The sequence below is a fragment of the Magallana gigas genome, chromosome 4 (assembly GCF_963853765.1).
Source record: "Magallana gigas chromosome 4, xbMagGiga1.1, whole genome shotgun sequence".
Lineage (NCBI taxonomy): Eukaryota > Metazoa > Mollusca > Bivalvia > Ostreida > Ostreidae > Magallana > Magallana gigas.
The window spans coordinates 26,394,158-26,629,739 of NC_088856.1; the positions used below are offsets into that span (position 1 = coordinate 26,394,158).

Below are 235,582 nucleotides of genomic sequence, written 5' to 3' on the forward strand. Positions count from 1 at the left end.
ATTTTACTGTAATTCTTTGTTTTATTTGTCCAAATATACATTTGAAGTTTTTTCATAATTTTTTTTTGATTTTTGCGCCCAAAACTTAAAAATATGACATCAAAAAGTTTACCTTTTCCTGCCATTTTCTCTTTTTTAGCATAAAACGGCTTGTTTTAAAAAAGTTTTTCTTTAAGGAAACATTAAGCGACTGCTTGAACAAACAATATATTTGCACCAAAGATGTTGTTGTCCAATACTTATAAGTGACAAGGGTTCGTTCGTGTTCAAAGAGTCGCTCTAGATTTCCCATTCGAAAAAAAGATCAGAAAAATGCCAATTTTGACTGCTTTTGATTGAATTATAAGAATAACGTCACTTCTGACGTCATATACTGCCAGTGAATGCATATAAATCAAATAAATAGGTGAAAAACTTTTTTTATGTCAACTCTTTTATAAAATAACACAACAAATTAATGTACCTAATTCATTTTAAAAAATAGCGAATTATGGGGGCCAAATTTGACTAATATCATATATAGTTCTTTAAAAAAGTACTTACATATTATGGTGTGTATATACACGACTGCCATGATTTGAAATGTTTGGCAGTATTTGGATTTCTGTATTTGTTTATCTGCTTCCTTGTTTTCCTTTAAACGTTATAAATTCAACAAGAAAATAAAAATGTTGTCATAGTGTACGCTTCAAACAGATTTTAAAGGTCTTATCAATTTGTTTGAGTGTAAACGTCCTTGTTTTTCTCAATATTCTATAACAGTGTATTTATATAGGCTTAACATGAGTATTACTCTGAAGTAATTTTTGACGTATAATGTCCTGATTGTCTACATATCTTGTGAACTTTGCATTTATACTACATAAGTTCAATCATGAAGCAATGCTTTATCATAAATTAATCATTGAATATCCAATGAAATAATATAAAAAAATAATACTAATCAATGAAATAAAATGACGCATAAAATTAGGTATCAGTAAAACAATAGAATACTGTGGAATGATTAGAATTCGTGGTGGCTCAATTTTCGTCGTTTTCGTGGGTAGCCCTCGCCAACGAATTTACATCCTCAACGAAAACTAATTATTAAAGGTTTGGTTTACCTACTGAAACAACTGAAAACTGACTCATCCACGAAATTAGATCCCCACAAACAAGCAAAAAACCAACAATCCACGAAAAATGGCCCCCACGAAATTAAATGATTCCACAGTACTTTCTTCATTAAAGGTTGGAAATGGTGACATTGTATAAAATACATAACCTGCGTTAGCAGATTAAAAAAACCCAGGTCAAATAAAACATTTTATTGTTTATATTTACATTTTTTAACAAATTGATAAATTGATTGTTGAAAGAAAGTAAAATTAACTAAATTATTGTTAATGTAAATCAGTATGTTAACTGAAAGAAACAGCAAAATCGTTTCCTTTTGGAATTTGAGTCTGACATCACAATGCTTATGACACCAGTCCGTGATTTCTTTAGGCCACTATTGGTTGTGTCTATGAACGGGGCATGTCGATATTAATCCTGTAAGTTTCTATTGAGCAATGCATTAACAATAAGAATCCATAAAAAATAAAAGGAATCATACTCGGTAGATGTAAGTATAAAAACTGAAACTAATGAAGGGATTTTTTCAAGGAAATAACAACACCGTATCAGCTGTCAACATTTTGTCATCAAGGATATTTGATTATACTGAATTTCTTTTCGTCATCTACATATTTAAACTCAGATTCATTTTACTTTCCGTCTGATGATCTTACAATATTTAATACCAAACGTGTTCTTTGCCCTCATCAAACAGTTATTGTCCATGAATCTATTCAGTTTAATTCTATGTAAACACGGCGGGAATAAATCATACGGGTGTGTAATGTGTCGCATCACATCATATTAATATAATTGCTTTGAGAATCTTAACAGCGATTTCAGATAAGTCCCCTTGGAAGAGTGATAAACGTACTGGGAATGCAAGTCTATGAATCGCGTGTTCGAGACCTGGTGTGACCGCGTTTGGTTTATTATTTTAAGATCAAAAATGGGTTTTCTGTAATTTATCACTTATCAATAGTTTGTACCTATTTTAGAAGAAAATAAAGGCTTCTATTTTTTCTTTAAAATTTAAGATACTAGTTCTTTGCTTCTAATTAGATAATGAAATAGAAACATTTTAATATCACTTTGAATTCTGAATTTCCTTTTTATTTCGTTGTACAGGCAGAAATACTTTTTAAAAAACCATTAAAGTGACTTTTATAGGTCGCAATAAGAATTAAATACTGAAGCCTTTTTGCATAGGAACATGCTATCTTTTCTGATAGGTCTCTTTATCCAAACTCACTTGTCCCATTCAATCATAGGCTTGTACATGTATTGTGTTGCGTTGCCATACCTTGTTGACATCCATATATATTTTTAAAAAAGGAAATGGGATATTGATTATGAATTTAATACTGCAACGAGTAAAATAAGCTACCCTCTGCAGTTATTCCAATCTGTAAACAAACAACATTTTCATGAATTATAGAGCTATATATTGTTTATTGAGATGCATACGATCGTACTTGTAGATGATGAAAGAATATAAAATACAACACACCATCATCTCCATAAAATGATTTCTTTTTTAAAAATATTGCTCATTGCTTTGCAAAGTGAATCTTATTTGATCTTTAATGAACATTTATCACTAAAGCTGCTTATATACATTTGTAAAAATAATCATGATTATATATTGTTTTCAAATACATTTCGATAAGCCAAATGTCAAGCAAACATATAAGTGTCTAAATGGTTCATTTTTAAGCACCATAAATAATGTATTGTAAACAGATAAGAATCATAAACCTTATTCATAAAAAAACAATATATACAATTTTTGCTTATTCATAGTTCTAATTTAGAATAGTCGCCTCCATCTTCTGATCGTAATGTAGGTTGAAGAGTAGCGTATCCTGGTGTTTCGTTTGAAAAAGAGCTTAGGGATGAGTTTGCCACTTTCTGCTGAAAAATTAAGTAAATGAGTAAGTACGAGGGGCGTTTAACAAATAATGTTACTAATCAGATTTCATGCAATACAGGGTTTAATTGACTCTTGAATTTCTGTTCACGCATAATTTGGTTTATATTCTTGTATATGGCCGTTTACCTGATCACGATTCACCATCGAATACTCCTTTAAGAACTGATATTTAAACCTTACTCGAGACACTGTATACAAATATGATTGGTGAGTCATCAACCAATGTGGATAAATTTAGAGGGTACATAAAATTATTTGTCAGACTAAGTAAAGACCCAAAAGAAAATTACTGTGTGATGTTTATGGAAACGTGTATATCACTGATTCAAGTTTACAGGTGGGTCGGCAAAGTCAAAAATTGACAAATAGACATTACGGATAATTAACGTCCTGGATCATTTCATACGGCTTCAACGGAAGCAATACTTGCAAAAATAGCCGATATCATTACTAATGATGCTCGATTAACTTTTAAAAAATAGCAAATTTAGTAGGCATTTCATCAGGGACAGTATTTACAATTTTAATGAAACACCTTGGCCTCCAAAAGATAGTGCAAACTGGATACCTGATCTAATAGCAGAAAAAGAAATTACGATTGCGGGTTCAAATGTGTCATAAGACAACTACATAAAAGCTACAAAAACTACACTGGACAACGTTTAACAAATATTGTTACAAGTGACGAAATATACCCCTCGTGACATTGTACATTTTAAGGAATTATGAAATGCCTTGATATTTGTCATGCATATTTGGATACAGCAATTCATGAATAATTAAAAACCATTATGCTTAAGCATTGTGAGAAGTTTTCCTTATAATTCTCCTTTGCATGTAATCGATTGACTGAAATTAAAATATCTATATAAATTTATCCTTCCAGGTAATCTAAACATATTATATACGTGCATAATTGTTCGAGTTAAATGTATATATATATTGTACCTCATATGATCCATGAATATTGCACTTTTAAATAATTAAGTCCAACGATATTACAAAAGAGTTAAACGCACTTTGAAAAAAAATCAATACACATTTTAAAGTGGCTTATGTTTTCAAAGTACATTGCCAAATTTCATTGCACTTTTTCTATTTAAAGAAAATAACTCTTCAGATATCTTACAGTATAAATCTCTGACAAAAAATGGCTCTTACTATGCGAACTTGCAATGTTTTTTATGTGTATGATTTCTACCACAATATTTGTTCGCGTTTAGATGTGTCAATAAGTATTTCGCTGCTTCAGTATTAGAGTATTGCAATCATATGCTATTATCATATTTAATTGTAAAGTAAAAATGCATTCTGGTACAGGTTTTTAGATAAAGATTTTCAACTATCTGTCTTTTGACACGACTATGTGGCGATGTATATCTTAAGACATATCCTACGTTCACTTTATTTCATACCCTAAGATGTGAACCGAAGATATTTCGAACGTACCATAAGAACAGATTTTTTGTTATATTGACTAAGTTTCAATTATTAAAAAATATAAACTATCAACAAAATATAATGTAAAAATAGAATTGTGGATGTCTCTCATAAACATACTTGCATGAACGATAACATTTTTAAAGACTGCGCTACTAATAAGATATTGATCCGCTTGACGATTATCAATTCATTTTTTTTGCACCATTTTTGTATCACCGATAACACGTTTAAACGTTCAGTAATATACGTGCCTTCAGAAAATTTTGATAACGCCATCAGCCATATTAAATATCAGTGTGCCTTTGGGCATTTAACATAAAATCGAAATTCTTCAAGATAGAGTTCCAAACACTCGTATAATTAGTCGTTAGATAAAAAAAGGACTGATGTTACTCCAAGGTAGGTAGAATGAAATTAAGCTTTTGAAAGCAATGAAATAGAAATTGTGTGTTTCTATGATTGTACATGTAGATTGTACATGAATTTATTTCCATAAAAACCTAAAAGAAAAACCTTAGAAATAGCGTTCGCTCAGTTTAAATTTCCCGCCATTATGAAAGATGCCATGAACTCTAAACTATGAAAGCACATCATTTATTCCGATTACCTTTGACTTTCTGCTGAATTACAAACCATTCAATGACAAACGGAGTTCATTGAAATCTAACAGCGAAGGGTTAGCATGATTTGTGGGGGAGTAGTCTCTGCATACATGTAGTTGTCGGAAATAAGACTGTAGTATCGCAAGCTGTTTTAATTATTTTGGCATGGAAATTCCGAATCAATGGCGGTATATTTCTAAACATCCTGATTACAATTAACATACTCATTTAGTTAAAAAAAGAATTTGACTTGGAATAAAGACTACTTGTGGTCATTTTGCAACATCAAATGTGCTGAATTTGCACAGGGCGAAAAACCATCTTTAAGCAAGTCCTTAAAGGTGGCTTAAAGGTGACTTAAAGGAGCTTAAAGGCTATACAACCTTTAAGCCGCCTTTAAGTCACCTTTAAGCAAGTGCTTATAGGTCCTTAATGTCCAAACTTCTTTAAGCTACCTTTAAGCCACCTTTAAGTCACCTTTAAGCATCTTTAAGTGGCATTTACGCTCTCTTTACACTGCCTTTACACTGTCTTTAAGTGGCCTTCAAGTCAATATTGATCAAGCTGAACAAAAAAAACATATATTAAATGCAAAAGCTCTTTTATAGAGATGGGAGGGGGTTATCCGAGTGATAATATAATTTCCAAGGAAGGGGGGGTTGTTCCAGGCGGTTTTAATCGTCGCTCCATTAAACACAGATCGCTATCATCAGCACCGCTCTGATGGACACAGATTGCCGTTATAAAATTCTTTATAATTTTTTGGGGATTTCAAAATTATTGTAGGTATGAGCGCAGTCTCTGTATCTTAATATGTGCATTAAACTAATTAAAGTATGTTTGTTTCCTATTATAAATTAATCGGGGAAAAATCTCTCTCTCTCTCTCTCTCTCTCTCTCTCTCTCTCTCTCTCTCTCTCTCTCTCTCTCTCTCTCTCTCAGTTCATCCGGTTATTAAACAAAATAAAGATAATGAACCAAAAATGCATGATTTAATTTGTTAATCGGTTTCAGGTTTGTATTTTTTTTTTCAATTTTCATTATTTCTAATTCTAGATCTGCTAGATACATGTTAAAGATGAAAAGACTCCCAACTGCCTTTGTTATATCGGGCAGGATATTACTGCTTTGTTTGTCTAGACATAGTTTTGTTCGTTTGTGTATATCTAATTAGAGTCTATTGTTTGTCCAACTTAAGAAAACCCTTGGAACTAACACAGAATATACAAGATATACACAGCAGTTGTGTCGTGTGCCCAGGTGCATGTTTGTGTATATCTAATTAAAGTCTATTGTTTGTCCAACTTAAGAAAACCCCTGGTACTAACACAGAATATACAAGATATACACAACAGGTGTGTCGTGTGCCCAGGTGCACGTCAGGGTTTCTAAAGGCGTTGAATCTTAGTATGTACGAGTATACGATAAGTCTAGTGAATAAAAGTTAATTTACATATGTAATTCATTTTTAAAGTATTATTTCCTAGCTCTGGGTTTCAAAGATGTTACGTCTACAAATTAACGATACATGTATGTAAGAGTAAAATCTTGAGGCTAATTAATTAATGTACCGGTGATCATAAATAGGGGTTGATTATTTAAATATATGTATAAGGGTAAATATGTCAAATATACCCGGCCTGGCACATCATACAATTGTATGTACAAGTCATTTGCAATTGCCACATGCAGTAAATACGTCACCGGTAATTGGTAATTTTGTTTGTTATAGAATTGATAGTTTAAAAATCATGTACATGTACATACAATTACATGTAAATATTCAAACATATTGGAACGGCGCCGCGATCATGAAAACCGGGAAATTGCGGGAAATTGAACAAATACCCCAATAGTATCAATGCATTTAATAAAAGAAATGATTTCATTTTCTTTCTTACATTTTTATAGCTATAAATTAGATGAACGTATATCTACTCGGTTTAAATTTTCACTACAAAAGAGTTCTACATCATGTCAGATTCCTGTGAATGGCAAGGATTTTGATTTCGCTAACTTCAGAAGTAAATCAAGTTTGATAATGTAGTTTATTTTGATATTACCAAATGCAATAATTGAATATCATGTTATTATGAATAGAGATGTTTTTGACTTTTGATCCTTTTTTTTAAGATAAGACAGCTGTTGTAATGTTTTAAAGTTAGGACGAATTTTAAGAGGTGGCGTTAGGAAGGATGGCTTCGAAAAATCCTCTTTTGACGAAAATGCGCCCTATGATCAATCTGAGACCAGGCGTGAGGTAGTTGTTATCAAGTAATCGTAATCGACTGTAATGATTACTTTTTTCAAGTAATCGGCAGTATTCTGTAATCGAAGAGATTTTCGATGACTTGTAAACGTAATTTAATCGATTACAGCTAAAAATTTCAGTGTAATTATAATTACTTTTTCGATTACTTTCGATCAATCTTCACATAAATATTTTGTTATGCACATATTAATAAAAAAAAACAACTCCACAATTATTAGTTATATTATAAATAGAATAAAACTGATTGTGTTCAAGAAGTATGATTTTCAACTTTTACTTAAAATAGGAATATTTGTAAACTTGAGAAAATGATCAGATAAACAGTTGTTCAGTATGCGTTCACTCCGCCTTGCAATTATTATTTAACATTATTCAACAGAGAGAGAGAAAGAGAGAGAGAAAATTAACCATGATTAAGAGAGATCAAGGAGGGGGAACATCTATTTGAAGGGGGTGCTAGAGAGAGAGAGAAAGAGAGAGAGAGAATAGTGTGTAAGTGTCATTAATGATGTTTGTCCTTGTCAGTGAAGGAACTTACAATGCAGATAATGAGGTGTGACCACCTAGATACATGTTACAATTAAACTATAGCCCCAATAAGGATTTATATTTTAATTTGAACAATTAAAAACTCTATAAACAATTATTTCAAAGCATGAAACAAGGTTCCCTTATTAAGGTCTTCCGTTTCCAAATTGCTAGGTTTTTTTTCTCTTTTTATTATTATTTGTTTCCCTCTTTTTGTTTTGTGAATATCTCAGAGATGCCTGGATAGATTTTCCCAAATTTTTCTGTGTTGATTGAAAAAGAAAAGTTCTAGAGATTATTAATACACAAGTTTCACTTCCGTTTCTCCGTTTCCTGTCCTGCGACGAAAAGCTTGTCACCTCGAGATCTCAAAAACTTTAAATACTTGAACAACAAACTTTGTGGGATGATAGACATATAGTTGTAGATGTGTTTAAACCATGTTGTTTTGTTCGTCGTAACTTGCAGGGACCGGAAGCACTTAAAAATAATCATGTATTCGCATTAAATTCCTTTTCCATATAATAAATATATAAGTATTTAAGTATACATAGGTTTTCTATGCAATGTTGTATCAATAAAAAAAATTCCACTTCCAGTGAAATATCACAGCTTTTTTAAAACACATTTTGTACCCACGAGATGTCAGAAACTAAAAGTGATCAAAGCACGAAACTTTCACGGATGATAGACATTCGATTGAAGATGTGATAAACCACTTTCATTTTGTCGAGTGTCACTTCGGTCCACACAGAAAGAGTTCTAACAAATCGAGCTGTTTATCAGTTTAACTTTTTTCCTTTGATATTTGTAGTTAGCTCAATGAATCATAATGTACAAAAGGCAAGTATACAAGAAATATTTAATACATTTTACATTGAGCACTTCCGTTTGTCCGTTTCCTGTCCCGAGACAAAAAACCTTATTTTGACTAAATCTCAAAAACGGTAACTAGAACAACCAAACTTTGTGGGATGATAGACCTATGTATTAACATGTGTTAACACTATAGACATTTGATTGAAGATGTGTTTAAACAGTTTCATTTTGTTGATCGTCACTTCCGGTCCACACCGTAAGAGTTCAAACAAATCAAGCTGTTTTTCCGTTTAACTGTTTTCATTCGATACTTTTAGTTACTTCGATAACAAATAGTGTAAGATAGGCAAATAAACAAGAAATAATAAATTTAATTTTCATTGAGCACTTTCGTTTGCCCGTTTCCTGTCCCGAGACAAAAAAACCTTATTTCAACGAGATCTCAAAAACGGTAACAACTTGAACAAACAAACTTTGTGGGATAACAGACCAATGTATTTATATGTGTTAACACTATTTTGTTTTATCTGGCGTAACTTCCGGTCGTCACAGGAAGTAAACCCGATTTTGACTTTTTTTTAAAAATAATTTGGTTATTTAGCATGGAAGTAAGATTTAAGCTATAGAAAAACAACATATCATCTACATATGGAACAAAAAGTTCTAATTCCGGTGCGACATCTCAAATATCTCAGGTAGCTTTCTTTTTTTAAAAACAAAGTACACACAAGATCTCAGAAACTGTGAGAGATCAAGACTTGTATGGATAATGGACATTTGATTGAATATGTGTTTAACAGGTTTCATTTGGTCGTACGTCACTTCCGGTTCTTACTCGAACCGTTCAAGCAATAGAAGTTTGATGAACAGCAACGTATCGTAGGTAAGTACAAAAATATGTACTTTCAATTTCTTTTATCACTTCCGTTCGTTCGTTTCCGGTCCCGAGACAAAAACCATTTCTCAACGAGATATTATAACTAACAAAAACTTGATCATCCAAACTTTGAGGAAAGACAAGGCAATGTATGAAGATATGTTTGTTATGTTCTGTATTATCCGGCATAACTTTCGGTCGTCACAGAAAGTACTCAAAAATTAACCTTTTGTCTGTTTGTTTTGTTTATTTCTTGGGAATTCCTTTACAGTATATATTATATCCATTTTCTGTTTACAAGATAAATGGATTTTTTGTACAGATTAATACATGAGGAACGGAAGACCTTTTTGTTGCTATAGTAACAAGAGTCTAGTTTTCTTTTCTTTTGCATATTGCCAATAATATTTTTATTATCATTTTTCAATTAAATTCTAATTTTTAGGAAACAAATGATAGCAAAATAATTATGATGGCTACTGGTTCAAGGTCAAGACTTTACCTTAACCATACTTATTTTGACAGACTGATTTCTCCATAAAGATAACAGCTTGACATTTGAATTTGAACAAGCAGCTGTAAAAATTATTAAATATTATCCTAATGAGATTTAAGTATGACGTCTCAATTTTTTCATTCTTCATTAAAACACCTATTTAACTCTAAATCCAAATCAACTTGAGGAGTTTTGTGTACAATGTTTAGAAGAGGTATCAGTTACATTTTAGTGAAAAATAAAGAAGCAAGTAATAATTAATCGATTACTTGCTTCAAAGTAATCGATTCCACTCGATTACAGGACAAAAATGAGTGTAATCCATTAATAGTCTATTACACAAATTCCATTACGTAACTGATAATTAATCGATTACATTTTTGAGTAATCTTGCCCATACCTGTCCGAAACAAACCTTAGTTTTTAGATATATCTGTAAACGTCTACAGAAGTTTTGACTTTATCCTTTAAGAATTTAAAATACACTTTTAAAAGTCGTTTACCTTCTTGTTCGTTGTACAGGAAATTTCAATAACACCGCATGCTCTGTTGTCTGCAAACATGACGTCAGGTTCCTCTCTTTAAAAATAAAATAGTGTATTAAATTTGATTTTCCTTTTATATACATGTATGATTAATATTTGGTAAAAAAGTATAATATAACATTCCATGAGAGTTTTATGGTCGTAGCTTTTTGGAGACAATATTTCACTTCTTCACAAGTGTATGATATTGAAATATAGGAAAAAAGTATAGCTCAAATATTAGGATTTTTAACATAATTAAAGTTTTTGCCTAACTTTATAATATCTAGAATATTATGGTGATATGATGGTCAATGTATTGACTATCCAGCTTCCTTAATGACCAGACTGACCTGTTTCTTGTTCGCGGTTTAAATCTTCTGTACACCAGGGTCGTTACGATAACTGTTACTATCACACCAAAAATTAATCCGCCAAACAAAGAACCAAGCGTTACTCCAATGTTGGTTTCTTTTGGTAATATAACTAAACTTGAATATGTTTATTTATTACAAATTGTTGAAAACGTTCGATGTCAAAATTGTTAGAATGCTTAAAAAACAATTTATCTTGGAAGAGAAAGAACCTTGAATGATGTTCAGTCTTGTAATTCGACAACAGAAATAGATATAGCAAATGTATTTTTCATTAATCGGTTACCATGTTGCTGATGAGTTAAACTTCCATGACTGGTTGGTTGATCTGGAAAAATAAATTAATAATGTGATAATATTTTTAAGAAAATATAAACACATTTAATCATACAAATCATTACAGTCCACAAAAGATCTACGTTTGCTGAATTTAATGATATGATTCAGTGTATATTGTTAAGCGTGATCATTTTAAACTTATCAATTGAACTAAGGCAGATATCCTGGACATTCATACAAAAAAAAAAACCATTACACGGGGTGTTAATGAAGCATATGGAATTTGAGTTGCATGTAACTCAGTGAAATCACAAATCTTAGTTATTATGTACATATTCAAATTTATAAGCAACGACACGTAGACAAAATAAATAAATAATACTGAAGATAACGTTTTTTGAAATAAGTTTGTATTACTTAGATTTACTCTTTGATGACGTCATGACTTAAGTTGAATGTCGTGTGAATTTGAACGGAAAACACTGTAAACATATTCAAAATATAACTAATCTAAGAACTCTAATAAAGTATTGTGGTGTGATATTTTTGAGAATTGAACATAAAAATACTGGGAGAGATGTTAGTTTTATCAATCATTTGCTCAAAGGTATTTGTATTTGCTTTTATTTCTTGGCCAGGCTTTCCTCTGTTGTTGTTTACGATATAAAAATTGGACTAGAACAACACTACCCCGTATATATTGAACTTGAAATTTTATGCGCATCGTTAGTTTAATCATTGCCTAAATTAAAAAAGTGCCCCTAGAATCCCATGTTGTGTGTTTTATATTGATGCGACATACCGTTTTCCGTAAAAACTTTATAAAAGTTGGAAAGGTTTTACGAGAACCGGATGAATAACTTTTTAAGTTATTTATAGTTGTCACGTGATAATGCACCAATGTGGCAGTGATGTACTACCCGATTTTATTGCACTGACATCTATTTGAAAGGTTGATACTAAGTTTTTGATCTTATATAAAATAGTTATTGAATTTCACGATTTTAAATATAACAGTCAAAATAAGACGCTAAATTGCCCATATGCTTCCTTAATACCGCCGCGTATTGTTTCCTCTTTTTTGACTAAGGAGGCCGTCGTTGGAAATTTAATAAAAACATACAAGATAGAGAATTTTTTTTTCATTTATTCGTTACCTTTAAGGCATTTTTGAACTTCTCAAATTACATTATATCTTTTATATTTATTAAAATAGAAAATGTAACAAACTACAGCAGACTTTTTCTTAAATATTGATGTGTTAAAAATTATTATGTCAAAGATCTAAAGAGTTTCTGGAACATTGAAAAATTCAATATCAAAGGCTGTATTACAAACATTACATATTCCAGGGAAAACGTCGTGTTAGATAATTGAATTTACACTAGGTCAAAGGAAAACATTATCATTTCAATTATAGAGGCCGACATTGGTTTTTATTCAACGTAAAAACTACAAAGTATAAAACAATTTGTTTTATATACCTTCAAATCATTGTTGAAACCATCAATTGTCAGGTATAGATATTTTTGTAATCAAGAGGCCCAAGGACTGCATCACCCACCTGAACAGCAGTTCCTTTTATTGCAGTTTTTTAGTGGTTCACCCTTGTATTTAAAGTTAAACTTTGAACCTCTCTTTGGGCTCTTAGTATTATTCCTGTCAGTGAGTAATGTTTTAACAATTAAGAATATCCATTATTTGAGAATGCATGCATAGTAATCTCACATATTGTAGCGTTGTAATTCTTGAGAAGAAGATTTTAAAATATTTTCCATATATTTCTATGTTAAACTTTGAACCCCTTTCTGAGCCCAAAATTAGCTCGGGGGTCACAATTTATAATCTTAACTTGATACATAAGCTTTGGAGTAAATATTGGCATCTCTGGTGCAGTAATTGTTAAAAAGAAAATTTTTATAGACACAAACCCTATTTCTATTGTTTCACAATTAAACCTTTCAAAAAGCTAAGGTTTTGCCTTTCATTAAAAAAAAATATCGAATTCCCATTTCATAGGGATACTTTCTACCAACTTTTGCTGATTGGGCTCAGTGATTTTAGTAATAGACTAAAGGAAGGACGGCCGACAACAGGTGATCAGGGAAATTCACTAGACCTTTGGTTCAAGTGAGATAAAAAGCATAATGAAAATAACAGTAACCAAATAAATTTTTGTTTTAAATATTGATAAGAGATGAATAATACTATGTCGTTTATTGTGTATAGGAAATTTGAATGTTTTAAAACCAACAACATTGCTGTTTTCAATATGTCTACAAATATAAGAGATATTAAGATTTGCGTTTACAATACAGCTAATTCTTATTCATAATGTCAAAACTGAGTATGCATTTGGATTTTTTTTAAATCTGCATAGCATTACTTTCTTCACACGCCAAATAAATAAATGTGAAACCTTTTGTACAGGTACATCTTCCGTTTTTGCATACTCCAGAATTATTACTTCCGGTGCATTGTTCGTGTAAGCTACAAAACCCACCGACAGGAACAGTATCTGAAATGATAAATCATGACAACATAAATGCAAAAGGAAATAACTTCGTTTGTAAGTTAAAATCATACCGGTGTTCATAAACCAAATTTTAGAGGCAAATATCTGAAAGTTTGCTCAAGCTTACGTAGTCGTAGTTTTAGAAATATAGATATATCAGTAATGTTATTTTTCACATTCATGGCCACCTTTTTACATCAAACAAAATGTATTTCATACTATCTAAATCTTGTACAAATACATTCAACAAGACATTTCTAAACTATACTCCGTGTCCCGGTTGATACAGTAGTTTTCATCAGTTAAAGCTGGCCCAAATGTTTGAAACTGAAGTTGCAAGGTACAGTTTTAAATTTTAAACACTGTCAAATGTTTTTGGTAAAATTGATAGTTGCTGTATTTAAGGGCTTATGAGTTTTATAAGATTCATGAAATTATTTCTAATGATTATCATTAGTGGAAAGGGTGTCTCTTATTGAAATTGGTATGGAATATGTATAGTACATGAGAATCGAAGTAAAATGCGGAATTTGCGGCTTTGACTGTTGTGTTAACTTTGCACAGTAAAATTGCAAATTACAGATGGGAGGTTAAATAACACGAAAAGTAAGTGAATGGGGCATAGTGACTCTACATTTGTAAGTTCCTGACATGTGATGGTGCAACATGTTCACATTACGGAATGTCAACCCATTGCAGGGTATAAGCTTGGGTATGTCTGAAAAGCCGAAAAATAAGAAAAATTGTCGAAATATGGAAGTGTCGAATTTTCAGAAAAACCAATATGTAGAAAAATTCACGGCCCTACAAGTTATTTTCCTTAAAATTGATGATTGGTCTTATAAAGAGTGAATGATCGGTATTTTTACTGAATAGGAACTGTGAAAATTCTAGTTACACAGTTTCGAAGGCGCACATATTCTGGCTACAGTTAATTGTATATTAACTATCCCCTGTCACCTGAAGTTATGTTCATCTATGGTAACATTCACTATTCTGATTGCAGCATTTTTTTTTAAAAAGCTAATTTACTCTTGTATATTTTTATGACACATTCTAACCTTACTATACATTCATTATAGTTATAGACAATACATTTAAATAAAGATTAAAGTCAGTTCAATTATAATATTAAATCTAAAAAGTACAACACAAGCTTGATATTGCATGAACAAATTATATTTACCAAATTTTACAGTTTGTTATTGTCAATGTTTATTTACAAAGTTCACAAACCTTTGAGGCAGTATTTTCTATCTAATGCAAAATAGCCATTTATACATTGACATTTCCCTTGAAAACAAACTGAGAATGGTTGGCTACACTGTTCTGTTAACTCACACGGATCATTTAATGTAACATTTTCTGGAATGAAAGTAAGAAACAAGGAACGATAATCTGTTAATTCTATTCATTTAAAAAATTCTTCTTTGTTTAAAAAGTCCAACATCAACTCTTGAAAAAATTTGTTTATCCTCTATCGGCATAATTATCATCATTCTTAGTCAGAAACCTTAGATATAGAAAATATCTTAATCTTGTTATCTGTAGTCAACGGATTTTGTTTATAGACTTAAAAAGTCGTTATCGAAATTTAAATGAGTTTGGATTGTCATACACCAGATCTTCCCTTAAATTCTGAATATGATATTTTGGCATTATGCTATTATAATTAAAGTCAAATCTATATATTTATTTTAAAAGTTTGAGCGGTGAGCATTTCCTTGCGTCAATATATACTACTCTTTTTCTAAAGAAGGTATTTAAAGCCTAAACATTGTTACGGCAATTCAGCCGTCTTACTCTTTGCCACTCCATCTTTTTTTTTATAAATTTAGAAAAAAAAAGGATATGTAATTCTTTTCTAAACGTTCAACCAATCAAAGGATGGTCATTAACATCATTTTGTAATGAATATTGATAATACTTTCAAATAAACTGAAGAAGTTATGACCCGTGACCAGGATATATTGAATAAATTGAACTTTTAAAATTGAAAGTATCTAATAATCTGATTTTTTAAAATCCTCTAGTAGAATTTTGAGTGTGAACACTTCCAATAAAAATTGATCTCTTCAATTTAAAACAATGACTACACACTGTCTACACTTTCATTCATTTTATTTTGCTGAAAGTAATCACGGCTCAGAATATATTTTACTTTATGCATAGTTCTATATATTTTCTCGATGTACGTTTCCTAAATCTATGACATATCAGTGGTTACAATCACAATAAAAAATCAGTACCTATATTTCAAAAATCACATTGCGACGGGAACTTGTTTTTATATTTAGGTAAAGTTTCTGTGCGTTTAAATATGGGTGTAATCAAAATAATAGGAAATGACACACTACCTCATTTTCGTGTTCACTAATATAAAGTACTTATTATCATTAGTATGAAATATTTTACCTTGGTACATATAGCACGTCCTGTTAATTTGGATGTATCCTGGGCTGCATGAACATATTCCATGATCACAAACATTTGCAAATTGTGTTCCATTGCATTGCCAATCAAACTCACATATACCACCAATATTTACCATTTCTGAAAAAAAGTAATAGAAGAAATGCAACAAATACACTTACATCTAATAATATTGAAAATGCATTCACAACGATTTTATGGTTATTTATACGTCTTAATACAGTAACTGTGTTTATCTTTTTTAAATTGTGTAAAAAGTGGTTTATGGCCCCAATGAACCTGGTGTTTAATATAAGTTGTGTTATTGACGGAAGACTCTGTTAACCTATGTTATTAAATATTGATTTCTACTACATTCCCTACTACATTGTAGATAGGTAAAGTTAGCTACTAGTAACTGGCTACTAGTAACTGGTTACGAGAACTAAGAAAAGCTAGTTACTAGTAACTGGCTACGAGATTAAATAAAAGTTGGCTACTAGTAACTGGCTACTAGTAACTGGCTAAGAGAAGTAAGAAAAGCTAGCTACTAGTAACTGGCTACGAGATGAAGAGAAACTTGGCTTCTTCTTACTGTCAATGTAAGAACACATATCAAGGATTTCTATTTGTGTTCTTAAGATGTACATTGCTCTATATCACTGCCAATTGTCAATAATATAGATTGTACAATGTATATATAGATTGAAGATATATGTCAGACATGCTAATATCAACATTCTGTCAAGTCATCCACATTACACTACGTTACAATTACTCAGATATCTCTCTTTATGTAGTCAGCTACTTGTGCATTTCGTTACAAATATCTTTATTTTTTGTCTGTTTTGTAAATATATCCCAAGTAGCTGTATATATAGACTGAAGATATATGCCAGACATGCTAATATCAACATTCTGTCAAGTCATTCACATAATATTACGACACAATTACTCAGATATCTCTCTTTATGTAGTCAGCTACTTGTGCATTTCGTTATAAATATCTTTATTTTTTGTCTGTTTTGTCTATATATCTCAAGTAGCTGTACATATAAATTAAAGATATATGCCAGACATGCTGATATCAACATTCTGTCAAGTCATCCACATAATTTTACGGCACAATTACTCAGATATCTCTCTTTATGTTGTCAGCTACTTGTGCATTTCGTTACAAATATCTTATTTTTTGTCTGTTTTGTCTATATATCTCTAGAAGCTGTACATATAGATTAAAGATATATGCCGGAATGCTAATATCAACATTCTGGCAAGTCATCCACATAATATTACAACACAATTACTCAGATATCTCTCTTTATGTAGTCAGCTACTTGTGCATTTTGTTACAAATATCTTTATTTTTTGTTTGTTTTGTAAATATATCTCAAGTAGCTGTATATATAGACTGAAGATATATGCCAGACATGCTAATATTAACATTCTGTCAAGTCATCCACATAATATTACGACACAATTACTCAGATATCTCTCTTTATGTAGTCAGCTACTTGTGCATTTTGTTACAAATATCTTTATCTTTTTGCTGTTTTGTCTATATATCTCAAGTAGCTGTACATATAGATTGAAGATATATGCCAGACATGCTGATATCAACATTCTGTCAAGTCATCCACATAATATTACGGCACAATTACTCAGATATCTCTCTTTATGTAGTCAGCTACTTGTACATTTTGTTACAAATATCTTTATTTTTTGTCTGTTTTGTCTATATATCTCAAGTAGCTGTACATATAGATTAAAGATATATGCCAGACATGCTGATATCAACATTCTGTCAAGTCATCCACATTATATTACGGCACAATTACTCAGATATCTCTCTTTATCTAGTCAGCTACTTGTGCATTTTGTTACAAATATCTTTATTTTTTGTTTGTTTTGTCTATATATCTCAAGTAGCTGAATATATAGATTGAAGATATATGCCGGAATGCTAATATCAACATTCTGTCAAGTCATCCACATAATATTACGACACAAATACTCAGTATGTAGTCAGCTACTTGTGCATTTTGTTACAAATATCTTTATCTTTTTGCTGTTTTGTCTATATATCTCAAGTAGCTGTACATATAGATTGAAGATATATGCCAGACATGCTAATACCAACATTCTGTCAAGTCATCCCCATAATATTACGATACAATTACTCAGATATCTCTCTTTATGTAGTCAGCTACTTGTGCATTTCGGTATAAATATCTTTATTTTTTGTCTGTTTTGTCTATATATCTCAAGTAGCTGTACATATAGATTAAAGATATATGCCAGACATGCTGATATCAACATTCTGTCAAGTCATCCACATAATATTACGACACAATTTCTCAGATATCGCTCTTTATGTAGTCAGCTACTTGTGCATTTCGTTACAAATATCTTTATTTTTTGTCTGTTTTGTCTATATATCTCAAGTAGCTGTACATATAGATTAAAGATATATGCCAGACATGCTATTATCATCATTCCTTCAAATCATCCACATAATATTACGACACAGTTACTCAGATATCTCTCTTTATGTAGTCAGCTACTTGTGCATTTTGTTACAAATATCTTTATTTTTTGGCGGTTTTGTCAATATATCTCAAGTAGCTGTATATTTAAATGGACGATATATGCCAGACGTGCTATTATCAACATTTCTTCAAGTCATCCACATAATATTACGACATAATATCTCAGATATCTCTCTTGATGTAGTCAGCTACTTGTGCATTTTGTTACAAATATCCTCATTTTTCAATAAAGATATTTGTAACAAAATGCACAAGTAGCTGACTACATAAAAAGAGATATCTGAGTACCTGTGTCGTAATATTATGTGGATGACTTGAAGGAATGTTAATTTAGCAAGTAAGGCATATATCTTCAATTTAAATATACAGCTACTTGAGATATATTGACAAAACCGCCAAAAAATAAAGATATTTGTAACAAAATGCGCAAGTAGCTAACCACATAAAGAGCGATATCTGAGTAATTATGTCGTAATATTATGTGGATGACTTGAAGCAATGTTGAAAATAGCATATCTGGCACATATCTTCAATCTAAATATACAGCTACTTGCAATATATTGACAAAACCGTAAAAAAATAACGATATTTGTAACAAAATGCACAAGTAGCTGACTACATAAAGAGAGATATCTGAGTAATTGTGTCGTAATATAATGTAGATGACTTGAAGGAATGTTTATAATAGCATATCTGGCACATATCTTCAATCTAAATATACAGCTACTTGCAATATATTGACAAAACCGTAAAAAAATAACGATATTTGTAACAAAATGCACAATTAGCTGACTACATAAAGAGAGATATCTGAGTAATTGTGTAGTGATATTATGTAGATGACTTGAAGGAATGTTGATAATAGCATGTCTGGCATATATCTTCAGTTTAAATATACAGCTACTTGAGATATATTGACAAAACCACCAAAATATTAGGAAATATGTCACAAAATGCGCAAGTAGCTAACCACATAAAGAGAGATATCTGAGTAATTATGTCGTAATATTATGTGGATGACTTGAAGCAATGTTGATAATAGCATATCTGGCACATATCTTCAATCTAAATATACAGCTACTTGCAATATATTGACAAAACCGTAAAAAAATAACGATATTTGTAACAAAATGCACAAGTAGCTGACTACATAAAGAGAGATATCTGAGTAATTGTGTCGTAATATAATGTAGATGACTTGAAGGAATGTTGATAAGCATGTCTGGCATATATCTTCAGTTTAAATATACATCGACTTGAGATATATTGACAAAACCGTCAAAATATAAAGATATTTGTAACAAAATGCACAAGTAGCTGACCACATAAAGAGCGATATCTGAGTAGTTATGTCGTAATATTATGCAGAGGACTTGAAGGAATGTTGATAATATCATATCTGGCAAATATCTTCAATCTTAATATACAGCTACTTGCAATATATTGACAAAACCGTAAAAAAAAATAAAGATATTTGTAACAAAATGCACAAGTAGCTGACTACATAAAGAGAGATATCTGAGTAATTGTGTCGTAATATTATGTAGATGACTTGAAGGAATGTTGATAATAGCATGTCTGGCATATATCTTCAGTTTAAATATACAGCTACTTGCAATATATTGGCAAAACCGTCAAAAAATGAGGATATTTGTCACAAAATGCGCAAGTAGCTGACCACATTTAGAGCGATATCTGAGTAATTGTGTCGTAATGTTATGTGGATGACTTGAAGCAATGTTGATAATAAAATGTCTGCCATATATCTTCAGTTTAAATATACAGCTACTTGCAATATATTGACAAAAGCGTCAAAATATAAAGATATTTGTTACAAAATGCACAAGTAGCTGACCACATAAAGAGCAATATCTGAGTAATTGTATCGTAATATTATGTGGATGACTTGAAGGAATGTTTATAATAGCATTTCTGGCATATATCTTCAGTTTAAATATACAGCTACTTGCAATATATTGACAAAACCGTCAAAATATAAAGATATTTGTAACAAAATGCACAAGTAGCTGACCACATAAAGAGCGATATCTGAGTAATTATGTCGTAATATTATGTGGATGACTTGAAGGAATGTTGATAATAGCATATCTGGCACATATCTTGAATCTAAATATATAGCTACTTGCAATATATTGACAAAACCGTAAAAAAAATAACGATATTTGTAACAAAATGCACAAGTAGCTGACTACATATAGAGAGATATTTGAGTAATTGTGTCGTAATATTATGTAGATGATTTGAAGGAATGTTGATAATAGCATGTCTGGCATATATCTTCAATTTAAATATACAGCTACTTGAGATAACTTGACAAAACCGCCAAAATATAAGTATATTTGTAACAAAATGCACAAGTAGCTGACCACATAAAGAGCGATATCTGAGTAATTATGTCGTAATATTATGTGGATGACTTGAAGGAATGTTGATAATAGCAAATCTGGCACATATCTTCAATCTAAATATACAGCTACTTGCAATATATTGACAAAACCGTAAAAAAATAACGATATTTGTAACAAAATGCACAAATAGCTGACTACATAAAGAGAGATATCTGAGTAATTGTGTCGTGATACTATGTAGATGACTTGAAGGAATGTTGATAATAGCATGTCTGGCATATATCTTCAGTTTAAATATACAGCTACTTGAGATATATTGACAAAACCGTCAAAATATGAAGATATTTGTCACAAAATGCGTAAGTAGCTGACCACATAAAGAGCGATATCTGAGTAATTATGTTGTAATATTATGTAGAGGACTTGAAGGAATGTTGATAATAGCATATCTGGCACATATCTTTAATCTAAATATACAGCTACTTGCAATATATTGACAAAACCGTAAAAAAATAACGATATTTGTAACAAAATGCACAAGTAGCTGACTACATAAAGAGAGATATCTGAGTAATTATGTCGTAATATTATGTAGATGAATTGAAGCAATGTTGATAATAGCATGTCTGGCATATATCTTCAGTTTAAATATACAGCTACTTGAGATATATTGACAAAACCGTTAAAAAATGAGGATATTTGTAACAAAATGCACAAGTAGCTGACCACATAAAGAGCGATATCTGAGTAATAATGTCGTAATATTATGTGGATGACTTGAAGGAATGTTGAAAATAGCATATCTGGCACATATCTTCAATCTAAATATACAGCTACTTGCAATTTATTGAAAAAACCGTCAAAATGTAAGGATATTTGTCACAAAATGCGCAAGTAGCTGACCACATAAAGAGCGATATCTGAGTAGTTATGTCGTAATATAATGTGGATGACTTGAAGGAATGTTGATAATATCATATCTGGAACATATCTTCAATCTTAATATACAGCTACTTGCAATATATTGACAAAACCGTAAAAAAAATAAAGATATTTGTAACAAAATGCACAAGTAGCTGACTACATAAAGAGAGATATCTGAGTAATTGTGTCGTAATATTATGTAGATGACTTGAAGGAATGTTGATAATAGTATGTCTGGCATATATCTTCAGTTTAAATATACAGCTACTTGCAATATATTGACAAAACCGTCAAAAAATGAGGATATTTGTCACAAAATGCGCAAGTAGCTGACCACATAAAGAGCGATATCTGAGTAATTGTGTCGTAATATTATGTGGATGACTTGAAGCAATGTTGATAATACAATGTCAGGCATATATCTTCAGTTTAAATATACAGCTACTTGCAATATATTGACAAAAGCGTCAAAATATAAAGATATTTGTAACAAAATGCACAAGTAGCTGACCACATAAAGAGCGATATCTGAGTAATTGTGTCGTAATATTATGTGGATGACTTGAAGGAATGTTGATAATAGCATATCTGGCACATATCTTCAATTTTAATATACAGCTACTTGCAATATATTGACAAAACCGTAAAAAAAAATAAAGATATTTGTAACAAAATGCACAAGTAGCTGACTACATAAAGAGGGATATCTGAGTAATTGTGTCGTAATATTATGTAGATGACTTGAAGGAATGTTGATAATAGCATGTCTGGCATATATCTTCAGTTTAAATATACAGCTACTTGCAATATATTGACAAAACCGTCAAAAAATGAGGATATTTGTCACAAAATGCGCAAGTAGCTGACCATATTTAGAGCGATATCTGAGTAATTGTGTCGTAATATTATGTGGATGACTTGAAGCAATGTTGATAATAAAATGTCTGCCATATATCTTCAGTTTAAATATACAGCTACTTGCAATATATTGACAAAAGCGTCAAAATATAAAGATATTTGTAACAAAATGCACAAGTAGCTGACCACATAAAGAGCGATATCTGAGTAATTGTGTCGTAATATTATGTGGATGACTTGAAGGAATGTTTATAATAGCATTTCTGGCATATATCTTCAGTTTAAATATACAGCTACTTGCAATATATTGACAAAACCGTAAAAAAATAACGATATTTGTAACAAAATGCACAAATAGCTGACCACATAAAGAGAGATATCTGAGTAATTGTGTCGTGATATTATGTAGATGACTTGAAGGAATGTTGATAATAGCATATCTGGCACATATCTTCAATCTAAATATACAGCTACTTGCAATATATTGACAAAACCGTAAAAAAATAACGATATTTGTAACAAAATGCACAAATAGCTGACCACATAAAGAGAGATATCTGAGTAATTGTGTCGTGATATTATGTAGATGACTTGAAGGAATGTTGATAATAGCAGGTCTGGCATATATCTTCAGTTTAAATATACAGCTACTTGAGATATATTGACAAAACCGTCAAAATATGAAGATATTTGTCACAAAATGCGCAAGTAGCTGACCACATAAAGAGCGATATCTGAGTAATTATGTTGTAATATTATGTAGAGGACTTGAAGGAATGTTGATAATAGCATATCTGGCACATATCTTTAATCTAAATATACAGCTACTTGCAATATATTGACAAAACCGTAGAAAAATAACGATATTTGTAACAAAATGCACAAGTAGCTGACTACATAAAGAGAGATATCTGAGTAATTATGTCGTAATATTATGTAGATGAATTGAAGCAATGTTGATAATAGCATGTCTGGCATATATCTTCAGTTTAAATATACAGCTACTTGAGATATATTGACAAAACCGTTAAAATATAAAGATATTTGTAACAAAATGCACAGGTAGCTGACCACATAAAGAGCGATATCTGAGTAATAATGTCGTAATATTATGTGGATGACTTGAAGGAATGTTGAAAATAGCATATCTGGCATATATCTTCAATCTAAATATACAGCTACTTGCAATTTATTGACAAAACCGTCAAAATGTAAGGATATTTGTCACAAAATGCGGAAGTAGCTGACCACATAAAGAGCGATATCTGAGTAATTGTGTCGTAATATTATGTGGATGACTTGAAGGAATGTTGATAATAGCATGTCAGGCATATATCTTCAGTTTAAATATACAGCTACTTGAGATATATTGACAACCCCGCCAAAAAATAAAAATATTTGTAACAAAATGCACAAGTAGCTGACTACATAAAGAGAGATATCTGAGTAATTGTGTCGTAATATTAAGTGGATGACTTGAATAAATGTTGATAATAGCATGTCTGGCATATTTCTTTAATTTAAATATACAGCTACTTGAGATATATTGACAAAATCGCTACAAAATAGAGATATTTGTAACAAAATGCACAAATAGCTGACTACATAAAGAGAGATATCTGAGTAATTGTGTCGTAATATTATGTGGATGGCTTGAAGTAATGTTGATAATAGCATATCTGGCATATTTCTTCAATTTAAATATACAGCTACTTGAGATATATTGACAAAACCGCTACAAAATAGAGATATTTGTAACAAAATGCACAAATAGCTGACTACATAAAGAGAGATATCTGAGTAATTGTGTCGTAATATTATGTGGATGGCTTGAAGTAATGTTGATAATAGCATATCTGGCATATTTCTTCAATTTAAATATACAGCTACTTAAGATATATTGACAAAACCGCCAAAATATACGGATATTTGTAACAAAATGCAGAAGTAGCTGACTACATAAATAGAGATGTCTGAGTAATTGTGTCGTAATATTATGTGAATGACTTGATAGAATGTTGATATTAGCATGTCTGGTATATATCTTCAATTTAAATATACAGCTACTTGAGATATATTGACAAAACCGCCAAAAAACAGACAAAAAACAAAGATATTTGTAACGAAATTCAGAAGTAGCTGACTACATACAGAGGGATATCTGAGTAATTGTGTCGTAATATTATGTGGATGACTTGACATGATGTTGATATTAGCAAGTCTGGCATATATCTTCAATTTATATATACAGCTTCTTGAGATATATTGACAATTGACAGTGATATAGTGCAATGTACATCTTAAGAACACAAATAAAAATCCTAGGTATGTGTTCTCACATGGACAGTAAGAAGTAACTAGAAGCCAAGTTTCTTTCATCTCGTAGCCAGTTACTAGTAGCTAGCTTCTCTTACTTCTCGAAGCCAGTTACTAGTAGCCAGTTACGAGTAGCCAACTTTGATTTTATCTCGTAGCCAGTTACTAGTAGCTAGGTTTTCTTACTTCTCGTAGCCAGTTACTAGTAGCCAGTTACTAGTAGCTAACTTTACCTATCTCTACATTGTATCATATATTTTTTCATTTCCAATCTGTACACAAATATGTGTTTGTTTTCTTGTGATATTCAACACCGTTTGTTTTATACGACAAGCCAGTCTGTGCGCTATATTTCATCGAATTGTTATTAAGTAAAATGCTATTTTACTTTTCAAGCACTTTTTGTTCGCTAAAAAATATCCAGGCAAACAATGGCAGACACAGTAGTTGTTGATCTGAACACAATGTGCGTCGTTAATGCTGCAGGCATAAACATCATCCCAAGTTATGTATTTCACTGTAAAATTTTTTTGAGTTTCTTTATTATTCATATTGATATTATTTCTGTTAAGTATTATTTCAGACAGTGAGATCATTATCAAGAACATCAGTTGTCTAATTATCCATTATAACATTCGAAAGGAGTCACTTACTTTCATTCCACGATGAACAGTTGATAGAAAGATTTACATTATGATTAAGATATGATCTTAAACAAGGGTTGAATATCTTTTTTTCATTGCCTATAGTTAGATCAACTTCTTGTAGAGAGTTTGCAAAATTATGCAGATTTTTTATCCAGATATTGCATTTAAAAGGACAGGTGGTATCTGTGAAAAAAAAATATGGAAAATGACCTTTATTAGTTTTTTAAAAGTTAGACAGAACGACAATTCAAATTAAATTTATTTTACTGTTGTAGTGCTTTATGTGTTTTGCGTTGATTGACAATAATTATTTTAACCAGATTCATAACAGCTTGATTTTTTATGCCATATTGAATTTACTTAAAAAGAACAGAATCTATTTTTTTTTATATTTTTTTTTTAGTTTTCGATCATTAATCTAATGTTAATTAAAACGTTCATGATCTTAATGAAATTCGAAGTTTGTTCCATCGTCGGAAGAAACAAAAAGATGACACACAGCAGCCATACTGTTTAATGGTAGCTGTAAAACAATAACTTCAACTGAAGTTATTTCTTATTTTCCTTTGCTTGTTATAAAATCTCATTAAGAACTATATTGTTTTAGCCTAGTAAAATGATTTTAAACTAATGTTACAATAATCTGATTCAATGGAAAGGAAAAATTAACAGTTACTTTAGTTTTCTATACATGTTACACTAGAAGCCTAACAAATAATTTTATTATCAAAATAACTGAACGTTAAGAATTGGATAATTATGAATTGTAAAGGTATATTATTGATATTTATAACTAACACATCGATTGAGATAGTATTGAATTCAATTATTCTCGTGTAATGACAAAAAATCTAAATATCACACCATAATCATCATCATTATTATTGTAAACAACCTACCATCTTGTAAAATATTTTGTGCGGTACTTAATTCAAAGGAACATCTGTATTGGTAATCCATAAATCTTGCAACTGTCTCTAAACACAGATTTCTAAAAGGAGAAACGATGGTATTATTTAAATGTCGACAAAATCGACAGAGAAATATACAGGTACATGAATTGTACAAAATGTACATGTTGCTATAAAAAAACAATGATTAAAGAGCAATCGAGTCTACATAAAATACTGATCTAGCCGATGTCGAACAAAATGGTTATGGGTCAATAACAATTTTATAGTTTTTAATAGTTACAGACTATCAAAACACAGACATATTTCAAAGTCATTATATATATATATATATATATATATATATATATATATATATATATATATATATATATATATATATATATATATATATATATATATATAAAGCACTAAAAATGGCTAACGACACGAACAATAGAAATTGTCAAATTTTCGGGACAACCAGTCCCTTCTTCAGGACCAAAAAATAAATTACATGAGTACAAAACAAAGAAAACAAAATCTAAAGCTACTACTAAACTACTTAAGAAACTATAAAAAGAACAGCTACATTATAAACATTTGTTCACATTCTTAAAGAAGGTGTTGCTACTGTCGCCGATCGCTCTAAAGTCGCTCTAAGGACTTTAGAGCGATCGGCGACAGTAGCAACACCTTCTTTAAGAATGTGAACAAATGTTTATAATGTAGCTGTTCTTTTTATAGTTTCTTAAGTAGTTTAGTAGTAGCTTTAGATTTTGTTTTCTTTGTTTTGTACTCATGTAATTTATTTTTTGGTCCTGAAGAAGGGACTGGTTGTCCCGAAAATTTGACAATTTCTATTGTTCGTGTCGTTAGCCATTTTTAGTGCTTTTTATATTCAGTTTACTGGCTTAGTATCTATATATTAGATCCGACACTTTAAAGATGCCTAGTGTTGTTGATTCTATTCAGTGCTTTTTATATATATATATAGATATATATATATATATATATATATATATATATATATATATATATATATATATATATATATATATATATATATATATATATATATATATATATATATATAATCCAAAATGAGTGAAAGGTGATATCACACAGTATAAATAATCAAAAAAGAAAAAGAAAATGAACAGTTCCAAAGTTTCTATTCACTAGCGCTTTCTGGATTTACATCCTTCTTCAGGTGAACGTACATAAGTTATGAAATTGTTTTCCTTAGAAACGTTTACTATGACGTCATGATGTAACGAGAGTCTTTTCAGGGAAGGAATAGATCCATGACGTCATAATACAATATAAAACGTTAAAGTTCGGGAAAACTGAATTAGACAAAATATGATCATAACGACATCAATAAATTTACAAATACAAAGACTGGTTAGAATAAAGATGATTATATACATATATTTAATGTTTGTTGAGTTTTGGGGAAAATAATTTAATAAAATAGTTCTCTTTCACAAGTCTCATGGCGGTTGAATCGGTTTTAAGTTTATAAAATGGGAATACTTCATAATCTCCCTTAGCACATCTGTCAAAATGTTCACTACATGGGGTGTTTCTGGTACTGGGATCATTAATCTGCTGGCGATGGACGCGCATGCAATTTTTCTATCATTGAGCGGGATCAAGAACTTCAACAACTAATTAAACAATCTGACCTACTCCATAGCCAAAGACAACCACCAAATCTGAAGAAAATATTAACAAGAGCTAAATTTCATTCAACACCAGAAAAATATGTTGTTTCCAAATGCGGAGATTCAAGGTGCGGCACGTGTCCTTATCTAAAGACTGGAGATTCGATTTCTTTTAAATGTGGCAAGACTTTTTATGTTAATGAAAATATGTCGTGCAAATCCAAAAATCTGCTTTACTGTATTACATGTAACCACTGTGGCGAACATTACATCGGCCAAACCGGAACACAGCATACCGCCCGCATGCGCGTCCATCGCCAGCAGATTAATGATCCCAGTACCAGAAACACCCCATGCAGTGAACATTTTGACAGATGTGCTAAGGGAGATTATGAAGTATTCCCATTTTATAAACTTTAAACCGATTCAACCGCCATGAGACTTGTGAAAGAGAACTATTTTATTAAATTATTTTCCCCAAAACTCAACAAACATTAAATATATGTATATAATCATCTTTATTCTAACCAGTCTTTGTATTTGTGAATTTATTGATGTCGTTATGATCATATTTTGTCTAATTCAGTTTTCCCGAACTTTAACGTTTTATATTGTATTATGACGTCATGGATCTATTCCTTCCCTGAAAAGACTCTCGTTACATCATGATGTCATAGTAAACGTTTCTAAGGAAAACAATTTCATAACTTATGTACGTTCACCTGAAGAAAGATGTAAATCCAGAAAGCGCTAGTGAATAGAAACTTTGGAACTGTTCATTTTCTTTTTCTTTTTTGATTATATATATATATATATATATATATATATATATATATATATATATATATATATATATATATATATATATATATATAACACTTCAACAAACTGTCTTTAATTGGCGGTGCCTTTTCTTACCTATTATCATAACTGGTCAATGATTCGTGTATCACTAAAGTAAAATCTACCGGATAAAAACAAATAACAAAATGAAAGCAATTATATTCCAACGATTGATCAATAGAACATTGTACTGATAAAAAAATAAAGGAACATATAGAACAATAATGCATAATAAACTCTTTTTATTGTTATTCAAACATCTTTCGTAATTATCTTTCTTGTAACCAAAGTACTGCTACATCGTTTTAGATTACAAGTTGGAGTATATTTCTTTTCATGATTCTTGACTATGATTTTTTTTTACAAAGACTTGGGTTTATAATGCAAAAGTCATTAAGATTCAAAGAAATTATACAAATCAATTATTATCCGACAAGCAGATTGAAAATAAAATATATAAGAATATTTAGCGACCTGCTAAGTGAAAAGTCCAAATAAGGTTTTTCACAAAATGAAAACAGCTTGGGTTTTAACCAGGGCCTATACAATAAAACCAAAATAACTCTTTAAAAACCAACAAAACATAAAACTAGTAAAGCCGTCTACAAAGAAATAATTGAGACATAAATATTGTGTTTTCAAAGGTTTTGTTTAAGAATCGAAGATCAAGTATTTTACTATTTATTGTTAAGACAACTATATGTATATGCATTCCGACAGCAGTAAGAAGCATTTATCATTTTGTTACTTTATGTTGATTATGATTTGTATTCAAAGATTATATTAAATGGCTGGAATTTATTAAGGTCTTCCGTTTCCAACGGAATACTTTATTGTTTTCGTACTGTTTCTTATTATTTTTTTCCACAAATTTTGTGCACGCGATTTCTCAGAAACTATTCAGCTGATTTTGACCATTTTTTCAGAGGTCATATTTTTAGACCTTTTTTTAAATTTTGAAATCGTCACTTCCGGTACCGAGTTACGGCTGATTTTATATTTTTCACGACCTATTTTGTACAAAGATGATCTCAGAAACTATTTGAGATATGAATACAAAATTTTCAGGATAGGTACAATACCCGCAACGTTATTTTTTACAAGATAAACGATAGGATAGGTTTCACGCACGATGGGATAGAATTAACGCACGACAGAACAGTATACACGCACAAAAGGATAGGATTAACGCACGATAGAACAGAATACACGCACGATATGATAGGATTGATACACGATAGGAAAGGATAAACAATGTTCATGATAAACGTATGATCGCTTTAAACGATATTTACGAACAAACTGATAATGACAGAATTTGAGAGAGAACACGTACAAATAAAGATTTACGTGGAATTTCTTTTTAGTAACAATTGCCGAGTTGTTAATCATCGCTGCATCAATTATAAAATGTATAAAAATGACCAGTTAATTTTTTTAAACTAAAATTATGAGCTTTTATGATCAATAAATTTTATGTATTGTTAAAATTGTTTTCATTACCGAACACCCTAGCCGATCGCCGCGAATATATCAGCCCGAGATTAAATTACTCGGAAAATAGCGGGTTTAATTATATAAATCCAACTCTTGTATAAAGTAAATACAAAATCTATCAGAAGAACATTTCTTTCTGTATAAGAAAATGATGCATTAAAAACAAATTATTACAGACAAATTAAATAAATATTTACGCAGATACACATTCTGAGTACGATTTGTTACATGTAACATTGTCTTCATTACTACACACCCTAGCTGATTGCCGAGAACATTTCAGCCTGAAATCAAATATCACACGAAAAATAACGGGTTCAAAATACAACTCGGGTTTTGATTAAATATAAATTATATTATAAATATTTGTTTCTGTAAAATATGATGCAACAAACTTATATTGCATAAAAGTTAATGTTTACGCAGGTATACACTCTGCGTACGATTTAATATATTCGATATACAGGTAAATATGTTACCTTGTTCCTAAGAACTTCGTTTTTCATTTTCAATATTAACATATATGATTTACAAATAATATTGGTTAATTTTGATCTAAAACAATTAAAAATTAGTATCCTGACGGAATGTTGGATAGGATTTTACAATTCTTGTTCGATAAATATTCGTATACGGTGCACCGAACGAGTTGCAACTTAGTAATAAATTTACTTGCTTATGAAAAGGCACGAAACGATTAACACGATAGGATAAACGGAAGAGTTGTTGAAATTAAACGATAAACCTAATAGGATTAACGCACGATAGAATATGATTAACGCACGATAGAACAGTATACACGCACGATACGATAGGATTGATACACGATACGATAGGATAGGATTGTAAAAAATAACGTTGCGGGTACTGTACTCTATAGTTTGAAGTTGTGCAGTATTATGTTGTTTTACGCCAGTGGCGCCATTTTTTTGAGCTCGCCTAGGCACGAAAATTGGGAACGAATTTTCATTCAAAATTTTTATACATTTTGATCTGTATCTTTTATCAGTTATTATTATTATCAGTTATTTTATCAGTATTATCAGTTGATAATTTATTACAACATATATAACAAAAGTGGTAGAGAATCAAACGTTTTTTCCAATAAAATCAAGAAAAAAGGGGCTGGTCCCTTTATTTAGGGGCCAAGACACTCGTAAACTCTATTACGAATAACTTGAACATGATAAAGATTTTGTAATGCATTATAGAAGCAAAGTTGTTGATCCTTACAATATCTATCAGAAAAAAAAACCTCACACCCATTTATTACGTAATTAGGGATTTCAGAGGCCAAAATACTTAAATTTTGATGCAATATATCCAAAGAAGGAGACATAATTTGATAGGCAATGTAGAAGAATAAATGTTTGCATTGATGATTCTAATCGATTCCACTAATCAAAAGACCAATGGCTGTCCCCATTAAGGATCCAGAGGGCTGGCTCCCAAAATATTCGATGATTTGTATAAAAAATTGGACAATAATTTAGATTGGTGTGAGAGCAAAAAATGTTAGTTTTCTTAAGACATTTTCAAAGAAATAAAAAAAAAGGGACTTACCCCTTTAATTTGGGGCCAAGACACTCGTAAACTCTATTACAGATAATTTCAAAATGATAAACATTTTGTGTTTCATTATAGAAGTAAAGTTGTTGATCGTAGCAATATCTATCAGGTAAATTCATCGCGAAGCCTATTTATTACGCAATCAGGGATTTTTAGGGGCCAAAGTACTTTGACGCAATATATCTAGAGAAGGAGACATGTTTTGTTAAGCATTGTAGAAGAGAAAATGTCTGTATTGATGATTTTAATCGATTCCACTAATCAAAACATCAGTGTCTGTCCCAATGAAGGATCTAGAGGGCTGGCCCCTAAAAATTCAATCATTTGTATCTCAAAAATAAACAATTTTAGATACGTGTAAGAACAAAAAATGTTAGTATTCGTGAGACCTTTTGAATGAACTCAAGAAAAAGGGACTGGCCCCTTAAGTTAGGGGCCAAGATACTCGTAAAGTCTTTTACACATACCTTAACAACGTTCAAGATTTTGTAATGCATTATAGAAACAAAGTTGTTGATCGTTACAATACCAGTTTGTAAAACTCATTGCAACACCCAGTAATGACGTAATTAGAAATTTTAGGGGACTATAATTATAAATCTTTAATGTGCTGTATGTGAAAAAGCAAAACACTTTGTTAAGCATTTTAACGGATATTGACAATCGTATACATTATCTGAAAGGGAAGGGTTGGCGGTAATTCTGAAATTTTATTGATATTTTAATCGTATCGTTTAAAAATTGAACGGATGATCTACTCGTTACTCTTAACGAGATCGTATCTAGTTATTATTTTTTTCCCTTACAAATGTTTTGCCTGCAATGTTTAAAAAACGGCTCGTCTGATTTTCGTGAAGCGTTCAGATCTAATTTATATTGATCGAAACTTAATTTGCATTTTTTTTTTATTATGATGACGTTATTTCCGTTCTTAAGATAGTGTTGTTTTAGTGATTTTCAGAGGGTCGGCTTGTCCAAGGATCTTCTCGTAAACGGTATAAGACATCCCTTAAGAATTAAATGACTTTACATACATTTGAAAGCAAGAAGGAGGGCTGGACTTTCAAATTAGAAACCAAGAGGAGTCCAAATTTACCAAAGCCCTTACAACTGAAACAAAATAGTATCTGGCCCTTAAAATGTAGACCCAGTTCTTCTATTTTTAATCAAATTTAACTGTTAAATAGCAAAATCAAAATCAAATATTCACATTTCAAATTCTAAGATCAGAATGAAGATCACCTCGTTGCTCGCAATGAGATCGTGTCTAGTTGTTTTGTTATTTTCTTAGGGAGAGTGTGAGCGAGAGTAAGATGTTAATTTTACGTTTACATTACTGATCTTATTCCTGTTAAGAATGATGACCCTGTATAATCGGATATTTTTCCATTTATGTTTAAAAAGAGAAATTTTATAACTTATATGTTACGAAGTTTGTTCATTAATTTACAATTACATACTTGGGTTTAAATCAACATTGATTATAATATGTTTTACGGTGCGACCGTTGGGGCGAGCACAGCATGTGATCAAACAATGAATTAAAATAAATTAATAAAATAAAATCAACAACGTGAAATTTGAATAACAAAAAATAAAACATACCTATTTTTCAGTAAATTTTCATTATTCATAGTTTATAAGATTTGTTATAAATTATTTATTTATATGTAGAACAATAGTTTAATCTCAGAAACAATGTTGTTAAATAATAAAGATTTTAATATATAAATATTCATTGCACTGCATCTCCTCTTTTACAGTGATTGTGATTATGATTGATTGATTGATTTCCCCCTTTTTTTTTGCAGTAGACATTTTTTCATATAAAACTTGACTCATCAGAGAGCTCCCCCCATGCTAAAATTTTTTTTTTATTTTTGTCAATTTATACATAGAAAATCGACTTACCATGGATTTGCCCCTCCACTTAAAAAAAATAATTAATGTTTAATTTTAATTTTAATTTACGCTTAAAAATATTTGCTTATCATGTTAAAAGAACATGGTGTTGTCCCCCCCCCCCCCCACCGCATGTAATAAATGGAAGTGAAAATAAAGAAACCATTGAACTGCTAAAGAGCTGAAGGATTAGAATTTTCATGATTTATTTTTCTTTTTGCTTGCAAAGATTTTTTGGATGAGGTGCCATCCACCCACCCACCCCCTTTAAAAAAAGGAGCTGCTACGTATAACGTTACGTTTCAGGAAATTACCGTAATTATAGTGAATAAAATATTTGTGAGCATTCATTCAAATTAGTGCAATTTACAACTGTTTCCTGTATCTGAAGAAATGTCCTTATTCGTCAGCTGTTCTTTATCTTAGCCTTTGCAAGATTTTAAGAGGATTTTGGTCATTTCAGCAGATTTACAATAACTTCAATTAGAGTAATTTCCCCTTATCAGTGCTTATTGTGACGTCAAAGCTGACGTTGGTTAAGTGTCGTCTTACTCTTTAAAACTCCCCAGAGAAATAAAAGTATGCGAAGTATACTGTTTTATTTACTTAAAAAGCATGATGTTCTTAAAATTACACATCTTATAAGCTTTTCAAAAGTTTTACTTTGATTCTCGGGAGAACGTGATGTTGGAACGTGAGGTTGGAAACCATTGGTACTATGAATTGTGGGTCAAAATTTACTGACTCCGAAAAAATATATCGGATCAATGTGTAAACGTTTGTGACGTCACATGATTATTTTTGATTGAAAGTGTACTGAGGTGAACTTTAGAGGTAACATTGACTGTATGTCGCTTACATCGTTATTGTTTTTACTGTCTAAATTTGTCTTGCTGATTCTCGTGAGAGTGTGAAGTGATAAAAATTGCCATGATTACAGGGAACTACTGGGACGATTAAAACGATGTATTACTGGTCCGATTTACTGACGCCAAAAAAATCCGTTGAATGAATGTGCAACTAGTCCGAATTTTCTATTCACACACGCCTTGCCGGTAGAGCTCGCTTCGCGCCGGCGCTGCGCGCCGGCGAGCTGCGCTCGCTATTAGTCCCGATGGATGAAATATAGCCCGATGAGAAGCGGAAGGCAATACACAATTTTCAAAGAGGCTTATTTTTTCTTTGGGGAGGTAAACTTAATGCCTCTATCACCATTATGCAATACTTTATAATGTAAACGGATAAAAACTTCCGTTTTAGGATATATGTGCAGTCAATATAATAATAATTTCACTTTGATATCACATTTTGTAATAATATAACTATTAAAAATAAATTAAGTGCCCTATCATCCTCATATTGTCATGACACATCTGGCAATTTTGTTTCTTATAAATCTTGAGTGTATAATATAACACATAGGACTGCATCGTGTATTATTATTGTCATTGTTTGGGATAACGTAGCAAGAAATTGTAATATTATGCTAAATTATCTTAATCCCGATAGCTAAAATAGTAAAACAATTAAGATGATCTGAAAGTAACATCAACTTACATGTGTAGCCTTTGAAACCCCTTTGACCACTTTACTGATAGTTTATTTTGTTTCTATGAATTAATCACACAAAAATTAGGGAATCATTAGACTTTGTAAATGTAATATGCGTCAGACGTCCCATCCATGAATAAATATTAACCACTGGTCTTAGTGTCTGTTTCCTGTATGGATACTTCAGTAATAGATCATTTGCCCTTCTACGTCTTATTAACAATGAAATGACCACTGGTGAAACTCATTTTACATATAAGAATTTTTAAACAAAAGACATTCTATGATGTCCATGCTGTTCTGCTTTCTGGTTACCACACTGATGAAATGTTTTCTTCCATGCATTTGTTTACTATATTGACATGTCATGTACGAAAAAGAAACGCAAGCATCCCTTTTAATTTTACAATTAAGTTAAGTTATTGTCTTCAAGTATGTGTTTATTTTGGAAAAAAATGTGTTATGTAAAAACAAAAAATCTGTATTGATATTCTAAAACAAAACAGGTGACCTTGATGATGTTCAAATATTAGCATGTACATTTAGCTATTGGTTTCCGGGTTCAGAAATGCGTGTAAACAACGTTCTGACCTCCAGTCTCCATATAATGATTAACAAACTGGTGACCTCTTTTTTTCTATTAAAATGATTTATTTGTTTTTAACATTTTGTTGACAAAGTGACATTACAAATAATTCCTTATACGCGATAACATACGTTAAAAAACAAATTTTTTCGACCAGCAGAGCTAGGCAATCTAAAGTGGTTAAACAACATATTAGTTCAAAGACCAAAGATTATCTTATACTTTATATTGAAACGGATATTAATGTCACCGATATGATGAGTACACTGTGTCGATTCATTGTGTCAACATGACACCATCGGTCACCATTGACACCGATAGAGACAATTCTTAAAGCATTTGTTTTAAACTATTTGATTAAACTAAACAACGAAAACGAAGCTTTTTGTGAGCTTATTTTCAAATTAACTTTTATTAGGTTTTATCAATATTTCTTTGCAATTAGGTTGATTGCAAGTTTAATTTCCGAAGCTAAGACGAACAATGTAACGGCAAATGTTAATGTATGCGTGACAGAATCTGTTAACGAAGAAATGGTTATTTCTATAAACTGTATAACATTGAGTACATTTAAAATTAACGCTAGGCAGATATATCGACTAAGAAATTAAAAAAAAGTACTTACATATTATGGTGTGTATATACACGACCGCCATGGTTTAAAGATATTTGGCAGTATTTGGATTTCTGTATTTGTTTATCTTTATTTGCTTCCTTGTTTTCCGCTCTAAATTCGATAAGAAAATAAAAGTTGTTATAGTGTACGTTTCAAACAGATTGTAATGGTCTTATTACTTTGTTTGAGTGTTAATGTCCTTATTTTTCTCAATATCCTTACACCAGTGTATTTGTATATGCCCAACATGAGTTTTACTCTGAAATAATCTTTTATTATATATAATTTTTGATTTAGTATGTCCTGATTGTCTACATATCCTGTGAACTGTGCATTTATACTCCATAAGTTCAATCCTGAAGCAATGCTTAATCATAAATTAATCATTGAATATCCAATGAGATGATATAAAAAAAAATAATATTAATCAATGAAATAAAATAACACATAAAATTAGGTATCATTCAAACAAGAGAATACCTTCTTCATTAAAGATTGGAAATGGTGACATTGTATAAAAATACATAACCTGCGTTAGCAGGTTAATAAAAAACAAATAAAAAAAAAACCATGTTATTGTTTATATTTACATTTTTCCTTTAACAAATTGATAAATTGATTGTTAAAAGAAAGTAAAATTAACTAAATTGTTGTTAATGTAAATCAGTATGTTAACTAAAAGAAACAACAAAATCGTTTCCTTTTGGAATTTGAGTCTGACATCACAATGCTTATGACACCAGTCCGTGATTTCTTCAGGCCGCTTTTGGTTGTGACCAATCTATGAACGGGGCATGTCGATATTAATCCTGTAAGTTTCTATTGAGCAATGCATTAACAATAAGAATTCATAAAAAAAATAAAAGGAATCATAGATGTAAGTATAACAAATTAAAGTAATGAAGGGATTTTTTCAAGGAAATAACAACACCGTATCAGCTGTCAATATTTTGTCATCAAGGATATTTGATCATACTGAATTTTTTTTCGTCTTCTACATATTTAAACTCAAATTCATTTTACTTTCCGAACTCACTTGTCCCATACAATCATAGGCTTGTACATGTATTGTGTTGCGTTGCCATACATTGTTGAATATATATTTAAAAAAAAAGGAAATGGGATATTAATTATGAATTAAATACTGCAACGAGTAAAATAAGTTACCCTCTGCATTTATTCCAATCTGTAAACAAACAACATTTTCATGAATTATATAGATATATATATATATATTGTTTATTGAGATGCATATGATTGTACTTGTAGATGATGAAAGAATATAAGATACAACACACCATCAACTCCATAAAATAATTTTAAAAAAAAATATTGCTCATTGCTTTGCAAAGTGAATCTTATTTGATCTTTAATGAACAGTTATCACTAAAGCTGCTTACATGCAGTTGTAAAAATAATCATGATTATGTATTGTTTTCAAATACATTTTGATAAGCCAAATCTCAAGCAAACATATTAGTCCCTAAATGGTTCATTTTTAAGTACCATAAATAATGTATTGTAAACAGATAAGAATCATAAACATTATTCATAAAAAACATAACTATGTTCAATATATACAGTTTTTGCTTATTCATAGTTCTAATTTAGAATAGTCGCCTCCATCTTCTGATGGTGATGTAGGTTGAAGAGTAGCGTATCCTGGTGTTTCGTTTGAAAAAGAGCTTAGGGATGAGTTCGCCACTTTTTGCTGAAAAATTAAGTAAATGAGTAAGTACGAGGGGCGTTTAACGAATAATGTTACTAATCAGATTTCATGCAATACAGGGTTTAATTGACTTTTGAATTTCTGTTCACGCATAATTTGGTTCATATTCTTGTATATGGCCGTTTACCTGATCACGATTCACCATCGAATACTCCTTTAAGAACTGATATTTAAACCTTACTCGAGACACTGTATACAAATATGATTGGTGAGTCATCAATCAATGTGGATAAATTTAGAGGGTACATAAACTTATTTGTCAGACTAAGTAAAGACCCAAAAGAAAGTTACTGTGCGATGTTTATGGAAACGTGTATATCACTGATTCAAGTTTACAGGTGGGTCGGCAAAGTCAAAAATTGACAAATAGACCTTAAGGATAATTAACGTCCTGGATCATTTCGTACGGCTTCAACGGAAGCAATACTTGCAAAAATAGCCGATATCATTACTAATGATGCTCGATTAACTTAAAAAAAGAAGAAGCAAAATTAGTAGGCATTTCATCAGGGACAGTATTTACAATTTTAATGAAACACCTTGGCCTCCAAAAGTTAGCGCAAACTGGATACCTGATCTAATAGCAGAAAAACAAATTACGATTGCGGGTTCAAATGTGTCATAAGACAGCTACTTAAAAGCTTCAAAAACTGCACTGGACAACGTTTAACTAGTATTGTTACAAGTGACGAAATATACTCCTCGTGACATTGTACATTTTAAGGAATTATGAAATGCCTTGATATTTGTCATGTATATTTGGATACAGCAATTCATGAATAATTAAAAACCATTATGCTTAAGCATTGTGAGAAGTTTTCCTTATAATTCTCCTTTGCATGTTATCGATTGACTGAAATTGAAATATGTATATAAAGTTATCCTTCCAGGTAATCTAAACATATTATATACGTGCATAATTGTTCGAGTTAAATGTATATATACATTGTACCTCATATGATCCATGAATATTGCACTTTAAAATTATTAAGTCCAACGATATCACAAAACTAACGCACTTTGAAAAAAAATCAATACACATTTTAAAGTGGCTTATGTTTTTAAAGTACATTGCAAAATTTCATTGCACTTTTTCGGTTTAGAAAATAACTCTTCAGATATCTTACAGTATAAATCTCTGACAAAAAATGGCTCTTACTATGCGAACTTGCAATGTTTTTTATATGTATGATTTCTACCACAATATCTGTTCGCGTTTTGATGTGTCAATAAGTATTTCGCTGCTTCAGTATTAGAGTATTGCAATCATATGCTATTAACATATTTAATTGTAAAGTAAAAATGCATTCTGGTACAAGATTTTAGATAAAGGTTTTCAACTATCTGTATTTTTACCCGACTCTGTGGCGATGTATATCTTAAGACATATCTTACGTTCACTTTATTTCATACCCTAAGATGTGAACCGAAGATATTTCGAACGTACCATAAGAACAGATTTTTTTTTATATTGACTAAGTTTCAATTATTAAAAATATAAACTATCAACAAAATATAATGTAAAAATAGAATTGTGGATGTCTCTCATAAACATACTTGCATGAACAATAACATTTTTAAAAACTGCGTTACTAATAAGATATTGATCCACTATTGACGATTATCAATTCATTTTATTTCGCACCAATTTTGTATCACCGATAACACGTTTAAACGTTCAGTAATATACGTGCCTTCAAAAAATTTTGATAACGCCATCAGCCATACTATATATCAGTGTGCCTTTGGGCATTTAACATAAAAACGAAATTCTTCAAGAGTTTCAAACACCCGTATAATTAGTCGTTAGCTAAAAAAAGGACTGATGTTACTCCAATGTAGGTAGAATTAAATTAAGCTTTTCAAAGCAATGAAATAGAAATTGTGTGTTTTTATGATTGTAGATTGTACATGAATTTATTTCCATAAAAACCTAAAAGAAAAACCTTAGAAATAGCGTTCGCTCAGTTTAAATTTCCCGCCATTATGAAAGATGCCATGAACTCTAAACTATGAAAGCACATCATTTATTCCGATTACCTTTGACTTTCTGCTGAATTACAAACCATTCAATGACAAACGGAGTTCATTGAAATCTAACAGCGAAGGGTTAGCATGATTTGTGGGGGAGTAGTCTCTGCATACATGTAGTTGTCGGAAATAAGACTGTAGTATCGCAAGCTGTTTTAATTATTTTGGCATGGAAATTCCGAATCAATGGCGGTATATTTCTAAACATCCTGATTACAATTAACATACTCATTTAGTTAAAAAAAGAATTTGACTTGGAATAAAGACTACTTTTGGTCATTTTGCAACATCAAATGTGCTGAATTTGGATCGTTAAGTGTTACTTGTAAATATTGCAGCATTGCAAAATTGTTCTCTAAAGACAAATCGCGAAACTCACATTTAGAGCTTTGTCTATTTTTCAATGTTAACAAATACTAATTCAACATCGTCGACATCCGTGAAAATTGGTTGATTAAGAACTTTATTTAATAAAAATGCATATATGTATGCATCCATCCGTTTGCCCAGATTGACATTTGAAATTAAAGATTATTTTTATTCTTAATTAATAGCCAGAGTAACAGAATGACATAAATAAGCATATTGTGTATATTGTATATATAAGCAAACAAAATTAGATGATGGAACGTCAGAATTATGATATTTGATTTGGTTTTCACTACAAAAGAGTTCTACATCATGTCAGATTCCTGTGAATGGCAAGGATTTTGATTTCGCTAACTTCAGAAGTAAATCAAGTTTGATAATGTAGTTTATTTTGATATTACCAAATGCAATAATTGAATATCATGTTAGTATGAATAGAGATGTTTTTGACTTTTGATCCTTTTTTAAAGATAAGACAGCTGTTGTAATGTTTTAAAGTTAAAACGAATTTTAAGAAGTGGCGTTAGGAAGGATGGCTTCGAAAAATCCTCTTTTGACGAAAATGCGCCCTATGATAAATCTGCGACCAGGCGTGAGGTAATTGTTATCAAGTAATCGTAATCGACTGTAATGATTACTTTTTTCAAGTAATCGGCAGTATTCTGTAATCGAAGAGATTTTCGATGACTTGTAAACGTAATTTAATCGATTACAGCTAAAAATTTCAGTGTAATTATAATTACTTTTTCGATTACTTTCGATCAATCTTCACATAAATATTTTGTTATGCACATATTAATAAAAAAACAACAACTCCACAATTATTAATTATATTATAAATAGAATAAAACTGATTGTCTTCAAGAAGTATGATTTTCAACTTTTACTTAAAATATGAATATTTGTAAACTTGAGAAAATGATCAGATAATCAGTTGTTCAGTATGCGTTCACTCCGCCTTGCAATTATTATTTAACATTATTTAACAGAGAGAGAGAAAGAGAGAGAGATAATTAACCATGATTAAGAGAGATCAAATAGGGGGAACATCTATTTGAAGGGGGTGCTAGAGAGAGAGAGAGAGAGAGAGAGCGAGAGCGAGAGAGAGAGAGAGAGAGAGAGAGAGAATTGACCATGATTAAGAGAGATCAAGGAGGGGGAACATCTATTTGGGGGGGATGCTAGAGAGAGAGAGAGAGAGAGAGAGAGAGAGAGAGAGAGAGAGAGAGAGAGAATAGTGTGTAAGTGTCATTAATGATGTTTGTCCTTCTCAGTGAAGGAACTTACAATGCAGATAATGAGGTGTGACCACCTAGATACATGTTACAATTAAACTATAGCCCCAATAAGGATTTATATTTTAATTTGAACAATTAAAAACTCTAAAAACAATTATTTCAAAGCATGAAGCAAGGTTCCCTTATTAAGGTCTTCCGTTTCCAACGGAAGACCTTATAGTGATTGTAAGGTTTTTAAGGTCTTCCGTTTCCAGACCTTATAGTGATTGCTAGGTTTTTCTTTCTTTTTATTATTATTTGTTTCCCTCTTTTTGTTTTGTGAATATCTCAGAGATTTCTGGATAGATTTTCCCAATTTTTTCTGTGTTGATTGAAAAAGAAAAGTTCTAGAGATTATTAATACACAAGTTTCACTTCCGTTTCTCCGTTTCCTGTCATGCGACGAAAAGCTTGTCACCTCGAGATCTCAAAAACTTTAAATACTTGAACAACCAAACTTTGTGGGATGATAGACATATAGTTGTAGATGTGTTTAAACTATTTTGTTTTGTTCGTCGTAACTTTCAGGGACCGGAAGCACTTAAAATTAATCATGAGTTCGCATTAAATTCTTTTTCCATATAATAAATATATAAGTATATAAGTATACATAGGTTTTCTATGCAATGTTGTATCAATAAAAAAAATTCCACTTCCAGTGAAATATCACAGCTTTTTTAAAACACATTTTGTACCCACGAGATGTCAGAAACTAAAAGTGATCAAAGCAGGAAACTTTCACGGATGATAGACATTCGATTGAAGATGTGTTAAACCACTTTCATTTTGTCGAGTGTCACTTCCGGTCCACACAGAAAGAGTTCTAACAAATCGAGCTGTTTATCAGTTTAACTTTTTTCCTTTGATATTTGTAGTTAGCTCAATGAATCATAATGTACAAAAGGCAAGTATACAAGAAATATTTAATACATTTTACATTGAGCACTTCCGTTTGTCCGTTTCCTGTCCCGTGACAAAAAACCTTATTTCGACAAAATCTCAAAAACGGTAACTAGAACAACCAAACTTTGTGGGATGATAGACCTATGTATAAACATGTGTTAACACTACAGACATTTGATTGAAGATGTGTTTAAACAGTTTCATTTTGTTGATCGTCACTTCCGGTCCACACCGTAAGAGTTCAAACAAATCAAGCTGTTTTTCCGTTTAACTGTTTTCATTCGATACTTTTAGTTACTTCGATAACAAATAGTGTAAGATAGGCAAATAAACAAGAAATAATAAATTTAATTTTCATTGAGCACTTTCGTTTGCCCGTTTCCTGTCCCGAGACAAAAAACATTATTTCAACGAGATCTCAAAAACGGTAACAACTTGAACAAACAAACTTTGTGGGATAACAGACCTATGTATTTATATGTGTTAACACTATTTTGTTTTATCTGGCGTAACTTCCGGTCGTCACAGGAAGTAAACCCGATTTTGATTTTTTTTTAAAAATAATTTGGTTAGTTACCATGGAAGTAAGATTTAAGCTATAGAAATACAAAATATCATCTACATATGGAACAAAAAGTTCTACTTCCGGTGCGACATCTCAAATATCTCAGGTAGCTTTCTTTTTTAAAAACAAAGTACACACAAGATCTCAGAAACTGTGAGAGATCAAGACTTGTATGGATAATGGACATTTGATTGAATATGTGTTTAACAGGTTTCATTTGGTCGTACGTCACTTCCGGTTCTTACTCGAAACGTTCAAGCAATAGAAGTTTTTTTTTTTAATTTTAGAATTTTTTAAACATTTTACTCAATGTGATGAACAACAACGTATCGTAGGTAAGTACAAAACTATGTACTTTCAATTTCTTTTATCACTTCCGTTCGTTCGTTTCCGGTCCCGAGACATAAACTATTTCTCAACGAGATATTATAACTAACAAAAACTTGATCATCCAAACTTTAAGGAAAGACAAGGCAATGTATGAAGATATGTTTGTTATGTTCTGTATTATGCGGCATAACTTTCGGTCGTCACAGAAAGTACTCAAAAATTAACCTTTTGTCTTTTTGTTTTGTTTATTTCTTGGGAATTCCTTTACAGTATATATTATATCCATTTTCTGTTTACAAGATAAATGGATTTTTTGTACAGATTAATACATGAGGAACGGAAGACCTTTTTGTTGCTATAGCAACAAGAGTCTAGTTTATTTTTCTTTTGCATATTGCCAATAATATTTTTATTATCATGTTTTTATTAAATTCTAATTTTTAGGAAACAAATAATAACAAAATAATTATGATGGCTAATGGTTCAAGGTCAAGACTTTACCTTAACCATACTTATTTTGACAGACTGATTTCTCCATAAAGATAACAGCTTGACATTTGAATTTGAACAAGCAGCTGTAAAAATTATTAAATATTATCCTAATGAGATTTAAGTATGACGTCTCAATTTGTTCATTCTTCATTAAAACACCTATTTAACTCTAAATCCAAATCAACTTGAGGAGGTTTGTGTACAATGTTTAGAAGAATTATCAGTTACATTTTAGTGAAAAATAAAGAAGCAAGTAATAATTAATCGATTACTTGCTTCAAAGTAATCGATTACACTCGATTACAGAACACAAATGAGTGTAATCCATTAATAGTCTATTACACAAATCCCATTACGTAACTGATAATTAATCGATTACATTTTTGAGTAATCGTGCCCATACCTGTCCGAAACAAACCTTAGTTTTTAGATATATCTGTAAACGTCTACAGAAGTTTTGACTTTATCCTTTAAGAATTTAAAAGACACTTTTAAAAGTCGTTTACCTTCTTGTTCGTTGTACAGGAAATTTCAATAACACCGCATGCTCTGTTGTCTGCAAAAATAACGTCAGGTTCCTCTCTTTAAAAATAAAATAGTGTATTAAAATTGATTTTCCTTTTATATACATGTATGAATAATATTTGGTAAAAAAGTATAATATAACATTCCATGAGAGTTTGATGGTCGTGGGTTTTTGGAGACAATATTTCACTTCTTCACAAGTGTATGATATTAAAATATAGGAAAAAAGTATAGCTCAAATATTAGGATTTTTAACATAATTAAAGTTTTTGCCTAACTTTATAATATCTAGAATTTTATGGTGATATGATGGTCGATGTATTGACTATCCAGCTTCCTTAATGACCAGACTGACCTGTTTCTGGTTCGCAGTTTAAATCTTCTGTACACCAGGGTCGTTACGATAACTGTTACTATCACACCAAAAATTAATCCGCCAAACAAAGAACCAAGCGTTACTCCAATGTTGGTTTCTTTTGGTAATATAACTAAACTTGAATATGTTTATTTATTACAAATTGTTGAAAACGTTCGATGTCAAAATTGTTAGAATGCTTAAAAAAACAATTTATCTTGGAAGAGAAAGAACCTTGAATGATGTTCAGTCTTGTAATTCGACAACAGAAATAGATATAGTAAATGTATTTTTCATTAATCGGTTACCATGTTGCTGATGAGTTGAACTTCCATGACTGGTTGGTTGATCTGGAAAAATAAATTAATAATGTGATAATATTTTTTAAAAAATATAAACACATTTAATCATACAATTCATTACAGTCCACGAAAGATCTACGTTTGCTGAATTTAATGATATGATTCAGTGTATATTGTTAAGCATGATCATTTTAAACTTATCCATTGAACTAAGGCAGATATCCTGGACATTCATACAAAAAAACCCATTACACTGGGTGTTAATGAAGCATATGGAATTTGAGTTGCATGTAACTCAGTGAAATCACAAATCTTAGTTATTATGTACATATTCAAATATATAAGCAACGACACGTAGACAAAATCAATAAATAATACTGAAGATAACGTTTTTTGAAATAAGTTTGTATTACTTAGATTTACTCTTTGATGACGTCATGACTTAAGTTGAATATCGTGTGAATTTGAACGGAATGCACTGTAAACATATTCAAAATATAACTAATCTAAGAACTCTAATAAAGTATTGTGGTGTGATATTTTTGAGAATTGAACATAAAAATACTGGGAGAGATGTTAGTTTTATCAATCATTTGCTCAAAGGTATTTGTATTTGCTTTTATTTCTTGGCAAGGCTTTCCTCTGTCGTTGTTTACGATATAAAAATTGGACTAGAACAACACTACCCCGTATATATTGAACTTGAAATTTTATGCGCATCGTTAGTTTAATCATTGCCTAAATTAAAAAAGTGCCCCTAGAATCCCATGCTGTGTGTTATTTTGATGCAACGTACCGTTTTCCGTAAAAACTTTATAAAAGTTGGAAAGGTTTTACGAGAACCGGATGAATAACTTTTTAAGTTATTTATAGTTGTCACGTGATAATGCACCAATGTGGCAGTGATGTACTACCCGATTGTATTGCACTGACATCTATTTGAAAGGTTGATACTAAGTTTTTGATCTTATTTAAAATAGTTATTGAATTTCACGATTTTAAATATAACAGTCAAAATAAGACGCTAAATTGCCCATATGCTTCCTTAATACCGCCGCGTATTGTTTCCTCTTTTTTGACTAAGGAGGCCGTCGTTGGAAATTTAATAAAAACATACAAGATAGAGAATTTTTTTCTTCATTTATTCGTTACCTTTAAGGCATTTTTGAACTTCTCAAATTACATTATATCTTTTATATTTATTAAAAATAGAAAATGTAACAAACTACAGCAGACTTTTTCTTAAATATTGATGTGTTAAAAATTATTATGTCAAAGATCTAAAGAGTTTCTGGAACATTGAAAAATACAATATCAAAGGCTGTATTACAAACATTACATATTCCAGGGAAAACGTCGTGTTAGATAATTGAATTTACACTAGGTCAAAGGAAAACATTATCATTTCAATTATAGAGGCCGACATTGGTTTTTATTCAACGTAAAAACTACAAAGTATAAAACTTTTTGTTTTATATACCTTCAAATCATTGTTGAAACCATAAATTGTCAGGTATAGATATTTTTGTAATCAAGAGGCCCAAGGACTGCATCACCCACCTGAACAGCAGTTCCTTTTATTGCAGTTTTTTAGTGGTTCACCCTTGTATTTAAAGTTAAACTTTGAACCACTCTTTGGGCCCCAGTATTATTCCTGTCAGTGAGTTATGTTTTAACAATTAAGAATATCCATTATTTGAGAATGCATGCATAGTAATCTCACATATTGTAGCGTTGTAATTCTTGAGAAGAATATTTTAAAATATTTTCCAATATATTTCTATGTTAAACTTTGAACCCCTTTCTGATCCCAAAATTAGCTCGGGGGTCACAATTTATAATCTTAACTTGATACATAAGCTTTGGAGTAAATATTGGCATCTCTGGTGCAGTAATTGTTAAAAAGATAATTTTTATAGACATTAACCCTATTTCTATTGTTTCACAATTAAACCTTTCAAAAAGCTAAGGTTTTGCCTTTCATTAAAAAAAAATATCGAATTCCCATTTCATAGGGATACTTTCTACCAACTTCGGCTGATTGGGCTCAGTGATTTTAGTAATAGACTAAAGGAAGGACGGCCGACAACAGGTGATCAGGGAAATTCACTAGACCTTTGGTTCAAGTGAGATAAAAAGCATAATGAGAATAACAGTAACCAAATAATTTTTTGTTTTAAATATTGATAAGAGATGAATAATACTATGTCGTTTATTGTGTATAGGAAATTTGAATGTTTTAAAACCAACAACATTGCTGTTTTCAATATGTCTACAAATATAAGAGATATTAAGATTTGCGTTTACAATACAGCTAATTCTTATTCACAATGTCAAAACTGAGTATGCATTTGAATTTTTTTTAAATCTGCATAGCATTACTTTCTTCACACGCCAAATTAATAAATGTGAATCCTTTTGTACAGGTACATCTTCCGTTTTTGCATACTCCAGAATTATTACTTCCGGTGCATTGTTCGTGTAAGCTACAAAACCCACCGACAGGAACAGTATCTGAAATGATAAATCATGACAACATAAATGCAAAAGGAAATAACTTCGTTTGTAAGTTAAATTCATACTGGTGTTCATAAACCAAATTTTAGAGGCAAATATCTGAAAGTTTGCTAAAGCTTACGTAGTCGTAGTTTTAGAAATATAGATATATCAGGAATGTTATTTTTCACATTCATGGCCACCTTTTTACATCAAACAAAATGTATTTCATACTATCTAAATCTTGTACAAATACATTCAACAAGACATTTCTAAACTATACTCCTTGTCCCGGTTGATACAGTAGTTTTCATCAGTTAAAGCTGGCCCAAATGTTTGAAACTGAAGTTGCAAGGTACAGTTTTGCATTTTAAACACTGTCAAATGTTTTTGGTAAAATTGATAGTTGCTGTATTTAAGGGCTTATGAGTTTTATAAGATTCATGAAATTATTTTTAATGATTATCATTAGTGGAAAGTGTGTCTCTTATTGAAATTGGTATGCAATATGTTAAGTACATGAGAGTCGAAGTAAAATGCGGAACTTGCGGCTTTGACTGTTGTGTTAACTTTGCACAGTAAAATTGCAAATTACAGATGGGAGGTTAAATAACACGAAAAGTAAGTGAATGGGGCATAGTGACTCTACATTTGTAAGTTCCTGACATGTGATGGTGCAACATGTTCACATTACGGAATGTCAACCCATTGCAGGGTATAAGCTTGGGTATGTCTGAAAAGCCGAAAAAATAAGAAAAATGGTCGAAATATGGAAGGGTGGAATTTTCAGAAAAACCAATATGTAGAAAAATGCACGGCCCTACAAGTAATTTTCCTTAGAAATTGATGATTGATCTTATAAAGAGTGAATGATCGGTATTTTTACTGAATAGGAACTGTGAAAATTCAAGTAACACAGTTCCGAAGGCGCACATATTCTGGCTACAATTAATTGTATATTAACTATCCCCTGTCACCTGAAGTTATGTTCATCTATGGTAACATTCACTATTCTGATTGCAGCATTTTTTTTAAAAAAAAAGCTAATTTACTCTTGTATATTTTTATGACACATTCTAACCTTACTATACATTCATTATAGTTATAGACAATACATTTAAATAAAGATTAAAGTCAGTTCAATTATAATACTAAATCTAAAAAGTACAACACAAGCTTGATATTGCATGAACAAATTATATTTACCAAATTTTACAGTTTGTTATTGTCAATTTTTATTTACAAAATTCACAAACCTTTGAGGCAGTATTTTCTATCTAATGCAAAATAGCCATTTATACATTGACATTTCCCTTGAAAACAAACTGAGAATGGTTGGCTACACTGTTCTGTTAACTCACACGGATCATTTAATGTAACATTTTCTGGAATGAAAGTAAGAAACAAGGAATGATAATCTGTTAATTCTATTCATTTAAAAAATTCTTCTTTGTTTAAAAAGTCCAACATCAACTCTTGAAAAAATATGTTTATCCTCTATTGGCATAATTATCATCATTCTTAGTCAGAAAACTTAGATATAGAAAATATCTTAATCTTGTTATCTGTAGTCAACGGATTTTGTTTATTGACTTAAAACGTCATATGCGTGCTGGATTGTCATACAACAGATCTTCCCTAAACTTCTGAATATGATATTTTGGGCATTACGCTATTATAATTAAAGACAAATATGTATATATTTATTTTAAAAGTTTGAGCGGTGAGCATTTCCTTGCGTCAATATATACTACTCTTTTTCTAAAGAAGGTATTTAAAGCCTAAAAATTGTCACGGCAATTCAGCCGTCTTACTCTTTGTCACTCCATTTTTTTTTTAAAGTTGGAAAAAAAGATATGTAATTCTTTTTCAAACGTTCAACCAATCAAAGGATGGTCATTAACATAATTTTGTAATGAATACTAATAATACTTTCAAATAAACTGAAGAAGTTATGACCCGTGACCAGGATAAATTGGATAAATTTAACGTTTAAGATTGAAAGTATCTAATATTCTGATTTTTTAAAATCCTTTAGTAGAATTTTGAGTGTGAACACTTCCAATAAAAATTGATCTCTTCAATTTAAAACAATGACTACACACTGTCTACACTTTCATTCATTTTATTTTGCTGAAAGTAATCACGGCTCAGAATATTTTTTACTTTATGCACGGTTCTATATATTTTCTCGATGTACGTTTCCTAAATCTATGACATATCAGTGGTTACAATCACAATAAAAAGATCAGTACCTATATTTCAAAAATCACATTGCGACGGGAACTTGATTTTATATATAGTAAAAGTTTCTGTACGTTTAAATATGGGTGTAATCAAAATAATAGGAAATGACACACTACCTCATTTTCGTGTTCACTAATATAAAGTACTTATTATCATTAGCATGAAATATTTTACCTTGGTACATATAGCACGTCCTGTTAATTTGGATGTATCCTGGGCTGCATGAACATATTCCATGATCACAAACATTTGCAAATTGTGTTCCATTGCATTGCCAATCAAACTCACATATACCACCAATATTTACCATTTCTGATAAAAGTAATAGAAGAAATGCAACAAATACACTTACATCTAATATTATTGAAAATGCATTCACAACGATTTTATGGTTATCTATACGTCTTAATACAGTAACTGTGTTTATCTTTTTTAAATTGTGTAAAAAGTGGTTTTTGGATCCAATGAACCTGGTGTTTAATATAAGTTGTGTTATTGACGGAAGACTCTGTTAACATATGTTATTAAATATTGATTTATACTACATCCCCTACTACATTGTATCATATATTTTTGCATTTCCAATCTGTACACAAATATGTATTTGTTTTCTTGTGATATTCAACACCGTTTGTTTTATACGACAAGCCAGTATGTGCGCTATATGTTATCGTATTGTTATTAACTAAAATGCTATCTTACTTTTCAAACACTTTTTGTTTGCTGAAATATATCCAGGCAAACAATGGCAGACGCAGTAGTTGTTGATATGGACACAATGTGCATCGTTAATGCTGCAGGCACAAACATCATCCCAAGTTATGTATTTCACTGTAAAAAGTTTTGAGTTTCTTTATTATTCATATTGATATTATTTCTGTTAAGTATTATTTCGGACAGTGAAATCATTATCAAGAACATCAGTTTTATTCCTTTTCGTGTCTAATTATCCATTATAACATTCTAAAGGAGTCACTTACTTGCAATCCACGATGAACAGTTGATAGAAAGATTTACATTATATCTATGATTTGATCTTGAACAAGGGTTGAATATCTTTTTTTCATTGCCAATAGTTAGATCAACTTCTTGTAGAGTGTTTCCGTAACTATGCAGATTCTTTATCCAGATATTGCATTTATAAGGACAGGTTGTATCTGTGAAAAAAGTATGAAAAATAACTTTTATTGTTTTTTTAAAGTTAGACAGAACGACAATTGAAATTAAATTCATTCTACTGACGTAGTGCTTCATGTGCTTTTGCGTTGATTTACAATGAATTTATAACAAAATTCATAACAGTTTGATTTGTTATGCCATTTTGAATTTACTTAAAACAACATAAGCTATTCTGTTTTGATTTTTAGCTTTATTTAAATTTTCGATCATTAATCCAATGTTAATTAAAACCAACATGATCTCAATGAAATGCGAAGTTTGTTCAATCTCCGGAGAAAACAAAAAGATGGCACACAGCAGAAACACTTTTTCATGATAGCTGTAAAACAAAAAATTCAACTGAAATTATTTCTTAACCTTTACCTGTTACAAAATCTCATGCAGGACTTTATTCTTCTAATCAAACGGTAATCTTGTATTCTTATGTTACGATAATCTGATTCTATGGAAAGGCACATATTATCTTTTACTTTAGCTTTCTATACATGTCGCTCTAGAGGCCTATAAATCTTTTTATCACGAAAGTAACTGAATTTTAGGAAACTGGGTTCAATTTGGTATTGATTCGAAAGTTATATTATGAATACTTATATTTTACCCAATGGCATCTATTATGACAGTATTGAATGCATTCGTTCACGTTTCATGACAGAAAAATCTAAATAATGCACTTCAAAAATCAAAATAATTGTGAATAACCTACCATCTTGTAGAAAATTCTGTGCGGTACTTAAATCAAAGGAACATTTGTATTGGTGATCCATAAATCTTGCAACTGTCTCTAAACACAGATATCTAAAGGGACAAACAATATTATTATTTATACGCCATTCGACAATGAAAAATACATGTGCACGTTGTTTTAAAACTATTTTGTTAATTCAATAAGAATATAATCAAAATCACATTCAAAAATTGTCTGAAATAATAAGATTAAATAGAGATCTAGTCATATATAAAAATATTGATGTCTAACAGATAGGTTATGGTTCAAACGCAATTTTTTAAAATAATCACATACTATCAAATCACGAACTTTTATTTGTATAATCAAATCAAATTCAGTCAAAATATATATAACGTCAACAAACTGTCTTGTCAGTTAGCAGTGCCTTTCATCATTTTCTTACCTGTAAATATCACTGGACATTGATTCGTGTACCATCAAAGTAAAATCTAACACATAAAAACACAAAAAATGTTAACGATTATATTTCAACGACTGATCAATAGAACAATATAAGGATAAAAGATACAGGATCATATAGAACAATAATGCAAAATAAACACTTTTTATTGTTCTTCAAGACATTTTTCGTAATTATCTTTCTTGTAAACAAAATAAGCTACATCATATTAGATTACAAAATTGGGTATATTTAATTTGTATTCATAATCTAGACTACAATTTCAAAAGTAATCAAAAGTAATTGTTCGATCAATCAATATTGATATCTGACAGCAAATTCAAAAGAAAACGGATGAAGATTGTAAGCGACCTGCAAAGTAAGAAAAAGCGTAAATTACTTTCTTCAAAATAGGAGCACATTTTGGGGTTTTTTACCAAGGCCTCTACAGTTAAACCAACAATAACTCTTCATTAACTAATGTAACGTTAAACTAGTAAACCCGTCTAAAAATTGTTACAATAATAGTGTGAATTCATTGACTTTTCAAACGGATTTAATCAATTTTAAAATTATTGATATATAAGAAATTAAGAACCATAATGTTTTATCACATTTTATTGATTATTATAAGCTTAATTAATTGAAATATTATGATAAATGGTAGGTATTCATTGTTTGGATTGTTTTAAGGATGCAGTAAACGATACCTAAATTTCTATTTTTATGTAACTACTAGTAATCCCATTATTGTTAGGAATGCTGATCCTAAATAATCGGATATTTCTCTATATTTTAAAAGGATAAATTTTATTACTTACATGTACATTGATTTACAGATATTTACTGGAGTTGAAATCAATTTTTCATTGATCATGTTAGACCCGAGGGAGGAAGGGGAGGGCAATACATACGTCTCAAGGAGACTTATTTCTTCTTTTGGGGAATTAATCTTTATGTCTCCCTCACCATTATGTAATTAATGAATAGCACAAAAGGCTGAAGACTTCCGTTTCGGGATATATTGCAGTGAAGGAGAATAATAAACTCATTTTGATATTAAACAAAGCACAATTTATTTTCGTTTTACTAAGAAAATGCTCTAAGTGCTTTATCGCCCTCATATCGACCTGCCACATATGGCAACTTTGTTCAAGTTTGTTAACAAATTACACTGAAGACTGCATTGTGTATTTTTTGCTCGCGTAAACTCTCATTCAAAAGAAACATGTAGTGTTGGAAAAAATTGCTCCCTATAAAAAAAGTGAAACACTTAAGATGACCTGAAAATTAAATATAGACTTAGCCTATAAAAACTCCTTTGGTTACTTTATTGACTGAAAATTCTTGTCCTATAAATCAATCAAACCAAAATAAGGAAATCGCTAGACTGTTTACATACAATTCAGACGTCCCATAAATGGAAACAATATTAACTATTGATCTCAGTGTCTGTTTCCCGTATTGATACATCATCAGCAATGGATCATTTGCCCTTCTACTTCATATAAACAGTTAGATGACCCCTGATGAAACACATTATACATGATTGACTTTTTAACAAAAGGTATTAAATGATGTCCATACAGTGTTGCTTTCTGGTCATCGTAATGTTGAAAAGTTTAATTCCATTAACTTTAAGTATAAGTACCAGCTAGAAACACAGTCATCCGTTTTGAAATTACAATAAATGTAAGTTGTTACCTCTATGTGTATATTAATTTAATAAATATATTTTGTACATTAAATAAATACCGTATTGATATTTTCATTTAATAAACGTGACCTTGTCAATGTTTAAATATTGGCAAGTAGCTATTATCAAGTTGACTTCCGGGTTCTGAAATGCGTAACCAATTCCCTTACCTCTGGTCTCTATACAATGAAAAAACTACCTCTAGTTGTTATCTTTACAAATGAATGTGTTCTCTAAATGATGTAGATCATACGTTATTATACATTTGTTTTCCGAAAAGTAGACCTAGGTATTCCATTTGACGGGTAAATAATACAAAGACTGGTGTCATATGAGGCTTCATGTTAATACAAAAACTGTAATCTTCTCTTAACATCACTAATTTATCTATACGGTGTAAGTGGAATGTGTCAACATAATTACAGACACCATTGTTCAAAACCATTGGGTTTTTTTGAGAAAGAGGTGAATTTTTAAATGTTAACGTTGTTATACTAAATTGATTTTTAAACTTCGTTATACAAAAGCTAAAAACAAAACAAAAGTTTTTTTTCAAGTTTCTTGATTTTCAATTTAGATTTTTTCATATACCTTTTTATTAGCTATAAAGACAGTTTTATTCTGTAACAAGTTTATTGTCCCCCAAAAGAACATAAACATATTTCCTAAGCAAAGCAGAACAAATATGAAAGCAATTATTTATGCATGCTTTACAATGTTTATTGACGAGGGGGAAGTTTTATTTTCATGAGCCGTTCAAATATTTAGTACATTAATTATAAAGTTGACGTAAAACAGATAGATAGAACCACATAGTAAGAAATGAAAATACTTACATATGATGGTGTATCTATACACGACCGCCATGATTTGAAAAATTACTGTACACGTTCGATTACTTCCTCGTTTTAAATTCAATCAAGATAAGAAAATTTTGATAGTTGACGTTTCATACATTTTTTAAACTCTTATAGCATTGTTTTAACGTCCTTATTGTTCAAAATATATATGTTACTTTAACGTCGTATTTCCTAAGCATAATATTACATTGACGTAAAGCTATATATTAAAGTATGTAATGATATCAACATGATTGTCTATGTTATGTTTTTTAACAAATGCTAAAACAAAAAAATAAGGATCGCCTACGAGTTAAAACCAGAACAAATAACTGCACTCTGTGTTTTTATTTTGACAAACGACATTGCATGTTTTCGGATGTGTCTTCGTAATATTTCTCCTGAATGTCATTTTGAATGACTAGGTTAGAAAACAATGTGAATACAGTATTCCAGACTGCTTTCTAGATTAAACAGGGAAAACTGTTTCAACATATATGCTAAACCCTGCAATGGGGACTAGTTTGTTATAACATCTCTGACTCTCATTTCTTTTGTTACCATATCTAAATAGTACATAGATATCAGTGGATAATGCTTTATTACACCTTTTAAGATGTGGATAAATTTCACTAACAGTGTTAGAAAAATCCACTCTACAGTTATATGGAGTTTGGTAAAGGAGATATTTCTCACCAACAGCTTTTAAAAAACCTTTAAAAAAATGTAGCTTTTGTATGATATAGTTTCATTTCCATTTACTTCAACCAAAAGGACAAAAAAGTACTAATTAAACTTAAAACCGATAGTTAACGAGATACTTAATAGAACAGTCATCATGCATTAAACTCATTATTATAAGATCATAAGTAAACGTTATTATATATAAACCTAATACAAGTAAAATGGGAAATTCAATAATGTTTTTGAAAATTCTCAGTAATCAGTGGCATGTCTTTTAAAGCAACAACAATTTTTGGGGTGTTTTTTTCTGTTTCAAGTAGTTTGGAAAGAATTCTAGAAATACATTTATCTGCAAAGTTTGTTTTTTACTTTTTTATTGGCATTTAATTGATTTTTCAATTAAAATTGTTCATATAAATAGAACTGAACCAATATGAAATATACTGGTCGATAATAAGATTGATTAAATGTTTTAATATTGTTGAAATGAGACGGCTTTATTTCTTTTTATTAGTCATTGTCGTTAATGTTTTTCTTATGTCTTTATTCAGCCAATATCTATAATGATTTGGGAAGGTAGGTCTTCAACGCTATTAGATATTTGATTCTGATGTTCGTGGTATAATTTTAGTAATTATGCGACCTTAAATCTGCATACATCTCCGTTTTTTTGCAGCATTTCACATTTGTTTTTTTATATTCGGATTCCAATATAGCGAAGGCATCAACTTTTTATCAAAGCGTTTTTCGTCCATTTTACCGATATGTTATATCCGTCAAATCCTAGCACTATTTTTTTAATCTTCACACTTTTCTGTCTTTAAGACAAGCCAGCCAGTCTTGCTATATTATCTGTGTATCCTGCCCAAACTTTCTATATACATGTACATTTATCTTAATACTTATCTTTCTACTTGATTATTTTAAATTTTTTAACAATTTTGTTTGAAAGAATTTAAATGCAGGTTTTCCCTACGGTATTTTAAGAAAAATGATACAATAAAAGATGTAATTTGAATTTTTTTCTAATTGACCTTGAACTTTAATAATTTGATCGGCCAGGCAGACACTCCCATTCTTGCAAAAGGTTTAAACTAAATAAATTATGGTTTCAAAATCATATCTAAAATGATAAGAAGATCTTATTGGTCATTTAATAACGACATACAAGACGTTTTTCAATTTTAGAAAAAAAAATCAATGAATGTTTTACCTTAGTTTATAACCTTTTATTTATCAATTAATCTAATTTATTTATCTTGTAGACAACCAGCTTTCTTAAAAGTCCCAATTCTGAGATCATGCAGCTACCACTACCAAAGGAATATGTTGCTATATTAAACGGCCACAAGGATAAAACGAACTCGGATAAATAAAGTAGACACCTTTAAAAATGCACTATAATAATCCTCAAAAATTCAAAAGTTATTCTTTGTTTAACTATGCTATTTAAAGTGTATGATACCGCTCCATTGCTGATATGAATTACAATGTATCTATAACTTGACATACTTATACAAGAGGCTACATGTGTATGTGTAGGTTGTGCCTTATTCAATATCATTATTGGATTTATTCAATAGAAATAAGTTACAAAGAAAAAAAGTTTTGACTGATTTTTGTTTTTTCTATCTGCATTATTTTAACTTACGTGTGATAAGGTTTTTTACTCGTTTGGTTAAACATTTACAAATTAATGTAATGTTAAATTGCTTCTTAACGACTAAGTACAGTACGTATTATTTTAAATTAACTATATCCATAATTGATTTCCGTATAAAGGGGTTTAACTTATGTAGTTTAATTGACGTATGGTCATCACCTCCATCTTTCGATACATAATATAAACACAAAACAAGATGTGTTATATGTTGCTCTTCGCCACCAGCATATATTTAATTGTTACATTGTAACACATTACGTCATTAAAATTATAAAAAAAAAAATATTGCGCAATACTACAACTGAAATGTAATTGAATTATGTCGCAATTCTGCATTTGGTCTTAATATGATGTAAATATTATCAATATTCGAACAGTAGTTAATAATCATATACAAATATGAATTTATGAATTGGCTAAATTGGGAAACTGAAACGAAAGTTGGTTACGTAATATCGTCAAACAAATTCATTGTGGTCTGAAAACGACATGTACACATACAATTAAATGTACGAATGAAAAAAGAAGAAAATGAAAATAAAGAAAATAATATAAAAAAATTAACACTTCAAAGGTTAGGGAGAGATGGTGGATTTTCAAAGAAATTGTCTGAAGGAACAGAGTCGGAATTCAGAGGTGTTTCCCGTGCGGCATCCTGAAAGAAAGTTAAAAAGCTCGTCTTTCTAAACAAAGAGAGTCGCTAGAATTTCCGCGTTTAATTCCATTGGTCAAATTATGACACCAACATTATGTAAACGCATAGAGCCCTCTCTACTTCTTGATTATACAAATATAAAAGTGCGATAACTCGTAAGCCGAAAAATTGAAAAATATATGTATATAAAGCATTTCAGGTAAACTTAAAATTTCTTTCTAATTCACCTAAGCCAAAGACTCCAGTGAGATTTTCTAATCAAACTTTATGCGTTATTTGTCTGTCGTTGTTGAGGTCGCCAAGCTCGCTGACGTTGTTGTGATAAACATTTTTAAATTTTCACCTTTACCAGAAACATTGAGTCAATTTCCAATTCTAAAATATTTGATCCCCCCAAAATATTTTCAAATTGTTATAGAAGGCAAAACTATAAACTCCCAAGCAAAGGTTGAGCACATGACTCATGTATGAAATGGGAAAGAATCAATTTATATAATTAAACTTGATTTCATTGTATATTTTGATAGGAAATACACCATACAACAGCTGTACATGTATGTATGTAGCTCCCGGTTTAAAATATAAATCGGATTGACGAACTGAGAACAGTTCCATACGTGTTAAAAAGTTGAAATGTACAGTTTATGGCAAACAAAACTTGCGCTCGTTTTTTTTTACTGATTAATCTTATTTTACATTAACTCTCTGGAAATAGTACAATCTCGGGCAGAGAAGATTTTGTTGCCTGTAAATACTAATATGTGTCAAATATATATATTGATGCAAAATTGTCCCTTTTTGTTGTGTCTGTTTGTCTGACTTCACAACTTCCACACAATCACAAGTTGGTACATGTGCATGTCTTTTGTTCTTTTTCCGTAAATGGTTTAATATATTACGGAGATAGAAATTGTGATATTAATTTTAAATCATTCACTTCTACCTGTAAGTTAACCCTTTTTTTTTTGCTCTTATGTCAAACTGCAAACAAACATATTTCCCATACAATATTAAAGTCATGTTAATTGACATGGTTATATTTGTAAATGATGGATAAAACATTTTCTATAAAGGATATCTCAAAAAATCACGTAAGTCTCCAACAAATTTCATTATTTTGACCTCAATAAATAAAGTGTCTTTAAATAAATAAATATCAGTTAACACATTTATAAGCATATTGACAATCTTTGCTTGTTTAATGTGTTAAAATAGAATAGTCGTCTCCATTTTTTGAAGGTGATGGTCGAAAAGTGGCTGCATCAAGTATATTACTGTATTCAGAGAGATCCGTAGAGTGATTGGGCACAGCACATGCATGGTCGTAAGTGTCGTCAACTTGTTCCGTATGTTCGTGTAAATGATTATACACGTCATCGGTCCTTTTATTGTCTTGTTTTTCCGACAAATTGTATTCTTGTGTTTCTTTTGCAAAAGAGTATGGGGAAAACATTGCAACATCTCGCTGAAAAATTAAAACAGATAAGTAAGTTACATATACTTTTTTTTTTACTGTAATCTGATATGGAATGCAAATATCTTTACGAAGGTTGGCATTTATAGAGTTTAGCATACAAGGAATATATTAAACAAGGTAATAAAACTGTTATCTTTCTTTTATATTTTATTTTTAAGCCCAGAGTATTAAAAGTTTGAAAAAAGGAAAATAAAGTTGATCAGGTGAATATAGAATATCATTAATTAATAAAATCAGTATATATAAATATTGTTACGAGTTATTCTACGGACGTTCTCATTTAAATTCATTCGTTGTATCAATATTTTAATTTAAAGAATCATCATCAAATTTCCAATGATCACTACATGATATAATATACATGTACGTGTGCTTTTTTTGGCTAGTTTTATGTGTAAACACTTATCTGATGTGATCATTGCAGTTAAGAAAAAATAGGCCTAATGCCACATTCCATTTCCATTTTTTGGGAGGGGGGTCAAGCAATAAATGCTTAGAATACAACTTTTATAAACAAAAACATTACCTTTCCAAAATTGTAGTATATTCATAATTTATGTCACACATTAATATTTTCGTGTATATTCAAAAAAGCAATTACTACATTTCTTTTGATATATGTTTTTTTCAATTTAAATCTTCAGTGTCGGTTTTCATAGACTAAAGTGATGGCTTTTCCAATATCTTCAATCAATTTTAAATGCATTTAACATGTTTTTACCTTCTTATCGTTTCTGTAAGAAATTTGAGCACTGCTGGCACCACCATACGTTCTGTTGCCTGCAAACATAACGTCAGGTTCCTCTCTTCGAAGACAAAAATATCCCTACTTAATACAGTTGTTATTCAAGTCATATGTTAAGGATACATGTATGAAGAATATTTGATAGATAGAAAAAAAATTGTTCGCAAATGTACCTTTTTCTGGTTCGTAATTTTAATCTTCTGTACATCAGGGTCGTTACAACAGCAGTTACAATCACACCAAGAATACATCCGCCAAACAATGTCCCAAGCGTCACTCCAATGGTGGTGTCTTTTGGTAATACAAGTAAACATGGAAGTGTGCTTTGATTAAAAAAATCTACTAAATTGTTCGATGTAACAATGCTTAGAATTTTTAAATAGCAATTTATCACAGAGGTAATATTGGTTTTTTTTCTGTCTTTTTAACGAAATCTCATGATAACGGAAATAGATAGATATTTGCTTTTATATTTATTCAGTTACCATGTTGTTGACTATTTGAACTCTCAATCCCAAGACTGTTTGGGTGACCTAGATAAAACAAATTAATAATCTTACGTACCTATATACACACTCAGTCATACAATGTACGCGTCCCTGTCGATCAACAGTTTAGATTTTATTGATTTAGGGTATTATCTATAGATATGCACACTTATTCTTTATGAACAGTTCAATAAGTTCTCACAAGTTTATGTTTTTTTTGACAAGTTCATTATACTAAAATAGCAGTCATTGATACTAACAATTGAATAAACTGTAGAGACCGCTATTTTTTATTTTTTTTTTGGTTAAATTAAGGAGGTCGAATATAAGTGGTTTCAGTGATAAACTACAAAAAAAACTTTACTTGGCTCTCGTTCAATCATATATCAGCAGGCAATTTGCTTGCTGGTATTTATAAGACCTGATGAATACTATGTCGTATAAATGTATAATTTCTACAAACTGAAACTAACAAAATATCATAGTGTAGTATTTAAGACAAATTTTTACAAATATTAATAAAGTTAAAGATTTTCTCTTAAATGATCATGGTTACGATTTTGGTCAAATTTTATTTTTCTGTTTGAATAACTTGCAATGCTCTAGGAATGCATTTCTGATAATCAATGTAAATCTGGGTGCCAGTTGATGAATTTTGAGCTTCAACATTCAAAATGTTAACAGAAAGGCATTTGTAATAGGCAACCAAAATTTCAGTGTCATTTGTTGAGTTATAAGCGAGTTACAAAGTGTACATGTACAATTCCTCGCAATGTAAACAAAACTTTTGTGTACATTTTGAATGTTGAAGTTAAAATTCCAGTTTAAGACCTAAAATGAATGTGTTAATCGTTATAGGAACTGTTTATTTATGCTTAAAATAAATAAAACGATTGACAAATCACCTTAAAAAGATTTTTTACTGGTATATTGAACCTATGTAAACATAAACAAGGTACGAGCCTTGTTTACATGACGAAGAAATGTGAGACCTGTAACTTGCTTAAACTCATCGACTGGCACCCAAATTTCATTTGATCATTACAAATGCATTCCTAAAGCATTGCAAAAAATTAAAACAGAAAAATAAAATTTGAGCAAAATCGTGACCATGCCCTTTAATCTGCCTAACATTACTTTTTTCACATGCCAAATCTGTAACAGTGAACTCCTTTGCACATATGCATCTTCCGTTTTCGCAAATTCCAGAGTTATCACTTCCTGTGCATTGGTTGCTTAAGTTGCAAAGCCCACCAACGGGAATGGTATCTGAAATGATAATAAATAACTATGTACGGATTTAAGCAATTACAAAAGAAAACAAATTGCTAAAAACATAATCAATATTGTTAAGTATAATATTCATTGATTGGTGTTAAGAACCAAATATCTTCAAAGTTTACTTAAACTAACGTAGAAATGGTACTGATACAATAGGTATGCCAGCAATGGTTTATTTTCTCATTGATAGATAATCATATTTTCATTATTATTTTATAACATAATGTGTAATTTACACTCCCTGGGTTTTGAACCAAATGAATATTTTAAATCAAAAAGAAATTTACGTAACTCTATGTCAAAGATTCATCTACTTATTTACAGGTTCCATTAGATTATGGCGATTCAAATAATCAAAACTATAGGTATAGGCCATTTTTTGTCACAATCGTTGTTTTAATTGCAGTATTTGATTATTTGTGTATTAACTGTAACATGTTACATTAATTGAATATTTATATAATTCAATGGTTTTTTATAAACCATGAATTACTTGAATATCAATATGAGTCATTAAACAATTTTTTTGGAACAAAAAGGTACTCAAATATAAGCTTACCGAAGATACCATATGAGCAAATATTTTTTTAAAAAGATGACAAACCTTTCATGCAACTGTCTGCATCAAATGTAGAATACCCATTTCTACATTTGCATGTTCCATTGAAACAAACTGAGAACGGTTGTGTACACTGTGCTGTAAGCTCACACGAATCATTTAATTGTAGATTTCCTAGTATGAAATAAAAAGTAATGAATGATAATAAGCTGCCATTTTTATTCATTTAAAAGTTTTTTAAGACTATGATGAACTATATTTCAAAATATTCAAAAATTTGCACAAAAAAATCTCTTAACTCGACATGATTATACTTTAACAACTTTTGAATATTTCTTTAAAAATAGGGAAGTAAGTATTGCAATTACTTGGGACCTATCAAATCATAGGCATACATGTATTTAGGGGAAAAAAATGAATTCCCTACGATTATATTTATGCTCGTGTTTGACACTCTGTGTAAGAAAGAAGAACATTTCTGTATCATACAACAGACCTTTTACTCCAATATTGATAGCAGTGATGAGTAATTATTAGCTTTCTTTATAAGTAACTAGAATTTCTTAAAATTACCAAAATATTCTAGATATTGATTATTTTTCTCGAGAATTACTTCACGTAAAAAATCATTTTGATGCGTTTACATTGTATATCTACATTTAAACTTTCAAACTATTTTTTTTTACGTTATTTCATTAATATAAAAATAGTATGACCTCCTTCAAAGGAGTTTCAGTTTATCATATATTAAAAAGACTGGATAATAATGCTCATTATCAGACTATATAAATCACAATAATAAAAAAGTTATGTTTTAAGGAAAATTAAAATATCAAAGCTAAAATAAACGACTTTTTTCTTTCCCTTAATAATAGTGTGTAGCTAAACAAAGATTGTGTAAATTTCCTAGGAAGAGGTGATGCTAATGTTGTAGGCAACCCAGCTTCTCAAACACACGCATACCTAGCTGTATATTCAAAAGTTTACTGTAATCATTTTCTTTCAATTTATCATTTTCCGTATTATTTGTTGAAAGTTTTATTTTAAAGGAATTTTATAAAGATATTTCATAAAATTGTTAATTCGTTATATTTTACAATGTTGCGCGAATAAACATCATGAATACCAAATGTGTATATGTATGAAATAAACGTGTGTTATTCATAGTCTTAATACATACAATTTTGTAGATAATAATAAATACAATGTTGTACATAGATTGCAGATGTGTGTTTACAATATAGTTGCCTCTTATTCATGGCAATGGCAAATTTAATTATTATTTCTTTATTCTACTACAGTTATTGCCGAGATCAAAGAGATGCCGCGGACATTATTTTCCAATATACCACAAATGTCATCAGTAAATTATCAAATCTTAAACACATACTAAACTCGAGGCGATAATGAGTTTATAACTTAAAACGTGCTTTTTATTAGAAAAAAAATTGATAACACGGGTTATTGTCCTTTAAAGCGATGTGTATTCCCTTAAATGTTTACTTCAGAGCTAATCGCGGCTGGTTCAAGACCCTCCCACAACAAATTTTTACTGCTTGTTTGTCCCAATAAAAAGAACAAATTAATGCAATTAATGAAATTGTCGAATTCATTAATCTTAATTAATAACAAGAAGATTCATAAATAATTTAAGTGTGTATTTCATTCATCTAAAGAAAATAACGTCTGCATTTGACTCTGATCGATAGTCTGCAATCGATGTATTTGTAAAAAACATGCCGATGTACTAACAAATTGACACCCTGCCTATTGGAGAACGTTTTGTTATAGATCAGAACGAGTACAGATTAATTATAGATTATCATCAGTCTGATCGTATGTTTGCTCGGCAATATGTTATTACTTCTTTGGTAGCCGGTGAAATTTGCCGAGTATTTCGGAATGAGGTGTTACATAGGCCCGTCTACCCCACCCAACCACTCCTCCCTCCAACCCCAACCCCGACAATGCTTAGCAGCAGCTGCAGGTGCTTTATGCGCTCTGGAAATTGCAATGGGGCCAGACACGTTCCAATAGCATGCGCGTAAATCCTTTTTATCAAATACACAGGAATAGGTTGGGTCCAAACGTCTTACTTGAACGAAACGTTTTCGATACACGTTCCGAAGCAACCATTGCTAACAAAACCTTTGGGGTAACGCGGAACAGCCGTCTCAAACAATCCAATTCAGCTCGCTTGAAAATATGACCTACTTCCTCTTTTTATAGATAAACCGATTAGCTGATATTCGGAGCTGTTAGTAGGATAGAAATAAAGTTATTTTTATCGTATATGTTGCAGAATAACCTCCGAGGTCGATATATGTTGATTTAAATATAAAAACCGCAAGCAAGATGAAACATTATATGGTTTTTTTTCAAATCTCTTGAACATTACTTTTTTTACACGCCAAATCAAAATTTGTGAATCCTTCTGTACATATACATCTATCATGTCTGCATATTCCTGAATTCTGGCTTCCTGTGCACTGTTTGTTTAAACTACAAACCCCACCGACGGGAACACTATCTGAAACGATGAACAAAGGCAATTCAATGATTTAAACAGCAAAATAAAATGAGTTGGCTTAAAAATGAACAAAATATAAACAAAGTATAAAAATATACCCCGATTACAATATTAAAAAGTCACATACCATATAGTAGTAATCTCATAACAGGTATGAAAGCAATGTTAAGAGTCATAATGTCCGTGTTAAAGTCAAGTTAGATTTGTAGGCATAATTATAAAAAAAAACTTAACGAAAATTTTTACAGACCTTTATAGCAATTATTTGTATCAAATGCAGAATAACCAGTCATACATTTGCATATTCCATGGAAACAAACTGCGAATGGTTGTATACACTGCTCTGAGAACTCACATGGATCATTTAATTCAAGATTTTCTGGAATGGAAACAAATTATAAGTAATGCTGAAAGGTTTTATTTAAAATTCTTTAGCTAAAATAATCAAGTAAAAGAGCAGAAACACTTTTTAGCTGACGTGTTCTTGTGTTTCCATGTATTGAATATTTATTTTAAAAATACTGTTTGGAACGTATGAAATAATAAGTTTACAGTCAGTTGAAGTATATCATTTCCAACATACACCATATCGTAGCATAGCAATCTCTTATCATGGCATTAAAATCTCATTCAATATAATTATATTCTTATTCCTCAAAGCATACCATACCATACCATATCATAGCATACAACATAGTTTCAACTTGGTTGTAAATAATTTCATTATAAAGAATAACTGTGTTATAATGCATATTAAAGTTAAAATTTCATAGCTTTTATACTTTCAAATGTTTGAAACTTTTCTGTATTCAGTGGTTTTTGTGTTCAAAAGTCATAGCATAACATATCATATCGTTAAGCCTTTGTTTTACTTTCCCACAGCATAGCACGCAAATGTAATAGTATTGCATGTAATTCTAATTGCATTTTATTAAAATCGCATACTTAAGCATAATGAAATGACTGATGGATATATTTATAAAAAAGCAAAATATAATTTCATTAGCCTATGCTTATGTTTGACATTATCAGTAATGCCTAGGTCACATTTAAACCAATTGCATGGTCGGGTGAAAAAAATGTTCTCGTATCATGGGCTAAAATATATATTCAAGAACAACGTTGGTGTCTCTAGCAGTTTGAATAGACATAAGTCGGTGAATCGTCGTTCAATCATCAAACGTTGAGCAACAGTTTGATTTTTACGATTGGTCATTTCTTCTCGTCGATTAGGCCCCCATTTGTCGCAAGATTTTTGCATACTTTTGTAAGGGAAATAAAAAAAAACCAAAGTCCCCATTTTTACAGCTAGAATGTCCACAGGAAAGACAAAACACTATCATGTCCCGTTATCGGCAATTTGATAGGTGATAATTACTTTAATTGTCGTTTTAACCTAATCCAATTACAAAGTTGGCTAAAAGCACCTTTGCGCTCGAGGTCGCATATGACGTCACACATAACATCCGGTAAATCGAGAGAGAAAATATGCATATCGCGACAGTTGAATTTCTTCGCTTTTAAACTAACAATTTAGCCATTATTTAACATATAAACAATAATAAACTTCTATAATGATTTTATTTAAAAATTTCCTAAAACTTAAAAACATGCTATATGTCATTTAAGATGTCTTTCACAAGCACAGGCGTAGGTTACTAATTAAGATAAAGTTTTTTTTAAACTGATTAACATTACTTTTTTTACACGCAAACTCAACAAATTTGAATCCTTCTGTACATGTACATCTTCCGTATTCGCATATTCCAGAATTATCACTCCCGTTGCATTGGACATGTAAACTACAAAACCCACCGACGGGAACATTATCTGAAATAATAAAGTAGTTGATTTATGGATTAGAAAACGCAACAGAAAATAAGTCGGTCTAAATATTTAAATTATACTGATGAGTATAAAATTTTTTACTGATTTTAAGAATCATAAAAATTGAAAGTTTACCCAAACTAACGTACATGTATTATTAATAATAGTACAACTGGTTTACCAACAATGCATTTTTTTCGCGTTCATGGTTACTCAATTTTATATCATCAGTTCAATGTGTAATTTACACTATTTACATTATGAATCAATCCTTTCAACAATGACGATTTGATATTTACCTCCATGTCGTTGTCGAATAAAAGCATAAACTTATTAAAGATAAAGTATGAACAAAACATATTGACAAACTTAACAAACCTTGAAGACAGCTTTCTGTATCATATGCAGAAAAGCCATTTATACATTTGCATTTTCCTTGTAAACAAACTGAGAATGGTTGGGTACACTGTTCTGTTAGCTCACACGAATCATTTAGTTGTAGATTTCCTAGTATGAAATAAAAATTGATGAATGCTAACAAGCTGCAATTTTTATTCATTTAAAAGTTTTTTAAGACTATGATGAACTATATGATCACACGATTCATCTAATTCTATAAAAAAAAAAGATAATAATCTGTCATGATTATTTATCAAAAACGTTTTATTGCAAAGATAAGCTTAACTTAAAGTAGAATACATTGAATGTTATGCGAACACACTTATCATAGCTTTTACACGTATCGAATATCTCTTGAAAATCCAACAGCACTTATTTCAACAATACATATCCTCTTTATTAGTCTTATTATCCTATTATCAGTGAGAGGAACGAAATATACAATATCTTCTTTTTATATAATTTATAGTGTAAAAATTTGTTAATCTATATTAAGAACCCTGAAAATGAACAAATTGGTGTATTCTAAGATTAAATATACTATATCAGTGCAAAAGAAGATAATGAACAAATAAGAAAATCTTTTTTATCAAATTCAACCAGCTGTTGGTCATATATATTTAAATATTTTATGTTTTATGTAATACAAGCTAATGATATATAATCAGCCTTTCGTAATGAATACTTTTAATTTTTTATAAGTACAAACTAAAAAAAAAATAATGACCAATTGCCAACATAAATATGTGCACCTGTATGCTAAAATATTTGGTACCACTTTGTAAATATCTTGATTTGCATGCACATAAACCATGATAACAAACAGTTGCAAATTCCCTTCCATTGCATTGACAATTCAGTGTGTATTTCCCCTTATGATTGCATTTGAAATTTGCAACGTTCAATTTTCTAAGAAAACACTTATCCTATTCACGGCGCAGGAGTACAAATATAAACGTCATCACGCGTTTTGAATAAATTTGTCATTAAAAGATGAAATTAAAAGTTCAAACTTGATAATTCTCAAGATTCAATGATACTCATCAACCAACGATGCTTATTAGACGAAAATTTTACTTTCACTACTAAGTCTAAAATTACTGACATTCCCATTTTCACTGATAAACTTAGACATTTACTGACAATGTACTGACATTACTGATAAACTTAGAAAAGTACTGACGTTTTTACTGACAGTACTGAGAAACTTAGAAAAGTACTGACAAACTTAGACAGTACTGATAAACTTAGACAGTACTGATTAACTAAGAAAAGTACTGAGACTTTTTACGGACGATACTGAAAACTTAAAGAGGTACTGACAAGAACTATTAGGTACTGACCCCACTGTTCTTACTATTACTGAATGAAATGTTACCTGATATTTTTTTCTTTATGTCATTTTCACCATTAATTAATTAAGCTACCTAGATACAGTGTTAAGTTTTTATAGACTGATATTAATTTTAAAGTATTAACTGGGTCTGTTATATTTAATTTGTTCAATGTTAACAGATATTATGATTAGAAAAATAGTCATTAACAAAAGTGTAGTGTGGGGTTTTATTTGTTACACACAAAATTGTGTTGTACCAATAGGAATGGGGTGAAATTGGAGTTAAATGTTTGCGAATGACTCGGAAAGTCACGTTTTTCATTTTCAATTTTTATACGTAAAACATCTTAATACTTTAATTCCATATGAATTGCCATTTGCAGCTAATCACATGTAAAAAATCATGTGTATATAAATTTTGATGCGGGATACAACGTCAGGCTTACCGGTAGTTAGACTTACCGAGCTAAAAAAAATTATGACAAGGTGCATGGTGACAAGGTAAAGTCGTGTTATCTTTATACCAAGTTGGCAACATTGGTACAATTTGGAGAGAGAGAGAGAGAGAGAGAGAGAGAGAGAGAGAGAGAAAGAGAGAGAGAGAGAGTTTGCATTGATTTTGAATATTAAGTTACTAATAGTTTGACTGGAAATTGATTTCTCAATAAGTTAACATGCAATCCTAATTGAATTTCAAAACTTACAATGTATCATTATTTAGGTTAACTTAGAGCGGTCAATTTAATCTCTTATCCATCAATGTTTTATTTTACCCCAGATCAATTGATCACAGAACCTAAAAACACATGTTTAGCAACTGGTTGATTGAAGATAAAGTTTTCAAAGGAGAGGATGTTGACATTTTCTCCATTTTCACTTGGTCAGTGGTTATGTAATAGCTACTGTACACAGCTTTTCTTGACAATTTGCAGTGCACGATAGCAAGGTTGGAAACAATGAGGTGACAGACACACGTGTACTTGTATAAATGCACACGTCCTAAGGTCTGAATGCTCGGTAATGCTTAACAATAATGCAAAATGTTTTTTGACACCCATTAATACTGTTCCAACTGTTTTTCAAGTAAAGAAGACAGAATTTGAAAAGTTTGAATTATCGGTTCTTTTCAAACATGAAAAGGAAGAGTTTTAAATTCGGAACATCATTTGACACATTGATATGAATTAAAACTTAATTGCTCTTTTTTATTTTTCATATTTCAAATAAAATTAAATTAAATGTATGATAATTTTCTAATCTTGTTTTAAAACCATGCATGTGTTTATTTACTTACACGTTACCGGCATTTGTATACATGCATTAAATCATTTATGAACTGTAGGATTGCTTTATATGTACATGCATGAAGACAATTCTATACAATAATGCATATGAATTACTAAACTGGACAATTCATACTGTGAAAAGTTAAAAGTGTCAAAGAACCGGACTACCCGAAGCCCCCATTTTCCTATAAAAAAATCCTCTCTCTCTTTCTCTCTCTCTCTCTCTCTCATGATTAATCAGGGAAAAAAATGGCTATCATCGATTGCGATTAACATGATTAACAGGATTAAGATATTTACTAATCGACTTCCTGCTAAATAAAATCAACAGACATTTCATGGAGACTATGTTATTCTATGCATCATTACACTAGGCAAAAAATGTCAAAATCTAGGTGATCATTTCGATCGGTGTGTGATAATTTGCACTTGTTTATTATGTTGTGTTATTATGCACTTACATGTAACTCAGGCAGGTTATATGGGTCCTCCACTTTTTTTTTTTACAAATAACAAAAACACGGTAATTTGTTTATATACATGTAATAAAATATATAAGCGGTTTATCGGAATACAAGTCTAACTTGATTTGTGTCAATGTTGAGTCAGATGTTTAGATAAAATCTAGTCTCCTCAAGCTTCAATGTAGATAGATAGGGTTCATTTTTAGATCCATATGATTTTGAAAAGACAAAATAACTGATAAACACGTCCGGCCTCTGTCCCAAGCGCTTTATGCTTACCGCGATCAGTATACGGAAACACAACGCGCGAATTTACTATGTAAAATGTGCGGACCCCAAAATCTTTTCAAAAAAGGAGAAATATTGTTTATGTTTTCCTGGGGGGGGGGGAGGGAGAGTCGGAGCCATATTATTTATACACCCTATATGGACATTAGATTTTTTTCATAGAGGGTGCAGGGGGGTCTAGTTCCCCTTTATACTGCACATGGGTAATACGGTTAGATTGAATGCTAATAACTAGGTGGGGTTATGGATTATCAAGTTTATTCCTGTTTAGCTCAAGAGTGTCCATTTTTTTTATTGACTTTTCGTTTCTGAATAACTATCAAAATTGATGCTTACAACATGAATATATTACAAAACAAAGAATTCAAGCTGACATAGATATTAATTCAAAAAAAATATATAAAAAATCCTGACAACTGCAATCAATTAGGCCTACTGTGCGAAATAATATGACTGGATTGTGTCGATTGCGTACTCGTTTTTAAAATATAGACCGCTTACTTTTGTCCTGCAAAAACATCAATCCATTATAAGGTTGAATTTAATCCAATTCTTTGAACATTAATCCCTGAAAGTCCATAAACATCCAAAATGAAATCCTGACCGAGATCTATATTGCAGTGCATAAGGAAGATAAAAACACAAGGGGAAATAATTTGACCTATATCAGTTCTATCCTATTCGCTTAGCAACGAGCATAGATTTATTTTCCACAAAAAAATGATTTTAGAATTAAAATCATGCGCTAAAGAGAAGTTATTTCATTAAAAGAACAGTCTAAAAGAACAGTCTTTAAACCAGTAAAAAAGGGTTGAATTGAGGTTTTGTCTTGAAGGCATATCAGGTAGTTAGCATTATCCACGCATGTGATTGCAATTGCTAAATACCGATCTCCATCCATAATATCCACCGATATCCAAAGAAAACAACTTTTGCGATTTAAATAATACCGATTAATCCACATTTTGTTTCAATCATATTTTCTATTTAACAAATATCAAAACATAGTTTTGAAATAATAAACCTATGCACTGTTTTTTTTATGGATCTTTTTTTCAAAATATATATTTTAATGATTTTACCAAATATATGCCAATTGTGATCCTGAAAAGACTGGTCCCTTGGGTAATTTAATTTCCAATTGATTAAAGCGTTAAGGTCTATATAATATTAAAAATTTTAGAGAATTGTGTACGTAAAAAAAATATAACAGCTTAAATTTTCTTTAAAATTTTTTTTCATTTTATCTAATTTGTATGCAGATTTATCTATATTTTTTTTTATAAATAAGCAAGTGTAACATAAAACATTTTGTTTTGAAATAATTCCTTTATTTTACATAGGATATGATATAAGTCAAAAAATGATTTTGTGAATGTCAAATTTCAGGCTTAGGCTTATATTCTTTATGTATGAGAAAAGCGCCATTTTCCGCAATCGGTTCTATTTTTATCAACAGTCCTAGCTTTTATAATACCTATTGACCAGCAAACAGGGTAAAATTTGATAAGAACATATCCTCAGATACACGTTTGAATTTTTTTTAAAAATTCTGTACGCATTTTATTTATCTAGTGGGGTATGGACCATTACCTTAGTAATTGTTTAATTCTATATTATAATTAAAAAAACATTTTTAATTCAATTTCACACCTTTTAAGCTCTAGCAGGAGTAAGAACAATGGGGTCAGTACTTATCAGTACTTCTCTAAGTTTTTCATAAGTCAGTAAAAAGTGTCAGTACTTCTAAGTTTATCAGTACTGTCTAAGTTTGTCAGTACTTTTCAAAGTTTCTCAGTACCGTCTGTAATAACGTCAGTACTTTTCTAATTTCATCAGTTCTGTCAGTTCATTGTCAGTAAATGTCTAAGTTTATCAGAAAAAAATGGGAATGTCAGTACTTTTTGAAGTAAGTAGTGTTTTACAACCAACTTCAGAGTGTCTTTCTCAAAAACACGATATGGTCTTAGTTATTGGAGATTTGATCGCTGGAGTCGGAAATGCACTTGGGTTTCCCCAAGAGAACAAAGAACCAGATCGATACATCATGATCAATAAGAAGTAGAGGAGATCAGTCCAAGATGTACGGACGTACATGTATATAGTTGCAGAAGTTGACACCGATGACATATTCCTGTCAAAAAAAATTAAAGTCAAGGGCGAAGAGGAAAGTGGAAGGGCAAAGGAAGTTTGCAGCAAAAAAAAAATGAGATAAAAGAAGTCATTAAGCTGGAGCTAGAATCGCTGCACTAGAAACTAAGAATAGTGAACACAACAACAACGAAGAGTGGTATAATATCTAGGATTATCTTACTTCTGGAAAATAAGGAAAGTGTGAAAGAAGAACGAATAATATCTAATAAATGGACTTTTAAATCAGAGAGAAAGAAGATCATATAAAAAAAATTGACTGCAAAGACAACGACAACACAGAGACAAAGATAGAGAGGTCAAATGAAGTGCAAGGAGACAAACCAAAACGTATAGAAAACAGTGTCTGTAGAGCCAAGTTAGCATCAAGGACTTGAAATACCCAAGAACTCTATATAATCGCCAAAATGATGTCCAGAACATTTTTACCAACAATTCAAGTGTTGTTATAGACCAGCATAGCAACATTCATTCCATGGACAGTGAAAAGATGGGCAGAACATTTTCGATCGGTGTTAAATAAAGAAGATTCATATCAGCCACCAGCTATCGAAATCGATTTTAAAAAACGTTAAAAAAACTTTTAAACAAACAGAACCCTTGACATCAGTGTGGAGGAAATACGTGTAATCAAAATACAAAAAGCCAGGAAGATGAAATATAACAATGCCGAAGGAGTAACTATTATGAAACTTCCGAAAACGGAAAAAAAACAGAATGCAACAACTGGCGTGGAATCACACTCATACTAACATTTAGTAGAATGTTTAACAGAGTTCTCTTGGACAGAGTAAAACTACACGTTAATGGATAACTGAGAAAGAGCAGGCAAATTTAGATTAGAAATCAACATTTTTGTTTTACAAAACACATAGAGCAGTCAATAAAGGGACAGTCCTCTCTATCCTTCAAATGTGTTGACCTTGAGAAGGCCCTCGACAGTGTACATTGTTAAAGTTAGTTGAAACTCTCAAGACTGTATGGCCTGTGATTGATGATTATTAACATAAGGATTTTAGTGTAGCGGTTACATGTAAAAATGGCCAAACTGAATGGTTCCCAGTAACATCGGCGCTGAAACAGGATTGTAAACTATCAGCTCTGCTTTTGAAGTGGTTATAGACTTGGTCATGAGGAAATCCACTAGAGATTCGGATAACGACATTAAAGAAAAGGAGAAACAAACTGGGTGTTCTAGATTACTGTAGATTCCTAATTAAACGCGAAGAATTAATATCAGCGTAAAATAGAGAGAAGCACCCTTAGCGGTTTTTAAAATCTCGCCATTATTTTCTGATCGTTGAGAACTATAAGAAATAATGAGTAAAGTTCGTCATTCGCGATTTTATATTCTCGCCATTTGATACAAAACAGCAGGATCGCAGAATTAAGTACTCGCGTAATGTCAGGAATTTACAGTATGCCTACGACTTATCGCGTCAACTCATTAGCATTTGCAGGATAAAACAACTAAACTACATACAACATCTAGAAGCTTAAGACCTAATATCAATTTAAAGAGGACCAAATAATGAGAATTAATGCACGGAACAGCAACACTGCACAAGTAAATGGAGAGCGTTTGGAAGATGTGGACACCTCCACAAATCTGGTCTGCATTATAGGAACATCAGGAAGTACTGATATTACAAAAATCAACAAATGCCTTCATATGTTTGCCATCTTAAAACCAGTTTAGAAATCAACATATATAAACACAAGTAGTCAAGTACAAAGCTCATGATCTTCAATAGTAATGCAAAATCAGTATTACTATATGGATAAAAATGATAAGAATGCTGAAAGCTCCGGAAAGAACTCACAAGGAAACTGGGAGTGTTCAAACATCGATGCCTACGATCCGTATCTAAGATCAAATGGTCAAAAGTAGTATCTAACAACAAACTCAGAGAGACAGTAGAACAAGAACATATATGTGTAGAAAATGCTAAAAAATGGAGATGGATCGGCCATGTCTCAGAAAAGACCAGCATGACATTACCAGAGAAAGCATCTTCTGGACGGCTGATGGCATAAGAAAAAGGGGCAAGCCAAAAACATCATGTCGAAGAGAGTGCGCCTGAATAGATAAGTTAACATTGATGGCAAAAGCAAAGGATCAGACTTGGTGGAGGGACTGTGCGACTTCATTTTCTGCCACTTTGTGAAGAGGCCCATGTAAGGAAATTTAAAAAAAAAAATTATTAAATCAAATATATTTGTTAATATAAAAAATATTCTTTACACAGTTTCTGGAAATACTTTTTTGTATTTAAGGATGTGAACTAAATAATGAGTTAATATGGCTGTTTCATGTGTGTTTCAATACATGTTGAAGATAAATTTAAGCATTGGATGCTTGTTTTTGGATATCGTCAGTCCTATACCACTGCGAGGATGTGCACAAAATTGTTGCAGATAAATTAAAGAGCGGTATTCAATTTTTCTGCACAGCACTGGTGTATTATAGGACAGTCGATATCTAAAATAAGCATTTGTTAATTGAAGAAAAAATAAAACAATGATATCAAAAATACCTGATAATATCCAAAATACAGTTTAAGAATATGTTTGGCTTATAATTTGTAATTTATGGTTTATATTCACAATTGTTCTGGTGTATTATATTTGTTTATAATTGGTGTTTATATAATGTATGCAAATCTATAAATGTTACTATATGTAAACTACTACTAAAATTACTACAACTATATCTTTTTGCAAATAATCTCGATACATAAATATGTTTGCTTCCTAGTGATATTCAAAATGTTTAAAACAATAAACCAATACTGTGGAATCATTAGATTTCGAAGTGGTAATAATGGGTAGTCCTGCCTAACGAATTAACATCCTCGTCGAAAACAAATTTTGAAGGAGTTTTCGTACTGAAACTGCAAACCCTTCACCCACAAATTGACATTCCTACGAATAAGCAAAAACCTCGCAATCCATCAAAAATTGCCCCAATAGAATTACAATGATTTAACAGTACTTACTCTATGCTACATGTTATTACTATCTTACTTTTTAGACACTTTCCGTCCACCATTATAGATTCAGGCAAACAATGACAGACGCAGTATGTGTTGATATGGACACATTGTGCATCCTTTACGAAGCAGGCATAAGCATAATCCCAAATAATATATTCCTCTGAAAAATGAATTTCGTTTCTTCATTATACATATTGAATTATGTCTTCCTTTTAAATAAGATTTAAAAAGTATTATCATAATTGAAAAAATTCAGTTTGAATCCTTTCCATTCCTAATTATTCATTGCATATGTTTAGAAATGTGACTTACTTGAGTTCCACGATGAACAATTGATGTTAACATTTGCTTTATAACCGAATCCTGAACAAAAGTTGACAATTTCCCTCGTATCGCCTATCGTTAGGTCAATTTTTCCCAGAGAGTTTCCGTTATTATACAAATAATTCGTCCGCAAATTGCATTTTTTGGGACAGTTGGTGTCTTTGATAAAAAAAGGAAAAGTGATTTTCATAACTATTTGTAATGTCATTCAAGAGAAAAATAACAGTATGTTATGGATTCTGTTTCAGTATTCAATACGGTATTTTATGCATTTATATTTGGTTCTATATGAAGAATGTCTTCATTAATCTATAAACATTCATCTTATTTTTTTTAATTCATTGGGTATTTTTTTAGCATTACAATGTTAATCATTCAACAATAAAACATTTTTACTGACGAAGTGCTTTGTGAGTTGTTGTTTTGATTGAAAAAAGTTTTAAAACTGTAAGAGGTTTTTTTTTTCAAACTAAAAATTATGCATTAACTGATAATCAATGGAAGCTATAATCATGTCTTAATTTTTATCAACAACTTATATATCATGTTGTAAGCTGAGAGGACCATATTCTCCATAATATGCATGATTTCTAAAATCGACTGGAGAGACAATAGATGGGGTGCAACAGACAAACTTTATATATATATATATGATTTGGGGCATTAAATTACCATTACCATTACTTTATTTTCTTGAAGTAATGCATTACATTAACATTACATGAGTAAAGTAATGCATTACCATTACCATTACTTTTTTTTAAGTAAAGCTAATAAAGAGTTTTTGCAAATGTTTCAAATATACAACAAACTTTAACATATCTACAGCTTCATGCTCAGTATCAGGTTCAAATTCAATGAATAAACAAGAGTCATTCTTTATTTTCTCAATATATAATCATTTTGTGGCAATATGAACAACATATTACATAAGTAAAATGATATTTATAGGTCATCAAGGGCACTAGCTTAACCTGGTTGTCTCTGCCCATCTGCATAAAGCATGAGGGGGTCTCATGGCGGGGTGTTAACATGGAAGTTAAATGCCATTGAGCAAATGTGTGTAATGTGTTCCTTAACTGCTTGGAGTCTGCAGCATTTCAGTGCTCAGACCCCCTCTGCCTCTTTAAAAAGGAGGAGAGGCTACAAGCTGGTGGTGTTAAAAAGTTTAACCAGGTAGCAAGCCAGAGGCAGGGTGTAAAAGCTGTGCAGCTTGAATGCCTAGCCACAATGCGTGTCAGGCATGGGGTTTCATGGCACTCAAATAAGCGAGGCCACTAGCTTGCCCATTTTGTTAAGGTATCCTAGTTGTCTCCCTTGACTCCTGCAAAATTTGCGGCCATTTCAATCCAACATTTATGTATGGTATGATTCTATGGTTGTTTCAGTAATAAATATCTAAACATACATATGGTGTTGTTAATTACTATTGGCTGGAAGTCAATCAGGAAGGTAGAATGGCAATGGCAAAGAAGGTAGTTGGCTGCAATATTCAATTAGATGATTTTTCCCAGTTATATGTCTTAATATATTTTATTCGTATTTCTTTTTACGGAGGACACTTCAAGACAAAAGTTTGCTGTTGCACTTAATGATCGAAGTTTCAAAGGGTTCATCTTTTAAAAGCATCCATCTTCCGGGCTATACTAAATAAATGTTTTGTAGGAGCAGTCAAATCTTGGACTGGAAAATACTGTTTGACGATCTTTATCTTAGGATATATTAAGTGCAATAATAGATTAAATACATAAATCTTGTATTTTCTATTAGTCCAAACTAATGTACAGTGTAATTAATATACGAGAGAGAGAGAGAGAGAGAGAGAGAGAGAGAGAGAGACAGAGAGAGACAGAGAGAAAGAGAGAGAAAATAAGTAAGATTATCTTCAAATGGGTTATAATATTGGAAGTGATATTGATTTTCATCATGGATGGACAATGCATTCATTTTGCTTTTAAAGGTGCATGTCTGTCTCCTATTCTATTGTGACATAGCGAGGGGAAGGGGATTGGGGTGTTTAGCACTTCTTATAACAATAGATTGTTTTGATACTTAGATTATCCTGGGGGCATAGTGTGTTGTTGACACATTTCTTATTGAAGTGCAAACTAATTGGAGTAAATTGTTTAAATGATTAAAAACTCTTAATAACAACACTCTTAAAAATGTTATGAAATTGTGTTGTTATCTTTAGTAATATAAACAATCCAAAAATGAATTTTAAAAAACCTTTTTTTTAATAAAACATGTACAATTAAAACATTTTTTCTCAATTTGAATTATTTTTTTCTTCTTTAAAAATAAATTTAATCAAATTCAATTTCAACTATTCATTTATTCATCACATTTTTTAAAGTGAACATGCATAAATATGCATAGTAACGCAAAGTAATGCCATGCAATGCCAGCATTACACTAGATTTTGAAAAGTAATGCATTACATTAGCATTACTTGTAATGCTAATTTTGAGGCATTACACTTTACAAGCATTAATTTGAAAACATGTAATGCATTGCAATGCATTACCATTACATTTAGCATTACCCCAAGCCTGATATATATATATATATATATATATATATATATATATATATATATATATATATATATATATATATATATATATATATATATATATATATATATATAAACTTCAGCGAAAATTTTACAATGATATTAATGAAATTATTTCATGCAGGACTCATGATTTTTGCCAAATTGAAAATATTTTTGACTATTGTTACATTATTGTTACATTATGGGCTTTTGAGAATCATGTTAGCATTATTTCAAATGTTATTCTATTATTACGTATCCTTGAAACATCTTTCACGAAAGTAAATAAGTTACTACTACTCCATACAACAAAATAAAAAATAAAAAATCGCGACAACATAATGAAAAATCTTTTGAAAAATCTACCAATTTGCAAGATATCATTTGCGGTGCTGAAACCGAAGTTACATTTCCATTTGTAATCTATAAATCTTTTAACCGTCTCCAAACACAGATCTCTAAAAGAAGAAAAGTTGTTATTATTTGCCATACAACATACAGATATAAATTCATTTTCATGTTCATGGTTTACGTTGCTTTTGAACTATTTTGTTGTTTTAATACGTATGTTAAAATAATTATCAATGTCTAACACAAAGTTTATTGGTTAAAAAACATTTATAATACACGCATCTTTAATTTGCTCAACCATGATTTAAGTATAAACATTTAATTACATTCTATCAAATCAATGTAATATATCTGATTATAAATCAAAGTAATTCAATATATATTCAACATACTGCTAGTCAGTTAACAGCGTCCCTCACTAATTTCTTACCTATTGATAGAACTTGACATTGATTCGTGTATAATCAGAGTCAAATCTACCAATAAAAATAAAAACAAAGAAATAAATGTAAACATTCATGTTTATCGATTAATCAATAGAACATTATTAAAGTAAAAAAACTAAGAAAAATATGAAGATATTAAAGTATGAAAAAATGCTAAATAAACTCTTTTTATTGCTCTTTACGACATATGTTACAACTACATTCCTTAATTATTTTCCTTTAACTAAATTACAGATACATCATATTGGACAGGACAGTAAGATTGACTCTTTCTGAATGGAAATGGTCGTACGTCGGGCAAGACTGGCTAAAATTCAAAATGATTGTACAAATCAATCAATAACTGACAAGCAAATTCAAGTTTGAATAAAACGTGGGAATTTTAATTTTTTATTTTTTTTTGGGGGGGGGGGATGAAAACGAACTGCAAAGTAAGAAAAACGATAAAAAGTTTCTTACAAAGTGAAAAAGATGTGGAATTTATCATTGCCTCTACAGTTAAAATCAACAATAACTTTTCATGAAACCTACGAACGTATTTTTGTGAACCTGTCTACGAAAAATCAATAGAATAATAATAATGTGGCTTCGTAAAATACTTTTTTAAACTCATTTGATTAATTATTAAAATGATTCTTAGATTAAGCAACCATGCATGACTATATCGTCAGCAGTAAAAAAAAAACCTATTTATTATTTCATAACCTGTCTTTATGTTGTATATAATTTATCGGAAACGATTAAATTAAACAGCTGGTTTTCATGGTTCGTAAAATTTTTGTAGGTGATGGTAGCAACAGTTCGATGCATATTTTTTCATACCCAATTGCTGATTCCCTATAATTTGATATTTTGTCATTTGTATTTAAAAGGAGATATTTTATTGATAACATCATATGACCTATCCTCATTTATTCACAAATATTGATTTAGATTCAGAACAACATTTATTATATTAGTCCCGAGAGACGAAATATTGCCAGACGAGAAGCAGAGGCCAAAGCATTCGTCCAAAGCAGGTTTGTTTATTTTTTGGAGAATCAATCTTCATTTCTGTGTCCCTCATCATCATGTAATAGATGTATAGTGTTTTTATGGAGACTTCCGTTTCAGGAAATATGTGCAGTCGAGGAGAATATTAAACCCATACTGATAAAAAACAAAGAAAAATTTCACACCATATTGATATAAAATACTTTATGCTCTCTGTTGTCCTCATGTACGGCAAATTTCTTTCAAGTTTTGAATGTTAGTATAAAACACTTAACACTTGAGACTACATTGAATTGTTTGTATTGTATAGCGTGTGTTATCATGCGAATACAGTGATATACGGGGAAAAATTGATCTCCATATTGAAGATATCTAATCACAAGTTTTAGTTGACCTGATAACGTATCGGCTTAGCCTTACAAAACCCTACAAAACTTACACAATAGAAAAGGTTATTTGTAGATTTCCTACATGCAATACCCTTCAGCGACCCATCCATGAAAACAAAATACTACTAAGCATAGTGTCTGGTTTTCATATGGACATATCATTAATTGACTTTTTGCCCTCTCGAGTCATATAAAGTATTTGATTACCTTTAATGTAACTTATGACCTCCGGTCTCTATACCTTTTTATTATTTAGTGTTTTATAATATCCATTCTTTGTTGCAACCAGGTCCCGGTTATGATTAAAAAACTGTATTTTAATTTATATCGGTACGGTAATTGTTGATCACCTATTTTAATGTCATTAATATAAAAATGAATATTGTTAAAGTTCAACATGTCTACATGAGAAAAAACCACCATATGTTACCATTAACTTTCATAAAAAAGTAAAAAACAATTTAATATATTGTGCTAAGCAACAAAAACAACCCCCCCCCCCCCAAAAAAAAGTATTTTTGTGGATTGATCTTATCTTCGGATGTATCTTTCGCGTAGAATTTTTTTTTTCATATTCTTAGTATATTGTATTCTAAGCAACAAAAATAACAACAACCCCCTCTCCCCCCAAAAAAGAAGTATTTTTGTGGATTGAGTTTATGTGCGGATGTATCTTTAGCGTAGAATTCTTTGATTTATATTTACATTCAGAGTATATTTCCCCTTATGTTTGCATTGGAAATCTGCGACGTTCAATTTTCTATGAATTTGCTTATTCATGCACCATGTGCAAAAATATAAACGTCACCACGTGTTTTGATTATATTTATTTTGTAAGAATAAATAAATAGATTAACCTTACATAATTAATATGATATGTAATTTTAAAAAACATAATTAAATTATATCTACTCCTTTGTGAAAAAGATGTTTCTCTACAAAGTTAATGGCACTATATTTTAGGCCTAGAAAGCCAACTAAATAACATGTTAATATGGCTGTCCAATGTATATTTCATTTCCCTGCCTGAGAGCGTATATACATGTAGTGTCTTCACAGCGACACACACACACAAATATATATATATATATATATATATATATATATATATATATATATATATATATATATATATATATATATATATATATATATATATATATATATATATATATATATATTAGGGATGTCAAATCGGTCAATTTTTAGTACTCGGTTACTCGGACGTTTTTCCGATCGAGTACCCGGGTACTCAGTAAAAGTGTAAATACATATGAACAAGTACATTGATAACTGTTAAACCTTGGTCTTCAGTTCTTTTAAAATATTTCCAGACCTTTGAAGTCGGTGGCGGCACTTTAGGTCTGTTCAATTTCTCTACTGTGTGCTATCTAATTTATATAATATACTATATAAACGATGTTCAGTGAAAACAACTTATTAAAGTAAGCCAAAAATAATGGTAGAAGACAGCCAAAGGTGAGAAAAGCTAGGCAACAGGTGCTTGGTCAAGATAATTACTATATAAACACTGCCACAGGCGATAACGGTCATTTGGCATATTTAGAGGCGTAGGAAATCCTAATTACTGTATGTACAAGTGCAATGGACATTGTAAGTTTTAAAACCGATGTTTTAATGCAATATTAAATAAACTTAGAACTATTAAAAAAATATACATCCGAGTAACCGAGTACCGATTTTAGTATTCGATACTCGGACGTTCGATCGAGTACCCGGTTAACCGGGTACTCGTTGACATCCCTAATATATATATATATATATATATATATATATATATATATATATATATATATATATATATATATATATATATATATATATATATATAATCACGTGTTTTGATAAAATTAAAGTTTGTTAGATTAAATAAAACGTTCAACCTTACATAATTAGTTTGATATGTACTTTTCAAAAATTATAATTAAATTATGTCTTTATGAAAAATATTTTTCTCTTTAATGTTTTTGGCACTATGTTTTTAGCCGTGAGAGTCTTCTAAATAATTTGTTAATATGGCTGTTCCATGTATGTTTCATATCCCTGACTGAGAGCGTATATAATGTCTTTACAGCGACGATACACATATATTTCATACAAAAATCATCAGTATGAATTTAAATATAAGCATTGAATGCTTATTCTTGGATGCCGTCGGTACTATGACACACCAATGCGATGGAGACAAATAATCATACCGTGCTAACGCGCTGTATACAATTTGTCTGCATCGCATTGGTGTTTCATAGGACCGACGACATTCAAAACTAAGCATTCATTGCTTAAATGAGTCCGCAACATCAGATGTAACGGTCATTAAAGATGTAAAAAAAATATTGTAACCGTTTGCGGTTATTTATTTAGGAAACAATATGTAATTATGATCTCTTTAGATCAATGAATATCTTTAACAACCCCTATATATTTTCACTGAAGAGCAACAAATTAGATAAAATAGATTTAATCTTTTAAGAAAAAACAACATAAAATAATGACACCGAATCAACAATTTCAAACAAGGATATTTTCACAAAAGTTCTTATTTATTCACTTCTTCGATTACCATTAAAAGCAACTTGTAACACATGCAGATAGATGACCCACAAAAGAATCTTTGTTGTTATTGAACAAGGGGACATTATATAAAGCGTGATCATGAAAACAAACATTCAATATCCAACCCCCACACACACACGTTTTTGCGTTAAAAATGTATTGAAATACAACTATCCTCAAATCATAAAATGTACTGAACTTTTGAAATATACAAATTGAATTTAACTACGTAATATACATTTTGTGTATGCCTAAAATTGGTCAAAGCTGATCAAGACCCTATTCTTCAGGCATGATCTATATGAACGATTATATCAATATTAACTGATGAAATGTTTAGTTTATACATAGTTAAACGCTAGACTGATAGATAAGGATAAGTAGTAAAAATTAAACAATAAATACTTACATATGATGGTGTATTGATGCACAATTGCCATGATTTGAAGAATTCTTGTATGTGTTTGGATTTCTGTATACGGTTATTTACTTCCTGGTTCACAATCAACTAAGAAAAGAGAATTGTGATAGAGTACGCTTTAGAAAGTTTGTAATGGTCATTATTTTGGGTTTACTTCCTAATTAATTGTTCACAATATCCACTCAACGGTGTCTTTATATACCAACATTTTACCTTCAAGTAATGTTATATCATAATTTAGAAAGTTATAACCAAAAACATAACAAGGTCAATATATCACTGAAGACCGTTTGATGATGAAAATATCATGGAAATGCACTGAGCCCAAAACTAAGCTCACGAACTTAACGTTGTTCTAATAAAAAATGGAAATTCGTTTTTAAAGCCTTTTAGTGTATTTTTTTTTCATATTACAAAACACAAGGTCTTATATCGCCGTGCAACTTTAATAACGTTATGTAATTTCCTTGGGACGAATACTTCCGTTTTGTCTCCAACAGTATTTTATTTGGGGAATGGGGGGGGGGTGCTTAAATAAATTCAGCGTTCCCCTCAAAAAGCAAACAGACGCCAACATTGTATGTGGTGCATGCAGCAGAAATAAACATTCAAGGTCTTTACCTAGAATGTTCATTTTAACTTTCAAAATGTAAACAAACAGATGATCTTAGCTTTGTTTACATAACAAGATTATGTGGGCTATGCAAATCGCTTATAACTCGACGACTGGCACTCAGATTTTGGTTGACTATTAGAAATGTCTTACCAAAGCATTGTTAACATTAACAAGAGGCACAGAGATCACATCGCTCACCTGAGCAACAATAGCCATAACTTTAATTAAATGCGCATAAAATATCAAATTCAAAACATCCTGAAAATTAAGTACAGTAGATTTTACACAAAAAGTTTTAAAAATCTGTCAATGTTTATCCATAATTTACCAAACCCCTTTTGTTCTTTTAAGTTTTTGTTTATTTCTATTTAACCTCCCTCCTCTTTGTGGCCCCATTATATTCCACGAAATCATGACCAAAATTTGATCTGCACAATCTGTGCTTTCACACTGGTTTCAGTTTTTGTTTAGGCTGAATGCATTTCCAGATGATTTTTAACGATTTTTTTTCTTTATCTTCCCATGTATAAACCTAACATCCACCATTGTGACCCCACCATACCCCCGGAATCAACTTGAATTTACTCTATCTGTGGATTTGTCTACGCTTTGAGCTTTTTTTTTGGTATTATGGTTATTGAGAAGATCTTTAAAGATTCTCTCTATGTTATCCTGTGTTAAACTTGATCCCTCCATTGTGGCTCCACTCTACCCCAAGGGACGGTGATTTGAACAATCTTTAATTAACACTATCTGAGGATACCTGCACACAAATTTGAGGTTTTCTGGCCTAATAGTATTTGAGAAGAAGATTTGTAAAGATGTTTCTATATATTCCCGTGTAAAATTGATACCCGCATTGTGGCCACACCATACCCTTGGAGATCATGAATTGAACAATTGTAAATTTACACTATCTGAGGATGCTTGCACACAAATTTGAGCTTTTCTGGGCTAAATAGCTTTTGAAAATTTTCACTATACACATATATGTTATGTAAAAATTGCCCCCCCCCCCATTATAGCCACACCCTACGCCTGGGAACCATGTTTTGAACAGACATGACTCCGATAACTGGTACAGTAAATCAAGGAAACTCTGCAAATTCGGGGCGTGCTAAATTACAAAAAATGATATACATGTGTAATCTAACAAATGGATAACATGTATCCAAAAATATCATAAGGCGAGGAAATGGGGGGGGGGGGCGTTATATTTAAGCCGATAACTGGTATAGTGTACAGTACGTGCCAGTAACACTTCAGATAAACATAAATGACTGACACTAAATACGGAATCAGCAATTTTAAACATTGGAAAAGGGTAATCTCAAAAAATTTCTTCCCCTTTATGAAGATTCACTACAGCTTGTAAAACTGAAAAGATATGCCACACAGAAGAACCCATTTTGTTATTGAACAAAAGGGTCATCATGTTACGGACAAATATGAAAACAAATGTTAAATATCCGTATCTACACATTTGCACGTTTAAAGGTTGCATTTGTTTTAAAACTATCCTTGAATCCTATAATGTATTGATCTTGTGAGAGTTTAACAAATTATCTTCATTACGTATACAGAGAATAGATACTTACATATTATGTTATATTGATACACAGTCGCCATATCAAGAAAAATCCCTGTATGTGTTACGATCAAAATTTCTGTAATTTGTATACGATCTTTTACTTCCTGGTTTCAAATTCAACCAAAACTCGAGATTTGTTTTGGGTTACATGTATTTTTTTTACAGGGCATTTACTTTGAAAACCAACAATAACTCTTCATAAACCAATGAAACGTAAATAAATTATTGTGATATTGATATTGTGTCTTCATCGACTTTCGTACAAACATATTTAATCAATTTCAAAATTATTATTATATAAGACAATAATGGATGCCATGGGCAGTAAAAACCATATAACTTTTCATTACTTTATGTTTATTATTATAACTTTTACTGTAAGATTATGATAAATGGTAGCTATTCATTGTTATTTTTTATTATTTTAAGAAAGAAGCAAGAAAAAGTTAGATGTTTATTTTTTTTTTTATAAAATAATCCCATTCTTGTTAAGAATGCTTATCCGATAAAATTGAATATTCTTTTTAGAATTTTAAAGGAGAAACTGTATTATTTATATGTTATGATCTAAATACAGTGATTTACAAATATTGACTGGAGTTGAAATCAACATTGATTATGTTAGACCCGAGAGAAGAATATTACCCGAAGCGGAGGGCAATACAGACGTCTGAAGGAGGCTTATATCTTCTTTAGGGAATTTATCTATCTTCCTCGCTATTACGCAATATATGTATAGTGCAAGGGATGAAACATTCCGTCCGGCATATATATGCAATCATGGAGAATAATAAACTCGTTTTGATATTTAACCAAGAAAAATTTTATTTTCATTTTGCTAAAAAATATACTTAACGTGCTTAATCGCCCTCATATCGACATTACATATATGGCAACTTTGTTCAAATCTTGAGTTTATAAACATATTACCTTGAAAACTGAATTGGGGTATTTTTTCGATAGCGTACACTCTCATGCAAGGGAAATGATATGTTATGCGAGAAAAAAATGACCCCCATAACAAAAAAATAAAACACTTAAGATGACCTGAAAATGAAATGTTAGCCTTTGAAAACCCCTTTGGTTACTTAATTGGTTTTAAATTCTTGTTCTGTTAGTCAACCTAACAAAAATCAGGGAATCGTTAAACTTTGAACATACAGTTCAGACGCACTGTCAATGAAAAAAATATTGACTACTGGTCTTATTGTCTGCTTACCGTATAGATACTTCAGTAATGGATCATCTGCCTTTGTATGTCATGTAAACAATTTTATGACCCCTGGTGAAACACATTATACATGTATGACTTTTAAACAAAAGGTCTTTAATGATGTCAAAAACAGTGTTGTTTCTAGTCACCGTAATATTAAGAGGCTTACTTCCATCCACTTTTAGTATAAGTATTGATATAATACATGTACCAAATAGAGGCATTCGTTTTAATATAACAATAAATGCAAGTTATTGTCCCTTTATGTATATTCATTAAATACATATTTTATACATTAAAACATGTCTGTATTGATACTCCGGAACGGAGCACGTAACCTTGTCGATGTTTGAATGTTAGATTGTAGCTATCATCAAATTGACTTCCCGGTTCTGAAATATGTAACAAATTTTCCGACCTCTGTTATCCATAAAATGAAATAACATCATCTAGTTTTTGTATTAGAATAATTATTTGATTAAAGAAAGTGATATTTCAAGTCATATTTTAATAACGGGTTTTCTAAATGTTGTAACATATAAGTTTATATTCATTTTCTTCCCGAAAAGTATACCTAGAAAATCAATCCGACGCGTTAATAATACAATGACCATCTGAGGCTTAATAATTATACAAAATTGTTTATCATCTGTTAACATCATTCATTTATCGATACGGTTTTAATTGAATATGTCAAAATAACTACAATCACTATAATTCAAAATGTTTGCTTTATTGTGACAAAGATGAGTTATACTAAATATGTAAACTGATTTTAAAACTTTTTATACTAAAAAACTAAAACAAACCAAACAAAGTTTCTGTCAGTTGATTTTTATACCAGCTTTTATTGTATACCTATTTATTAGCTATGAAGACCACAAAAGTTTTTTTTTTCTCCCAAGGGAGTAATAACATATTTCCTTAGCAATGCCAAAAAGATGTGACGGTGATTAGAAATGCGTGCCTTAGAGTTGTTATTGACGAAGAAAAAAATAATCATTGTGAGCTGTTTAAATATTTACATGAAGTACATTAATTTTAGACTTGAGATCAGAAAGATAGAGACAAATAGCAAGAAATGATAAAAATACTAACATATTTTAGTGTATTTATACACGATCGCTATGATTTGAAAAAGTACTGTATTTATATTGCTGTATATTTATTTCCTTGTTTTCAATTCAATCAGGATAAGAACATTGTGATTGTTTACATTTCAGACATTTTAATACTCTCATAGCAATGTTTTAACGTCCTTATTATTCAAAATATACATGTTCTCTCATCGTTGTCATTACTCAGCATAACCATTACCTTGAAGTTATGCAATTTATCAAAGTATGCAATTGATATCAACATAATGTTCTGTTACCTCTCTTGCTTATTCCTAGCAACCTTTGAAACTTAGAAGCTAATAGACCTGGAATTTTTACTAATGTATTAAATTCACTGAAAAAAACTCTTACAATCTTTAGGTGGTATGGGACATCTGTCAATATTAATGTGGATTAAAGTACAATTATAATTGAAATACTATCACCGGTTTAGAATTTTCAAATTTTACAATATCCAACCAAAAAAAATAGGTTTTAAAAATATTTTGAAAGGTAAAATTTGTAAAACTCACAGTGGGATTCGAACTCATGACTTACCCACTAACTCACTGCGCTACGCTGTTAGATGACAATATTGGGAGAGAAACTACTTATATCACTGCACTTAATTTTATTTTTTTATTTCGATAAACAATACGTCACAACATGGAAGTGTCCCATTCCACCTTAAATTACAAACATTATTAAAACACTTAAAATGTTTTAATCAGGTGTCGCAGCGACATGAGACCACCGGACATGGAGGAGATTATCTTCGCCGATACAGATGTCATAAATGTCAAAAGTCACCTCTTTATTGTTGAGTTTTCATATCTCATTTGTTTGGGGTTGTACTTGAAAACTATTTCCCAGATGTAGAAGACCCTCATGAATGATGCTAATTTTCTGTATTTCACGAAAAATATACAAGGATATTAATGATCTTTCACTTGCGCCAAGCTGGGTTTTTTACATGCACTGAAATATCTCAATTCGCAAGTTTTAATTAGCCATAGACGTCCGTGTTTCCGCAAGCAGAGGCACAATCAAATATCACATAAGTATATTACTTGAAAGACAGGTCAATTATTCAAAAAGCTTCTTTCACTTCAGGAAAATGAAACATATGCTTGACAAATTAAAACGAATTAAAACTAGAACAAATAACTGCACTCTGTGTTTTTATAGAGTCAAACGACATTGTTTGGCTTTGGAAAAAGTATTACATCTTATATGCTGCCATTTCTTTCAGATGGCCTTATGGCTTGTATCCTTGTAATATCTGTCCTGAATGTTATCATGAATGGCCAGTTTAGAAAATGGAATTTGATACTTTTTTCTAGATATGACAGAGAGTGCTTGGTGAAAATACATGCTAAAACCTGCATTGGGGAAAATTTGTAATTTTTTTAATGTTGTTTTCATACTGTCGTACTTGGCACTTCGTATCAAAATAGTCATGTGTTTAAATCTACATATTCATTTTCAATGAAATAGGTATTTATCCATATTGAAGATTGGCTATAAAACCATGCACAAATTAAGCAGAATTAGACTAAAATTGTTTCAGCCAATATTTGCAAGATTGCTACATTTTGTTAATTTCTAACAAATTACATCTCTGACTCTGATTTCTTAAGATACCGTATCTTAATAGATATCAGTGGATAGTGCTAAATTAGACCTTTTAATTAGTGCTGCCTCTGTGTAACTGGTCAGCACACCTCATGCTCCTAGCACTTGGATTTGGCTGGCTTTAAGGTAGTGGCACAAACGAAATCTTACGAAAGTTCGTCATAAGTTTACACATAGCAGGAGGAGTCTACTAAACCTAAATTTATAGGTAGTCATTTAAGTTATACAAAGCAATAAAACAGCGTTTATGTAATGGAAGCTAGCGGTTTTATAAATGTTAATAAAATCACTTTTTAGGAGAACAGTCGAAAGGTAGGAACCATGAATTTCATTATAACGTCATATCATATGAAGTACAGATAAATGACTTTCTTTACATTTATTGCATAGTTTACATTATCTCTATGTTTCTGTTTTTCATACGTGGCTAAATGACTGGAGTTTTGTTTTGGACTTTCCGTTCACGGTACATATAATCCACCGATATCGGTTAATTTTTTAAATGTCGCTTCCGACGCATCATGAGCAGAGGAGATTTTGTCGCCTGTAAATACCAATATGTGTAAAATGAATATTGATGCGAAATTGATTATTTATCAATTATCGTTTGTTAAATCAAATATTTAAAACATCCTTTTTTTAAATTCTTTATTACTAATTACATAATTGAATGGGTACATGTTAACGACACCTTAAAGACTGACTTTTTTCATTGCCTGCTTCCTATTTCCTTTTTGTTAAATCTGACTGACTAACCAACTCCCACACAATCATTATCTTGTACATGTACATTATTTTTTTTCATAAAGGGTTGAAAATAATATATTAAGGAGATAGACAATGTGGTAATAATTTTGAATTTTTTACTTCTACCTATAAATTAACCCCTTTTTCTTTTATGTCAAAATGCAAACAAACATAATTTTCATACAATATTAATGCTTTGTTTATTGACATGGTTATATTGGTAAATGATTGATGAAATATTTTCTATAAATCATATCATAATAATTGCGTTAGACTGTAATAAATTCCATTATTTTGAGTTCAATATATAATGTGTTTTTAAGGTATTTGATGTATAATGAAAAGCGATTGAACAATTTTGAATCATTTTAAACTAATTTAATAATATGTATTGCAACATAATAATTAAAGTGAAATGAACCAAATTCACATTACTGATAACAGATAAGAAGCCTGTCATTTTGCACCTTATTTTTTTATAAAGTTATCACACCTTGATGAAAAATAAAGAAAATGTTTAATTTTGTCAAAATATCTGCGCTTAATGATTTATGTTATTTTATATTATAATAAAAAAAAAGTTTATGCATGTACTAACCTTTAGAGTTGTGCGAATTTTAAATTACTTTTTACAGTATCTTAATAAAACATACGTTGCCCAAAGACTTCAATGCAAGATAGAAGGTGTAATTTTTGAAAATACCTTTAGTGGAGTATTTTTATTTGATAATATCTTTTAAATGATATCATGATTAAGAATATCAGACCATTCATTTATTATGTACAAAATGTGGTCGTTATACATCGAATGCCTTAACAGATCGATATCTTAACTCACTCATAAACATATTGACGATCTTTGCTAATTCAATTTCTTAATGTAGAGTAGTCGTCTCCATCTTTTGACGGTGATGGTCGAAAAGTTGCTGCATCATGGATATTACTGTAATCAGAGAGATCTGTAATGTGATTGGTCACCGCGCATGCGTGGTCGTAATCGTCGTCATCTTGTTCTGTCTGTTCGTGTAAATGATTGTAGACGTCGTCGGCCCTTTCATCTTCTTGTTTGCCTGACAAATTGTATCCTTGTGTTTCTTTAGCAAAAGAGTATGGGGATAATGTTGCAACATTTTGCTGAAATATTAAGATACATAAATAAGTTACATCTACATTTCACTGTATTCTGAAATGGCGAGCAAATAGGAAGGTTGATATTTATAGATATTAGCTCTTAGTGACAAGGTGATAACATGTTTATATAAAAATATTAGAAACATATCTGACAAAGCAATAGACTGTCATCTCTCTTTTATATATATTTTCTTTTCCATAATACTAATAGTTCAAAACATATGGGAAATGCTTGTTAAATATTGTTGGTCGGTAGTAGAGCATATAATTATTTATTAAAAAACATTTTAAATACCGTTAAGAGTTATTCTAAAGAATTTCTTATTTGCATTCAATCGTTTTAATAACACCTTAATTTCATCAATTAATTATCCGATGATCTCTATTTAATAGATTGTATGTGTGCATGTTCTGCTAGTGCCGTGAAGATACATGCACCTGATGTTATTTATTGCACCCTTCAAATTTCTCAAATTTTAAACATGGAAAAAATCAAAAGTTTTAATATTATTCTTAATTGACACCTCTTTAAAAACATTTCACGCTTTTTATTTTTGCAAAATGCATTGCTACATTTTACTGCCATCTTACTGGTAAGCTGTTTATGCTTTAAATACAATTCTCATATACACAACATGACCTTTTTCAAACAAAACATGGTTTATACAGTTTATATCACAAAATTTGTCACAAAATTTTTAGCATTTGATGTGTCAATTTGTTGTTTGCAGCTACTGTATTTAGTTTTTGTTAATGTTATATGAATTTTTCATATATGTTACACAATCATTAAAGTACAAAGTATAAGATAAATGTATTTTAAGTCTTTGATATTTGATTTACCTTCTTATTGTTTGTAAAAGAAATTTGAGCACCGCCGGCTGCACCGCATTCTCTATTTGCTACAAACATAGCGTCTGGTTCCTTTCTTTAAAAACAAGAAAAATCTATTAAATTTAATTTTATTCATTTAAGAATATTTGATAAAAAAAAAATAGAGCATTTTTATCCGCGAACGTACCTGTTTGGGGCTCGAATATTTAATCTTCTGTACATCAGGGTCGTTAGGACAGCAGTTACAATCACACCAAGAATAAATCCTCCAAACAGTGACCCAACCGTTACTCCAATGTTAGTGCCTTTTGGTAGTACATATATAGGTAAGTGTAAATTGATTTGAATATTTATATGATACTTAATCTTAAACAGACAGATTTGTCTATATTTTCAGTCTTTCATTTTTTATACCTAAACTCATTAATTGGATATATATATATATATATATATATATATATATATATATATATATATATATATATATATATATATATATATATATATATATATATATATAATATATATAATAAGCACAAACATTGCAATAACTCTCAAATTGACATATACCTGCCCATAGTGAATGATATAGATATATATATATAAAGCACAGAGAAATTCACTTTTGTTGGAGCTCCACCTTCCGCCCCGACCGAGGCTTGAACTCACGACCTCTGGAACCCATTCTCCTAGCAGTGAGCGGCCACTGCGCTCCCCACTCGGCCATCTAGGCAAGACAAAAATCTTGCGTTCGATTTCGCGCGCTAGGATCCGTTTGTCATCGAAATCAGGTCTTATACGCTTAACTGTGACAGTGTTTGATACCTTAAGGGGTCTGATACACTTAACGGTTTTCTCAGAGCGAGTATTGTTCGGTGTAATTGTATGGCGTGCAATTACGGTAGTTAGGTAAATAAGTATATTGTGAAAGTGAAACGTTTAATTGAAAATATTGTTATTTATATATAATAAAAATGTTTCAGCAAGGCTCCAGCAATGTGCCGGTGATGATTCGGCCATAGTCACCAGTGTTCCGGTATTGAACATCTTACCACCCGTGTAACCTCCTTCAAGTATGCACTTACTACGCTGGAAGCCGTCATCTTAGGACGTGGTACCGAAGGAGGACACATTGGAGGAACACTGGAGGGACACTGCTGACAAATGTACCATCATAGGAGGCCATGGCGAATCGGATTTCATAAACTTTTTTTTGTTAATATTTTTTTCTGTGTGTGAATATGTATATTTTTAAATTGATTGATTTTATATATAAAATAAAGATTGTAAATACTTATTGTTGTTCTCTTGCTTGACTGATTAGACACACGACGGCTTTCGTGACAATATATATATATATATATATATATATATATATATATATATATATATATATATATATATAGTTAATCGGTTACCATATTGCTGACTTTTTGAACTTCCAAGACTGGTTGGTTGATCTAAAGAAATAAATTAATGAGATTAATACTCAGAAATTACTATGTAATACATACTTAGTCTTACAATGTTTAACATTCCATTATATTACTTGTAATAATTAAACTTTAGTAACTAAATTAATATGATTCAGTATCTAATCATATCAATCGATTTACTTATTTATCTAAGCACGTACGATCACTCTTTATACACAATATACCTAATAAAACCAATATGTCATTTAGGACACTCAATATTTTTAATAATCTCACACAGGAGCTTCAGCATACCTTTATGAAACAAAAAAATCTTTTAAAAATCTGCTTAAAATTTTAAAAATATTACTTTTTTCACATGCCGAATCAATTAATGTGAATTCTTTTGCACAGGTACATCTTTCGTGTTCGCATGTTCCGGAATTATTACTTCCTGTGCACTGTTTGTCTAAGTCACAAAACCCACCGACAGGAACAGTATCTGAGATGATAAATAATGACAATTTATAAATAAAAACAGAGTGGAATAAATCGATTTTATAAAGGAAATTATGCTGTAGAACATAAAATTATTCACTGATTTTAAGAACAATTCAAAACAAAAAAGGTTTTCTAAATCTAACGTATGATAAGTATTTAAAGCTATATAAGACGGATTTTTTCATGCTTAGAAATATTTGATTGATTGATTGATTTAAATATGTTATATAAAGATATATCTTTACAATAAATTACGCATTTTATATCAATCGGGTTAAAAAGATATAGAAATTAATAAATACTTTTTTAAAATTATTTTCGCGTCAAGAATAAATACAGCATTTGAATAAACCCCGCCTTAAATCGGCCACGTGATACCACGCTCAGTCTATCACAACAACACTGGCGACGACGAGAAAGATAGGTATACCCGTAATACCGTTAAGTTTGACAGATTTGGCCAAGAAAGAAAAAAGACAGACTGACAAGGATTGGAGCAAAGGGAAGATTGTCATCGGAGACCATGTAGATTGATGGAATAGGAATTAAAACCGAATTAAACTTAAGTTTAATAAGTTTTCATTATGAAATTGTAGGGGTTTTGCTAGTCAGGTTCTTACGTGCTCCATGTGTTCCATGTCTTTACTTTATAAGTTATGAACCACAAGTGGATTTCCGTTCAGATAAATTTTTGAAAAAAGAATAAATAAACACTCTCAGTGCATGCATCCCCAAAAAAGGGGGTTTACATTCATTTTACCGTGTCGTTGATGCTAAAATAGTGCTTCATCTTTATTACATATAATTAGCGATTTATATCGTTCTACATTAATGGATAAGGGAATAATAATGCTTCGGGTATCATCTGATATAAGAGTTATATAATTTAAGACATGAAAAACGTGATTCTAATTTGTAAACAAACTGTTCTTCCATCGTGTTTTCAATACTAGGTTTTCCTGCACTCATGCGCCGTGGTGTTACAAATGGCCGATCACATTAATATTCATCACACGTGTAGCAAAGTTTAGAGACAAATAACTAGAGAAAGAACATGTTTTACGGGTCTAGAGTTTGCGAAACGTCTAATTAAAAGAAGCATGATGTATATTTTTACTAAAACTCATTTCATAAATTTTACTCTAAATACGCCACATGTACCTTAGTTAATAAGCATATGTATGTCAACAATGATATGTTTTGACATCCATGACTTTCTTTTGACATATTCATTACTTGCTGAAACAAAAATCAGTGTATTTTACACTATCTACATCATGAACCGATGCATTTAACAATTACAAATTTAAACTTTACTTCGTGTTCACAACGTGAAAACCTAACAAACCTTTAAGGCAACTCTTTCTATCAAATGTAGAATAACCATCCATACATTTGCATTTTCCATGCGCGGGGGTGTTAAGGAAGCATATGGAATCTGAGTTACATGTAATTCCGTGAAATCACAAATCTTAGTTATTATGTACATATTCAAATATATAAGCAACGAAACGTAGACCAAAAGCAAATAAAAATTACTGAAGACAATTTTTGCCAGAAATTAGTTTGTATTACGTAGATTTACACATTGATGACGTCATGACTAAAAGTTGAATGTCGTGTGAATTTGATCAGAAAGCATTGTAAACATATTTAAAATATAACTAACCTAAGAACTCTAATAAAGAAGTGTGGTGTGATTTATTGAGAATTGAACATAATGATACTGGGAGAGATGTTAGTTTAATCAATCATTCGCTAAAATTAAGGTACGTAAATTTGCTTTTATTTCTCGGCCAGGCTTTCCTCTGTCGTTGTTTACGATATAAAAATCTGACTAGAACAACACTACCCCGTGTATATTGAACTTAAAATTTTATACGTATCGTTAGTTTGATCAATGCTTAAATTGAAAAGTGCTGCTAGAATCCCATGTTGTGTGTTGTTTTAATGCAATTTGCCCATTTTCCGTGCAAACTTTATAAAAGTTGTAAAGGTTTTACGAGAACCTGATGAATAACTTTTTAATAAGGAAAAACATAGGATTCTAGCAGCGGTTTTGATTAAACTGAGATGTTTTGCCTTCACTTGGTATGTTTATCTTATTTTGGAAACCGCGGGGTAGTGTTGTTCTATCCCATTTTATGTTAAGGAATATACGTAAGCTATTTATAGTTGTCACGTGATAATGCACCGATGTGGCAGTGATGTACTACCCGATTTCACTGCACTGACATCTATTTTAAAAGATAATACTAAGTTTTTGATCTAATTCAAAATAATTATTTAATTTCACGATTTTGAATACAACAGTCAAAATAAGACGGCATATTGCCCATATGCTTCCTTAACACCCCCGCGTGGAAACAAACTGAGAATGGTTGTAAACACTGTTCTGTTAGCTTACACGAATCATCTAATTCTAGATTTTCTATAAGAAATCAAACCAAAAAATTGATAAGCTTTAAAGGATTATATATAATTTGAGCCTAAAATAGCCCCCTTAAATAAACATCGTCATTTTACTGGAATTATTTGTTTTATTTGTACAGACATACATTTGAATTTTTTTCATTATTTTCAGTTTGATTTAAGACCCCATAATTAAAAACTTTGATATCATAAAGTTTATCTTTTCCCGCCATTTTCGCATTTTTAGCATAAAACGGCTTGTTTTCAAGCAGTTTTTCATTTAAGCGACTAAACAAACAAAATATTTTCACCAAAGATCTATCTATCCAGTACTTATAAGTGACAAAAAGGTTTTTATTTGTTGAAAGAGTCGCTCTACATTATACATTAGAAAAAAGATATAAAAAATGTCGATTTTTGGCTGATTTTGATTGAATTCTAAAAATAGCGTCACTTCTGACGTCATATACTGCCAGTGATTGCAAAAATTGAAATAATAGGTCACAAACATATTTTATGTCAACTCTTCTAAAACATAACATAACAAATTAATGGATCTGAAACACTTTAAAATGGCGAATTTTGGGGCCAAATTTGACTAATAGCGACCGCAGCTCGCCGGCGCGCAGCGCCGGAGCGAACCGAGCTCTACTGGCAAGACGTGTGTGAATAGAAAATTCGGACTAGTTGCACATTCATTCAACGGATTTTTTTGGCGTCAGTAAATCGGATCAGTAATGCATTGTTTTAATCGTCCCAGTAGTTCCCTGTAATCATGGCAATTTTATCACTTCATACTCTCACGAGAATCAGCAAGACAATATAAAAACAATAACGATGTATACGACATACAGTCAGTGCTACCTCTAAAGTTCATCTCAGTACACTCTCAATAAAAAATAATCGAGTGACGTCACAAAGGTTTACTAATTGATCCGATAGATTTTTTCGGCGTCAGTAAATTTTGACCCACAATTCATAGTACCAATGGTTTCCAACCTCATGTTTTCGCGAGAATCAAAGTAAATCTTTTGAGAATATAAAATGTGTAATTTTAAGAACATCATGCCTTTTTAAAGTAAATAAAACAGTATACTTCGCGTACTTTTATTTCTCAGGGGAGTTTTAAAGAGTCAGGCGACACTTAACCGACGTCACCTTTAACGTCACAAAAAGCACTGATAAGGGGAGATTACTCTCATTGAAGTTATTGTAAATCTGCTGAAATGACTAAAATCCTCTCAAAATCTTGCAAAGGCTAAGCTAAAGAACAGCTGAAGAATAAGGGTTAGGACATTTCTTCAGATACAGGAAACAGTTGTAAATTGCACTCATTTGGATGAATGCTCACATTTATTTTATTCACTATAATTACGGTAAATTCCTGGAACGTACACGTAGCATCGCCTTTTTTTTACAGGGGGTGGATGGGTGGATGGCAGTCTCATCCAAAAAATCATTGCAAGCAAAAAGAAAAAAAATCATGAAAATTCGAATCCTTCAGCTCTTTAGCAGTTCAATGGTTTCTTTATTTTCACTTCCATTTACTACATCCGGGGGGGGGGGGGGGGGCGTTCATTTAATATGATAAGCAAATATTTTTAAGCGTAAATTAAAAAAAAATTAAACATTATTTTTTTTTAGAATTGGAGAGGGCATGATAAGTCGATTTTCTATGTGTAAATTGAATAAAAATGAAATATTATTTTTTTAACATGGGGGGGGGGGAGCTCTATGATGAGTCAGGTTTTATATGTAGGTTTAAGAAAAAATGTCTACTGCAAAAAAAAGGGGGGGGGGGTGAACTGACATTACAATCACTTTAAAAGAGGAGATACAGTGCAATGAAAATTTATATATTAAAATCTTTATTATTCAACAACATTGTGTCTGAGATTAAACTACTGTTCTTCTTATGAATTTACTGAAAAATAGGTATATTTTATTTTTTTTGCATTCAAATTTTACGTTGTTAATTTTATTTTTATTGATTTATTATAATTCATTGTTTGATCACATGCTGTGCTCGCCCCAACGGTCGCACCGTAAAACACATTATCATATATTGTTCTTTAGGTGGCAGGGGACAGTTTTTTTGATACAATTCATTGTAGCCAAGAGATGCATGTCTTCCGAACTCTGTAGCTAGAATTTCCTCAGTTCCCATTCAGCACAAATACCTTTAATTCACTCTTTATAAGGCCAATCACCAATTTCTGAAGAAAATTACTAATCAAAACCTGTAAAATTCTCTACATACTGGTTTTTATGAGATTTTGACCCTTTCATATTTTGCTAATTTTTCATGATTTTTCAGCTTTTTAGACCTCCCCCAGCTAATTCCCTGCAGAGGGTTGACCTTCCGTACCGCGTGCATGTTGCACTATCACATGTCAGAAACTTACCGGTGTATAGTTTACAATGTCCCATCCACCTACTTTTCATGTTATTTTACCTCCCGTCTGTAACTTGCAATTTCACTGTGTAAAGTCAGCACAACAGTCATAGCCGCAGGTTTCGCATTTTACTTCTGATTCTCATGTACCTAACATAAGGGGCCTACATATTGCATATCAATTTCAACAAGAGACACCCCTCTAACTAATGATCATCATTAAAAATCATTTCATGAATTTTAGCAACACTCATAAGCCTTCAAGTGCAGCAACTCTCAATTTTACAAAAATATTGACGGGTACTTTATTCGAAACTGTCCCTTGCTACCTTTAACACACACTAACATTCTCTGAAAAGTCATCTTGTCTTAAAATGAAAAAGCTTATGCTATTCTGAAAAAAAGTACACCACATTTAGCCAATTCCATTGAGGTTTAAGAAAAATATGGCCATTTAAGTGAACCCACCATTTCCACTTTCCTCTATTTAACACAGATTCACAGGGCTCTCCATAAATAAAGCATCTTTACCTAATCTTTTAGAGGTCAACTGTTGTTCAACCTCCATAAATAAGAAACCTTATTCAATACTACATACATCTGCTTGATATTATCATGATAAAAGCATCACATCACTTAGAAATCCCTTTACATGTATACCCTCCCCCTATCTTTTGATTTTCACAAGAAGCATTAGTTTGAACACTTTAACCTAATATTATGAAACTTGTGGCAGTTTCTTTGAGTCATTTTTTACACATATTTGAAAACAACCATCACTGATATTTAAAATTGATCTTTTTTGGTAAATGGATGATTTGTAGCATTTTTATTCACAAAAAGTCATGTCGCCCTTCATGTGATTTCTTGTTTTCATGAAAAACTAAGCCTATAATCATATTTAGTGGATATCTTATATATTCTGGTTTCTAGTCTCCTTTTAACTTTGCTAAATTAGTAAGACCTACAAGTGTGATGTGTGCGTTTAATTAAGATGAAATTCAAACACACCCGGGTACCTGGGGACGGATGAGAATTCCATGAAAAATGTTCAAATTTTACATGTTTTTCTACATTTTTGATGCATATATACTATAAAAGGGTAAAAATATGTTGTTTTTTGTTCATTTCAAGAGTATTTTCATAGCAGATGTTATTTCAAGGTCAAATGTATATTTACATATCCTACATGTAATGGTAATGGAGTCCATTGGAAAGAGGGGGTGGCTTTTTCAATTCTGTAAATACATCTAAAATGCCATTTTTTGATAGGAAGGAGCAAAAACTTCAGTTTTTTGACATATTGAATACTTTGATAACTGCATTTGTCTACATGAAAAGTTCATTTGAAATAAAAATATGCTGTTTTAAAAAAATTGGGTGATATAAGTCAGGTGGATTAATGTTATTTCATAAAATCAGACAGCAAAATGGCTGCAAATTCATAAATTTAATGATTTAATTGATAAAAACTGTTTTAAAGTATTTATTCTTATCTCAGTAATTAACTTAAGCCTATTAATTGTCATCAGGATAGGAAATACCTACTCTCTAAGCCAATTTACTCTAGTGGTGGTCATTCTACACATTTAAGAGGGAGTTACTCCCCTTGAATATTTTAGCTAATAAATCATGCCATGACATCTATAGCCAAGAAATTCATCCATTTTCACAAAATGTATTACTTATGGTACAGAATCCACTCAAAATTACACTTAAAGGAGAAATATGAAAATACCATGTAGTCTTGAAGGTGGCAGGGGACAGTTTTTTTGATACAATTCATTGTAGCCAAGAGATGCATGTCTTCCGAACTCTGTAACTAGAATTTCCTCAGTTCCCATTCAGCACAAATACCTTTAATTCACTCTTTATAAGGCCAATCACCAATTTCTGAAGAAAATTACTAATCAAAACCTGTAAAATTCTCTACATACTGGTTTTTATGAGATTTTGACCCTTTCATATTTTGCTAATTTTTCATGATTTTTCAGCTTTTTATACCTCCCCCAGCTAATTCCCTGCAGAGGGTTGACCTTCCGTACCGCGTGCATGTTGCACTATCACATGTCAGAAACTTACCGGTGTATAGTTTACAATGTCCCATCCACCTACTTTTCGTGTTATTTTACCTCCCGTCTGTAACTTGCAATTTCACTGTGTAAAGTCAGCACAACAGTCATAGCCGCAGGTTTTGCATTTTACTTCTGATTCTCATGTACCTAACATAAGGGGCCTACATATTGCATATCAATTTCAACAAGAGACACCCCTCTAACTAATGATCATCATTAAAAATCATTTCATGAATTTTAGCAACACTCATAAGCCTTCAAGTGCAGCAACTCTCAATTTTACAAAAATATTGACGGGTACTTTATTCGAAACTGTCCCTTGCTACCTTAGCTGACCTGATAATGAATTTTTACCTATTGAATATTCTTATGAATAGTCAGCAACTATTGCAACTATTTGAAAACTATCAAATAACATGTATACATGTAATCATAAAAAGAAAATATAATTTTCATAAGCATATGCTTTTTGTTGTGTTGGACAATTTACATGTAGATCCTTTGAGAGACTACTGTATTAGAAGCTCACAACTAAAACCTACAAAGGATTTTTTAACAAATTATTGATAAGAGAAGAGCAATACTATATTTTATCTCGTAAATCTTATATAGGAAGCTCAATTTCGTTGTATTATTATATTTGAATTACATTTGTAAATATTGAATAATTTTTTTCCTGGAAAAAGATGAGCACCAGTGAATGTCGGACACGAACCTTGGCGTATAAACCTTATGAAATAAAAATAATATCTTCTTAAAACCTGCTTAATATTATTTTTTTTCACACGCTAAACTAATGAATGTAAATTCTTTTATACTTGTATATCTTCTGTATTCGCATATTCCAGAATTACTACTTCCTGTCATTGTTTGTTTAAACAAAACCATCAATTGGAACATGAAATAATAAAAATGACGATTTTTGAATTTTAATACTTGTACCAAACGGAAATAAATACGTAAAAAAAAAAACAACAAAAATAACATGCTCTTAAGCCAAAAAAAACATTCGTTGATTTTAGAACCAAATACAATTTGCCTGATTTCATGTTATGATTGTTTATTTCCCCATTTTGTTTTTAATATATATATATATATATATATATATATATATATATATATATATATATATATATATATATATATATATATATATATATATATATTATCTAAAGACAATGCCAGTGAGATTTATGAAATATCAATATGCGAGTATATTTAGATCATGACGAACACTGAAAAATAACAAATTCATTAGCGTATTTAAAATACTACTTGAGCAAAGAATGTTTACAAAGTTTACAAACCTTTAAGGCACCTATTTGTATTAAATGCAGAATATCCATTTTTACATTTGCAGCTTCCATTGAAACAGCCTGAGAATGGTTGTATACACTGTTCTTGCTGCTCACAAAAATCATTTATTCCTAGATTTCCTATAATGATTTAGAATAATGATTAGCTGTTAATTCTATTCATTTAGAACATGTTTTTGCAATACTATGACATATATGAGTAAACAAATCAACTTTCATGGAAAAACACATTTTAGCTGACGTGTTAATGCAATGACACCTATTAAATATTTCTATTTTTAAAAAATCCAATTGTAACTACTATGATTATCCTCTAACGACTTGATTGTCGTCATTTACAATGAGAATTTAATATAATTAAATACATCTTATTCTAATCTATTTAGTATTTAATAAATTTCGTTTATTGACATTTAAGGTCTGGCAGTCCTCAACATAAACATGATTTATTTCAAAGAGGCTGATACTAGTATGCTAACCACCAGATTTGCCCCAAACTTTTAAATAGATGTCTGATATTGGGCGTACATACAATTCAAACATTTTAAGTTTGAAATTGGAACCAATGGATCGGATGCCATGGAGTAATCATCATATGCTGAAAGGATACACCCGCCGTGTGCTCGTTGTCTTAATTGGGGAAAACAGTAAAATCCGTAGATATTTAGGTGATTTATGATGGTTTAACAAGTATGTATTATCAATATAATTGTTGTTGATATAAATTAAATCTAAACACCTTTTTTATAATGAATACTTATCATACGTTTAAGAAAATAAAAATATAATTTACAATTTACCTCGACCATCAACTCTCTTAAACTTTAACAGCTCATCTTTGTTTTATAAGATCAACAAAATTGAAAAACTTTTTTTTTTCTTGTCAAATGTTTAATCAAACTTTGGTAAAATGTATTTCAAAGTATAGAATTTTTTATGCAAATGACATGTGGTGATAACAAACAGTGTTCAAAATCAAAAGTCCAAATGAAAAACATTATTAAACAGGAGCATAGCAAACATGGACCTCTAAACAAATTACAGGTAGGTGCCATGGAGGAGTGAGCATCCTCTGCTGGCCGTTCACAACCGCCGTGTGCTCATTGTCATAATCGGAAAATCGGAAAAATCTGTAGACAATTAGGTGATTAATGATGGTCTAACAAGCATTAAAGCGTCAGTCAGCATACGACCTAGTGGAAGATTGTATTTGCTGACATGGTTGTTGTGTCGACCATAGAACTTACGAATAGATGACTTCAATCGAGACTGTTTATAGACCTGTTATATCAACACGTTTGTCAGTAGCTTGCCTCGTCTTAGAAACTGTACATACGTAAATCATACGTTTGAGCTTCTCATATCTAAACATCCTTTCGTAGTGAATACGTATTATACTTTTAAATAAAGGCAACCTAACTCCTAACATCAACCTAATGTAGATAAGACAAATGGCCAAAATGAGTATGCACGGTGTTTGCCTAATAATTTTCCAGTTTACTCAGAATGATATTTATCATCCTAAACTCAACATATTTTACCTGGGTAGCACTTCCTGTCAATTTGGATGTATCCTGGGCTACATAAACATGAACCATGATCACAAACAGTGGCAAATTTTGTTCCATTGCATTGCAAATTGAAAGCACATACATCACCAATGGTAACCTTTACTGAATGAAGAAAAAATAAAACCATTAAATATCTAATAATTGTTCTCCAAAATGCATTTTATGAAATTAAACAAGGTTTTTTTCCCTTTTTTAACATCTTTAAATTGCTTCTCTCGGGCCTTATGTATTATACATAATATTGTTGTTGAAATAAGCTATATTACATCTTAACACCTAAACACCCTTACGTTACATGTATGAATGTGTATCATGCTTTTCAATAAATGCAAACTAAAGAGGTTAAGAGCAATTGCCAAAATAAACATGCACGGCTTTCGTGTTTGTAATATTTTCCTGTTAACCAAGAAATTATACTTATCATAATAAACTCGACTTGTTTTACCTGGGTAGCACTTCCTGCCAATTTGGATATATCCTGGGCTACATGAACATACATCATGATCACAAACATTGGCAAATGCTGTTCCTTTGCATTGCCGATTGTGCTCACATGTGCCACCAATGGCTACCCTTTCTGATTGAATCGAAAATTAATACACCAGTATATCAAAACGTCATTTTTTTTATCAACTTTCACCTCCGTCAAATATATTTAAACCTCAATTAATATAATTATTTAATATCAATTTTTTTTTTTATAATTTTGATATATTTTAATTACAAAGCTAGAACAATAACACTGCTAGATTTTATTCACATTTTAACATTACAGTTTCATTATAAAGACCGTTAAGTTTTACAAATTTTCGTCTTGGGCGATAATTTACAAGAGCTACCGGTATTTTGCATTATATTACATTAAGAATTACCAAACATAAGTTACTTGTTTATTTCAGTGTCAGTAAGTAACATAAAAGGTCTGTATAAATTACAGTATAAACAATAATTTTTAAAGTTATTACCTATATATATATATATATATATATATATATATATATATATATATATATATATATATATATATATATATATATATATATATATATATATATATATAACTTATTTGCATACCAAAGTCAAACAATTGCAATTTTATTTTACACTCATTAACGGAAAGGAGATTTAAATGGTTGGTTTATGGCAATCTGGGAAAACATTGTTTAGTCGGATTTTTGTTTCCAAATTTAACATATTTATAGATGTAATTTTAAATCTCATTTAATATTTGATAATTTGATAAGATTTTTTTCACTAAGCTAAGCGCATTGATGAAGTTTTCCGGTAAATTTTATACGTCGATCAATTGAAAAATTATTAAATTCATTTCTTAAAACAAAGTATTATTTTTTGGAAAAACTGAATTATAGGAATATTTTAGCTGATCTTTTTTTGTACTACCTTTATATGCACCGAAAACATTAGCAGCGATTTGCTTAATTTATCGTCGTTTTGAAAACTAAGCCTGTATATTAACACGTTGCTACATGTATTTTTTACAGCTTTACGCTGTGTTTATTTTTTTTTTTTCATATATAATGTGTAAAAAGTAGTTTGTAGGCACAATGTATTGGTATAATTTATGATATCTTAATAAAAATGTTTATATAAACTAAAACTAATACTACTATAAATCTAAACATTTAATCCCCACACAAAAAATGAATTTGTTTTCTTGAAATTATAATATTCAAATATTTTTAAGATGCAATAAAACATTGTGTTCTATACTACATATTAGTATTATCAAGTAAAAATAATATCTTACCTTTCAAACACTTTTTGCCCTCCAAAATATATCCAGGGATACAATGACAGACACAGTAATTGTTTATACGGACACACTGTGCATCATTTATGGAGCAGGCATAAACATTATTCCACATTATGTATTCTTCTGTAGAATGAATTATGTGCCTTCATATTGTATTTATTACTAGTTTTTAAATATCATTTTGAATAGTAACATTGTAATTAAAAAATAAACCATCAGTTTGATTCCTTTCATGCCTAATTACTTACATGTAGTTTATACAATTTTGTATATTGAAATGAATATGTGACTTACCTGTAATCCACGATGAACAGTTGATTTGTAGATTTTTATTAGACCTGTGCGAGTTTGGACAAAGACTGAAATTTGTTACCTCCTTGCCTATTATTAGATCAATGCTTTTAATAGAGTATTTGCTGCCAGTATACAAGTTTCCTATCCGCAGATTGCATTTGTTAAGACTGTTGGTGGCTGTAATGAAATAAAAAAGGACACCCATGGGCCACATCGCTCACCAGAACGACAGTTCAATGTATCATTTTATTTTAGTTTTTAAATAGTTTCCCAATAAATTTCACTGTCTTTTTAGTCTTGGATTACAATTTAAACAATTTAGAATGTAGTTCTTGAGAAGATTTTAAAACATAATCACTATATATTTCTATTTTAAACTCTTAACCATTTTCGGGGTCCCAAGTATCAGTCCGGGGTTTACAATTTCAGCAAGTAAGAATTTACATAATTGGAGGATGCTTGCATAGTAATATAACAACTGTTGGCAATGTAGTTCTTGAGAATATTTTTAAACATTTTCCCTATATATTTCAATGTTAAACTTTGAGCCTCTCTTGGGGTACCAATTTTAATCTAGGGGTAAGGATTTTAACATTTTCAACAATCCTCATTATATATACAAGTTATGGTGTGAAAATTGGCATTTCTGGTGCAGTAGTTCTTGAGAAAAAGATTTTTAAAGACATGCACCCTATTTTCACTGTTTCGCAATTATCTCCCCGTTTAAAACCTTTAATAAGGGTTGTGCCTTTTCATTAACAGTTTCCATAAAGTTACTTTGTACCAAGTTTGGTTAAATTTGACAATTGTGGAGAAGAAATCAAAAATGTGATAATGTGACGACGGACAACGGTTGATAAGAAAAGTCACTTGAACTTTCGGTTCAGGTGAACTAAGAATGTGATCTCATTATCTAACAAGGTCGAGTTTAGTTCGAGTACGCATGACTTTGTGTATCTTTCAATTTTCATTCCGCCGTAGGTGCATGTTATAATGTTCTTTTGAACTATGTTTTAAAACAAAATATACATTACAGTGGATATAACGATACGCCAGGGACTGGTAAATTTGCTTCGTTATAAGCGTATTTCGTTATATCCTTCAAGTTTAAAATGGGATATATAGTCACAGAGAATGAAAATATCTTCCCTGTAAGAGTGACTTTATTATAAGCGTGTTTGCTATAATCGAGTTTTACTGTATATGTAATGTTTATTAGTTCAAAAATTGTGATTTTATGAATTTGCTGGAGAAAAATACTGAAATGGCGCTTACACAGCATGCATCGTTTCACGATATTTTAAAGCATGCATAAAGCCAACGTGTAAGTTTTGTTTGCTCATTTATTCGTGGCGGCGATTGATTTTAGAAGTAAGAATTTTTTGACAGAGAATTACGAAAAACATATTAGCTAGAGTGTTATTTTGTGAAAAAAATAAGTTTTATAAGCTTATATATTTTACACTATGTCGATTTCTGGGAGAAAAAAATCCAACTTTTATATTATTTCCAAACCAAGCAATAAGGTAAACATTTCTATTTTTAATTTCACCATTGTTTACAATAGTTTTTATATATCTGAAAGAAAATGAAATCTCTCTGTCAGAAATACAAAAGTATGAGAAAAAACCGGAAACATATCGCGCTTATTCAACAAATTCCCATACAGTCCCATAGTAAAAGGTGTTAACTATCGAGGCGACTACCTAGTAAATCAGGATGGTAAATATTTCATTTCTTGATCTTAAAATGATGATATAGTAGTAAAACTAAGTGAAAGAAATTTCATCAGAATATCTTAGGTAGAAATAGAAATTTACAATAGTATTCATATATCCGAAAGAAAAAGAAATCCCGTAAACAGTTCGCGCTAATTCAACAAATTCCGATACAGTTCCATAGTAAACAGTCACTGTGGTAACTATCGAGGCGACTTTCTTAAAAATCGGGGTGGTAAATAAATCAGTTTTTGTTTTAAAAAATTGATATGGTAGTAAAACTATGTGTAAAGCATTTCATTAACAAATCTCAGGTAGAAAAAATTACACACGGCCTTGATAAAAGTCAGGCAAAAATAAATCAACTGTGTGTTTTTAACTCATGTCCAGTTCTTAAAAACGATATTTTATGCATTAGTATATTCTCTTTTTTGGTTAAAATACGTATGTAGTTTCATGTACAAAGAATATTCATTTCATTTTTTCTATATTAACTGGGTAGTTTTAAAAATGAATATTTACATTCCCATATCTGTGTCCTTATATGAACCTACAAAATAGCGGAAATGTTAAACTCTGTATGAACTTTTTCATAATGTCACCATGATAATAGCACGCGCTTATCGCTTGTCGCTTTAATTATTGTTAACATACCATCTCAGTAATTCTAACAGTTCTAACAGCTTCTTTAAAACACGAATGCTTAAAAGTTCACCGGGATATGAACTTGGTTGGTACATGTTCAAATTTTCTGAGGAACTGTTCGGGCTTCACAGGATTTGATCACGTACAGTACCTGCAACGTTATTTTTTACAATCCTATCCTATCGTATCGTGTATCAATCCTATCGTACTGTTCTATCATGCGTTAATTCTATCCTATCGTGCATGTATACTGTTCTATCGTGCGTTAATCCTATCCTATCGTGCGTTAATCCTATCAGGGTTTTCGTTTAATTTCAACAATTCTTCCGTTTATCCTATCGTGTTAATCGTGTTATGCCTTTTCATAAGTATTACTAAGTTGCAACTCGTTCGGTGCGCCGTTAACGAATATTTATCGAACAAGAATTGTAAAATCCTATCCAACATTCCGTCAGGATACTGATTTTTAATTTTTCTTAGATCAAAATTAACCAATATTATATGTATTAATATTGTTAACATTGAAAATGAAAAACGAAGTTCTTAGGAACAAGGTAACATGTTTACCTGTTACGAATATATCAAATCGCACGCAGAGTGTATACCTGCGTTAACATTAGCTTTTATACAATATAATTTTGTTACATCATATTTTACAGAAACAAAACAATTTATGATATAATTTATATTTAATTAAACCCGAGTTTTATTTTGAACCCGTTATTTTCCGTGTGATTTTTGATTTCAGGCTGAAATGTTCTCGACAATCAGCTAGGGTGTGTGGTAATGAAAACAATGTTAACAAATCGTACGCAGAATGTGTATATGCGTAAATATTCATTTAACTTGTCTGTGATAATTCGTTTTTAATGCATCATTTTCTTATACAGAAAGAAATGTACTTATGAAAGATTTTATATTTACTTTATACAAGAGTTGGATTTTTAAATTAAACCCGCTATTTTCCGAGTCAGTCAATCTCGGGCTGAAATATTCGCGGCGATCGGCTTTCGGTAATGAAACAATTTTAACAATACAGAAAATGCATTGATCATTAAAGCTCATTATTTTAGTTGAAAAACAATTAACTGGTCATTTTTATACATTCTATAAATGATGCAGCGATGATTAACAACTCGACAATTGTTACTAAAAAGAAATTCCACATAAATCTTTATTTGTACGTGTTCTCTCTCAAATTCTGCCATTATCAGTTTGTTCGTAAATATCGTTTAAAGCGATCACACGTTTATCATGAACATCGGTCATCCTTTCCTATCAATCCTATCATATCATGCGTGTATACTGTTCTATCGTGCGTTAATCCTATCTTTTCGTGCGTGTATACTGTTCTATCGTGCGTTAATGCTATCCTATCGTGCGTGAATCCTATCCTATCGTTTATCTTGTAAAAAATAACGTTGCGGGTACTGTAACCACCCAAGTTCAATTTTTATACTCGCACTTTCTAAAGAAAGTTCGGGTAAATTGTTGTTACCCTGTTCCGTCCGTCCGTCTGTCACGTTTTACTTTCTAAAACTGCTCTTACATCTTATAAACCAGCAAACTGAACTCTTGGAGTTTAATTTGGGGTATCATGTTGTTTTGTAAAAAGGTTTCAAAAATTCTCTGTTAGTCCTGGGGGTCAAACAATTGGTAGAAAATGACGTTTTTCACAAAAAAACGTCTTCCTCGAACTCCTCCTACATTTTCAACAGTAGACAAATCATCTCTTGGAATATGTTTTAGGGTATCCTATAGATGCGCAATAAGGTTTCGGAATTTTTTAATTTTGTTCTGGGGGTCATTTAATGGCTGAAAAATGACGTGTTTTTTTTTTTTTAAATGGTTTCAAAAACGTCATTTTTTTATCAGTAGCCAAATGATCTTCTAGATTATGATTGGGGTGTCATATTGAAGTGTGATTAGGTTCCAGATATTTTTTTTATGAAGGGGATCAGTGGGCAACAAAAAATGACGGGTTTTTTGCCAAAAAAAAAGTATAGTTCCCAGAACTCCTCTTACAACTTTTGGAGTAGCTCCGTCATCTCTTGGGATATAATTGAGACTGTCCTATAGATGTGCAATAAGGTTTTAAAAATTTAAATTTCATCCAGGGAGTCAAATAGTAGCAGAAAGTTGACGTTTATCACTAAAAAAAAAACATAGATCCTAGAACTTCTCTTATGATTTAATGGATAGACACATCATATCTTGGGTAATGATAGGGACTGTCCTATAGATGTGCAGTAATGTTTTAAAAAATTTAATTTCATCCAGGGAGTCAAAAAGTAGCAGAGAATTCACGTTTATCACTAAAAAAAACATAGATCCAAGAGCTCCTCTAGTAATGGATAGACACATCATATCTTACGATATGATAGGTACTGTTCTACAGATGTGCATTACGGTTTTGAAAAATTAAATTTAACCCTGAGGCCCGTTACCTACATACCTTTTGATGCCCTTTAATTAAGGATCAAGAATATATATGGTTAAGGGGTGGGGATCTCAACCGTTTTCGAGATATTCGTGCACTTCCTGTTCGAAGGGGGTCACGACCACCCCGGGAACAAGAATATACATGGTTTAAGGGTGGGGATCTCAACTGTTTTGAAGATATCAAGGGACTTGCTGTTCAAGGGGGGTCAGGACCACTCACAGGGCCCATGACCTACATAACATTTGATGCTCATTGACATCAGAACCATGAATATATATGATTTAGGGGTCATGATTATAACAGTTTCTGAGATATATGGTAATTTCAAATTCCTGGGGGGTGGGGATGACCCCAGGGGTCAGGTAAAATAAACCTTATATATTGCCAGTAACAGTCAATATATGATTATGGAAACCTTATATTTAATATCTTTGTCCGTTTTAAAGTTACCATTTACAATAGAGTCTACTATTCTTCCTACAAGGTTCAATGTTAGACCCCACACCGTTTTGACCCCCCCCCCCAAAAAAAAAGTGGTTGTCTAACCCAAAATGAGAAAAATCAAACCAGGATACACAACTAGATATGCAGGCCTATTATATCCTAGAGTTTTGTACAATTATGTTCAGCCATCTCTTAGAAACAAGTTCAGAGCGGGAAAGAAGGAGACGAAGAATAATAATATATGTATTAAGAACCGTACAAAAACAATAAGTCTCCAAATTTCATTCGGGAGACTTAATAATAAAGATTAAATAGAGATAGGATGATCAAACATCAATCTATCTATCAATATATCTAAAGATAATTGACAATTTCTGATTCTAAGGGGGTCAGGATAATCCTGACCCCTTCGGGTCATGACTTACATGCCATAATGATCTGATGCGCCATGACCTAAGGGGGAATAATATCTATTGATTAAGGTGGGGATCTCAATGGTTTTTATGATATTTGATAATTTCAGGAAGGGAACTTGGGATCATGACCTACATAGCATCTGAAATGCCTTGAACAAAGAAACAATAATATAATATGTACATGATATATGATTCAATTAAGAACCCAGATATAGATCAATCATCTATGTTTTGTAACACTTCCTATGTATATACACATGTATTAGTTTGTGTTTTCTTCTATACTATTCATGTTCATTACTGTAGTATGGCTACGTTTAATTTCAATTACATTAAAGAATTGTCAAATATATGACTTGGAACCCACCCCCAAACAAATTCAAATATAAACTGCCCCCCCCCTACCTTAATTGTCGAATGATCTACTAAAATCAAAATATAATTTGGGAGACTAAAAACTTTTATAAACTGCTAAAAAATGTTCTTCTTAAAAACAATTACATATTGAGATATGATCAAAGGTCATATTTCTACCTTGGGATCAATAACTAATATTTATTGACAAGTTAAAATTAATAACAATAAATGATTCAAATTATAAATGTTTATACTCCACATCCAACCCCCCAACCCCCCCATCCAACCTGGTTCTAATGATTCAGTCTTCTTAATACACTCTCACGTGTGTACAGTAGCAAATTTTAAATCATTTCTTGATTGGTTTTTCTCTCCTGATGCACATTAACATTTTGGAAATTGCTTAATTCATTTTTTAAGATTTATAAACAAAATGTTATATGCATGTGTATTCGCCTATTTTGGGCAATTGTAAACTCTCCGAAACAAAGCAGTACACGCATCATCATTAGGCAATGAATTACCCACATGGATCAAACACTACATATGAATAAGATAAAATACACTAATATTTTTAGTTCTAGAATGTCAGAGTGTCTCCAAGGGGGCAAAACCTATATATACAATTTGACGCGCAATGACACAAAGAGCAAGAATAAATTATATGGTTTAGGGATGAGGATCTCAGAAGTTAACAAAATATACAGTGTATCAACATTTCCTATGTCATAAAGGGGGGGGGGGGTTAAAGACAACACTTGGGGGTCATTAATGCACTTTAAACCATATTTTCCCGTTTCATGGGGTCAGAACAGTCCCATAAGATCATGACCTACATTGTATTTGATGCATGATAATACATTAAGAAAGAAATACTCCTTCCTTCCTATTATAACTCATATAAAAATGATAAGTGTCTACACTTACTTACATGTAATACACAAATTTAATACGAAATTGTTTATACAGGGTCAATATGGGGTCAACTAAATAATGTAAGTCTGACAAATAAAAAAATAACTTTTGCAATTAAAATAACAGCAACTTTATAAATGCGATAGGATAGGTAACAATGATAAGCTTATTTAAATATTAAAAGATGATGATATAGTATGTTGTCAAAGGGAGATCACATTTAGAAAGTGAAAGTAAAACTGATGTGTGCTGGCATCTCATTATATTGTGCTACTTCTACTACATGTATAATGCTTACCTATATTGGTCAACATCATAATGATTATCCAATTAAAGCACAATAATGAATTCCTTTAGCTTTTTCTGTATATGGAAAACACATACATGTATGTATACATGTGAAACCATCTAATCGAAAAGCTGGGTAAAACTAGTACCCGCTAATGAGACCTGCAGACCTGTGCTGTGTACGTAACTTCAAACAAAGATCAGTCATTTGTAACATGCATGTATTTTTATGACCTATTCTTCAGAACCCCTTGCACTATTTTATAAGGTAAATAACAGCTTAAAGGTGGAGCAGGACACCTGCATATTGTATGTATACTTCCTATTGAGATAAACAATAAAGTATAGATATTAATTAAATATAAACCCACCAAATAATGTTATCTAACATTGAAGCGCAATGGGTTGGAGCGTTTACATGTCTGTAAGAGCATTGGGGTTCAAGGTGTATTTTTGGTAATTTTACTATTAATATAAATGATTTTTCATGGGGAGGGGGGGGGTCTCGACCCTTCAATCCCACCCCTTCTCTAAATTTGTGCACACGATGATGTACATGTAGGCACACAGAAGCAAATTTAAAACCGGCAACCGCCACGGGGAGGGAGCATAATTTAATTTTGTTTGTAATAATTATATAGACCGTTATACTTTATATGACATGAAACGTTAAGATTATTGATTAACTGAAAATTCACTGCAAACAGTTCAACCCCAAATTGCACATAAAGTGCTGCTTATGTGTATTTTCATATGGGAAGGGATCTCATCCTTCAGTTATGAAAATTATAATTTTTAAATGTATTACCGGAGCTTGCATGTGGCCTTCATTTTTAATTAAACTGGTACAAAACAGTGTTATTTAGGGGCAAGCACTTGGTGCGGGTATTACTGTCTAATGACAGCATCTAGTTTAACTTGCGCTTTATTTCTTATTAAAATGAATAATTCTAATTTGTTATGCTGTCACAGTACTTTATCAGTTTTCGTTTTGATTTGATTTTGATAGTAATTTTAAATCAAATTCATAACAGATAGGTTTTTTTAATGAGACCATGTATTGCCAATATTTACATTTGCAAATATGTTTACTGATATGAACCTATAGAATAGCAAAAACGTTACATTCTGTATATTTACATTCATTGTATATTTCCCCTTATGTTTGCATTGGAAGTCTGTGACATTCATTTTCCTATGAACACTTTTAGATGATGAGTTTTATTATGACGTCATAAACGTTGCAGTGTAACGTCACTTGCGAAAATCAGAGTTCACGCTTGTGGTCGTTACAATGACTCTTCCATAAATTAAACTTACCCTTAGGATAACACAGTAATTTTGAGGTATAAATCACATTTGCAGACAAGGCAAGATTTCAAAAGAAATATAAATATGTCATGCAGACAAATTACCATACAGCGCTAAAGCGCGGTATTTAATTTATCTGCACAGCCTGGTGGGTTATAGGACAGGCGACATCCCAAAATAAGCATTAATTGCTTAACTGAACTTTTTCGTGACTTCACAATGATCACCGCACGCGCTTATCCTTTAACGGTTACATTACTGTAAATACAAAAACAAGGATTTATTGATAATTATGAACAACTTGACATATTTAATATATATGTACTTGGTTGGTTCGTGCTCAATTCTTCTGAGAAGCCCTTCGGGTTTCCCAGGATTTGATCACGTGACAAAACAACTTCAACCTTTTAAAAAATATATTGTTTATTTCTTAATTATACAACAGAAGCTATCATGTTTAAACCTTTTGCACGTTATCAACATGATACATACAATGTATATGCAAAGAGGGAAGAAAAAACAAGTTTTTTAAAGTGTAAAATTCAATATATTACGTGGGAGAAGTCTAAAATAGACTGTGCCTGCTGCTCAATGCTATTCAATATATCATACTGAATAAAATATGGTTTAAATTAAAAATATTACGTGACAATAAGCTGCAGAGAGGAACCAACAAGAAGTGTAAAATAGGGTACAATGGCAATAATTGGTTATAAAACTTTATTTTTGTATCTGCAAAACAAAAAACGTCAAATGTAAAGCATGCAAACTGCACTTAACCTACATAATGTCAAACTGTACTCCTTGTATATTTATACGGTATGTTCCACTAAATTTAAAGTTTCTTTAAACTGTAATGATATTTTGAATCCCTGTTGAATAAATGATTCTTAATTTATTGCATAGTATCAAATCAAGTTGATATTCAATATCTGTTATCTATTTTAACATACTGTCTGGTCAGTAAGAGTGTATTTTACCATTTTACTACTTACCTATTAATACGATAAGCGTACATTGATCCGTGAACCATCAGAATGAAATCTACCAAATAAGATAAAAACAATAAAAAAAGTGAAAATATGTATCTTTTAAATTGTATTTGACATTATTCATTATCAGGATAGAATATAAAGATAGAGAGATATAGAAAAATAAAGCCATAAAAGAATTGAATTTTTTAAATCATGTCTTTTTCAATATTCTCGACCTAGTTACCAGATATAAAGATACGCTGTATTAGAATGCAGTGTATGGTCAATGTTATATTAAGATCCTAGACTTCAGTTTTCCTTGGTACCGGGTGTCAGGCAAAAGCAGTCAACATTCAAATCCATCATTTACTAGAGCAGGTGTATATAAGGAAAAGGGAATCATTCTTTGAGTATTATGAGGTGATAATTTCGGTTGGGGCGTGATCAAATCCAATAAAGCCCGAAGGGCTTAATGATAGATTTGATCACGCCCCGACTGAAATTATCACCTCATATTATTCAAAGAATGATTCCTTATTACTTATATTTATAGAATTTTAAGCCATCGTACCATTAACTATATAAATATAAAATAGCAAACCCCCTGGAGCCCGAATTTGGCGTCATTTGTATTATGGGTTATATACATGGAGTACAAAATCGATACGTAGTGTTATCACAGGCAAAGACACTGGAAAATGTAAATATATTCGATTAAAACGGTAAATAGGTGGAAGGGAAAAATGCGAGATGTAAAGTTAGACAACGAAAACTGTTCTCGTGAACAGAAACGATAAGTCGTTTATATTAAAGCCTCTATAGTTTAAACCAACCATAACTCTTCATAAACATATAAAACCTAAAACAAGCAAATCTTTCTAAAAGCAAAAAGATGTTGATAAAATTACTCTTCAAAATTTGTGTATGTATCGTTTTCATTCAAATAGATTAAACAAGTGTTGAGACTATTTGTATCTATAGATAAAACATCTATGCATGACAGATTCATCGACAGTACAGAGTATCTATTATTTCATTACATATGTTAAATATAATTCAGATGTTACAAATAAAACACTTAGTCTAGTAAAGTATAAGAATTCATAGTGTTGCATTTCTTTCTCTTTAGAGAGAATACGATCAAAAGTTTGATGTTTGGCCATTTTTCATAAATAAGTTCATCTTTTAATACACTAAATGTTATGAATGCTGATTCCTCAATTGGATATTTCATAGTTTATCTAAAAAAAGAAACATGTTATTACTAATATGTAAGGACCAATGTATACTTATTTATCAATTTTATGATGATGTAAATGAGCTTTCGCGACCCCTAAACAAGGTGACTTTACATTAAGCAATCAGTCTATAGACAAGTACAAAACGTTTTTCAATGAGTTTTATAATAGAACAGATACAAAGATTTAAGAACTTTTGAAAAGCAGCAATGGTAGAACTTTTTTTTAATTCTATGAGCGGCGGAATGATAGCAAAGTTTGACCATTCGATGACAATTATAACATTTTCGAAATGGACCCATGAGTTATATGCTGACCTTACAAAATTTCGGCATTTTTCTTCAGAAAACCCTCTTTTATTCTTTTTTTTCATATAACAAAACACATGTTAACAATGTATATAAAGGCAATATTGATTATGTTTGTTCGTTGGGTCGAATAGATTGTCTTCAGTTTTGTCACGTGCTATAATTCATACGCGAGAATCTGAACCCCAGTCATCAATTGCTATTGCATAAAGACCTCCGTTTTGGGAAATTATTGCAGTCGAGGCTAACAATAAACTCATTCTGATACTATACAATGAGCATCTTGTCATCATATTGATATAAAAATACCATAAAAATACCATAAGTAACCTACATATATATCGATATAACAAATATAGCGACCTCTTTATTATCTTTAATACATAGACAATTAAAACCTGAGACTACATTGTGTATTCTCTCTGATAGCTTGAACTTCCGTGCATAGAAATGATCAATTATGTGAGGAAAAATTGATCTCCATATCGAAAATAGTAAAACACATTTGAAGACATAATAATACATGAAACATACTGACAACCTCCCTTAACCCTTTGCTTTATTACTAGATTGATATTGCACGATAAAAAGGGAAATCTGTAGACTTCGTACATGTACATGTACCTATGCACTAAAACGGTCCATCAATGAAAAGAAAATTATCTACTGGTCTTCGTTTCTGGTTTTCGTATGGATATATCATTAATTCATATTTTGTTCTTTACATCATATAAAACATAGAAAAAATATTTGATGTAACATATTATATGACATCCGTTCTTCATGCCGTTTAATTTAACCATGCTAGGATGTTTTTGTAGCCATGCTGTGTTGTCATATAGTCACCATAGTGATAAAAAACTTTATTTTTATTCACCTCTAGTCTAATTATTGGTAAAATACTAAATACATGAATGTACAAACACCGGCATCTGTATTGATATAACTATAAAGGTTATTTATTGTCTCTATATTGATTTAAAATATATTTTTAGTACATAAACAATATTTTCCGTATTGATTTTCCGATACAAAACATGTGACCACTTGTCGATGTTTAAAATGAACATGCAGCTATAACCAAACTGACTTCCTAGTTTTGAAATGTACATGTATAAAACATGTACATACACTGATCTTCAGTCTCCATAATGAAATAGTTAGTTAGGTTACCCAAGTTGGTAACATCGACAAAAGGACATTACAAGTTGTTTTTCTTTAAACATAAAGTTTGCAAAATGCTTTGACATTTAAGATGATATAAGTATTTTCTTTTGACCAGCGTGGTAAAACGACGTGTTAACATACTAAATAGATAAGAAGACCAGAAATCATTTCATTTTTATATTGATATGGAATAATAATCTAAACAATGAATACTAGTATTGCTTTAATTCAACGTGTCATCATGAAAATAGACACCATAGGTTGCCATATTATTTTCATCGACAACGCAAGAGACAATTATATGTTAAACCAAACAACTAATATGAAACAAACAAATATTCTTGTGAACTGATTTTCAAATCAACTGTTATATTCAGATAAATGTTCGATGTAGTACTAATATTCATTAGCTTTTTAGTCCGCAACATAAATATAAGTATAAACATTAAAAATTTAAATATTATTGTAAAGGTTACTATTGAGGAAACACTATGTATTTATTATCTCATTTGATCAATGAATATTTTAAACTATCAATATCTTTTAACTAAAGAGCAACACATATTAAATTCTAAGAGAATATTATCTTTAAAGTCTTCCACTTCAGATAAACAAAACAACTGACACTACATACTGAATCACCAATTTCAACTATTGAAAAAAGTACAAGATCACAAAATTTCTTCCCTCTTATGAAGGTTTACTACTTTTATTAACATTGAAAGCAGCTTGTAATAATGCAAAGAGACGTCCCACACAAGAGCCTTTGTTGTTATCGAACAAAGGGGACATCATATAAGGCATCATTTTTTTTTCATTTTATGATACTTCATAGTCCCAAAACATATTTCAATCGGATTGAAAAAAGTTGTTATAATTTCCTTTCCCTTAATTACCGTATAACTGAATTTTTCTACGGGGTGCTATTTTTGCAAAATTCTGCGATCAAGTCTTAATCGCAAAAAATTCAATCGGAAAAAATAGGTCATAAAATCCGAATTCACGCTTCGTTGCGTAATACAGGTATCGATAATTGTTCGGTGAATACCCCGTAGTTAGCAGTCACTTCACGCTTTGCCAGCAAAATGGCGCTGTTGATAAAATTTGAAGCCTATAAGTAATTTTCTTGATACACCAAAAACTCCGAGAGGAAAGTACATGACTTTTTCACCGAGCGAGAGAGATGAGATAGGACACTACGCCAGTGTACATGGACCTTCGTCGACCATTAAACGTTTTCAGACAAAGTTTCCAGGACTACGTGAAAGTACTGTAAGAAATTTACGAATCTCGAAAACCTAAACTTGATTTTTCAGACGACGAGAACTGTGAAATTTCTGAATTGAATCCGTGCAAGCGGGATAAAAAAGTTTTACTCGGTAACGAACTGGATTCCGACGTGCAAACTTACATTCATTCATTAAAGAAATCGGGGGCAGTTATTAACACAGCAATCTGCATTGCCATTGCGGAGGGCATTGTCTGTGCCCATGACGAGCAGCTACTATCTTGTAATAATGGCGGACCGATCAATAAAATAATAAATAAAAAATAAAAATAGACTTTATTGTTTAAATGTCTACTAATAAAATTCAATAAAAATAGACTTAATAAAGTGTCAAAGTGAAATCGCAAGAATTAAAATCGCAAAAAATAAATATAACTTTTTCAGGATCAAATCGCAAAAATTTGCACCCGCATTAAAAACCAGTTATACGGTATTACAAACTGGCATTCAGCATGATTGAACAAAAATCAGATCTTCAAGAATTGGTACATATGGAATAAACATTAACTAATTTACTTCTGGTCATCCTTGTTTTTCTTTTCATAAACCTTAGTCTATTTGTTGGGGGTTTTTTACGACTAAGTTAAACAATTTATTATTTCATGTTAAACAATTAAAATGAAACCAAATCAAAGTATAATTTTTGAGTTAGTTTTTAAATTAACTTTTATAATCGTATGTATGATAAGTGTTCAGAGAAGCATTATAGGGGCATGGTCAAATATTTTGAGTGCCACTCGTAAAGTTACATGTACAATGTATAAGCAAGATACAAAACATACAATTTTTTGTTATGTAAACAAGGTTCGTGCCATGTTTTTTGTTAACATCGGGTCAATATAGCGGTAAAAGTACATTTTTCAAGCTGATTTTTTTTCTCTGCCAGTTCGTTTTAAGCATAAAATAGAAGTTCTTAGCATTTGTCGTTTTCACTTTAGGTCTAAAACTAGAATTTTCCTTTCAACTTTTCAAAATTAAACAAAAGCATGACATCAGCTTTGTTTACATAACAAACAATTTTGTGAGCTCTGTAACTCGCTTACAACTCGACGACAGACACTCAAATGTTGGTTTACTATCAGAAATATCTTACTTAAGCATTGTTAACATTAACAAGAGGCCCATTGGGCCACATCGCTCACTTGAGCAACAATGGGCGTTCAAAAGATATTGTGCCATATGGTCCCTCGGTAGAATAACAAACAATGAATATTGTAAAGTATTCGAATATTACACTTATTTTTGCATACACGTAATCTTTGACATTGTACCTTCATGAAATACTATTTTTTACCAGAATAAGAAAATCTTACGAAAGATATAAAACTAAACATTTGGTAGGGGTACACTGTTAAGATGTTAACTTCCAATTCCCTATATTTTCGTTCTGCGCCCCCCCCCCCACTTTGTAAAGCGATCAAAATATATGAGAGCATATAGGCACATTTTTTTCATCAACTACTTACTAGTTCTTATATCTAAAAAAAATATAATAGTTATTGTTTTTTATTTAAAAAATCCTACATGTATAGATGTGAAGAAGGAAATTGTACCTCAATGTGCTCAATTCCTCAAATTTAAAACTTTCAAAAATTGAATTTGTCTTCTCCATTATAATTAAATGACTGTTATTTACCTCGCGTACAAACAAGGAAAATTTCCGCTGTGATATATTCTTTAGGAATAGCGATAATTACTTTATCCCCGCAACAGAAATGTGTCAGAACTATGAAAACTGATTTTAAAATGTCGTTTTTATTTACTCGTGTCTGAAAACTATCAAAATTGATGTAGACTTCACATCATTTATTGTATAAAGAGGGGACCCCAGAGAGTAGGTATATACAGAATTTCATTCTTTTATTTTGTTTGTACAAGTATTTAACATACTCTAATTCATATAGAATTTCTAATGTTCAACCAAAATTTCAGCGTCGATCGTAGAATTATAAGCAAGATACAGAGCTCACAGTTCGCCTAGGTTTGAGTCATATTTTGTTCACATGAGTTTATTACATTCAGCTTAAGATTTTTAACTTGGTATTTCCTATTCAGCATTTAAAATTGAAAAAAAAGACTGGACTAAGATTTTCAATTCTTTTATTCACTCAAGACCAGTTCACTGGTATTTGAGGTTCAAAATCAGTTTATACAAATGTACACAAACAAAGTCAAGGATCACATGTACAGTAGGAGTAAAAATGACGAAAAAAGGTTATGTTTACAATACAATAAGTTGTTAAAGTTGGTTTCTGGAAGAACAGACTTGGAAAATTTTCTTAATAAATATTAACAATTTTTTTTTACTTTTTTAATCTTTTGTTGTTAAGATCTGTGTACAAACATAGAATTGTGAGCAAATCTCTGTATCTTGCGTATAATTCGAAGCTTAACACTCAAATATGGTTAGTAAATAGAAATTGTAAACACAAGAAACATGCACTATAACAAATAAAGAACACAGTTTATTTTTTTCGAAATGAATCATATATATACATGTATATACCTACATATTTCCGTCAGCGATATCAAACTCTATTTAAACTGAATACATTCGAGAAACTGCGAGCATCTCAACAAAACCTATTGCATTAATCTACTATTACGCAAAAGATAATGCCGAATTACCGATAGAATGAATAGTATTTCAGTACTTTTTTGATACATCAGATTTTGCTTAATTTGCGCAGGTAAACAGTCAACTGTTTGATTTACCGAAGTCTCTGTTTGATTTGATACGTAAAAATCGCGAAATACAGACGATAGTTCCCAGGTTACAAAGCATAAATAATGAAAACGAAACGAAAATCAGAACAAGCTAACACCGACGTCATGTGTGAAAACTGTCAACGCATTGAAATATTTAGCCTTAATTTACTTCACAAAATCGGCACTAATATATTTTGCATGTTTCAAAAATTTCCCTTCATACGCGAACTGCAATTGCAACTTCTCGGGCCTTTCCGGCAAGCTAGGAAAAACACCTCGAATGTATTAACATCACCGGATGTTAAAATTTTATACAAAATGGAGTCACTTCCCATTAAAATAAATATCGGTTAGACAGACTTGTATGTCGCTTCTGTGTTATATTTTAATGTATATCGTTTACTTTAATGAAGTATAGCTCACATCTCAACATATCGTAAAATGTGTTGTATTTATATCAAGTATTATAAAAAGGGGGGTTGTCATTGACGCTTAGGTAATACATTCGAGGTGTTTTTCCGAGCTTGCCGGAAAGGCCCGAGAAGTTGCGATTGACGCGAACTGTTGCACAACAAGCAAATTCATCATAGTCAGATCGACCCTTTTTTGTATAATGTCATGGCTGCTTTAAACAAAGAACCTCGTTTTAGAAGTATGGAATACGAGTATTGGTAAAATAGGTAGGCAAAATAAAAGCCGGGGCAGATCGGCAATCGTCAATTCCAAATACGCATTATTTTGCAGCAATATTTACAGCGAATACAGATATACTGGTCCATCAAATATCATGAAATTTTAATGAGATTGGCAGATTAATAACTACCAATCTTTTGTTTTGCCCAGGCCAAGTCTTGCCTACCCATTTTAACGGATGCCGAACCCGAAGCTATTAAACTGATTAAAACACGCCTTTCTTTTATTATTATATTCGTAATAACTCAGAATTAGCCCTTAATTTTTGCAATTTATATTTTCCCTCACATAGGGATAATTTATGCTAAACTACGTTGAATTGGACTCAGTAGTTCTTGAGAAGAAGACTTTTAAAAATGCACCCCCTTCTTTTTCTACAGTTTCAAGGTTTTCTCCGCTTTGAATACAGATCGGACTTTTATTTCTGCAGTTTATATTTGCCCTCCCATAAGGATGCGTTGTGCTAAATTTGGTTGAAATTGGATAGCAGTTTTAGAGAAGAAGTTCAAAATGTAAAAAGTTTACAGACGGACGGACGGACGGACAGACGGACGGACGATGGACAAAATGTGATCAGAATAGCTCACTTGAGCTTTCAGCTCATGTGAGCTAAAAACGGAGAATAAATTTTAATCAAAGTCGTGGTCATGCCTCTTTAGTATTTATTTGTTTTAAGAGTCCACAACATATAAGATATAATAAACATTAAAATTATTGTAACGGTTACTTATTGAAGAAACAATATGTATTTATGATCTCATTAGATCAATTATTATTTTTAACATTCGATATCTTTTGACTCAAGAGCAACACATTGGATAAAAATGCCGACTAAATTTTAATGAGAATTTTCCACTTAAGATATTTCACTCCAGATAAACAAAACAACCTACATTAGATTCTGAGTCAGCATTTTCAAACATTGGAAAAAGGTTAATCAAAAATATTTCCCCGTATAAAGATTCACTCGTTGATTTGTATTGAGAGGAACGTGTAAATAATTTTAGTTGTCTAATAAAGGAATCTTTGTTGTTATTGAACAAAGGGGACATTACTTTAAACATAAGAATTAAAAGAACGTTTATTACCCCCCCCCCTCCTACACACACACACACGCGCGCATTTGCGCGTTTAAAAATTGCATTGATATTCAACTATATATCCTATAATGTAATGACCTTTCAAAGTTTAAAGGTTGGATTTAACTACATGAACAAATTTTGTTTGCCCAAATTATTGTAAAGCCGATCATGAACATAACTTTGGTGCATTCGTTGTATAAACAAAGGAAAGTTGTATCATTATGAAATTTAGAAATATTGAGTTAATTTATAGTTAGCGTTAGAAATTATAAGAACAATTAGTAGAAAAAAAGCAATAAATACTTACATATGATGATGTATTGATTCACAATGGCCATGATTTGAAAAATTCTTGTAACTGTTTGGATCTCTGTATACGTTCATTTACTTCCTGGTATACAATCAACTAAGGAAAGAGAATTGTGATACAGTACGCATCAGAAAGTTTTGATGGTAATTATCCTGGGTTTTTCTTCCTTATTGTTCACACTCCTTTCAACGGTGTCTTTATATAACTAGTAACGTTTCACCTTCAAGTAATGATATATCATAAATTATGCAAGGTATACACAAAAAGGTAAAAAGATAAGGATGTCACCAAAGACCGTTTGATGATGAAGAAGTTTAGGAAATGGACTGAGCGCAAAAACGAGCTCACTAATTCTACGTTGATCTTACAAAATAACATCTTCGCTAGCCAAGGGTTTTCAGTCCACTCCGGGGATCAAAACCCCTAGGCTAGCGAAGATGACAAAAAATGGCAATTCGTTTTTCAAGGCTTTTTGGTGGGGGTTTTTTCATATTACAAAACACAAGTTCTTGTATCGTGGTGCAACTTTGATTACTGTGGTTTCATCGAAAGTCGTTGAATACCAATATACAAATACAAGATTTCGTTGATAATTATGTTAACGAAATTAAATGCTAATTGAAGTGCAATTTCTATTAACATTTTGCATTGATAGGATCATTGGATACGAATTTACGTATCTTTGAAACTGTGATTTTCACTTTATCCATGAAAATTGATCCCCTTGAATATTAAGGAAACTAGAGTATGCTATGTTAGTCCCTCGGGACGAATAAATTTCCTTCTGTTTTGTATCCAACAATATTTTATACGTGAGATGGGGGAGGGGTTAAAAAATCAGCTTTGCCCTCAACCTTAGCCAACATTTGTATGTGTTGCATGGAGCAGAAATAAACACTTTCATTTTACGTCTCATCCTAGAACTTTCTTTTTAACTTTCAGATATAAACTGAAATTTGACCTGAGCTTTGTTTAAATAAAAAGATTTGTGGGCTCTGTAACTCGCTTATAACTCGACGAATGACACTCAGATTTTGGTTGACTATTAGAAATGTCTTACTAAAGCATTGTAAACATTAATAAGAGGCCCAGGGGTCATATCTGAGCAACAATAGCCATAACTCGCTGAATGCGCATAAAAGTATCAAATTCGAAACATCCTAAACATCCTGGGAATAAGGTACAGTAGATCTTAAACAAAAAGCTTTTAAAAAAGTATGTCAATTTTCATCCACATATCACCAAGCCCTTTTTGTTGTTTTATTTTTTTTTCTTTATTCCTATTTAACCCCCCCCCTTTTGTGGGTCAATTTATCTCTAGGAAATTATGATCAAATTTCGATCTGCACAATCTGTGCTTTCACAGAGGTTTTCGATTTTTTCAAGGATGAATGCTTTTTTCTTTCAAATTTTTAACGATTTTTTTTCGATATATCTACCCATTTATAAACTTAACATCCACCATTGTGGCCCTACCATACCCCCCGGGATCAACCTGAATTGACACTATCTGAGGATGCTTGCACACAAATTTAAGGGTTTTTCCCTAGTAGTTTTTGAGAAGAAGATTATTAAAAACTTCTTTTATATGTTCCTGTGTAAAATTGTACCTCCCATTGTGGTCCCATCCTACCCTAGGGGGTCATGATTTGAACAATCTTGAATTTACACTATCTGAGGATGCTTGCACACAAATTTAAGCTTTTCTGGTTAAATTGTTTTGAGAACGTTTTTAAATATTTTCACTATACATATATTCCTAGGTAAAAATCGACCCTCCCCCAATTATGGCCCCATCCCACCCCATGGGGACCATGTTTTGAACAAACATGACGCCGATAACTGGTACAGTAAATCGTGAAAACTCGGCAAATTCGGGGTGTGCTAAAAAGCACAAAAAAGATGTTTCTGAGTTCTAAATAATAATTTTATCTAACAGATGGATAAAGTGCTGTCTAAAAATATCAAGAAGTGAGGAAATAGGTGGGAAAAACGTTAATTTTTCGCCGATGACTGGTACAGTGCCAGTACCACTTCAGATATACAAAAATAGATGACACCAGATACTTAATCAGCAATCAGCAATTTAAAAAAAAGAAAAAAAGGATAATCTCACAAAAAATCTTCCTCCTTAATAGGAAGATTCACTGATCGACATTGAAAGCATGTGCAGCTTGTAAAAGAGTTGCCTTTGTTGTTATTGAACAAAGTGGTCATCATGTTAAGAAGAAAAATTAAGAAAGAAAAGTTTAATATCCGTTCACACACATTTGTGCGTTTAAATGCTGCATTTATTAACAATTATCCTTGAATCCTATAATGTATTGGACCTTTGAAAGTTTACAAAATGATTTTAATTACGTGTACATATCGTAATTGCCTAAAATGTTAAAAGCCGATAAACATACATGGAACAGCCACACGAACAAGTTATTTAGTTAGCTTCTACGACAAAACAAAAGTGCCAGAAACTTTCACGAGAAAAATCTTCTTATTTAAGGAGTAGATATATATTAATGATAGTTTTTCAAAAGTACATATAAAATTGGTTATGTAAGATTGAACGTTTCATTTAATCTTACAGATATAAATATACTCAATATTAACACGTGAAGACATTTATATTTGTGCTCAATGCGCATGAATTAGCAAAGTATATTTATAGAAAATCGAACGTCTCCGGTTTCCAATGCTAACATAAGGGGAAATATACACTGAATGTAAATATTTAAATATGAATATACATGTTTCAATAATTAAATTGACTTCCACGCTCTGAAATGCATATCCATATTTTAAAACTAGCCTATTAATTAGGTTATAACAGTGACTAATTTTATATATGCTGTAAAATATAAAGTGATATACGGACTTTGTGACGACCAGCAGAGCTAGGATACCCAAAGTGGTCAAACAACTTGTTAATATGCGTATGAAGACTAAAGGTCATATAATGCTCTAATTATCTTGGTACGGAAATTGTTGATCACCTATTACATAATGAGGTATACTGTTTATATTAAATGTGTCATTGATATGTTATCTAAGCGACAAAACCAGATTCATTTTATCTTAAGTGTTATACAAAACAACTTAAATTAAACCAAACATTTCTTGTGCGAGTTGATTTTTATATCAACGTTTATACCCGGATGCATGTTTAACGAAGCATTCATTATATTTGAGAATCCGCAACATAAAATATAACGAAAATTAACCGCTCGAAAATTATTGTAACGGCTGCTTATTGAAGAAACAGTATATATTTATGGTCTTATCAGATCAACGAATATTTTAAACAAACAACATCATTTAACTAAAGAGCAAAATATTCATGTACAACAGATTAAAAAGCAGACTTAATCTGATTAATAATCCACTATAAGTCTTCCGCTTCAGATGCACAAAAAAATGACAATAGATACTGAATCAGCAATTTCAAAAATTGGAAAAAAGGATTATCTAACAAAATGTCTCCCCCTAATAAAGGTTTACTACATCGATTTACATTAAAAACAGCTTGTAAAAACGTGAGATGCCCCTTAAAAACCTTTGTACAAAGTGGACATGATATAGCATCATTTTAAGCATAAAAATAAAAACAAATGTTTAATATCAAGCACATACACACACACACACACACACACACACACACACACACACACACTTGCGAGTTTAATCAAAGTACCGAAGAACTGACGGGAGTTGATTTTATCGATGTTTATTTATTTTAAAATCAATGATATGTTATTTTGCATGACAAGTACATGTAGTTTCTTATTTGAATTACGCACATTTTTATAGTATGAATTTTTGGACTTTTTCGACAAGAATGTCGAGAAACCCCTATATGAATAATGTTAAATATTATTTAAAGATAAAATTAATTCAATCAAACTATGTATCAGTGATAGAAATATTTCTCGAAAATTGCATGGATGCAAGCAATATTGAACTTTAGTCTCGTTCAACCAAACGCTCGGCTGACACCGTAAATCTCCGACAATGATTTACGGAGACAGCCGAGCGTCGAGTTGAACGAGACTATATTGAACTCTGGCGTAGGAATACATACTACTACAAAAAATATTTAAATTGTTTCTATCATTTAAAATCTGACTATTTTCAAGGTATTTATAAATAAGTTTCCTTGAAAAGCAATGCTTTAGCATACATTACATAGAATTAATCAATTATTTTCAAGAACTAAGTCTTGTCAGCAGCAATGATTTGTGCTGAGGTCCAAACACTGTTTCACTTTCGGTTTGTCTGCGTAACTGCATAGGAGAGTTGATTAAAATCAACTCCCAAAAATTGCAGAGGAAATGTAGAGGACCTTTGAAAGTTTATAGATTGGATTTAACTACATAAACAAATGTGTTTGCCTAAAAATGTTAAGAGCCGATGATGAACCTAATTTTGATGCATGCGTTATATAAACGAAGGAAATGTTTAAACATTATGAAATGTAGTTGACGTTAAAAAGATATAATGGCAATTAGTAGGAGATAAACAATTAATACTTACATATGATGGTGTATCGATGCACAATCGCCATGATTTGAAAAATTATTGTAAGTGCTTATATATATATATATATATATATATATATATATATATATATATATATATATATATATATATACACGATCATTTGTTTCCTGGTCTGCAATCAACTAAAAAGAGACAGTTGTGATAGGGGACTTACAATAGAACTGATGTGGTCATCATCCTGGGTTTACTTCCTTATTGTTCACAATACCCTCAAATCTGTGTCTTTTAAAACTACTTTTTACCTTCAAGTAATGTTATATCCTAAATCACGCAAGTTATACCTAAAAATATCACAAGATCAAGGTATCACGGGAGACAGTTTGATGAGGAGGATATTTAGGAAATGCGCTGAGCACAAAACTGAGTTCATGAATTCTTTGTTGATCTCACAAAATAATGCTAATTTGTTTTCAAAGCCCTTTTGGGTATTTTTCATATTACAAAACACAAGTTCTTGTATCGACGTAAAACTTTGATTATGTCAGTCCCTTTGAACGAGTAGATTGCATTCCGTTTTTGTCTCGAACAACATAACATCCGTGGGATAGGGGAGGGGTTAAAAAAAATCAGTGTTCCCCTCAACTATAGCCAACATTTGTATGTGTTTCGTGGAGTAGAAAATAAACGCTTTCATTTTACGTCTCATCCTAGAATTTTCCTTTTTAAAACTTTCAAAATGCAAACTGAAATATGTCCTAAGCTTTGTTTAAATAACAAGAATTGTGGGCTCTGTAAATCGCTTATAACTCGACGACCGACACTCTGGTTTTGTTTGACTATTAGAAATGTCTTACTAAAGCATTGTAAACATTAATAAGAGGCCCAGGGGTCACATAGCTCACCTGAGCAACAACAGCCATAACTCTTATTTAATGCGCATTTTTAAAGTATCAAATTCGAAATATCCTTACAATAAGGTACAGTAAATCTTAAATAAAAAGGTTTAAAAAATCTGACAATTTTTATCCACTTATTACTAAGACCCTTTTGTTGTTTATTTTTTTTATTCCTATTTAATCCCCCTTTTGTGGCCCCATTATTCTCCAGGAAACTATGATCAAATTTCTATCTGCACAGTCTGTGCTTTCACACTGGTTTTAGGGGTGTTTTTTTTAGGATGAATGCTTTTTCTTTCCAGATTCTTTAACGATTTTTAATATATCTTTCTCTTTCTATGTATAAACTTAACATCCCCAATTGTGGCTCCACCATACCCCCTGGATCAATTTGAATTTACACTATCTGAGGATGCTTGCACACAAGTTTGAAGGTGTTTTTGGCCTAATAGTTTTTTTTAAGATCACATGTATCAAAGACTTTTCTATATATTCCTGTGTAAAATTGAACCTCCCATTGTGGTCCGATTCTACCCTAGGGGGTCATGATTTGAACAATCTTGAATTGAATTTACAATATCTGAGGATGCTTGCACACAGTTTTTAGCTTTTCTTGTTAAATAATTTTAAGAAGATTCTTAAATATTTCACTAAACATTTATTCCTACGTAAAAATCGACCCCCCCCCTCCAAGTTATGGCCCCACCCTACCCCTGGGGACCATATTTTTAATAAACACGATGCCGATAACTGGTACAGTAAATCGTGAAATCTCGGCAAATTCGGGGCGGTCTTAAAATCACAAAAACAAGATGTTTTTGAGTTCTAAATAATGATATAATCTAACAGATGGATAAAGCGTTGTCCAAAAATATCAAGAAGTAGGGAAAATGGGGAAAACCCGTTAAGTTTTAGCCGAAAACTGGTACAGTGCCAGTACCACTTCAGATATACAAAAATAGATGACACCAGATACTGAATCAGCAATCAGCAATTTAAAAAAAAGAAAAAAAGGATAATCTCACAAAAATTCTTCCTCCTTAATAGGAAGATTCACTGATCGACATTGAAAGCATGTGCAGCTTGTAAAAGAGTTGCCTTTCTTGTTATTGAACAAAGGGGTCATCATGTTAAGCATAAAAATTAGGGAAAAAAAGTTTAATATCCGTTCACACACATTTGCGCGTTTAAATGTTGCATTTATTAACAATTATTCTTGAATCCTATAATGTATTGGACCTTTGAAAGTTTACAAAATGATTTTAATTACGTGTACATATCGTTATCGCCTAAAAATGTTAAAAGCCGATCAGGATCGAACAAATTTTTGATGCATGCGTTTTTGAACGATGGAAAGGTTTGAAACATTATGGAATGTAGAAATATTTAATCTGAGTATACTAGACGGATAGAGATATAGACAAGTTGTGTCAAAAATAAACAATGAACACTTACATATCATGGTGTATTTAAACACAATCGCCATAACTTTTTAAAATCCTTGTAAGTGTTAGGATTTCTGTAGACTGAGTGCGATCTTTTACTTCTCGCTAAAAAGTATTTAAATGTCTTATCACTTATCACCTCAACGGTGATATTATTTCGCAATAGGTTTACCTTGAAGTACTGCTATATCGTAAGTTATGTAGTTTATATACAATAAAAACATAATGCGTACCATTGGTTTTAAAAAGAAGACAGCATTAAATGGATTCGCATATGAGTAAATAAAACCGCATCTGCTGTCATATTTAGTCATCGTAGGTACAGAAATCTAGATCAACAATTTTCATTCATGTTGAATGCCAGTTTGTAATCAGTAAGGTGAACAGTTGTTATAAAAACTTATTTTATTAATCCCATTGAAATATGTTTGGGGACTATGAAGTATCATAGAATGAAGGAAACAGATTAGTTACTGATATACCGTAATTGAATACACAATCGATCTGTTTCAAAATATATTATCCATTCGGGAAAACAATAGTAAGAAATCTACGCAAAAACTATCGTATGCATACTTAAATGCCTCGCTGTCGAAAAATACATGAATCATGTGTCTCAGAACATGTTAAGATGTGTCCTATTAAACAAAAATAATAACCAACATAGATTGAAGTTGACAATATATTGGAGGAAGTAAAAATTTACAAAAACTTGTAGATATGGAACAAGTTAATTAAGTAATTCAGTGTCGTCCATAACATTTCAAACAACAGCAATAATATTAGTACAAGTAAGCCATTAAAGCAAGTTCACTTCACACGATAACTATAGCTTTGTATCAATAATGTTCAAATCAAGCAAAAAAGGAGACTCAAGAGACAGTAGGATAGCAGTAGGATAATTTCTAAAGGTCCAAAAGAGCTGATATGCATCTTAATTTTCCCCACATGAACACAAAACACAGTGCATGTTGATAATTATACTTTTCTCGCATGTTGCATGTAGTTTTTTTTATTTATCTTGTTAAAATGAGGATGGCAGAAACATGCTACCATATTATCCAAATCTGACTTTTAACATGAACAATCTATTTTTTTTTAACTTGCGATCTATTTATTGCGACATGCAATTTCTATGTCAACGTGCAACTTAATTATGCGCGGCTATGTTAAGGCCCTCCGAAGCTAAATATATATCGAAAAATGATACTATCTTAATTATCGAAAATTAAACTTTAACCGAGCGAGTTTCTTTAAACTTTTATTACAATTATGTGTTTTATTGGTATAAGTCTCAAGCAAATGTTGCTTTTTCTGTTTATCATACTACTAGTATCTATGAACACATTGAATCAGTTTACCTTGTTTGCAACAAGTCATTTGGTCAAGAAATGGTTATTCCATACTTTACAATATTTGTAAACAAATTAATGTAAGACTCGATTGAGCTTTGTTTACAATACAATGCATGGATTCTTACCTCTGTATCTCTCTCAAAACTAGACTTCTAATGTTCAAATTTTGGTCAAACATTCAAAATGAGCAAGTTAACCATTTTATACATACATTGGTCAAATTTCATTTTTCTGTTTTTATTATTTGCAATGATTTAGAAATGCATTTCTATTGATCAAATGGAATTTGAGAGTCAGTCGTAGAGTTATAAGCGAGATACAGGGCTCACAAATCTTTGTCATGTAAACAAGGCTCGTGCCCTGTTTTTGTTTACATAGGTTCAATATGCATGTAAAAAAAAATTCGAGCTGATTTTTCTATGTTCTAATTCGTTTTGAGCATAAATAGATAGTTCCTAACGTTCAACACATTCAGTTTAGGTCTAAAACTGGAATTTTCACTTCAACATTCAAAATGTAAACAAAAGCTTTGTTTACATAGCAAAGAATTGTAAGCTCAGTAACTCGCTTATAACTCAACGAATGTCACTCAAATTTTGATTGCCTGTTTAAAATGCCTTACTGAAGCATTGTAAACATTTATATTGGAAAGATAATTTTGTATCAAAATCGTGACCATGCCCCTTTAATATGCGAATTATTTATTTTAACATGTAACACATTCATGTTTACAAACAACATAAATCTCCATTAAAATTAAATTTGATATGGTATTTTATTAATTATTAAAATTCATTTGATCGATAAATCAAAGAGTTTTTTTTTACAAAAAGGTTTTATTTATCTATTGCTATTAGTTTTAAAATGCGTTTTTGAAATAGATGAACATGAAATGATTGATGTGAATATTGATGCACTCAACTTTTTTGCATAACGTTGAAAAAAAGAGAAACAAAAATTAAAACTAATTGGTTTCATTTATATTGTATAGAAAATCCGCTGTATAGTTATATGCAGTTTGGTAAAGAACATATCATACAGCTCCTCTTAAAACACTAAACAACATTGTAGCTTGTGTATGATTTACTTTGATTACAAATTACTTCACAAAAAACAACAAATATAGCACTAGTTTAATCTTAGCACGATAGTTTACAGTATATGTAAATTAACGACGATCATCATGCGTAAAAATCCTTACTATAAGCATAGGCGTGGGAACCGGGGGGGGGGCTATTGGTGTACCCCCCCCCCCTCCCCTACGGATGAGGCTTTTCATGATTTTGGGAATTAGGGGTTTTTTTTCTACCCCCCCCCCTACTTTCAATATGCTTCCGACGCCAGTGATAAGATCATATATTTATAATAGTTGCATGCTGTTGTACAAGTGAAAAAATGTGTTTTTGAACATTCTAATCTCGTAATTAGTGGCATGCACTCTAAAGCAACAGCAATTGTTTGGATGTTTCTTATGTTTCAAGTACAAGTAGTTTGGGAAGATATCTAGAAATATATTTATCTGGAAAGCTTTTTTTTTACTTTTATTCTGGCTTGAAATTATGCAACTAATTTTTCAGTTAAAAATTTCTATGTGAAATCAAACTAAACCAAAACATGAAATGTAATATGACATAAACCGGCCGGTAGATAGATTGAATGATTTAATATTGTTAAAATGACACGGCTTTATTTCGTTTTTATTAGCCATCTTTGTTTTTGTTTCTCTTATCTCCATCTTCAATCAACGTCAACAAAAATGCGAGAGTAGGTTTCCAACTCTATTAGATATTTGATTCTGATGCCCGTGACATTCTTCAAGTAATTTTGCGACCTTAAGTTTGCATACCTCTCCGCTTCTAGCTGCATTTCACTTTTATTTTTTCACACTCGTATTCAAATATAACGAAGACATCTACTTGTTATCAAAGCGTATTTCGTCCATTTTACTGGTATGTTATATCCTTCAAACCCTGACACTGATTTATTTTAATCTTTATATTTTTCTGTCATAAGGACGAGCCAACCTTGCTTATATATTATCTGCGTATCCTGACAAAACTTTCTATATGCATGTGCATTTAACTTAATACTTCTCCTTGTACTTTATTTTTTTTTTTTACATTTTTAACAATTTTGTTTGAATGATTTAAAAGACATGTTTTTTTCTACGTTACTTTAAGAAAAATGATACAATAAAGGTGTAATTTGAATTTTTTTTTAATTGACCGGGGAATTTTGACCTTTATCATAATGTCATTTTGATTGGCTAGACACACCCTCCCATTCTTGCAAGAGGGTTACATTAAATGAATTTTGGTTTCAAAATCATATCTAAAATGATAAGGAATATCTTGTGAGTCATTTGATAACGACACGTAAGACGTTTCTCAATTTTAGAAAAATTTCCATGAAAACGTTTACCTTAGTTTATCATCTTTAATTTCTTAATCAATCTAATTCATTTATCTCGTGAGTCCGTAGGCGTCCAGCTTTTTTTAAAGTCACCAATTCTGGATCTGAGATCAAGCAGCTACCACTACTAAAGGAATATGTTGCTATTTTAAACGGTCGAAATAGGGTAATACGAACGCGGATGAATAAGGTTGACAACTTTGAAAGTGCACTAAAATAATTATCAAAAACTCAAGAGTTATTCTTTGTTTAACTCTGCTATTAAAAATGTATGATACCGGTCCATTGCTGATATCAATTACAATGTATCTGTAACTTGACCTACTTATACAAGTAAGGCTACATGTCTATGTATAGATGTGCCTTATTCCATATCATTATTGGATTTATTCAATAGAAATAAGTTTCAATCAAAACGTTTAGACTGATTTGTGTTTATTCTAACTGCATTATATTATTTAACTAACATGCAAAGTTTTTTACTCGTTTGGTAAAACATTTACAAATGAATGTAATGTTTAATTGCTTCTCAACGACTAAGTACAATACGTTTTTTTTAAGTAACTTCACCCATAAATGATTTCCGTATAAAGGGGCTTTAACTTCTGTAGTTTAATTGACGTATGGCCATCACCTCCATCTTTCGATACATAATATAAAAACAAAACAATACATTGTATATTTTGCTATTTGCTACCAGCGTGACTTTAATTGTTACATAACAGTATAACACATTACATAATTGAAATTATACAAGAAAATTTTTCGTAATACTACAACTGTAATTTATTTGAATCATGTCACAATTCTGCATTTGGTCTTAATTTAATGTAAATATTATCAATATTCGAATAGTAAATAATAATCATATACAAATATGAAATTATGAAACGGCTGAATTGGGAAACTGAAATCGAAAGTTGGTAACGTAATATCGTCAAACAAATTCAATGTGGTCTGAAAACGCCATGTACACATACAATGAAATCTACGAATGAAAAAAAGAAGAAAATGAAAATAAAGAAAATAATACAAAAAATATAACACTTCAAAGGTTAAGGGGAGATAGTGGATTTTTCAAGGAAATGGTCCAAAGGAACAAAATCGGGATTCAGATGATTTACCCGTGCGGCGTCCTGAAAGAAAGTTAAATAGCGCGTCTTTCTAAACAAAGAAAGTCACTAGAATTCCTGCGTTTAATTTCTTTGGTCAAATGATGACACCAACATTACGTAAACAAATAGAGCACTCTCTATTTCTTGATTATATAAATTTAAAAGTACGATAACTCGTAAGCCGAAAAATTGAAAAATATATGTATATAAGGCATTTCAAGTAAACTTAAAATTCCTTTCTAATTCACCTCAGCCAAAGACTCAAGTGAACTTTTCTGATCAACCTGTATCCGTTGTTTGTCTTCGTCGTTGTTTGTGTCGCCAAGCTCGCTGACGTTGTTGTTATAAACATTTTCAAATTATCATCTTTTCCCAGAAGCATTGAGTCAATTTCAATTTCTACAATATTTTATCCCCCAAAAATATTTTAAAATTGTTATAAAAGGCAAAAATATAAACTCTCAAGCAAGAGTTGTACTCATGACTCATGTATAAAATAGGAAAAAATAAATTCATAGAATAAAACTTGATTTCTTTGTATATTTTGATAGGAAGTACAACATACAACAGCTGCAAGTATATAGTTCCCGGTTTAAAATAAATTCGGATGGACGAACTGAGAAAAATCCCAGACATGTTAAACAGTTGCAATGTACAGTTTATGGCAAACAAAACATTCGGTCGTTTTTTACTGATAAATCTTATTTCCACATTAATTCTTTGGAAATCGTACAATCACGGGGAGAGAAGATTCTGTTGCCTGTAAATACCAATATGTGTTAAATATATATTTGATGCAAAATTGTCCGATTTTTTGATTAATTATCGTTTGATAAATAAAATTTTTAAACTTGCATGCCTTTTTCTGTATTGTTCATTATTAATTACATAATGGGTTGGTAACATGTTAACAATACTTTGAAAGCTGACTTTTGATCACATTGCATGCTTCCTATTTCCTTTTTATTAAGTCTGTTTGTCTGACTTCACAACTTCCACACAATCACAAGTTTGTATATGTACATGTCTTATGTTTTTTTTTTCATAAATGGTTTAATATATTACAGAGATAGAAAATGTGATATCAGTTTTAAATCATTCACTACTACAATGCACCTGTAAACCCTTTTTGCTCTTATGTCAAACTGCAAACAAACATATTTCTCATACAATATTGAAGTCCTGTTAATTGACATAGTTATATTTGTAATTGATGGATAAAACATTTTCTATAAAGCATATCCAAAAAAACCACGTAAGTTTCCAACAAATTCCATTATTTTGAGTTCAATAAATAAAGTGACTTTTAATAGATCAATATCAGTTTACACATTCATAAATATATTGACAATCTTTGCTTGTTTAATGTCTTAAAATAGAATAGTCGTCTCCATCTTTTGAAGGTGATGGTCGAAAATTGGCTGCATCAAGTATATTACTGTATTCAGAGAGACCCGTACAGTGATTAGGCACAGCGCATGCGTGGTCGTAAGTGTCGTCAACTTGTTCTGTTTGTTCGTGTAAATGATTATAGACGTCATCGGTCCTTTTATTTTCTTGTTTTTCCGACAAATCGTATTCTGGTGTTTCTTTTTCAAAAGAGTGTGGGGATAACTTTGCAACATCTCGCTGAAAAATTAAGATAGATAAGTAAGTTACATATACTTTTTTTCATTGTAATCTGACATGGATTGCAAATATCTTTACGAAGGTTGGCATTTATAGAGTTTAACATAAAAGGAATATATTAAACAAGGTAATAAAACTGTTATCTTTCTGTTACATTTTATTTTTAAACGCAGAGTACTTAAAGTTTGAAAAAAGGGAAATAAAGTTGATCAGGTGAATATAGAATATCATTGATTAATAAAATCAGTATATATAAATATTGTTACGAGTTATTCTAAGGATGTTCTCATTTAAATTCATTCGTTGTATTAATATTTTAATTTAAAGAATGAACATCAAATTTCCAATGATCACTACATGATATATTATACATGTACGCGTGCATGTTTTGACTAGTTTTATGTGTAAACACTCATCTGGTGTGACTCGTTGCTGGTTTTTTTTTTTAAAATAGGCCCAATGCCACATTCCATTGCCATTTTTCTTGGGGGGGGGGTTCAAGCAGTAAATGCTTAAAATACGATTTTCATACACAAAAAAATTACCTTTCCAAATTTGTAGTTTATTTATAATTCATGTCACACATTTTCAGCATTTTGATGTGTCAATATGTTTCTTTTGCAGCTACTGCATTTAGGCAGTCAATTATATATGAATATTTTTGTGTATATTAAAAAATGCAATAATCATTGCTACAATTCTTTTGATATATGTTTTTCAATTTAAATCTTTAGTGTTGGTTTTCATAGAGTAAAGTGGTGGCTTTTCCAATATCTTTTATCAATTTTAATTGCATTTAACGTGTTTTTACCTTTTTATCGTTTCTGTAAGAAATTTGAGCACTGCTGGTACCATCGTACGTTCTGCTGTCTGCAAACATAACGTCAGGTTCCTCTCTTTGAAAACAAAAATATCCCTACTTAATACAGTTGTTATTCAGCTCATACATGTATGTTAAGGATACATGTATGAAGAATATTTGATAAGAAAAAAATAGAACATTTTTATCCGCATGCGTACCTTTTTTCTGGCTCGCAACTTAAATTTTCTGTAAATTAGGGTCGTCACGACAGCAGTAACAATCACACCAAGAATTAATCCACCAAACAATGACCCAAGCGTCACTCAATAGTGGTATCTTTTGGTTATACAAGTAAACATGTATGTGTTTTTTGATTAAAAAACTATTAAATTGTTCAATGTATACGTAACAACACATCGAGTTTTTAAATAGCAATTTATCATTGAGGAAACAGAATGATTTTTTTCTGTCCTTTTTTTTAACGAAATCTCCTGATTTTAATAACGGAAATAGCTAGATAATTCCTTTTATATTCAATCAGTTACCATGTTGTTGACTATTTAAACTCTGAATTCCAAGACTGTTTGGGTGACCTAGATAAAACAATTAATAATGATATTCAAAATTGTTCATACTTTTATATACACTTAGTCATACAATGTTACACTTCCATGTCGGTGAACAATTTATTTAGATTTTTTTTAATTAGGGTATTATCTATAGATAGGCGCACCTATTCTTTATGAACAGTCAATAGGTTCTCACAAGTATATCTTTTTGACAAGTTTATTATACTAAGATAGCAGTCATTAATACTAACAATTGAATAAACAGTAGTTCGATGAGACTGCTATTTTATTTTGTTAAATTAAGGAGGTTGAATATGAGTGGTTTCAGTGATAAACAACAATAATTTAATTCTGGTTGTAACGCGTCTTCTGATTGGCAAAAAAAATATTATATAACGTATAAAGAATGTTACCTACGTAATAGAAAGACAAACGTCAAAATTGTATCAATACGTTTAAATTTTGAACAATTGTACGGTTTTTAAAAGGTCAAATGACCTTTTTTATTTACAATGAATAGTAAAAAAATAATAATTTATAAGCAATGAATTCAATATTTATTAGTTTTATACGATATGAAATGGTTTGAAACAGTTTACGCTTTTTTATAAACCGCTTCGCATAATTTGCAGCCCTTCAGCGAGTGTCCCAAACTCGACAACACGACTTACCACACGTCATTGATTTCTTGCACTTTCTTCTTCGACCGACAACGTCTGCTCTTCTCTCACAACTCTAATTCTATTTTATCTTTATCTTTATCTCCATCGGCATCACTTACGTAACTGTGTCTAGTTCACAAGCAGTAACCGGAATTAAATGTTTGTCCTGGGGTGGTGATGACTTTTCTTTGTCTTTCGTTGCGCGATTCAATCTTCATTTTTTAAACCTTCAAGTGGTAACCGGAATTATATGTTTGTCCTGGGGTCGTGACGACTTTTCTTTTTCTTTCGTTGCGCGATTCAATCTTCCTTTCAATTTGTTTAAAAAAAGAACTTTTAACAAATTTGCCCATATATGTCTTGGCGCTAATTATCGTTGTGATTGTTCATTACCGGAAATGGCGAGCGCAATAAAAAATTAAAACAAAAAACGGTAAATCCAAACAAATATCGTTTTTGATTTTAAAGCATATTATATCCGCTAATGACACGTCTGAGTAGGGACCTACCTTTAATCTTTACTTGGCTCTCGTGTTTTATCATTCATATATCAGCAGGCAATTTGCTTGCTGATATCTATAAGTCCCGATGAATACTATGTCGTAAAAATGTATAATTTCTACAAAACTGAAACTAACAAACTATCACAGTGTAGTATTTAAGACAAATGTTTACAAACATTGATAAAGATAAAGATTTTTCTTTTAAAGGGGCATGGTCACGAGATTGGTCAAATTTTTTTTCTGTTTAAATTATTTGCAAATTTGGATGCCAGCTTTAAACTCATTGGCTGGCACCCAAATTTCTTTTGATCATTAGAATTGCATTCCTAGAGCATTGCAAATAATAAAAACAAGAAGATAATATTTGACCAAAATCGTGACCATGCCCATTTAATCTGCCTAACATTACTTTTTTCAAATGCCAAATCTGTAACAGTGTACTCCTTTGCACATGTGCATCTTCCGTTTTCGCAAATTCCAGAGTTATTACTTCCTGTGCATTGGTTGCTTACGTTGCAAAACCCACCAACGGGAATGGTATCTGAAATTATAATAAACAACTATGCATACATGTATTTAGAAAACAACTATGCATACATGTATTTAGAAAAAAAAACAATCTTCAATTCCCTACGATTATGCTTATCTTCGTGTTTTATACTCTGCGTAAGAAACAAGAACATTTCTGTATCCTAAAACAAATATGTTGGCCACCTAGCTTCTCAAAAGCACAATGACGACGTCTTATTACCTGTATATTTAAAAGTTTACTGTAATCATTTCCTTTCAATTTATCATTTTCTCTATTATTGTAGACATTTTTATTTCTAATAAATGTTTTATAAAGATATTTTATAAAATTGTAAATAAGTTGTATTTTACAATATTGTGCGAAAAAATATCATGAATATTAAATGCATATATGTATGAAATATACATGTGTTATTCATAGTCTTTAAACATACAATTTAGTAAATAATATTATATACAATGTTGAAGATTGCAGATGTGTGTTTACAATAAAGTTGTATCTTACTCATGGCATCGACAAAAAATATTTCTTCTTCTACAACAGTTATTGTCGAGATCAAAGAAACAATATTCTCCAATTTACCACAAACGTCATTGATAAATTATCAGATCTAAAACACATACTAAAAATGAGTCGATCATGAGTTTTTAACTTGAAAACTTGCTCTTTATAAAAAAAAAACCCACTGATAACAGGGGCTAGTGTCCTTTAGAGCGATTTATATTCCCTTTAATATTTACTTCAGAGCTGATCGCGGCTGTTCCAAGACCCTCCCCAGCACATTTTTACTGCTTGTTCGTCTTAATAAAAAAACCAAATTAATACGTGAATCATCGAATTCATTAATCTAGATTAATAAAAAAAAAAGTCATAAATAATTTAAGTGTATATTCCATTCATCGAAAGATATATCGTGTGCATTCAATTCAAATCGATAGTCTGCAATCAATGTCCTTGTAAACAAACATCCCGATGTACAAACAAATTGACCCTCTGTCTACTGGAAAGCGTTTTTATTATAAATCAGAACGAGTACAGATTATAAATTTTCATCTGCCTGATCGTATGTTTGCTCGGCAATATGTTATAGCCTTCTTTGGTAGCCGGTGAAATTTGCCGAGTATTTCGGAATGAGTTGTTACAGAGGCCTGTCTACCCCCCCACCCCCCTCCAGCCCCAACACCGACAATGTTGAGCAGCAGCTTCAGGTACACTATGCGCTCTGGAAATTATACGGGAGCCAGACACGTTCCACTAGCATGCGCGTAAATCCTTTAAATCAAATACACAGGAATAGGTTGGGTCCAATCGTCTTACTTGAACAAAACGTTTTCGATACGCATTACGAAGCAACCATTGATAACAAAACCTTTGGGGTAACACCGAACAGCCGTCTCAAACAATCCAATTCAGCTCGCTTGAAATTATGACATATTTCCTCTTTTCATAGATAAACCGATTAGCTGATATTCGGAGCTGTTAGTAGGATAGAAATAAAGTTATTTTTATCGTATATGTTGCAGAATAACCTCCGAGGTCGATAAATGTTGACTGAAATATATAAAAAACCGCAAGTTTATAAGTTGGAACATTATATTTTTTTTCAAATCTCTTTAACATTACTTTTTTTACACGCCAAATCAAAATTTGTGAATCCTTCTGTACATATACATCTATCATGTCTGCATATTCCTGAATTCTGGCTTCCTGTGCACTGTTTGTTTAAACTACAAACCCCACCGACGGGAACACTATCTGAAACGATGAACAAAGGCAATTCAATGATTTAAACAGCAAAATAAAATGAGTTGGCTTGAAAATGAACAAAATATAAACAAAGTATAAAAATATACCCCGATTACAATATTAAAAAGTCACATACCATATAGTAGTAGTCTCATAACAGGTATGAAAGCATTGTTAAGAGTCATAATGTCCGTGTTAAAGTCAAGTTAGATTTTTAGGCATAATTATAAAAAAAACGTAACGAAAATTTTTACAGACCTTTATAGCAATTATTTGTATCAAATGCAGAATAACCAGTCATACATTTGCATATTCCATGGAAACAAACTGCGAATGGTTGTATACACTGCTCTGAGAACTCACATGGATCATTTAATTCAAGATTTTCTGGAATGGAAACAAAATATAAGTAATGCTGAAAGGTTTTATTTAAAATTCTTTAGCTAAAATAATCAAGTAAAAGAGCAGAAACACTTTTTAGCTGACGTGTTCTTGTGTTTCCATGTATTGAATATTTATTTTAAAAATACTGTTTGGAACGTATGAAATAATAAGTTTACAGTCAGTTGAAGTATATCATTTCCAACATACACCATATCGTAGCATAGCAATCTCTTATCATGGCATTAAAATCTCATTCAATATAATTATATTCTTATTCCTCAAAGCATACCATACCATACCATATCATAGCATACAACATAGTTTCAACTTGGTTGTAAATAATTTCATTATAAAGAATAACTGTGTTATAATGCATATTAAAGTTAAAATTTCATAGCTTTTATACTTTCAAATGTTTGAAACTTTTCTGTATTCAGTTGTTTTTGTGTTCAAAAGTCATAGCATAACATATCATATCGTTAAGCCTTTGTTTTACTTTCCCACAGCATAGCACGCAAATGTAATAGTATTGCATGTAATTCTAATTGCATTTTATTACAATCGCATACTTAAGCATAATGAAATGACTGATGGATATATTTATAAAAAAGCAAAATATAATTTCATTAGCCTATGCTTATGTTTGACATTATCAGTAATGCCTAGGTCACATTTAAACCAATTGCATGGTCGGGTGAAAAAAATGTTCTCGTATCATGGGCTAAAATATATATTCAAGAACAACGTCGGTGTCTCTAGCAGTTTGAATAGACATAAGTCGGTGAATCGTCGTTCAATCATCAAACGTTGAGCAACAGTTTGATTTTTACGATTGGTCATTTCTTCTCGTCGATTAGGCCCCCATTTGTCGCAAGATTTTTGCATACTTTTTTAAGGGAAATAAAAAAAAAACCAAAGTCCCCATTTTTATAGCTAGAATGTCCACAGGAAAGACAAAACACTATCATGTCCCGTGTTCGGCAATTTGATAGGTGATAATTACTTTAATTGTCGTTTTAACCTAATCCAATTACAAAGTTGGCTAAAAGCACCTTTGCGCTCGAGGTCGCATATGACGTCACACATAACATCCGGTAAATCGAGAGAGAAAATATGCATATCGCGACAGTTGAATTTCTTCGCTTTTAAACTAACAATTTAGCCATTATTTAACATATAAACAATAATAAACTTCTATAATGATTTTATTTAAAAATTTCCTAAAACTTAAAAACATGCTATATGTCATTTAAGATGTCTTTCACAAGCACAGGCGTAGGTTACTAATTAAGATAAATTTTTTTTAAACTGATTAACATTACTTTTTTTACACGCAAACTCAACAAATTTGAATCCTTCTGTACATGTACATCTTCCGTATTCGCATATTCCAGAATTATCACTCCCGTTGCATTGGACATGTAAACTACAAAATCCACCGACGGGAACATTATCTGAAATAATAAACTAGTTGATTTATGGATTAGAAAACGCAACAGAAAATAAGTCGGTCTAAATATTTAAATTATACTGACGAGTATAAAATTTTTTACTGATTTTAAGAATCATAAAGATTGAAAGTTTACCCAAACTAACGTACATGTATTATTAATAATAGTACAACTGGTTTACCAACAATGCATTTTTTTCGCGTTCATGGTTACTCAATTTTATATCATCAGTTCAATGTGTAATTTACACTATTTACATTATGAATCAATCCTTTCAACAATGACGATTTGATATTTACCTCCATGTCGTTGTCGAATAAAAGCATAAACTTATCAAAGATACAGTATGAACAAAACATATTGACAAACTTAACAAACCTTGAAGACAGCTTTCTGTATCATATGCAGAAAAGCCATTTATACATTTGCATTTTCCTTGTAAACAAACTGAGAATGGTTGGGTACACTGTTCTGTTAGCTCACACGAATCATTTAGTTGTAGATTTCCTAGTATGAAATAAAAATTGATGAATGCTAACAAGCTGCAATTTTTATTCATTTAAAAGTTTTTTAAGACTATGATGAACTATATGATCACACGATTCATCTAATTCTATAAAAAAAAAGATAATAATCTGTCATGATTATTTATCAAAAACGATTTAATGCAAAGATAAGCTTAACTTAAAGTAGAATACATTGAATGTTATGCGAACACACTTATCATAGCTTTTACACGTATCGAATATCTCTTGAAAATCCAACAGCACTTATTTCAACAATACCTATCCTCTTTATTAGTCTTATTATCCTATTCTCAGTGAGAGGAACGAAATATACAATATCTTCTTTTTATATATTTCATAGTATAAAAATTTGTTAATCTATATTAAGAACCCTGAAAATGAACAAATTGGTGTATTCTAAGATTAGATATACTATATCAGTGCAAAAGAAGATAATGAAGAAATAAGAAATTTTTTTTTATCAAATTCAACCAGCTGTTGGTCATATATATTTAAATAATTTATGTTTTATGTAATACAAGCTAATGATATATAATCAGCCTTTCGTAATGAATACTTGTAATTTTTTATAAGTACAAACTAAAAAAAAATAATGACCAATTGCCAATATAAATATGTGCACCAGTATGCTAAAATATTTGGTACCACTTTGTAAATATCTTGATTTGCATGCACATAAACCATGATAACAAACAGTTGCAAATTCCCTTCCATTGCATTGGCAATTCAGTGTGTAGTTCCCCTTATGATTGCATTTGAAATTTGCAACGTTCAATTTTCTAAGAAAACACTTATCCTATTCACTGCGCAGGAGCACAAATATAAACGTCATCGCGCGTTTTGAATAAATTTGTCATTAAAAGATGAAATTAAAAGTTCAAACTTGATAATTCTCAAGATTCAATGATACTCATCAACCAACGATGCTTATTAGACGAAAATTTTACTTTCACTACTAAGTCTAAAATTACTGACATTCCCATTTTTACTCATAAACTTAGACATTTACTGACAATGTACTGACATTACTGATAAACTTAGAAAAGTACTGACGTTTTTACTGACAGTACTGAGAAACTTAGAAAAGTATTGACAAACTTAGACAGTACTGATAAACTTAGACAGTACTGATTAACTAAGAAAAGTACTGAGACTTTTTACGGACGATACTGAAAACTTAGAGAGGTACTGACAAGAACTATTAGGTACTGACCCCACTGTTCTTACTATTACTGAGTGAAATTTTACCTGATATTTTTTTCTTTATGTCATTTTCACCATTTATTAATTAAGCTACCTAGATACAGTGTTAAGTTTTTATAGACTGATATTAATTTTAGAGTATTAACTGGGTCTGTTATATTTAATTTGTTCAATGTTAACAGATATTATGATTAGAAAAATAGTCATTAACAAAAGTGTAGTGTGGGGTTTTATTTGTTACACATAAAATTGTGTTGTACAAATAGGAATGGGGTGGAATTGGAGTTAAATGTTTGCGAATGACTCGGAAAGTCACGTTTTTTATGGTCAATTTTTATACGTAAAACATCTTAATACTTTAATTCCATATGTCTTGCCATTTGCAGCTAATCACATGTAAAAAATCATTTGTATATAAATTTTGATGCGGGATACAACGTCAGACTTACCGGTAGTTAGACTTACCGAGCTAAAAAAAATTATGACAAGGTGCATGGTGACAAGGTAAAGTCGTGTAATCTTTATACCAAGTTGGCAACATTGGTACAATTTTGTTGAGAGAGAGAGAAAGAGAGAGAGAGAGAGAGAGAGAGAGTTTGCATTGATTTTGAATAATAAGTTACTAATAGTTTTACTGGAAATTGATTTCTCAATAAGTTAACATGCAATCCTAATTGAATTTCAAAACTTACAACGTATCATTATTTAGGTTAACTTAGAGCGGTCAATTTAATCTCTTATCCATCAATGTTTTATTTTACACCAGATCAATTGATCACAGAACCTGAAAACACATGTTTAACAACTGGTTGATTGAAGATAATGTTTTCAAAGGAGAGGATGTTGACATTTTCTCCATTTTCACTTGGTCAGTGGTTATGTAATAGCTACTGTACACAGCTTTTCTTGACAATTTGCAGTGCACGATAGCGAGGTTGGGAACAATGAGGTGACAGACACACGTGTACTTGTATAAATGCACACGTCCTAAGGTCTGAATGCTCGGTAATGCAAAATGTTGTTTTAACACTCATTAATACTGTTCCAACTCAAGTAAAGAAGACAGAATTTGAAAAGTTTGATTTATCAGTTCTAAGAATTTCAAACATGAAAAGGAAGAGTTTTAAATTCGGAACATCATTTGACACATTGATATGAATTAAAACTTAATTGCTCTTTTATATTTTTCATATTTCAAATAAAATTAAATTAAATGTATGATAATTTTCTAATCTTTAACCCGAAACATTGTTTTAAAACCATGCATGTGTTTATTTACTTACACGTTACCGGCATTTGTATACATGCATTAAACAATTTATGAATTGTAGGATTGCTTTATATGTACATGCATGAAGACAGTTCTATACAATAATGCATATGAATTACTAAACTGGACAATGCATACTGTGAAAAGTTAAAAGTGTCAAAGAACCGGACTACCCGAAGCCCCCCTTTTCCTAGAAAATAAATCCTATCTCTTTCTCTCTCTCTCATGATTTATCAGGAAAAAAAGAATGGCTATCATCGATTGCGATTAACATGAATAAGATATTTACTAATCGACTTCCTGCTAAATAAAATCAACAGATATTTCATGGAGACTATGTTATTCTATGCATCATTACACTAGGCAAAACATGTCAAAATCTAGGTGATCATTTCGATCGGTGTGTGATAATTTGCACTTGTTAATTATGTTGTATTATTATGCACTTAACTCAGGCAGGTTATATGGGTCCTCCACTTTTTTTACAAATCACAAAAACACGGTAATTTGTTTAAATACATGTAATAAGATATATAAGCGGTTTATCGGAATACACGTCTAACTTGATTTGTGTCAATGTTGAGTCAGATTTTTAGATAAAATCTAGTCTCCTCAAGCTTCAATGTAGATAGATAGGGTTCATTTTTAGATTCATATGATTTTAAAAAGACAAAATAACTGATAAACACGTTCAGCCTCTGTCCCAAGCGCTTTATGCTTACTGCGATCATAAGTATACGGAAACACAGCGCGTGAATTTACTATGTAAAATGTGCGGACCCCAAAATCATTTTAAAAAAGTAGACATGTTGTTTATGTTTACCTGGGGGGGGGGGGGAGGGAGATTCTGAGCCATATTATTTATACACCCTATATAGACATTAGATTTTTTTCATGGAGGGTGCAAGGGGAGGGGGGGGTCCAGATCCCCTTTAATCTGCACATGGGTAATACGGTTAGATTGAAAGCTAATAACTAGGTGGTGTTATGGATTATCAAGTTTATTCCTGTTTAGCTCAAGAGTGTCAATTTTTTTTACTGACTTTTCGTTTCTGAATAACTATCAAAATTCATGCTTACAACATGAATATTAGTAAATCTGTCAATTTCTTTTCTTCAAAAAATCAAGGCTCAATTTCTCCCTCACTTATAAAATAACATATAAAATTGACATTTTCTTTCAAGTAAAATGTTATTAATGAAATTAAGGTTATATTATCCATACGTCACAAAACAACGTCTGACGTAATTCACGCGTTATTATGTTTTATCCGTGCCCGATCTAATTGAGACCTAACGTTAAAAGGTGTATTTCAAAACAAAGAATTCAAGATGACATAGATATTGATTCCAAAAAAATATATAAAAACTCCTGACAACTGCAATCAATTAGGCCTAGCGAAATAATATGACTGGATTGTGTCGATTGCGTACTCGTTTTGAAAATATAGACCGCTTACTTTTGTCCTGCATAAACATCAATCCATTATCAGGTTGAATTTAATCCAATTCTTTGAACATTAATTCCTGAAAGTCCATAAACATCCAAAATGAAATCCTGACCGAGATCTATATTACAGTGCATAAGGGAGATAAAAAAACAAGGGGAAATAATTTGACCTATATCAGTTCTATCCTATTCGCTTAGCAACGAGCATAGATTTATTTTCCACAAAAAATGATTTTAGAATTAAAATCATGCGCTGAAGAGAAGTTATTTCATTAAAAGAACAGTCTTTAAACCAGGAAAAAAAGTTTGAATTGAGGCAGACGTTGACACCGATGACATACTCCTGTCAAAATAAATTAAAGTCAAGGGCGAAAAAGAAAGTGGAAGGGCAAGGGAAGTTTGCAGCAAAAAAAATGAGATAAAAGAAGCCATTAAGAGCTAGAATCGCTGCACTAGAAACTAAGAATAGTGAACACAACAACAACGAAAAGTGGGATAATATCCAGGATAATCTTACTTCTGGAAAATAAGGAAAGTGTGAAAGAAAAATGGATAATATCTAATAAATGAACTTTTAAATCAGAAAGAAAGAAGATCAGATAAAAAAAATTGACTGCAAAGACAACAACAACACAGAGACAAAGATAGAGAGGTTAAATGAAGTGCAAGGTGACAAACCGAAACGTATAGAAAACAGTGCCTGCAGAGCCAAGTTAGCATCAAGGACTTGAAATACCCAAGATCTCTATAGAATCGCCAAAATGATGTCCAACAATTCAAGTGTTGCGAAAGACCAGCATAGCAACATTCTTTCCATGAATAAATAATAACGAATTGATTTCAAAAACATGCGAGATGAAAAGGGGAATAAGACAAGGCTGTCCAATATCAGCCTTCTATATCGTTTTGTTGCCGAAATTTTATCTGAAAAAATAAAGAATAATGACAATATACAAGGCTTTAAAGCTAACTTCATGGAAAAAGAAGTGAAAAATATACAACATGCCGACGACATGACATTAACTCTACAGAATATTGAATCACTTAAACATGATTTAGAAACAATAAACAAGTTCTGTATTTATGCAGGATCTAAGGTTAACATAAGTAAAACTGAATGTATTGTGCTAGGTCCTTTTAAAAACATGTTTACAGAAATCGAGGGTATATCAGTCACGAACAAAGCAGTAAAATGTTTCGGTATTCATGTAGGTCATGATAAAATTGAATGTTATAATAAAAATTGGATGAAAATTTATCATGATATAGACACTTTATTCGAATCTTGGAAAAGAAGAAAATTAACATTATTTAGGAAATACACCGTAATAAACTCTTTAGCATTATCAAAACTCCTATATGTTGCAAGTATTTTGGAAATTCCCGATAAGACTATATCAAAAGTATTAATAAGTTGATATTAGGGATGGGGTAATGGTAATTTGTAATGGTAATTGAGTGTAATTAATTACAAATTTTGATGTAATTGAAAGTAATGTGTACTTGGCCAAATTTTCAATTACATGTAATGGTAATTTAATTAATTACTTTCAAAAAAGGCATGTAATTCCAATTACTTTTCAATTACTTTCAATTACACACTGATGTATATATAAATATCAAGCTGTCCACTACGTATTTTTCCCCACACTAACAATGGTACAAGGTCAAGTTACGAAGAGTAGTTAAAAAGCATTGAACTATTATTATATATATCATACTAAATATTGTTCAAAATGGATTTTTTCAGTGGTTCAATATTTAATGATAAGTTTCCCAAATTTAATTAAGTACATGTATTTGATGAGTGGTTTGATCCCGTTTTGCTTAAAAAAAAACTTATTTTCCTTCTTATTAGAATAATTAGCGTGTCAATTGTCATTGACTTAGTTTAAAATATCACTGTTTAATTTACAAACAAAATCAGTGTTATCAAAATTATATAAACTATCAAGTCATGCTTTGTAATTGATAGCCCTAATTACACAGAGCTAAAATGCATGGCTTCAAATGGGTGTTAAGTTTTTGGTGCCTAACATGTCCACAGGGTGTGTTCCCTTATTGCTAACATTTTAATAATTAGGTAGAGAACAACAGGTGTGAATTGTGTTTTGATAACAATTAAAGTCTGCCCTCTACCCTAGATTAACTTGTACTTTGGCATTGTATTTACAAAGAAAAATTAGTGTTTAAAAATGCAAAGGTTTTGCACGCACGAAATATTTTAGTTGACATGATAGGTGTAGGTTAGGGTATATGACTTTTAAATGTTTATTGAATATCAAGGTGGTATGGGACACCTCCATATTGTGACTACAAGTACCTGTGTATTGAAATAAACAATTAAACCAAATTTATAATTTTTCTTTCCAAAAATTGTAACTTAATAGAGTAGTTAGCAAATTCTGAAACAGTGAAATTTTTTGGATTATGAGGAAATTTTATTCGTATTATAGACATACCTCCTGAAATGTTTATGTGTTGTATATAAATCATGGTTTTAGTAAATTTTAATGAAAATGTAATTTGTAATTAAATTAATTACTTCTGCAAAGTAATTGTAATTTAATTAATTACATTTGAAAACTCTTGTAATGATAATGGTAATTTAATTGAAGAATTTAAGCAAGTAATTGTAATTTAATTAATTACTTTCCATTGTAATTGACCCCATCCCTGGTCGATATATAATTTCATTTGGAATAAACTGATAGGATTAAAAGAAATACGTTAATTGGTCTTGTAAAAAAAGGCGGAATAGGTATTATTGACGTCGAATCCAAGATTAATGCATTAAAAGCCTCATGGGTCACCAGATTAAAAGAAACAAAACATATTAAAAGTTACGTAAATAGAAATTGCACTCCAATCAACATAGTCATAAACTATGTAATTAATACATGCAATTAACACATGCAATTAGACTTACAAAACAAATTAAGCCCCGATACATTTTTAAAGCAACCGGTATGGTAAAACCTGATGTTTTTATATAAAGGGAAAACAATATTTTTCAAAACTTGGCTTAAAAGTAATATTTTGTTTGTTAAAGACTTATACTCTGAGGCGGGAACTTTAAAATCGCCCGAGGAAATAGCAGACATATTGATAAACAAAAATAACTGGTTGTGCGAATATAAGATAATTAAAACAATATTCAAGAATTATGAAAACAAATTTGATCTCTGATATATGAAACAAGTACAATTACATACTCCTTCGAACAATAAATACTCAACTAAAGATTCCTATAATCATTTTATAGAGAAGAAATTTTATAGAGAAGAAATTTCAAAAACCAAACATGCAATCAAAATACAATAAAGAATTTTATATTCTCAAAAGCGATTGGGAATTATTTATATGAATAAAATCGTTTTGTTACAAGACAAAAAGACGGAATTTAATTATAAATTGTGAAATAATTTACTTTCAAATAATTATTTTGTAAGTAAGATTAATAAAAATTGTGATTATATGTGTAAAATATGTCCAGAAAAAGTTAAAAAAATTCACACCACCTTATTTTTGAGTGTGTGAATGTACAACATACATGGAAGATAGTGAGCAATATTTTTGGTTCTGATGTTAAATTGAAACACATAGTTATTGGTTTTTACTCTGTTAGAAATGAAACCATTGCTATAAATAATTTACTTTTATCTTTTGTTGCATTAAAAATTTACAAATATAGGATGTTTTGTAGACTAGAAAATATTGTAGAAACATCAGAAGGAATTGTATATTATTTGAAATTATGCATTCAGAAGTACTTAGAAATTTTACATTGTATCGGAAATTCTAGATATTATTCATTCTTTAAAACGCCCTTGGATAAATTGTAGATAATTTTATGTTGCCATGGGCGACCTGGCCCATGGTTTTTCACATAAATAGGGAAGTAAAAAGAGACTGTGATGACGATGGATCTACCTCCCTACAAAATGCTTTTCTTATTACGACCTATCAACTTCAATATTTCTGTGCACTTTATTAAGATCAATCAATAATAATATTATCTTGGTAAAACAAATAACTGTGATTTGAATAAAATATTACTGTAACTTTATATTTATATATGGTACTTAGTCAGATATAATAGCTGTTATTACTACTGCTATTACTCTTATTATTATCACTATTATATTAATTGTTATTATTATATATTTGTTACTACAAATACATTTGAATATCGTAACATGTACTTTTGCAAATAAATATCTGGAAGAAAAAAACAAAACAAAAAACATTCTTTCCATGGACAGTGAAAAGATGGGCAGAACATTTTTGATCGGTGTTTAATAAAGAAGATTCATATCAGACACCAGCTATCGAAATTGATTTTAAAAAACGTTAAAAACTGTTAAAGACATCAGTGTGAAGGAAATACGTGTTATCAAAATACAAAAAGCCAGGAAGATGAAATATAACAATGCCGAAGGAGTAACTATTATGAAACATCCAAAAACGGAAAAAAAACCAGAATGCAACAACTGGCGTGGAATCACACTCATACTTACATTTAGTAGAATGTTTAACAGAGTTCTCTTAGACAGAGTAAAACTACACGTTAATGGATAACCGAGAAAGAGCAGGCAGAATTTAGATCAGAAATCAACATTTTTGTTTTACAAAACACATAGAGCAGTCAATAAAGGGACAGTCCTCTCTATCCTTCAAATTTGTTGACCTTGAGAAGGCCCTCGACAGTGTACATTGTTAAAGTTTGTTGAAACTCTCAAGACTGTACGGCCTGTGATTGATGATTATTAACATAAGGAGTTCAGTGTAGTGTGGTGGTTACATGTAACAATGGCCAAACTGAATGGTTCCCAGTAACATCGGGGCTGAAACAGGATTGTAAACTATCAGCTCTGCTTTTTAAGTGGTTATAGACTTGGTCATGAGGAAATCCACTAGAGATTCGGAAAACGACATTAAAGGAAATTGAGAAACAAACTGGGTGATCTAGATTACTGTAGATTCCTAATTAAACACGAAGAATTAATATCCGCGTCAAATCGAGAGAAGCGCCCTTAGCGGTTATAAAAATATCGCCTTTATTTTCTGACCGTTGAGAACTATAAGAAATAATGAGTAAAGTTCGTCATTCGCGATTTTATATTCTCGCCATTTGATACAAAACAGCAGGATCGCAGAATTAAGTATATATAAAATATAAGGAATTAACAGTATGCCAACGACTTATCGCTTCAACTCATTAGCATTTGCAGGATAAAACAACTAAACTACATACAACATCTAGAAGCTTAAGACCTGATATCAATTTAAAGAGGACCAAATAATGAGTATTAATGCACGGAACAGGAACACCGCACAAGTAAATGGAGAGTGTTTGGAAGATGTAAACATCTCCACAAATCTGGTCTGCGTTATAGTAACATCAGGAAGTACTGATATTACAAAAATCAACAAATCCCTTCATATGTTTGCCATCTTAAAACCAGTTTAGAAATCTACACATATGAACACATGTAGTCAAGTACAAAGCTCAAGATCTTCAATAGTAATGTAAAATCAGTATTACTATATGGATAAAAATGATAAGAATGCTGAAAGCTCCGGAAAGAACTCACAAGGAAACTGGGAGTGTTCAAACATCGATGCCTACGATCCGTATCTAAGATCAAATGGTCAAAGTAGTATCTAACAACAAACCCAGAGAGACAGTAGAACAAGAACATATATCTGTAGAAAATGCTAAAAAATGGAGATGGAGCGGCCAAATCTCAGAACAGAATAAAAAATAAAACAATGATATAAAAAAATACCTGATAATATCCAAAATACAGTTAAAGAATATTTTTGGCTTATAATTTGTAATTTATAGTTTATATTCACAATTGTTCTGGTGTATAATATTTGTTTATAATTGTTGTTTATATAATGTATGCAAATCTATAAATGTTACTATATGTAAATTACTACTAAAATTACTACAACTATATCTTTTTGAATTTAATCTCGATACATAAATATGTTTGCTTCCCAGTGATATTCAAAATGTTTAAAACAATAAACCAATACTGTGGAATCATTAGATTTCGAAGTGGTAATAATGGGTAGTCCTACCTAAAGAATTACCATCCTCGTCGAAAACAAATTTTGAAGGAGTTTGTTTTCGTACTGAAACTGCAAACCATTCACCCACAAATTGATATCCCTACGAATAAGCAAAAACCTCACAATCCGTCAAAAATTACCCCAATATAATTACAATGATTTAACAGTACTTATTCTATGCTACATGTTAATACTATCTTACTTTTTAGACACTTTTCCTCCATCAAAATATATCCAGGCATACAATGACAGACGCAGTATTTGTTGATAAGGACACACTGTGCATCCTCTACGAAGCAGGCATGAGCATAATCCCAAATAATGTATTCCTCTGAAAAATGAATTCCGTTTCTTCATTATACATATTGAATTCATTTCTTCCTTTTAAATAAGATTTAAAAAGTATTATCATAATTGAAAAAATTAAATTTGATTCCTTTCCATTCCTAATTATTCATTACATGTTTAGATATGTGACTTACTTGCGTTCCACGATGAACAATCGATGCTAAAATTTGCTTTATAACCAAGTCCTGAACAAAAGTAGAAAATTTCCCTCTTACTGCCTATCGTTAGGTGAATTTTTTCCAGAGAGTTTCCGTAATTATACAAATCATTTGTCAGGAAGTTGCATTTTTGGGGACATGTGGTGACTATGATAAAAAAGCAAATGTGATTTTCATAACTATTTGAAATGTCATTTAGGAAATAAATATTCGTGTGCAATGGATTCTGTTTCAGTATTCAATACGATATTTTATGAATTTATATTTAGTTCTATATGTAGAATGTCCTTATAAAGAACTGGGTACGCTAAGTACATTGTATAACATATCGGCCCTGTTGAAATGTGAAAAATCAAACACATGATATCTTTAAAATGTTCGCCGGAATAGTTCATGTAGGACACCCCATGCATGAAATTAACTTTCGTTTGCTAAAATTCACGTGCGTTTGGTAATTGTAAACTCCGAAACCGGACCTTGTTTACGGATTTTGTAAAATATATGGGTTTTTGTAATGTTTGATCTGATATTTCTATAAGGCAGCATTCGAGTTCATACACCAATATTTCAGAATAGCACAATTTTAGACTGCTTATTAACATAGAAACGGAAAAAAATATGTACAAGACTGCGGCCACTTTCGTTTTTTATTTTTTTCTATTTTCAAGATGCACAAAAAAATGAATGTTTTCATTGGTTAGCTAAGACGTAAGATGAGTTTCTTTAATATGACAATGCCTAAATAAATACTTAACTGTAAAAATAGACTTATGTTGACAATTGACTTTAATTAAAGAAAAATAAAACCGTTCCATGGAAAAATTGGAGTATTTTTTATTAGTTTATTAGTCTTTAGACACAGTGTATTTGAATTACTTACAATTACATACCGTGTATTGCAGATAAAATGGTCAACATTGTTGTGTAGTAATAAAAATATACAATATTGATTTCAGGATGGATATAAGAAGAAATATTTTTTTTTAAAAACCTCAACATTTCTTATAATTTGCTATTTAATGAATATAAAGTTATCTGTGTGTCGTTGTACTCTACATAAATGACGTAACAAGTGTAAACAAATGACGTCATAAAGTAGCTGAGAGAGAGAGAGAGAGAGAGAGAGAGAAAAGTTTATACAGATACATTTAAAATTTCAAAACAGTTTTATTATCAAATCAGAAGTCAGATTCAAAACATTATATTTGTGTAGATTTATATATTTGGTACAACGTTATTAGAAATATAATTATACTAGTAAATCAGACACTGAATGTTTGCCGATCCTGTTGAAGTAATTAAATCAAACTTAAAAAAAAATATTTTCACAAGAAAAATATAATAGTGATCATATTCCTATATGCATGCATTTTAAGCGCCCAGTATATTTACTAGTACATGGGTGTCATTAGTCTCTGTAACGGGACATGTGTCTAGGGGTTAGTCGCGTACATATTCTACAGTATTTAAAAAAGTACAACATTTTGCGTAAGAATGTACGAATTCAAAACTAATGATAGATCTAGCTGTGTTTAGCTTTTTAAATGACAACTTTAATTCTAGAAAATACATTAATTACCTTTTTACATCGTTCACGGATGTCTTGCGTTAATTATTTCTTGATCGGTCTAAACTATCTATTACGGTAGAATGTTGGTAATACATGTAATTGGTGTTGAGTTATCATTATTAACAAAAAATAATCATTTCAGATTAAAACATTGTCAAATATATATTCATGTCGCTGGAATATTTACTGGAGGAATTAAATTGCCGAACAGGGGTATGTCCCGATTTTTGATCAATTGATCGATTTCATTCATCTTGAAAAGATATAACTTGCGTGTCTTACTAAATGTACATTAATCAATTAGTAGTCAAGTGTGCATAGTGTTTCTTCGATAAATTTCTTCTAAAACATTCAATCTAAAGTATAATATATATATATGTTACAAAACAAATGTAAATCATTTGACCCCCTCCCAATGGATTTATTCAAAACATTGGAGATCTAATCCTTTTAGTGTTAGGTAATTTAAAAGCAGGTCTTCGCGCGATAACTTCACATGAATTCATAATGTTTGCGTGCCGATTAGTGGACGGGATCATGAGAGTACCCCAGAGCACACCGTGTGTACACATGCAGCTTTATAAATATTTGAATAAAAAAAACTGTTTCTATTACTTTCCTATCGTTGGAAATGACAAAAAGGCCTTTGATTTTCCATCTTAATATAACAAATACAATTTAACTGCTTTATCTTTCAAGCTAACATGCAATTATTTGATACATGCACACTTCAAAATAATTTGAAATAATGAATTTAATTAATTTCAAATAATATACATGTACATGCTCCAGCTATTATGGTGTTCCGATGGGGCCACTTCGACTTTCGCCTTGAGGGCGAAGATGCGAGAGTGTGAAGTTGCGAAGGCAAAATTGCGAAGGTGCGAAGGCGAAGGAGCGAAAGTGCGAAGATGCGAAGGCGAGAGTGCGATGGCGAAGGAGCGATACTACTATCGCTCTTTCGCCAATGCAACTTCGCACTCTCGCCTTCGCAACTTCACACTTTCGCCTTCGTCTTTTTTTTTATTGCATTCAGCATGAGGTATCGGTCGATTCCAATGGAATCGAATTTGTTGCAGGCACCGTACTCGCCCGAGGATTGCCGATTAATCTTAGATGTTATTGATACCCATGCGCTATAGGCCATCGTGCTTACTATGAAAGTTTATAAATATTTTACTGTGTTATGTGACATATATGTTTACCTGTGCTCACTATGCCTAATCATTATATACTCCTCATAAAATGTAATGTCCGCAATAATGTGTACACATACACTTCCAGACTCCCGTCACTTATCAGCTGTCTGTTTACCTTAAACCAACATCGTGGTTCAAACACATTATACCATTTTAATTAAATAATATGCGACATTCCTTTTTCATGCACGGATGAGCTTGAGAGGGGCCCAGACCCCCCCCCCCCCTTCCCCCACGGAAAATTAATTTCACACAGTAATGGAGAGAGGGTCGGACACCTCCCCCTCCCCTCCACCCCTGGAAAATTTAGTATTATTGATTTCACATAGTAAAGTTACTACAAATATGCCTCGGACCTCCCACCCCCTCCCCCGACTAGTACAATAGTACAATTATCCCTCGGACCCCCCCCCCTTCCCCACTAGAAATAATGAAAATATTGATCTGCGCGGGGTGTTGAAAATAAATTCTCAAAAGTTAATCTTCTGCCAAAGATGTTATTTTATACAGCTAAAAATATCTTTAAACGATAGAGAGCTCCAAAAACATAAAAAGGCGAAGGCAAAAGTGCGAAGGTGAGAATGCGAAGTTGCGAGGGCGAAAGAGTGATAGTAGTATCGCTCCTTTGCCCTCGCAACTTCGCACTTTCGCCTTCGCATCTACGCGCTTCGCCGTCGCATCTTCGCACTTTCGCTCCTTCACCTTCGTACCTTCGCCTTCGCAACCTCGCATCTTCGCCCGAAATTGCAAAGGTCGAAGTGACCCTTTCGGAACACCAAAAGCTATATATCGAGGAAAAAGACTGAATTTTCTACTTCCGTTGATGAATTTATGAATAACAGCGAAAATTAAAATTCATGTCATAAGATACGGTAGCCCTTGAATTATTTTGTTAACTCGAGCAAGCTTTTTGGAAGGCAATTACTTGTACAGCTTACACTTCTGTCAAAACTGGAGAAATAGTATGTCACATGCTCAAAACAAGGATGACAGGCACGTGTTATTGCTGTTTTCATTCTCTTGTCTAATCATCTTAAAGAGAGAACAAGCATTGTGTGCAAGTTTATAAGATTATAGGAGTTGACACTGCTGCTGATTTCTATAAAACCAGTAATCAATCTGGAGCGGGCAAAACCTGCCCTTTCAATTTTTCAAAAATCCGTCAAACTAGATAATGTAAAAATGCAGTTTTTAATTTTTACCTCGCCTAAAAAGCTCTTACAGTAACTTTGAAAGAAAGATGTTCACATGCATTAGACATTTAAATTGATTTTAGATAAAAAAAAAAAAATAAAAAAAAAATAAAAAACTACATTGATTTTAAATACATTTTGCCCATCTTCTCAATTTGTACATTAATCTTGTACATTGGGCGTTTTCAGAGGTGCAATGGAAAGTTGCGTAACACGACCTCTGGTGAGAGAATGCAAGCTATTATGATGATGATGTATAAATTTATATAACATGAAACATAATTAATTCCTTACTGCAAAAGGCAAAAAAATAATGGATTAAATATGTCTTTATTTACATTATATACCAGAACATCCTTTCTTTAATTATTATTTGAAGAACGTTGTCAATACATTTCATGACGTCATGACGTTTTTAGTTAACTGAATAGCTATAAACGATGCTTTGTTTAGATAACTATTATATGGAAACCGTAAAAGCTTTTTCAAAAATCAAACTGTTTTGAAACCGGTTAATTCTCCAAATATTTCACTCAAAATTTCATTAACTTTGAAAACAGGGCCGATTTTGCTGCTTACCGTACCCAGTTCTTTAAGAACATTCAACTTATTATTTATATATTATATATTGGTTAGTTTTAAGTTTTTATAATCTTAACCATTCTAAAATAAAACCTATTTTACTGACGAAGTGCTTTGTCAGTTTTCGTTTTGATTCAAAATAGTTTTAAAACTGCGAGGGGTTTTTACAAACAACATTATGCATTAACAAATAAAAAATAGAACCTATTATTATGTGTTGATTTTTGGTATTTTACCAACTTTTAAACATATTGTAAGCTGACAGGATCACATTCTCTATAATATTAACGGTTTCTTGAAACGGCCGGAGAGACAACAGAGAGGGGTGCAACAGAAACATTGTTTAATTATAAACAAAACTCAACTTCAGCTTTTTAATATTAAATTAATAAAATTATCTCATGCAGGACTCATGAAATATATTTTTGACTGTTGTTACATTATTTTAACATATAATTACGATTTTATAGAGGGGCAAATTACGTTGTTAGTTTAAAGTTTCAATGAATGCCGGCCTGTGAAACCATTTTATAATGACGTTGGCTTTTGTAAATCATATTGGCACTATTTCAAAAGTTATTTTACTTTTACTGATGCTTCACATCTATCACGAAAGTAAATAGGTTACAATTACTCAGTACAACAAAATTCAAAAACAGAAAATCGCGACAATATGAAAAAGAAAATTTTAAAAAAGAAAACTACCATCTTGCAATATATCCTTTGCGTTACTCAAACGAAAGTTACATTTCCAACCGTAATCTATAAATCTTTTAACCGTCTCCAAACACAGATCTCTAAAAGAAGAGAAATTGTTATCATTTGCCATACAACATACAGATATATATTCATTTTCATATTTATTGTTTACGTTACGTTGTTGTTTTAATACGAATGTTAAAAGAAGGATTGTCAAAAATGTGTCTTATAATGTGTTTAAATGGCGAGTAGTACATAAAGAATTATCAATGTCTAACACAATGATTTTTGGTTAAAAACTTTTATCATACTCGTAGTTTTTAATTTGCTAAACCATAATTTTAGTATATAAATTTCTAATTTGATTACCTACTATCAAATCAAGGTAATGTGTCTGATTATAAATCAAAGTAATTCAATATATATTCAACATACTGCTAGTTAGTTTGCAGCGTCTGCCACTAATTTCTTACCTATTGATGGAACTTGAACTTGATTCGTGTATAATCAGAGCCAAATCTACCAATGAAAATAAAAACAAAGAAATAAATGTAAACATTCATGTTTTATCGGTTAATCAATAGAACAATGTACATGTAAACGAAAATATATTAGAAACATACGAAGAAATTAAAGTATGAAAAAATGCTAAATAAACTCTTTTTATTGCTCTTTTGGACATATGTTACGACTACATTCCTTTATTATCTTTCTTTAACTAAATTAAAAATACATCAAATTCAAAATGATTGTACAAATCAATCAATAACTGACAAGCAGATTCAAGTTTGAATAAAACAAGGGAGGGATTTGTTTTTTTTTTTTTTTTGTTTTTTTTTTGGGGGGGGGGGAGGGGGGTGAAAACGAACTGCGATGTGAGAAACAATAAAAAGTTTCTTACAAAGTGAAAGATAGGTGGATTTTATCATTGCTTCTACCGTTAAAACCACAATAACTCTTCATCAAACCTACGAACGTATTTTAGTGAACCTGTCTACGAAAAATCAATAGGATAATAATAATGTGGCTTAATTAATATTTTTTCAAACAAATTTAATTATTAACACGATTCATAGATAAAGCAACCATGCATGACTATATCGTCAGCAGTAAAAAAAAAACCAATTTCTTATTGCATAACCTGTCTTTATGTTGTATATAATTTATCGGAAACGATAAAAATAAACAACTGGTTTTCATGGTTCGTAAATTTTTAATAGGTGATGGTAGCAACAGTTTGGTGCATATTTTTTCATACCCAATTCCTCTTGAGACTGCTGATTCCCTATAATTTGATATTTTGTCATTTGTATTTAAAAGGAGATATTTTATTAATAACATGGTATAAGACCTATGCTCATCAATTTACAAATATTGATTTAGATTCAGAACAACATTTATTATATTAGTCCGGAGAGACGAAATATTGCCAGACGAGAAGCAGAGGCCAGAGCATTCGTCCAAAGCAGGTTTGTTTATTTTTTGGAGAATCAATCTTCATTTCTGTGTCCCTCATCATCATGTAATAGATGTATAGTGTTTTTATGGCGACTTCCGTTTCAGGAAATATGTGCAGTCGAGGAGAATATTAAACCCATACTGATAAAAAACAAAGAAAAATTTCACACCATATTGATATAAAGTACTTTATGCTCTCTATTGTCCTCATGTACGGCAAATTTCTTTCAAGTTTTGAATGCTAGTATAAAACACTTAACACTTGAGAGTACATTGAATTGTTTGTATTGTATAGTGTGAGTTCTCATGCGAATACAGTGATATACGGGGGAAAATCGATCTCCAGATTGAAGATATCTAATCAGATAATATATATATATATATATATATATATATATATATATATATATATATATATATATATATATATATATATATATATATATATATATATATATATATATATATATATATATAATCACGTGTTTTGATAATATTAAAGTTTGTTAGATTAAATAAAACGTTCAACCTTACATAATTAGTTTGATATGTACTTTTCAAAAATTATAATTAAATTATGTCTTTATGAAAAATAGTTTTCTCTTTGATGTTTTTGGCACTATGTTTTTAGCCGTGGAAGTATTCTTAATAATTTGTTAATATGGCTGTTCCATGTATGTTTCATATCCCTGACTGAGAGCGTATATACTGTCTTTACAGCGACGATACACATATATTTCATACAAAAATCATCAGTTTGAATATAAATATAAGCATTGAATGCTTATTCTTGGATGCCGTCGGTACTATGACACACCAATGCGATGGAGACAAATAATCATACCGTGCTAACGCGCTGTATACAATTTGTCTGCATCGCATTGGTGTTTCATAGGACCGACGACATTCAAAACTAAGCATTCATTGCTTAAATGAGTCCGCAACATCAGATGTAACGGTCATTAAAGATGTAAAAAAAATATTGTAACCGTTTACGGTTATTTATTTAGGAAACAATATGTAATTATGATCTCTTGAGATCAATGAATATCTTTAACAACCCCTATATATTTTAACTGAATAGCAACAAATTAGATAAAATAGATTTAATCTTTTAAGAAAAAACAACATAAAATAATGACACCGAATCAACAAGTTCAAACAAGGATATTATCACAAAAGTTCTTATTTATAAAGGTTCACTTCTTCGATTACCATTAAAAGCAACTTGTAACACATGCATATAGATGACCCACAAAAGAATCTTTGTTGTTATTGAACAAGGGGACATTATATAAAGCGTGATCATGAAAACAAACATTCAATATCCAACCCACACACACACGTTTTTGCGTTAAAAATGTATTGAAATACAACTATCCTCAAATCATAAAATGTACTGAACTTTTGAAATAAAAAAATTGAATTGAACTATGTAATATACATTTTGTGTATGCCTAAGATTGGTCAAAGCTGATCAAGACCCTATTCTTTAGGCATGATCTATATGAACGATTATATCAATATTAACTGATGAAATGTTTAGTTTATATATAGTTAAACGTTAGACTGATAGATATGGATAAGTAGGAAAAAAGCAATAAATACTTACATATGATGGTGTATTGATTCATAATTGCCATGATTTGAAGAATTCTTGTATGTGTTTGGATTTCTGTATACGGTTATTTACTTCCTGGTTCACAATCAACTAAGGAAAAAGAATTGTGATAGAGTACGCTTTAGAAAGTTTGTAATGGTCATTATTTTGGGTTTACTTCCTTATTAATTGTTCACAATATCCACTCAACGGTGTCTTTATATAACAACGTTTTACCTTCAAGTAATGTTATATCATAATTTATGAAAGTTATATCCAGAAACATAACAAGGTCAAGATATCACTGAAAACCGTTTGATAATGAGGATATCATGGAAATGCACTGAGCGCAAAACTAAGCTCACGAACTTAACGTTGATCTAATAAAAAATGGAAATTCGTTTTTAAAGCCTTTTAGTGTGTTTTTTTCATAGTACAAAACACAAGGTCTTATATCGCCGTGCAACTTTAATAACGTTATGTAATTTCCTTGGGACGAATACTTCCGTTTTGTCTCCAACAGTATTTTATCTGGGGAATGGGAGGGGGGCTTAAATAAATTCAGCGTTCCCTTCAAACAGCAAACAGACGCCAACATTGTAAGTGTTGCATGGAGCAGAAATAAACAATCAAGGTCTTTACCTAGAATTTTCATTGTAACTTTCAAAATGTAAACATACAGATGACCTTAGTTTTGTTTACATAACAATAATTGTGGGCTATGTAAATCGCTTATAACTCGACGACTGGCACTCAGATTTTGGTTGACTATTAGAAATGTCTTACCAAAGCATTGTTAACATTAACAAGAGGCACAGAGATCACATCGCTCACCTGAGCAACAATAGCCATAACTTTGATTGAATGCGCATAAAATATCAAATTCAAAACATCCTGCAAATTAAGTACAGTAGATTTTACACAAAAAGTTTTAAAAATCTGTCAGTTTTTGTTCATAATTTACCAAACCCCTTTTGTTCTTATAATTTTTTGTTTATTCCTATTTAACCTCCCTCCTCTTTGTGGCACCATTATTCTCCACGAAATTATGACCAAAATTTGATCTGCACAATCTGTGCTTTCACACTGGTTTCAGTTTTTGTTTAGGCTGAATGCATTTCCAGATGATTTTTCACGTTTTTTTTCTTTATCTTCCCATGTATAAACCTAACATCCACTATTGTGACCCCACCATACCCCCGGAATCAACTTGAATTTACTCTATCTGTGGATTTGTCTACGCTTTGAGCTTTTTTTTTGGTATTATGGTTATTGAGAAGATCTATAAAGATTCTCTCTATGTTATCCTGTGTTAAACTCCTCGATCCCTCCATTGTGGCTCCACTCTACCCAAAGGGACGGTGATTTGAACAATCTTAAATTAACACTATCTGAAGATACCTGCACACAAATTTTAGGTTTTCTGGCCTAATAGGTTTTGAGAAGAAGATTTTGAAAGACTTTTCTATATATTTCCGTGTAAAATTGATCCCCGCATTGTGGCCACACCCTACCCTTGGAGATCATGATTTGAGCAATCGTAAATTTACACTATCTGAGGATGCTTGCACATAAATTTGAGCTTTTCTGGGCCAAATAGTTTCTGAAAATTTTCACTATACACATATATGTTTATGTAAAAATTGCTCCCCCCCCCCCAATTATGGCCACACCCTACGCCTGGGAACCATGTTTTGAACAGACATGACGCCGATAACTGGTACAGTAAATCAAGGAAACTTGGCAAATTCGGGGCGTGCTAAATTACAAAAAATGATATACATATGTAATCTAACAAATGGATAAAACGTATCAAAAAATATCATAAGGCGAGGAAATGGGGGGGGGGGGGTATATGTAAGCCGATAACTGGTACAGTGTACAGTACGTGCCATTTATTCTTCAGATAAACAAACATGACTGACAATAAATACGGAATCAGCAATTTTAAACATTGGAAAAGGGTCATCTCAAAAAATTTCTTCCCTTTATGAAGATTCACTACATGTACTTTGATCGACATTTAAAGCAGCTTGTAAAACTGAAAAGATATGCCACACAAAAGAACTTTTTTTGTTAATGAACAAAGGGGTCATCATGTTAAGGACAAAAATGAAAACAAATGTCAAATATCCGTATCTACACATTTGCACCTTTAAAGGTTGCATTTTTTAAAAAAAAAACTATCCTTGAATCCTATAATGTATTGGTCTTGTGAGAGTTTAACAAATTATCTTCATTACGTATACATATTGTAATTGCCTAAAAATGTGAAAAGCCTATCATGAACATATTTTTGATGCAAGTGTTAATATAAAAATTGAAAAGGTTGAAACCATATGAATGAAGAATATGTATTTTGAGTTAAGTCGACAAATAGAGATATAGACAAGTGATGTAGAAAACAGAGAATAAATACTTACATATTATATAAATAGTGCCTGTTTGGGAGGGTAGCAGTTGAAATTGACACCCCGAGAAAACCATTGTCAACCGACGCGAAGCGGAGGTTGACAATGGTTTTCGAGGGGTGTCAATTTCAACTGTTATCCTCCCAAACAGGCACTATTTATTTTGTTATACTGAATGTCTTTTTTTAAATTTTTAAGAAAATTTTACTGCTTTTATATAGGAATAACGTGAATTCTACAGCGAACCGTACGCGCATAATTTTCGCGCATGTAACATTTTTTAATGTTACCCGTTGCCAAGTGCGTTGCTAACGCTGAGGGTAATAGTAAATATTATTAACTGCGTCTTAACCAATCAGATTTCAGTATTTAACATGAAAGTATAACAATATGTTATATTGATACACAGTCGCCATATCAAGAAAAATCCCTGTATGTGTTACGATTAAAATTTATGTAATTTGTATACGATCTTTTACTTTCTGGTTTCAAATTCAACCAAAACTCGAAATTTGTTTTGGGGTTTTTTTACAGTGCATTTACGATGAAAACCAACAATAACTCTTCATAAACCAATGAAACGTAAAACAAATTAATGTGATATTAATATTGTGTCTTCATCGACTTTCGAACAAAAATATTTAATCAATTTCAAAATTATTAATATATTAGACAATAATTGATGTCATGGGCAGTAAAAAACCGTATATCAGTTCATTACTTTATCTTCATTATTATAAATTTTATTGTAAGATTATGATAAATGGTTGCTATTCATTGTTTTTTTTATTATTTTAAGAAAGAAGCAAGAAAAAGTTAGATGTTTATTTTCTTTTTTATAAAACTAATCCCATTCTTGTTAAGAATGCTTATCCGATAAAATTGGATATTCTTTTTAGAATTTTAAAGGAGAAACTTTATTATTTATATGTTATGATATAAATACATTGATTTACAAATATTGACTGGAGTTGAAATCAACATTGATTATGTTAGACCCGAGAGAAGAATATTATCAGAAGCGGAGGGCAATACAGACATCTCAAGGATGCTTATACAATATATCTGCTTTAGGGAATTTATCTATCTTCCTCGCTATTATGCAATATATGTATAGTGCAAGGGATGAAACCTTCCGTCCGACATATATATGCAATCGAGGAGAATAATAAACTTGTTTTGATATTTAACCAAGCAAAATTTTATTTTCATTTTGATAAAAAAATACTTAACGTGCTTTATCGCCCTCATATCGACATAACATATATGGCAACTTTGTTCAAATCTTGAGTTTATAAACAAATTACCTTTAAAACTGCATTGTGGGGTTTTTTTTCGATAGCGAACACTTTCATGCAAAAGAAATGATATGTTATGCGAGAAAAAATTGACCCCCATAACCAAAAAGTAAAACACTTAAGATGACCAGAAAAAAATGTTAGCCTTTGAAAACCCCTTTGGTTACGTCATTGATTGTACATTCTTGTTCTATTAGTCAATCAAACAAAAATCAGGGAATCGCTAAACTTTGAACATACAGTTCAGACGCACTGTCAATGAAAAAAATATTGACTACTGGACAGGTCTTATTGTCTGCTTACCGTATGGATACTTCAGTAATAGATCATTTGCCCTTGTATGTCATATATACAATTTGATGACCCCTAGTGAAACACGTTATACATGTATGACTTTTTAACAAAAGGTATTTAATGATCTCAAAACAGTGTTGTTTCTAGTCACTGTAATAGTAAGAGGCTTATTCCATTCACTTTTAGAATAAGTATCGATATAATACATGTACCAAATAGAGGCATCCGTTTTAATATAAAAATAAACGCAAGTTATTGTCCCTATATGTATATTCATTAAATACATATTTTATACATAAAAACATGTCCGTATTGATACTCTGGAACAGAGCACGTAACCTTGTCGATGTTTGAATATTAGTTTGTAGCTTTCAATAAATTGACTTCCCGGTTCTGAAATATGTAACCAATTTTCTGACCTCCGGTATCCATAAAATGAAATAACATCATCTAGTTTTTGTATTGCAATAATTATTATGTTAAAGAAAGTGATATTTCATGTCATATTTTAACAAAGGGTTTTCTAAATGTTGTAACATATAAGTTTATATTCATTTTCTTCCCGAAAAGAATACCTAGAAAATCAATCCGACGCGTTAATAATACAAAGACCATCTGAGGCTTAATAATTATACAAAATTGTTTATCATCTGTTAACATCATTCATTAATCGATACGGTTTTAATTAACTGCAATCACTATAATTCAAAATAGTTGCTTTATTGTGAAAAAGATGAGTTAAACTAAATATGTAAACTGATTTTTAAACTTTTTATACTAAAAAACTAAAACATACCAAAACAAAGTTTCGGTCAGTTGATTTTTATACCAGCTTTTATTGTATACCTATTTATTAGCTATGAAGACCACAAAAAGTTTATTTTCTCCCAAGGGAGTAATAACATATTTCCTAAGCAATGCCAAAAATATGATGATGTTTAGTAATGCATGCGTTAGAGTGGTTATTGACGAAGAAAATTTTTTATGAATATGAGCTGTTTAAATATTTACATGAAGTACATTAATTTTAGACTTGAGATCAGAAAAATAAAGACAAATAGCAAGAAATGATAAAAATACTTACATATTTTAGTGTATTTATACAGGATCGCTATGATTTGAAAAAGTACTGTATTTATATTGCTGTATATTTATTTCCTTGTTTTCAATTCAATCAGGATAAGAACACTGTTATGGTTTACATTTCAGACATTTTAAAACTCTCATAGCATTGTTTTAACGTCCTTATTGTTCAAAATATACATGTTCTCTCATCGTTGTCATTACTTAGCATAACCATTACCTTGAAGTTATGCGATTTATCAAAGTATGCAATTGATATCAACATAATGTTCTGTTACCTCTGTTGCAACCACTATTGAAATAAAACCACTATTGAAATAATTTATTTCAATAGTGGTTGGGAATGCATTTCATTAGAAAAATCACTTTGCAACCACTATTGAAATGAAACCACTATTGAAATATAGTGGTTTGGGAATATTTCATTTGAAGAATCACTTTGCAACCACTATTGAAATACAATTACTATCGAAGTAATTATATCAATGGTAGTTGGGGATGCATTTCATTTTAAGAGTCGCTTTACAGACACTTTTAAAGACTAATGTTTAAATATTTATTTTTTTTTTGTATACGAGAATGAACTTTTTAGAAATATTTCTTTGTTATTACTATTGTAACGCAAGAAACACTTTATCTAACGAACAATATCAGATACAAAATGTAGGTATTATACTTGCATATTTTACGGTATTAATAATCAAGACTAAAAGGAAATATGGTATAATGTTACAATTTTCACGGGTGTGCAAAAATATATAACCAATTCACGCAAATTAAAATGCAAACAATTTTTTTTTCGAACAAACGATTGATTTCAAATTCACAATAAAGGTATTGAAGACTTATATTTTACAGTAATTATAACCGAGACTATCAATTTAACGTACCTCTTTTCGGATTTTTACTGTTGTGCAGAAATAAAAAAATCTCGTAGAATGATGTATAGAATTGTTATTAGAATTATCTTTTCTTTACATTTTTCTTTCTATTGATATATAATGTGAAAATCGTAAATTATTTGTACAAGAATTAACACATTGGAAATTACCGGAACTTCAACTCAAACCCCCTCTATATTAAAATAAATCAATTAAGGATACATGTAATTATAAACATCAATATTAAGATAAATTATTTCAATAGTGGTTAGTGATGAATTTTATTACGACCACTATTGAAATAAATTATTTCAATAGTGGTTGGTGATGAAGATTATTACGACCACTATTGAAATAAATTATTTCTATAGTGGTTAGTGATGAATTTTATTACAACCACTATTGAAATAAATTATTTCAATAGTGGTTGGTGATGAAGTTTATTACGACCACTATTGAAATAAATTATTTCGATAGTGGTTGATGATGAATTTTATTACGACCACTATTGAAATAAATTACTTTTATAGTGGTTGGTAATGAGTTTTATTACGACCACTGTTGAAAAAAATTACTTCAATAGTGGTGGGTTATGAAGCTTATCATGAAAAATAATTTGCAACCACTTTTGAAATACAAACACCATTTAAAATATTATATAACATATATCATTATAATAATCTTTATTGAAATACCTTATGATAATCGTAATTGTATAGATGTATTTCAGTACAAGAATAACTGTGCAGTATTGGCAATAAATTTCATTTTACACATCACATTTATGATATTTTTTTTGTATAGGTCGTGGATGTACTTCATTTCAAGTATCAATTTGCAAATAGTAATTTGATATTTTTTTTATAAATTATATATAATTGTTATTTCATTATATATATATATATATATATATATATATATATATATATATATATATATATATATATATATCCAAATCACAAAAGTATTTTCTCAGTGTCCGGTAAAAATATAATAAAAGAAAAAAAGCAACACTAACTGCAAAACATAAGCGCTTTCATTGTTAAAAATCTTCAGACGTTTTACAGTTTTATTGTTTCCTTCAATAAGCATTATGACGTCATAGTATTATTGTTGACGTTATCACTAGGTAACGTAATTACGTCATAGTTTTAACGACTGTAAAACGTCTGAAGATTTTTAACAATGAAAGCGTTTATGTTTTGCAGTTAGTGTTGCTTTTTTTCTTTTATTATATATATATATATATATATATATATATATATATATATATATATATATATATATATATATATATATATATATATATATATATATATATATATATGAGAGAAAAATAGCGGTTTATAATGTATTTTATTATTAGGATCACTTAGTAACCTGACTATCTAAATAAAACCACCATTGAAATAAATTATTTCAATAGTGGTTGGGTATGCATTTCTTTATAACCACTATTGAAATAGATTATTTCAATAGTGGTTAAGGACACGTTTCATTACAACCACTATTGAAATACATGTAAGTTATTTCAATAGTGGTTAGGGAGGCGATTCATTACAACCACTAATGAAATAAGTTATTTCAATAGTGGTTAGGGAGGCGTTTCATTACAACCACTATTGAAATAATTTATTTAAATAGTGGTTAAGGATCCGTTTCATTACAACTACTATTGAAATAAACTATTTCAAAAGTGGTAGGGATGCATGTCATTTTTATGCCTATTATTCCGTCTGCGTAAAGCACTGTCACTTCCAGATGACAGGTGGTATGGAAAGCATGACCATATAAAGGTAAATCATGATTGAAAAGGAATTTATCATATCATAAGACATACTTCATATCTGAAAAAAATTCCCCTAGCAGAAAGGAAAGTGCTACAAATAGACATAATAATAGACATAAAACTGATATGCATCATCAATCACTATTGAAATACTTCTTTAAATAGTGGTTGAAATGAAAGGTATCCCTAACCTCTATTGAAATAATTTATTTCAATAGTGGTTGAAATGAAACGCATCCTTAACCACTATTGAAATAATATATTCAAATAGTTGTCGTAATGACGTACATCCCTAACCACTATTGAAATAATTTATCTCAATAGTAATATTTATAATAATATTTATCAATAAATAATGATTCATTATACAGGGGGTTTGAATAGAAGTTCTGGCAATTGACAATATGTTCACTATCATTTAAATACATGTAATATACAATATTCATTGAACATGATATGTCTGTAGAAAGAGAAACGTAAAGAAAAAAATATAAATTTTCAAAGTAATACTTATAAAGATATTCATTCTAAGCTACGATTGAAAAATAATTTTAATAGAATATGTTCTTCAACAGTGTCTGTAAATTGATTTTTAAAATGGATTACATCCCGGAACAATATTTAAATAATTTATTTCAATAGTGGTTACAATGTGATTCTTCAAATGAAATACATCCCCAACCACTATTGAAATAATTTATTTCAATAGTGGTTTTATTTCAATAGTGGTTGCAAAGCGATTTTTCTAATGAAATGCATTCCCAACCACTATTGAAATAATTTATTTCAATAGTGGTTTTATTTCAATAGTGGTTGCAACACATCAGTTAATTTCTGACTTTTGTTTATGCGATAAGTTACAAAAATGGAATAACAAATAGTTACCAATAAATCACATTGCACTTGACTTCTGACATATGTGAATCCTGATTGTAAGTTAGAATGGGACTATAGAAAACGAAAACAGTATGTAAATATAGATTTAAAGCCCCAATTGACATCATACAGATAGATACTGAGAGCACAGCAGTTGACATCTGACCTATGTCTCATATGTTTGATGGGAGAAAAGGAAAAGCAAAATTCCTAACTGGATTTGGCACCCAATACCTCCCAAGGTAAGTCAGTTCCGTCAAAAATCAAAGATGTGCCCAGAAATGTATTCATTATCGTTTTTCCATCTCTGCCTTGAGGTGTCTTTTGGCGATCACTACATCGACGTTAAACGATGCTCGGGTATGAGGCCAAAGTTAGTCTTCCAAGGAGCTGTCCTATTACCACATGCCGAATACCAATACCATCCTTTAGATACTGAACATACGACAAAATGCCCGTGGTCACCTTTTCCGGCTTTGCTGGGAACAAGTCATTTCCACCCAGTTGCATAAAACACAGAGCGGGTTGAGTCTGAAAGTTCAAGAATTCCACCAGAGCGCTAATCGAGGAAAAGAAAGGCCTCCTCAAGCTCTGAATTCTACTTTAAATAAGGTATTTATTGTGTTTAGAGGTCTCCGTTTGAAATGATTATCCTTACGGATAGAATTATCATTAACGTACTGACTGTGGACAAAAGCATTTTCAGTGCAATAAATTGATGTTGTGCTTAAGAAAAAAGGACAATAAATACATTAAATGTATAGATACACTAATGATAGTTGTAACGGAACTCAACAGTGATTTTAGAATCATTCATTATGATTTATTAAACGCGGAACAGACAAGGCAGTGACATGTTGTTTTATCAATCCTTATAATTAACATGCATACACTAATTTCTCTCCTAGAGATCAGCCCTTGCAACTTGGTCTTAATCAAATAGTCTCCAATTTATCTTGAATATATAATTGTTTTTAAAGACAAAAAACATTATTTTGAAAATACTTTAAATTAAAATCTACAGTATTTTTATTTCATACGGCTAACCAATTATTGATTTTGTAACCGGTTAATTTCTGCGTGTATTGTTGATTTCTACATATTATGACAATACTTTGGTTTGAAGTCTCAGACGTTTATTTAAATTATGTCACCGTCTTCATATCCATAAATCAGAAGTGATTTATTGAAATGTTAGGAATATCCTCTCAATGTTATTCCTAGCCGAACAATATTAAAAATGATATTGACTAGTTAATAATTTTTGGAAAAGCGACATTTTATTAAGTTCTATGCTACGGAAATATTGACTTAATAGTAACAAATTCAAGAGAGTATTCCTGTTACTCTATTAATTGCTTTTGGTTCGGGGATTTCTGTACGTTGAAGTAAGTAATTCTTTGCCACTACTCTAGCTGTCATAGATTTCCATCGCTTTCTCGGTAATTTTTATATCATTTGTAACTAAACATTCCTGTATACGGTCGGGGATGAAGGAGGGGGGGTCCCCCAACCCACCCCCCGGCTGAAAATTTTATTTTTTTTAATTCATATACTAAATTTCCAAAAACAGGTGGAATACAAACTTGTCACATCAATACCTCATCTATTAAAATTTATGACAGAAGTGTGTCAGTATATAGATAAATAAAACGAAACAAAACAAAAACAAAACAAAGCAAACAAAAGCAAAACAAACAAAACCTCGGATGGGCAATCCGGCAGTTTGCTATCATAACAGTCAGAACAAGGATTTATAGCAATAAAATGCTTTCTTTGATTATTCATTCGCGATATGAAGGTGGCGACATTGCAGAAAAAATACATTACCCACGTTAACGGGTTATTTAATTTTTTTCTGCAATGATCGTTACCTTCATAACCCGCATGAATCATCAAAGAAAGCATTTTATTGTTTATATTTACATCTTTTTTTTTAACAAATTAATAAATTCATTGTAAAAAGTAAGCAAAATTCGCTTAATTACTGTTAATTTACATTAGTACTTATCAAACAGTCAAATTGTCTTCTATGGGAATTTCAGTCTGACAGGGATAAAATTGAACTCAATAATTTTGCTCTGAGTTTGAAAATTACGTCATATCTCCCAAATAAATGAATACTGGTATCATATTCATATTGGGAGTTTCGTGATATTTATTACGAATAAGCCGAGATGAGCATATGACCTGGACAAAACGAAATTTTAATTCTTCTTGTGTTTGAAAACGTATTCAAGAAAGTAATAACGATTATTTAATATAAATATATTTATGTAAGAAAAGGGAGAAATAAACACAGAAAGTCAAACATTTATATATGGCGTTTTTTGCTTTTTTATAAGACTCTGGAAAAACTTTGAGAACTCGACGCATTTTGAATAATCAAATATCGTTAAGTATGACAGACAGCTAATGGAATGTTCGAGCAATCTAAAGATTTATTTTTTTTTAAATATTGCCTGGAGTCTTCTGCATCCTGAAAAATTTGCAGTCGAGAGTTACAATATTCCATTTTTATTTTATACAAAAAACAATTTATTAACACATTGATATAAAATATTTTCCGCAAATCATCGTTTTTATATCGATATATATGTCAAATACATTGACCTAAGTAATATAACATACGGAAAAAAAATGATCTTCGTATCAAAAGTAAAAGAACACATCAGGTGGCCTGATAATAAGTTTAGTAATAACTCAAACATATGTATTGATGTAACAATAACGATGAGTTATTGTCTTTATAATTGATTTGATATAGGTTGAGTATTTGATTACATAAACAGTATTTTCCGTAGTGATATTCCCATTCAAAACGTGACCGACCACTTGTTGATGTTTGAATATGAATATGTAGCAATAATCATATTAACTTCCGCGCTCTGAAATGCATAGCCATATTAATTGGCCTATTACATGTACTAATCTTATATATTCTGTAAAATATAAGGTGGTATATGGACTTTGTGTCGACCAGCAAAGCTAGGTTATCTAAAGTGGTCAAACAACGTGTTAATATGCGTATGAAGACCAAGGATCATTTAGTACATGTAATATCATTATTTAATGAGGTATACTGTTTTTATTAAATGTGTCATTGATAATAATTATGTTATTTTTGCGACAAAACCAGATTCATTTTAAACTGTCATACAAAACAACTAAAATGAAACAAAACATTTTTTGTGCGAGTTGATTTTTAAATCAACGTTTGCGCCCGGATGCATGTTTAGCGAAGCATTTATTATATATTTTTGAATCTGCGACATGAAATATAACAACAATTAAACGTTCGAAAATTTTTGTAACGGTTATTTATTGAAGAAACAATATGTATTCATGATCTTATCAGATCAATGAATATCTTAAACAATCAACACCATTTAACTAAAGAGCAACGCATAGTTAAATAGCAAACGATCTTATAAAAATAATCCAATTAAATTGTACTACCTCAGATGAACAAAGAAAAAACTGGCACTAGATACTGAATTTCAAAAAACGGAAAAAAGATTATTTAACAAAATGTCTTCCCCTCAGAGAGGTTTACTACATTGATTTACATTTAAAGCAGCTTGTAAATTTGAGATGACCCTTAAAAGAACATTTCTTTGTTATTGTACGAAGTGGACATCATAATAAGTCATTTTTTTAAGTATAATAATAGAAACAAATGTTTAATACCCCACCCACACACACACACACTTGCGCGTTTAAAAATATATTGATATACAACTACCCTTAAATTATATAATGTACTGAACCTTTGAAATTTACAAATTGAATTTAACTATGAATACATTTTATGTTTACCTAAAAATGGTAAAAGCCGACCATGAGCCTATTTTTCATGCATGCTCTATATGAACGATTTAATCATTATTAACTGATGAAATGTTAAGCTTATTTATAGTTAAACGTTAGACAGACAGATATAAATAAGTAGTAAATAAGAAATAAAGAATAAATACTTACATATGATGGTGTATTGATGCACAGTCGCCATGATTTGGAAATTTCTTGGAAGTGTTTTGGATTTCTGTATACGTTCATTAACTTCCAGGTTTTCAATTAACTAAGGAAAGATAATTGAGATAGAGTACGCTTCAGAAAGTTTTTAATGGTCATTATTATGGGTTTGCTTCCTAATTAATTATTCACAATATCCATTTAACTGGGTCTTTATATAACAACGTTTTACCTTCAGTAATGTTATATCATTGATTTTGTAACTTATATCCAAAAATACAACAAGATCAAGATATCATTGAAGACCGTTTGATAATAAGGATATTTTGAAAATGCTTTGAGCGCAAAACTTAGCTCACGAACTCAACGTTGATCTAATGAAATAATGGCAATTCGTTTTTAAAGCCTTTAAGTGTGGTTTTTTCATATTACAAAACACAAAATCATGTATCGTCGTGCAATTTTGATTATGTTATGTAATTTCCTTGGGACGAATACTTCCGTTTTGTCTCCAACAATATTTTATCAGGGGAAGGGGGGGGGGGCTAAATAAAATCAGTGTTCCTCTCAAACAGACGCCAACATATTTGTATGTGTTGCGTGGAGCAGAAATAAACATTTTCATTTTAGTTCTTAACCTAGAACTTCCTTTTAACTTTCAAAATGTAAACAAACAGATGACCTAAGCTTTGTTTAAAAAACAAGAATTGTGAGCTATGAAACTCGCTTATAACTCGACGACTGACACTCAGATTTGGGTTGATTATTAGAAATGTCTTACCAAAGAATTGTTAACATTAACTAGAGGCCCAGAGGTCACACCGTTCACCTGAGCAATAATAACCATAACAGAAGACAAAATTCGCATAAAAATATCAAATTCAAAACATCCTGACAGTTAAGTACGGTATATCTTACACAAAAAGTTTTTAAAAATCTGTCAATTTGTATCCATATATTACCAAACCCCTTTTGTTCTTTTAATTTGTTTTATTCCTATTTAACCTCCTATGAAACCTTTTGACCCAATTACTCTCCATGAAATTATGACTGAATGCTTTTCCAGAAGATTTTTAACAATTTTTTTTTTATCTTCCCATGAATAAACTTAGCATCCCCCATTGTGACCCCACCATACCCCTGGGATCAACTTGAGTTTACCGTATCTGTGGATGTTTCTACGCTTTGAGGTTTTTTTTTCCTAATGGTTTTTGAGAAGAAGATATTTAAAGATTATCTCTATGTATTTCTGTGTTAAACTTGATCCCTCCATTGTGGCCACACTCTACCACCAGGGACCATGATTTGGACAATCTTTAATTAACACTATCTGAGGATACCTGAACACAAATTTAAGGTTTTCTGGCCTAATTAGTTTTTGAGAAGAAGATTTTTAAAGATTTTTCCATATATTCCTGCGTAAAATTGATCCCCCGTTGTTGCCACACTCTACCGTCGGAGATCACGATTTGAACAATCGTAGATTTAAATTATCTGAGGATATCTGCTCACAAATTTGCGCCTCCTTGGCTAAATAGTTTTGAATAAAAAAAATTAAATATTTTTACTATACACATATTTTATGTAAAAATTGATCTCCCAATTATGGTCCCACCCTACCCCAAGGGACCATGTTTTGAACAGGCACGACGCCGATAACTGGTACAGTAAATCATGAAATCTCGGCAAATTCGGGGCGTGCAAAAAAAAAAGAAGAAATAATGATATAATCTAACAGATGGATAAAGTCTAATCCCAAAATATCAAGAGGCGAGGTAATAGTGGGAAAGACTTTTAAATTTTATCCGATAACTGGTACAGTGCCAGTCACTCCTCAGATAAACAAAAATAAATGACACTAGAAACGGAATCAGCAATTTTAAAAATTGGAAAAGGATAATCTCACAAAAATTCTTCCCCTTTATGAAGATTCACTACATGTACTTTGATCGACATTGAAAGAAGCTTGTAAAACTGCAAAGAGTGCCACACAAAAGAACGTTTTTGTTCTTGAAAAAAGGGGTCATTATTCAAGTACACAAACGAAAACAAATGTTAAATATCGGTGTCCACACATTTGCACGTTTAAATGTTGCATTTTTTTACAACTATTCTTGAGATCTATAATGTATTAGACCTTTGAAAGTTTAAAAAATTATCTTCATTACGTACACATATTGTAATTGCCTAAAACTTTTAAAATCCTATTGCTATCATGAACTTATGTTTGATGCATGCGTTAATATAAACAATTAAAAGGTTGAAACCATATGAATGAAGAAATATTTATTTTGGGTTAAGTCGACAAATAGAGATATAGACAAGTAATGTAGAAAACAGAGAATTAATACTTACATGTTATGTTATACACAACCGCCATATCTACAAAACTCCTTGTAAGTGTTACGATAAAATTTCTGTGATTTGTATATGATCTTTTACGTCCTGGTTTCAAATTCAACCAAAACTCGAGATTTGTTTTGGGTTTTTTTTACTGGGCATTTATGATTAAAACCAACAATAACTCTTCATAAACTAATGAAACGTAAACAAATTAATGTGATAGTAATATTGTGTCTTCATCGACTTTTTGTACAGACAGATTTAATCAATTTTAAGATTATTAATATGTATGACAATAAGCCATGCCATAGACAGTAAACTCCATATATAACATATCATTACTGTATGTCGATAATTATAATTTTATTGTAAGATTGTGATAAATGGTTGCTAATCATTTTTTTTATTGTTTTAAGAAAGAAGCGAGAAAGAGTTAAATGTCTATTATTTTTTTTTATAAAACTATTTCCATTCTTTATTACTTATATGTCATGATATAAATACATTGATTAACAAATATTGACTGGAGTTGAAATCAACATTGATTAAGTTAGACCGGAGAGGAGAATATTACCCGAAGCGGAGGGCAATACAGACGTCTCAAGGAGGCTTATATCTTCTTTAGGGAATTTATCTGTCTTCCTCGCTATTATGCAATATATGTATAATGCAAGGGATGAAACCTTCCGTCCGGCATATATATGCAATCGAGGAGAATAATAAACTCGTTTTGATATTTAACCAAGCAAAATTTTATTTTCATATTACTGAAAAATACTTTACGTGCTTTATCGCCCTCATATAGACATGACATATATGGCAACTTTGTTCAAGTCTTGAGTTTATAAACAAATTACCTTGAAAAATGCATTGTTGTTTTTTTTTTTTTGATAGCGTACACTCTCATGCAAAAGAAATGATATGTTATGCATGACCCCCATAACCAAAAAGATGACCTAAAAATGAAATGTTAGCCTTTGAAAACCTCTTTGGTTACGTCATTTATTGTAAATTCTTGTTCTGTTAGTCAATCAAACAAAAATCGGGGAATCGTCTAACTTTGAACATACAGTTCAGACGCACTGTCAATGAAAACAATATTGACTACTGGTCTTATTGTCTGCTTACCGTATGGATACTTTAATAATGGATCATTTGCCTTTGTATGTCATATAAACAATTTGATGACCCCTGGTGAAACACATTATACATGTATGACTTTTTAACAAAAGGTATTCAATGATCTCAAAAACAGTGCTGTTTCTAGTCACCGTAATATTAAGAGGCTTACTTCCATTCACTTTTAGTATAAGTATTGATATAATACATGTACCCAATAGAGGCATCCGTTTTAATATAACAATAAATGCAAATTATTGTCCCTATATGTATATTCATTAAATAAATATTTTATACATAAAAACATGTCCGTATTGATACTCTGGAACAGAGCACGTAACCTTGTCGATGTTTGAATATTAGTTTGTAGCTGTCAATAAATTGACTTCCCGGTTCTGAAATATGTAACCAATTTTCTGACCTCCGGTATCCATAAAATGAAATAACATCATCTAGTTTTTGTATTGCAATAATTATTATGTTAAAGAAAGTGATATTTCATGTCATATTTTAACAAAGGGTTTTCTAAATGTTGTAACATATAAGTTTATATTCATTTTCTTCCCGAAAAGAATACCTAGAAAATCAATCCGACGCGTTAATAATACAAAGACTATCTGAGGCTTAATAATTATACAAAATTGTTTATCATCTGTTAACATCATTCATTAATCGATACGGTTTTAATTAACTGCAATCACTATAATTCAAAATATTTGCTTTATTGTGAAAAAGATGAGTCATACTAAATATGTAAACTGATTTTTAAACTTTTTATACTAAAAAACTAAAACATACCAAACAAAGTTTCGGTCAGTTGATTTTTATACCAGCTTTTATTGTATACCTATTTATTAGCTATGAAGACCACAAAAAGTTTATTTTCTCCCAAGGGAGTAATAACATATTTCCTAAGCAATGCCAAAAATGTGATGGTGATTAGTAATGCATGCGTTAGAGTGGTTATTGACGAAGAAAAAAATTATCATTATGAGCTGTTTAAATATTTACATGAAGTACATTAATTTTAGACTTGAGATCAGAAAGATAGAGACAAATAGCAAGAAATGATAAAAATACTTACATATTTTAGTGTATTTATACAGGATCGCTATGATTTGAAAAAGTACTGTATTTATATTGCTGTATATTTATTTCCTTGTTTTCAATTCAATCAGGATAAGAACACTGTGATGGTTTACATTTCAGACATTTTAAAACTCTCATAGCATTGTTTTAACGTCCTTATTGTTCAAAATATACATGTACTCTCATCGTTGTCATTACTTAGCATAACCAATACCTTGAAGTTATGCGATTTATCAAAGTATGCAATTGATATCAACATAATGTTCTGTTACCTCTCTTGCTTATTTCTACCAACCTTTCAAACTTAAAAGCTAATAGACCTTGAATTTTTGCCAATGTCTTAAATTCACTAAAAAGAATCTTACAATCTTTTTATACCAAAAAATCCGGTATCTTAGGGTGGTATGGGACATCTGTCGATATTAATGGGGATTAAAAGTATATTGTAATTGAAAAACTTTCACCGGTTTAGAAGTTTCAAATTTTACAGTATCTAACCAAAAAAAATAGGTTTTAAAAATATTTTGAAAGTTGTAAAATTCACAGTGGGATTCGAACTCATGATTTACAGATTCGTAGTAAATCCTCTAACTCACTGCGCTACGCTGGTAGATGACAATATTGGGAAAGAAACTACTTATATAACTGCACTTAATTTCATTGTTTATTTCGATAAACAATACGCCACAACATGGAAGTGTCCCATACCACCTAAAGTTACAAACATTATTTAAACAATTGAAATGTTTTAATCAGGTGTCGCAGCGACATAAGACCACCGGACATGGAGAACTTTATCTTCGCCGATACAAATGTCATAAATGTCAAAAGTCACCACTTCATTGTTGAGTTTTCATACCTCATTTGTTTGGGGTTGTACTTGAAAACTATTTCCCAGATGTAGTTGACCCTCATGGATGATGCTTATTTTCTGTATTTCACGCAAAATATACTAGGATAGTAATGAACTTTCACTCGCGCCAAGCTTGGTTTTTTACATGCACTGAAATATCTCAATTCTTAAGTTTTAATTAGCCATAGACGTCCGTGTTTCCGCACGCAGAGACACAATCAGGTATCACATAAGTATATTACTTTAAAGACAAGTCAATTCTCCAAAAATCTTCTCTCACTTCAGTAAAATGAAACATCTACTTTACATTCAACAAAAACGTATAATTCAACATGTTAAACACCATGCTTAACAAATTAAAACGAATTAAAAATAGAACAAATAACTGCACTCTGTGTTTTTATAAAGTCAAACGACATTGTACTGGTACTGTACCAGTTATCGGCTAAGACCAGTTATCGGCTAAACTGAGGATTCGGGTTTATAGCATGCAACTATCCGAGATTTTTCAATTCAGTCGTCTGTTTCGAATAAAGAAAAGTAAGTTTGCTTGAAAACTTTCTTGAATATGTTTTAAACATGAGCTTTAACGATCATTGTTTACCGCTGATTTACATCTTCGCACTTTCAGCTTTAGGGAAAGTGACGTAATAAGTTAAAAATAGAATATGACCTCTTTGTGATACGTTATTATATCCCTTCTTTGATTTGACATATAATATCAATACATATAAAATTTCTAAACAAAAGGAATTCACTAAATTCTGAGAGATTCATGGCGCAGTTGAACGCCTGATTGCACAATTATGTATTGAACACCATACGATATTGTGTATTACCGTATGATGATAAACGGATAATTTTATGAGTTTTGTTTATGTATAATAACCCCCATGACCTAAAGGCTGACCCTGCAAGGGACATTACTCAATTTACACTTTGTAGAATATAAAATCAACATGTAAAGGGATTTTATTGTGTTATTATCACAAAGCCGATCACTGGTACAGTAAATCGTAAAAACTCGGCAAATTCGGAGCGTGCTAAATAGCACAAAAACAATATGTTCGGGTTCTAAGTGATGATATAATCTAACAGATTGATAAATAAGGAGTTCACTATTTAAAGTATGTCAAGTTTTATTCAAATATTTCAAGAAATAAGGAAACACGAAAAGAAAACGTAAAATTATAGCCGATAACTGGTACAGCGCCAGTATGGCTTTGGAAAAAAGTATTACATCTTATGTGCTGCCATTTCTTTCAGATTGCCTTAGGGCTTGTATCCTTGTAATATCTGTCCTGAATGTCATCATGAATTGCTAGTTTCGAAAACGGAATTTCATACTGTTTTCTAGATATGACAGAGAGTGCTTGGTAAACATACATGCTAAAACCTGCAGTAGGGAACATTTGTAATTTTTTATGCTGTGTTCATAATGTCGTACTTGGCACTTCGTATCGAAATAGTCATGTGTTTAAATCTACATATTCATTTTCAATGAAATAGATATATTCCAATATTAAAGATTGGCTATCAGCGTATAAGCAGGCACAAATTAAGCAGAACTTGACTAAAATTGTTTCAGCCAATATTTGCAAGATTGCTACATTTTGTTAATTTCTAACAAATTACATCTCTGATTCTGATTTCTTCAGATACAATATCTAAATGAATATCAGTGGATAATGCTTAATTACATCTTTTAATTTGTAATCCGTGTAATTGGTCAGCACACCTCATGCTCCTAGCACTTGGATTTGGCTGACTTTAAGGTAGTGGCACAAACGAAATCTTACGAATGTTCGTCATAAGTTTACACGTGGCAGGGGTAGACTACTAAACCTGAATTTAAAAATAGTCATTTATAAGTTATACAAAGCAATAAAAACAGCGTTTATGTAATGGAAGCTAGCGCTTTTATTGATGTTAATAAAATCACTTTTAAGGAGAGCCGTCGAAAGGTAGGAAGCATGAATTTCATTATAACGTCATATCATATGAAGTACAGATAATTGACTTTCTTCACATTTATTACATAGTTCACATTATCCTCTGTTTCTCTTTTCTTACTTAGCTAAATGACTGGACTTTTGTTTTGGACTTTTCGTTCACGGTACATATAATCAACCGATATCGGTTGATTATTTCAATGTCGCTTGCGACGCATCACGGGCAGGGGGGATTTTGTCGCCTGTAAATACCAATATGTGTTAAATGAATATTGATGCAAAATTGCATGATTATTTATCAATTATCGTTGTTAAATCAAATTTTTAAAACATTCCTTTTTTAATTCTTTATTACTAATTACATATATAATTGAATGGGTACATGTTAACGACACCTTAAAAACTGACTTTTGTTTTCATTGCCTGGTCCATATTCCCTTTTTGTTAAGTCTGACTGACTGAGCAACTCCCACACAATCATTAGCTTGTACATGTACACGTATTTTTTCATAAATGGTTGAATATAATATATTATGGAGAAAAACAACGTGGTGATAATTTTGAATTGTTTACTTTTACCTGTAAATTAACCCTTCTTGCTTTTATGTCAAACTGCAAACAAACATAATTTTCATACAATATTAATGTTTTGTTTATTGACATGGTTATATTGGTAAATGATTGATGAAACATTTTCTATAAATCATATCTCAATAATTATGTTAGACTCTAATACATTCCATTATTTTGAGTTCAATGAATAATGTGTATTTAAGGTATTTGATGTATAATGATAAGCAATGGAACAATTTCGAATCATTTTAAACTAATTCAATAATATATATTGCAACGTAACAATGAAAGTAAAATGAACCAAATTCATATTACTAACAACAGATAAGAAGCCTGTCATTTTGCCCCTTAATTTTTTATAGTTATCTTACCTTGATGAAAAATGAAGAAAATTTTTAATTTCGTCAAAATATCTGCGGTTACTGATTTATTTTATTTCATATTTTAATAAAGAGAAAGTTTATGCATGTATTAACCATCAGAGTTGTACGAATTTTAAATTACTTTTTACAGTATCTTAATCAAACATACGTTGCCCAAAGACTTCAATGCAAGATAGAAGGTGTAATTTTTTAAAATACCTTTGGTGGAGTATTTTTATTAGATAACACCTTTGAAATGATATCATGATTAAGAATATCGGACCATTCATTTATTATGTACAAAATGTGGTCGTTATACATCGAATGCCTTAACAGATCGATATCTTAGCTCACTCATAAACATATTGACGATCTTTGCTAATTCAATTTCTTAATGTAGAATAGTCGTCTCCATCTTTTGACGGTGATGTTTGAAAAGTTGCTGCATCATGGATATTACTGTAATCAGAGAGATCTGTAATGTGATTGGTCACCGCGCATGCGTGGTCGTAATTGTCGTCATCTTGTTCTGTCTGTTCGTGTAAATGATTGTAGACGTCGTCGGTCCTTTCATCTTCTTGTTTGCTAGACAAATTGTATCCTTGTGTTTCTTTAGCAAAAGAGTATGGGGATAATGTTGCAACGTTTTGCTGAAATATTAAGATACATAAATAAGCTACATCTACATTTCACTGTATTCTGAAATGGCGAGGAAATAGGAAGGTTGATATTTATAGATATTAGCTCTTAGTGACAAGGTGATAACATGTTTATATAAAAATATTAGAAACATATTTGACAAAGCAATAGACTGTCATCTCTCTTTTATATATATTTTCTTTTCCATAATACTAACAGTTCAAAACATATGGGAAATGATTGTTAAATATTGTTGGTCGGTAGTAGAGCATATAGTTATTTATTAAAAACCATTTTAAATACCGTTAAGAGTTATTCTAAAGAATTTCTTATTTGCATTCAATCGTTTTAATAACACCTTAATTTCATCAATAAATTATCCGATGATCTCTATTTAATAGATTATATGTGTGCATGTACTGCTAGTGCCGTGAAGATACATGCACCTGGTGTTATTTATTGCATCCTTCAAATTTCGCAAATTTTAAACATGGAAATATGCAAAAGTTATAATATTATTTTTAATTGACACCTCTTTAAAAACATTTCACGCTTTTCATTTTTGCAAAATGCATTGCTACATTTTACTGCCATCTTACTGGTAAGCTGTTAATGCTTTAAATACAATTCTCATATACACAACATGACCTTTTCAAACAAAACAGAGTTTATACAATTTATGTCACAAAATTTGTCACAAAATTGTTAGCATTTGATGTGTCAATTTGTTGTTTGCAGCTACTGTATTTAGTTTTTGTTAATGTTATATGAATTTTTCATATATGTTACACAATCATTAAAGTACAAAGTATAAGATAAATGTATTTTAAGTCTCAGTCCTCAATTATGTGTTCATAGAATAATGGTTTTGCTTCCCCAAGATTCGTTGACAATCTAATAAACGCTTTTGATATTTGATTTACCTTCTTATTGTTTGTAAAAGAAATTTGAGCAGCACCACCGGCTGTACCGTATTCTCTATTTGCTGCAAACATAACGTCTGGTTCCTTTCTTTTAATACAAAAAAAAATTCTATATAATTCAGTTTTTATTCATTTCATATACTAAGTATACATGAATAAAAAATATTTGATAAAAAAAAAAACAGAACATTTTTATCCGCGAACTTACCTGTTTGGGGTTCGTAATTTTAATCTTCTGTAGATCAGGGTCGATAGGACAGCAGTCACAATCACACCAAGAATAAATCCTCCAAACAGTGACCCAACCGTTACTCCAATGTTAGTGCCTTTTGGTAGTACATATATAGGTCAGCTTATGTGTTAATTGATTTGAATGTTTATATAATAATTAATCTTAAACAGACAGATTTTTCTATATTTTCAGTCCTTCTTTTTTATACTGAAACACATTAATTGAATAGATAGATAGATAGATAGATAGATAGATAGATAGATAGATAGATAGATAGATAGATAGATAGATAGATAGATAGATAGATAGATATAGTTATTTGGCTACCATATTGCTGACTATTTGAACTTCCAAGACTGTTTGGTTGATCTAAAGAAATAAATTAATGATAATAATACTCAGAAAATACTATATAATACATACTTAGTCTTACAATGTTTAATATTTCTTTATTAGCTCACCTGAGCTGAAGCTCAAGTGAGCTTTTCTGATCACCTGTTGTCCGTCGTCCGTCTGTCCGTGTGTCTGTCCGTCCGTCTGTAAACTTTTCACATTTTAAACTCCTTCTCCAAAACCACTTCGCAAATTTCAACCAAATTTGGCACAAAGCATCCCAATATAAAGATGATTATAAATTGCAGAAAAGAAAGACCGATTTTTATTTAAAACGGAGAAAACCTCGAAACTGTAGAAAAAGGGGGGGGGTGCATTTTAAAAAATCTTCTCGAGAACTATTGAGTCAAATTCAACGTAATTTTGCATAAATAATCCTTCTGGAAAGGAAAATGTAAATGCAAAAATTATGGGCGAACTCTGTTTCAATTTTAAGTAATTAACGAAAATAAAAATAAAATGATAATCGCTGTCAATCAGTTTACAACTTCGGGTTCGGTATTCCATATCGAAAACGAAAGTTCATTGTGTAAGGCAGCCGAGTTTGAATGTTGACGCATGGCAAACGGGTCAAACTGACAATGATGATTTTGCTTTTTGTGCAACAGTTTACATGCGAATGGATACTTGAAACATGCTAAATATATTTGTGTGAATTTCGTGAAGTCAACTGAGGTTCAATCTTTCGATGCGTTGACGTTTTCACTCATGGCCGTGGTTTTACGTTATTTTGAATTTCGTTTATGCTTTTTAACTTGAGAAGAAATATTGCCTGTATTTTGGAATGTTTACGTTTCGAATCAAATATAGACTTCGGTAAATCAGACAGTTGATATTTTACCTGCGTAAAATTAGCATAATCTGATGCACTAACAACATATTATTTTATAAATACTATACATTTTATAGGTAATTCGGTACGATCTCTACTACGTTATGGTTGATTATAATGCAACGTGTTTTGTTAAGATGCTCTGCATTTTCAGTCTAAACAGAGATTGTTTTTGCTGCTAGAAATATATAGGTATATGTATATTATGAAAAATGAATTGTTTTCTTTTTTTGTTTTAGTGCACGTTTCTTCTGTTTTAATTGTTTATTTACAATTTTCTCTTTACTAATTATTTTCAGCTGTGTCAAGTTTCGAATTATAAGCAAGATACAGAGCTTTGCTCACAGAACTGATGCCATGAGTTTGTTCATTCTGAATAGGAAATACCAAGCTTAAAAATCTCAAGTTGAATGTAATTAACTTCTTAAGTTCTGTATCTTGCTTATAATTCTACGATTGACGCTGAAATTTTGATTTATCACTAGAAATGTCTTACCAAACGTTAAATACTTGTACAGAAAAATTAAAAGGGTGATATGCTATAACAACTTTTTGGGGCCCTTTCCTTATACGATGAATCTACACCAAGTTTGATGGTTTTTCAGACACAATTAAATAAAAACGACCTCTTTGAAACAGTTTAAAACATTACTGTTACGGGGTAAATCTATTATCGCTATTCTTAAGAAAAAATTACAGCGGAAAATTATCTTGATTGGTAGCCATTTGTTATCGTTGATTTTGAATAAAGATAAAAATTAAGTGTGGGCCTTAGTAAAATACAGCGGTATGCCTGTCAATACATTGCAGTCTGAGGCTCATTGAGATAGGGGGTGGGGGCAGACCTTATCAGAAATCTTGACAACCAAAAAACAGATTTTGAGTATGGCTTTGTCTAACTTTGCAAAAAAGGTGTGGGGGAGGGAGAACCCCCTCCCCTCCACCCAGTTCCGATGTCTATTCATTGATTATACATGTAATAGCACTTTAACATACCACATGACAACATTTTTCATTCGATTGTATTTATCGATCAAGTGAGTAAGGTTATAAAACGTAGCACGAGTTCACGCCTGGTAAACAACAATCGTTTATAATGTGGAAGACCAATTAAATTTTTGAATGTTTTTAATTTGAGCACATCAAGGTACGATTTTCCTCTTTCACATATAGGATTTATTTTTAATAAAATACAATAACTAGCTAGTACAATGTAGTTGAAGATGAATATGTATTCATTCGATTGTATTTATCGATCAAGTGAGTAAGGTTATAAAACGTAGCACGAGTTCACGCCTGGTAAACAACAATCGTTTATAATGTGGAAGACCAATTAAATTTTTGAATGTTTTTAATTTGAGCACATCAAGGTACGATTTTCCTCTTTCACATATAGGATTTATTTTTAATAAAATACAATAACTAGCTAGTACAATGTAGTTGAAGATGAATATGTACCTATATGCATATTCTCATATATAATTTGATCGGTTTATAAAGTGAAGAGGCATTATGAACCACAAGTGGATTTCCGTTTAGATAGATTTTTGAAAAAAGAATTAATAAACACTCTCAGTGCATGCATCCCTAAAAAGGGGGGTTTACATTCATTTTACCGTGTCGTTGATGCTAAAATAGTGCTTCATCTTTATTACACATAATTGGCAATTTATATCGTTCTACATTAATGGATAAGGGAATAATAATGCTTCGGGTATCATCTGATATAAGAGTTATATAATTTAAGACATGAAAAACGTGATTCTAATTTGTAAACAAACTGTTCTTCAATCGTGTTTTCAATACTAGGTTTTCCTGCACGCATGCGCCGTGGCGTTACAAATGGCCGATCACATTAATATTCATCACACGTGTAGCAAAGTTTAGAGACAAATAACTAGAGAAAGAACATGTTTTACGGGCCTAGAGTTTGCGAAACGTCTAATTAAAAGAAGCATGATGTTTATTTTTACTATAACTCATTTCATAAATTTTACTCTAAATACGCCACATATACCTTAGTTAATAAGCATATGTATGTCAACAATGATATGTTTTGACATCCATCACTTTTTTTTGACATATTCATCACTTGCTGAAACAAAAATCAATGTATTTTACACTATGTACATCATGAACCGATGCATTTAACACTTACAAATTTAAACTTTACTTCGTGTTCACAACGTGAAAACCTAACAAACCTTTAATAAGGCAACTCTTTCTATCAAATGTAGAATAACCATCCATACATTTGCATTTTTCATGGAAACAAACTGAGAATGGTTGTAAACACTGTTCTGTTAGCTTACACGAATCATCTAATTCTAGATTTTCTATAAGAAATCAAACAAAAAAATTGATAAGCTTTAAAGGACTATATATAATTTGAGCCTAAAATAGCCCCCTTATATAAACATCGTCATTTTACTGGAATTATTTGTTTTATTTGTACAGACATACATTTGAAGTTTTTTCATTATTTTCAGTTTGATTTCAGACCCCATAATTAAAAAATTTGATATCATAAAGTTTATCTTTTCCCGCCATTTTCGCATTTTTAGCATAAAACGGCTTGTTTTCAAGCAGTTTTTCATTTAAGCGACTGATTCAACAAACAAAATATTTTCACCAAAGATCTATCTATCCAGTACTTATAAGTGACAAAAAAGGTTTTTATTTGTTGAAAGAGTCGCTCTATATTATAGATTAGAAAAAAGATATAAAAAATGTCGATTTTTGGCTGATTTTGATTGAATTCTAAAAATAGCGTCACTTCTGACGTCATATACTGCAAGTGCTTGCAAAAAAATGAAATAATAGGTCACAAACATATTTTATGTCAACTCTTCTAAAACATAACATAACAAATTAATGGATCTGAAACACTTTAAAATGGCGAATTATGGGGCCAAATTTGACTAATAGCGACCGCAGCTCGCCGGCGCGCAGCGCCGGAGCGAACCGAGCTCTACTGGCAAGACGTGTGTGAATAGAAAATTCGGACTAGTTGCACATTCATTCAACGGATTTTTTTGGCGTCAGTAAATCGGATCAGTAATGCATTGTTTTAATCGTCCCAGTAGTTCCCTGTAATCATGGCAATTTTATCACTTCATACTCTCACGAGAATCAAGACAATATAAAAACAATAACGATGTATACGGCATACAGTCAGTGCTACCTCTAAAATTCACCTCAGTACACTCTCAATAAAAAATAATCGAGTGACGTCACAAAGGTTTACACATTGATCCGATAGATTTTTTCGGCGTCAGTAAATTTTGACCCACAATTCATAGTACCAATGGTTTCCAACCTCATGTTTTCGCGAGAATCAAAGTAAATCTTTTGAGAAGCATATAAAATGTGTAATTTTAAGAACATCATGCCTTTTTAAAGTAAATAAAACAGTATACTTCGCGTACTTTTATTTCTCAGGGGAGTTTTAAAGAGTCAGGCGACACTTAACCGACGTCACCTTTAACGTCACAAAAAGCACTGATAAGGGGAAATTACTCTAATTGAAGTTATTGTAAATCTGCTGAAATGACTAAAATCCTCTCAAAATCTTGCAAAGGCTAAGCTAAAGAACAGCTGAAGAATAAGGGTTAGGACATTTCTTCACATACAGGAAACAGTTGTAAGTTGCACTCATTTGGATGAATGCTCACATTTATTTTATTCACTATAATTACGGTAAATTCCTGGAACGTTCACGTAGCATCGCCTTTTTTTTTTACAGAGGATGGATGGGTGGATGGCAGTCTCATCCAAAAAATCTTTGCAAGCAAAAAGAAAAAAAATCATGAAAATTATAATCCATCAGCTCTTTAGCAGTTCAATGGTTTCTTTATTTTCACTTCCATTTACTACATCGGGGGGGGGGGGGGGGGCGTTCTTTTAATATGATAAGCAAATATTTTTAAGCGTAAATCAAAAAAAAATTAAACATTATTTTTTTTTTAGAATTGGAGAGGGCATGATAAGGCGATTTTCTATGTGTAAATTGAATAAAAATGAAATATTATTTTTTTAACATGGGGGAGCTCTATGATGAGTCAAGTTTTATATGTAGGTTTAAGAAAAAATGTCTACTGCAAAAAAAGGGGGGATGAACTGACATTACAATCACTTTAAAAGAGGAGATACAGTGCAATGAATATTTATATATTAAAATCTTTATTATTCAACAACATTGTGTCTGAGATTAAACTACTGTTCTTCTTATGAATTTACTGAAAAAAAGGTATATTTTTTTTTTTTGCATTCAAATTTTACGTTGTTAATTTTATTTTTATTGATTTATTATAATTCATTGTTTGATCACATGCTGCGCTCGCCCCAACGGTCGCACCGTAAAACATATCATCATATATTGTTCTTTAGCTGACCTGATAATGAATTTTCACCTATTGAATATTCTTATGAATAGTCAGCAACTATTGCAACTATTTGAAAACTATCAAATAACATGTATACATGTAATCATAAAAAGAAAATATAATTTTCATAAGCATATGCTTGTTGTTGTGTTGGACAATTTACATGTAGATCCTTTGAGAGACTACTGTATTATAAGCTCACAACTAAAACCTACAAAGGATTTTTCAACAAATTATTGATAAGAGAAGAGCAATACTATATTTTATCTCGTAAATCTTATATAGGAAGCTCAATTTCTTTGTATTATTATATTTGAATGACATTTGTAAATATTGAATAATTTTTTTCCCGGAAAAAGATGAGCACCAGTGAATGTCGGACACGAACCTTGGCGTATAAACCTTATGAAATAAAAATCATATCTTCTTAAAACCTGCTTAATATTATTTTTTTCACACGCTAAACCCAAGAATGTAAATTCTTTTATACTTGTATATCTTCTGTATTCGCATATTCCAGAATTACTACTTCCTGTTCATTGTTTGATTAAGCAACAAAACCATCAATTGGAACATGAAATAATAAAAATGACGATTTTTGAATTTTAATACATGTAACAAACGGAAATAAACAGGTTAAAAAAAAAACCAACAAAAATAGCATGCTCTTATGCCAAAAAAAACATTCGTTGATTTTAGAACCAAATACAATTTGCCTAATTTCATGTTATGATTGTTTATTTTCCCATTTTGTTTATAAATAATGGTCAACTTTATAACAGTTACTCTGATTTAACTAACCGAACCCATCCGCAAAAGCTTACAATGCATGTATGAAATAAAGAACTTGCTGTTGTTTGGACCTGGCTAAATCCTTTGTCTTCGATTATATGTGCTATGAAACTGTATAAACTTTATTTTTATAATACATTGACGGACAGTAAGATCAATTAAAGAACTTCTTACAAACTGTCAAACGTGGATCCGCTCCATTTACAGGTCTTGGTGATTACAAAATTCAAATTCATTTTGGTTCAAAAACAAGATTTTTAAATTTATGACTATTCTGGCTGATAATTAATAGGATTAATAAATTGATTAATTAATTAATTAATCAAGATTAGATTACACTGTAATTAAATTTAGTACAATATTTATAATATCTAAAACAATTAAAATTTAGTTGATTTATTGATTTCAAAGCACAAAAATTATAGTATTATAAATATAATGCCATTAATGGTATAATTTTGCATTCAGGATTACTGAGTTTCACATCATCATTTAATTATACGATATGTACATTGTAATGTACACTCCTTTCATAATGAATCAACCTTTAAACAAGAATGTGTTGAAATTTAACTACATATCAAGGACATACCTTACAGTTTGCCTAAGTTTGTAAGCCGGTCCGAATAAATGAATTATATTCTTATATTTGTCATGCAACATGCTAACTGTATATATATATATTTTAGATAATAAGGCCGATTCATTATATGTTATAGGTTAAAATATGTTAATTTGTACAAAATTTAAGCGTAACGTCAAGCGGATTAATACGTTTCGCACGCGCGTTGTATTGTGAGGTAGGCAAGTTATGTTATACGATATATATGAATTTGTTTAGCCAATCAAATGAGGCGTTACAATCAGAACTAAATTATATAAAGACAATGCCAGTGAGATTTATGAAATATCAATATGAGAGTATATTTAGATCATGACGAACACTGAAAAATAACAAATTCATTAGCGTATTTAAAATACTACTTGAGCAAAGAATGTTTACAAAGTTTACAAACCTTTAAGGCAACTATTTGTATTAAATGCAGAATATTCTTTTTCACATTTGCAGCTTCCATTGAAACAGCCTGAGAATGGCTGTATACACTGTTGTTGCTGCTCACAAAAATCATTTATTCCTTTATTTCCTATAATGATTTAGAATAATGATGAGCTGTTAATTCTATTCATTTAGAACATGTTTTTGCAATACTATGACATATATGTCAGAGTATGTCAGAGTAAACAAATCAACTTTCATGGAAAAACACATTTTACGTGTTAATGCAATGACACCTATTAAATATTTCTATTTTTAAAAAATCCAATTGTAACTACTATGATTATCCTCTAACGACTTGATTGTCGCCATTTACAATGAGAATTTAATATAATTAAATGCATCTTATTCGAATCTATTTAGTATTTAATAAATTTCGTTTATTGACATTTAAGGTCTGGCAGTCCTCAACATAAACATGATTTATTTCAAAGAGTCTGATATGCTAACCACCAGATTTGCCCCAAACTTTTAAATAGATGTCTGATATTTGGCGTACACACAATTCAAACATTTTAAGTTTGAAATTGGAACCAATGTATCGGATGCCATAGAGGAGTAATCATCATCTGCTGAAAGGATACACCCGCCGTGTGCTCGTTGTCTTAATTGGGGAAAACAGTAAAATCCGTAGATATTTAGGTGATTTATGATGGTTTAACAAGTACTAGTATGTATTATCAATATAATTATTGTTGATATAAATTAAATCTAAACACCTTTTTTATAATGAATACTTATCATACGTTTAAGAAAATAAAAATATAATTTACAAATTACCTCGACCATCAACTCTCTTAATTTTTAACAGCTCATCTTTGTTTTATAAGATCAACAAAATTGAAAAACTTATTTTTTTTTTCTTGCCAAATGTTTAATCAAACTTTGGTCAAATGTGTTTCAAAGTATAGAATTTCTTATGCAAATGACATGTGGTGATAACAAACAGTGTTCAAAATCAAAAGTCCAAATGAAAAACATTCTTAAACAGGAGCATAGCAAACATGGACCTCTAAACAAATTACAGGTAGGTGTCATGTAGGAGTAAGTATCCTCTGCTGGCCGTTCACAACCGCCGTGTGCTCATTGTCATAATCGGAAAATCGGAAAAATCTGTAGACAATTAGGTGATTAATGATGGTCTCACAAGCATTAAAAACGTCAGTCAGCATACAACCTAGTGGAAGATTGTTTTTGCTGACATGGTTGTTGTGTCGACCATAGAACTTACGAATAGATGACTTCAATCGAGACTGTTTATAGACCTGTTATATCAACACGTTTGTCAGTAGCTTGCCTCGTCTTAGAAACTGTACATACGTAAATCATACGTTTGAGCTTCTCCTATCTAAACATCCTTTCGTAGTGAAAACGTATTATACTTTTAAATAAAGGCAACCTAACTCCTAACAACAACCTAAAATAGATTAGACAAATGGCCAAAATTAATATACACGGTGTATGATAATTTTCCAGTTTACTAAGAATGATATTTATCATCCTAACCTCAACATATTTTACCTGGGTAGCACTTCCCGTCAATTTGGATGTATCCTGGGCTACATAAACATGAACCATGATCACAAACAGTGGCAAATTTCGTTCCATTGCATTGCAGATTGAAATCACATTTACCATTAATGGTAACATTTACTGATTGAAGAAAAAATAATCAATGAAATGCAGTAAAGATATGTAATAATTGTTCTAAGAAATGCATTGTGATAGATTTGACAAGATATATTTTTTTAAATTTTATATCATAAAAGTCTCTCTCTCTCTCTCTTTCTCTCTCTCTCTTTCTTTCTCTCTCTCTCATTTAGATTGCGTAAAAAGTGATTTTTAGGCTCAATAGGCCTTATGTATTATCCATATTGTTGTTGACTAAACTATATTACATCTAAACACCCTAATGTTACAAATGTTTTTCATACTTTTCAATAAATGCACACTAAAGAAATTAAGAGCAATATCCAAAATGAATATGTTCGATGTATGTGTGTGTTAAATGTTTACCTGTTTACCAAGAAATGATACTTTTAGTAATAAACTCGAGATGGTTTACCTGGGTAGCACATCCTGCCAATTTGCATGTATCCGGGGCTACATGAACATACATCATGATCACAAACAGCAAATGCTGTTCCTTGGCATTGCCAATTGAGCTCACATATGCCACCAATGGTTACCTTTTCTGATTGAAGAGAAAAATAGTAAAACAATATATCAAAACGTCATGTGGGATTTTTTATCGATTTTCCCCTCCGTCAAATATACCTAAATGTCAATTAAAAGAGATGTGCGGCTATCTTGTACATTTGAGGATAAGAGTGTAAACATTTCTTTAACTGGCTTAATATAAAATCAAGTGTCAATGTTTTATCATTTTAATAATCTTTAATTAAGAGGATTTGACAATCTCACTGATTTTCACTTTTAGGCGATAATTTACGAGTGCTATTTTTGCATAACATTACATTATAAATTAACCAGCTTACTAGTTACTAGTTCATTTTAGTGCCTCAAAGAAATAAAAGTTTCTCCAGTACAAGCAATATCTTAAAATTAAACTTATTTGCATACCTTAGTCTAACAATTGCAATTTCATTTACACTCAACGGAAAGGAGATTTGAATGGTTGGTTTAAGGCGATGTGGGCAAAAATTGTTTCCATATTTTACGTATTTATCATTCCAAAGATCTTTTAATATTTATTAGTTTGATAAACAAATTTCTCTAAGCTAAGCGCATTGATGAAGTTTTCCGGTCAATGTTTTCCTTTGATACGTCGATCAAAAAATTTATTAGATTCTTTTCTTAAAACAAAATATCATTTTTTTTTTTGAAATATTGAACTATAGAAAAATGTAACCTTTTCGTTTTGTACTACCTAAAATTAAACTGTTACACGTATTGGTATAATAGATGAGAATCTTAATAAAAATGTTTATATAAACTACAAATTAAACTACTACTACTATAAATCTTGGCATTCAATCTCCACACGAAAACAGTTATGTTTTCTTGCAAACATTAAAACATCTTATAGATCCAATAAACCATTATGTGTTCAATACTACATGTTATCATTATCAAGTTGAAATATAATCTAACTTTTCAAACACTTTTCGTCCTCCAAAATATACCCAGGCATACAATGACAGACACAGTAGTTGATGATATGGATACACTGTGCATCGTTCATGCTGCAGGCATAAGCACCTTTCCAAGTCATGTATTCCTCTAAAACATAAATTGTGTTTCTTCTTTATTCATATTGTATTTATTACTAGTTTTAAAAATTGTTACATTATCAGTAAAAAAAAAAAAAAACATCAGTTTGATTCCTTTCCCGCCTAATTCTTCATACTGTTAATTCCTAATTAAACCCGAGCAATTAATATCCGCGTAAAATCGCGAGAAGCATCCTCCGCGGATTTTAAAATTGCGCCATTATTTTACTAGAGTTGAAAACTATTAGAAATAAAGAGAAGAGTTCAATGTTCGCGATTTTTTTAATCTCGCGATTCGATACAAACCAGCGGGATCGCGGAATTAAGTACTCGGGTAATATAAGAAATTTACTGTATATATATATATATATATATATTTAAATAAATATGTGTCTTACTTGTATTCCACGATGAACAGTTGATGTATAGATTTTGTTCATATCCCAATGAGTATGAACAAGTGTTGAAATGTGTTCTCTCGCTGCCTGTCATTAGAGCTATGCTTTTGACAGAGTATCTTTTGTAACTATCCAAGTCACTTATCCGGACATTGCATGTGTTAGGACAGGTGGTGACTGTGATGAAATAAAATAAAATGGGATATTTATTATTATTATCTTACAAGGCCGAGTACAGTTCGAGTGGGCATGACTTTGTGTATCTTTTTTTATTCCGCCGTAGGTGCTAGTCATTACTTTCTTTTGAACTCTGTTTTAATACAAACTTAACATTAAAGTTAATGTTTATTAATTGAGAAATCTTGATTTTTTGAATTTTATAGGGTAATATACCGCGTGTCATCGTCTGTTGGTATTTTAAAGTATGCATAAAAGAGTATTATTTGCTCATTTATTTGCGGTTCGCGATTGATTTTAGAAAGTAGAAAATTTATTGACATTGATATGTTGTTATAAATTAAGTTTTATAGGCTGATATATTCCATACTATGCCATTGTTTTGGAGAAAAACAAATCAACTTTGACCATTTCCCTGGATCAAACCATGAGGTAAACTTTCGTTACCATTTTTAGACGGGGTCACGTGACGCCGTCTACTGGTTTACTGTCAGTCGAAGTCTCAAACTGGAAGGCACGCGTAGAACACATGAATTGAGTCTACGTGTAAGAAAATAGTGCAGAGAGTTTTCATGCATATCAGTAAATATATATTATAAGAACACGCATTAAATCTTTTGAAGTCTTCTGTGTATAAACTAAATTCTATTTAGAAAATAAACAAATAGTTTTATTGATCAAAATATTCCTGCTCGGGTTCAAATGTGGGATGGGTTATGTAACTGAATGCACAACGCCGTTGACGCTTCAGTTGGTGTTCGAGCTTATTAATCAATAGAGGAGTTTGAAGGTTGAATCGAATGTAATGTTCCCAAACGCAATGTACCATTTTTGAAAAGTTGTTAATTTTATTTTGACAATCTTTCACCTAAATACTACCGAACTTCATGTGCAATCCGAAGTTAAATTAGAACGGATTATACACAAATGGCTTACATAAAAATAGGTGTTTCATTGGCTTCTAGTCTACTTGCGGTAAGACTGCTGTTCGTCTCTAAAGGAATTTTTATATAGAAAATAAAAACAAGTCTGAATTTGCCTTCTCGTTCATTGACTCTTTAATTAATTAAACTGAATTAAAATTTTCAACAATGCATTGTAAGCAAAATCTATATAGATTATATATTTTGGGTGACCAATAGATCAAATAATACAATCTTATCGATTAAAGAACCAAGTTAAATGTTAATGTCCATGTTGTCCGGCTGAGTTGGAATCAGGCTTAGGGTGAATTGCACTGTAAAGTAATGCATTACATTATCATTTCTTCATGAATTAGGGCATTAAATTACCATTACCATTACTTAATTTTCTTGAAGTGATGCATTACATTACCATTACATGAGTAAGTAATGCATTACCATTACCATTACTTTGTGAAAAGTCAATAAGTTTTAAAAAAGTAATTAAAAGTTAAATAAAGAGTTCAACTTTTTGTAGATGTTTCATGAACGAACATTCTTAAACATATTTACAGGTTCATGTTCACTATCAGGTTCAAATTTAATGACTTATACATGATTGCTGTTGCACTTGTAGTTCTCAAAGTAAGGTTGGTCCCGTAACATTTACACGCTAATGGCGGAGTTGCCAATCTCTGTTATTTATGTCTCTGATTTTCGGAGTATGATTTTTAATGAACGGTACGGATTTATCGTAATTCGTGTAGGTGATGCACGAGTTTACACAAAAAAGTAGTAATTGGCCAACGGATTTTTTTTTATCTATAAATTTTGCGAGAAAATCGTGTCAGATTAGTCTTCTAAAAAATCAAAATGACGATCGTGACAAACATTTTTATTGTTAGAGTACTTGGAATCTTATTGTAAATTTAAAAGAAATATTTCTAACGCCAGGTGCCTGTGTTTGTTATCGGTATACAAATATTAACTTTGTTTATTAATTCAGCAGTTTGAGAGATTTCGGGGTTTTCATAAACCTTGTATAACGGATACCGTCCGACTTGTGAATTTTCTCTTGGATCACAAAGTTGAATAAATCTAATTATTTAAATTATATACCTTGATATGGTTGTTTTGATTTTCCCGGTTAGTAGTAATTTTTAACAAATTTCCTTGGGGTTCTATTTTACATAAAATACCGTTGTGTCAATTTTCTACAATTATGAAGGCTTGGATTGAGTAAAATTTAGACAAAGTATCAGACAATTGCAAAAAAGCCAAATTAAAATACTAGATTGAAACAACTAATTCAAACTAATAATTTTTGGAAGCATATTCGAGAAAATCAAGGACAATTACAAATTCAAACTATCAAAACCCCGTCTTTCAGTACTCTCAGTACTTTGATTTGATTTTTACACTCTGTCCCGAGTTTTTGCTTCCTAGTAAATACCTTTGTGCTCAAACTACGTTCATCCGCTTATATGAAAAATGTCCAGATTATCTGTTTTGAAACGCCCCCTCTACCGCTTCAGGTTTCAATACACATCCAAAAATTGAAAGTCTACGGAGATTTTGCATTGCATCAGCCATTAATAAGCCCGGATGATTAATGTTACAAAATTGCGCGATGTATTCCGAGTGTAAAAAGATGTAAACATTTCCAATTACAAATCTCCGTAAGAAAATTGTTTTCGTTCCTGTGAAATTTTATGAGTGAAAAGGGGTAATTGTTCAATAAAGATATCTTGGATATATTCACTTTCATCGATTTCAATTGTATTTCTTTCACAGGTATGTGTATTTTTTATTAAAAATCACCAAAAAGTGATGGAAGCAATAACTTGGGACAGACTATGGTTTAAATATATTTGAAAGGAAAAGATATCGATAGGGAAAAATACAAAAAGTATGAAAAAAACGTGAACATTTAGCGATTATTCAACAAATTTCTACATAAACCCATAGTAAAACGTGTTAACTATCGAGACGACTCCCTAGGAAATTGCGGTGGTAAATGAATTATTTTCTGATTTTAAAATAATTGGTATATTTGGAAAACTGCGTGCGTGCAATAAATTTTATGAAAATATCAAAAGTAGATATAATTAGAAACTCTCGTTAAAAGTCAGACGGGGCGAAAACAATAAATTTCTCTTAATTTACTGGGTAGTTTAAAATAGCATAGAATTAATAATTCTAAGATAGAATTTTTTTGGGATTACACGGTGCTTCCTGAGTTTTCGTTTTGATTTGATTTTGGTAGTTATGTTTAGCCAAATATATGACTGTTAGTTTATTATGACACCATGTATTACCATTAAACAACAGCAACTAAGTTATCAACGTTTACATTATACTGCAAACTGTTGTTTATCAACACGATTGTGTTCTCCATTATGTTCAGTTTGTTCAAGCGACCAAACAAGGATGCAACAAAATTACTGTATAAAACATAACTTCAAATGATTTTTCTATTCATTTTTATAAATTGTGGTCAATATGACATGCAGGCCATCTATTAACAATTAATGTTACGGTATATGTTATGAAGAGGCATACCGGTATATTATGTTTACTTACTAGTTTATATTTAATATAGTTGATTTATCTTATTGTTCAGAACTAGCATGATGCGTGTTTATAGTGTTTATTCGACGAAAGAAGTTGGAATACCTTTTTAAGTGTAAAATTCAAAATGGTACGCAACAATAACAACAATCATTTTAAAAACCTACCATATTTTAAAAAACTTAGTGCGGTACTTTTATAAAAGCCACACATGCCTCCGTCATATAGAAATCGTGCAACTGTCTCTAAACACAGGTTTCTAAAAGGAGAAACAATGTTATTAATTATCTGCCATGTAAATGTATGTTCAACTCTATGTTTATGGTTTACGTTGTATAAAACTATTTTGTTAACGTTATAAGAATATAAATTGACAGATGTATTTTAAAAAATATATCTAACAATTAATATAATTAATGAAAATAATGATATCAATATGCTATTATGTTAGATATGTTATAACATTATGGGTCAAAAGCAATTCTATAAATATGTTTTTTAACCATGATTAACTTGTATAGATGATTTTAGATTAATTACTTGCTATCAAATCAAGTTTAAATAATTTCATTTTTAAATCAAATTCATCCAATATATATCAAATATTTTATCATTCTTTATTGTCAGTAAATAAATAGATAAAATTCATTCAATATATAATATATATTTTAACATACTGTCTGGTCAGTTAGAGTTTCTTTTACCATTTTTGTACTTACTTATCAAAAGAAATGGACATTGATCCGTGAACCATCATAGTAAAATCTACCAAATAAAAACAATAAAAAACAACAAACGTAATTATACATCTTTCAATATGTGATTTATAAACCATTCATTACTAGAATAAAATATACATGTACAATAGAAATATAGAGAAATTTAAATATAAAAGTATCAATTTTTGAACATTACATCTTTTTCAATATTCTCGACATTGTAACCAAAATTACAGATACATTGTATTAAAATACAGTGTATGGTCAATGTTTAATTATTAATCTTGACTACAGTTTTCCTAAAAAATAGGTGGCAGGCAAAAGCAGTCAAAATTCAAAGTAATTGTACAAATCGATCGATTACACAGTGTAGGAACGGAAGTGTACAGTTTTGGGTAGCGCTGTTTATCGAAGCGAGAGAACAAGTAGCGCTGCGTACAGTATTTTCATCGTAGATTGAAAATACGTAAATAATTAATATCTGGACGGACATTGTCCCTATTTTTATACGGTAGTAAACTTGAATAAGTTTATACTTGTCATTTCCATCCTAAAATCATAAAATTTATTTATGGAAAAAATCTTATTGGATAAAAACAGTACAAAAATTCAATAAGAAATTGAATCACAATATCCAGAGAAGTGTTTCTCATCTTCTTTGACAAAAAATAATGTTTCTTGATGTAAAAATTATTTTCCTAATATGTTAACTTTGAGACAAAAAAAGTTACATGTATGAAGAAAGCAATATATTCTTCGAAACTGAACTTTTTCTTACCATACCTCGAGATTGTTTACTGTACGCGTAGCTCTTACTTGTCTGTACGGGTAGCTCTGATTCACAGTTCAACAACTATACGCGTAGCTCTGAACATTACAATGAGCTATTCTACATGTAGGTTCCCACTGTCGAGTGATAACTAACACTTTGAAATAGTTAGGTCTAAATACATGTACGAGATATATTTCAGGTGATGCAATCTGACACGATCTCAGTGTCCATTTAGATAACATAAAATACGTTATAAAATTGACCACATATAATTTCCGATGTGACCTCAATCTGATCCAAACATCACAACACGAGTCCCCGATTTTTGTCCGTGCATATAAGTTCATGTACGAACCGATGTCCTCTGTTGCGATGGGACATGATAATGATAGCGATTCTTTTATTGATCAAGATGAAAGAGTTACGATTGGAACCCGACGGCCATATCTACATGTATATATATGTAGCACGAATGACCATATTGACAAATCGCAGAAGTCCCGATCGCCACGACAGACCTCAAGATCCTTTGAGATTTAATACGACTAGTACGATTAAGACAACAATTGTAATGATGAATGAAATTTGCATTTTGATTTTTATATGCCACATGCGCATGATGCATATTGAAGAATGATTTTTATTAATGACAGTTGTAATGCGCCGTATTGGTTGAATCGGTTGTAATCTTAGATGTTGATGGACTGATCGGCAGACGGAGATGATCGCAAAAACATTTTACCGATGAGATTCAAGTGAAACTTCCAGCTGAGGCGACTGATTTAAATAAATAAAAGATGGCGGCGATGTGTACCTTGTGCATTATTAAGTAGACGGTTTTTATTTTTATTGTGAGAAAAATATATAACGTCAGGTGCGTGTGCTATATGCCTAGACTTTTTTGTATGAAGCACAATACTGTACATTTCAGCAGTTTTTCTGCAATAAACACTCGTTTGCGTGGACATCGCAGAGTAGACATTTTGTTGCGTTTAAAAAAAAATGAAAGAAAAGTTCGCTAACATTACACACATAAAACGATTTAGTATGTGAAAATTCTTTCTTATATTTATCTTTGTAAAAATATTAAAAATATGCCTTCGGAGTTCTCCTTGCAATTCCTGTCTGCCCATCCCCTCCCCCTTCCAATCTTTGAAAACAATGCAACGTATCTGTGACAAAAAACTAGTTTTACTTGATTTCACACGAAGAATCCCTCCCCCTTTCAAAGAATTATTGCATAATGAATATTCTTCCATTAAAAACTCGCTTTTCGTAACATTTGAAAATACATGTAAATTATATTTCTTTATTATTCATTATCTAAGATACTGTATAACAATAATCAGCAACGATTACTCCCATGATCACGATATACTATTTGCATCAGTATCTTAACCTGCAAGGCATAAGGATGTCAAACATAATTTCCCTAAAGATTAACCCCAATACATATACATGTAGCTGCATGAGGAAAATCACTTCCGAATTCACTCTTGAAATGTATGGTACGCCAAATTCACAATAATGAGCTAATCATAGTTTCACGGTCGAAAAGCTAGGTTTAACGGTTGTAAACTATAGTTTACGGACAGAAAACTATAGTTAACGACCATAATCTATATTTTACATCTGTAAACCATAGTTAACGCAATCATCTATGTTTCAGGAAGTGTAAAACTATAATTATAACACTGAAAACAACCATTTGCGATTGCAAAACATAGTTTATCTGATTAATATAGTATCACGATTGTGAAACTATGATTAACAACTCTTAACCATAGTTAAAGACTGTAAATTATCGTTTACAGATGTGAATCTATTTTTATCAGCAAAATCTATCGTTAACGTTATTTGCAGACAGATAAACTTAGATTATCATTCGTTAACTATAGTTTACAACCGTTAAATATACTCCTACATTATGTAACACCCTTTGCGCCTTTTAATTTTGTCAAATTATTTGTGGTGATTACAATTGTATTGGGTTATTGCGTGGACCCTGAGGTCCACGCAGAAAATATATAAGCGAGGTTAAACCGGATGCTATGGGGAAAATTCAGCCTGTGCATCAGCTAGCCTGGTTCCTGTGCGTAATGGGTAGCTCAGGGAACCAGGCTAGCACACGTTTATCTAAATCGGGTTCGGGATTCCGTGCCATATGCACACATAAGTTCAAAGGCGCTGTAATTGTAAAGTTGTCGCTAACAGTACAGAAACAAAGTATTCCTTTTAAAGAAATAATTGGCATGTAATATGAACTATCAGTATTATGAAATAAGTTAATGTTATGCCGAAACTATAACATGCATCAAATAGCATAATTTGCAATGTTTTGTTGTTTTCCGAATACACATGTAATTTATCTTTACTTGCGTGGACCTTGAGGTCCACGCAGAAAATATATAAGCGAGGTTAAACCGGATGCTATGGGGAAAATTCAGCCCGCGCATGAGCTAGCCTTGTTCCTGTGCGTAATGGGTAGCTCAGGGAACCAGGCTAGCACACGTTTATCTAAATCGTTTTATAGTATGCGAGGCTAGAGTACTTCCCGATTAAATTTTTTTAAGCATTTAAGTATGATTGAATAATTATGTCACTGTATACAAGTTTAAATCTCAAGAAAAATGCATCAAAATATGATTTTTTTAATTTACACAAAGCTGTCACAGCATAGTTAACAAAGTAGTGCGAATCGTAATGTGTGCGCAAATAGTAGATTTCACCGAATGCCTGATACTACACATGCAAATTTCATTCATAGATAGATCATAATTATTTTAGAAGTATGAACCCTTTAAACTCTGAGATAAAAAGTCAGGGTTATATACGTAATACAACGTACAAATTTAGTGGTTAAAAGCAGAGGGCTAGAGACGGTGGAATCTCAGAACAGATAATCTTTAGGCTTTCACGTTTTCGTTGGAAACACATGCAAATGGTCCACGTATTGTTGTCCTTTTTTAAAGGACAGCAACTTGTTTTACTTATGGGGGGGGGGGGTTGCGTTGCAACAACAATATTTGTTTTTCATCAATGAAAAATTATTTAGACCATTGTCATTCTGTTTAATTAACTTACCATCCGAAACCAAACTTCTCCAAAACAAACTTCACAATGCTTTTAACAGAACTATCCGTACAGTAAAATTCAAAGGCTTTTGAGCTACGCGTACGGTATAAAATAATCACAGCTCGTGATGTTCTGGTGATTTTTTCAACTTTTGTTTGCAATGTCATCAGAAAAAAGGTCAGGTTTTTCTCTTGAGATATATATCTACCTTTACATGTTCCAAATTCAGTTGTAATGATTGTATTTTGTACATAATAACGATTTCAATCTTAAAGTGTGACCCTGAATATTGATTACCAAAATATTCACTTGAAAATCGTATTGCATAAAGAATATATACAACTTTTATACTTTTGCAAGTTTATTACCGTAACCTATTGAATTGTTCCAAAAGCTTTTTAAATCCATTAATCAATTCATTTGATTAAAATAACACAAAAACTGTCTTCGACTGCAAGCAGAGCTACGTGTTCAATTTGTTTACTCGCTTCGACGAACAGCGGTACCCAAAACTGTACACTTCCGTTCCTACACTGTGGATTACTGAAAAGCAGATTTATATTTGAATAAAGCGGAAGGTGGGAAGGGCATGGACGCATTATGCAAAGTTCGAAAACGAAAAAGGGTTATCCAGAAGAGAAACGATAAGTACTAGTGGTTTTAACTAATACTCTTTATTAACAGACGAAACCTAAAACCTGTCTAAAAATGAATAAGATATTAATATTACTCTCCAAAATTCATCTTGATATCGATTTCATTCAAATAGATTAAACTGTGTGTGTGTCTATATATATATATATATATATATATATATATATATATATATATATATATATATATATATATATATATATATATATATATATGTCGTTTAACTGTATTCCACCTGTATCTCAAGCGACTGTGTAGAGCGCTGTCAGCGCGCTATGTTCCGTTCGTCATCGAAAGCAAGATTTTTGTCTTGCCTAGATGGCCGAGTGGGTAGCGCGGTGGCCGCTCACTGCTAGGAGAATGGGTTCCAGAGGTCGTGAGTTCAAGTCTCGGTCGGGGCGGAGGTGGACCTCCAACATAAGTGAATTTCCCTGTGGTTTATATATATATCTATAGCATTCATTATGGGCAGGTATATGTGAATTCCAATGTTTGTGCTTATAATATATGTGTGTAATTCTATGGAATGTGTATCGTTCCGATCCTCTCAAATTGTCGTTTAACTGTATTCCACCTGTACCTCAAGCGACTATGTAGTGTGCGGCCGGCGCGCTCGGTTCCGATCGTCATCGAAAGCAAGATTTTTCTCTTGCCTAGATGGCCGAGTGGGTAGCGCGGTGGCCGCTCACTGCTAGGAGAATGGGTTCCAGAGGTCGTGAGTCCAAGCCTCGGTCGGGGCGGAGGTGGAGCTCCAGCAAAAGTGAATTTCCCTGTGCTATATATATATATATATATATATATAAATATATATATATATATATATATATATATATATATATATATATATATATATATATATATATATATATATATATATCTAATATATATAATATATATATAATTTAAAAATAATTAATATCCAGAATAAAGTCACAAATTGATCCTATTTACTGCATAAGTTTCGCCATTCCTGGCTCTTCAGGCAGTTATGTACAATAAATACTACATAACTGCTTGAAGAGCCAGATATGGCGAAAACGTTTGCAGTAAATAGGATCAATTTGTAATTATATTCTGGATATTCATACCCGCACTTTCTAAAGAAAGTTAGGGTTTATTGTTGTTACCCTGTTACGTCCGTCCGTCTGTCCGTTCGTCCGTCTGTCTCGTTTTACTTTCTCAAACTGCCCTGACATCTTATAAACCAGCAAACTGAACTATTTGATTTGATCTGGGGTGTCATGTTGTTTTGTAAAAAGGTTTAAAAAATTCTCTGGTAGTCTTAGGGGTCAAATAATTGGTAAAAAATGACGGTTTTTTCACAAGAAACATTCTTCCTCGAACTCCTCCTACATTTTTAACAGTAGACAAATCATCTCTTGGTATATGTTTTAGGGTATCCTATAGATGCGCAATAAGGTTTCAGAATTTTCAATTTTGTCCTGGGGGTCATTTAATGGCTGAAAAATGACGATTTTTTAACAAAAAAAACTGGTTTCAAAACCTTTTTTTTGCAGTAGCCAAATGATCTTCTAGAATATGATTTTGGGTGTCATATTGAAGTGTGATCAGGTTCCAGATTTTTTTTATTAAGGGGATCAGTGGGCAACAAAAAATGACGCTTTTTTTTTTACCAAAAAAAATTTCGTTCCCAGAACTCCTCTTACAACTTTTGGAGTAGGAACGCCATCTCTTGGGATATAATTGGGGCTGTCCTATAGATGTGCAATAAGGTTTTAAAAATTTAAAATTCATCCAGGGAGTCAAATCATCAGAAAATTGACGTTTACCACTCAAAAAAAAACATAGATCCTAGAACTCCTCCTATGATTTAATGGATAGACACATCATATCTTGGGATATAATAGGGACTATTCTATAGTAGTGTATTACAGTTCTAAAAATTTAAATTTCATCCAGGAAGTCAAATAGTAGAAGAAAATTGACGTTTAGCACTAAAAAAAAAATGGATCCTAGAACTCTTATGATTTGATGGATAGACACATCGTATCTTGGGATATAATAGGGACTGTCCTATAGATGTGCATTACGGTTTTGAAAAATTAAATTTAACCCTGAGGCCTATTACCTACACACCGTTTGATGTCCTTTAAGAATCAAGAAGATATATGGTTAAGGGGTGGGGATCTCAACCGTTTTCGAATTATTCATGTACTTCCTGTTCGAGGGTGGTCATGACCACCCCTGGGGCCCATGACCTATATACGGTTTGATGCCCCTTGACACAAGGAACAAGAATAGATATGGTGTAAGGGTGGGGATCTCAACTGTTTTGAAGATATTAAGGGACTTGCTGTTTGAGGGAGGTAAGGACCACCAACAGGGGCCATAACCTACATAACATTTTATGCCCCTTGATATGAGGAACAAGAATATATATGGTTAGGAGTCATGATTATAACAGTTTCTGAGATATATGGTAATTTCCAATTCCTGGGGGGTGGGGATGACCCCGGGGGTCAGATCTAATAAACCCTATATATTGCCAGTAACAGTCAATATATGATTATGAAAACCCTATATTATTATCTTTGTCCGTTTTCAAGTTACCATTTACAATAGAGTCTACGATTCTTCCCATAGGGTTCAATGTAAGACCCCACACCCTTTTGACCCCCCCCCCCTTCCCCCGGAAAAGTGGTTGTCTAACCCCAAATGAGAAAAATCAAACTAGGGTGCACAACTAGATAGACAGGCCTATTGTATCCTAGATAAAATACTTTATTATTTCTAGTTATAGAATGTCAGGGTGTCTCAAAGTTGGCATAACCTATTTACAATTTGATGCGCAATGACACAAAGAGCAAGAATAAATTATATGGTTTAGGGATAATGATCTCAAAATTTATCAAAATATACAGTGTATCATCATTTCCTTTTTCAAAAAAAGGGGGGGGGGTCAAGACAACACCTGGGGGTCATATACTTTACACCATTCAATGCATCATAATGACATAAGAAGATATTTTAATGTATTTTCCTGTTTCATGGGGTCAGAACAATCCCATAGGGTCATTGCCTACATTGTATTTGATGCATTATAATACATTAGGAAAGAAAGACACCTTAAGCTCCCTCCCCATTTTAACTCATATAAAAATGAGAAGTCTCTACACTTTCTTATACATTTAATACGAAATTGTTACAGGGTCAATATGGGGTCAACTCAATAGTGTAAGTCTGACAAATGAAAAAATAACTTTTGCAATAAAAATGACAGAAACTTTACAAATGCGATTGGATAGGTAACGATGATAAGCTTATATGATGATACTGTATGCTAGCAATAAAGATCACTTATTTAGAAAGTGAAAGTAATACTTATGTACATACCGGTGTCTCATAATATTGTGCTAATTTAAATGTATTATGCTTACCTATATTGGTCAACATCATATTGATAATCCAATTAGAGCACAATATGAATCTTTTTAGATGATCATCACAACAGAAATGTTTATACATGTTAACTAATCCTTTTTTTGCATATGAAAAACACATGCATGTGTGTGTACACCACGTGAAACCCATCTAATCGAAGAGCTGGGTAAAACTAGTATCCGCTAATGAGACCTGCCTAGGAGGAGTGAGCATCCTCTGCTGACCGGTCACACCCGCCTAGTGCTCTTTGTCGTAACTGGGGGAAAAATCGGAAAAGTCCGCAGACAACTAGGTGATTAATTATGGTATAAAATTAGTATGACAAACGTCAGTCAGCGTGCGACCCAGTGGGAGATTGTATTTGCTGACAAGGTCGTTGTATCGACCATAAAGCTTACGAAAAGATGACTTTAAACGAAACTGTTGATAGTCCTATTTTATCAACTTGTTTGTCAGTAATGTTCATTGTCTTATAAACTGTTTATATGAAGAGCATGTCATTGCGTATCGAATTAACTGAGAAACAAAAACACCATATACAGGTGATGAAGGTATATTGCTACATAAGTAAGGAAAGTTGATTATAGAAAATTTGAAGTCATCGCGTTTATCGTAAAGTTTTGTTGTTAGGTTACCATCAATGTCCATTTCCAGTAAAATATCCAAATATGAAACAGATACCACGGACTCTGTTATCTTTTATTTCACGTTCACTGGTATGTATCGAGTCGACGTAAATATGGAAATAGCAATTATTAATTGATGATACGTCGTCGATATACCTGAATGTTGAGTTAAAGGCAACGGCGAGTGATTTATCTTTTCAAGTACGAGTTTTTTTTAATAAATTCTGCTTCATAAGAATACAAAATAGGTCTGCTAACATTGAGGTACTATTGGTAACCATGGGAATTCCAACAGAGTGTTGCAAGACTTTCAAAAACTACATACATGTAGATGTTGTCTAAACTCAATCATCTTTCAACTTCAGAGTATTTGTGTGTGCAATCAGAATGGTTTTTAATTAAATATTTATTTGAGATTTCCAATGACAAGGTTGGCATTTTTACGACTTCCATTTTTATTGAAGAAACAACTGTTGATGATATACAAAAAGCCTAGATTTTAACTTGTCATGGGGAAAGGTTGTATAAAGCGTTTAAAAAAAATCGTACATTTTGATGCTATTGTTTTTGGTAAGATTATGTGACCTCAAAGTTTCAAATAATTCTTCACATCTGATTCACACCACTTCTGGAGTATATTGTTGTGCAGTACTCTTGAGGTTTCTCCTTCACTACTGTAAGAATTTTAGTAAGGAGTAAAGAGAGAGGTTTGAAAGAACCTATAATATATAGACAAATAACACTTGAGACTATATCGTGTATTCTTTCTGATAGCATGAACTCCCGTGCAAAGAAATGATAAATTATGTGTGAAAGAATTTATCTCCATATCGATAATAGGGAAACACATAAGGAGACATGATAATAACATATCGACTTAACCTTCCAAAATCCCTTTTTAATACTTTGTTGATTTCAAATTAAATAGTTACACAAGAAAAAGGGGGATTTCTAGACTTCGTACATGTACTTGTAACTATATACTTAAGACAACCCATCAATGAAAATAATATTTAACTGCTTAGTGTCTGGTTCCCGTATGGTAGATCATTAATTGATATTTTGCTCTCTTATGTCATATAAAGCATTGAATAATCTTTAGTGTAACATATTATATAGCATTCGTTCTGCATGCCGTTTAGATGTCTTATGGTTGCCATGCTGTGTTGTCATCTAGTCATCATAATAATATAAAAAAAAATTTACTTTCGTTCAACCCTAATCTAATTATTGATATAATACCAAATACAAACACCGGCATCCGTATTGAAATATCAATAAAGGTGATTTATTGTCTCTATAGTGATTTAAAATATATGTTTAGTACACAAACAATATTTTCCGTATTAATTTCCGATTCAAAACATGTGACCTTTTGTGGACCATATTGTTTTCATCGACAAAACAAGAGACAATTATGTTATACCAAACAACTAAAATGAAACCAAACAAAGATTCTTGCGAGCTGATTTCCAAATCAACAGTTATATTCAAATAAATGTTCAGTGTAGTATTAATATTCATCAGCTTTTTTTAGTCCGCAACATAAAATATAAGTACAAACTTTAAACGTGTAAAAATTATTGTAAAGGTTACTTATTAAGGAAACAATGTGTATTTATTATCTCATTAGATCAATGAGTATTTTAAACTATCAATATCTTTTAAATAAAGAGCAACATATTGGATAAGAAAGCAGATTAAATTCTATGAGAATATTCCATTTAACGTCTTCAACTTCAGATAAACAAAACAACTGACACTACATACTGAATCACCAATTTCAACCATTCAAAAAAGTATAAGCTCACAAAATTTCTTCCCTCTTATGAAAGTTACTACTTTTATTAACATTGAAAGCAGCTTGTAAAAATGCAATGAGACGTCCCACACAAGAACCTTTGTTGTTATCGAACAAAGGGGACATCATATTAAGCATCATAATGAAAATGAAAACATAATGTTTAATATTTGTACACACACATTTGCGCGTTTAGAAATTAAACTGATATAATATCGATTGTGTATTACGGTATGTCATTAATTATATGTTTTTTATTTTATGATACTTCATAGTCCCCAAACATATTTCAATGGAATTGAAAAAAGTTCTTATAACTTCTTTTCTCTTAATTATTACGAACTGGCATTCAGCATGATTGAAAAAAATTAGATGTAAAAGAATTGGTACATATGGAATAAAACATTAACTAATTTACTTCTGGTCATTCTAAGGATTGAGAAAACATTTTTTTATAAACCTATAGTCTATGTTTATTTATATTTTTAACGACAAAGTAATATTATTTATTATTTCATGCTAAACAATTAAAATGAAACCAAATCAAAGTATAATTTTTTAGTTGGTTCAAATCACTTTTTTATAATCGGATGTATGATAAGTGTTCAGAGTAGCATTTAATGGGCATGGTCATAGATTTTGAGTGCCACTCGTAGAGTTACAATGTATAAGCAAGATACAGAACATACAATTCTTTGTTATGTTAACAAGGTTTGTGCCATGTTTCTGTTAACATCGATCAAATATATCGGTAAGAGTTTTTCTCTCTGCCAGTTCGTTTTGAGCATAAAGTAGCAGTTCTTAGCATTTTTCATTTTCACTTTAGGTCTAAAACTAGAATTCTCCTTTCAACTTTCAAAATGTAAACAAAAACATTACCTCAGTTTTGTTTACATAACAAACAATTGTGAGCTCGATAACTCACTTACAACTCGACGACGGACACTCAAATTTTGGTTTACTATCAGAAATATCTTACTAAAGCATTGTAAGCATTAAAAACGGAGAATAAATTTTAACCAAAATCGTGATCATGCCTCTTTATCATTTATTGGTTTTAAGAGTCCACACCATAAAATATAATAAATATTAAAAATTCTAAAATTATTGTAACGGTTACTTATTTAAGAAAGAATATGTATTCATGATCTCATCAGATCAATGAATATTTTTAACATTTAATATCTTTAACTCAAGTGCAACACATTGGATAAAAATGCAGATTTAATTTTAATGAGAATATTTCACTTAAGATAGTTCACTCCAGATAAATAAAACAACCGACATTAGATACTGAGTCAGCATTTTCAAACATTGGAAAAAGGATAATTCATAAATATTTCCCCGTATGAAGATTCACTCTTTAATTTATATTGAGAGGAACGTGTAAACAAAGTTTGTTGTCTAATAAAGGAATCCTTGATGTTATTGAACAAAGGTGACATTACTTTAAGCATAAGAATGAAAAGAAAGTTTATTAATCCCCCTCCCCCCTCACACACACACACACACACACACACACACACACACACACACACACATTTGCGCGTTTACAAATTGCATTGATATTCAACTATCCTTATATCCTATAATGTAATGACTTTTCAAAGTTTAAAGATTGGATTTAAGTACATGAACAATTTTTTTTGCCCAATTATTGTAAAGCCGATCATGAACATAATTTTGGTGCATTCGTTGTATGAACAAAGGAAAGTTGTATCGTTATGAAATGTAGAAATATTGAGTTCATTTATAGTTGACGTTAGAAATTATAATGACAATTAGTAGGAAAAAAGCAATAAATACTTACATATGATGGTGTATTGATTCACAATGGCCATGATTTGAAAAATTCTTGTAAGTGTTTGGATCTCTGTATACGTTCATTTACTTCCTGGTATACAATCAACTAAGGAAAGAGAATTGTGATACAGTACGCATCAGAAAGTTTTTATTGGTCATTATCCTGGGTTTACTTCCTTATTGTTCACAATCCTTTCAACGGTGTCTTTATATAACTAGTAACGTTTCACCTTCAAGTAATGATATATCATAAAGTATGCAAGTTATACACAAAAAGGTAAAAAGATAAGGATGTCACCAAAGACCGTTTGATGATGAAGTTTAGGAAATGGACTGAGCGCAAAAACGAGCTCACGAATTCTACGTTGATCTTACAAAATAACATCTTCGCTAGCCAAGGGTTTTCAGTCCACTCCGGGGCGGAGTGGACCGAAAACCATAGGCTAGCGAAGATGACAAAAAATGGCAATTCGTTTTTCAAGGCTTTTTGGTGGGGGGTTTTCATATTACAAAACACAAGTTCTTGTATCGTGGTGCAACTTTGATTACTGTGGTTTCGTCGAAATTCGTTGACTACCAATTTTCGTGGATTTCGTTGATAATTATGTTTACGAAATTAAATGTTTATTTAAGTGCAATTTCTATTAACATTTTGCATTGATAGGATCATTAAATACGAATTTATGTATCCTTGAAACTGTGATTTTCACTTTATCCACGAAAATTGATGCCCTTGAATATTAAGGAAACTAGAGTATGCTATGTTAGTCCCTCGGGACGAATACATTTCCTTCTGTTTTGTACCCAACAATATTCTATACCTGAGATGGGGGAGGGGTTAAAAAATCAGCTTTGCCCTCAACCTTAGCCAACATTTGTATGTGTTGCATGGAGCAGAAATAAACACACACTTTCATTTTACGTCACACCCTAGAATTTTCTTTTTAACTTTCAGATGTAGACTAAAATATGACCTAAGCTTTGTTTAAATAACAAGAATCATGGGCTCTGTAACTCGCTTATAACTCGACGACTGACACTCATATCTTGGTTGACTATTAGAAATGTCTTACTAAAGCATTGTAAACATCAATAAGAGGCCCAGGGGTCATATCGCTCACCTGAGCAACAATAGCTATAACTCACTTAATGCGCATAAAAGTATCAAATTCGAAACATCCTGACAATAAGGTACAGTAGATCTTAAACAAAAAGCTTTTTAAAAAAATCTGTAAATTTTTATCCACATATTACCAAGCCCTTTTTGTTGTTTTATTTTTTTTTTTCTTTATTCCTATTTAAACCCCCCCCCCCCTTTTGTGGCCCCATTTATCTCCAGGAAATTATGATCAAATTTCGATCTGCACAATCTGTGCTTTCACATAGGTTTTAGATATTTTTAGGATGAATGCTTTTTCCTTTCAAATTTTTAACGATTTTTTTTTTGCTATATCTTCCCATGCATAAACTTAACATCCACCATTGTGGCCCTACCATACCCCCCGGGATCATCTTGTATTTACATTATCTGAGGATGCTTGCACACAAATTAAGGGTTTTTTCCCTAATAGTTTTTTAGAAGAAGATTATTAAAGACTTCTGTTATATGTTCCTGTGTAAAATTGAACCTCCCATTGTGGTCCCATCCTACCCTATGGGGTCATGATTTGAACAATCTTGAATTTACACCACCTGAGGATGCTTGCACACAAATTTGAACTTTTCTGGTTAAATAGTTTTGAGAAGAAGGTTTTTAAATATTTTCGGTATACATATATTCCTCCGTAAAAATCGACCCCCCCCCCTCCAATTATGGCCCCACCCTACCCCTGGGGATCATGTTTTGAACAAACATGACGCCAATAACTGGTACAGTAAATCGTGAAACCTCGGCAAATTCAGGGCGTGCTAAAAAGCACAAAAACAAGATGTTTTTTAGTTCTAAATAATGATATAATCTAACATATTGATAAAGTGTTATCCAAAAATATCAAGAAGTGAGGAAATAGGTGGGAAAAACGTTAATTTTTCGCCGATAACTGGTAGAGTGCCAGTACCACTTCAGATATACAAAAATATCTGACACCAGATACTGAATCAGCAATCAGCAACTTCAAATAAAAGGAAAAAGTATAATCTCACAAAAAGTCTTCTCCCTTATGAAGATTCACTACTTTGATCGACATTGAAAGCAGCTTGTAAAACCGCAAAGAGATGCCTGTAGCAACTTAGCTAATGATATAAAGTTGCATTAGTGGTCAGGATGTTGACCACTAATGATATAATTTTATCATTAAAGAACAACCTAACCGTCCGCTAATGATATAATTTCAGATTTATATCATTAGAGGTCAAAAATTTTAACTTCTTATGGTATAGGAAAAAAATTGGAAATAAGTACTACCTTGACCACTAATGATACAATTTGCACACAAAATATAATAATATATATATATATATATATATATATATATATATATATATATATATATATATATATATATATATATATATATATATATATATATATATATATATATATATATATATATACACATGTATATATATATAATGCATTACATTACCATTACCAGAGCGACGGAGAGAGAGAGAGAGAGAAAGAGAGAGAGAGAGAGAGAGAGAAAATAAGTAAAACTATTTTAACTGGGTTATAATATTAAAAGTGATATTGATTTTCATCATGGATGGACAGTGCATTCATTTTGCTTTTAAAGGTGCATGTCTGTCTCTTATTTTATTTGGACATAGCAAAAGGAAGGGTATTGGGGTGTTTAGCACTTCTTATAACAATAGATTGTTTTGACACTTAGATTATCCTGGGGGCATAGTGTGTTGTTTACACATTTCTTATTGAAGTGCAAACTGATTGGAGTAAAGTGGAGTAAATTGTTTAAATGATTAAAGACTCTTAATAACAACACTCTTAAAAATGTTATGTAATTGTGCTGTTATATTTAGTACAAAAATGAATTTTTAAAAATCTGTGTTAAAACTACAATCAAAACATTTTTATCTCAAGAATTATTTCTGTTTTCTTTAAAAATAAATTTAATCAAATTCAATTTCAACTACTCATTTATTCATCACATTTTTTAAAGTGAACATGCATAAATAAGCATAGTAATGCAAAGTAATGCCATGTAATGCCAGCATTACACAAGATTTTGGAAAGTAATACATGTAAGTTACATTACCATTACTTGTAATGCTAATTTTGTGGCATTACACATTACTACCATTACTTTGAAAACATGTAATGCATTGCAATGCATTACCATTACATTTAGCATTCAACGTTGATTATTGATTCGGGATTTGGGGGGGGGGGTTCTAAAGTTGGAAACTGAGACCAAAAATCGTGAAATTTATACCTGGGGTCATTTTTCAGCAGCTTAAAAAAGTTTTTTCTAATCTCTGATGACCTCACACTTTGAAAATTGACCAACTACAGGTTTTTGAACTGTCTTTGAAATGGAACTTGCTCTACGCAATTAAAATGCATCTGATTAAAATTTTCATCTCCATATTTTAATTTCTTATATTGTCCGATATTTATGCCGATATGGATTTTTTTTTTTTGGTTTGAATTTTCCGACAACAGTTTGTTATTAAGACTAAGAACTCTGTATACTGTTTTTAAACTTTGTAGATACTGCTAAAAAGAATATATGTCAAACAACATCGTCTCAAGCCACGGTCCGGAGTCCGTATACTAGTATATAACTCTCTCCAACGCGATCGTTCATGTTGGCTGTGGTTTGCGAAGATAGTCAAACTAATATCGGCTGTTTATGTGATATTTCCGGCAAATCGCAACAACTTTAATTTATTTTAAGAAGTCATGCTGATTAATTGATTAACTATATTAAATGATGAATATTAAACTAGCTACTGATCTCGACTTGACAGAACAAAAAATGTGTTCATTACAGGTACAAACACTACACAGAAACTTTTTCGAGGGTGTATTTAGGAAGTATTGGACATTTATGACGTATTCGCCAGTGTAACGAAGAAAATTGACCCGGGTTGAGACATTTTCAACGTTGAAAATTGAGACCAAACGTCGTGAAATTTATACATGGGGTAATTTTTCAACAGCTCAAAAATATTTTTCAAACCTTTTACGACATCGACACGTTGGAAATTGACCCTGTTGAAAATTGACTCCGACTTCAGAGTTTTGAACTGTCTTTGAACAGAAGTGTAACTTGCTCTTCTCTTCTTGTGCACTGTAGCAACCTCTAATGATACACCGTCCACTATATATATACTGACATAATGTTGCATTAGTGGTCAGGATGTTGACCACTATTGATATACTAGTAATTTTATCAAACCCGGGTCAATATTCTTTGTTACACCGACATTATCACGATTGTTTAAGAAGTTCTAATTCAACCAACTTTAATTAATATTTGTTGCTCTTCTAATCTATAATTAACAAACCCTCATATTCAACTTAACAACAGATTAGTGATTCAATTGTACTACAGACTACAATAGCAAATACTCTTATCAATTGGACCTTTTCATCTTAATGAAATCCCGCTAAAAGTTTTACAATGATTTTTTTATATCGTAAAATTGCTTTTCTTCAAATTTCCTTCAACTTAAAATATCTAGCACAACTCATTTTGTTTAATAATGATGATTTGGAATTTGAAGTAAACAGACGAAGTCATAAATTTTATATATTTTGTTTTATTCGACTATTTCATTTGAAGTAAAACGGCAAAATGTCAGGGGCAATGTCAGAATGGTGTATATTACAATAAAAGACTATATAATTATATGATCAAATAATTGCCCCCCCCCCCCCCACACACACAATTTTAATCAATTCTTATGTAGTATCGTATCAAAATCAAATCTTTATCCAACATTCTACAGAGGTTGTTCAACATATTAGTCCAACATTGGTGACAATTGTACATGACCTGTTCATCTATATGACGTAGATTTTGTTTGCAAATGTTAATATCGTCATTATTTTCCTTGATATTTTGCCATTGTAATGAAAAAACGTTTACCGGTCACATCCACCATGTGCTCTTTGTCGTCATTGGCAAAAAAAAAGAAAAGTCCGTAGACAATTAGGTAATTAATTATGGTCTAACAATTAGTATGAAAAAGGTCAGTCAGCATGGGACCCAGTGGAAAATTGAATGTGCTGACAAGGTCATTGCATCGACCATAGAACTTCCGAAAAGATGACTTCAAACGAGACTGTTGATAATCATGTTTTATATCAACTTGTCTGTCAGTAGCTTACTTCGCCTTAGAAACTGTTGATATATATATATATATATATATATATATATATATATATATATATATATATATATATATATATATATATATATATATATATATATATATATATATATATATATATATATAAATGTTGCAAATCCATCCACTAATGCAATTGAAAATGTGTGTGCAAATTTATATCATTAGTGGTCAAGGTAGTATTTATTTCAAAAAAAAATTCCTATATCATTAGAGGTTACGATTTTTGACCGCTAATGATATAAATCTGAAATTAGCGGACGGTTAGGTTTTTCGTTAATGATACAATTATATCATTAGTAGTCAACATTCTGACCACTATTTGTTTAATTGCTCTGACCTTTGTATAACTGATGCTAGAAACATGTCTTTACCAAAATATTATATATCAAACCCAAATGTTTTAAAATTTGAAGCATTGTTTAATGTATCAAACAAAAAACAACTTATCAAGATTTGTAAATTTATAAATACAATTATTGAGAGAGTTAGCTCTCTTGGTTAATGTACAAGTACTAATCCTTCTTCACAATGTAATTTTTGTATATATCTTCTCTACACTGTAAACACAGTTTATTGAGAATAAAGTTCATTGTCACGAATGCAACATTATATCATTAGTGGACGGTGTATCATTAGAGGTTGCTACAGATGCCTTTGTTGTTATTGAACAAAGGGGTCATCATGTTAAGCATAATAATGAAAACAAATGTTTAATATCCGTTCACACACATTTGCGCGTTTAAATATTGCATTTATATTTACAATTATCCTTAATTCCTATAATGTATTGGACCTCTGTAAGTTTACAAAATTTTTTTAATTACGTTTACATGTTGAAATTGCCTAAAAATATTAAAAGTCGATCATGAACGAACAAACTTTTGATGCATGCGTTATATATGTGACTGCGTTGCTTTTATGGTGCTAGGTAATTCTTCTGGAACTGCATCCGCTGTATGCAGTGCGGACGGGGTGAGGGAATGCTGGTGTAAAGGGTACAAAGTATGAGCTTACGGCCGTAAGGTAAAACAATGGGTATGAGTGCCGTATTCCCGAAGGTCCACCAGTATAAAGTTCCGGAGAAATAAACAGGCAATTGATGCAGGATCATTCTGAATTTATTGGAAGCGAATGAACGATGGCAACATTATAACAATTTAACAGACAGACATGTTACAAACAAGCCGGATATGGCCTGTAGTGGTCTCCGGACTCAAGACTCTGGGTGAGTCGGACGTGGCCGAGTCTGGCCGCCGTATTCCAGACTGCGGATTGACAATCATACATAACTATATATAAGAATCTGAACAATGTGTATAAATTGACAGGTGATGACGTAAGTAAGCTGAGTGAAAGGTTCACAGATATAAAATAATTAAATAAACTCAATGAGTCTTTGATGTCCAAGAAATGAAAAACAGATAATTGCACAATGTTGCTTTCAGAGATTAGTAGTCCTTGAAACATGACACCCTGTCTCTTTGAAATCACATATAGAGTCCAAAAAGTGTCGATCACTAATAAAGAAGTAACTTTGTAAGAAATAACCTGTGAGAAAATATTACAAAACAGATGTTGAATTTTAAAAGTAAAGTCCAAAAAAAAAGTTTTAATTGAACAGTGAAATATGCACGGTGAGATATGAACGATTGAAAGGTTGAAACCATATAAAATATAGAAATATTTATTCTGAGTTTACTAGTTAGATAGAGATATTGATAAGCAGTGTAGGAAACAAAGAATACTTACATATTATGGTGTATTTATTCACAATCGCCATAACTTGAAAAATCCTTGTAGTGGTATGACTTCTGTAAACTGTATAAAATCTTTTACTTCCTGGTTTTAAATTCAACTAAAACAAGAGAATGTCGTGATAGTGTGCGCTTCAGAAGTTTTTAATGGTATCAGCGCTTTGTTTTTAACGTCCTTGTTTTTAATAATATACTCTCAACGGTGTCATTATCTAGCGATATATCCAATAAAAAAACATAATGCATACCATTGAGTATTAATGAAAAAAGTTTCAAACGGATTACATAACAAGTCAACACTGTACCAGCTGTAAGTATTTTGTCATCAAGTGTATAGGATCGGATTGAATTTTACTTTGTCCCCTATTTTTTCAACTCAAATCCATGAGGCGCATGATTCGTGTGTTTTGTCGACAGCTAGGCATATTTGTTGTGATATTTTTTGCTAAGATTTCTTCCTGTTATTTTCACGAATGAGTGATATATTTAAAAACAGATCGATCATGATTTCAATGACGGTATATCAGTAATTTTTTTTATTCTTCATTTTATGATATTTCATAGTCTAGTCTCCAAACATATTTCAATGGGATTAAAATATAAGGTTCTTATAACTTCCTTTACCTTAATTATTACAAACTGGCATTCAGCATGATTGATAATTTAGATACTAGTAGATACTACACAGGCAACTTCGCCACATATGATTCACATATGATCTGCCACAGATTGAATATGCATATGATACATATATGACTATCACATGATTCTCATATGAAAGGCAATACATATGAGAATCATATGTGGCAAAATTGCCTATGTAGTATTTACATGAATTAGTACCTATGGAACAATGTTTCATACAACATTAACTGATTTAGTTTGCATGGTTCGTCCATATATAAATTTCTAAACAGCAGCAAAACTGTAAGTACAAGTATCAATCAGTAAAAGCAAATTCACTTCACCCGATAACAACAGATTTGCAATTGCATCAATAATGTTCAAATCAAGCAAAAAAGGCGATCCAACAGACTATTTCTGTCAGTAGGATAATTTTTCTAAAGGCAAAAAAAAAGAGATGATATGCATCTTGATTTTCTCCACATGAACACAAAACAGACTGCATGTTGATAATCATACTTTTCTTGCATGTTTGTATTAATTTAATTCATCTTGTAAAGGGGGAGGCAGAAATATGCCATCATAATACCAACATTTGACTTTTAACATGCAAAATCCAATTTATTTTTTTTCACCATGTTAACATCTATCTACCTAACATATCTCAGCAACAAACGTTTTCTTAAATGATTTATGCGGGTTATGAAGTTAGCGATTATTGGAGAAAAAATTCACATAGCCTGCTTTTTGCAGAAAAAAATGACAAAACCCGTTTACGCGGGTTATGTATTTTTTTTTTATTTATTTTTTTTTTTTTTTGCAACTATAGTCACTTTCATATAATTAACCCGCATTATTCACCAAAGGAAGAAAGCATTTAATTGTTAATATTCGCCTTTATTTTAGCAAATCATGATTTTTCTTAATTTGCTGAAGGTTTCGAACGATCGATAAACTGGTTAGTGCTGGATCATGTAGATTTCAGTCCTGTTAGTTTCTATAGCTGCTGTGAATAACAATTTTAAAAATGTAAATATCTTTTCCATTAAACTTTTAATATGCATATAATGTAGGATAAACACGTCAATATGCATCATTTTGTTGAGATGAAAGAAAAATATTATTCGATACGAATTTTAAAAACTTCAGAAATTTTAAATAACTGTCCATATGAGACTTTTAAAACAACTTACATGCACATGTATTTATGTCGACATGAAGCTTATCATGTTGTATAATGCAAGATAAATATCTTTAAATGCAGCTTAATTTGCTATTATAATAATATAAATTATTTTGCATGTCAACATCTTATTTTTGCATGCCGACAAAAATAAGTTGCATAGTTAATATTTTGATACATAAAACAGTTGCATATCCACAATAGATATTTAATATGTGGCAATCCTTGATATATTTTATGTCAACGGCATTCAGAAGTTGGAGTTCTATTCGCTTTTCGCTATTCACTATTCGAATGGCGAATATAATTCTGTGGTCGGTTCGCTATTCAAATTACCGTAAACATGCTAATAAACGTAAATTCAAAATTTCATATAAACTTCCCTTTTTAATTGAAAAAAATAGTTTTATAGTAAAAATTATTACTTTCTCACCTAAACTGAACATTGACATAATGAACACGGCCAGTAAGAGGCTTAGCTAGCCTGGCGAAAATTGGAAATTTCGTATAAAACAATTATAATGGGATATCTTTCGAGGGGCTGGCTAACACCCTGTATCCCATATTTGGGCCTTCATATTTGGTGGGGATGGGGCTCCGGGGAAGCCCAGTCGACCCTCAAAAGGAATTGGGTTTACACGACAATGACAGGCCCAGCTAGTCTGGCGAAAATTGGAAATTTCGTATAATACAATTATAATGGGATATCTTTCGAGGGGCTGGCTAACACCCTGTATCCCATATTTGGGCCTTCATATTTGGTGGGGATGGGGCCCCGGGGAAGCCCAGTCGACCCTCAAAAGGAATTGGGTTTACACGGCCATTAACAGGCCTAGCTAGCCTGGCGAAAATTGGAAATTTCGTATAATACAATTATAAAGGGATATCTTTCGAGGGGCTGGTTAACACCCTTTATCCCATATTTGGGCCTTCATATTTGGTGGGGATGGGGCCCCTGGGAAGCCCAGTTGACCCTCAAAAGGAATTGGGTTTACACGGCCATTAACAGGCCTAGCTAGCCTGGCGAAAATTGGACATTTCGTATAATACAATTATAATGGGATATCTTTCGAGGGGCTGGTTAACACCCTGTATCCCATATTTGGGCCTTCATATTTGGTGGGGATGGGGCCCCGGGGAAGCCCAGTCGACCCTCAAAAGGAATTGGGTTTACACGGCCATTAACAGGCCTAGCTAGCCTGGCGAAAATTGGAAATTTCGTATAATACAATTATAATGGGATATCTTTCGAGGGGCTGGTTAACACCCTGTATCCCATATTTGGGCCTTCATATTTGGTGGGAATGGGGCCCCGGGGAAGCCCAGTCGACCCTCAAAAGGAATTGGGTTTACACGGCCATTAACAGGCCTAGCTAGCCTGGCGAAAATTGGAAATTTCGTATAATACAATTATAATGGGATATCTTTCGAGGGGCTGGTTAACACCCTGTATCCCATATTTGGGCCTTCATATTTGGTGGGGATGGGGCCCCGGGGAAGCCCAGTCGACCCTCAAAAGGAATTGGGTTTACACGGCCATTAACAGGCCTAGCTAGCCTGGCGAAAATTGGAAATTTCGTATAATACAATTATAAAGGGATATCTTTCGAGGGGCTGGTTAACACCCTGTATCCCATATTTGGGCCTTCATTTTTGGTGGGGATGGGGCCCCGGGGAAGCCCAGTCGACCCTCAAAAGGAATTGGGTTTACACGGCCATTAACAGGCCTAGCTAGCCTGGCGAAAATTGGAAATTTCGTATAATACAATTATAATGGGATATCTTTCGAGGGGCTGGTTAACACCCTGTATCCCATATTTGGGCCTTCATATTTGGTGGGGATGGGGCTCCGGGGAAGCCCAGTCGACCCTCAAAAGGAATTGGGTTTACACGGCCATTAACAGGCCTAGCTAGCCTGGCGAAAATTGGAAATTTCGTATAATACAATTATAATGGGATATCTTTCGAGGGGCTGGTTAACACCCTGTATCCCATATTTGGGCCTTCATATTTGGTGGGGATGGAGCCCCGGGGAAGCCCAGTCGACCCTCAAAAGGAATTGGGTTTACACGGCCATTAACAGGCCTAGCTAGCCTGGCGAAAATTGGAAATTTCGTATAATACAATTATAATGGGATATCTTTCGAGGGGCTGGTTAACACCCTGTATCCCATATTTGGGCCTTCATATTTGGTGGGGATGGGGCCCCGGGGAATTCCTGTCTCTTGTGTTTGTGGGGATTAATAATGAATCGAAAATAAATCATATACACCTTATTTTACTCGTTGCTTTGTATTTCATTTATATGTCTTTATATTTCTTTTTTGTTTGCCAAAATTCGAGATGTTCATTCATATTAATCTTTAGGTTGAAAAAGAAGAGTTTTTTTTTCTTTGTGGAGGAAATGTTAAGCAGATACTGGTCGTATTTCTGTTTTATTTTTTAGCGGATTTTTCGATTTGTTTAAACTGGTTTAAATGTAGGGGAGACAAGGTCTGCAGGTCAGGACTCATTTCAGATATTGCAGAATAAATAATGTACAACTTTTATAAAATATTTACTTTAATAGCCAGGGTCGATCTCAAAAGTTTTTGAAGATTTGTCCCTTATTCGCTGTTTTTGATATACGTATACTCTCCAATCCCCGGCAATTCCCATAAACTACGACAGGGTTTGCAGCTATAGCCATGTAAAATATTCAACAATTGAATTGAAATCATACACGTTCCTTCCGAGTGAGATTTCATGTTCTGACAACCCCCCCCCCCTTTCCATTATAAAATCGAAAGTGAAAATTAAGGTCAGTTTCGCATCTAAAGTGTCGCATGTCAATAATATAGACATAAGCTCTTCTATCCACAGAATAAATGAAATAGATATTCTAGGAATTTATACCCCTCAAATACCAAACCAAACCTCACGTTTACCCTTTTTTCTAAAATTTGACGGGTCTTTCCTGCGAAACCGTCCCATGCCACCTAATATGCTATCCTAATAAACAAAATATCCGTTTGTTGACATGACAGTCGAGCTCGGTTTCAATACTTATAAAAAAAACTGCACAAGACCCAACATTGTTTAATCTTATTTATTTCTTAATCTCACTATGCATCAGATCCAAAAAGTTTATAAGCAGCATTGGCCCCCATCCCCCACCCCAACACCTGAAATATGCCTTTCCTTCGACCAGTTATTCACTGATTTACAACATTTTATGTAAAGGAGGCGGTGTGTATATGACATTAAGTCAATTAACATTATATATATTTTTTTATAGATTACCAGAGAAAAACTAACTGTACCTAGAATGGGCAACTATATGCATATATCTAGAGTGAGGGGGTCGGACCACCCCCCCCCCCCCCCCCCCGGCAAACAAAATAAAAAAAATTTCCAGCCCCCTTCATTTGGGTTAAGTTTTCTTGTTCTAGAGGGCATATCTCTCTCTCTCTCTCTCTCTCTCTCTCTCTCTCTCTCTCTCTCTCTCTCTCTCTCTCTCTCTCTCTCTCTCTCTCTCTCTCTAAATCCGCATCCATGTAGATGATAGAAATTTCGCGCTACGCCAGAACAAATGTTCCCACTCTTTATCGACATGCACAATTGTGATAGTTTTAGAGAACTCAACTTGTGTTCCGGCAGCAAAATTAAAATTTCTTTGGTGATTCATTCGGGGTATGAAGGTAGCGGGTTATGTAAATTTTTCCTGAAATGATCGCTACCTCCATAATTCGCATGAATCATCAAAGAAAGCATTTTATTGTATATATTAACATCTTTCTTTAACTAATTAATAAACTGATTATGAAAAGTTAGTCAAATTCACTAAATTACTGTTAATGTACAAAAGTACTTTAGCTAAAAGAAACAGCCAAATCGTCTCCTGTGAGACTTTGAGTCTGGCATCGTCATGATTATTTCGTGCAGTCTGGGATTTTACTAAGGTCGCTGTAGGTTCAGACAAATCGATAAACAGGGCGTGTCAATTTCAGTCCTGTCACTTTCAGCCGCTGTAGATTTCGACCAATCGATAAATAGGGCGTGTAGATTTCAGTCTGGCTGTTTCTGTAGAGCTTAGAATTAACTATAAGTTTCCGTAAGAAATAGAGGAAATTATGCATGGTAGATGTAAATATATAGAAATGACGCGAATTCTACGGCGAACCGTCCGCGCATAATATTCGTTTTGTTACGCTTTGCCAAGTGTGTTGCATACGCTGAGGGTATTAGAACGGATTACCAACTGCGTCCAAACCAATCAGATTTCGGTATTTAACATGAAAGTATAATAATATGTATTACTACGTGGCGCAGCCAATACCGTTTTTCGGTTATGCTATAAGACACGCCCAGTTTGTGTCACTCATGTTTTGTGAGGTTATTGGGTTTTAGGGTTCAATATTGATTCGTTATGTTATCACAGACAGACAGTTGAAAATGTAAATATGTTAAAATACATACAAAATTAAAATAATTCATCAAGTGTTGAAAAATGAATCATTGTCTCTGAAATACAAACTGATCATGAGGCAATGTCCATCAAATACATTCTATGTGAAGGGAAAGCTTTCGTCTCGGCAACTACCAGGTTTAATTTCATACTCGTACTTATACTTATTTGATTAGTAGATAGTAAGTATCGATTTGGAAAGAAATATATTAGTTACAGATTTATGATATTTAAAACAAAGAAAGTTTCCTGCGATTCAGCGGCATAAGAGCACAAACGAAGCATTTAACGTTCTGTAAAGAGGGGAACAAGCTTGTTGGAAGTATTTGAATTATTGATAGTATTTCCATTCTTTCTCCTACCAATGAGGGTGACCGTCGTTATTTTAATCCTGGTTATCGTGGTGCTTATCGGATGAAAATCATAGACTCCCTTTGGATGGGACAACAGTCCATCGTAGATCAACTTCCAACCTGAACCGGGACCCAATTTTATCTTTGTGCACTAATACAAATGTAGATAAAGTGTCTTGTCAAAGGACACAACACATAGCAAGTGGCCACATCGGGGCTTGAACCGTCGACCTTTTTATATTTTCATATAATACTCACTTAATATATAATAAATCATATGGCACATGAATCGTTATGAAATAACACACTGTGTGAACTCTAGTATCTGTATTAAGAGATAAACCAAGTCGAACAAAGACCCGTATTGATTTAAATATTCATTGACCTTTTTTCACGGGATTAAAGAACATATTACATAACATTTTGTTTCGTTATTGATTTTATGCACTATAAAAATCAAAAACCTGCTACATGCATGCAAATGTTATTACATGTAATACCCATAATTATTAACGTCTGATCCTTTAAGAGAGATAGCGCTGACTTTTACTATCTAATTTTGAAAAGTGTTAAGATGACTGTTGTAATAATTGTATGGTATGAATCTCCTTACACATGTATACATTCATAACAATAACTCTTTCTTAAATGTCCATTGATTTCACCAAGTACTACATTGTGACAAATGAAGATATCGATATCTAGGTCACTTCCTATAATAGTTTTCCCATATAGCTATTTCCATGATATTTGCGACTTCAAGTAGCTATCAACAAATAGGTCTGTAAGTCATGCAAACCAAATTCCAGTTGATGGTAGACTGGACAGCCGATATTCCAATTATAACTGTATCATACTTATATCTATTGTCGCCAAGATACCAAGACCTGTTAATGGCCGTATAAACCCAATTCCTTTTGTGGGTCGACTGGGCTGTCCCGGGGCCCCATCCTCATAAAACATAAAGGTCCAAATATAAGATACAGGGTCTTAACCAGCCCCTTGAAAGAACTCCCGTTATAACTGTATTATACGAAATGTAGCATTTTCGCCAGGCTAGCTAAGCCTCTTACTGGCTGTGTAAACCCAATTCCTTTTGAGGGTCGACTGGGCTGTCCCGAGGCCCCATCCTCAAGAAACATGAAAGCCCAAATATGGGATACAGGGTGTAAACCAGCCCCTTGAAACAAATCCCATTTTAACTGTATAATTCGAAATGTCGCATTTTCGCCAGGCCAGCTTAACCTCTTATTGACCGTGTAAACCCAATTCCTTTTGAGGGTCGACTGGGCTGTCCCGGGGGCCCGTCATTACCAAATATGAAGGCCAAAATATGGGATACAGGGTGTTAGACAGTCCCTTGAAAGAAATCATATTTTAACTGTATTATACAAAATGTCGCATTTTCGCCAGGCTAGCTAAGCCTCTTATTAGCTGTGTAAACCCAATTCCTTTTGAGGGTCGACTGGGCTGTCCCGGGGCCCCACTCTCACTAAATATGAAAGTCCAAATATGGGATACAGAGTGTTAGCCAGCCCCTTGAAAGAAATCCCATTATAACTGTATTATACGAAATGTCGCATTTTCGCCAGGCTAGCTAAGCCTCTTATACTGGCTATGTAAACCCAATTCCATTTGAGGGTCGACTGGGCTGTCCCGGGGACCAATCCTCATAAAAAATGAAGGTCCAAATATGGGATACAGGGTTTAAGCCAGCCCCTTGAAAGAAACCCCGTTATAACTGTATTATACAAACTGCGCATTTTCGCCAGGCTAGCTTAACCTCTTACTGACCGTGTAAACCCAATTCCTTTTGAGGGTCGACTGGGCTCTACCCGGGCCCCGTCATTACCAAATATGAAGGCCAAAATATGGGATACAGTGTGTTAGCCAGCCCTTTGAAAGAAATCGTAATTTAACTGTATTATACAAAATGTTGCATTTTCGCCAGGCTAGTTAAGCCTCTTACTGGCTGTGTAAACCCAATTCCTTTTGAGGGTCGACTGGGCTGTCCCGGGGCCCCATCCCAAACAAATATGAAGGTTCAAATATTGGATACAGGGTGTAAGCCAGCCCCTTGAAAGAAATCGTATCTTAACTGTATTATTCGAAATGTCGCATTTTCGCCAGGCTAGCTTAACCTCTTACTGACCGTGTAAACCCAATTCCTTTTGAGGGTCGACTGGGCTCTATCCGGGCCCCGTCATCACCAAATATGAAGGCCAAAATATGGGATACAGTGTGTTAGCCAGCCCCTTGAAAGAAATCATATTTTAACTGTATTATACAAAATGTCGCATTTTCGCCAGGCTAGCTAAGCCTCTTACTGGCTGTGTAAACCCAATTCCTTTTGAGGGTCGACTGGGCTGTCCCGGGGCCCCATCCCAAACAAATAAGAAGGTCCAAATATGGGATACAGGGTGTGAGCTAGCCCCTTGAAAGAAATCCCATTAAAACTGTATCATACGAAATGTCGCATTTTCGCCAGGCTAGCTAAGCCTCTTACTGGCCATGTAAACCCAATTCCTTTTGAGGGTCGACTGGGCTGTCCCGGGGCCCCATCATCACCAAACATGAAAGTCCACATATGTGAACTAGGGTGTTAGCTAGCTCCTTGAAAAAAATCCCATAATAACTGTATTATACGAAATGTCGCATTTTCGCCAGGCTAGCTAAGCCTGTTTATGGCCGTGTAAACCCAATTCCTTTTGAGGGTCGACTGGGCTGTCCCGAGGCCCCATCCTCAAGAAACATGAAAGCCCTAATATGGGATACAGGGTGTAAGCTAGCCCCTTAAAACAAATCCCATTTTGACTGTATTATTCGAAATGTCGCATTTTCGCCAGGCTAGCTTAACCTCTTATTGACCGTGTAAACCCAATTCCTTTTGAGGGTCGACTGGGCTCTACCCGGGCCCCGTCATTACCAAATATGAAGGCCAAAATATGGGATACAGGGTGTTAGCGAGCCCCTTGATAGAAATCCCGTTATAACTGTATTATACGAAATGTCGCACTTTTGCCAGGCTAGCTAAGCCTCTTACTGGCTGTGTAAACCCAATTCCTTTTGAGAGTCGTCTGGGCTCTCCTGGGGCCCCATCCTCATAAAATATGAAAGTCCAAATATTGGATACACGGTGTTAGCGAGCCCCTTGATTGAAATCCCGTTATAACTGTATCATACGAAATGTCGTATTATCACCAGGCTAGCTAAGCCTCTAACTGGCTGTGTAAACCTAATTTCTTTTGAGAGTCGACGGGGCGGTCCCGAGGCCCCATCCTCACCAAATATGAAGGTCCAAATATTGGATACAGGGTGTTAGCCAGCCCTTTGAAAATAATCCCATTATAACTGTATTATGCGAAATGTCGCATTTTTGCCAGGCTAGCTTAACCTCTTACTGACCGTGTAAACCCAATTCCTTTTGAGGGTCGACTGGGCTGTCCCGGGGCCCCATCTTCATAAAATATGAAGGTCCAAATATGGGATACAGTGTGTTAGCCAGCCCCTTGAAAGAAATCGTATTTTAACTGTATTATACAAAATGTCGCATTTTCGCCAGGCTAGCTAAGCCTCTTACTGGCTGTGTAAACCAAATTACTTTTGAGGGTTGACTGGGCTGTCCCGGGGCCCCATCCTAATAAAATATGAAGGTCCAAATATGGGATACACTGTGTTAGCCAGCCCCTTGAAAGAAACCCCGTTATAACTGTATCATACGAAATGTCGCATTTTCGCCAGGCTAGCTAAGCCTCTTACTGGCCGTGTAAACCCAATTCCTTTTGAGTCGACTGGGCTGTCCCGGGGCCGCATCTTCACCAAATATGAAGGCCCAAATATGGGATACAGGGTGTTAGCGAGCCCGTTGAAAAAATCCCATTATAACTGTATTATACGAAATGTCGCATTTTCGCCAGGCTAGCTAAGCCTCTTACTGGCTGTGTAAACCCATTTCGTTTTGAGAGTCAACCGGGCTGTCCCGGGGCCCCATCTTCGCCAAATATAAAGGTTCAAATATGGGATACAGTGTGTTAGCGAGCCCCTTGATAGAAATCCCGTTATAACTGTATTATACGAAATGTCGCACTTTTGCCAGGCTAGCTAAGCCTCTTACTGGCTGTGTAAACCCAATTCCTTTTGAGAGTCGTCTGGGCTCTCCTGGGGCCCCATCCTCATAAGATATGAAGGTCCAAATATTGGATACACGGTGTTAGCGAGCCCCTTGAAAGAAATCCCGTTATAACTGTATCATACGAAATGTCGTATTATCACCAGGCTAGCTAAGCCTCTAACTGGCTGTGTAAACCTAATTTCTTTTGAGAGTCGACTGGGCGGTCCCGAAGCCCCATCCTCACCAAATATGAAGGTCCAAATATTGGATACAGGGTGTTAGCCAGCCCTTTGAAAAAAATCCCATTATAACTGTATTATGCGAAATGTCGCATTTTTGCCAGGCTAGCTTAACCTCTTACTGACCGTGTAAACCCAATTCCTTTTGAGGGTCGACTGGGCTGTCCCGGGGCCCCATCCTCATAAAATATGAAGGTCCAAATATGGGATACAGTGTGTTAGCCAGCCCCTTGAAAGAAATCGTATTTTAACTGTATTATACAAAATGTCGCATTTTCGCCAGGCTAGCTAAGCCTCTTACTGGCTGTGTAAACCAAATTACTTTTGAGGGTTGACTGGGCTGTCCCGGGGCCCCATCCTAATAAAATATGAAGGTCCAAATATGGGATACACTGTGTTAGCCAGCCCCTTGAAAGAAACCCCGTTATAACTGTATCATACGAAATGTCGCATTTTCGCCAGGCTAGCTAAGCCTCTTACTGGCCGTGTAAACCCAATTCCTTTTGAGTCGACTGGGCTGTCCCGGGGCCGCATCTTCACCAAATATGAAGGCCCAAATATGGGATACAGGGTGTTAGCGAGCCCGTTGAAAAAATCCCATTATAACTGTATTATACGAAATGTCGCATTTTCGCCAGGCTAGCTAAGCCTCTTACTGGCTGTGTAAACCCATTTCGTTTTGAGAGTCAACCGGGCTGTCCCGGGGCCCCATCTTCGCCAAATATAAAGGTTCAAATATGGGATACAGTGTGTTAGCGAGCCCCTTGATAGAAATCCCGTTATAACTGTATTATACGAAATGTCGCACTTTTGCCAGGCTAGCTAAGCCTCTTACTGGCTGTGTAAACCCAATTCCTTTTGAGAGTCGTCTGGGCTCTCCTGGGGCCCCATCCTCATAAGATATGAAGGTCCAAATATTGGATACACGGTGTTAGCGAGCCCCTTGATTGAAATCCCGTTATAACTGTATCATACGAAATGTCGTATTATCACCAGGCTAGCTAAGCCTCTAACTGGCTGTGTAAACCTAATTTCTTTTGAGAGTCGACTGGGCGGTCCCGAAGCCCCATCCTCACCAAATATGAAGGTCCAAATATTGGATACAGGGTGTTAGCCAGCCCTTTGAAAAAAATCCCATTATAACTGTATTATGCGAAATGTCGCATTTTTGCCAGGCTAGCTTAACCTCTTACTGACCGTGTAAACCCAATTCCTTTTGAGGGTCGACTGGGCTGTTCCGGGGCCCCATCCTCATAAAATATGAAGGTCCAAATATGGGATACAGTGTGTTAGCCAGCCCCTTGAAAGAAATCGTATTTTAACTGTATTATACAAAATGTCGCATTTTCGCCAGGCTAGCTAAGCCTCTTACTGGCTGTGTAAACCAAATTCCTTTTGAAGGTTGACTGGGCTGTCCCGGGGCCCCATCCTAATAAAATATGAAGGTCCAAATATTGGATACACTGTGTTAGCCAGCCCCTTGAAAGAAACCCCGTTATAACTGTATCATACGAAATGTCGCATTTTCGCCAGGCTAACTAAGCCTCTTACTGCCGTGTAAACCCAATTCCTTTTGAGTCGACTGGGCTGTCCCGGGGCCGCATCTTCACCAAATATGAAGGCCCAAATATGGGATACAGGGTGTTAGCGAGCCCCTTGAAAAAATCCAATTATAACTGTATTATGCGAAATGTCGCATTTTCGCCAGGCTAGCTAAGCCTCTTACTGGCCGTGTTCATTATGTCAATGTTCAGGTTAGGTGAGGAAGTAATAATTTTTACTATGAAACTATTTTTTTTCAATTGAAAAGGGAAGTTATATGAAATTTTGAATTTACGTTTATTAGCATGTTTACGGTAATTTGAATAGCGAACCGACCACAGAATTCTATTCGCTATTCAAATAGTGAATAGCGAAAAGCGAATAGAACTCCAACTTCTGAATGCCTATGTCAACACATATTATATTCATGTCAAAAATAAATTGCATTTTAGTTACAATACACATTGCAAGACATATGTTTGCGATGCTTTTTTATGAATTATTATCGTACATGTATATTAAAGAAGATGGTAGATAAGGTGTGTTAAATGCATAAATAAGGACAGACAAGATATTGAAAAATTAAATATCGACAAATTAATCTAATAATTCTTTTCAAATCTCATTCAAAAATATGTATATTTAACATAACATCGATTTGTTACCCTTAATTTATTTGTTCAATACTTGGAATTATGTTGCTTTAAACTGGCGTTTAAGTATCAAAACCTGCATATAGTGTCACTTCTTAGAACTTCAATGCTTTTTTTTTTTATAGAGTAGGTCATAGTCTAAATAAGGTCTAATGGAGATGGAAAAAAAACGAGTTCAATCAACTATATAGAACGTGGAGATATGACCCGGCCACTATATATTAAAAGAGATATCACATTGTATCTCAACAATTGAACGTTTTAGAAAAATAATGCAAGTTCGTGACTTCACAGAAAAAATCGCATATAGCATTTAAACATTTAAACAACCAGATTGTTATGACAGAATTGCTCAGGGGTTATATAGCACCTGACATTAGGTAACCTTATAAAACTAGGCTTTTTTAGGCTTTGGGGTCAATACCACCAAACCATAAGCCCATGGTTTTTTTTATCGTTTGTAAAAACATTCAAAAATGAATGTAGATAGAAGTTATGATTTT

General features: G+C 31.6%; 4 protein-coding genes and 4 long non-coding RNA genes across 12 annotated transcripts; all 8 read right to left on the bottom strand.

The window, feature by feature from the left end:
- Window positions 1-2,656: 2,656 nt before the first annotated feature.
- LOC136274671 (uncharacterized) lies at window positions 2,657-11,299 on the bottom strand. The gene is made up of 4 exons (XR_010713090.1): window positions 11,256-11,299; window positions 10,949-11,066; window positions 10,575-10,650; window positions 2,657-3,015 (listed from the first exon to the last, which is right to left on the bottom strand). It is a non-coding gene; the product is annotated as an uncharacterized lncRNA (long non-coding RNA).
- Window positions 11,300-13,614: 2,315 nt separating this feature from the next.
- On the bottom strand, window positions 13,615-37,096 carry LOC136275034 (prion-like-(Q/N-rich) domain-bearing protein 25). The gene is made up of 8 exons (XM_066083289.1): window positions 36,972-37,096; window positions 29,317-29,362; window positions 26,738-26,829; window positions 25,845-26,021; window positions 25,580-25,708; window positions 16,179-16,316; window positions 15,000-15,128; window positions 13,615-13,766 (listed from the first exon to the last, which is right to left on the bottom strand). The coding sequence occupies exons 1-8, from the start codon at window positions 37,000-37,002 to the stop codon at window positions 13,615-13,617; spliced, it is 894 nt and encodes a 297-aa protein (XP_065939361.1). The 5' UTR covers window positions 37,003-37,096.
- Window positions 37,097-38,361: 1,265 nt separating this feature from the next.
- LOC136274703 (uncharacterized) lies at window positions 38,362-45,661 on the bottom strand. Its single transcript, XR_010713131.1, has 3 exons — window positions 45,539-45,661; window positions 45,165-45,240; window positions 38,362-38,673 (listed from the first exon to the last, which is right to left on the bottom strand). It is a non-coding gene; the product is annotated as an uncharacterized lncRNA (long non-coding RNA).
- A 133-nt stretch (window positions 45,662-45,794) lies between these two features.
- On the bottom strand, window positions 45,795-51,421 carry LOC136274278 (uncharacterized). Its single transcript, XR_010712552.1, has 5 exons — window positions 51,286-51,421; window positions 50,758-50,895; window positions 49,593-49,721; window positions 48,223-48,354; window positions 45,795-45,888 (listed from the first exon to the last, which is right to left on the bottom strand). It is a non-coding gene; the product is annotated as an uncharacterized lncRNA (long non-coding RNA).
- A 6,614-nt stretch (window positions 51,422-58,035) lies between these two features.
- On the bottom strand, window positions 58,036-67,845 carry LOC105328276 (uncharacterized). Its single transcript, XM_066081798.1, has 10 exons — window positions 67,712-67,845; window positions 67,205-67,336; window positions 65,757-65,885; window positions 65,375-65,506; window positions 63,022-63,150; window positions 62,274-62,405; window positions 61,134-61,181; window positions 60,822-60,939; window positions 60,625-60,709; window positions 58,036-59,891 (listed from the first exon to the last, which is right to left on the bottom strand). Exons 3-10 carry the CDS (start codon window positions 65,797-65,799, stop codon window positions 59,625-59,627), a joined length of 954 nt encoding a protein of 317 aa, XP_065937870.1. The 5' UTR covers window positions 65,800-65,885; window positions 67,205-67,336; window positions 67,712-67,845; the 3' UTR covers window positions 58,036-59,624.
- Window positions 67,846-76,572: 8,727 nt separating this feature from the next.
- On the bottom strand, window positions 76,573-86,610 carry LOC136274431 (uncharacterized). The gene is made up of 5 exons (XR_010712753.1): window positions 86,526-86,610; window positions 84,300-84,398; window positions 79,916-79,961; window positions 79,501-79,592; window positions 76,573-76,736 (listed from the first exon to the last, which is right to left on the bottom strand). It is a non-coding gene; the product is annotated as an uncharacterized lncRNA (long non-coding RNA).
- Window positions 86,611-91,091: 4,481 nt separating this feature from the next.
- LOC136269667 (neurogenic locus notch homolog protein-like) lies at window positions 91,092-214,960 on the bottom strand. Of its 5 annotated transcripts, XM_066081795.1 has the most exons (15): window positions 214,862-214,960; window positions 125,232-125,330; window positions 116,461-116,509; window positions 106,929-107,105; window positions 106,629-106,757; window positions 105,306-105,437; window positions 104,831-104,962; window positions 103,281-103,409; window positions 97,453-97,522; window positions 96,440-96,498; window positions 94,961-95,092; window positions 94,594-94,635; window positions 93,363-93,480; window positions 93,185-93,269; window positions 91,100-92,344 (listed from the first exon to the last, which is right to left on the bottom strand). In XM_066081795.1, the coding sequence occupies exons 5-15, from the start codon at window positions 106,744-106,746 to the stop codon at window positions 92,078-92,080; spliced, it is 1,284 nt and encodes a 427-aa protein (XP_065937867.1). In that variant the 5' UTR covers window positions 106,747-106,757; window positions 106,929-107,105; window positions 116,461-116,509; window positions 125,232-125,330; window positions 214,862-214,960; the 3' UTR covers window positions 91,100-92,077. The 5 variants fall into 5 exon arrangements, with proteins under 5 accessions (XP_065937864.1, XP_065937865.1, XP_065937867.1 ...); XM_066081792.1 differs by lacking the exons at window positions 104,831-104,962; window positions 105,306-105,437; window positions 106,629-106,757; ... (2 more) ...; window positions 125,232-125,330; window positions 214,862-214,960 and adding exons at window positions 196,243-196,374; window positions 196,787-196,915; window positions 197,836-197,964; ... (1 more) ...; window positions 202,170-202,261; window positions 202,722-202,764 and having other exon boundaries at window positions 91,092-92,344; XM_066081796.1 differs by lacking the exon at window positions 125,232-125,330.
- Window positions 136,560-164,891, bottom strand: LOC136269776 (prion-like-(Q/N-rich) domain-bearing protein 25). Its single transcript, XM_066081797.1, has 12 exons — window positions 164,583-164,891; window positions 161,986-162,031; window positions 161,519-161,610; window positions 156,246-156,416; window positions 155,966-156,094; window positions 145,608-145,736; window positions 145,101-145,232; window positions 143,653-143,781; window positions 143,272-143,403; window positions 139,601-141,657; window positions 139,392-139,476; window positions 136,560-138,580 (listed from the first exon to the last, which is right to left on the bottom strand). The coding sequence occupies exons 1-10, from the start codon at window positions 164,611-164,613 to the stop codon at window positions 141,443-141,445; spliced, it is 1,206 nt and encodes a 401-aa protein (XP_065937869.1). The 5' UTR covers window positions 164,614-164,891; the 3' UTR covers window positions 136,560-138,580; window positions 139,392-139,476; window positions 139,601-141,442.
- Window positions 214,961-235,582: the final 20,622 nt, after the last annotated feature.

Coding starts and splice junctions, on each gene's coding strand:
- LOC105328276 (XM_066081798.1), bottom strand. CDS start 65,799: ATGACTGGTTATTCTGCATTTGATACAAATAATTGCTATAAAG. Junction 61,182..62,273: donor AGATTTGGCATGTGAAAAAA/GTAATGTTAGGC, acceptor TGTTTTATCTAG/GTCACCCAAACAGTCTTGGG. Junction 60,940..61,133: donor TTCAAATAGTCAACAACATG/GTAACTGAATAA, acceptor TATTACCAAAAG/ACACCACCATTGGAGTGACG.
- LOC136275034 (XM_066083289.1), bottom strand. CDS start 37,002: ATGGCGGTCGTGTATATACACACCATAATAT. Junction 29,363..36,971: donor GTATATACACACCATAATAT/GTAAGTACTTTT, acceptor TTTATCCGGTAG/ATTTTACTTTAGTGATACAC. Junction 13,767..14,999: donor TAGAAAATACTGCCTCAAAG/GTTTGTGAACTT, acceptor TTATCATTTCAG/ATACTGTTCCTGTCGGTGGG.
- LOC136269776 (XM_066081797.1), bottom strand. CDS start 164,613: ATGGCAATTATGAATCAATACACCATCATAT. Junction 161,611..161,985: donor AGTTCAAGTTCCATCAATAG/GTAAGAAATTAG, acceptor CTCTTCTTTTAG/AGATCTGTGTTTGGAGACGG. Junction 156,095..156,245: donor TTGTTCATCGTGGAACGCAA/GTAAGTCACATA, acceptor TTCATTTTTCAG/AGGAATACATTATTTGGGAT.
- LOC136269667 (XM_066081792.1), bottom strand. CDS start 202,759: ATGATGGTTCACGGATCAATGTCCATTTCTTTTGATAA. Junction 96,499..97,452: donor CCATTCTCAGTTTGTTTCCA/CGCGGGGGTGTT, acceptor CACCCCCGCGCA/TGGAAAATGCAAATGTATGG. Junction 92,345..93,184: donor CTTTTACAAACAATAAGAAG/GTAAATCAAATA, acceptor TTAATATTTCAG/CAAAATGTTGCAACATTATC.